This window comes from Bombyx mori, chromosome 6 (assembly GCF_030269925.1).
Source record: "Bombyx mori chromosome 6, ASM3026992v2".
Classification (NCBI taxonomy): Eukaryota; Metazoa; Arthropoda; class Insecta; order Lepidoptera; family Bombycidae; genus Bombyx; species Bombyx mori.
In genome coordinates, this window is record NC_085112.1 from 6,490,254 (window position 1) to 6,737,888 (window position 247,635).

A 247,635-nucleotide genomic window follows, 5' to 3' on the forward strand; every position below is an offset into this window, starting at 1 on the left:
TCCTTTTTCGAACTTTCATTTTTTTTTATATTTTTTTTATTTGGAGAGTGGGATTGGGCGGGGTAGGATGTTCGAGGCGAAATCGTGACAATACCTGAATAAAGCGCGGAGCACAGTACGTGCTCGACCACGGGTTGCGTGAGCGACTGACGCAGGGCATGGAAGGGCCCCCAGTCCACCTTGCGTGCGATCGCCGGGATCCACTCCGGTCTCCGACTCCGGCACGACGACCGCACGACAGGATTTTACACCGGTTGGCGGGACAGCTTCCCGGGGCGGAGTTTAGTAGTGACACCCGGGTTCAGGTCCCCAACTGACCGGCGGGCGGCGGCGAACACCGTTTCACTGGGTCTCCCTATACCCCCGTCAAACAATCACGTCCCGCGAGCTCACACGCACGTCTGCTCCGCATGTTCCAGGTATCGCCAAGATTCACCCCCAACAAGGAAGAGGAAAGGGTAGGAATAACACTGGCTCTCCAACCCACACGCCGGAACACAGCTAGGCTATTTGGCGGCGGACTCTAGTTGGAGGGTGGTCGCCAGCCAGTCGGACAAGTCCTACCACCGATTATGTATTCGGCTCCCGTTTTGCACCACCCAGGGGTCACTTGTAGGGAATCGCGGGTTAAACCTACGGAAGCGGGAAGCAATCAACCCCCATAATATAATTTGGTTTTAAGATTCTAATCAACGGTTAAAGTTATATTAGGTATACTCAGGTCTAAAGGCCTGGAACCCGCAGGCACATCGTTCATAAATATTTCGTTTGTTATTTTGTCTCACTCCGTCCTTGTAAACAAGTAAACTGAGTGAACACCCATAGAATATTCATGTTGTAAATTTGCTTTGTTTTCCTTTTTTTAATCCAGACCGTCGAATAATAACATAGTGATTAAACAGGTTTTGGTAAAAGGTGGTAAAATCTGAATGTTTATATTAGTGGATATTTGTGAATTAATTAATTTAATTAATTGGGCCGATAAGCTGATAGTCCACGTGTTTACCGAAGCCCATTGTATAGGTACTAAGTGTATACTGCCGCACAAGAAAGTAATAGAGGAGAGATTTTTACTAATTAATAGCTGGACAGACTGTGACCTAAAGTATAAATGCAATATCTGTCGGTCTTAAATTGATAAACTCCGTAAACTGCTTGGGTTGAAACTTCAAACGCTTATTGTAGATATTTCCGAGAACACTTTTGTCATCACTACATAGTATAAAACAAAGTCGCTTTCTCTGTCCCTATATCTGTCCCTATGTATGCTTAAATCTTTAAAATTACGCAACGGATTTTGATACGGTTTTTTTAGTAGATAGAGTGATTGTAAAGAAACGTTTATATGTATAATAACATCCATTAAATTGTGGAGAAATCAATAATAAATTACAGTTTCCGAAGCGAAGCGAGGGCGGGTCGCTAGTAGTAGGTATCTTAAACGTAATTTGTGATATTCAAGTCGTTTCAATAAATTGTTATTATTCAAACATTTAGCGTTGCTGACGACTATTTCGACAGCGAATCAGTCATTGGCGCGACTCAAAGTGTGAGACAGGTGTTATACACTGCCATTAAGACTTCAACCTCATCTCTCAAGGTAGGAGCCAGTTTTCACGTTGTGATATCTAAGGGCTATGGTAGCCAATTAAAGCAAGATCGTGAGCTCGTGCGCCGATCTATTCAATAAATACATAATTATATTAAAAGTCTCAGTCAAGCACGATTAGGATTCAGTATTTTCTAACAGCGTGTAGAATTTCAATATATGAAGCTGTAATTAATACATATAAGGGGTTTCTTTTCTTGAATCTATAATAAATACTAATTATTTCAAGATTCCTTGTAAATGTGTGGTAGTCACATTGTATATCATAAATTGAAACGATAACTACAAAAGGACGTTAATTAGGTATAATGATAATATCTCCCTATACTAAAGCAACTAATGGACACTTTCTCTGTCGTAATATGTAATTTCATTTGATGTGATCTGTGTATGTCTATAATTCGGGATGAAGTAAAAGAATAATACAAACTAATTAAATAATTTTCGAAGAATAATTGATCAGGTGGTAGGACCTCTTGTGAGTCCGCGCGGGTAGGTACCACCGCCCCGCCTATTTCTGCCGTGAAGCAGTAATGCGCTTCGGTCTGAAGGGTAGGGCAGCCGTTGTAACTATACTGAGATCTTGGAACTTATAGTTCAAGGTGGGTGACGCATTTACGTTGTAGATGTTCATGGGCTCCAGTTACCACTTAACAACAGGTGGGCTGTGAGCTCGTCCACCCATCTAAGCAATAAAAAAAAAATGTAAGTAGCATAATTTTACTTGCTTATACTGCGAAGTCAGTTCGTCAACTCGTCTACCCACCTAGTGCAATGATAAAAGTATTAAGTGCTTATTAAACCGTAACATAGACATATACTTAAATGTATATGTGAGTAGAGTTGCCAATCGCGAGAATTTCTAAAAAAAAGGATTAGATTCAGATACTTCAGATAGATATTACATACCTAGTTATGTATGTAATAGGTATCTGATTCAAGATAATCGATGCTTACCAACTAATCGGTTTTATCGAAAAAAGTATTTTTTTGTAAAAAGTACTTTGACAAAGGCATGTACATAGATTTCGACTTCCACTTTAGACTTATCTAAGACTATAATTTTTAAAACTATCTTAAAGCTGTTACATGTCAACATAATACATTTTGATACTTTTAAGCTAGAGGCTTTAAAATTTATGATCAGAACCAATTATTAATACAAATTCTTATCTCTAAATTCTTTAGTAGTTCAAGATACTTACCATTTAGAATTATTGTACTTCATTTGTGTCATTCAAGAAAAGACAGCACTTTAGATTTATTCGCAGATTTTGGTACTTTGACTTCAGACTGTCTGAGTTGGGCGATAAAATTTAATCAGCTTAATGGAACAAATAGTTTGAAATGTATCATGTTACAGATTTCATATAACATTGTTGTGTAGGACTCAGTTCTACTATGCAGACGGATACATTCTATGCAGAAACTGAATAAGTTAAACTAAATTCAAAATTTTAGTGATTTGCCTTTTTATGTTTTTACCATAAAAACTTGATGATGAAACATCAGCTTACACATAGCTCATGTAGGAAAATGAAATATGCTAACAATTTAACTAAAGTAAATGATGTGAAATTAGATAATTATTGCATCGACAGGCGCTGTACCTCTGAATGTTAAATGCAGTGTGTGAATAAAGGGAAAGCATTATAAACAGAAACAACAGTATAAAGTCGCAGTGATACTGAAAGACAGAGACTTAGAAAGACTAAGAGATACATACAATTTGATTTATAAATAAAACCGATTATCGTATTGCGTATTTAATTAGACTTTACAAATCGTTAATAAACATGATATCTGAAATCATTTAATAGAAATTCGGTACCTTTATCAAGAACTATTGTTTACTAATTGGCTGAAATGTTTACAACGTGAGAAACATACTAATATTAGTACCACCCAAATCGTATATTCGAATATTATTTAACGTTTTTTCTCATGTTGAAATTTCTCATCTTTGTTTAGCTTAGTAATAGTAAAATTGTTTGAAAATCAAGATCGATGAGAGTTAAAAAAAATTTGTTTGCAGAATGTTGGCTTGACTTTATAGTGGGTAAATAAAAGTTTAAGCATACTGTTATATAGTGTACTTACTCTTTGTAATTCACTAACGTTTTATCACATTGTTAGCCGGGTGTTCATTTTTGGAACAGATAACTATCCGTAGTAGACACAATTAAAAAAAAAACGAAATCGGTTTTATATTTTTATAATAAAAAAGAAGCGTTACGATACATTATTACAGTTAATGCACGCTGTATTATTAAAAAGTAAAGTAATATACAAATGTAGATTTTTCTCACAGTTATTAATGTAGACTAGAGGTCCCGTAGTAGTCGAAATTCGACTATAATTAATTAGAATTGTAAGTTTGTGCACTATTATGATTGTATTTTATACTTCTATAATCACAAATTTCGCCAAGACTACACTATATAAAATATTAACAAAGACAAACGATACTTAATTTCAATGTATTTAATCGATTCTCAATTTGAGAACAGATGTCAAGAACAAAAGTTTGACAATAAATAGTATGCATGCGTGTGTGCGTCAAATACATGGTATATAGTGTGTGTAATGTATTATTTATTGATTTAATGTATCTTTTATGCATTATTTAAAAAAAATATTAGCATTGTGCACTTCTTATCTATATTCTCTATAAGTGTGGAAAATTTCATACTCCTCTGTCCCCGCAATTTTCGTAAAAAGGGATACAAAGTTTTTGCTTCACGTATTAATATATAGATAGGAATAAGACAAAGGAATTCGGTCGTCTCATTCACCAAAAACAAATACAAAACCAGAACGTAAAAAGACATAACAGAAATATCCTGACGCTTTCCACACAAATTGGGCGCCTCTCGCACTCTCATATTGGCAAATTACATTCTCGATGCGGGCCTGAGCTACACAACATATTGGTATATCTAAACATATGAAGTAAGTATATATACAAAAGAGTACATTTGTAACGGAAAAGTTGGCGGGTTGCGACAGAACGTAGATGAGCGAAAAAGGAGTATGTTCATTTATTGGATTGCAGATGAAGCTCTTTTTGTTAGAACTTTCCTCGAACTATTTTAAGCTATGAAGAAAGAGTCTGTTACTATAGTTGGATATATGAGCTCTTGGCCCATCTTCTACTAAGTTGTTACCGGAATATAGACATTACAATGTGAATTTCACCTTCCAATTTAAGACATACGGTTGAATTCTTAATTTTATTGCAAAATGAGATTCCTACCTTTTAAATCCGAAGAAATAATTTCTGTGGGGCAATGTTAAGCGGGTTGGTGTTACCTATCCTTGTCTTACGATTTCACTAGTAATAAGGCTAATTAAAAGGGGTTCTCATTTTTGTTATTATATGACGGAGTGCTTTTATCAGAAGTCAATCGTGAACAAATGCTATGCTAAGCTAAGTTGCTTATGTTAAATAATACACTTATCTGCCAGAGGATTTCCATACGAGTACACCTCGAGTTTTCCTTATTAACCTACAGATATTAGACATATATACTGTATTTATTTCAAAATATTCTAGTATTAACTAAATTTTAAATTTCTTAGGCGAATACTTTTAAACGAACTTTGCGTTAAATTCGTATAAGAACAAATTATGTTTAAAGTGAATGCTTTAAAGTTTCAAACACAATTTTTAATAAAAAAAACTCTATATTTCGTATCGGCAAATTAACGAAAGGGGCGTAGCGTGTGAGTACAAGTAAAGCCGAATCGGCCAGACTAAAATAACGAGCGGACGTGCCCTGAAACTGTAAGAAATAATTTGTAAATTAGACGATTCTCACGAGTTCAGCATACAATTGAAAATTTGTAGCAATTAAAACTGTAAAGTTCGAATGGTTCCAAAAGTAATAGCTAACGCTTCTCAACTATTGGATGAATAAACATTTAAAAACTACCTACTACATTTAAGACTAAATTTAAATCATTTATTCTTTGCATAAAATTTAATTAGGCCATATTTTATATTCTAGCGTTTTTTATAGGCTTGGTTTAGACTTGGACTTGGCTTAGATATACATATGCAAAATAATATGCAAAAAGTATGTCAAAACCTTTCTCTTTTCATTACTATACGACTGAGCACCCAATTCAATTCACATTCATAGGACTTATTTGTTTTCATTTGAAAGTGGGAAAAACCGCAAGACACACCTACGTTCAAGGTATAATTACAATAATTTTGCGGTAGGCAGCGGCTTGGCTCTGCCCCTGGCATTGCTGAAGTCCATGGGCGACGGCAACCACTCACCATCAGGTGGGCCGTATGCTCGTCTGCCTACAAGAGCAATAAAGAAAAATTAAATTTAATTACGTTTTTTCTGTGCGGGTAGCTGTATAATTTCAACTGTGTGGTAGACATCAGACTGACGCCCATAATAGAACCATTAAATCTCTTCCCATGCGTGAAAGGCAACTAAGACATACAGTGATCAATCACCAAGTGGTATTTACTGGCACTAGAGTGTATTGTGAGTCCGCACAGATAACATAACCCTGCTTACTTCTGCCGCGAAGTGTTCATGAGCTCCAGTTTGATACGCAACCCCTATACTATTATAAACAATTAAGACTGTTTGTGATCTTCAGTAACCATTTAACACTAAGTGCGCTCTGAGATCGTTCATCTATCTAAGTAACCAAAAAATGGGTCCGTTAATAAAATAACTATGAACGCGTTAAAATGAATTTAGGCTTAAGACAATATTGACATTCAAACTAATTGAAGATATTACAATGTTTTTAGTATATTTTAAGCTACCGAAAACTCAAATAATAAAAAATCAATAAAACTATAGATTCGTTTGCTTATCATGGTCCGAATCGCACTTAATTATTTAAAAAGTGAATTATTTATGACATTACATGAAATGAAACCGGTGTAAAACATAAATAAAATCAAAATCAAGTTGTAATGATGATAAATTTTAATTACGCCTGTTTAGTTTTATTGGGGTCGTAAAACCGAAGTTGTCACGAGCCCTCCGCTTATTGTATTTTCAAACAGCGAAACAAAACACCTGTTTTTATAAAACTCGTATTTAATTTAATATTTCCTTGTGTCATAGCATAGCCTGAAAATTATTATTTTTACTTTTTTTTTATTGCTTAGATTGGTGGACGAACTCACAGCCCACCTGGTGTTAAGTGGTTACTGCATCCCATAGACATCTACAACGTAAATGCGCCCCCCACCTTGAGATATAAGTTCTAAGGTTTCAGTATAGTTACAACGGCTACCCCACCCTTCAAGCCGAAGTGCATTACTGTTTCACGGCAGAAATAGGCCCCCGCCTATTTCTGCCGTGAAACAGTCGGCACGGTGGTTCGCGGGGGTAGGTACCAACCTACCCGTGCGGACTTACAAGAGGTCCTACCACCAGTGCTTAGACCTATCTAAACGTTTTTTTTTAATAGATTTTAAAATAGTTTTTGTAGTAGATTTTATAAATTAAAACAGTTCCTAATAAGTAACAGTAGTAGATAATAGGTAATATAATATACACTTTCCTTCTTATGATTAATTTAAATAATAATAAAACGGAATGTGCTTTTCAAGTCTCAGTTACAAAATGATCGCCACTACCGTCAAAGGTCATTAGAGAACCCTTAGATTCTGTTTCTACAAATCAAAAACTTTGAACTTATTCCAGATGATGACAATTAACATCAAGGGCTTAAAGCACAAAAGCCTAACCAAGTTATTGCAAATATAGGAAAACCAGATAAGCTTTAATATTTAGTACTCTTAAAGCCCAAGTAACAATTTTCAGGACCGACTCTATACTTAATCTTAATTTGATTTAGGAGTTGATCAGTTCTAGCATTTCAGCCCGAATTGCGGTCCCGTAGATATACTGTCAGCTTCAAATTTGAAATTGGAACGAATGGAATACTCTCGTAATGGAACAAGTTAGATGAAAGGAGGCGAGGGGGTGCGCTCTATCGGTGTTCCCTCTTTGATGTAGAGAAAAGTTAAGACTTAAACTTCATTTCACGTCGAACGCTTCACGTATTTCAAATGATTACATGAAATACTATTTAAAAAAAAAATCTTATAGTAATGATACGGAAAATAATTTTGGAGACTTAGAAGTCTATGTGGTAAAGTCTGGTATGGGCTTTTTGTACAGGTGAATATTGCAATCTATCAAATGTATAATCAAACCACCAATGGTTTAACAAGAAGGCTGACTATCTCTAGGTACAACTAGGACATAGTTCTTATAGGTAATTTATTTTTTATAAAATCAGTAGATACATATTTATACATTTAATATAACGATTATCTGCAGTTACTACAACATATAAGATAAAGGTACTGTTCTTTAAAATAGTTTTCATATAGTTTATTAATTACAATTAAAACTCTTATAAGCCTTAGCGATACCAACTAGAATCCTTGCCTAGAAATCTATGACCAAATAATTCAGATAATTCCCGTAACACAGTAGCGCCAAAATTACCTTAAGGTTTAGATGCGAACCTTTTAGTCAACGCCACCGGGCGGTGGATGGCAGAACCTTTTCAATGGTTATTTTACGACTTGTGCGTTCATTTGTGTGCGTGGCTCGTTCAACGCACACTCACGCAACAAACAAGTTCAGTTTACGCTTGTGTGAGCTTTTATTGCGTCTGTGTTACGACCCATGTACAAAATGGTTGTGACGTTGACAGTCATTTTTCACAGTTGTTATCTATTGAGTAGATAGATGGCGTTAGCACGTTACAAAAGTTGATCAGGGAAGCGCATTTCTAAATTAGTTCAACAATCTGTGCACTCACCGAAAACATTGTTGGCAGTCTGGCCTTTCACGTAAGCAGGTCTGTACATTTTTCGGGTATGGAATGTGTATAAGAACAACAAACTTAGACACACGAGGGCACAGTTGAAGTTTAATTAAAACCGTAAAAACGTGTTGGCCAGCGCGTGGCTTCCTCATAACTGTGATAAATTATATGTATATTTTTCTAACACAAAGCAAAAAACCGTGCCGCTTAGAAATGCGTAGAGAACTGCAGTGGCTATTGTTTTGTTTTCCAATTTATACGGGTCGGTTACACTTGTGACTTTTATTGGTGCATTACCGATAAAGAGAGCTATAATAGGTTTATAGGCAGATTTTTAATGGCTAAATAGTGACCTGTATTATGGCACTTTATTCTCAAGCTATCGAAAAATATGCGAATATAGGAATGTTTTTTAATATTTCTATGTTTCAACCAAAATTCAGAAAAAAACGAAGAAAAAATGCAAATCAAGATAGAGATAATTTCGATAATTTTGTAGATCTCCAGGCAGCATGTCAGGCAATAAAAAAAAGGACATTTTTGGTAGCTTACAAACCCAAAATGCGAAACAATTGCTTATTACCTCAACGTGCCCGAAAATCAGTGCTCGTAAGCAATAAAGCTAATCATTAATACGCGTGACTTTACAAAACCGGCCATTGATTTGTAATACATTGCGTTATTTTTTTTCTAGTGATAGGATGTATTGTATATATGCAGGAGTAGATACCGTTGATCATACTTAGTTGTACCGAGAATCAATCATACGGCTTGAAAGATTGGAACGTCATTATACACATCCAACTGAGACTTTGACCTCGAGCTTCAAAGTGGATAGTGGCATTCAGTTTGATTTGTCAATGGGCTATGGTAGCCCCTCTATGTATTGTTGTTAGAAATATTAGGAAAATACGAACTTCCAAAGTAATCACAAGTACTTATGTTTGTTTTCACCTTGTATCTTTGTATAAATTGTCATCTAAACACGCACTACCTAAAATTTATCTTGCTAGTGAAAAGAAAACATAGTATTATTTCCGAACGGTGAAACAAAATCCAAAACAAAGTCACGACGCTTAAATTCCAATATCGATCAGCTTTCCAATCAAGATAAAGCCATCCCAAATGATTTCCAATACAGATCTCTTGATTACCAATTCAGTACAACAATGGTTGTCACTTATCGTGGCTGTTTATCGAATTTAATATGCATAGAAAGTCGACTCGCCTTATCAGTAAGCGAGTTTGTTCCATTTTGTTATCGCACGGATTTTAGCTCGGAAACTGTAATTGTACTGTGTATATGGCCTGTAGAGTTATTGCGGGATATCTAGATCTTTTTGCTGGTTCAGAATAACAATACTAAGCATTTTTTTTTTACGGCTGATAGGGCGTATTGTGGGCCCGTACCGGTAGATATCACTATCCTACCTATTTCACACGCGAAGCAGTCATGCGTTCTGGTTTGAAGGATACGATATAATTAAGACTTCGGACTCATGTCTCAACGTTAGTGGGGGCATTGACGTTGTGATATCTATGGTCTCTGAAAACTATTTAGCACCAGGTGGACTATAAACTCGTCTGCGCATCCAAATAGTAAAAACTAAATGTCTAGTAATAATACTTAAGGATAACTACAAATTATCAAACAATTTTTCGAGATATAAAAAAGTGTATCTACAGTAAAAAAGGTTCCGTAATCATGGAACAATCTGTTGAGTGTCTTTATCTCTATTTCATACTAATTTTCATTGAAAGTTCTAGTAATAGTTTTCTTTAATTTCCAGCTTTATATTATTTGTATTATAGATAATTTTATATGACGTACTAAAGATATCACTTTTGACTTAAATAATTATAAAATCGTACATATTATATTTTCGTATCTTCTCCATCATTTTTCGTTATACCGTGCAAAACTTTATTATTTTTCCTCAATTTCATCGTATGACTATACTGATTCAGAGCATCTAAATTTAATAAGCCTGTATACCCAGATGGTCAGTATTTCAGTGTCTGTAGGTACCTTGTGACCTACGAAAAGATGGGACGATAATACTGGCAGATACTTATAGACTTAAAATACACTAAAATCTTAAAATAAGTACTTCTCAAAAAAAAAATATTGAAAAAAGCGGTGTGCTTCTCGTAACTAAAATCTAAAGTTTTAAAAATATATTTTTTTTTATTGACTTTGTAGGCAGACGAGCACACGGCCCACCTGATGGTAAGTGGTCACCGTCGCTCATGGACGTCAGCAATGCCAGGGGCAGAGCCAAGCCGCTGCCTACCATAAAGTACTCTCCGCAAGCCTCGTTTGAAGAAGGACATGTCATAGCGCTCGGAAAACACCGTGGAGGGGAGTTCATTCTAAAGCCGGATGGTACGTGGCAAAAAAGATCTTTAGAAACGCACTGTCGATGAACGCAGCAAAATAATTATAATAATTTGAAAGAGTGATCAAGTAATCCAAATCGCTTTCCTCGTGAAGTTTTTCATAAATTTAGTATGTAGTTGAATGCAATTAACGAGCACACCCAAACAAATTTGTTCTAAATTTCGTACACATTACTTTCATGAGTATAAATCAATTCGTACTATGTTTGCTATGTTTGATACATACAGATTAAACAATGTAGTGGGCTTTGCAGAAACGATCGTAAATAGGTCGTTGTTACTAGTTAGTAGTAAACTCAATATACATTTCTCTTGTATTTTAGATTGTATTCATTCGATTTTATTGTACCGAACAATTGACTAATTGTCTCGATTTTGATAGATAAAAAAAATCGATTTCAATACCTGAAAAAGTAAATAGTAGAGTAGAGCTTACTTTAAGACACACCAAAATACGAAAATATAATACGCAAACACGATTACAAAATAGCTATATACATTCTTCATGTACAATACAATGGGCGGTCTTAGTATAAAAATCGATGTGCTTAAAATAACAATTTACAAAAATGTTCGAAGAGATTATCATACGCATTATATATTATTTATAAATGTAATGAAAACGTTAATCAAGCAATAAAAAATCATAAAATGTATTTATCACCAAAGTAGTAGTTGGTACTTGAATATAACAAATAATTAGGCATTGTAGATGTTCAAAGACATGAAATATATTAATAAGTTCTTGTGCTGCCGTCTCACTTTAATGTATAGACCACGTTTAAGCCACCAAGTCATCGGAATCCGTGACCTCGCGCCTCAGCTGATCGTGGACCATTAAAACTTTACGGCCTATGACGTCACTAAGAGTTTTTTCTCAAAATGATTTACAGCCCGACCATAAACCTCAACAATAACTGTGCCGATTGTTTAACAGTTAACCACAGTTTAAACCCTTTCTAGGTAGAGCCCGTTATTGAGTTCGGTTTTTGCTCCAGTTTCTTTTGTCATTAAAAGCATTGAGTTCAAAGACGCCAATGTTGTTATGCAATATGCAAAAAAGGGTTGTATTTTATCGTAAACAATGGCTCTTTTGTATTAACATACGGTATTTATAACTGATTTTCTTCGGGAAGTATTGTTGTTCACGTTCGAAGCGCGTTGGCGTATTGCTGTAACGTAGGCCATAAAATGTTAAAAGATGGGGCTGTTCTAAAATATGTGCTCTCGTTTCACTAAGCGAATGGATGTGTTGTAAATTAAAACGTAGAGGTCAAATTTATTATGTTTCGTGTATTATCTCTAAGAATATTTGATATTGCAATCTCGTTCACTGACGTTCAGTTATATAAAACTGTGTTACTCTTCAAATTTGTTACTCTTCAATTTCTTGCTCTTCAAGTTTACTGGTGGTAGGGCCTTTTGAGTCCGCACGGGTAGGTACCACCACCCTGCCTATTTCTGCCGTGAAGCAGTAATGCGTTTCGGTTTGAAGGGTGGGGCAGCCGTTGTAACTATACTGAGACCTTAGAACTTATATCTCATGGTAGGTGGCGCATTTACGTTGTAGATGTCTATGGGCTTCAGTAACCACTTAGCATCACGTGAGCTGTGAACTCGTCCACCCATCTAAGCAATAAATAAAAAATAAATCGGACTGCATGACTGCTCGTGGGATAAATTGTATGATTGTAAAACGCACTTGCAAGGGTAAGCTCACAAAAATTTATTATATCTGAAACGAGAAGAATCTTATCTAATAGTCTAGATGATATTGAAAAGATACGCGTAAACCACCACAATCTCTTTCTACTAATGCTAACACCTGCAGCAGATAATAGTGTTCTAACTTCCTGCCAACCGAGAGGGCTGGTGGTTGCCGACGACCGCCGGTCCGGCGTCCCGAGGGGGAGGGTGATGGGAGAGATGTGCTCCGCACTAAACGCTTCACTTCCCCCTTTTGCCTTTTCATGAGCTCTGTCTCATGTGAGGTTTGGATGCTGGTTGTTGAGCGACAGGAGGTTTTAGTCGGTTCGACTGCGACATGCTCCGCCCTCCATCCCCAGTGAAGGTCGGGAGTCCGGCGATTTCCTCATGACAAAAAAAAAACTTCCTACATTACTGCGTGTATAATAATTCTGGACTTAAAGGCAGCTGCCATAGTCCTGCTAGCGTCTACTGTTGATAAATTGTATGTTAAGATATTAAAAGCGAATGAATCATTATTTCAATATGATATCCCTTGACAGTTTTAGATGAAAAATACTCACTTGAGTTTCAGGCTCGAAATCATTTTATTGATTTTGAGCATCGTTCGAATCCTCACTGAATTTATTACGACCATCGTTCGATCGTCGATAAACAGAGAATGAACGTTTTAATTCTAATGAGTTAATTTATCTGCTAACGGATTAGTATTTAATGACATCCAGCACCACACTAATGAGCTAGGATCTCTTATCAGCTGATAAAGAGGGCATTCAACTCACCATAAACGTTTTAATTGAAACACCATGGAATCGAAAGGACAACATTTTAGAGCCACGATTATGATCTCAGAATTTGTTTCCAAAATGTTAAGTAGGTACTTTGAACATTCCATAAATAACAGATAGGTATTTTAGATTTGTTTTCTTTTTTTAATAAGATGTCTATAGTGTGTATAGTATAATTTATAGTTTAAGAGTTTTTGTGTTACAATATCATACATTGTGTTCATCTTTGATTTATTGTTTACCATCGGCTCTTTAGTAAATATTATATCGTTACTTCTTATTTCTTACACCAAAAAGTAGCTGAGTTAATACATAATAAGCAAAGAAAAAAAAATGTTTAAGCACCTTATTCTCCTGTGTTCGTGACGAGGTATACGTAAATATTAAAAATTAAAAGAGTCAGCTTTATTTCCAAATGTCAATGAACACTAACCACTCGCCATCAGGTCAGAGATCTGTATGCTCATCTGCTTATAAAAGCCATAAAAAACAAACATTGAAACACACGCTTTAGTTGTGAACCAAGCGTGTAGAAAAATAACGAGGGTTACTCAAAATAAAATATCCGAAGACAAAATAACTAAAACAAGGGACGCAATTAGATGCTTGGGGAATATTTATACGAAAGAAAACTCATCTATAAAAGGTCCCATTTCCAAATAATGGATCGTAAAAACACCGTAATTGGTCTTGATGTATTGTTGCAACGAAATTTGATATCCAATATGTATGAATAAGTACCATTTTCTCGTTGAAATTTTTTATCGATTGTTATTTTTTCCACAGAAATGAGTGTATTTATCTTTTTAGTGATGAATTTGTATCAAATTATGCATTATGCAAAATTCTTCCGTCTGTTCATGTTGAGAAATAAACCAAATATCTCCATAATATAACGTTATATAAGATAGCCAGATTGCTTACATAAACTAGTATTTTTTTATCGGCTTCGATGTATTATTATACTAGCGACCTGCCCTCGCTTCGCTTCGGAAACTGTAATTTCTTAAGGATTTCTCCACTATTTAATGGATGTTATTATACATATCAACCTTCCTCTTCAATCACTCTATCTATTAAAAAAAACCGCATCAAAATCCGTTGCGTAGTTTTAAAGATTTAAGCATACATAGGGACAGACAGATATAGGGCCAGAGAAAGTGACTTTGTTTTATACTATGTAGTGAAGCTGACCTCATCTTCCACCTGTTTGATAGTACTAACTCATATCCGCAATCAAAACTGGAATCGGCAAATACCTCTATCTGCCTTAAAATATGAAGCTGAAACCTCAAATTATACAATATAATGACTGTCTCTGACTGACCCTTCAAACCGAAGCGCATAGATTTTACAGTAGATTTAGGCAGGATTTTGGTACAGTTGGATGCAAATTCTATGTTCAAGTCGTTTCATAAAACATCCCAATTGTTCGGGATAATTTTCTGTATTGGAGTCGGGCACGAATCACAATTGCAACATCTGGAGTTTGCTTATGAGTCCGAAATGCTTACTCAATCAATTTTGCGTCCCAGTATAAGTCGATAAAATTAACAAATAGTACATTGGAACTAAAAAACCCACCAGTTAAAATCATTTATTAATAATTTTTCCAACTAAAACCATTTATTAAACATCAAGTATTACTAATAAAAAAAACTTAATAATCCATAATCAATACTAAAAGGAATAATTATACGTTGCATAGTATTTTTAAATATGGAAAATTAAGCTATCAATAGCTCATACTTATCATACTCATGCTCATCATACTCCTAATATGCATCATTAAGATTCGGCTTCGGCTCTTCTCATCGAGGTCTTGCAAGTTAATTATGTAAATTTAAGTACTAGAAAATGTGAGTTTGCGTAATGAAATACTTTATTCAAATGTATTAGTAGAAAGAGAGCGAAGTAGCGACTATTGTTGACTAGACAAGTGCGAGTGCGATAGAAGTATATACGGCTTGATATGAGCGAGCGAGAACGAGTGATTGGACGTCGTCACGGGCTACGGGCGAGACACTTAAACGCTCGCAATACATATTGGTTGTCGGGGAGCGAGTTAATCCTAGACTCAATTGTCATTTTAAACCAATTGCGATTCTTTCGAATGTACAAGCACATTGGGTTTGCACATCGCTAGTTGTTAATTATGTGGGTTCACAATATGCTCTGCCACCAGTCATAACGGAAGAGTATAAGGTAATAATCAACGCCAAATTGTAAAGCAAATGGCAAACTGAAATAGCTTTAGGATGCTGGGTCCAGATACCCGTATGCTCTGATCATTTTAGAATTTCTAGCTGTGTTACTTTTAAGCTTCTAAAAACTAAAAATATTTAGTACAATGTGGAGTTTATACAACTTATAATAAGGCTTCCCGCATTGTTTTGAATAGAGCGGCGCCGATCGACGCTTGAAAAATATTTTTTTGTAGTGCTCCAAATATATGTATGCATAGTGTTGTCTGCGCTCATAAATCATGAACTCGTTACAATTTACGACGTCGGTCGGGCGTAGTGCCGCGATTGGAGCTCTAATTTTAGACTTTCACCCATTGACAGGCTAAGCGTTTGTATTTATAGACCAAACATACACATGATTAAAAACTATCAAATCAATTTCATGTAAAATGCATGCCACAGAACACCATATGCTTATATCCCAAACTTGAAACAATCTAATGTGGTTTCAACTTTACTTCATACGCACAAACGGAACTAGTGTGGTTCACCTATAATACGTTCACAATTCCAAGCATTAAGTACGCACCGTTTTTTCTTTTGTTTTTTTTTTGCCAAAGTCCATACTATGTTGAATACACCGATTCTCATCCGATCACCGAAGTTAAGCAACAAGCAACATCGGGCGTGGTCAGTACTTGGGTAGGAAAAAAACAGTTATATTTTTTTTCAAAGTAAAAATTTTTTAGTACCTACTAGTTGAACCGGCAGACTTCGTAGTGCCTCAATCGATAAATAAATGACCTAAACTTTTTTATGAAAAAACTTAAAACAAACAAAAGGAATCCGTCCGACGGGGGACACGTCAAAGGAATTTTTTAATTCCGAGTTTTTTAATTATTTAATTCCGAGCATTTTCATATATTTTATCTACCTTTTAAACCTTCTCTGGAATACCACAAATAGTTCAAGACCATTTTTATTTATTTTATTTAATTTTGGATTATTGCATAAACACTAAACACGCATCTAAAATTTTATGAATCAATGCGTGTTGACGGCAACAGCCCATTAAGCAGTCATTAAAAACGTTAATGTCAATTTACACACGATTATGGAACACTGAAAACAAGACTTTAAAAACGTATATCAACCGAGAGCAAAGGTATAAAATGTACATACTCAAAATACATTAAGACACCGTTAGTTCTACCTATAACAAAAATAGAATTTTCTGGAACTCCCGAGTCGAGCTTTCAACGTTTGGACATAGTGCGAAGAAAACTTATGATATAAGCGTCATATTTTCGTTTTATTATTTTAACAAATTTGAACTGAATTTTGAAATATTAATGGACGTAGTAAATAATATTTTTTGGGTGTATTTTTAATAGGAGCCGTGAAATTAGCAAATAAAGACTAGGTGCTTTTAGTAGGTACGGTACGGCTAGTAGGTACGGCTTTAACGAAATAAAAAATTGACAGAAACTTTTTTTTCTTCTGCTAAACTTAATTATAGAAATATGTTTGCATCAAATAAATCAATACTGATGTAGTTTGTAGATCTACTTGTTTATTAGGTATACACCTAATATGTTATCTTAACAAATAGTACATTTTTTATTTGGAATAAATGACTAATTTTAAACTTAGAGCATTCTACAATAACTACGGTTTGCTTGGGTTTTCATCAAAGAATTTCACATGATTTCTTCAGCCTGCTTCTTTCAGATTATTCCTGCTCTTTTCCCTTATTTGCCCATAACTACATTGTTGAATGTGTTCGTACAAGGTTACATGGATAAGAGTGCAGTGACTTACCTATCTATGGCTTGAGACATTGTGAGATTGTGTTCAAAGTCTCAATGAAATAGTTTAACGGTTGTCCTATCCTTGAAATGAGAGATATTGGGAGAAGGATAGTCCACAGCCGCGCTTGACTACAATACGCCTGTCATCATTAATTTTGTTCCATTCAATTAATCCGTTAGGCATATTTCAAATATTAGTTAGTTAAAACATAACATATTTTCATAATAGGTTGGGGAAAAGTCTTTTCGCATTATAGTATGTACGAACTTGTAATAAAATCTCTTTGGCTATACTATTTGTATCTGGCTGGTTTTGGTATCATTAAAAGCTTAAATTTAAAAAAAGGCAATTCCAAATTCAAATTAGGAACGTACTGTCAAGATGAGGGAACCTAATGAAGAAATTCGATACATTTTAAAATTTTACAACAAAAAAAGTAAAAATGCAACGCATGCCGCGAAAAAAATTTACGATGTTTTTGGACTTAATGCAGTGTCTGTGAGAGTAGCACAAATTTGGTTTAAGCGTTTTCAATCCAGAAATGTTGATGTCAAAATTGAACGTCGCTTTGGTCGCCCTATTAAGGATAAAATGGATGCCATTTTTTGAAAAAGTGGAGCAAGATCGGTATATCAGTAGTAACGACGCAGCTGAAGAGCTGGGAATTGACCACAAAACAGTTTTGGCGCATTGACACGGGTATGGGTACACAAAAAAGCTCGATATTTGGGTACCTCACGAGCTCACTGAAAGAAACCTAATGAGCCGTGTACTCATTTGTGATTCTTTATTACGACGTAATGAAACTGAACCATTTTTGGAGAAGCTGATAACTGGTGATGAAAAGTGGATCACGTACGACAAGAACGTGCGAAAAATGTTGTGGTCCAAGTCCGGTCAGGCTTCACAGACTGTGGCGAAACCCCAGTTAACTCGCAACAAGGTGATGCTGTGTGTGTGGTGGAATTGGAAGGGCATTATTCATTATGAGCTGTTACCACCAGGCAGAACTATCGATTCTGAACTCTACTGCGAACAATTGTTGAGATTAAAGAAATAAGTTGAGAGAAAGTGGTGTGGTTTTTCATCATGATAACGTTAGACCTCACACATCTTTAGCCACTCTGAAAAAATTAAGAGAGCTTGGCTAGGAGGTGTTAATGCATCCACTGTATAGTACTGACCTCCAGATTTCCACCTGTTTCGGTTTCTTCAGAATTCTTTGGGCAGTGTCAGGTTAACATCACGAGAAGACTGCCAAAACCAACTGTCGCGGTATTTTGATCAGAAGCCCCAAAATTTCTATAGCAATGGGATCATGTCCCTACCTACAAGATAGCAAAAAGTTATCGAACAAAATGGTACCTACATACTTTAGTTAACTGTAAATAAACTATATTAAAAAATGTTGTGAATTTTCTTAAAAAATGCGAAGAAACTTTTTTCCCAACCTATTATGTAACTTCTATAGTATGTAACTTGATAATAATTTAGGCAATCGCCTTTGAATTTTATGAAAATGAATGCAGCCTCTGATATTAAACTCACCATCAAATCACCATCAAAAATACATTCGTACAATACCGTTATGTACCGAAACAGATTTTTGTAAAATATAATTAAATTGCTTCAATAAACATATCGATTCATACCAATCGAGAATTTCATTTCCGAGAACTTTCACCGCTCGCTCTTGTAATGAAATCGGAACCTAATCGCTTTCAAGGGCTTTAAGCGGCCATGACCCGTCCTGAGTGCCGGTTGAAGGATATAACAGTACGATTGGATGCATAAGTAAGTACATTTCATATGTAATACAGATGAAAGAACAACCTATGTCTGTTAGTGAGATATTATTGTTACAACATACATCTAACATCTGCAACATATATATCAATTTTTTTCTTTCTAAAACTGAGGTTTTATTTCATTTGGAATCGAGTAAATAGAAACATAAACAATACCATTATAATTAAATCGAATGCATGTTTTGTGCACATACATGAATGCAACAGAAAACCATTCTTGTACCTTATATGTTCAATAAATATCTCATTCAGTCTGGTAAGCAGAATAATCTGTCACTTGCATGAAAGCATATTCTGAGATACCGTTCTCTTTTACATTTATAACATAACATAAAATAAAATTTGTAATAATATTTTCACAAAGATACGATGCTAGCTGACGTCAGCTTGATTCGAGATGTTTTGTATTGTTACAATTTAATCTATAAAAAAAGTAGGTAATTCTTATACCTAATTGCTACCGCGTGTCATCTTTCCTAATATTTAAATTCTAATTTCTACATTTATTAAGCTTAAATATTAAAATTACAACTTATCGATTTTAATTAGCTTTGTACTTTAACAAATAATTGATTAACAGTTGCGCTCGAACAAATAATTCAATTAAGATTTAACATTAATATTCGACGAATCTATACGTCACATCATTCAGTTTTACGATATAAATGACTCTAAATAAATAATCAGCAGACGAAGAAGACTGTATAGGCTTAAGGACAACACTTACGAGTCTCAGCCGGGCTGATTTCTACCATCGTATCATCTTCCACTACCATACTTGATGGAATTAGGAGGGTTTAGTATATTTTACTAGACGGTACACTTTATCTTATTAATACCTACAGAAAGTACATTTACCTAGATTATTTTTAACAATATACTAAGCGAATTCACGTCGCTTCTGAATTTCACAGAATACAAACTAAAATAACCAAGTATCTACTGGATAGAATTTAATAACATTCGGAGTTTATCAAAGCGAACGATATACCTACGATACAGTACGAACGATATACCAGCGGACGCTCCACTTTAGTTAGTTATGCACAAGCTGACTTCATCCTTCTGGAACTTGAGATACCGATGGTTTTACGTTGTAGTTATTTAAGGGTGGGTTAATGGGGTCATTTGACCGAAGCGAGGTGTGATGCGGGATATACTCGCTACATACAAGTATAGGCGTGTTTTCAAAGTGCCAGAATATTGACATCGTGTATTTGGATACAACGTGTACACTTAAGATGAGATGTCTTTTTATTTAAATTGAGTTTTGCGTTCTAAAAGTGCGGGTGGAAAATCGAGCTTACTGCTCGACTTGTTTTTAATAGATTTCCATTGACTTCAGATACTGAATGCGGCCGCCTAATTGTAACGTGATTTCGGAATATACTAGGTATATCAAAATTTTCAAGACAGACGTACGATATTTTGGTAGCTGAAATAAACAGGAAATTGAAACCGACCTATGCAGACTAACGTGTGTTACCTTACAAACGAAACTCAAACATAAACCTATTTCTTCTTAGCCTCCACGTAAACAGTATATGTTAGTGTTGATTTGATATCACATAGACAACGAGAAGACGCTATGCTTCTTCAAACAATACAGTTTGTATTTGCATTACGTAATGGTTGTCTCATTCTTCAAACTATAACGTTTTTACGCCTTACCAGTAAATAATAATTTACACTGACGTATTTTATATCAATAACAAAATATATTTTGCTTCGTCCATGGTGACCTATGTTCCAAATTCAACATGTTATTCAGAATAAGTAATACGTACGCAGTGTACTTATACCTACATCTTCACTCTCCCATATTGGCACAACCGCCATTACTCCCTGGATCGGTCTATCTGAACCTCGCTCATAAGTTACGTCACAGAATATTTACCGGACACCGCCTTAAAATAGCTTAGCAAAAACCTTCTTTTCGGCAAATACAGTATGTTATGATCAAATAAGCTGATTAACGAAGATGATTTATAGTAGAAAAAGGGTAGACTATGCCCTCCACATTGGCTGACATGAATGAGTGACAGCGATCACCGATCTGATGGTACTGTACCATCGACTACCTACACAATCAATAAATAACCTAAAATACAAACACCTATATACCTATAACTTTTTTATTGCATAAGCAGTTAAACGAGCTCACAGCTACATCATGTTAACTGATTACCAGAACCGATAGACATTACAAAAGACAACAATAGGTAGGCTGGTGGTACTTAAGCCACATAATATTAAGTTCTACCACTAGCCATAAGGAAAAACTATATTTTTTCCGGGTTTGGTTTTAATTGCCCTTATTTTATTTGTGATTGCAAAAGTAATTCATTAACATTGACTAAGTTCGTATTTCATTACAAATGAATAATACTTTCCTGCAGGATTTGAACATCAGCTTAGCCGCATTGCTCGACACTAGTAGTATACCGGGCGTCTTATTTTTTTAGCAACGAAGACTTTTGATGTATGTTATGTTTGTGCTTGAAATGTCATCTTATCCTAGTACTTGTTTAATTGAACCTATAGAAATGTATAAAATGTATGTAATGATACTTATGTGCTAGATTTTTTAAGCTACTTACATAGATTATAAACAAATTCTTACTAACAAAATGTTACAGTAAAAAATAAAAATAAAACTGAAATAAAGTATAAATAAAAAAAATAAATAAAAAATACCAGAGAAAAAGCATTTTTCGATCCGAACAAATTGAAGTACCTAAATAAATAGAATTCTACCTATGCTATGTAGCTTCAGGTTTAATAAATATTCATTTCATTATCAACTCCACCTACTTAGAATTATAATGGAATTCAAGTCAATTTTAACTAATCGAACCGCTTCTGTGCATAAATTAATTGCTTATATGTACATATCAATGAAAACTTTGTATTATCACGTACCACTTTATGTACATTTACATAATTGAATAGTGTATTTAGGACGGATAAAACTATTTTAATTGCAGTTAAATGGAAATACAGAGAATTTTTGACGAAGAAAATAAAGGATAATTTATTTAGTAATAGAGAAAACGAAATTTATTTAATACGTTACAAATTAAAATCGAATTTTGTTAGGAAAACAGAGAAAAACTTGAAAACGGTTTAACAAATACTAATTAAAACGAACGCCTAAAAGTTATGATATTACAATCGATATTTTAGTCATCTTCTCACACCTCAGACAAGCATGTTTTATCCAAGATCATATTGCATATTATGACGTAGCCGCGTGCCAATCGAACTTTCATTTCATCGCCTTAATTTCCTTTACAATAAACAAGATCAATCCCAAAATAAAACCCGGGTACATCGAGCCCACCTACATCAGTCATCGGTCAATTAGCCGGGCCTTCGCCGCAAACACGTCGTAAATAACTTCACACAAACACGCTTAATGAGCAAACACTACGAGTGAAGAGCTCTCGTAACCAATAAGGGCTGATCGGACGCTTGTCCCGATTGCGTGGACACAGTATTTGTTGTCTGTGTTTATTTTGGTGAATGGAATGACACCCTATATGCGTCAGACACGAATTTTCTTGTTGTTTATTTTTGTGTTGGGCCAAATTTCGTATTATTTTATCACATAAAACATACCATGTCTAAAATTACTCTTGTGTGCTTATTATATCTGCACCCTATATAACCATATTAAGAATTTCACTGTATAGCTTTATCAGTCTGTGTGAGAAATATTTTCATTTGTTAGCCGAATTTTATTGTTTTAATTTACGGAATATTCATAATTGTAATACGCACTGTGAGCGTTGTGTTGATGTTCAGAATGGCAAGGTAGGTATAAAGTTCTCACATAACAAGAATTGAAGATAAAATCTAAAGTTTTGCAGTCTGTTTTCAACAAAGTCCTCGAATTATCCAATCTTCTAGATTAAACATAACAATTGTAAATAGCATTTACATTCAAGTGTCTTTTAGAACTTTCTAGACGCATCATCATGTTTGTACAAAAGCAACTGCAGAAAGTGCTCAACTTTAAAATGTTAGCTATTTTAAAAAGATCCATTGCCAAATACGCTGTACAATAACGGGAGCTAGTAAATTGTAGAGGGATAAAGGCCTCACTATGCTGGTTGTGTATCTTCAAGAATATCAGTTGGACAAACACGCAGGGAGCGGGTGAATTCTGCGGTGGGAGGTTGGTGGTGTTTACTACACTCAGGGGAGGTGAGAGGAGAAATGAAATTGGCAGATATTCCGGTGATGTGTCACACACGTGTAGGTAAAGCTGGCTTGCAATGAAAGTTTTGCGAGGTTTTTCCACTTTCGACACGGCCGGAATAAAGTAAAAGGCGGATTGTGTGTACGTAGATACATTTTATATTTACGTTGACATAAAGAACCCTTTCGCTATCTCAGCAAATATTGTTACGTCTAGTACAAAAATAAACCAGAATAAACAAAAGGTGCGAACGCATACAAGAACACCTACGGTTTTTTTATGCTGGTTTTTGTCCTAACTATTCGCTGGTAGCGTAAGGTTATGCTCACGAGTTCAACCTGAGAATATGCTACCAGTCGCTATATGTTTCGGTCATCAGCGACTATGCGTTGCCCATCGCCTGGGTCGGATATGATATGCTGTAAATGAGCAGGTCAATCTTCCATTTGACTCCATACAGAGGAGGGCCGTTCGGATTGTCGATAATCCCATTCTCACGGATCGTTTGGAGCCTCTGGGTATGCGGAGGGACTTCGGTTCCCTCTGTATTTTGTACCGTATGTTCCATGGTGAGTGCTTTGAGGAATTGTTCGAGATGATACCGGCATCTCGTTTTTACCATCGCACCGCTCGCCACCGGAGTAGAGTTCATCCATACTACCTGGAGCCACTGCGGTCATCCACAGTGCGTTTCCAGAGGTCTTTTTTGCCACGTACCATCCGGCTATGGAATGAGCTCCCCTCCACGGTGTTTCCCGAGCGCTATGACATGTCCTTCTTCAAACGAGGCTTGTGGAGAGTATTAAGCGGTAGGCAGCGGCTTGGCTCTACCCCTGGCATTGCTGAAGTCCATGGGCGACGGTAACCACTCACCATCAGGTGGGCCGTATGCTCGTGTGCATACAAGGGCAATAAAAAAAAAAAAAGATGACTTACCAGGTAGCCAACACAGCACGACTGCTGCCAGCAACTATGAGATATGAAGTCAAAGTATTCTAATTCAATAGTTGTCTTACTCATTAAGCCCCAATGCATGACTGTTTCGCGGCAGAAACGACAAAGACTTACATTAAGTATTTACATTTCTATTAAATCGAAAAATAATGATAGTTATAGGTGGCTTTATTCACTTTATATATAAAAAAAATTAGTAAGTTCCACAATAAATTATTATTTATCGATAAAAATAACATTTAATAAGTAAAATGTATTCTAGAAGAATGTAAGTTACGCAATGTACACGACAAAAATATATAATACTTGGCAACAATGTTCGTGTTTTCGTGAAAGTCTGTAATGGACGTGTTTGTTTGTTGAAAGAGATTGTTCTCTAACTTTGGAGAATATTCGATAAAATGTCGATAAAAACATTTCTGAAGATCAGTGTTTGTAACGTTGATTTTATTATATATTTTTTCCAGGCACGGGGCCTATTTACGTTTTCAAATTATAGGTTCTAATCTCTTAAATAGTAAGGTATTTAAGCTCCGTTATTAAATGAAAAGTACTTACTTTCCATTAAATGCATTGAAAAAGTTCAATGGCTTCAGTGGATGAAAATAATTTAAAACATTTACAGCGCTCCATTTTACGACATTAAGTCTGTCTGATGTAGTTACAAAACGTTCGTACCCAGAGCTACGAATGTGGCAATAAACGTGTAGATATCGATGAATACAGCTGTCATACGAGAACAATATACCAATAACACTAAATATCTAAATGAGCATATGCGCGTCTGTACGCGGGAGGCGTAATTTCAAAATACCAGCTCACAAAACGGTTTGACAATCAAATTGAATGCTCCACAGTTGAGGCTCATTTCCTTTTTGTTACGTAGAATGTTGTTCATTTACATAAATTTACCTATTGTTATTCTCAGTACGACTTCCATCTCGGAGACGAATGGGATCCCTGAATATTTGTATAGATGACGAAATTTGACGAACACGATAGGCTGTATCGGAAACGAGTTAGCGTCTTTTGTTTTGTTTAGGACGCCGAGGTAAATAATAAAGCATTTGAATACTGATGAGGTATGTAGACAGATTGGACCTTTTGTGTTTAAATTTCACTTTGAGTTGAATTCTTTGTTTTGTTTTCACGTACTTTATTCGATAAGAGGCATTGGACGAGCGTATTCCGATCCGGCAGTAGGCTCAGCAAAGTACTACTGCTCTTGCTAGGGTTAGTGTTAGCAATTCTCTCAGGTTGGGCTCGAGAGCTCACCTACTGATCCGTGAGTAGTTGGAATAACCCCTAAGGCTACCAAGGATTAATTAGGAAAAAAAGCATAATTTTAAATGTATTTTGTTCATATTACTTCAAGATTCTGATTAGTCTATTTTTTCAGTATGTAAATAAGAACGCATGTACCATACAATAACATAAAATCTAAACTGTTAATCTTTCTCTCAAAATCGAGATATGTTTCTTTGTGGCCCATACTTAGGTATCACGAAATTGGTCTATTAAATATATTCACAAAAATATATCAAAATATTTCTACCAAGACGTTATCAGGAATAGTAAAACAAATGAACCGGATAAACCGTCTACTGTAAGTAGAAGAAAGTCAAGGGTAAAAATAAAGGGCGTGGTCTAAATCTGAATTCATATCATGCCTTATCTGAACGTTTTCCGAACGGATAAATTCGAACGCGTACGCGAGAAGAAACGTGCATCTGTGACCGAAGGATCTCATTTTCTTTATAACACCAATGCTTGCGTTATCGCAGCCTTACTTGATACGCTTTGTTTCAAGATTTATTAAAAGATAAATTTTGATTTCAGCTTACTTCGGGAGCGAAGTATAGTGAGCCGGATAATTTGTGTTTTTATTTATACTAGTGGTCCCGCAGTAGTCGAAATTCGACTATAATTAATTGAAATTATAAGTTTGAACATTATTATGGTTATATTGTCAAAGATATTCTATTATTCTATTATAGGTACTTCTATAATCACAGATTTCGCCAAGACTACACTATTGACAAATAATATTAAAGATAAACAATATTAACCTATTTTCAATTTGACCACAGACTTTAAGCATTCACTAAATTTGACAATAAACAAAGAGTATATATACCTATGTGTGTGTGTCAAATGCATGGCAGTGTATGTAAAGTTTTCTTTACTGATTTAATGTATATTTTATGCATTATATTAAAAAAATATTAGTATTGTGCACTCCTTCTCTATATTCTCTATAAGTGTGGGAAATTTCATACTCCTCCGTCCGCGCAATTTTCGTAAAAAGGGGTACAAAGTTTTTGCTTCACGTATTAATATATAGATTTTGTAATACCGACATTTGTTCTCCTGCTGGACTGACAAGACTCCTAATTTTACGCAAGACTGTTCATGGACTATGATATCTGAGAGCAATGATTTTTACCCAAAACGAACGACACAATTAAAACAATCTTTGAAAATATTTTCACACGTGAACAACATTCTTTTGTAGGATATTTAGTTAATAAAGCACCGGAGATGACTTAAAACACAATAGCACGTAGTATATTTGCTAAGAAACATGGACAAGTTAATGAAAGGCATTTGTATGTAACGGACTTGAGCAAGCTTCCTCCGGGGTCCGATAAATAATTGTGTTTAATACGTGTCTTTATAGCAATCACTAACCTTCAGCGATAGAAGTGTAAATTTCGCGATTAGAAAAAAATACCTATAGCCCTTTCACAATTTTACAATTTTGAATTTACAATTTTTCCGCTTGAAATATAATATTGAAACTACTTAACCCTACACAAATGGAACTCATGCGGTTAGTCCACAATAAAATTGATTACTTACGATATTTCAATATTTTAAGCTTAAGTTTTGTTTTTTTTGCTATAATAGCTAAATTAAGACGCATAGAATTATTTAGCCAATTATATATACACTTGGCTATGCCATAAATACTGATTAGTATCACTGACGTGAATTAAATGAAATGAAACGATTGATAATAAAATTTATTTCACGCGATTTAGTAACGCGAAAAACTATGTTAAGATCTAGAAAAACGTTAAACTAGATGTTTAAGTAGTATTTCAATACGATAGCTTACTTGCTATCGCTATTTGAATAGTTGGTGAGAGCCTACAGCTATTCCAGTAGAAACGGCCGCTCCTAGCATTGCGCAGAGAGGTGGCCATTTGGCTCGAGTTCTCGGATACTACTCCGCCTCCGTTTCGTATAAACCGGGCAAGGTTTCGAGGAGAACAGCATTTTAGCCGAACGTCGTAAAGGATCGTCGGACCAGTTGTGAAAAGTCCCGGAGCTACATCTAAATTCAAATTTTTCTTCTCGACTCGTGCAGAACCTTACGACCTTTATCTGCATTAAGCAAGATGAATTTCATTTTATACTGTTACGTTCGCACTATTTTTACGTGAACGCTTTCCCCGATCGATTTCGTTTACATCTAGGGTGTCATGTTTCACAATATATTTATGTTGCGACTCTATTTTATGTATTTTAAGTCTTTTTTCCATTTTATTTTTCTAACTTAAAGAAAATAAATAGAATCAGCTTAAGTGTATAAAGTAAGTGAAGATCGGCAATAAATTTAGGTATATAGGTAAGGACAAAACAGTTTTTCGGATACCAAAATAATGTCAGTGACCAACATAATAGTCGTATAATAATATACACAGAGATTATGGTTAAAGCTCAAGCACTATAAGCAAATACTAGTCAATATAAAAATAAGCACTGTCCTACTGACAATTGGAAGCAATATTCATTTAACAAAAACCGTAGACTATATGCTTAATTTTATTTTAAATTTGGTACCTACTTCATTGACGCTGAGGATGCAAGACCGTCGTAAGATCGACGCACTAGAAATGTGGTGTTGGAGACGTCTCCTCAGAATTCCGTGGACCGCGCACCGTACCAACATTTCGATCCTGAAAGAGCTCAACATCAAGGAGAGACTATCGTCAACAGTCCAATTACGAATCCTCAAATTCTTCGGGCACATCACTCGTAATGAGGACTCCATTGAGCGGTTGGTGGTGCAAGGGAAAGTCGAGGGCAAAAGATCGCGCGGACGATCTCCAACACGGTGGACTGACCTCATAAAATCTGTTACTCACTCCAACATAAATGCTTGCTCTCACTCTGCGAAACATCGTGCCACATGGCGTCGCATCGCGAGAGCATCGGTATCGCAGGATCCGACTGATGCATGACCACGACCACTCTGTCAAGAGTGTACGAATAGGAACCTACTTCATTGCAAAATGCGGGCAATGAATAATAAAATAGAAAAAATTAGCCGACTGCCATGACAATGGCAGAGGAGAAGAGAGAAGAGGAGAGAGTCACGCCGTTGCAGTTCTTGCACAAGTATCAGCATCAGCTGGAGAGAGACCAAATTAACAACATAAGTAAATAAACTTTTAAATTTGAGGGTAATTGAATTTATTATAACTTTTATGTATCTAGTCTCACCTGCATTACAGGTTAATGTAAGCCAGTTCAATATCCGCAACGCAAACTTAATACTCACTTATAAATGAATTACAGCTCACTTTGTGTTCGCCGCCTGATTAAAATAATACAATGTAGCTTGGCACTGAACCATGCTATGGGTTCTCTAGTGCAAAGCTAACGTATTAATTAACGTTCCTACTAACTTCGCATCTAGTCACCACTTAAAATAATCACCTATTTTTTTGTACAGACGTATACCTAATTGAGACTTATAAAATACCCGCTATTACTATAATACTCTAATCAGCAAAAATGTTTGTTTACGCTACTATATCTCAGTATTGGAAAAACCGCTGATACATAATGATAGATATTTTCGTAGACATCAAATAATTTCAGGGCATAAATATCGTACAGTTTTTCTTGTGGGCAAATCTCTGAAGTTTCCGAGCTAAAGCATTGTGAATAGACCCGTAAAACAACGAACAGCCATTCATTTAAGGTTCTCCAAGTTACGTCAGTGGCTTATGAATAAAGAGGGGTCGGTGCCGGAAAAATAAGGGGGTCATTCAAAAGGAAAGTTTTTTTTCTTTACGTAAAAAAGCGGCAGATTATCATCCATTCGCCGACAACAGTTTTGTGGAACTCGTGGCCGAGTTACACGAACAAGCTTTTTATTATAGCTGACTGGAAACGTTAGGGGGAAATTTCCGGATAAGAAAAACAATTATCGAGAGACCCTTTTTTGGACAGTGCACTTACGCAACATTTGAACAAAACCATGACGACAATTTTAAGTAGGTAAATATGGAAGCCGTTTCCTAGTTAGGCCTGAGCGTCCGTTTTATAAATATTGATGTAGTCTTGTGGCGCCAACGTTATTCGGCTATACGACTTCATTATCCATCAACTACCCAATAGATTTTGACTATAAACTATTTTCACGATAAAAAGAAGAAAAAAACTTAAAAACACTTTACCGCTTGTATTTTTATGGACTCCCTAACACCTAAATATATAGTTCCACCTGCGCCACCCACATGCCCGAACTAATTTTTCGTTAATTACAATATTAGGTGCTGCTATAAATAAGCGATTTCCGTCATAATATAAGGTATGGTTCTCACGAGGCTCGGGGTTGGGGCGGACGATTTTATAATTATTTTGTACATGTGGCCGGTGATTCGTTCCAGCACATTACCGGTACCCGAAGTGCCGGTACAAAATCCCGGGCAAGTAACGAGATCTCCGGCTCAGCGTGAAATTGTGAAATTACCGGGATGAGTAGGTATAGACTAAGTCTGTCACGAGAAAATGTATCGTGTTATGAAAAGAAAAGTTATCTTCTATATTATACTAAACAGAAGACCGTAGAAAATATAATAAGTACACAAGAGTATGCATCACACTAGCCATTTCTGCTGCTGGGAAATTATGAGAGGTATAAGAATATCAAAGGGCATAAAACATCATCCCAAAGTATTCGAGAATTGGATCTCTTGCTTGTCGATCTTCTTGTTGGGTATAAACTAAAGTAAACGACCTTTATTTTATTGTTCAACGTCTCATCTCTATGTAAATATAGTTTTTAAAAAATTTATATAAAATAAAATTACAATAATAATGTATACTCAGACACGTCTACGTTACAAACTCTTCAACATTACGGAGTTAATTTAGCTGAGCAATCTGAATAGATTCCATGATTACGTAGCCTTAACTTTACCCGCCGAAACTTCCAAGATAATTCGTTAGGCCATTCGTCAATGTTCTGAGAAAATTTTCCTCGAGATAAAAGAAAAAATATCTTTAACTCCGAACCATCACTCCCGCAATTCTGCCTTAAGTAAAAAACTGTGGACCTATTTACGTTACAGAAGTAGCAACGAACGTATAGCAAGCAAATGATTACAATTTTAAATCACTCTAATTATGAGTTGTGTAACATTTTCAACTACCATTTAAGTTACTTTATGACTACTTACATAAAATAATTAGTAACTAGCGGAGAGGAGGAGGAAATTAATAAAATTTAGCTGTTGTATTTATCTACATCGCTTCGGACCACAATAAAATTTGAATATTTTAACTTACTCAGGAATGTCCATAGTCTTAACAGAACCGTTGAGGAAGTAATTTAATTAAGGCCCTCTCTATCTTAAACCACTAGATGTAGTGAGTTCATAAAAAAATAAACTTAATTAGGTTTAATGTTGTAATTCGTTTTGTAAGCTGTTACAAGACAAGCTCTGGCTATTTGAAGTACTACTTAGTAGGAGTGCTGTTAAAATCTACATTTATCTATGTCTTCAAATACATATTTTACAAATTATTTCATGATTTCAATTAATCTATGATAGGTAGGTATGACTTGACATATCTGAAATAAATGTTGTTTTAATTTTTGATGACTTTACTTAATCTTAAATACAAAAGCTGTATAAAAATAATTGAATCATTCAATTAAATTTCAGAATAGGCTTTTAATATAACATCATCCTTAACATTTACTCAGTTTATTTTATATCGGGGCATATCAAAGACCTCTACCAGAGAGAGACGGCCTTATCAAAATTCAATATCTTTATTTTGTGTTGGAAAAGGACGCTGCACTCATAGCTCGACTAATCTCGATGGAACAATGTTGCGTCTCAATCCAAAACAATTTTCTCGAAAAGAGCTCAAGCGACAGCTGCTATCGTGCGATAGTAAAATTTATTAGGTCGTTATAAGGGTTAATGTGCGTCGTACGTTTTTGGACGTATGTCGGATTCTGTTGTTAAGGGAGACCTCGTTCCGAATAAGCTGCTCCTTACAATGTAAGAGTCAGCATTCATTGGAGCCGAAATGCCGTTGGGCTGAACATTGTGGGAACTTTTCTTACATGGCGTAATTACGGTGCTAATATTGTTGATTAAAAATTTGATCCCGCTGATGAGCATTCAAGACCACCTACTAAGACTCAGATCTGTTTTAAGATTTTGATTATTTTTATTTTATTATATTAATATGTTGGTGTCGTTATGTTTTGTCAATTTCGTGATTGGCATATTTTGTAATAGAATCGTGAAATGGAAATATTGAGACAAGCTGCTATTAAGACTAGGTGACGTAAATATTAATGTTCACGAGAAATATAAATATGTATACCTATATGTTGGGACGATCTAAGGTTAACACGTTGTTTTTGATTTCAACTTCTCGCTTTTACAATACTATGGCTAAAATAGTGTGTTTAGAGTTGAATTACTTAATCACATCTACAATTCGTAAAAAAAAAACTGTTAACATTTTCATCGTGCCGTTGGGATGTAAGATGGTATAGTTCCAATGGCAACAAAAAAATCTATAACCAAATAAAACTAATTAGTATTTAAAAAAAAAAAGAAGCTTACATTTAATAAATTTCTATAAAGTTGACTTTCCTCTCAGCTTAATAGTACAGTCGCTTACAAAACTCATACCCACATTCGGCATGCGGGATAAGTTGAATAAATCAACCCGTGCGGTGGTCGCGTCCCGCCCCTCTGCTCGTTTCCAAAATGGCGGACTCCATCACAACAGCTGAGCATCGCTTTTTTTACTTTTTGTTTGCTCCAGCGAAACATTCGAGCCATTTGGTTATATCCGCTTTTTTTTTTAGATTTCTTTACATGAATAGAAGATTTTCGAGTTAAATTATGTAAATCCAGTTAATTTGAATCAATATGTACGTGAAATATAGCAGGAATGTTTCCTTGTTTTAAAAGTATTCTCGTAAGTGATGTTTGGAATATTTCCAAGCCACAAAAATAAAGTCAAAGCGTTTTATTCAGTTTAAATACATGTGAATTATATCAGTGTTTTTATATATCAAATGGGAATTTCATTGATGCAAACGCTCTGAAACAGGAAACATTAAAAATCATAAGTTTTTCAATAATAATTAATTGCTATTGTCAGTGTTGTATGTTTCCTCAATAACAACATTTCTGTGTGAATTTATGTTAATGTTGCATGGAACCTAACATGCCTTAAGAATGTATAATAAGGTATACCTTCAATACCTATATTTTAGGTACCAACCAGGCTATCTAGTTTTATAAGCTCATTAATCTCTTGAAAGGATAATATTTGACTGTACTCTGAACAAGTTGCCTTGTTCCATCTTTATGATATTAGGTTAAGTTCGCTCCAAAAGGATTAAGGCGGCTCTTAATTCAACGCTCCCGGGCTGAAATAAATTTAACGTTTTGAGAGGCTTATGAAGAAAAACTCGTGATGTACGGACGGATAAGCTCTCTCTAAATTTAACGCACTCCTGGTAATATCTGTGAAGAAATAAGACCGTTTCTACAAAAGTTGAAGCTCATAAACGGGTATTAAAACGTCGCAAATATTGAATGCGAGCGTACCCAACATTGTTTTTCTTCCCGTTTTGCAAAAAAAACTTAACCATGTATATATTATTATGTAAACATATCAGACTGTTCAACGAGTTTATGTTGGGTTTAGCTTTCTCAGACTTAAAACAAGATCGGAATTCTTATTGCACTACATACGTCGGAATGAACGCGCCAACACTTTAATTACCAAGAAATTTATGTTAACTCAAAAATTATTCCACTCTAAATGTATCGTAACGCACATAATGAACGTATACAGCCTTCAAAACGTAGATACACAGAATAATTGGAGCGCATCTCTCGATATTTTATTTTCCGCCTCAATTTTATTTTATTTCCGCAGCGCAAAACGCCTCTAGCTGAATGAACGGTAATTGTAGGCTACGTGGCGAAGGGTTCGCTTCAGGGAATAATTGTGAGAGAATGGCGAAGCCTCTGGGAGTGTTTAATGCCAGGCCATGTCGAAGCGGCATTCAACTGGGCCTGCGCGTTATGCTTAATGCTGGACCAAGGACGAAAATTATCTCCGTAACGAGTTTCGTAAAAGCGGCGATGGGAACTAATGAGGCTATTGGGCGCTCCGGCTTGTTGTGTGAATATTTTTATTGGGCATAACTTTAATTTTGTGAGGCGATTAATTTTAATGACAACGTTATGTTGACGTGATGATCAGCGAGCACCCGCAGAGAAAGTCCCGGAGTTTGTGAATACTCAAACCGAGAAGGTCCACTATATAAATAAATAAATAAAAATTATAACTAAAGATGTACTCACCGATCTCCGAGGCCACACGGTATTCGAACTTTGGTCACACTGCACACCACTAAATATTTAAAATAATGAAAAGCTCGAACAAGACTCTGGGGCGTTCCCTTTTAAAAATGCACTGCACTGGGGATTTACTGCGGCCGTGCAGGTTGGTCGGGCAGGAATTCTTAGAAGCCAGATAGCAGTCTCGTAAAGGAGGTGGCTCTTCAAACAGACCACTTGGAAATAAACATCAGCCGAAATACAACGACGAATAAAACATCAGCTGAGTTAATAATTCTTCTAATTCAAATTTAGTTAATTTTCACACAAAACTATAAACTCTAACCACAGTAGATTCACCGTAATGTTCTTTCAATAACAGGACTCAAAATACCATATACCTACTAAAAGAAACATTTATAAATTAAAGTGATTTAAAAACACTTATTCAAATTGTCATCTTGATTACTTTACATAATTCATAAATTTGTCAAGAAAATTGTCGTGTCATTTAATTTAAATTATGAAAAGGTCAATATTTAAAATATTAAAATGATGAGATTGAATCAACTCATTCTAATGCAAAACATTACAAAACAAGAGATATTTCTCTCACAATTTTGCATTAATCAATTACCCAAATGAATAAAATATACATTTGACCTTAATATTTCCATATACGTCAATATAATATTATATACCTATATAAGTTGTCAAACATGATGTATATTTTAGGTAGCTATATGAAATAATTTTTAACAACGTAATCTGAATTATAAGACATTAAATAATTGCAGTCGGCCCTGTTTTACGAAATTGGGTCAAAAAACCCAATACCTTTTTATATCAAGGACATAAACCGAGGTTCATCTAATTAATTCTAATTAGTCCGCGGTAGATAGGTCCTCTATTACGCAGAGGAAGTCACTATAAGGGAGGTATCGGAAAATCGTCAACGTACCGTAACGTTAATTTGATTCGGTCCCGACCCAGACTTAGTGCCTACCACGCTCCATTTGAATAATTTTGTCGTTGATTCGAACTAAAAAAGTTTTATCACCGTGCTTATACATTATATTGCTATGCGTACGTGTAACAAAGTGTTTTGATTCTTTGTTACCCGAAAAAAGGGCGCCCATCGTCAAGTATCTTATTTATTTTTCAATATAGTTTGACTTTCTAAAAAAATGTATTTCATTGTAAATATGAAAATTCCAATAAATTTATTAAATTAATTCATTTAGACTTCGACTATTCCAGGAGTAATAGGCATACCCAGAAACGAAACTTCGATACTCAGATATGTTCAATTATATCAAAAACTGTCCAACTCTTAACTACGTCAAAGGGAGAGGTAACGTAAATGTATGAGAAGCATCAGCTTTGTAAATAATTATGATTTTTATAAATTAACAAAAACAACTTTATAACCAAAAATAAAAAAGCAGTTGTCCAAAAAAAAATATTAAAAGAACCGTCAAACACGTTTGATGTTAATTTTGTTTCGAGTAATTTAATATTTGTTATTGACGAAAAATAAATTGAAATCCACCTTCATAATTTTTAATTATATCTCATTTTATTCCATTAAAATTCTCATAAAAACAGATTAGAAACAAAGTTTTAAGTAACTCTGTTTAAATTGAATTCTTACCGCCGATACGAGTGTGGCTTCCATTATTTTTGCATTATTTTAAATAATTGGAATATACCGCAGTTTCCATGCAAATTTAAACTTGTTATATTCACAAGATGCGCATTTTAAGAATCTCTCCCTCTGTAAGGGATTGTAATTGATTTTAAGGTATGGTATTAAACACTATAAAGCAGATACAATGTATTATTTCAAAATAAAAATAGTCTCAAATGTTATGTTTTTCTAAAATAAAAAAACCTGTGTTTTTACTATTCAAAGTAAAATTTTAGGCTTCGTTGGAAATATACAAGATAACTATAATTAAATGTTAATCCTTTCTTAGTCTACATTAGATTCGAATTCAAATAGGCTTATACAAATGTAGATATTTTAAATCTAACCTACGAGAACCTTTGACCACGCATTTAATATTCGGAAGACATCATGGCTTACAGGTATAACCGCTACCATGAATTATAATAAGTCGCATTGAGGAATAATGATTAAGACCGGCGCAACGGGACGCTTCATTTAAAACATCGATGAATCGAGAAATCAACGGATCGAATGAAGCTATAAACAAAAATTGAACACAACTATTATTATTTTTCGTAAATAACGTTAAAAAGATTGTACATACTTGACCATTATCTACTATTTATAAATAAATTCTAGTTGTAATAATCATGAGTTAGGCTTCAAAACATTTTATTCATTGTAAGATTGAAAGAATTTAGTGTGAGTTCGTCTTCAATATGTTTATTTCTTTGAGTCGTACATCTTGCATTGATGAGAAGCCACAATTTATGAAAATGCGTATTCAATTTATCTTAACAAGACGGATTTCAAATGTATTTGAGATAGCACATAGGAATTGAGCAGCCGTCGACAGCGATTGATATACGACGGGCAAACGCGTGCTGACTCACAAGTATTAGCTTGTACTATAAGCGGTGGTACAAGACACGAGCGATTTTTTTTTAATTGATCGCGATTCGCTTAAAATATTTTTTACTCTATATATATATCGATCGCGATTTATTAACTATATATACCGACCAAATAAAGGCAGCTCTAAACGGGCTCGTTAACGAGTGCACAAGAAAGGCCGCGGTACGCGAGGAATGGCGACGTCTTGTAAAGCGCGTCACCACCCGAAATGATGACCACGATCACTCTGCCAAGAGTTCAAACGACTGAGAAGATTATATGTCTCTATATATATACTCCGTCTCTCTCTCTCTCTCTACAAGCTACATAAAGAAAATTGTATTGTGTGGTATAACTATTTTGCCTGTTTCAGCAGTTAAGCAATGCTACATTTCGGTTTGAAGGATGGGATGATGAAGTGATTTCTATGCGCTCCAGAATTCACTTAATCTCAGACGGCCTGTGAACTAGTCTTATCTACTCGAAATTGTAACAATTTTGTTCAAATAATAATATTTGGAATAACACATAATTAGGACTTAAACACAGTGCATGTGTAGTTTAATCTTTACAGAAAATCAGTCCGTATAGTATTTAAAGAAAAATAGAAATAGAAAAATATAATTTACTTTTTTTCTTTTGCTTAGATGGGTAGACGAGCTCACAGCCCACCTGCTGTTAAGTGGTTACTGAAGCCCTCTATATCTGGAGACATCTACAACGTAAATGCGCCACCCACCTTGAGATATAAGTTCTAAGGTCTCAGTATAGTTACAACGGCTACCCCCACCCATCAAACCGAAACGCATTACTGCTTCACGGCAGAAATAGGCGGGGTGGTGGTACCTACCCGTGCGGACTCACAAGAGGTCCTACCACCAATAAAATTACGACCAGTAAAATTAGTATTACATGTATTATTTCCAACCTTTCGAATACCGTCGTCTGTATAAAACGCGAGATTCAACCTTAAATTGTGCCTATTATTTGAGATTCATTTAAACACGACCAGAAGTGATATGAGAAAAACATAGCGATCGATAATGACGGTGGACGAGCTCACGGCCCACCTGGTGTTAAGTGGTTACTGGAGCCCGTAGACATCTACAACGTAAATGCGCCACCCACCTTGAGATATAATTTCTAAGCTCTCAAGTATAGTTACAACGGATGCCCACCCTTCAAACCGAAACGCATTACCGCTTCACGCCAGAAATAGGCAGGATGGTGGTACCTACCCGCGCGGACTCACAAGAGGTCCTACCATCAGTAATTACTCTAACTCGCTCATGTTTATCACAAAAACCACGTACACATGTAGGTATACATGTATGCAAAACACTATATCAGACCTGGAAGCTGGATCTGATTTTCAAAGAAAATGTGTCTTAACTGTTTGATGCGCACTCTCAATTCAATATTTTTAATACATAGTAAGGCAATAAAAAAAAAATCTACATAACCAGGACTGCTCAGCCAATAGTAACCGACTCTGATGATTAACACATCGTAAATATAATAACCTAAGAACATAAAAAAAAGAAGTATTATTAGACTGGAACCGTTTACAATTAAACGTTTTTCGGTTTTTTTTTTATTGCTTAGATGGGTGGACGAGCTCACAGCCCGCCTGGTATTAAGTGGTTACTGGAGCTCATCGACATCTACAACGTAAATGCCGTCACCCACCTTGAGATATGAGTTCTAAGGTTTCAGTATAGTTACAACGGTTGCCCCACCTTTCAAAACCGAAACACATTACTGCTTCACGGCAGAAATAGGTTGGGGTGGTGGTACCTACCCATGCGGACTCACAAGAGGTCCTACCACCAGTTTGTTTATGTCTGGCTTCAATCAAAAGCTTAAATTATTTTCATCAAAGCAAAATGTACTGTGTCTAATACAGAGCTTTTTCCGGATTGTATTTTTCAGTTTTCTATAACTTGGACCACAAGCTAAAACTACCTCGTCATACGTGGAATTTTTACGTAACCGTCTCTAGTGAGCTCCTTTGTACAGCCTACGCTCAAAGAAAATTTATTTAAAAAGCTTTTATACATGACTTGTATTATTTCTTATGACTAAATTATTTGTATATTTGTATGCAACACCGACGCTTCCTCTAAAAACATGTTTTAAGAAATAAATTTGAAAATTCAATAGCCATACGAATTTTTAGATAAGTGTTTTATTGAATACATTTGAAAACTCATAAGATCGTTGTGTTGTTAAAAATAATGATTCATTAACTGAAAAATTTACTGATATGCTATGTATGGAAGGTTTGTACATATTTGTCTAGTAAATACATAAGCGTTCAGATCGCAAGTTATTATATTAGTATGGAGTAAATTCTCAATTACTATCAATTTAAAAAAAAAACCTAATCAACTTGTAAAAATCATTTATAAGCAAATCACTAAAAATACGATCGAAAGATTGCCAAGTCGTATAACATACATAAATTCGCTTAGTTAAAAATACAGATTGCAATCGCAATTCTGAGTATTCGTGTATCGTGTTGGCACTCGGACTGCATTCGTTCGACTTTAGGGAGGAGATTCGCTATCGTCCGTCACGTATCGGTCCGTCGCGTCGGTCGCAGCGTCGCCGCCGCCAATCTAAATAATTGACCGTCCGCTGCCCGCCCGACTCTGCAAGTTCTTAGTAAGAACAGAGATAGAATGGAGATGGCCTTTGATTAAAAAAATATGTATGTTTTTCATCTCTAAGAATCAGATTATATAATTTTCGGAATTTTCGGTAGGCAGCGGCTTGGCTCTGCCCCTGGCATTGCTGACGTCCATGGGCGACGGTAACCACTCACCATCAGGTGGGCCGTATACTCGTCTGCAGACAAGGGCAAGAAAAAAAAATTACATGGTAAAATTGAAGTAATGTATTAGACTTTTGAAGTTAAATTTATGTTTGTGATTCCAACTTTGATTCATTTTAATTAAGTGATCAATCAATATTTTGTTGCTTAGCTAGCGGTATATTTAGCTATTTATTATAAATATGTAGTATACACAAAAATATTATAATATTTTTTGCTTAAAGAAAATTCGTGAATGAGCTATTGTATTTAAATATATTTTCGTTTTGTTAACTTAACACTAAATTCCAGTCCAAGCTTCAATGAAAAAATCATGGATAAAAACAACATTCTAATTAATTCACTTTTTGAGAAGATTTACATAATGTTTAAATACATAAACAACATTTTATTTTTACCATAACAAGCTTACTTGCAGGTAAGTAGCTCGATTTTACTCGGAATAAGATAAAATATACCTACTTCATATATAGTTGTACATGTATATGTCATTAATAAATTAAAATATTTTGCCACAAGGAAAATTTCAAACTTATTTTTAAAGCAAAAGTCTCTATGGGTTTCTATCTTCTTATATTAACAGTAAAGGGTGGAAGTAAGAAGTAAAAAGAGGAAAAAGTATATTATTAGTCTTTTACCGAAATGGAATTGGAACATTTGGTGTAGAAAATTCCAGAAAATATTCGCTTCGCTTTACTTAGCGGAGGGCAGCCATCATCATCTCATACTTTTACCTATAGAACTTAATATTTTAGGGAGTAAATATAAAAATATTTACGTAACTCTGTTTTATCTATCTTCGTGCGCAGTATTTCAACTGCTTTTTTGTATTAAAAATAACTCCGTCTACTTTTACACCAAAAAACGTGTTACAAAATCCGCACGTTCATTTGCTATTTAATATTGAATATTTATAAATTATTAACGTTATTAACAATAGCGTTCTTCATGTCACTTTTTTAAGACGTCTCTAACTATTAAATTTTGTTATCATGTTCCCATTGTTTAACTAAATTTAATCTATTATTTAGATAGAAAATCCAGGTGCAGTATAATAATTGTTAACCCCGACCTAACTCAATAGGTATCACAAAACTTGATCAAGTTCATTTTGTCATAATCACGCATAACGAACATTAATTTTTTTTTATGATGTTCCTAATAAAGCCGTTAAAACCTCCGCCAATGGGTGTCAGCTATTTCGAAAATCGAACTGTCAAACGTCGATGTAATGAAGATCTTATATTATGTATTTTATGTTTTCTTTGACGATGCCGCCAAGACGAATGAGGCAAAGGTAAAATAATAGACAGCCAGTGGTCGGGGGCAAGCTTCATTGTATAGCTATTCTGAGGGAGAAGTTACGACCGCGACAGGTGTGATGCCGAATTAACTTCTTATATAAAGTCGCTTTTTATACAACACCGACACCTTAATGAGGCCGAGGGATCAAGGTAATGAAACGCGAGCTGTCTCAGACTTTTCTTCCGACTTCTTTTCTCAGGTTAATTAAGATCTTTTCGGGGATTAAGAGTTGATTTCTCAATATACATATATTTTAGTTATCTAAACTTATTACGATTTGAACATTAATATGCGTGGTTACGTGGACCGTAACGAGTTTCCAACGACCAACCTGCACGGGATATGTCGACATACAGCACCATGATACCTGCAACAAAAACGTACGTTATTAAAATACCAAGCATCTAAATTGTCGTCAATTTAAATATAGAAAAAATCAATGTCACAGTAAATTGAGCTGAATGCACAAATTCGAACGCGCCCAAAACATGTTCTTTTTTTGATTGTGTCACATTTTCTTTGGATCCGTTATCTGTTACTGGTCATCGACCTTTTCGTTTGGATTTCAAAATAAACGCACATGATGGCCGACGGTAGGGAGAGCATTGATGGAATCACCGCTCGTATGTAAATATGAATTGTCATGAACATGTCTCGTTCAATCAAGACAGCGGATGCGTTATAGGCGATGTCAGTGACCCTCAAATGAAACACGTGGTTTACTTGCGTGATATCAATATTCATGATACTGCAATGGGTGACAGGAGCCTTATATACCTTAACGCGACACATCGCTTTACTTAACGTAGATGTAAGCGTTCAGCACCTGCGCAAACCAATCTAGACAATCCCCTACGAATTTATTATGTTAGATTGAAGAGGATCTATTATAAACTACAACATGGAAATTTAATTAAAACCTATATGTTTAGCTTTGCCCGTGATCCCTGTCATTAATGAAAGCGCAGTAATCAAAGCTAGCTCACACGCGTGTTGTCTCTTTCAACGATGTTTGATGTAAAATATCAATGTCTTGGACCTTTTACGTACTTCTTTTAAATTCTTAAATTTTTAAATTAATTCTTAAATTAAGACCCACCACGTGTTTCAAGGTGGTTTTGGCATTCAGGTTGTGATATCTATGGAGCAGTTAGCTATGAGCTCATTCGCCCTTTCGAAAAATTATAATGTATTTCTTGTTTAAAAATAGATTACCAGCTGTAGCACCATGAAAAGTTTTATAAGCTTAGTTCCAAATAACGTTATTTATAAAACAATTATTTATTTATTATTAATTATTTTGTGTTTATGGTGATCGTACTGAATGAATCGATCGATGAATTTTCTTTTCTGTATTACTTTTAACAACCAATGTTAAGGTGAGCATTGGAACTGTATATAATCAGTGTACGACTCTTTTGCCAGCGTCAGAATTTACGTGCAATTAATGAATTTATTGTTTCAATATTGGACATAAACAAAAAAGGCATAACATTAATTGAACTGCAGCGGATTGTCATCGGAGCTATAAAATGAAAATATGTCGAGGCGCCATCTGTAGGTCCGTATTTTATTGTTTGAGTGTAAATTGAAAAACGTTTGACAATTGCATGGTTATTGTGATCAGAAAACAAAACAGAAAAACACGAATCAATTAAATTCGGTATTAGAGACGATGTATGAGGTTGAATTTATTTTGTGCAAAAGCCGCTTTCATGTAGGTAGATTGGCGTTTATATTTTTTTCGGTATTTTTGGACTCTTGACTTCGAGATTTAAAGAAGCCCTCAAGAAAGAAGAACCAAACCAATTCAAATTTGGAATGCTCAATTTGTAAAAGAAACATATAATTTAGCTACGATTATTTTCGGATTGACATTTGATGAATCAAACTGTGAATTCTGCGACACTGGCAAAGAAATTCAAACAAATAATTTCGACTTTTTAGGTATATTATTTTAGTTTCTGTGTACCTACGAGCATACATCCATGTAACGCATGTCATTCAGAGTAATTAAACAAACCACTACTATGCAATATGCAATAAAGCTCAAACTCGCACCTAACATAATACGGCTAAGACACATAGTATAGATGTGAATTGTTTGTTAATATTCTAGCTTTCTTAGGCTAACGATTAATAAGTCCACTGTATTCGTCTTTTGCAGATTCCTGCTCTAAAGCAGTTGCGTGGTTCTGTTTTAGGATGAGAGCGGTATAGTACATGATTAGTCTTCGACTCCATGTCTCAAGGTGAGTATTCTCGCAGTGATGTCGGTGTATTCTAACCAAATAACACCCTATATAAGTTTTAAACATTTTAAGATTGTCCGCAGATAACATTATGAGACAACAGGGCCTAGTCACGAATCTGAGGCCTCTTACATAACAGACACATAATACTACTGGTTCACGAGTGTTTCAAGTAAATTATATACCTAGTCTATATCAGTACAATGAGGATTGAAACTGTAGACTCGATCTCAATAGCCAACCATGATATTTTTATTGCTAGTAAGAAGCCCACCTTACTATAATTCAACTAGAGATGTCCTTGCTGCCATAGACATCGACAAAGTCAAGAGCAAACCATATAGTTCCATTTCATAGGTTAATGGAGCAGAAAAAAATTTACTTTATATAAAAATCACTATCCACATAATCGTATTTGTGACAAACAAATTAAATAGAAGTAAACTATTCAAATTCGAAATTAAGACTTTGTTAATTTTATTTCAAAATGAATTGTGTTCGTTATTGTTTTTTTTAGAGTCGGAGTACGGTAACCGTCATTGTGCCGATTTTGTAAGAAACTAACTTTATATTAAATGAAAAATTAAATAAAATATATAAATAATATATAAATTAAATGATATCCAAAGACGCGAGAATCCACTTTCTTCGTACTACCTTCTCACTCTTCTAATTTAACGCTCTACGGCGCATTCTCTTTTATCGAAGATTTCTCTTAGAATACATTTTAAGTAGATGAAGTAGGTACCTACACGCACATGTAAGCAAATGTAAATAGTATACTTGAGACCTTTGAACTTATATCTCAAGGTGGGTGGCGCATTTACGTCGTAACTGTCTATGGGCTCCAGTAACAACTTAACAAAAAAAAAATCGTTTCAATATCAAACTATATTTGAAATGTTTTTGTAGAAACTGCAATGCGACTATGTCGGAGTTCAAATCCCGCATACAGATACTATTTATTCTAATGAAATACGTATGTACTAAAGATATGTACACGAATGACTTATGACTGAGAGAGAGACAAAATGAATTAAGACCCCACCACGTGTTTCAAGGTGGTTTTGGCATTCATGTTGTGATATCTATGGAGTAACGCGCTATGAGCTCATTCGCCCTTTCAAAAAATTACAATGTATTTCTTGTTTAAAAATAGATTACCAGCTGTACCACTATGGAAAGTTTTATATCCTTAGTTTCAAATACCGTTTCAAATTACACGTTTTTTTTAAACTGAGCTTAAAAAACATTTATTTATTTATTATTTATTATTTTGTGTTGATGCTGATCATACTGAATTAATCGATAGATGAATTCAAGTACATGTAACCCTTCTATAACATGATATTTTATAACACGGCCCTAGTCTAACACGAAACGAAAATTTCCCCAAAACCCTCTTGTAACACGCTACTTCTACGACATGAAAACGAGATTTTTGTTTAAAATTGTTCAGAAAATTACATTATGTACTATGAACATACAATATATGAGAATAGCCGATATTTTACCGCCTATCTTTATGTATAATAGGTAAAAAGTACATACAGGCATAGTTGAGATGTTTCATTGAGAATTCGGTTCGAAAGGTGGGGTAGCCGTTGTAACTATACTGAGACCTTAGAACTTATATCTCAAGGTGGGTGGCACATTTACGTTGTAGATGTCTATGGGCTCCAGTAACCACTTAACACCAGGTGGGCTGTGAGCTCGTCCACCCATATAAGCAATAAAAAAAACTTAAAAAAAAAACTCTCCTTTTTGTACTAGCTTGTAGTCTCATATAACGCACAATACGGGACTTTTTAGGAACGTATCTACCATATTATAGGAGGGCTACATGTACTGTGTAACATATACATATACTTTTTAACCTAAATGTATGAACGATTTAATAAGTTTTGAAAAATAACTGATCAAAATTCTTAGTTGCATTCATTTATCCCGGTCGAAATTCGGCGTTTGAATTCAGTGGCTGTTCCACGAATGTGTTCGTCTATTTATAAATATTTTTTACCAGCGAAACAGACTGTCCGCCTCGGAGCAACAAAGTATATATTGATTGGGCGAATGCCGACCGGGCGGGATTCGAAACGGCCGCATCATTCTATTTTCGAATCCCGGCCGTATTTAAAACGCTCGCGATAATCAGACCGGTACGAGTCAATATTTCTTACAATATTAATACGTTTTCCATACCGGTAATTAAAGCTGTTTAAATGAGTATCGATTTTGCGATTTCCGCGTTAAAATTAAGCGGTTTAGTTGTCTTTATCGGATTTGCCTTATTCGCTAACAATGTAGGATGAACGAGGAAACATAATTTACGCTCGATACTAATGATTTTCTTGGAGGTAGAATGGTCGAGCAATTCAAGAATTATCAATGAAATAAAAAAATCCCTTATATGACGATCTTGTACTTTACTCAGACTGCTTATGCGAAATTTAAATAAATACTTTAAACAAACTTGATTATAAATCTAAAGAATTATATATAGTGCATTTACAGAAAATGTTATGTTTTTAAAAACTGTTTCACGCATCCAATACCTAATCAGAAATACTGGCGTGGATACGACCAAAGTCACATTTGTTTGTGCTAACCTTCTTGACGTATAAATTACGAAGGTATATAAAGCGCTTAATTTGAATGTTAATTGGAAATGCTAATTTAGTAAACAAAGATAACAACTTTATTTGTTGCTTAATTGTTTCATTAATATGTTTTAAATGTACCTTTTAGTTTTAAGTAACATTGTTTTCGTTAAATGAATCCAAAAACTCTTCAAAGTCAAAAGAATTATTTATTTCATATTTTTACTATCTTATATAGAAAGACTTTAATACTTCTTAATCGAGCTCAGGTCGTCAGTAGGTAAATATCATTATGAATCATTAATATAATTCCTACCTACTTCTGCCGCGAAGCTATTATGAGCTCAGAATGAAAAGGTGAAATTGCTTTCATATACCGCCATTGAAATATGAATCTTATCTCTAAAGTTTGTGGTGGTATTCACACTGTGATATTTACAGCTCAGAATACAGATTTATAGACTGATTTAATATTAATTGGGTGAAAATCATCTATACAAAGCAATAAAAATGTAGAAATTTAATCTATTATAATTAGATCATCAACGATCCTGATTCAATAATATATTCAATAATATGCATGTACATAGCTGTTAAACGAAGCAAAATTTTTCGAGAACGAATGACATATCTGAATAAAAAAACACCACTGATTATGATCAAGAAACATATATATGTAATTCTATTCTATCGCTAATAAATATATTCTACATAAATTTAAATTATTTTGTTGATTTACATGTAACAGTGCTTGAAACCGATATGGATATTCAAAATTTAAATTTATTTGAACTTTAAGTTGTAAATTTCAATCAATCATTAAGTTACATTTTATGTTTACGTACCAACTTATTATTTGTATGAAATAATAATAGCTTTAAACAAATATCACAAACAAAATTAGAAGATTTAACACTCCAACCACTGAAAGGAATATCTTTCAGACGGAATAATAAAGCCAATAGACTACAGTGTAATATAAAAACGTATTATATACTCATATACATAATATACATAATATTGTCGAATTAATATTTTAGAAGCCATGAAATGCAACTTAACTCTTCTCTTAATTCTGTTTTATTTTAAATCTTACACATACACTTAATGTTACACCTATCACTCCCATCGCAAAGGTGCGGTTCATAATTTCTTAATTCTTTAATTGCTTAGTTTTTTTTTTATTGCTAGATTGATGGACGAGCTCACAGCCCACCTGATGTTAAGTGGTTACTGAAGCACATAGACATCTACAACGTAAATGCGCCACCCACCTTGACATATAAGTTCTAAGGTCTCAGTATAGTTACAACGGCTACCCCACGCTTCACGGCGGAAATAGGCGGGGTGGTGGTACCTACCCGTGCGGACTCCCAAGAGGGCCTACCACCAGTGATTACGCAAATTACAATTTTGCGGGTTTGATTTTTTATTACACGATGTTATTCCTTCATCGTGGAAGTCAATCGTGAATCATATATACCTACATACTATCTAAATATATTTTCCAATAGCTATTCTATATCTTTGTCATTCCATCGTTTCACTAGGCTGAACCAATAGCGGAAGCAGATACCGGAGTTTCGCAATAACAATAATGCGGGAAACGTAGTCGGGCGACCTGCCAGGGTTCTATCGATCCGCATCACGAACGCTCCAACTTAACCTGACCCCCGAAGATATACTACATGCCCCCCATTTGCACACCCCAATGATTGACAGTCAGAGGCGAGGGGTTTCAAGTTATACCAGACCTTGAGATGTACAAGTAGGTCAGAGGGAAAATATACAAATACTTCCCGAGAATTGAGTTTTTTTTTTTTTTGAAAATAAACCGAGAAAATTCTTTCCGGGTCAATGCAAATGAGGGTGTTTACTCGATGACGCTGTGGGCTAGAATGTTTGAATCTTTAACAAAAACTCTAGGCTTATTTTAATACAAAGTATAAGTTATAGAATTATTAAATTTAATTTCATAAACTATAATCCGTGCATTTTAAAAATCTCGTTATTCTTCTTTTTTATATTCTGGTTAACCAGGTTCACACATCAAGGTAAAGTAAGAAAATTATCGTATTGTCCTCGATATTTAATACGGGTGCCAATTTTCATGTTAATCGGACGTTTTGAAGTTTATAGTAAATTACGTTGAAATATTATGTTACATAAATAGATATAAACAGGTCAAGCTAATAAAAACGTGTTAAAAATGTGACAGAGTGATATTTTCCGCATTTATTGAATGAAATGTGCTGTTAAATTCAAACGTAGCTTCCATAATTTTATTACACTTTCAATGAACATAATAAATATACGATAGAATTTATCATGGACCTTAATTAATTAAATGTAGTTATGTATAAATACTATGGTTAAAATGCATTAATTTTACGCGTATCTCAAGGTACGATCTAATTTTAAGTGATTGTTGAAACATAGTAAAATTAAAACCGAGTTTGAAAAAATACATACTTCAATAAATCTTTGTGTTCAAGTACTATATTTTCAAGTTACGTCAAGTTTGAGATAAGTCGTACCTATCCGATCCTATACTTATTTAGCCGTCCATCCTTAGAAGACCCATAAAATAACATTGCATTTCCTGATTTTCATTATACCAGTATAGGTTAGAAGAGAGTCGGGGATCTCAAGTTATTTTGGGTAAATCTAAAGGTACTAGAGGCCCGTGGGTCGACAATCAAGCGAACTCGAGATAAAATATTTAAAGGTCACCTTAAGCGCTAGGCCCTTTCACCACTTAAAGGAGATTGAAAGATTTAAATTCCGTCCTTATGACTGGATACTTTAAGTATTTAATGCCGGAAGAAAATACAGAAAAAACCTACATACCAATTTTTTTCAAGAAATGTTTTTTTATCTTTTACTTTTTTTAAGTACCAAAACACGTTAGAAGAAACGAAACGATACCCGATGTACTCATATCAACCGATGCGACTATGTCAGGATTAAAATTCCCAAGGCAGGTCCATTACTTCCTCTGAAAATACTTAACTTACGTGCTTAAGAATTATGTGCACGATAAAAGAATAAAACTTTGTAATACAAACTGATTTGCAAAAGTTATAAAGCATAATATTGGTTGTAGAGTGTATTATGTGCCTAAACGTTTAGATAGCACTGTCCTACCTATTTTTGCCACGAAGCAGTCTCGTATCCCATTTTGAATGATGACATAGCCGTTTATAGAATTCAATTGAAGCTTCAACCACATGTCTGAAGGCGGCATTTAATATTGTGAAGTTTACGTGCTCCGGTAACATACATAAAAAGGTTAAATTAATATAATTTTCTAGATACCTACTAACAAAATGATTGTTTTTTTTGTAAATTTATACTTTACTTATCATATGTTCAAAGGAGTTTATTTACTTGAATTTTTTAAAATAAATAGTATACGTCTACTATGTTTATTGGGGAAATCAAATCGACCCATTGCAAATCGTCATTTTTTTATGTTTTAAGCAAGCATTTGACACATATACCTATATATACACAAAAGTCGATGTGTATATCTATGTTCTCTATAGACTCTGAAGCCGCTGCCGGTCCAATTTCGAAGAAATATATGTGTAGGTATTAATGAAAATATATGGTATGTAGTCTGGCATTCGATATATTCTTCAATAACGAATCAACATATTTTTGTACTAGTACTTGGGTACTTGTGCTTAATGTCTAGCATTAATACAAAACAACGACACTTAATACAGTGGCAATTAAGCAAACTGGAAATAAAAATGTTATTAAATGAAATGTGCAACAATGTTGTTTGTTTATATTTACAACGTTTTAACACTAATACCTCAAGATTACATTTAAGTTATTATCTATATTTTAATGGAATATTCTTAGCTGCTTTGATGTTGTTATATTGAAAATAGAATGTTGAATTAACGTCTTTTTTTTTGATTGCAGCAATTACAATAGGGTTGATTTTGAAACTACTATTTTTACCAACAAGAGATCCCATTATATTACTTTCATTTACATTAAGTAACACGTGATGTTTTTTCATACACGTTTAACGTGCTATTCGACGATATCGCTAACAGAATTGCTTTGATTAAGACGGTTTGTGCGTATTTTTAAATATTCCAACTCTTCAAAAGCATCTTCAAGCTATCGAGCTCACAAATTTGATAAGTTCCCGAAATGTTCTATAAAGTAAGACGAACAATACGGGTTTATGTGTAGTAAGCCGGAGTTCAGTAACTCAGACATAGGATTAGATTGAAGGGATAACGAAGCGGAAAATTGAATAACTTTGGGTATTCTGCTTTCAAAGATATAGTGTACAAAAAGTATATATGTTTTGATGAAATATATTATATACCTATTTGAAAAAAGTTTCATTTGGGCTTTCAAATCGTACAGTCTATTAATGAACGAAAATCACTTCTACTTACAGTATCTGGTCTGCTTTGTTATGTAATTTATGTTCATAAAATATTCAAAATTAAAATGAATTCGCGATTACAAATTCGTAATATTAATTCATTTAGTTAAGAATTACATAAACTATTCAAAATAGCAGAATGCGGATTAAGTAGTATTAGGTGAAGAAAATACGAACCAATTTTTGGTTATGTTCCTCATTTTTATCGTTCTTTTTAGATGATCCCTGATTCCAATAAATTCTGCTTGAATAATTTGAAAAACAAATGTCATAAATGATTTGCTTGCTTAAAAATTACTGAACGGAAAATTAACTAAATTTGCAGCTCAAATTCATTTAATTCCTTTAATTTACCTAAACTTGTTAATTAGTTATCAAAACTGTCTAAAGAAAGGATATAAAATTGAGCAATCAAGCTAAATAACTTAAACTAGTTAATTTAATATGAGATTTACTCGTGAGTAAAACTGAAATGGTAACTCGATTTTTGTTATTTTGCAGAAGGCAGTCAGTGGCTTGGCTTTGCTCTCGACACCACTGATGTTATTGAGGGATGATGCTAACCTTTAGATGGGACATATGCTCATCATTCCACAACGGCGATCAGCAAAAAACTTAGATATTTTTCAGATAATATTAAATACAGGTTAAAATTCAAATTGTGATGTTTAAGGTTTGTCAACTGATATCACTAATAAGAGTTTCAGATAAGCACACACCATTTTTATTTGATTCTAAATTTTTTTAAAATGTGAGACTGTTTCGTGTTCCTCAACTCGTGTACAAAAGATATATCATTTATTAACGGTAACTCAAACACTAAAATTCGGTGCGTGTAACTAAATACTGCCGGGACAGGAACACGTAGTATAATGGTTCGAGTTAAACCATCCCGAGAACCTTAGGGTTCGTTCGTTATTATGCGTCACACGCACGTAAGGTCATTGTTTCTTGTATAAAACCGGTTTTCAGCTTGGACCAGTCTTATGTAATGTCACAGTTTTGACGACATAGCTTTGAGAAAAAAAACGACCTCCGTAGGCCTAATTTCGGAGTAGCTCTACCAAAATGTACTTCTTTTCTTACAAAAAACATGCTTCTAATGTGTTCTTATCATCATATTCTGGTTGTATAATAATATCTTACACGAATACCACGGAACGTCATGTTTTTTGAAGTGTATCCACTTATTTATGTTAAGTTTACGCATGCCTTGTAGTCTAAGCGAGTTGATGAATTAAATAAACATTTATTATGAGCAGTCGTTACATTTGTTTTAATTATGATGATATCATTCGGTAAATTATCTCAATACGTCGTTTATGAATCATAAAGACAAGGGGTATAAGTAAACGCATTTGTGTTATGTTTTGTGTGTATTTATCTGTGGTCGTTGATCAATATCAAATTCGTTTTTAAACTGAATCCACAAGGTGAATTTTAACATTAAATAAACTTTAATGTAATAACTGCAACAAGTCATCCGTGCACTTATAAAATAAATATTTCTAACTTTATTAAAAGCGTACACAAGTCTGTATACGAATGATTTTTGTTTTTCTACATTTCCCTGACGGTGGTGGAGCCTAACTGTGAACAAATTTATCTCTTCGCCTCATAAAATGAAATTCGAGTAACAATGGTCAGTAAACCTTTGACATAAGGATTATACCTACATCTTCCTCTGGAATTTCGAAATGGTTTAGCTTACTTTTGCGTTCGCTCACAGTAGCCGACGGCACGCCATCTTGCGTGTTGCCCTCAGATCCCACCCAAATTGCGCTCACATTTCTACCTGTAGTTCGTATTCTACATGGTAGCCAACGCAGGCAAGAACGCTTACATTGTATGTAATGGTTCAGACTTCTGTGTTAATTGAATTGAGGGTGTAAATATAGAGGTTATGTGCAGAAAGGTTTCCTTATGAGACATAAGTGGCTATTGTTTAGAAAGTACAACTAATATTATAAATAATATTAATATTAAGTTTTTTCATTGAAAAATTTATGAAATATATTTTTTTTTTAAATTTATATTGAATTCTTGGATGCAAGCAGCGAAGCACCGATCGTTGTGGCAAGGTTGGGGGGGGGGGTGGGGGGTGCTATGACCACCTCTGTGGGCTGAAAGATAGAAATCGTTGCGCGATCAGATGCGCTCAAGACCATAGTCTTACCGGAATCCATAAAAATCACCGTGTTCAAGCTTTAATAAAATTGTATGGATATAGGTATTCTTCAAACTTAAACGCCAAATCGATTCCCCGCAGAAAAGGACTAGGTGGCACTTGTGGGCTTAAAACATTCGTCTTTAGAACTTAAAGCAAAAATAACCAGAGACTAGAAGGTAACTAAAGTACACCAGCTAATTCAGATTGAAGTCACTTGCTCTGTATACTTTATATTGTATTAATTGTCTTTCTTCGTCGTTATCCCAATTGACTATATTATTATAAAAAAAAACCATCTTCAAAAAAGTTCGTAAACCTTACCGCCTTGGCTTTACTTAGTACATTGTAAGCAGTAGTTCAAGGTAGTGGGACATAATAGGTGAACAATAGGCACTTCCAAATATACCTAACTGTCAACCTACCAGTAAGTAAATTCTTCAAAAACAAAATTATACACAATTCTAGTTTTGCAATACATGTTTTTGTAGAATAATAAATTTTAAATTGTATTACTATCAAACTATTCTGTGATAACGATTTTGCATAAAACATTTGAATTACTATATACAACTACATAAATAGTCTCTGAACAAATTTAAGGTTATAGAAGTTACAGACTTTAACTAAGTTACAGTTACAGAAAATTTTAGACAATATCTCTACTTTCAAATAAAGGTGTCTATCTAGTCAATTCTTTCCGACTAATTACTAATATTTTTTTATAATAAAAAATGTGTTGCTTTCTAATTATAATCTTTTACCTAAGAATTTTCAGCCCAATTATCTTCTGAAATTATAATTTAATAAGTAGTTGAGACAGATGGTCATTAACAATGTTTAATGTTTAAATACAAAACTGCCGATGAAAAGTCATTACAAAGCTATTTAATGAATAGGATAGCTTTAAAAAATACTATTTACTGTTGAATTTTTTTTATATTCGCGCTAGTTACCAATGAGCACATATCTATTGTTATTCAAAGTATAACGTGGTGTGTCACCATTTATATCTGTACAGAAATTCGGTGGCCATGTCGTCTCATTACTTATGTACATCAAGTTACCTACAGCATAGTTTATTGGTTTTGCATGCCTATTTTTGATTGATGTGCAATTTGTGAGTGTGTTCATATAGAATACATTTCATGGAATGAATAGATAGATAACTGATGTAAAGATGGTGAGAAACATTCAAAACAACCTCAGTGTGAGGTATTTTATACACTTTATTTGCAGTTCCAAGTTTCAACAACACTCAACGTTTAAATTATATAATCAATAACATGATCGAATTCCATACTAAAACTAACAAACATAATACCGCTGAAAAAGTCTGTAACTAGATTTTTTCAACAAATTAATAAAATATAAAGTAATAAGTAAACAAAAATTTATTGCTTTTGCCTTGCTGATGTCATTAATTTAAAACATTAATATATTTAACATTGGCATTTGCACTAATATGGTACTTACTTGTATCAGACGTTTGTTTCCCCTTCGTACACATTATCACTTAATCAATTTATAAATGCCTCTAAATCAAATCGATAGAATTAATCATCACTTCACTCATATAATAAAGAGATTTAAATTTCGTTAAGCAAGTCTCTCTACCCTGAAGACGAAACGAAATTCAACTGACTCAAATTTTGTAGCAAAGTCGTTTGGTTATTTTTATAGAGCATTAGTACAAGTCAATGTCACACAGTCATTGTATATTTATATTGCTCCATAAAGATCGTCCCTTATGGTATTCTACGGTAACCCTTTGGTTGTAAAAGGTAACGTTTATAACAATGGGTTTTTGCTCCACTTTTTAAGGGTAACCACAGTTACGAAACAAAGTGTACATCATTATCGCAATGCCGAAGTCGATTGTAGCGGTGTTCAAAAGGTTTTTTTTGCGAATGCTAAAAAATTCGAAGCGTTGTTTTTAAACTAAAATAATGGGTTGGAATTGTTTTTAAATAAGGAATGAGCACAATGTAGCCTTATTGTTAGGTTTCCTGTTCACGTTATATATTTAAATACAATTTAGGTTTTCTAGGAAACATATAAAGCCGAATTGTATCCATTTATTTTATTAAATCATCTAAGGACTCGCATTAATTACCAGTTAAACCAATACAAACCATACGTTAAAATTTCGAAAGTTTAAATATTTCCAAATTTTTAACGTACCTTTTTTTTTGTTGCCCTTGTAGGCAGACGAGCATACCGCCCACCTGATGGTGAGTGGTTACCGTCGTCCATGGACTTCAGCAATGCCAGGGGCAGAGCCAAGCCACTGCCTACCGCTAAACTACTTCGCTACTTCATATTTTCTAGTAACGGATGACATAACGATGATGGAAATATGTTTAAATGTATGATCAAACAGGATAAAAAAATTATTCACTCGTGAATATCAAGGGAAGCTCTCTTTCAGATTGCTTAGAACGAAATTCTTTAATTTCAAATTTAAATTGCTTTCATTTAAATGTATCCGAATTAGGTGAGAAAGATTATTTCAATCCTTATTTCATTTCAAAACTTAGCTTCTTTAAATATTACATAAGAAGAGTATTACATAATAAACAGATAGAAAATACAATAACAATAAAATTAATTCTGTAGAATTTTACGTAACACCTCATTGGTAAAACTTACTGAATCAAACTGGTTTACTATCTGGAATTAGCATAAATAATGGGATAACACCTTTATTTTAACATAAATTGTATTCACGTATTGAGACAGAATTGAAAGAAAATAAATTATTTTGAACCTTAACGAATGAGTGACTAGCTTTTGTATAATTTACTTAATGCTAAAATATAGTAGGTAAATGAGAATCGGAAATGCTAACAATAATATAATAATTTTATTACTTGGAATAGTAATGTAATGTAATAAATAGCAAACCTTTTACATATTTATACATTTCCAAGGATCAAATTGTTATTGGAATTATGAATTTCAGTTTTACGATAGATTGCATTCTTCATTATATTGTAAGATAATTGTAAATTTCATTGCACCTACCACTATCCACTCTGCACTACCTTTGGTTGACTGGTAGAGAATGCCTTAGGCATTAAGTCCGCCAATATAAATTTTACATGAAGTGTTTTTTTTTTATTTTTTTTATTGCTTAGGTGGCTGGACGAGCTCACAGCCCACCTGGTGTTATGTGGTTACTGGAGCCCATAGACATCCACAGCGTAAATGCGCCACCCACCTTGAGATATAAGTTCTAAGATCTCAGTATAGTTACAACGGCTGCCCCACCCTTCAAACCGAAACGCATTACTGCTTCACGGCAGAAATAGGCAGGGTGGTGGTACCCACCCGCGCGGACTCACAAGAGGTCTTACCACTAGTAAAAATAAATAAAATAAATATTCGTATTCAAAAAATTCGTAACTTATAATATTCTTTTCAAAACGTTAACTATTATCAAATGTAAAAAATAACACTTTTCTTATATTATAAGCCCCCTTTTGGATATGTATCATTCATCCGATTTTATAACACTTAATCTAAGTTGACTCTAAAGACAGAAGATTGAGTTTTTTCGGGAACAATATTCATATGTATGTGTTAATATGGTGTATCCAAGCTGAAACCACAACTTCGTAAGTGTGCGTAAACTCGCTTAAGCAGTTCGACTATTCAACAACAGAGGGTGCTGTACTTGTTGTTTTCTGCCGTAGTCTGATATGTAGCTTATTAACAATGCTTAAATAAAGCAAATTTACTAGTCCGTGAAAAATAAATTAACGGTTGAAATCAAAATAAAAAAAAATGTTATATCATTTTCCTAGATGCTAGCGCCGAATTTTAAGCGGCAGATGTCGGAACTATTGGAGTTTCAAGTCAGAATTTCGCTGCCTATACGTCGAGGCTTCCCATAAAGCAATAAAACTTGATGGTTGGTAATAAAGACCGTTCTGTATCAAAAAACATTGTCGCTTAAAACATTTTGAATTGGTATTGCTCTGTATTAGAACTTCCAATCAGATTTTATTTCGAATGCCGCGCTGATTTAAAAGTTTTTAAGTATTTAATGTTAAAAATATATTTGTTACTCATATTCATATTCATCAACTGATAAGAAACACAATATATTTATAGTATCCTATGTAACATTAGAAATATCAAATGATTTCCCCTGAAGACCCAGGAGCTACGGATCCTTTCACCGAATAAAACGGTAACAATTATAATGAGATTTAGAGTTGAGTATAGTCTTTAATTAATGCTATTATAAGTAGACGAGGATACAGGTCATCTAATGGTGAGCGCCTATCATTCCTTTTTTTATTTATTGCTTAAATGGGTGGACGAGCTCACAGCCCACCTGATGTTAAGTGGTTACTGGAGCCCATATATATCTACAACGTAAACGCGCCACCCACCTTGAAATATAAGTTATTAGGTCTCAGTATAGTTACAACGGCTACCCCACCCTTCAAACCGAAACGCATTACTGCTTCACGGCAGAAATAGGCGGGGTGGTGGTACCTACCCGTGCGGACTCACAAGAGGTCCCTACCACCAGTAACAGTGTAACCAGTAATAATACACATTAGCAATGCCTGGGGTTCTGTCAAACCGCTGCTCCCCGCTGACCTATTTCGAATACTTAGGTTTCTTATTCTTTAAATTATAATACAAATATTAGAAAATAGAATATTAAAAAAAAAACATCACATAAAAATATTGTAATCAGGGGTGTCAGCGACAAAAAGCACCAGTAGCTAAGGCATCAGAGTGTAACACCTACACAAGATACGCGCCGTGTCAAGAATGACTGTTTTGTGCATCAGGCCTTGAACATAGCTGGATAACGAAATAACTTTTTAAGACATCATTTCTTATTCTTTGAATAAGTACGCTGTTTTTTTTTAAACGTGAATTTTAGAATAAAATTAATTTGAATTTATGAATATTTAATCAAAGCACGCAAACTTTTCTGTCTAAATCGTAATTAATATTTATTGAACATATACATAAATCATTTGTTTTATGTTTAATTTTTTTAATAATTGGGCTAGTATATGTTTTTTAAGCTTGCATCAATCTACGTAGTAGAAGGAGACTGGCAGCAAAAATACAATATATAATGAATTCAGTTACAATGGCAATCTGTCTTCACTATAATCATTAGTACGTATTTCATTAGAAAAATTTAATGAAATACGTACTCAACAAATGTTCACGATTGACTTCCACGGTGAAGGAATAACATCGTGTAATAAAAATCAAATCCACAAAATTATAATTTGCGTAATTACTGGTGGTAGGACCTCTTGTGAGCCCGCACGGGTAGATACCACCACCCTGCCTATTTCTGCCGTGAAGCAGTAATGCGGTTCGGTTTGAAAGTTGAGACCTTAGAACTTATATCTCAAGGTGGGTGGTGCATTTACGTTGTACATGTCTATGGGCTTCAGTAGCCACTTAACACCAGGTGAGCTGTGAGCTCGTCAACCCATCTAAGCAATAAAAAAAAATTAAAAAGTCAACAGAAAGAAGTCGACTACTGGATAGCGTCCTTCCTTCATCAAGGGTTACTACAGCCCATAGAGCGTAAAAATCCCGAATCGATTCAAATGTTAATCTGTATTTTCATAAAGTGTATAGCACTACTTAATTATCTTCGTAAAACCAGCTCCGAAAAAACAGCTGAAAGATAAAATGTTAAATTGTATTTGTTTTTTCCTGGCAGCTCGATATTATTCTTTCCATAGGCTGAGAAAATAGCTTTAGAGTAAGCCGCATGTCTGGTTGTAATATGCTGTGCTAACCCAGTACCTTACTCGGGTTCTGTCTCGGACGAGGATCGGGGATCGGGACGAGAATACAGGGGAGTATTTTAATGGTGTGACATTTACTATCTGCGGCCACCGAGTCCCATATATTCCGCAATTCGTTAGGCGCGGGAATGTCGTAAGAGTTTGAACTCCGTCTCAAAAAAAGGGTAAAATAAATCATGAAAAAATTATAATTCTATATACGTACATACCTATAACTATATAAATTGTTGCGGGTCTGCAAAACAAACGCACTCACACCCAACTTAGTATACTCATTTGATATGGGAGATCTTATGGTCAAAGTGAACACTGCCTAACTTTAAACATGAAACCGAGGTCTTCATTAATTGAATTTGTCTATCCTTCTAGCTGGAATGAACACACATAAACACACTACATAAATTATTTTCTGTATAATGTAGTTGGGCTTTTTATTTATTGCATAGATATGTGAACTAACTAATGATCCATCCGGTGTCAAGTGGTTTGTAGACATCACCCTTAGATATAAGAACTGAGGTCGAAATCTTAATTATAGTATGAAACGGCTGCCCCACACTTCAACTCAAAACACCAGACATGGAAATAGAGATAATAGTGGTGCCTATCCGAATAAGCTTACAATACGGTCTACTAGTATACTAATAAACTAATAGTTTTTTCTAAAAATCGTATCGGTAAAAATTTTATTTTAATTTGCGTTAACGATGAAGAAATGAAGCGAATTTTCTATGTTTTTGCGACTTATTGCGTTTCGCTAGAAAAATCTACATCTTTACTTAAAAAATGAATATGTCTAAAACAAATTAAATCCAATTTTTCAGGCCTCAGTATCAGGCTATCAGGTATTCAGGCCTTGAATCAGTTTTCACGAATCGTTCTGCGAACCACTACTCTTACTAGGGTCGCTGTTAGCAACAATCCCGGCTTGAGCCCCGTGAGCTCAAATACACGTCAAGGAGAAACTGAAATAGCCTCTCAACACTATCAGCATAGGTAGGGAAATGAAAAGCAAAAGCGAATCGTAGACACTATTAAAACTGGTTTTACAGTTTAATTTCGCCTTAATTAATATTTGCCTTATTATTAATACTAGTGGCCCCGCAGTAGTCGAGATTCGACTATAATTAATTGAAATTATAAGTTTAAGCATTATCATGATTCTATTGTCAAACACTATTATATTTCGATAATATAATCACAGTATTCGCCAAAACTGCACTATAGATCAATAATATTAAAAACAAACAATATTAATCTATTTTCAATTCGACCACAGACTTTAAGCAATAACAAAAGTTTCCCAATTGACAGTAAACAAAGAGTATATTTTTATGTATGTGTTGTGTCAAATACATGGTAGTGTGTAATATTTTCTTTATTGATTTAAGGTATCTTTTATGCATTATTTAAAAAAAATATTAACAATGTGCACTCCTTCTCTATATTCTCTATAAGTGTGAGAAATTTGATACTCCTCCGTCCGCGCAATTTTCGTAAAAAGGGGTACAAAGTTTTTGCTTCACGTATTAATATATAGATTTCCAACGTTTTCATTACTTTATAGTTATAAAAGACGTAATCATAGATGACAGTGACAGTCGTGACAGTCAGTCATAAAAATAATAAAATTAAGATTAATTCGTAAGAGTAGTTTTAATTATTTACTTAATTATGCCAGTATTGCCAGCCTAAGCTACATAACTCTAATAATTCATAAACTAATATTTTTATCCCTAATTACAATTACCTTTATTACACTTATAAAGGCAGGCGAGCCTTATAAATACTCAAACAATGATGAGTAGTCGTCGCTTACGGATATCGACAAGGCCAAGGGCCAATCAAGCGTGCGTAATAAAGGACGTACGTTCTCTTTGAGAATTGGCTACGTTCGAGTAACTTAAAAATCGTTTTTCAAAGATTTTATCAGTACCTACTCCTTAGTTTTATATGGTGCGGCCAATTTTATTGCCGCTTATTATGGGTAGTTCAAAAATCAAATGCAAATAATGACTTACAACTTAGAACTCTGTATCTTAAAATTCCCTACAAAAGCAGTAACACTTACACTGCTTACAAACAGTAGGAATATCAAAAATTATTTCAATACATTGTTATGCCTAGTTCGTTTTACAAAATAGATTTGGAACTACAATGGGGTGAATTACAGGAATCTCGCTATTAAAATTTCCCACTTTTCATAAAAATACCATTACTTAGTTAATCTATTCCTATTTCAACTACAAGACTGAAGTTGATGAAGGAATTTAGATAATTGGAATATATTTGATGAAGACCGGCTACACAGCACTTTAATGTTGAGATTTTATAAAATGCAAAGAAATAATAGAAGGATATGTTATTAAGCTTTTATATTATGCGACAGTGTAATACTGTAAATATTATATTAAACGAAACTAGGAACTAAGCTACATAATTGATACTAAAACCACTCTTACTTAAAGGTTTTTATTTGACCATCCGTAAAATTTTAGTTATCGATAATCATAAATTGAGTAACGCTAATATAATTTAATATTTATAATCTGAAGACGTATTTTGAGACCTTTAAAATATTACTATCACATTAAGTTTTGATTGCAAATAAATATGCTTAAGTTAATCATATACCTAAGAATACTTCATTAATAAAGTAATTATCTAATTTTTTGTATCAAAACTCATCTTCACTAATATCCTTATGACTGTGACGCCGGAATGATTTTCCCAGATAACAATAAATTGGAGATAATTGATAAACATATCATGATAAATATGACAGCTTCTGGAGTCTGGTTGTTGAAAGTCTTAAAGTTATGCGAGCAATTTATACTTTACAAATCAACGTTTCATCTATGATGGGACTCTGTAGACCGTAGAATTTAAGGAACTTAGAATTGTTATCAGACAATACAATATCTTGATACTTCTTTATATGGTCTAAAACGAATCTAGAATTGTCGACAGGCTAAATGTGTCGGCAATGTAGAGTCATGTGGGGTAACCGTACGCAGCGGGTAAGTGTACGCAGTGAACATCGTGCGAATGACGCAGTGGACAACTGGTCGAGACCTGTCGTATTTAGTTCACACTTGACTGCCAAGTAAGAGTACCGCGTCACAGGTTTTCTGCTCAAGGCCGGGGATACTTATGCGACAATATTGTTTTTGCACGGTTTTCTTATTTAATTTCTTGAAATTCATTTGCATGTCTAAGGCATTAAGATTTGTCTGAGTAAGTACACAAAGTGACTGGGAACAGGAGAAACTAATCAATATTTTGTGTGAATTTACGTATTTGATCTAAGGTAAGTCATACTTGTGTTTTTTATTTTATTTATTTATTTTGATGGGTTGGGGTAAGTGTGTGGGGGTAAGTGTCCGCAGTTTTGAAATGCGTATACTTACCCCATCGAAGTAACAAAACATATCAAGTATTTTTTTACCTTCTAGATTGAAAATGCCTCGAAAATATATAAGGAAATGTCCCGATCGGAAAGTCTGTACTCAAGAGCAAATTGATAAAGCCAAGCAGTTGATTGGAGAAGGAAAATCGAAACGAGCAGCAGCAGAAATTGTTGGGATCAATGAGAGTACTTTGAGAAAACGTTTAAAACTCAACTCCACTGCAACATCAATGGGGAGATATCAACAAACATTTACACGTGAACAAGAGGTAGGTATGTTATTATTAATTATCTATGATGGCCATCTGAATATATTAAAATTCTTTTTTTGTTATTAGGAAGAAATTTACAATCATTGCAAATCTAGTGACGAGAGGTTCTACGGTCTTACTTTGAATACACTGAGAAAATTAGTTTACGAATTTGCAGAAGTGAATGAAATAGAGAATAGGTTTGATAAAACAACAAAAATGGCTGGAAAAGACTGGGTCTACGAGTTTATAAAACGACATCCTGATTTAGCTTTAAAGCAAACTACACCTACGAGCATTGCAAGAGCCATTGGTTTTAATCAAGTGCAAGTAAATAGATTTTATACAAACTTGAAAAAGTGTCAAGAAAAATATAACTTCCCTCCAGGTCGAATATATAATATGGACGAGACTGGCATCAGCACAGTGCCAAAAAAGACTCCTAAAGTTATATCACTGAAAGGAAAAAAAAATGTTAATAAAATTGTTTCTGGAGAACGTGGTCAAACTATAACTGCTGTTTGCTGTGTCAGTGCAACTGGAAATTATGTGCCTCCTCCATTTATATTTCCTCGAAAAAGGATGAAGGGTGAACTCATGGATGGAGCTCCAACTGGAAGTATTGGTATGACATCTGATTCGGGATTTATCAACACGGATTTATATTTGGAATGGCTTCATCATTTCAAGGACTACACTTCACCAACTGTCGATAATCCTGTGCTACTGATTATTGACAATCATTCAAGCCATATTAGCTTGCAAGGTACCTTGTATTGCAGACAGCATAACATCATAGTACTTACTTTGCCACCTCACAGCAGTCACAAATTACAACCCTTGGATAGGGCTATTTACAGTCCTCTTAAAAGCCAGTACGCAATTAAAGCTGATAAATGGATGGCACAGCATCCTGGTAGATCTATTAATCAATACCAAGTGACTTTGATTTTTAACAGAGCCTTTCTAAAAATTGCCACTGTGGGTAACGCAGCTTCAGCTTTCAGGGTCACGGGAATATATCCCTTCAACAACGACCTGTTTACAGAAGCAGACTTTGCACCATCTTCAGTTACAGATATGTTTTGTCCAACTTCTGATACTGTCCTTCAAAATCCGTCTACTTCAAGTTCACTTGGCTTGGATCATCATATTGTATCTGTTGCACCTGTTCCACAAGAATTAGTTGCTTCTGCGTCGGCCGATTTATCAGAAACACAATTTGAGATATCTGATGTTTCGACTGTTGCTGAAGTTCATCACCCATCAAGCTCTCCACTACCTAGAAAACCTAACATCGAAACTGATATACAGAAAGCCAATGAACCATCGCATGCGCTTTCTGATCCAATGGACCAAATAGAAGAATTTCAGGAACAACAAATTATTCCGCCTCCCGTTCTCGGTAACATTTCGAATACTCACAAATCTCATATTCCCTTAATCAATATAAGCCCATTGCCAAAGGCAACTCACATTCAGATACGACGCAAAAATGCCAGCAAATCGGAAATAATCACTAATAGTCCGTTTAAAAATATGTTAGAAGAGAAACAAAAAGAAGTCGACCGAAAATCTAAGAAAATAAGAAAACCAAAGATGAACATGGAAACCAAAACTAAGCCAAAGAAGAAAGATAATATTAAGACTAATACTAAAACTAAAGACAATGACAAGAATAAATGTTCAGAACAAGAGTACTACTGTCCGTTGTGTCAAGAAAAGTACGGAGATACGGCTGAAGCGTGGATTAAATGTTCAATTTGTAGCTCTTGGTGGCACGAAGCCTGCACCAGCTGCGAGAGTGGCATATTTACTTGTGATCTATGTGTAGTAAAAGATTGAGTTTCGGATGTGCGTACACTTTGCCGACGTTGCGTATACTTAACCGAAGGCATGCGGACACTTTCCCGCCGATACGGGTAAGTGTCCGCATTTCCCTTGATGATTAAAAGTTTCAATAAAAATAACAATTATTATTAGAATTTTAAAAATATGTTTTGTTATTACTGAGAAATGTTTATTACGTTAGAATAAACGTTGTTTTTTTTTCATACAACTAAAACTTTTATTCTGGAAGCAATTTACTAAAAATTGCGTACAGTTGCCCCACATGACTCTACTAGCTTATAGAATTGGTCACATCAATTCTAATTGTATTTACTTACTAGCGACCCGCCCTAGCTTCGCTTCGGAAACATTAAAACTAACATGAAACCAAAAAAAAAAAATTAAAAAAGTAGCCTATGTTCATCAGGGACAATGTCGGCTTCTAATGGAAAAAGAATTTTTCAAATCGGTCCAGTAGTTTCGGAGCCTATTCGAAACAAACAAACAAACAAATCTTTCCTCTTTATAATATTAGTATAGATCTATGACGTCCACTTTCCAAAGCTTTATAAGAAACGGACAGCAGTCGGAAGTCGTCATGGCCTAAAGCATAAGACGTCCGGTGCATTCGTATCTAGCGATGTAACGGTGTTCGAATCCCGCAGGCGAGTACAAAATTTTCTAATGAAATACGTACTTAACAAATGTTCACGATTGACTTCCACTGTGAAGGAATAGCATCGTGTAATAAAAATCAAACCCGCAAAATTTAATTTGCGTAATTACTGGTGGTAGAGCGGTAGGCATGGGTAGGTAACACCACCCTGCCTATTTCCGCCGTGAAGCAGTAATGCGTTTTGGTTTGAAGGGTGGGGCAGCCGTTGTAACTATACTGACCTTAGAACTTATATCTCAAGGTGGGTGGCGCATTTACGTTGTAGATGTCTATGGGCTCCAGTCACCACTTAATACCAGGTAGGCTGTGAGCTCGTTTATCCATGTAAGCAATAAAAAAAATTAATTAATCATTGGCAGATTAACAGACAAAGATTCATTTATCTTTTGATCACTTAAAATTGGTGAGACAAACAATATATAACTGTAAGCAGTTACTGGATGGATAGGTAGTTTATTTTTAAAATTAGATGATTGCGATTTCGATTTTTCTGTTCATTATACTTACATATCATAATTTTCAAAATCGACCACAAGATCACAGTATCGCTATAAAGGCGAAGTCGTAACTCCACCTCCATTAATATTTGCTTATTAATGCTTTTTAATTAAAAAAAATTAAGTCGGTGTTACTGAACCGTGTCTGTTTATCACATTACTTTCTAGCTTTCTACTTAGTCGTAACTACTCAAAATAGAAATTAGAAGGTCGAATTGGATAGGAAAATCAGAAAGATGGTTATCCATCTTTCTGTATCTGTATCCACCACAGGTCTGTAAACTAAATCCTAGTACATACCTATACCTTACCTTTATTGATTACTGAATATGTTTTAAAATAGCTATTCCTCATTTTGGATCTAAAAATTTATTTTTAAATTAAATTAGGTACCTGAGATTACGAGTTGCTTGATTTGAAAATTTAAAGCTTATAGATATTAAAATGCCGCTTTTAAATGCATCAGCACCTTTGCTATATTCGTAAAAAAGGAGTGCATGATGAATATCAAATAAGGAAGGTGATTAGCAGTGATTGTCCTTCGTGTGTGTACATCTGCACACCTTTAGTACTTAGCTGGGATATTGAATGGATGTCTAAAATTTAGTTTACTTTAAAACATTGCGTTTCACTCGTTGGCAAATTATTACAAATACAAACTGAAAAAAACAGTTAGTTTGTGAAGTCTTTAGAGCCTTAATATAGACAAGTAGATTATGAATCTATGTATTAAGCTGAGCATTTATGTACCTAGTATATTATGTGCCTGGAGAGACTCATCGTGACAAGTAAAGTGGTGGAAAATGATCCAGAGGTCGGAGCCGAAAAAGATGGAGTGACCAAGTCTCCGAGCATCTGGACTCGAGACTGAGCCACGCACTGTGCCACTGACCGAAATAAGTGGCTACAAATTAAAAAAAGGTTACAGGTGGGCGCATCATAATGCTCAGCAATGAGCGATCGACTAAAAGAAGAGGATGATATTATGGGCAATATATTTTCGTAAAAAACGATATAAGTAAGGGGGAGTCAGAAATTATATATCATAGAGGAGTATGGAAGGAGAAAACATGTTGCGCCGACCCGAGGTGACTTGGAGAAGGATGGTAATGATGATATTTTTTGAGACTTGAAGAAAGTCTTCGGGTGGAAAATATGCTCGTCTACATTTGAAGATATGTGTGCATACATTTAATAAAAATAGTACGGTAAATTGATGGACAAGCTCATTGCTTACGTGATATTTAGCGGATAATGCAACCCATAGACAGCAAAATGTGATCACGCAGTCCAACTTAAAAGACCAGGTTGAAGCTTCAGCTGCAGAACAATTGTCCTAATCTTCAGATATATAAAGGCGAGGTAGAAGACAGGCCAGTGTTACAAATTGGCGTAGGCCCACAACTTTTTACCACGTGGAAATTGTGTAGGAAACTAAAATAAGGATATTATTCTTACTACCGTCGATGGATGGGTGAAAGGTGAGTCACAATATATCTTTGATATCAAAATTCCTCATTTTCTTATAGATTTTCATATAAAATTAAATTAAAATAAGTAGATATGTGTGTTAGATACAAAAATTCCTACACAATTCAGTATCCCCTTCGAAGTAATATTTAAACGTCACTTACTTTGGAAAATATTTCAGTTCCTTTGATTCTCTAGTTTGAATTGTTAGATAAGTAAACAATTGTATGAGAGAAAAATCACAAATTACCTTAAATCGGATTAAAAATTATCGTGAGTTTCTGCATGTTTTTTTCAAATTAATAACAATAGGACTTAGGTACCTAATCAAAATTATGAGTCAAAATAGTAGAGCGTGCTATGAAAATCACGAGTCTCAGGATTAATTTCAGTAGAACGTTTAAATACTAACATACCATTAATCCCGAGACTTATCCATGAATCCGCCATAATACTACTAAACTTTGTGATCTCCAAATCTCCAACTGTACTCAACTTGCTCCGCCTCTTCCATCATGGTGGTACTGCTGTCATATCAGTTCATCCTGACAAATATACACTCATCTTCACAGAACGGGATATCTACATATAGAATCAAACGCAACAAAAGGAGATATCAGTGAACGAGCAAGCGAGACAAATGCTTTTTAATGTACGCGGCTGGTTTTTAAAACAATCTAAAACGTAAATTATCGGTATTGCAACTGCAACCTTATCTCGTAGCTGAGAGAGTTGTATTTGAATTGTGTCGATGCAGCGGCCATGTCTTCGGAGTGATGACGGCTTAGAAGAGATAAGCTACATGCTTTGGCTGGGGAGCGAAAGAGAAGACACGAAAATGAATCTACTGGCCATGATGCAATAAAGTTTTTCAAATCTTCAGGCATCTAGTTCGCAAAGTGAGTACGAGATGGCGCTACGCGTATATTTAGTAACAAATTTGAGTAAGTTTGTATGTAAAATATCATACAACTACTTTTTTGTACCGAATTTAATATAATTTTTAATTTTTATTTGCTTGATTACGGTAAGTCATTTTTTATAGTTTTAAAAGATTACTGATACATACTTTATTGTGACACAATTATTTTACATAGCTAAAATTGATACGTAAAACTAGTTTTCAGGTGGTAAATACATGTTGGACTTACTAAAGTAAAAATATACTGTACATATTTATGACAAATACCCTTCTTATTTGAGAATGAAGAAATCTTGACAAATATTTCAAATGTTCCTTGATATTTTTTCAAAGCATTTAAGTTTTTTTACTGTATATTTTATAGTACGTAAATAAGAATTATTATTGCAATGACTGTAATAAGTTAGTAAACTGATCTTTCGACGATAATTATCTTAGTTTTGATGATACTTTCTTGTTAAAAACATGAAAATGTGTTATCTAAACAAAACTTTTATTGTAGGGATTTTTTAACTAAACGTAAATCTGAGACATAATAAGATAATGAGGCATATAGAATAACGTACAGTAAGTAGTAGTATAGATGCCTACGACTAGAAAAAGAAAAAAGTAATCTTCTAAAAAAATGTTATCATAACCTGGCGCTATTTTAGTTACGTCCAACTTTTTGTTCTGACAGAAAAAAAAACCATACATTTACATACCGACTTTGCATTATTTATATTACGCGTTTTATGTTAGCAAAATGACATTTAAAGCTCACATTTAATTAATTCAGTCACCTGTCCAACCTTTAGAAAAGGACAAGTCACAGAAAATAACCTAATGTCGACCGAAGCGAGCGGTTATATACAACTTCACTCGTGGCTCGTGATGTTATCAGTACGCAAATGACGTGCCGAACTTAATATAACCAAATTCAGTACTCACGGTTTGTTTTTTCGCGCGTTCAAACGTCAAACTCGTAGCTAAACACATCGCGTGACGTCGGCGCGGGGCGTGCACCGGTACTCCCGCGTCGAGACCAACAATACGCGAAACAATCCCGTTTTCACGCGAAAAACCCGAGTAATAACACAAAAATCACCTTCATATTTCGGTAAAAGTACGGAGCGAGTCGAGATGTGTCGTCCGTGGCCGCGTTCGCATCTAAACGGCCCGAGTTTTATGTTAGATTACAGACGTAACTTTTATAGATCCTCGGTGCTATATAACGCGGTGGGCGTGCTCAGGGGAGTGTGACCCTTACGAAGCGGTTAGAGAGGCTACAATAGCGTGTGGCGGTGGTTGCACGGGTGTCATTAAATGTCGCGCGCCGAGGGGCGCGGCGGGCGGAGGTGTGCGACTAAAGTTTTGGGTATTGATTGAATATGAGTCGGATTAGTGGCTAATGATCAACAATTGGGCGTCGGGCACCTTAATTGAGCCTATGTTTGGACGTAACACGACGGGGTGCTTTTATTCTTGGAATTTATTTCACCCCCCACACTGTACCACCACCTCTGCATTTCTAACAGTCACGAAGAAATTTTATCCGAATAAAAATACAGTAAGGTTCTGTAGTTTCGATTAAGAGAAACGCCGAATGTAAGAATTTCAAGAATTTTGACGATACCGATTTTCATCTCAATTTAAGCTTTAGCATAAAGCCAAAATGATGAAACTTAAATTCAATTTTCGAAGTCCTGCGAATAGGCTTATGAAGCCATCACGCGAGGCTAACCCTAATCTATGTAGACGCGGTGTCGTGAGTCGACTCTATCAGTGAGTTAGCGAGTCGTTGATGTACATTTCGAGAATGTCTACATCACGCGCGTAACGTTGTTTCTATTGTGTAAGTAATCTAGTTTTCTACCTATTAAATTATCCATAACAATTTACCTATACACTATTTACAAATACTTTCAATATATATTTAAATAAAGTACATTGAAGGTGTTAAATATTGCCAAAAAGATCATGTTCTAGCACCAGAAACAAGTCCTTTTTGTTTTTATGACTAAAAAAGCTTTGTTCTTTTTTTTAATATATCCATTCCCGACGTTATCTTTTAATTTATTGGTCTTTTTTTCGTATAAAATGTACCTACTTATGTCTTAACTGACAACAGTCGAATACTATTTACGTAGGAATGTTTTGCATCTAAAAACTCTGTTAATCAAACATATTTCTCCTAGTTTCAAGACGCGTCAATATCTGATCGATCAGACGCGGTCCCTCTGTATTTATTTCACACAGCTACACAAAATGTACACTTGCGTACACTAAAGTATATGTAGTTTAGGTAAGGATTAAAATTGTTTACATAAAATTTGTAGTTATTGAAAAAAAAAATTCAAATTATTTTAATATCTAAATCTCTTTATTAATTAGAAATTGGAATTATTATTACCTATTTCATTACTTATTTATTACCTATTCTAGATAAACTAAATTTTGATTTCCTTTGTTTCCTGTACCTAGGTATAAGTTAGACTTCTTTGTGAATAAATAAATATGAACCCCAAAGCAGTAAATGTTAGAATTTACACATTTGCTTGGTAAATTAATTCATTCCAAGAAACCACCTTTCCAAGAAAAATAGCAGTTTTTTTTTTGATAAATTTTGTTTCCTTATAAACCTATAGAGAAAATACGAAAGTATGTATTTTTGGATATCTGTTCATGTAACAATGGCTGAAAAAAATTGGAAGAAATCTTTCCCAGATATTATTTAACATCGCGTATATTTTATATGACAAGTGTCCGTTGGTTTACGATTTTGCCTACCAAAAGTTATGAATCAGAGAGTGGTGCAATAATATTTTTACCCGAAAATATGCAACGTGTTTCGTTCTATACCTATATAGTATAAATTTAACACAGATTTAATCGTGGGGCCTTTGCAATAGTTGCATAAAAACAAATACAACAAGCAAATTGTTTACTTTTAGTCCATACCTAATTTGCTAATCTTCTGTAACTAATCTCTGAAAATATTGTTTGGTAAATTTGCAAATATTTTATTTGGTTATTTCCAATATTTTGACCGCCAGTGTATAAGACTAGACGATATTATCGTACAGACTGCACCCACCTACACATCGTCGATCTACCTACAAATGTAGAAGAAATATGTACATATATGCTTCTCTACCTGCCCGGGCGAGCTCCTATCTACGATAGTTGAATAACAAAACGTTTTATGAACTCGGGAACCTTATTTTTCCAACAACGGTTTTATTGTTAGTCGTGAATCTATTGATTGAAAAAGTTTTAAGCATGTTCTTCAGAAATATCATATTATATTGAAAGAAATAACTTATATCTTATAATGGATAACGGAAATTTATTTATCAAGTAAAATAACCGCAAATTTACCGAACAAAATTTTCAGATATTAGTCTCTATACCAACCTATCTACCTATCTATAAAATTTAACACCTTAATCCTATAAAATCTTGCATACTTTGAATATCAAAATTTAGCATCGTTAACAAAACTCGGGCTTCTGAAGCACCTGAAACATTTTATTAAAATTTTCAACCCTTTACAATGCTGACAGAGGCGGAAATTTCCGGAGGCTCGCAAAAAGAGAGACATTAAAGGGGTCTTAAGGCCTTAACTCTCTTGGAAGTATTCGTCTGTCTTGCATAGAAACACGGCATGAAACTTTAATTTATTTAAGCTTTTTGACTAAGATACAAATGTTTAAGCAAGATGATGAATAGGGAAGGAATTTAATTCGTGATAAATTTAAACAAAAGTAAATTGAAATACAAATCAACGAATGTAGCAAATCTTTGAATCTTTTTATATGTACAAAATTCTTACTAATTTTTACTACATTCATTTATGACTAGACTACGCGAAAATGAAATATTGAAATAACAATCAGAGTGAAATTCGTGGATCTATTAGAGCGACCTCGAACTTCTTCCCCGTATATTAAGTCTATTTTAACAACACGTTTGGTTGACGGGATCGTATTCTCATCGTAAGTTCAGGATTCGGGATGCTATATGGGACTTAATCCCAATGGTTGTGTACTGTTAAAAATGCTTTTTTTATTGCTTGGATGGGTGGACGAGCTCACGGCCCACCTGATCTTAAGTGATTACCGAAGCCCATAGACATCTACAATGTAAATGACGCCAACAATGTAAAAGGTGGGTACCTTGAGACATGACTTGTAAGGTCTCACTTAACAGTAGGTACAATGGCTGCCCCGCCCTTCAAACCGAAACACATTACTGCTTCACGGCAGAAATAGGCAGGGTGGTGATACCTACCCGTGCGGACTCACAAGACATTCTACCATTAGTAATTACGCAAATTATAATTTTGCGGGTTTGATTTTTATTACACGATGTTATTCCTTCACCGTAGAAGTCAATCGTGAACATTTGCTAAGTACGTATTTCATTAGAAAAATTCGAAGCCTACTGAGAAAATAAGAAAATTGCCAACATAAAATATCGACAAATTATCTGATAATGCCTATACTGTATTTCTGTCTACAATAAGCGCATCGCCAAAGACAAAGAGCCTTATAGACGGGTTGCAGGGGCGGGGGTCGCTTCCACGGCTGTAACAATTTTACGATCGGATATAGGCATCGCTCATGCGCGGTGCAGCCTCTCACTTGTAGTATTTGCATCAGATTATCGACTGGATGTCCGGTCCCAGGTCTCATGTAATGTGTGAGACATGACGTCTATCTCGACTCTTTAGTTTTTGAAATAATTTACAGATTTAATTAAAACTATCTTTACGTTTTGTTCTCGTGTTTTTTATTGTCACTATTCTATTTTAGTTTTTTCGAATAGTTTACAGTTTTTCCGGTCACGGATGAGTAAGGTGTAGTTTTTCAACTTTTGTATGTTGTGCTACCGTCTATTTCTCTATAAAATATTTCAAGGCTTTTAGATTTCACACACAACGAACTAACAGTATCTTGATGTCTGATAGTTTATTTCGTATAAAAGGATACCAGGTGTCAGATAAGCGCCAACCATCTTCCCTATTAAACTTAGAGTTTTTTTTTTCAATGCCATTGCGCACCAAACATGGAATTAATTTGTTTTCTTTAAGGAGTATTTGGATTTTGTCTACGACTCGCAATAATCGAAAAAAGCGATATTTAGTATTTAGTGATATTTATGATATTTAATCATTATCTTTAACCCTGATACGTACATCATGATATAAAATGATGCTTCCTTAGATCAAATACAATTCAAGAATTTTCAATTGAAAATGTATCTGTATTAGTTCGGACTATTTATAAATGCTTCATTTACATTCAATTCATTAAAATTATTAATTCTAAGATTATAAGATATAAATTCTTAAAAAATATTTGTATTTGCTCTTCATTTACCTTTTCATTTACCATTTCATGGATTTTCATTTTAATTCCAAAATAGACTTGGATTTTGTCTAAGAATGTTTCCAGAATTCACGAGTCCCTATGTAATATTTGGGAATTGGAAATAGTTATGTTTTAGGTATTACCATTTATAGCTTTTATTGCCACTAAAAAGAAATGTGCTGCTGGGTCTCAGAATAAAAATTGTTTAGTGACTCTAATACCTAAACAAATAATGAAGAACAAAGTTTGTACATAGTCATCGTTATTCATACTTAAATTGCTCAGTGACTACGCGTCAACTCCCATTAAGTGACATAGTCAATATTTCACAATTTATTCAATTGTAATAATCTGAAGACTGTCACGATTCAATTGTTCGATTACAGGATGTAGAAATTCTTAAGTATTTGTCATTATCAGTCCATAATTGAAAAAGATGAGTTCTTAATGCAATAACCTACTTTGATAACTTAGGTATTCAACAAAATTACAGGGTAATTTAGAATAAAAGTAATATAATATAAATATCGTAAAGCATATTGTATTTCCACTTATATTAATTTTGTTTTTTTGTGTGGAATATTCATCACATTTGTTGAAACTTTATTTTTTTTAAATTGCATTTCGTGATTGAAAAAATCCACTATACGACTAAGAAACTACCTGTACAAGGAGACAAAAACGAGCAAACCAAAAGGTGAGGCAGTCGGTATAAACGCAAAATGGTATATAAAGCGAATGGAAACGATACAAATGCATTTTATCTCACAATTTAGGAGACAAGTCGGTCATTGTAACCGATCCGAATCAGTATTACAGTGTTGCAGCCATTTTTGCCGTAGGGCTGACCAATGAAAGGTTTCAGTCAATGCATGTATGAGTGAAATTGCATATATGATGAAATTCATCGTAATCTTAGCTCAGTGTCCTAGCTTTCCATTAGACAGTAGGCAGAAATATCAGATGGAAAGATTACTTGGAGAACACTTGGTATTCTGTGACTATCTCGTGAACTCCAAAGTCTTATTTTGTCTTATTTATTCATTTTATAATTATTTATAGTACATATTATTAACGAATAAGAAATCAAATGTAAGATGTAATACATATATTATTATGTAGTTATATGTAATAAATAATATAACGGATATCTTATTATTGAATTTTTTACAAATAGGTAGTGTGGTGATACGTACATGAGCTCACAACACAAAATATTCAATATCAGATAAAATTTTGTTGGCTATGTTATATTATTATTTAATACTTACTTTTATTGCCTACAAGGGCAATAAAAAAAAGGCTTAATATTCTAGATGAATTACCAGAGTAAAAACATTTTGTAGTACTATTTTATTTGGCTTAGTACTCAAGCGTTTTTTGTAGTTTTTAAACTATGATATATTTACGGGTATGATTGAACTCGTGTTGAAACATAGACCATAATAGAGAGTAGGTTTGAGGATCAAGTCCGAGTAATCCATCCATGTTTTGGTGACTATATTTGACGGGAGAACTATCATCACCATCATCATCATCAACAGCCCAGTCGTCCACTGCTGGACATAGGCCTCTCCCAATCCACACCACTATATAATAGGCTAGGTGGTGCGATGACCTCCGCACGGTGGCCGGCAAGAAGTGGATGAGGAGAGCCGCAGACCGGGAGAACTATAAAACTTATTTAATTTTTCATTGAACGCAAGTGTATTATACACAGCTGTGATCATACATGTGTGTGGTTTTGTTTTTATATTCGTGCTAGATGCGTTTAAGCGTCTCTGATGGGATTAGTACGAAGCGTACTTAGCTCTTCATGGAACACTATGGAATTACACGACCAAATTAACAGCTGGGTGTGTATCAAATATTTAGTAATAATAACAGCGAAACAGGGAAGGGATTTACTAGCTAAATTACTACTAGCTAAATTATAGGTAATTCACTGAAGAACCAACATTACAGAAGATACTGTTTTCATGGTTTACGAGCGGTAGATTTGGTAAAAAAACAATTGAGTTCATGCTAAAATAAGTTCAAAGGTGACATCCCTGATTAAAGTATGAAATACAATTTACGTTTTTGTTGATACTGAATTTGCATGCGAGGCTGTACTTGGAAAAGCTATGAACTACTAAAATTATATGCCCTTTTAAATGTGTTAGGTACAATCCGCACCTACATTATAACAAGTTACATTTACGCTTAAGGTGTACGAATGCAGAACTTTTAATTTAATGGTTTTATATTAATTTGTTTATCAAAATAAACTTAAGCGTTCAATATTTACATGAAACAAAATCGTAAATGAACTTTATGCTAGCTCGTCTGTTTCTTTGTGTGGCAATGGTTAAACCAATTTGAATGTTATTTTGAGTGAAGCATTGGGAAAGTCAAAGTTTACCTTATAATTAATGAATGCTATAATTTAATCTCTTGCGATCGTATTTGTCAATGCGAATAATTGTAAGCAGCTAAAAAGACCGTTTGAATATTTTGATAAAATCTAACAGTATGGTTAGATTAGCTCACGTTCCATGCGGTGCTTAGTGGTTACCTACCGGAGTACATATACATCCCATTGTGAAGGCCATGAAGGTCCATAGACATTGAGACATACTCAATGTAGTATAACTACTGTGCTTTCAGTTACATAGTCACTATTTTTGCGGTAGGCACAGCGGCTTGGCTCTGCCCCTGGCATTGCTGCATGGGCGACGATAACTACTCACCATCAGGTGGGCCGTATGCTCGTCTGCCTACAAGGGCAATAAAAAAAAAATATTTGTATACGTATTGATGAAAAAATAGATTTACCTACATTAGGAAATAAAATACATGTCCAGAAGATGATAATCAAAATAAGTCTAGATTTGTATCTGAGTTATATTAGGAATCACTTTCCATACTATGGAAATTAATATATTTATCACAAATTAAGGAAACCCGGTCAAGTTTCCCTAAAACTAACGCCAATTTCATGACACAACATTAAAAAAATAATTAAATACCTCTTCTGACGATTCTGAATAAAGCAACAAAATATTAGACGTCTCAAGTTATGCACCTTCATATACTTGGCAATTTTCGTCAATTTTCATAAACTTTCTGCCATTCTTCAAGTGATGGCTTAGTTGAAAATAATTCCTGACCGATTTCACTTAACTACTGCACGACGAAGATAGATTATTAAATTATTTCACTGATGATTCGTTTTACACTTACACACAAACATCACATAAGAAACAACAACCGTGTTTGAGCAACATTAACATTTTGTGCTTGCTCCCTAGATGGTTGCAGACCGAAAAATTTCTGACAATGGTGATTTGCATGAAAACAGTCGCTCCATAGGACTCTCGACAAAAACAAAAAATGTTTGCAACCTACTTTCTAAATTATACAGTTGTCAATAAAAAGGAATTGTAAAGTTAAATAATTTGAAGCTTTACTGATGTGTTTGTGAAACCAAATTTAATTCGTTAATTTCAAAAATATTAAATTGAATCAATATTAAACTTTTTATGTTGGCTGTTCACTTGTTTAAAGTCAGTGTCAATGTATAAGCCTAAAAAACCTCATTTGCCAGAAAAAAAAATTATTATACTTTGGACGTTGCTTTGGTATCGAGGACTCATAAAACCTTAACACTAATATACCTATTTTCATCGCACGCGTCAAAATACCCATAATCCGCTTTACAAAGAGTCGAGAATAAACTGTGGTGATTCAAGCCAACTCTGTACTTATTAGTTGACGATATACATAGGTACCTACTCTTTATAATGTAGGAAGTCGTTGAGTATTTAATGCAATTTGCATGTGAGCTTTAGTTTAATAGTTACGTAACGATGTGAGGTCGTGTTAACATGTGCGATAAATTTCTAGCTCAAGACAAGTTACGCTCCATTTAGCAAGATCATATTAGATTTAGAGTTAAAATATTGATTGTATACTATCGCTTTCGAAATATTGGAATAAGTCCAGCGCATTTGACCGCAAAATTAAACAGCAGTCTTGTGATTTTGAAGCGCATATTTAATGTAAGTCAATTTATAGCTTAATTGTATATTTTTTGTGACAAACTAAAAAAAAAACATTGAAGTTGAAATTTCTCACAAAAAATATATATTTGAAGAGCCACGCATTCGGTCACACGCATCCATTTCGTATGATAATGTAATACTACTTAAAGAGGAATGGAATCCTGACTCAGATTATTTTTGGATACGAGGGGAGGATTTTTTTTCTTACTAGGTACTCGAGAGCTTGGTCTAATTTTCACTGTAAATATTATTTTTTCTATCGTTCTACGTATTACTTTACATCATGGATTATATTCGTAGCAGAATAAAAAGCTGTGATCGTTAAAATGCTCGATAAAAATTAACTAATTCAAATGTTCATAATATGATTTTAATTTAAAACCTAACTTATTTAAGCATAGCAATAAATTCATAAGAAGCAATATGTACACTTTATAAATAAAACATAAAATAAAATAAAATTATTCAGTAATATAGAAAAATTTAAAAGAATTTTATTGCTGTAGCAATTTTCAAGACACCAAGCGTTTTTGAAAAATTAAAAAATATAAATTTAAAAACTAAAGCGAATATTTTCAATGTATACTTTCCTTTATTGAAGCTAGTAAATTAGCTACTTACTATTTAAATAGAAAATATAAACCACCCACCCACACCGCCTTAAAATTATAACAAGTAAATGAAAACTCGCCAGTAGAGCTCAAGAACCTAATGCCTTTCGATATTCAAATTTAAAGTATCGATACCAGGTGCATTCGCCCCGGCTATCGTTTCAACGTACTCTCGTCTCGTTCGAGATTACTATCGGATCAGAGACGAGATGGTGAAAGACATTTTTATGCAAATCAACCTAAATACACAGAGAGACTCACAATAACCCCTTCGAAGGCTTCAGAATAAATTGTTTCCAAAACAACTTTCGAAATTCGTTGTTATGCTAATTCCATGACACGTCAAGAAGTGCGTTGGAAATAGTTTTTACCATTTTATTCAATAATACTTGAGAGTGTGAAGTGAACAAATATTTTCATCTAAAATTTGAGATCTTGTGAACAGTCACACCTTACTGGTAGTAGGACCTCTTGTGAGTCCGCGCGGGTAGGTACCACCGCCCTGCCTATTTCTGTCGTGAAGCAGTAATGCGTTTCGGTTTCAAGGGTGGGGCAGCCGTTGTAACTATACTGAGACCTTAGAAATTATATCTCAAGGTGGGTGGCGCATTTACGTTGTAGATATCCATGGGCTCCACTTAACACCAGGTAGGCTGTGAGCTCGTCCACCCATCTAAGCAATAAAAAGAAAAAGAAAAAAGTCATTTAACATTATCTTAGGAACCTTGATGAAGGCTATACTTTCAGCTGATGATGACGATTGACACTAAAAACATCAACCATATTGGTTCTTAAAAACCATTGAAAATGCATTGAAACATTTATTATGTGTGCTTTGAAATTAGACGCAATACTATAGTAATATTGTCGGCTTAACGCATTTTCCCGCGTAGTCATTGCAATAGTTATTCCTCAAAGCTGTCTGTAAAAATTAGTAGATACATAAATATAATTACCATCAATTACATTACTTACCAACATTCATTATTATAGTTTAAGTGTGTTTGATTAGAGGTACAAGAATGATTTAATATAAAACGCACCAAAACATATAATTAATTTCGAGCAAGCTAATCACAGTCCAATTATTCTTGTAAAAGCGAGATTGCCTCACTTTTCAATTATAAACTTCAAAATATTACCGACACACTATATAGTTCTTAAGTCGATCACACCAAGTTATAATAATTCAACTGTCAGAATGAAATGCTAACAAATTTGGAGGTTATATTCATGCCTGAAACTGGTTTCTGCTATACTACAGTAGGTAGGTATACAAATGTGCAATATACAAACTTCAGTGTATACTAAGCGCGTCCAGAGTCAAGACGCGTCCATAATAAGTTAAAGTTACCATTAAATTCTAACGAGAGAACATACATAGTTTTGCTAATAAATCTTAGGTGATCAGGGCATAGCGTCGCGCGTTAACTATTAAGAAGATTCAAATTGTTTATCGTTTTTTTTTTGAGACTGGTGTAATAGTAGTCATGTACTTACGTTGTTGTAGTTATAGTTGTCAGTTGGACGGCAACAAGTCGCGTGATCTCCGTCGACACTCGCACATCACAATGCACCAGTCAACGTGTGTCCTTCCGTCTTGACACTATCACTCGCGATCTACGCTCGCGAATGCGGACTGATTTTTTTCTCGCGTAACGGCCCATTAAACTCGTAGATTTCCGTCTCGCTCGTTGGCGTGATAAACCAAAGAGGCGAGACAAAGAAAGGTTGCGGTTTATGGGTTGTTGATAGAATTGCTATCCGCTCTGTAACGTACCGCCGCCGTGTTGCATATTTTTACGCGCGGTAACCTTGTCGAGTGGTGCGAAGATGGCACCTGAAACGGGGGATTACAAAAATTTGATATTAATATTTATCAGTACACGTTTACGTATTTTAACACAAAAATGCTTTAGAATACAATTGGAGCTTTGTAATTGATCTCAAACACGCTAATTCTAAAAATGGGAAATCAAAGGTTGCGGGAAAACTATGCTGGTTAACTTACATTCGAAATAAATAAAAAATATGTATTTACAAACGGTAGTAGAGAACTGTACAACCTATAAAATATCACTGGAAATATAATTTTTCATGAATGAGCTATCTCGCAAATACGATTACTAACGTGATAGAACTACAAATATTCACAGAAACAATAAAAAAAACTTACCTAACGACATTACAAGGCCACGGCGTGCAGCATTATAACCCCGAAAGATGTTTAGGAAATATAGGCGTCGCCCAGAGCGCAGCCGTACATCTTGCTTTATATCGTCTACACCAGCATTGGAGAGCAGAACATCAAACGACGTTATGACCCCCGGACGTGCCGACCGTTCAGACGCCGACAAGGACAGAACTACACGAGTAAACAGATTGAAAGATATTTTTGCAGTTTCAATACTTTTATTATCCGCTATACAAACAAACATTCGGATCGAATGTGTATGCGTTACGCGTCATATCGGAATTGCTGATTCCAACGTTTCGGTGACAAGTTTTCTCAACCGTATTTGGGCGTTGGCGCGACGCAGACCAGACGAACAATGTTTTTGAAATCTGTCGTGCCAGTTGTAGTGTAGTAACTGTAGTAACGTAACGATTTACGTAATTGAAATTCTACGTAACTTGTAGACGACGTAGAGTTATTTGTAGACCTGACCTGACCCGGCATTCCGTCTAGTTAATTCAATTGAATCTTAGCAGGTTGAAAGTATTGATACTTTTGTCTTATATTGAGCTTATAGTGGGTCTATATGATAATATAAAGGAAGACGCTTATAATAGAAAATCTTATTTATAATACTAAATTCCGCTAGTAATCAGAATTGCGTAATCCATTACTCCTGCTGCCCAACCTCTACTATTGGTATAACGTAATGAGAAACGACACTGATAGTTCGCGTCCTACATATTTCTGGATCTTATGGCTGAAGCCAGCGTCGTTTAAGTTGAGGGGCGTGAGTTCCTCTATCTATATAAGCTAATAAATAAAACTTTGGTCCCGCTTGAGGAAATAAGCTTAAGTACGTACTTTAAGTACTAAAGTTCGTTAAGAGGATATACGAACAGCGTCTATTATTTAAAAACCTATTTCTCTGTTCTCTTCCATGATAATAACACTAAAGCAAATGTTTTTGTATTGTATCATTTGCTGCTATGTCACTCACTCTATTTATTTTTCATATTAGTGTTTAGTAATTGCAATGTAATGCGTTTCTTCATATTTGAACATTGTCAAACATAAGCGTTTTTCACAGAAGTTAGATTACATACACCACATGTTTACGTACATCAATGGCCCATTTTCCCGCTTTTTTAGGCACTTACTTATTTAAGAGAGTTACTTCTTTCCATCTTACTCTCTTTTACGCTAAACAAAATCCGCTTCTTATAGTATCTTCTGAAAAAAATTAAAAATCAGTCCAGCATTGGCGTTGGAAATAATGGAATAACAAATGTCGATTCGGAATTGTTTGCATAAGCATTTTCAGTCTGGGCTGTTTTTGTTTGCTTTTATGCTCTATTTGACAGAGAAAGCAATACCCAATACCAATTAACAAAACCATTATGTTAAACGTATTCTCATCAACATCGAACAATAAATATATAGATAATTTATGGATCAAATTTCATTGTTCAGATTTTTAATAAGCAAAGGAATTTTTAATATCGTAGATACAAATAAGAATGAAATTATTAAAAAATATAAACATAAAAAAGAGATAAACATCATAGACATTCGAACACTTCTGGATTGTTAAAGTATTCATGAAGACATTCCACCTTTTATAATGCAAAATAAACAAGGTTCATCTTGCATTTTGAGGCAAAAAATTCAGCCATTTGAATGTAAATTTTCGAACACGAAGTCGGCAGGCAGCACGCGACTGCGACTGTTTTATATACATTCGAACAAATTGAAACTTTGGTACGGAGCCAAGAGGATCATTCGCATATTACACTAGTGATGTCGCTAGAGACACTGTTTTAAAATTCTTGGAACGATTTTTTTCTGGTATCAATTTAGAATTTCAACATAAATTACAAAATTATTTGGTGATGCATTAAGAATTAGAAGTTTGTAGGTACCTAAAGCTCGGTGTGAGTAAGTTAAAAAAACAAGGACTATTCACATGAATCCTATAAAACCATACTAGTATTTTAATAGAATTTTTTGATATTTTTATTTTTATTATTTTTATTGCTTAGATGGGTGGACGAGCTCACAGCCCACCTGGTGTTTAAGTGGTTACTGGAGCCCATAGACATCCACAACGTAAATGCGTCACCCGCCTTAAGATATAAGTTCTAAGGTCTGAAGTAAGTTACAACGGCTGCCCCACCATTCAAACCGCAACGCATTACTGCTCCACGGCAGAAATAGGCAGGGTGGTGGTACCCACCCGCGCGTACTCAAAAGAGGTCCTACCACCAGTAATTACGCAAATTATAATTTTTCGGGTTTCATTTTTCATTACACGATGTTATTCCTTCACCGTGGAAATCAATCGTGAACATTAGTTGAGTACGTACTTCACGACGACTTCAAAATTATTATCCGCTCTCATCATACGCTTCCTTCGAAACCGAATTCACCCGAAAATAACTATTCGTTCGTATTATTGCAGTGTTGGCATCCCTGCCGAGGGGTGGTCCACCAGATTCGATTTGCCTAATAGCGGGCGGGAGGGAGGGCTCACTCAATTACGTAGAGTGAACCGAGGTGTCCCAAACGCTACGTACATAATTAGATTACACGATAAACGGTGACAAATGCCGTCTATTCGTCTCACATACCAAATACCAAACCTTTTTTAGTCAGCCCTAACCAAAATGTCTAGACGTTGTCTAATTGTATGTGTTATGTAAATAGTCAATTTCGTTTCATTTCTTGCTTATCTCAGTTTCTGGGTAATTTTTATGCGTTTAAATCCAATGTAGCCGCAACATACATCTTTAATCTCATCATATATTATTTAGGTTTTTATATTTAATGCAACACTAATGTCACTGATTCAACTGTTTTCATAATACCTAAGTATAAAAATTATTTTGGCCCTTTCTTCGATTACTTTTAAAGATTGGGTCCGAATTACGAACACTTGAAAATCTTATTACTCTCATGTTTGTTTTCGCGGGGTCATTCACTTTACCGTCATCAAAATCTGGAATATTATCACAAAAGTTCAAACATAAAAATTTAAATTGGCCACTGTGTGGTTTTGGGTTGCAATTACCGGTACTTGGTTTTTTTTTAGAAACGTTTATTCGAAGTATTAAATCCGGTCCCATAATGAGAGGTGAGAACGTAAGAAAGTATTTACTTCTTATCTTTATTGGAAATATCGGAATTACGAAATGATTCGAACGTTCTGAGACGGTGGGTTGGAATTGAATTTTCCACTTATATTTAGAACAAATTTAGAAGAAAAATATTTTTGGTTCTTGAATATAGGTAATATAGGTATTTACATACCTATATTACCTATATATTTTAGGGTAGACTGTGGCCTGCTACAGCAATGTTAGCATATCAACATGAACTTATCATATAATGGCCAACTGGACCTTATTAATGAATCATCGATACTTAAAATGTACTAAACAACTTTTTTTTTTTATTGCTTAGGTGGATGGACGAGCTCACAGCCCACCTGGTGTTAAGTGGTTACTGGAACCCATAGAAATCTACAACGTAAATGCGCCACCCACCTAGAGATATAAGTTCTAAGGTCTCAGTATAGTTACAACGGCTACCCCACCCTTCGAACCGAAACGCATTACTGCTTCACGGCGGAAATAGGCGGGGTGGTGGTACCTACCCGTGCGGACTCCCAAGAGGTCCTACCACCAGTGAATGGAATTAGTGTTGCAAATACGTGCACCGCAATCTGTAAGAATCAATATCGGCGTTTAATGATGGACTCGGTCGGCTTTTTTAACACCACTTACCTATCAACAAGCTATAAAAAACGAAAAGATGATGCTATACACTTCACGAAGAAATTACTTTGCGCATAGTTTACCATGATGGGTCGCCAATCTATGTTCGCGATTTAATACCGCTCTTTTGGTTAAGTGCTTATTTACAAACAGCGATTTTTACAGGAACAAGCAGCCCTTTATGTAAGAAATGGTTTACGTAAAATAATCGTGTTGAGAGATAACTAAGTCTTAAACTTCAAATATCAGTGTTAGTCGAAATTTAAGTCTACCTTTGTAAATAGATTTTTTTTTAATTCTTAAATCATTTTATTTAACTAGAGACGGTGCCAACATATGATGAGAGCTGCTGGGAATAAATTGTCTAAAGGTGGTAAAGGTCTGAAAAAGAGGAGCGAAGGAGTTGAACAATGACTTTCGTATGGGATGACCATGCACGTATAAAGACCGTCATCAGAATATGGATCAGAGCTAACACACTAACACAACGTCTGGGTCTACGGAGGGTGTTTGGTTATATCTGTCTTGTACCGTAAGTTCGATGGGAAGTGATGTGAGGAATTGTTAGAGATGATCCCTGCAACTCATTTTTGCCATCACACCACTTGCCACCAGATCAGAGTTCGTCCCTACTGTCTGGAACCACTACGTTCATCGATAATGCATTTCAAGAGATATTTTTTGTGACCTTCTTTCTGGAATGAATTCTCCTCCACGGTTTTTCACGACCGCTATGACATGTCCTTCTTCAAACGAGGCCTACGAAGAGTACTCAGGGGTAGGCAGAGATTCGGCTGTACTCCTGGCATTGCTGACGTCCATGAGCGACGGTAACCACTCACCATCAGGTGGACCGTATGCTCGTCAACCTACAAAGGCAATGAAAAAATAAAATTATTTGTAAAAAAAAGATACAGATATAGGAACAGTAAGTACAAAAGAATTAAGAAAACTGAAACTACTACCATTAGTAGTACATCACAAGTATGCATCATTTCAGTAGGATTACCGTTTTTGTGTAGTTCACTTAATTTCAAAAAAAATGTATGTCTACTATGCGATAAATTTACTTAATATGTAAATTCCCAAAGGTTTTTCGGGGATTGCGCTCATGATATACACGTACACCGATGTGATGAAAATATTATTCTACAGGGCTATCTTTATACTTAGCTAGATAGCTAGTTTAGAAACGAATTGATAAATTTTACGGTATATTGTAAAATACGTGTGCTCCAAAGAAAGTAAGCCTATAGAAAGAACGATTATCTAATATTCCCTTTGAATACCATTGCAACAAACAAATTTCATTGGGAACAAATTTTAATTATTAGAAAGGCATGTACAAGTAAGTAGATAGTACTTTAGTCCATATTATTACAAGACGAGACCCGAGAGGCTAACACCAAGGCACTAATTTAATAATAATGACACTCAAACACAATGTTGCTTCAAAATCGTTGCTTTAGATATCAGAATAAAAATATATCCACGTAAACATGAAATAAACTTTAAAATTTATCGTAATTATCGAAAGCGGAGTCAGCTATGAGAACGCACAGGATTATACAATTCGACCAATGACAGCAAGTTCCACATTTAACCTGCAACGTGTCCAGTCGATGCGACACCCGGTTTCCGTGTAAATTACAACGAAAGACGTTCATTTTAAATTGGATGTTTGTTATAAAGTTGTCTTGGGTCGGTTCATTTATATGCTAATCAGAGAGGAGGCGGCATGCTCCAGAATAACCGGTAGAACTGAGGCTCGGGCGCTGGTGCATTCCGCGTCGGTTACTTTGTATGATAATTCTTTCATGTGGCTATTTACAACCGACTCAACTTATCTACATAGAGACAAGGATATTTTAAGTTTTATACCGATTTCTAGACTAAAACTATTGTAAGCTTTTACTAAAATATTATATTACTAGCTGACCCGGCAGTCTTTGTAGTGCCTCAATCGATAAATATAGGACCTAAAAATTTGTATAAAATAAACTTAAAACAAATAAAAGGAATCCGTCCGACGGGAGACACATCAAAGGAAAAACAAAATTATTATTTTTATTTAATTCAGAGTGCTTTCATATTTATCTACCTTTTGAACCTTCTCTGGACTTTCACAAATAATTCAAGACCAAAATTACCCAAATCGGTCCAGCAGTTTTAGCGAGACTAACGAACAGAAATTAATTTTTATATATAGGTAGGTATATAATGTGAATGAACATTTAATAACTTCTAGATAGTAGACAAAAACGCTTTCTTGCGTAATAATCGAATAAGAAAAGTATTTTGGTTCAGAAGTCAAGATCCACTTTGTACCATCGAACTAAATAAGTAAATAGCAAATGCAGATCAATAACTTTAAGTAGATAAACGAAACTTAACAACAAACCTCTGTGAGGTATTAAGATCTATATGTAGGTCTGTGAGTAGGATGGCGAAACAATGGCTAGCGACAAAATATTCTAACTGACCGAAATGCATTGCGTTTTAGTTCAGAGTAACAAATTTCTCTATAATGTATTTATTTAGGTACTTTACAAATGTACTTGAGCGAAACTACGCTCCGGACTTCTATTTTAAACACATTTTCATCGGCATATGCCTGCGAGTCGTTATTTACATTTTAATAGCATTAAAGACACGCTCAAGAAACGTTTGGCAAATGTCTCCAGCTCAACATGCATTTTGCTGAAAGTATTATTTCAACATAAATATAAGTTATTTATCTTATCTGCAACACAAGTTTTTCGAATGTTACCTTAATTGTAATTCCACGTAAAAATTGAACATTTATTACTAAGTGTAGATACAGTGCAAAATGTAATTTTTTTGTAGTAAATGAAGAGTTTAAGTTTAGTTTAGAATTTAGCTTTATTTTTTCCCAATCAGCAGCTCACATTATTTCACAGCAAGTCTATAGTTTAATCAATTATTTATAATAAATAACAGGTTGATCCATAAAGGTTAGCCATTTCTGGTGTAGACATATTTTTCTCTTGTAGCTTTGTCTCACACATATCAATCTATATTTCAACATAATAAAATTGATTAATTAATATACATAATACAAAAAAATCATGATAACTTAATCATGTTTAAGGTTTTAAATTCAAGATTTTTAGATATCTGTCTCATTTTAAATAAATTTTGAGATCTTAATATACAGATAGACATGTTATTTTGTTAATTACGAATACATTAATATTTAACGACAAACTTTGTAGTCGTATTCTACATCAGATACTTTATCACACATGTCATTAATATAAAAAAATCTCTATTTTACGTAATTATTCAAAATGCTTCAAAGCAAATTGTTGGTTGGATGGTTTCTACTTAATAACAATATCACTGTTAGGAACGAAGTAACGAAAAACAAATTGTGGAGCAGCTCAAGCCTCTGAAGGGTTTTTAACATTTAATACCAATAGATGGCGTTACTAAGTTGAAGGGCTTGGTAAAATTAATACTCTAAACAATCTTCAATAGTTAGTTATGCAACATAATATATTTTTTATCTCTTTTGTAATCTTAAAAAGCATATGTATTTTTACTCTATATTTTTTTAACGAAAAAACTTTAGTCCTTGCGTCTTCTCCAATTGCTCAAGCAACTTACAAAGCTGTCAATATCAGTGCATCATTTGGGACCTCTGGGCTTATGAACAGATTTCAAAGCGACTATATTGTTCTATTGCAATGTATTCTATTGTTTTCTCGGGAACTATTTGGGATGATGACGTCATCTGAATTATGTTATTTTACCACCCGCCAGTGTTCATACTTACCAAATGATAGGAGCTGCGTTTTTAACCCAGAGACACAGCCCACTGTGTTTCTCGCCGAATCTTCTCAGTGGGTCGCGTTTCCGATCCGGTGGTAGATTCTGCGAAGCACTGCTCCTGCTAGGGTCAGTTTCACTCCGGATTGAGTCCCGTGAGCTCCCGTGAGCTAAGGTTACGCTGAAATAGCCTCTCAAGGCTATCAGCTTAGGTAGGGAAAAAACAAAAAAAAATCTGCGTTTATTGATAGAACGTTTCAAGCCATCCTAAGAGATTTTTTTATTGATGAATTCTCTCGATAGAAGTCAATAGCCATTTTCCCGCCTAAATTCAGAAAATGATAAAAATATACTTTCCGTTTTACCGAGAATATTTTTATATTGCAGTTGTTCAGCTGTTTGCAACTTATTTGCAAAATGTAAAGATAGTTTATTCCTCGGCCCGAATCAATGTTCCTGTATTGCCTATTTCATCCGCCTAGAGTGCACTAACGACACACAGATAAAATATTCTTGTATGTTTTCTAGTGAACTCTAGTGATTGACAGCGAATTGAAATTTTGACCGACTGACTCAGGCATAGACCTAATATTGGCTTTCGGGTCTTCTAATTATAAGCATTGGACAGTCGTTAAATAAATATATTGAGACTACAATCTCAAGTCCTAAGATAAACGGTGCCTCGCTGATTGCTATGGGCTCCGGTAATCACCTACTATCAGATAGGCCGTGAGCTCGTTTATTTTTAATCAATTACGGTAATCCATTTATCCATCATTTCCGAACTACTAAAGGAAGACATGAGTCAATTGTAGCAATTTTTTTAATTACATATATGTGAATGACTCTCTCTCGCTCACTGGGCGACCTTTCTGTGATTCAACCTCCTTGGAAATGCCTCCAACCGTTATGTCATGACAAGTTAAAGCAGTGTAAATTATTTAAAATATTACTGTGTATCCTTAATGTAGGTATCGCTGTACATTTGCTGGAACTCAGAACGAAATCGGGGATTTTTAAATTTGCAGTATTAATAAAGATTTAAGTAAGAGAATAATTAATTACAATATAAGTTTATATAGAGTAATTTAAACTGAAGTTTTGATAATAGAATCGGACAAAAATTTATTGAAGTAATTTCTAACATATTTTTTTAGCTATAGCACTTATCATTACATTAATAAACAAAGAGTTCTAGTGTGCACGTAATTTTTATACACAAGCTAAATAACTTCAAGAGCAACAGTAGTGCTTAGAGCTTTGAAATGTAAGATTCTTGTTGGAGTCGTCTTATAAGTTTTGACGTCGATCGATTTTGGTGCAGGTACGATAGGCAGTGGCTTGGTTCTGCCTCTGGTATTACTGACGTCCATAAGCGACGCTAACCACTCACCATCAGGTGGGCCGTATGCTGGTCTGCCAACAATGGCAAATAAAACAGTAAAAGAGGTATACCTACATTTTTCAAGAATCCTTAAATATTCATTGATATGGTGTTGTTCATGATCGGTAAATGTTCCGCAGGTCGTAATCAACAGACAAATTTCTCGTGGTAGGAAATATATTCCCGCGAAGATTAGCACCACAGCTCTGCCTGCCAATCACGCTTTCAGGTTTTTACAACAGGTTAATTATTTTTCCAATGCAATTGAGACTTCGAGTTCAGGTCAGATGGGCTATTAATGTTGTGAAGTCTATGAGCTCTTAAGAACGTGTTTATGTGTTTTCTTTGTTTTAATTAATTAGTGCTTGATGATGCCCTTTATTTAACAAAACAAAACTTGATACTGGCTGAAAATACGATTTTAGTAAGTAAGACACGATGTCATTCCGTTATCGTATTATTTCAAACTTACCAGAAAATAAATAAATTAAGGTAGGTTAGAAAAGAAAAAATAACCGAGACACGACGAAGTATTTAATTTTTCCCTTTTCATGGTACATTCTTTCTAAATTCGTCATAACTGTCGGGAGCACATTCATATTTAATCATAGATTATACTTAACAAAACGTCATATTTCTGCCGTGATTAACTACATTAATTTAACTGTACAGTAATAGTTACGAGACCTTCATAATTATTAAAATTACATAATATATGTACGGTACTAGACGCAGTTAGGTTCTACTGATGTCGTTGCGTAACAGTTCATAATGTTGTAAGCTATTATTATATATTTCATCTGAAAAGCGTCATCTTATAAGTAACGAGCGTACATCATGTACTTGAAATAACCAATCAAATTACTACTAAGTACTTCGCCGACATATGGTCGCAGTTTTATTCTAACATCGATTTCGTTCGCTTTTCAGATAAATGGAACATTCAAAGAGTTAACGTACAGTGTAAATGCTCCACTGTTGACGATTTTTATTTAAACGGATCCGACTAAGTTAAATGCAATGCATCAGAACAATTGCTTTCATTTACATAGAAATTCGGTTACCTAGATGAGGTCGCCATTTTGTACAAAACACCTAATATTTAATTACTATCAAATTTACGGGACAATACAGTTTAATGAGATAGATTCGAGTAAACTACTAAATTTACCGTAAAACATTTATTAGATTAAATAGATATAGTATGTACGTAAAAGTAGACAGGGAGCTAAATAGTAAGTTTAAGAATTAATTCTAGAACTGGGATGATTCAAAGAATTCATTAGGCACTAATAAAACAATAAAAATATCGAATAATAAAGAAACAACGTAAGTAAAGCAAAGTATTCGTTGATTTCAATTGATGAAACATAATATATTTTATTCGCAGCTATAAATTTATGTAAATAAATAATAAAATAAACAATAAAAAAAAATCAAAAATAATAATAGATTTCAGAAAACAGATAGATGATCGTTTTAGGACAATTATAATGCACTTGCCCACACTAACTAACCTTGATATAACATCAACTTCAATATTAAATAAAGTTATAACAGTAACTAAATGTACAATTCTACTGGAACCGAGTTAAAGCTTTATCAGAAATCCATAATTTAAATAACGAAATTTACGAATTATGGTATAAGAAGTTAAACAGTTATAAATATTTGATCTAGTCGACATGCGATCAGTTAATAGAACATTATAATGATAATAGTAATAGTAAGTGATACTCTTACATTAAAATGGCTGCTAATACATCTATAGTTAAACATAAAATATACAAGTTTTGTGAAGAGATATTTATAACTGCCACCAAAGCAACCCGAGTCGTTCAACAATTTTGGTAACGAAAAATAAATGTTAACTGATTAAAACTAGTCCACCACTTGAACAGCGTTACGAATACAACAATAAGCAGTCTCACAAAATATTTTACAAATTTTCCATTTCAATAAACTATCTAAAAACTATAGTTCATCGGTGACGTCTTTAATGGTTTTATTCGTACTTAAATAACCTTTCAAATACAATAATCAGCGCTATTACTAGACATAACTCACATCAGGAATCGTTATCTACTAACGTACTTAATCGATACAATTACAGAACATAATTTCGTAATTAATACTATACACAAATCGACAACACAATAATCTTAGTACGAGTTTCTCTGGGACCTGCGGCGCACGCGGCACTGACTTAGCGTCCAACACGTTGCGATACAAACGATATAGCGCATACAACGTTCCTCCGGTCAATTCTAGTCTATCAGGTAACAAACATTGGACGTGATTATAATCTCGCTTAAAGTACGACCACATTCCACATTTAGGCCCTACGATAGGTACTTCCTTCATGAATCATACAATTTAGCTGGCTATACCGTGATGAAGGGGGTAAGTCCCAGAGAAGGGCGCGGGTCACTGATGATGTTTCGCAGGCGGTGGATGGTGCAGCGCCACGTGGTGCGGTGCGTGGTGGTGGCCCGCGTGGTGGTTGTGGTTGTTCGCATTTGAATTGTTGTTGTTGTTCTGGGCAGCTTGCGCCGCCTGTCGCTGTGAGTTCTTCTTATTTTTCATTCGTCTATTCTGGAACCATATCTTCACTTGTCTCTCGGTTAGATTCAGATTTCTCGCGAGCTCCCATCTCTTTTGTTTGGAGACATACGCGTTGAAAAGGAATTCCTTTTCCAGTTCGAGAGTTTGAAATTTCGAGTATGGTTTGCGTTTTTTGCGCACCGTCACTTGACCAGTCCAATCCAGAGGGTTCGAGGATCCACACCCCACCCCGACTCCGACCGACATTGACAGAGAACCTGAACACACAAAACGGTAGTTTTAATTAAATGTGATTTCATAACACTATTAATGTAATCTTAGAAAATAGAACATTAAATATTAGTAAAATATAATTTATTTATCATTTCTAAGAATTAATTTATGTATTCTAGTTAATGTACTTTGGCACGAATACAGTATCGCAGAATAGGAAGACGTGCTGAAAGAACTTGCTAGAATTTGCTTTAGTTTGAGATCTATTATGAATGAGATCATTCTCGCATTGAGAATAAAGTCTTCCTTCATGCTATTTGTTAATTAGGGCGAACTGGGCGAGTTTTGCGCTGTAGCGCTTATATTATCCCGGCAATACATACATAATATATATACACTAGTGGATTAGTGTGCGTTGAATAATCAGTTTTGCGTTGTGCAATTTATGAGACCGGCCTCTTTGATGAAATCAGCGATGCAGTTTTAGTATGCAACACGTGATAGACGAGACGTGCACGCTGAACCATTTCCTATTATTGAAATGATGCAATATAAAAACTCCGCGAAATGCGATATTGAGCTTAATAAGCATGATGTGCCTGTAGATTTTTCAGTGGCCTTTGAGTGTTGCGATCGTTTGTGACTACTAAAATGGTGCGTAAAACTGTCCTACCGCAATTCAGATACGTCAACGTATATTTGTTATTCTGTTCATTGTTATTTTATTTCATTAAATATCTAAAATTTATTAAAAACGAACTATATGACAATGATTCAAGATTTGACGCTATCGCATTAAAAAAATACAAGCTCATTTGTAACCGGAGGCATTGTTTACTCAAACATTTAAAAAAACGTATAAACCTTTACTATAGGTAATATTGTGTTGAAGAGACAAACAACCCAATTAACATATGCACCCATTCTGCTCCGTTGTCATTTGTTTTCTAAAATAGGATCTACAGACAAGGTTCAAATGAATACTGAAGCTACAATCATTAATCGACGCCTTATTTGACGTTCGCAAGCATTTGCTAAATGTTAAGATTGTAAACAGATTTCAAGATACATAAAAACCTTTCCAGTTTCTTTAATAATTACATCTACAACGTAAATGCGCCACCCACCTTGAGATATAAGTTTAAGGTCTCAGTATAGTAACAACGGCTACCCCACCCTTCAAACCGAAACGCATTACTGCTTCACGGCAGAAATAGGCAAGGCGGTGGTACCTACCCGTCCGGACTCACAAGAGGTCCTACCACCAGTAAAGTATCACTAACCAAATGTAGGATATAGACGATGTAATAAATAAATACGATTTGTTATTTGAGGTTGTGTAAAAGAAACATGAATTGTTTAAACATAATGACAGTCAAGCTGTCAATTATGAGGGAATAGGTAGCGATCAGCGGCAATAAAAATGCGGGTTCTCTGCGCCCATAAAAGCCTACATACCCCACTGTACGCATTGTCTATTTTATCTTAACAAAAAGATTCTATCTTAAGGTAATAAGGTTCAGCTTTGTATGACACTTCACATATCTTACATCGTTTTGTAGTTTGATAACTTTTAGCTGAACCGAAAGGTTTTAGGAATTTTAATGGGTTCAAGTATTTTTGTTATTATTTGACATTGATTGAATTTTGTTTTATTTAAAACGGTTATATTATGTTAAAATAAAATGTCAATATTGTTGAACAAATCACGCTTGTCAAGGCTGAGTGAATATGTAGATACCGATATGAATATTTATGCGAGGTATTACGTCGCCACGTCGTGAGATCGCGGACAGGCGTAGAGCGAGCCTCGCTAACGGAGTCACTCCACAAACCGTTTACTAAGCCATAAATGTACAAATCAAAGTCAATGTCAACCTCAGGTGGGCCGTAAACACACAATCATAAAGTGACGCCAACACTCGTATAACTTTTTCAACAATTGTTTCCTTTTAATAGCCCATTATATGCGTGTTTTACGCAAAATTATGTCAAGTTACACCTCTGCCGTAACAGAGGCGCGATAAACCCATCTTTATGGTTAGGCGGCGATCGAAAGTGAACTAGCGGCGAATGTTTATGAATGGAGCATTTTTATTGCTCTCATATTGACATGGCGTTTGTGGTTTAGTAATTACTACTTACTATCGCGATTTGGGTAGAAACTAGTATTATTGCATGTTTGTGACGACGACGAGGTTTTATGATTCATAAAAGTGATATGTATCTACGAGAATGCCCGTCTGAATCGTATGCACCGGGCGGGACGACCGTGAGTGCGTTCCGGCACCAGCGTCCTCACACTTCTAGTTTTTATCGTCTCATCAACCTGTAATGTGTTTATTGTGGCAATATTTGGTTTATTGCCACTACTCAAAGATCGGTTTATTGTCTTAACGCTCAGGTATCATGTTTATTTATTAATTATACTTTTTTATTGGCGCTTTATTTTACGTAAACTTTAATTTATTGTCGGTTGTAAAGCACCGTTTTACATTGCCTATAAAAAGGTGCTCACGGTTAGTTTTTAAACATTTGTAGCACGTGTTTCGTTCATTCATCAAATTTATGGTGGTCTGTGGGAAAATGTTTTGGTTGAGCTCTCTGTTCGGAGGGTCTAAAAGGATTCTCCGTCAACTATATGCCATTTTTATAGAACTTATGGCTGATTTTTTTTATACGTTTGTTATGAAAACCTATACAGTGGTCTGTTCAGGAATTTTTTTGCAGACACTTACTAGTCGTTTTAGAGGTCGTTTATAATGTATAATTTTTTTTCTTTCAAAATAAACCTATCCCGAGTCAACTGTAACGTAAGACTTATATTATTCAATATTTACACTCTGTTCGGTTTCATACAGTTCTTAAATTACATTAGCCTTCATACAGACCTTAGTTATTTATTTTGCGTTTTTGTACTCCGCATAAACTGGTCATCATAATTATTATTTTTTTTGTTATTACAAATTTCATGAGGGATTTATTACTTTTATTCAATAAATATCCATCTGCTACAGGTGTGTCCTAAAACTCGTGTACAATCACGCCAATCAGCTGTCTTCGATTAGAGGTAGAATGCGATGGGAATCTTCGTGTGTGTGCGAGGTGTAGATTTGGCACTCCCACATAGCTCCGCGAGAGTAATCTCTGTGTGCGTGCCGCACACATAGAAATACCGCACGCTTGTGTGTGTTCTTTACGGCGCCATCTAGCGACAAGCGGCCCGCAATCAGCGGGTCAAGGTTCACAAACCCATAATAAATTATTTACAAATCTACTTATCAGCTTCAGACTGTCATAGATTTAAATTAAAACAAGTTTATAATATTAATAAATTTAATCCAAAATTTTTGAAGTTTAACGAACCATCCAATTTACGATTAAAAATACGGGATGTAGGTATACTTTTCAGTGAAATGTTTGTAAATTTTATAAAATGTTTCCTAAGCGCGTTCTGTTTAGTTAAGAGAGCTAGGACGATAAGCTTTGTGGATTACTAACATCGTAATGGAAATGAGATTGTAGCGGTTGGTTCGAAAAACTAGTTTCAATTTATTTTGAGAAATAAGTATTACTTACCGGGTAGAGAACCTGGTGGCGGATACGGTGCGCCAGAAACTGACTCTGGTGCGTAATTTCGTAGACCATATGCATCATGAGAGAACCCGGACGCCTCGGAGACTGCAGCTCGTCGTTCTTCTCCGCTGACGTAGGGCAGAGGTTGATCGCCTCTAGGTGTGCCATACGGATAGTTCCAGCAGGGCTGCGAGAAACCCTGATGACAGCCTCCATCAGCGTATGGTTTGTATTCACCACTGCTGGTTGGCCAAAAGGGGAGAGTCGACTTGCGCTCTCTTTCGACAGGTAAATTATAATATGTAGGGGCGCTGGGGTACTGATGTTCGAATGAGCCGGGAGCATCTGGAGGATAGCCCCAGGGCTGCTGAGCATGCCGGATGACGCCGGGCTCGGGCTCGTAGCGCTTAGCCGGAATGTGCAACGGCGGTTGTGGTGGGTTGGAGCCGACTGAAGCGGGCGAGGCGCTGGAGGCCGAAGGTGGTGCGGCCGCAGGAGCTGCTGGGGGTGAGCCACCGGGCGGCGACGCGTGCGCCTCCTCGTAGAGCGCGCCGCCGACCCCGTTCATCATGGTCCACCAGGCCGGCCCGGCGGAGTGGCCGGATGCGGGCGCTGGCGACGCGGCGGCCGCGTCGCAGGGCGCGCCGAGGCCCCCGACATGGTTGTCAGGGTACAGGGTGGCGGCCGGGCAAGCCACGGGGGATCGGGACGGTCACCGGACGGTTCACGCGCGCCGCGGGCACATCGCACCGCGCAAACACGCGTCCCACACGCCGAAGCGGCACATGAAAATTAAAACGCGTTGCCCGATTTAGCCAGCCCGGACGAGACTTGACCGCAGGGTTAACTGACCGAATAAACTTATGATATCGATGAAGGTGATTAAAATTATATTTTAACAGTCGAACAGTCGAACAGTCACTGATATGAGAAGCTGGCTGGTAACATAGAAGAAATTGTCTTTTTATTTTGAAAAACTGATTTTACTAAATTTATATAGTTCCAGGTAAAACAATTTTTCTAAATTATTGAGAGTTATCGGTGACGCAACAGTTTTGTTATGTAGTAGAGCCGTCTATTGGACACGATGTTGTCGCGAGTAGCGAGCGTATCGCGTGAGAGCGAACCGAGAGTAAAGAACACACAAAGCGCGCAGTCGGCAGCGCGGACGAGCGCGGAGTGGCGGCGGCGTGTGCCGGTGTGACGGCGCACACATGCGCGCATCTCATGTGGCCATCTAGCGCCGGGCGGAGGAACCTCGCCACACACGAGCCTGTAGGCGGGCGGACTGCCAGCTCCCGCTCTCTACGTTTTCATAACATAAGATCATTATTCTAACTTGTATACTAAACTAAAATCACTGCTTTAAATTATCAATTAATAATCCAAGGTTCAGAATACGTGTAAATAGCCTGAGTGTGGCTTAAATATATTCAAAGGAGCTTTTAGAATTTCTTTGCTTGTAATGTTCTTAAATGTCACCAAAAATGAAATCTTGCCTTGGTTCAGAGTAAAGTGTCGACGCGCGGTAGATCTGAAAGGGTTGTCGAAAACGGAGGCGCGGGTGCGTAGTAAAGCGATTAATGGAGGCAAAATAGCCATAAACTGCCGTTTAACCAAACTGCAAGCGTCACTTCGGCCATCGTCGAGTTACCAATAAAAAACGCGAGACTTTATGACGGCAACTCACTCACATTTTATTGTGAGTATAAACTTAATTTTATCGCCTGTTAATTTCACCACAAATAATACTAGGCGATAGATTAAATTATAACATTTTGTTTTATTGCCCTGAATTACAAGGACGATGTATTTTTGTGGTTTCATTGGCTGTAAACATTCCGATACCATATTTTTGCGGCTTCATGCATTTGCTCTTAAAGCTCTAAGCCAACAAAATCATAAATACTAGTATGTTTTTTTCACTATTACTTAATATCGTATACAAGCTCTCGTCTACAAACCATAGTTTGTGTTTGTTACACCACTTTACCAAAGCCACATAACATAATTTCACAGATTAATAAATTGAAAAAAAATATCGAAATTTCCAGACGTTCTTAACACACCCTTTTGAAGATCAACAATGAACCGTACGACCAATAAATTTTCTTACAATTCAGCTATACCGTGTACTGTTTACACAACGATGCAGCTATAAAATATATCACTACGACAAAAGAAAAACATATAACACGGCAAGTCATGTTAACATCGCAACTTAACACGCTTATTATGTTAATAGCAACCGAATTGTCAAAATATAATACGCGATCTTTGTACATCACGAGTGTCAGCGATAAGCGTTTCTCTTATAAGAAATATTTATAATCGTTATCAAATATTTACGAATCGCTTCGAGGTCGCAATTAACTTAAAAATAAAAGTAATTTAGGTTTATTTATATAAACATAAAATACTATTGGTGGAGAGTATTAAGCGGTAGGCAGCGACTTGGCTCTGCCCCTGTCATTGCTGAAGTCCATGGGCGACGTTAACCACTCACCATCAGGTGGGTTGTATGCTCGTCTGCCTACAAGGGCAATAAAAAAAAACATAAAATATATATTTATAAAAGATGTATTCAGTACTCAACATCAAACACAACTCTTACTAAGCTTAGTCATATATTTTGGTCGATTCTATTTGAATTATATATTAGGCCCTGCAAATTACAACTTGGTACACACAGTTGTCATCCCTATATATTTAACACTCTGGTTTTTGAATTACTAAAACAAAAATTTTAATTGCTTGTCTGACTGCTGAAGCCTAAGAAATCGGATGAAAATGAAAGTTCAGAATTAAAATGTTTACATGATTACAATGATTACAATACTACATATATAGTCAACTAGGTATTTGTAGATTTTTTCATTTACATTCCACTAAATCGATCAAGAAATATGATTAAAAATGTTAAACAGTGGGATCATTCTCAAACTCCATGTGGAAAGATTCAATTCGTAATTATTCAATGATAATTAATTAATAGATGCTACATTATAATCGCTTGCCGCTCATTGCGTGACCACAACTTATAGCAAAAACGTTAATTTCCCACACTACTACATTATGACGTACTAGTAATTATGCCTCGACAATTGTAAGGGTAACAGAATAATAGTAGTGAAGCGATAAATTCACAGTACTTTGTGGACGTGTCAACAAAACTAATATTACGGATTATTGTCCACGTTTGTATATCAAACAGTGCCAAATGATTTATTTACTTTTCGGGACCTGTATTTATAAAGCACAACATGGCCGCTTCAAGAAGACTCCCTAGAGTAAAACGAATTAAAAAAAAAATGCATTTTTTGCAATGCTGTAATGTAATTGGTACACCTACATAAAAATGGTTTAGGAAAAACTATGGCTGCCACATAAAATGTGATGTGAAAATTTACTAATAAATTTAAATAAATTTTACAGATGTGTATTTCGTTGTTTTTTTTTTTTCAAAAGATATTTTTTGTGTTTCTCTGATGTAAAAGCAAGCTCGTGTCGCTAGCACATAAAACAGCGCCGCTGTAAATAGTAACAAAATGAAAGTAACATCATATCGCCTCTGCACAAACAGCCAGACGAGTATCAGGCGCGTTGAATGACATACACAAACATAGGAACAAGTGTGCGCCTGAGCAGCCGTCTATAAATATTTACGTTAGGAAACTCTCGAGGCCAATGGTAGGCCATACATCTCCGCGTAAATAAAAGTACGCTTTCTTATCTCAAACATGTACGCCGGTTGCGCAAACGTCTCCGACAGAATCCGTTCTGTGTACGTCCGTAACGTAAATAAATGTTTTACAATCTCAACTAGACGCATGCTAACATTTTAAACGCATAACTTTGTTTACATCGCGGTACCTATTTTGTGATTATGTATTTAGTAAAATTGTTTCTATGCTAGATTACAATTTGCCATCGCCACACCAATAATTGTGTAAGAATAGAATTTAATTTAAGAATATCACGGTACAGAAATCATTTCTTCTTCAATCCTTTATGCTTTAAAATTACTTAAAATTTAACGATCAATTTCGATTGGCAAAATGTTAAAATTCCTATAGAAAGTCTCCTCGGGAAACTGAACAACGGTGAATATTTATTTCGATATACGCTTTTAAGCATATAAACTTAAAGGTACTCATTTACGTGTGCCAATTTTGAAAGTTGTCCGTGATCGGTCTGGCCACCTTTCTCCGAAGCACCGCTGTAAAACTTGGTGCATAAATACATGACTTTAGTTACAAACATGTACACGTACACATCAAGGTTGTTGTTGAATAAAAATAAAATGAGGTTATACGATAAATATTTTAGAGCTCTGCTATCAGTGACTGTCCGAAATTTCGATGCTCATTCATAATTCAATTTTAAGGTCATACGGATAACAATTCAATTGAGAGCAACGTCATGATTTTAATTTACAACCGCGTTAACGACCCACTCTCTGTATCTACAACTTTATTACATTATCGTTTAGTTTTTTTTTTTCATGATTATATATGTTGTCATAATCGTACTTTATTATGTAAATTACGTAATTTTATGAGTGAAGATTCTTCACAATATCGATTTCATTGGAAATATCAGAAGTTATGTGATAAATTCGTAAAAACGATGGCTTAAATCGATATTGGAAAGTCAGAAATGTTTATAATAAGGCTTCAAATAATCACCTTGTCGTAAACTGGCTAGCGACGTCTGCGTAAAAGGGCACGGTAACCTGTGAACAAATCAAATTTATTTTAACATCAAGTATTAAACTTCATTAATAGCTACAGACAAAGCAACAAACTGATTTTGATCAATTAAAACTCGTGAATTATTCTTGTATTTCACAAGAAACAGTTTAATGAACTTCATATTGTTAATTAGATAAAAATAAAATGTTTTCTTGCGCACACCTTCATTAACCTTTAGAATATTGGTGTATGTAATTTTACTACTATCAATGAAATCTATATAAACCTATTCGCAGACTTCCACTGAAGTATGAAATCTATTAAAATCTAACAAGTTTAGATTAATTTGCAACAATCAACAGAAACTATTATTTGCTATTAAAATATTTCAGTATCAGTAAAAATTCGATGCAATTAAATTCATAAAAAAATCGTAGACTTGTTCGTGTGCAAACAATAAAGAGACACCTAACTAAATATAGTTGATTGAGTCTTTTTTTTATCTTGTGATTGACAAAGTCTTGGCTTTGCTAAAATTAAGAGGAGAAAGAGGCAAGCGAGAAGACAAGAGGCCAAGGAGAAGTACCAGCAACACGGCCCGAACCATGAACCGTTCGGGGTCGCGAGGATCCAACGAAGACAATAATGAGCTACAAGCTAAGCTTAATCTAATGAAAATAGATACTCAAGATAAATAAATGCTTGACGTGATCTATTTTAAATTTTACCTGATAATGTTCTCTACTAATTTTCCCTCAAGATTTCACTGTATTTAAATATCAGAAACTGCTTTCGTATTCTACTAAAGATCTCAGTGCAGTGAAATGACGTAACTAATAAGCCACAAAAATAGCGCTTTAAATCATCGTTACGTATTTAATGTCTACCGAAAACACATAACTCCGTGTATTTTTAAAACAACGCCGCGTTCCACCCACAGACATCCCATTGACTTCTTCGGTTACAATTTTATTTCCTGACACCAAGCGACTTGGTACGAATATAAATAAATCCTTTCTAAGTCATACGATATGGCGTATAGTCACGAAGTTTACATAAAATAGGTGATTTGCGCCGAATGCCTCATTTTTTTGAAGTTTCCGTAAAGTAAGTTCGTTCGAAAGTGAAAAAAACATGTTTACAAGCTTTTTTAGTGTTGCTTGTCGTAAAAATCTGTTTTGTGTTAGCTGTCCATCAAGGCAATATAAATGTTGCAATGATTTTAAGCAGGCTTAAATATGTGCTTTGATTTTTTTTAGCATTGTAGGCATTTGCCTGTGGCTTGAAAATAAAGATTGACATATTATACATAATCTACACAAAATCAAATCAAACCTCACATCTACCATGCAGTTAAACGAGATTTAGTGGTTAGATCCGGTGCTAATTGGAAAAGTTTGTTATTCCAAACTTTGCCGGTTCTCATCTAACTTACAACGTTCAACCCGGGTCAAACTTTGAGGCCTTAATCCCGGGCTAAACGTCAAAGGGACTTTTACTTTATTTTTGTACAGTACGAATAGATAGAGCAACCAAACGATGGCAGAGGCCACTCGATTTGACATTTACGACTCAATCCCGAAACATAGCTCGCCGCTTGGACAAACGGGTGTGTGCTTTTCCAATTTAATTAGACCTTCTCTTCCCTCCGCGCTACATCCCCTATTTTGACTAAATATATGTGTGTAATGTAATTTTAAAGCTCATTTTATATTAGCTGCAGCTTCGATTCAATGGCCGCACTGACAGGACTAGTTTAGACGCTTATTACAAGTTGTCAAGTTGCGTTATCGCACTCACAAGTATGTGTTATCGGAATGTTTCTCCCACGGTTGAATGGTTAGAGCTTGCCCGAGTTTGTTTTTGTTTCAAATAAATTTGTCACCATAACGGATATAAATTAGTTCAACATCACAGTCACGACATTACGTATAAATTTATTAGTTATTAAATAAATAGTGTTTTGAAAAGCGTCGCCTTGTATTTAAAAATACTTACAATCACAAAACGCGTTTATAGGTAAACAGCTTTCGTTTATTTAGCATAAGATTATAGTTACAATAACAAGACAGCGAGGGTGTAGGAGGTCCGAGAGGTTAATGGCGCGAAAACTGACTGGATCATATCCCTGGGTTTACGACACGAAAGCAAACGGCCGATTCATTTGCAATTCTAAGTACGATTTATCTACAAATCTCCGGCGTTTCTCAGATGTCAAAACAACCATGCTTTAGGTTCATATACCTATTTATGTTCAATTACATTTCTAACTAATGTTATTTTCTGTACTGAATTTTAATCTTATGTAGAAACAAAATCATACTTTGTTAATTTTTATAGCAAATAATATAATACTAGACAGGAAATAATAAATCTTTGCTGGTGGCAAGACGTCTTGTGAAGCACCACCATCATCTTCCTCATTTCTGCCGTGAAACTGTACTGTGTTTCGATTTGAAGAGCCGGACAGCTCTTATAATGTAAAAACTGAGATCTTAGGAAAGAGGTTGGGGGCATTTACGGTGTAAATGTTTATGCGCTCCGGTAATAACTTACACCAGGAAGGCTATGAGTTTGTCCACACAAATAAGTAAATAAAAAATAAATAAAAATGCAAGCTATTGGTTAAGTCACCGTATTCCTATCAAGCGGAAATATAAACATCCAGACAGACTTCTAATAAATTAAAACTCAAATATTATTAGTATATTTCTTTTCTATACTGACTTTCAACATGAGGCAGAAAAAAGTCGTATTCGCATATTCGCTTTCGTACCAAATAATATAATCTAAACGTGTAGATTATGTCATCACATTTCTAGCAAACGGAAAAAACAAACATCTAAAGGGATTTGCAGATCAAAGATATGAAGCTTGTAGAATGAATACATATTGTGTGTGCGCGTGAATGAAACATGCCTACGCAAATCAATTTTCCGAGTCCGATGCTCGAATTGGGATACAGGAGGAACGTGCAATCGTTAGGTGGTCCATAGCATTTAACATTCTAATCACCTTCGCAGGTCGATGTTATCTTCAAGGACATACGTATATTGTGATTCGTAATCGTAACCAAGCCGGAATAGATCGGCTGCCTGATATACGCGATCGATGAATTAGAATGTCTATGAGCTCTACGTTGCGTTTGCGTGGAACGATCTTCATGTTCTGAACAAATACTGTCAAGGAAATATTTACTGTTACCAATACCAATGTAAATTTATAGGCCGGTGTAACCTCAAACGATTCGTACTTGCGGCCTAAATGAAAAGTTATCGGGAAAATAATAAAAAAGCGCGTCACAGTTATTGAACACGAACGGAAATTGTGTTTTATTTTTACTCGTGTGAAAATCAAAAAGAAATCGAAAAATCTTCGAAACTATTTTTTAAGTTGTCCTAATTTCAAGAGCGTAACCATTATCAAGTGAATTATTTTCGCCAAACAAAAAGTGAACAAGGCTCATGACACGTATATCTAACGTTGATTTTCATGCTTTCTCACGTGCGTTTTAAGATTTTTTCTCCCGCTCAAATTCCATCGTACTGAAAGAGATAAATGACATGGATATAATCGGCCATTTTTAATACCACCCGATTAAAATGTTGCCGTGAATAACACAATCGCTACAATGTTGTGACTGAATTTTTTGCTTCTTAATAATTTGCAGAAAAATAAATTACGGAATTGAATTAAGATGACAGGGCGGCTGCTCAGAGGATTATCATTCGTGCAGGTAGACGAAGCAAATTGTTTAATATGAATGCCAGAGTTTATTTGAATACATTTTATAGAACGACTTTACAAAGTGCGGATTGAGATATTCTTATGTTTCCTCAGATATTTGCGATAAGACTTTTATTACTACGAAAATAATTAAACACGAATACATTATTTAAGCTTATAGTACAAAAACGTCGCACACTGTAGCTTTAAAAATATTCAACAATATAAAATATTCAACAAGCTACCCGTCATTAGGATACACAATTCCATTGTAAAAGCCTTAATATAAATATCACAAGAATAAAAACTGGTTTCACGTACTTATATGATCCTCGATAAAACGATGTTTACCGACATGTACCTGTGTAGTTGTTTAAATGGATTCAAAAGTACAAGTAATAAAGATGCAAATTCTTTGGTGGGCGGGTGCAGTGACATTGCAATTGTACCTACTTTGTATGTAGGTACAATGTATTGAATGTGAACGTTTATTTGTAGGTACAAAGGGATTTTTTTGCTAAAATATAAAGTAATTTATGTAATGTTAGTAAAAATAATATAGTTTCGTTTTTGTGTTTATTTTCAAAGATAATTTCGAACAGATGAAAAGTTTCGCGAAACAAGACTTGCGGTAAACAAAATCGATCCAAGACATCATTGTTATAAAGGGAATAAAAGTATGAAATGAATATGCATAAGAAATTTGCAATTAACCTAGTACATGTTCCGTATATGTAGGTAATGTTTCATGCAATCGTACGTTAAATTATATTATAAAAGAAATTTAATTATAAAAGACGTTATAAAATTTAGAATAAAAACTTTAAATACGTACAAAAAAAAAAACTTTAATTACAAAAACAATTTCCCCTCGACGAAAATGAAACGTAATTTTCATAAAACAGCGCACCAGTCAGTAATGAAAGCTTAGCGTTAATTGTGGTGCTGTGACGAAGCGGGGCGAAATAAATACGATCTTGTTGCATAGAAAATAAAGTTTATATTCAAACCTTAGTATCATGTTCTGTGTGGCGTGGCCGCCTCACCTGTTAGTAAGGTCGACCGCGTGAATAGCCGCGCTCGATCCTTACCCAAAAGCCTGTAACAAACAAAAAACCTTTATAAAATGCATTAAGAGACCTGTTTCTGTTTGGAGGATTTAAAAGTCTTAACATTTATATACCTATGTATATTATAAGAACACTTCGTTTCACTCCAACAATCGGACATTTAGGGACGTATTCATAATGATAAGCATATTTAAAGTAAAATACGATTTTAAACATAATTTTTACATTATTATGGCCGTGTAGAAAGACGAGCATACTGCTCATCTGATGGTAAGTGGTCACTGTCACAGGAATACCGCGAGCACAGCCATGCCGCATCCTTCAATTTTCCAAGGGAACATCTGTGTTGAGTTTCATAGAATTAAAGAACAAAAAGATGTAAAATTTTATGTGGATCGCTTTTGTCCTGATAAAGGACGAGTCTTGAAATAAACATTTAAATGGATTCCAAAAACGGAATCATACTTTGCATTAAAAGCACAGCCTACCAACTTTGTTGCACAAATTACCACAGTAAATTAATATAAATGCATTTATAGAATTTTACTACGCAATAAAAATTTTAAATATTACAATACACTCTTTGTGGATCTTAATAGGACGAGAGCACGTAGAGAAGGCGTTGAACATTTATATATATATATAGTTTAGAGTTCTGCCGTAATATTTGAGATACGCGTAATTAATTTCACATTTATTTTGAATATTTAAATAAAGTTTGATGGCTAAACAGGTATGGTACGCCTGGAAGGTATCCCCAACTATACAGTGGTTCAAGCCATAGTTGGTCATAATCAGTATTTCTCAGTTATTATCTGTATAATCATAAACTAAGAAAGATTAGAGAATAATAAAGAAAGAACTTAAGAAAGATTATTTGGTTAGAAAATGTACGTCCCGTTTTTTTTTTTTTTTTTTTTTTTTTTTTTTAACACTGACCCTAGCAAGAGCAGTGCTTCGCAGAATCTACCACCGGATCGGAAACGCGACCCACTGAGAAGATCCGGCGAGAAACTCAGTGGGCTGTGTCTATGGGTTAGTTCGCTCGTCGAGCCCTTCGTCGCAAGCGACGGGTTCGACGAGGACGGTGACCGGTGCTTGTGGTGCCTAAGAGCACCGTTAATGGATCAGGAGGATCCGTAATGACGTGCTTTGGGCGACGTCGACGGTTTACCATTCGGTCTACTGGGTCGGGTATGTAATTTCCAGCGGCTACGATGAGAGGGTTCTCATGTCGTGCCGCCTTCTCAAAATGGCGCAGCGATGCCGACTGTAGATACTTACTGACAGAGTCAAGCTCCAGGTCATCGTGGAGATCCACGTTCCTCAGGAACCATGGTGCTCCGACGGCTATCCTGCAGAATCGGGATTGAATAACCTGAAGGGGCTTCAAGTTGGTGCGGGCTGCGTGAGCGAACACTACGCTTGCATACGTCATAACAGGGCGTATGCAAGTTTTGTAGAGAGTTACCTTATTACGGAGGGACAGTTTGCTTCGCTTGCAAAGCATAGGGTAGAGACGTCCTAATATGAAGGCGGCACGGTCGCGTACCGTTTTAATATGGGGACGGAATGTCATCCCTCTGTCGAGGGTGACGCCTAGGTATTTGACCTGCGAGGCCCACGGTATGGGCTGGCCAAAGAGAGTGACGGGGCTAACGGCGGAGGTGTTTGCGCGCCTATTAGGGAGTGGGATGCTCGAAGTGGTATTCGGAGGGCGACCCCTTTTGAAGAGCACCGCTGTGCTTTTCGTGGGGTTGATGTCGATGCGCCACTTCCGGAACCACTGTCCCATGGTGGCTACTGCGATCTGGAGTCGCCGATGAAGCAGCGACATCTTCCTACACGAGTAGTAGATAGCCGTGTCATCGGCGAAGAGCGCTAGATGGGTCTCCGGAGACCGGGGTATATCATTGATATACAAACTAAATAATAACGGGGAGAGCGCGGAGCCTTGCGGGACTCCGGCAGTCAGTTGACGGGGACGAGAACGAGTTCCCTCTACTCGATATCGAAACGAACGGTTCGACAAGAAGTCTCGTATGATGAGCACGAGTCTGTCTGGCACTCCCATGTTGTACAGTTTGTAAATTAAACCGTTGTGCCAGACTTTGTCGAACGCCTTCGCGATGTCGAAGAAGAGGGCGCCGGTCGGGATTTGTTTACGCCTATTTAGTCCTATCAGGATGTGCTCCGTGAGGCGGTGCACTTGTTGTACGCACGAGTGTTTAGAGCGGAATCCGAACTGTTCGTCTATGAGAATTTTGTTCGCGGTAACAAAATCCCAGAGGCGTTTCCTAAGGAGCCGTTCGTAAATTTTTCCTATCGTCGGGAGGAGACTAATCGGACGGTAACTAGAAGTTTCGTTTGTCGGTTTGCCCGGCTTATGTATACCGATAACGTCCGCTTCTTTCCACACCGCGGGAAAGATGCAGTGCGTCATAGCGGCATTTAAAATTGTAGCCAACATTGCTATCAGTTGGACTGGCAAGAGTTTTAGCGCGCGGTTGCGGATGCCGTCGGAGCCGGGTGCCTTCCTAGGTTGGAGGTTGTGGATCGCGTCTCTAACTTCGTCAGTGGTAATGGGGGGTAACGCGTCCGAGGGCGGCAGGGAAGCTCTGCGCTCGACCTCCCTGTCGACTAACTCGGTGTGTTCGGGGTCCGCGTGTTGAGTGCTGGTGGTGCACTGCTCTTGCAGTGCATCGGCCAGCAGCTCAGCCTTGTCATCGTCATCGAATGCCGGTGGTTGGCCTGAAGGGCGTACGAGGGGTCCCGTTATTACTGAAGCTATTGTTAGTCTATTAGAAGGTTCTTTTTCTCCACGAACCGATTAACACCAGATCGTAAATATGTCTATTATTTTCGATGAAAAATAACCGTGCTTTTAGAATACAATCCTCATCATTTAAGTAAATACGATACTAATGTGAATTTCTCTAATGTTAATATTCTCTATCGTACTATTTTTAAGCGTAGAAAAACGAATAATTTCAAAATGTGGTATCCATCAAAATATGACGCACAGGCCCGCCGCCGTCGAGCGGGGGCCAGGGAGGCGGATATCGCCCAAGCCCTGGCCCTCTAAGTGTTTCGGGTCCCCTCACATGTCGGCCTGGGGACCGGCGAAGGGGGCCTAAGAAGACGACGTGCAAGCTGCTCTGCACGCGTTTTATGCATGAGCATCCGGGTGATGGAAGGCCGGCTATCCTCAACCCACGCTGGTTCTGACCCAGCGGGGTATTCCGTAGGATAGACCATTCTAACCGGCGCCATCTAGGCGGGCTTCGGATAGCCTGCCGACCGAGAGGGCTGGTGGTCGTGGCGCCGACGACCGCCAGTCCGGCGTCCCGAGGGGGAGGGTGATGAGAGAGATGTGCTCCGCACTAAACGCTTCACTTTCCCCCCTTTGCCTTTTCATGAGTTTTGTCTCATGCGAGGTTTGGACGTTGGTTGTTGAGAGACAGGAGGTTTTAGTCGGTTCGACTCCGACATGCCCCGCCCTCCATCCCCAGTGAAGGGCGGAAGTCCGGCGATTTCCTCCTGACAAAAAAAAAAAAAAAAAATCCATCAAAATATAATCCTAAGCTACATAAATTTAGTAGCAATGTGTAAAAATTGTGCTTGTAAATATCAACTCACGTTGTTGACTGTCAGAAAATTTAATAGTGCCAAGTGAATAGTATAATTTGCATAATTACTGGTGGTAGAACCTCTTGTGAGTCCACGCGGGTGGGTATCATCACCCTGCCCTATTTCTGCCGTGAAACAGTAATGCGTTTCGGTTTGAAGGGTGGGTCAGCCGTTGTAACTACACTTGAGACCTTAGAACTTGTATCTCAAGGTGGGTGGCGCATTTACGTTGTGGATGTCTATGGGCTCCAGTAACCACTTAACACCAGGTGGGCTGTGAGCTCGTCCACCCATCTAAGCAATAAAAAAAAAAGTCGTTTTTCTATATGTATATGTTTCAGGTATGATGCATACTAAATGAATCCGCCCATAAAAACTCATACAGTAATTCTTTATGTGAACAAACGGAACCCTATGTAGCGTGCAACTTGAAAGGTCTTATCGTACATAAAATACATTTAAACAATATTTTCTTTGTTTCATTACAATGTAGCGTAATTATTGAAGGCGGAAACTTCCGTTGTGTTTCATTCAAACCAAGGCGAAGTACCGTGAAAAATTAAGTCGCCGAAGAAAAGATTTGTATGCATATAAATCACACACGAGACTAGACGCTTTGTTCAATTATACATACATAAGAGCACGTAGTGACAATATTACAAAATTTGAAAATGTATATACACATAGACTTAGACATGAATTATTATTGATTATTGTAAGTTTTTTCGTATTCATTTGATTATTCTAGTGTTTGATAACGTAAGTTCATTATTGTTAATAACGCATCAGATTGATAAATATAAATGTTGAATTTTCTTCGAGAGCTATTGTTATTCAATTAATTAAATATTCTGTTTCAATTACTGTAGTAATAAAATATGTGACACCATAACTTATCTCTTAAAAGAACCCTTTTAAACACTTTCACTTAAGTTTATTCAAATAAAATTTCATATGTATTAGAAGTTAATTATTATTAGTCAACGCGGCCATATCAAAACGACAAAGTTTATAGTATTTACTCAGTTACCAAACATCTTCCCACGCTAAGCTGGTGTACATTACAAATAAATTGAGATTTATCAAAGACGGAACCGTTAAAATGTTTTTTCCTCTTATCATAACGAATAAAACTGAGGATTTATTTTAAACAAAGAAATGTTAAGCGAAATCATTATGAATGTAGCTAAACATCATTTCTTCATAACTTGAATTAGTTTATAGCAGTGTAAGTGTTAAAAACATATATGTTAATTTGCCTTACAACATAGCCCCAAACCAATCTAGTAAAAGGAATTTTCTTGTACATTGCCGCTATCAGTCCCTATTCCAGTTCCATTAGCTTTCAAGGAAAATGGGTGTGTAGCACAACCCTCTTTAAGCGCTAGAAATCTCAGCAATAAATGCCCACAAGTGCTAAATTTATATTTATCGTCTGTTCCACTTAAGGTATAAGATTGAAAACTCTTCGCGATATTTTCCTTCGGTAATTTGTACGTGTTTTTTTTTTCGAGGAGAGCAATAAAATATTTACGGGCCCTCGATGAATTCGGGAGTGGATCTGTCCTCGTTTTTCCGCGTCAGATTAATTCATTTTCATGAACAAACAGACATAAATATTCAATATTCGTCCGTTATGCCGAAAAACAATACGCGGGATCTACATACCTGAATTTTTCATATTTTCATGTTTTATCGTTATTAAGCTTCAGTTTTAATAAATGATTTTCGAACAGACACAAAAACTGAAGACGTTACCTTGTTGACTTAAATGTTCTCAATTGACAATGCGTCGAAAATCTAGATCGAACTAAAACTCAGACTACGCCTTAATAAGCGTACAAATAACATAAATGTGCAAATAGCAAAACGTTTTGTGTACAATTACGAAGAAATTCATAATACGTGCGATCGTAAATAAAATTCTTTATATTGCCGTCACGAAACGAGAAGACTTATATCAAGGACTACTAACATGACCTTAGGTGCAGTGCAAAAAACACCCGCAGTGCACTCGAGTTCTGAGAAGTGCAGTATCTGTGATCGCACTCGCTCCACAGTCGTAACTCCGTGGATGCAATGATGTACTTTCAGATAGCGAGTGCCGGCACACTCGACTTTAATGTGATATGTAGTACACTATGTAATTGGATATATATGACTTGGTTTTGTTTAAGCAGTAAAAAAAATCATAAGCTTAATAATTCGATCGTCGTTTTGTTTTCTTTTTTGATTATGAAGTGTTTCTTTGTGAAAATTTGTATTGAAAACCTTAAAACATGAATTTTGAAGTCTTGTGAATTTTAATACAACTTATTTGAAATTAAATCCAATATTCTTTCTTAAATAAAATTCATCAAATGTCAATCAGTGTAGTATCCAGTGAGAATGAGATTAGGCATGAGTTAGGCAGCGGCTTGGCTCTGCCCCTGGCATTGCTGAAGTCCATGGGCGACGGTAACCACTCACCATCAGGTGGGCCGTATGCTCGTCTGCCTACAAGGACAATAATATTCGGGATAAAAGGCAGGTATATAGCCTTTGTCACTGTCTCTAATTTTGTTTTTCCCCCCTAAATAATCGCTGGTAGCCTTAAGGGCTGTTCCAGCTACTCTCCAATTCTAAATCTAAGAGAATTTGCTCACATTGGCTCAATTGTAAGTTGGAGCCCAGGTAGATTGGCTTTAAGTTCATGAATCAGTGAATCAGTCAAGACGTTATATACATATAAATACAACAGCAAACTAATTTTAGTAGCACTAAGATTCTTTAACTATAATATTTTATGTTGGTATTAGGTTGACCCCTGGCATAGCTGCTACTTAATTAGCGTTTAAACTAGTAATAATCTCACACCTTATTTATCAACATTTGACTTCATGATATGCTTCTAAATTCGTGATTCGTGTGAAACTATAATAATTTATTGGAAAATTTAGTTTTATTTGCCTTATTTACCTAGATGAAGTGATTTTTGTCACGCCACGCTAACACGCACAGCACTTTTAATCATATAAACTTGGCTCAACATTTCCAGTATAACAATTTAAACATCTTTTTGTCTTCACCAATATTTTAATTTTCTCGAAATAAGTATCCCTGTCTAAACTAATTATGAATATTTTTAATAAATCTAATTATCTTTTACGAGTTATTTAGTGTAAGAAACGCGCATGTTAAACGCTACATTTGAAATGTAAATTGTTACTTTGTGACCTTTTTATACTTTAGTTTGTTTATCAGGATTGAAATAATATGTAATACCTACATGTTATATTCGGCCCTAGATTAGATGTAGATGAACATACCCAAACAACACTGTAGATGGTTCATGAAACTTTTAAGCCTACATTAGCGTTCGCTTGCTTCATATATATGTATTTTAGGTACCAAACTCTATTCCTTGAGCACAACGTTGAAGAAATTAGTTGACTTAAAAACATTTTTTAAATGAATCAATATAGTAAGCAATCCGATCAGTATTTTTCAGTTGAGCTATGTTTTACCTCTGCTTTCAAATAATGAAATAAAATATACCTCTAAAAACCACATAAGTTATTCCGAGGAGATAAGACAAGACGAGGGGTCGCAATGATTCAATATAATCCGACCGACACATATGTCGTACGAAACTTATGTCGGCTTTTATTAAAGCGACTTATTTGGGAAAACAATATAACGATATAGTATTACTCGCTAAATTGAGATGTCTTGTGAGTTCGCTTTATTGGAATACGTAGGCAGTGAGTGCAATGCAGTGGGTAGTTCAAGCGAATCCAAAGACTTTAAAATAACACGATAAAACTAATTAAGCTGAATTCAATACTAGTTGATAGACTTTTGTAATACGCATCAGAAATAAATAGGCAAAATGAAAAGTGAACAATAAGTAATGAATGCAATCTCAAAGTATAAATCATATTATTTGTTATATAATAAATTCCAATGGTAATAAAACTAACCTAACGCAATAATTCAGTACCAAACATCACAAATAAATAAAAACGGTTTTGATATTCAAAAAGCTGTTTCATTTGCATTCCGTACAAATATATGGCGGCTATTACATCTGGGCTGAAAATTATTTTGGCCCGTACCTAATTCTGGTACATTCGCAACGAGCTTAACAAGACCGAGCCAGCGGCGCGCTTTTCATCTTTGAAGCGCAACATTTACATTTTCGTCTCATTTATTTGCTATTTCGGGCGAAGTTCTCCCTCCCCCTACTTCTCACCCCTCCCTCATCCTTACCAACGAATACTCAGCGTGCGTCAGACACGAGTAAAACGAAATTGGGAAGGAACGCTCTATAAAGTCTAATTAAGTTTGAAGTGAATGCACAAATGGAAGGAAATATAAAATTCTCAGTGAGAAAAGGAATTCGTTTTGTGGGGAGTTCAAATTTTATTTTTTCTGTACTGTTTCTTTTAGAGCATTATTAAATTTTATTTATACATTTTCTCGTATTTCATCAATCACAATAGATATCGCCATATCAAAGTTTTCTGCTTTATCCTTTTAAATAGCCGTAAATCTAACTTAAGCGAACGTAAATCAAAACGAACAGCAACAATATATTCGAACATTTAAAAGAGGAAACGTTTCAGGACATGATCAGAATGTAATCGGGTAATTCCGGCCTTTATTAAGATATTTTTACGAAGAAAAGGCCGTCGCGTTGTTATTCAACCGTCGTCTCGTATAAAATAATGCGTCCCTTAAAGAAAACCTTTTGTTTTTGGGGCGGAACCCACTCTCACAATAGACGTTGTTTGGTCGCCACCCTCCCTTAGTTGACATTCGGAACTTGCATTTGGCAGGATGCAACCGTACACCGTGATTGAATTATTAATATTATTGTACAAAAGAGCAACAACCAAAAACTACAAGGAATCCGTTTTTAAATCCAATCAAATGTTTTGTTTTAATTTCATGATGTATCTACTATCGATCATATTCATAGTCTACATAATATCATGGTTCAGTAAACAAACTATGTGTGCTGAAATTTAACCGATGTACGGTACTATAGTTTAAAAGATCCAACAGACGAGGGTTGAATACTTTCTATTATTGGTTCCATACAGTTCATATGAAGCAAAAGTATTGTGAACGAATTCTGAACCTCCCCCGAATATAAATCACCTTCTTACATTTTTCCGGGACATTGGGATTCATGAAGTTTGTGGTCCTTGACGATATGAGCTTGGAAAACAAACGATCAGTTTTAAGACTTTGTTTGAACGTCTTTTTGTATTTTTTATTTTTCTTTCATGTGATCTAAATAATTGAAATGATTTAATCAGTGTTAATATCGAGTTAAATCCTTATAACTGCTTTCATTATTTCTGAAAAGATATATTTTTTAACATTACCATACCATTATCAATCTACACCAGGCCTACCTAAAATAACAATAAGGAATGATACACCACCATTTGAATTCTGACAACTTGGCCACATGTGTCATATATTGACATTATTTTATGTTGGTAAGTAAATAATGGCTTATTGTCATTTAGTACCGGGCTCCTCACACGTATGTACAATTCAATTTACACAACAAGAATATTACAAGCTAAAATTCACGTACCTAATTTAAATTTTAAAGACGCACCATCTAAAATAAATTGTAAATCTGGATGAGTTGACAAATACCCTCATACATTTGGCATTCATAAAAATGTATCTTTAATTAAGTTTAAGAATTTCTTTTGAATAATTTTACAAGTAATTTTTAGTATTTCATGGTTATTTTGGTATTTTTCGATTTTATTTGAATAAAATTGAATTTTTTTGAAATTTCTACATAGAAATTAATTAGATAAACAGCATGATTTTCATTTGATTTATTTATATAATATACGATGTGTCCGCACTTTCAACATCAACTTCAATCTTGTAATTTTCCATCGTAAAAATAGTTTATTCTTTGCTCAAAATCATGTTCATCTTTTTACCCCACAAAATCATGTCTATCTAATTTTTCATGCATGCATATGTCCAATGAGTGCAAACAATGTAACAAACACACTTTAGCGTCTTTAAAATTTATTTTATTTAGAGAATTAAATATTTTTTTTCTCGATTACGTTGTATTTAACGTTCAAAATCCTTTTAATTGAAAAAAGTGTTGATTGTAAATTTATGTAAATTCATGATAAGGAGCGATAAAACTTAAAAGTAAATATTATTAAGTAGGATCGTTTTAACATAACTACAATTTAATTAAGAGGTACTATTTATTGTGCCGCTTCGGTTTTGGCACGATTTTTTCAGATTTAAGCTTCCAAAGGCAGGAAGGACGCCCGGTGAAATCGTATCGATGGATAGACTTACTAATGGGCCACCCGGTATTCAGTGCTTTAAGCTTAACGACATCACAAAGTGAATGCCGCCGCCCAACTCGAAACATCAAGTAGATATCATAATAATATTGTAAAACGCGTTTTATAATTCTACTCTTGTAAGTATGTCATGAAATGTGCTGAACTGAATTTTACACTATTAATCATTTTATGTAGGTATGTTCGTTTACAAAAAGCGCCTACAATGGATTAAAAAAAAAGATAACCTTTGTTAGTAAAACAGCAATGTACCTTCAAGCTGGTATTATAATACGAGAACGTTAAAGTAATTGAATACGGAAACTAATCATCCCGTTGAGTACGAGTTCATTCGATTTATCTTAACGAGACCTTGTCGTTTCATCTGATCAAGAGAACCCTACAATCAACATGGAAAGTTGATAACTGATTCCTTTTTTTTATTGCTTAGATGGGTGGACGAGCTCACAGCCCACCTGGTGTTAAGTGGTTACTGGAGCCCATAGACATCTACAACGTAAATGCGCCACCGACCTTGAGATATAAGTTTTAAGGTCTCAGTATAGTTACAACGGCTGTCCCACCCTTCAAACCGAAACACATTATTAGTTCACGGCAGAAATAGTCGAGGTGATGGTACCTATCCGCGCGGACTCACAAGAGGTCCTACCACCAGTAAAAAACGGGAACTTGTAAACTCATTGGATTCACGCTCATTGAATATGGCGGAGTTTTTTCAATCTTATCGAGAATTGTTGCCAACTATTTCATTGCGCTACCGTTTCTGAAAGTAGAATTCTCAGAGCTTATCAACGTTAATTGATTTCAAATTTTCAGTGCAATAAATCCATTAATCTGTAGGGACTAGTGATATAGGTATCGGACATCAGCGTGTTCTTTAAACCAATACTCATTCACCTAAAGAACTAAAAAAAATATAACGCGTCAATAGCTTAATAAACACATATTGTAAGGCATATGGGTAGGTTTCATATGAATTTTGCTACAAAGCTCGCGTTTCGGTTTCCAGAATTCCGTCCTGATGTTTCTAGGTTGATAGCCACATTCACGTCATGGTATATATGAGTTCTGATAATTTAATACCAGGTAGGATTTAAGCTCATCTACCCGACTTGTACTTACTATATATATCTATAAATATAGATCATAGAAACATTAAAATTATGTAATACCTTCAAAATATATTTTCTGTTAAATAATCTATTATACAACATTTTTTTACATCTAATAAACAATAATAAAAATGAATTGCTGATTGTTAGTCTCGCTAACACTCGAGAACGGCTGGACCGATTTGGCTAATTTTGGTCTTGAATTATTTGTGGAAGTTCAGAGAAGGTTTAAAAGGTAGATAAACATGAAAATGCTCGGAATGACATAAAAATAACAATTTTGTTTTTCTTTTGATGTGTCCCTCGTCGAACAGATTCCTTTTGTTTGTTTTAAGTTTATTTTATACAAAAGTTTAGGTCTTTTACCTATCGATTGAGGCACTACGAAGTCTACCGGGTCAGTTAATAAGCAATAATATCCGTAAAAAGCATTCTCAGTTTCAAAGTTTCGCTTAATACACTTCGTGCCAAACAGCAGCAGCATTCATTTATACCCGATTCAAATAAAGCACGGAGCGGTCTTAATCTATTTCAAATTTAGATAGAACCATACTAAATTAAGAAAATAGGTTTATACGTATATAATATTGAATAAAAAAAAAACAGTATCTTTTTCGAATTTATTTTGCGTCACGCAGTGTTTAAAACTTAAATTTTCCAATTATAACCATTTTAGCTAACTCAGATAAGTTTATTGTTCTTCTATTTACTATCGTCAGAAAGCGCCCTCACTTGATATTAACATTCGCCACGTTACAATTCGAACACCGCGGCCTCACTTATGATATAATATTGAAGTCCCACCTCCCTAAAAACAAACACATGATGCAATAATTTTGCTTCTCTTAACTTAATAACAATCAAAATACCTAGAATATCTTGAGTAAGCACACATAAACAAAACTACTAAAGCATAGTGATCCATGATCAAAATGAAAAGGTGCATTTACTCGAATGGCTTTCGTTTCCAGCGACGCTACACAGTATAATCTGTCTACATAAATACAGGCCGTGGTAATAACCAGTTCCAGAGTAAGGTTGATACCAAGTTATTAACATTCGTATGTAAATCAGCCATTTCCTACAGAACCACCAGTCAGCGGGACCTTTATCTTCTCGTTAAAGCCGAGATAAGTAAAGTGGATTTGCTCTTTTTTCGTCGTCATCATCACCGGCACCTTGGCTTTTTGTATAATTATATTCACGGCTAATAGATGACTCGTTAATTTAAATATGTTAATTTTAATGATTGAGACATTCAGTGTGAATGATAATTATATGCGTGGAACTTGAAAATAACTACTTCAACCATAACTTGATGCCCATATTTGTTTCGCTTTGATACTGATTTCATAAAAATTATATCCAGCTTACATTCTAAAATGGAATTTAACATAAGGGATCATGGAAATTGTATTTCCATGAAACAGAACAAAGTAACACTATTCGTGCATATTCAAATCATTGTTGTATTCACACGTCACCGAGACACCTACTCAAATGCAAATTAAGCTTAATTATTTTACTGCCGTTAAGTTTGAAAGACTATTCATATTGTTGAGACCGTAACATAACAAAAGAATAAAGGGGTAACAAAGCTACGGTTGTGTAACACGGGACAAAGGGTGAAAGGCGGCATGAATATGAATGGCTTGTTTGGAGAAATTTTGCTTAAAAACAACGTGAAAACATTTGTTACGTTGATATTTTTTTGTGATTTACATCAATTTCGAACTGAAGATAAATTTATTCAAATTGAATATATCCTATTGACGTGCGTATTTGAATAATAGAAACTAAAACAAAATTCCAAATTAGGCAAAATTATTTTCATCATAAAATTTCACATCAATTAACCAAAGCAATCTTGCCTGCAAAGGATCTCTCAGACATTAAGTACGTAGAGGTTCATCTACTTACCCGGGGAGTTTGCTCAATTGTTTTGGGAGGATTATTAAATTGCCCGGGTAAGGGCGTTACCCTGGCCGGACTCGGACTAAGCCCGGGCCGGCTTAATAAAGGTCCAGCCGAAAGTGATACGAGAGATCAGAAAGAGTCATGTGTTTGTAATGAATTAAGATTACTTTTATGAGAATCAATTCAATGTTTTAGTGCCAATTAGATGTGTTAATTTAATTAATGAGATCAACTTAGTAAAGGCACAAAATCATATTGTTTGAAAAGTCAGTTTGAAAAATCAAAGCAAAATTTCACCAGACTTCATTAAATATATTTAAGCACAGGTACAATTCTACGCCCGTCTAAGAAACCGCAAATGTAGCTCCCAACTCGTCCGGAAACGTTATCTCGGTAGAACTAACAGCTTACTCCAAACGGAATTAAACCACAAAAGGAAGAGGTTGTAACTCCACAATGCTGTCAAAAGAAAGATGCTGTCTCTTACATTTAAAATAAAGTCAAAAACAGATCGTAGTTGGATGCACATGGCACGTTTTGTAGATGGATTACGCACAATGCTCGCTCAGTAACTCTTCGAAAGACTTTAACCAGCTACAGCAAAACTAAAAGGATTCAAGTATCTTAAATATATATGTATGTGTGTTGTTAAAACATCGAAATTGTCTTTTTGTCTTTGTCTTTTGTTAAATACTTTACTCATAAAGATATGTTTTTTTAATCACTATTTATTCAATCATGTTGCAGTTTCAAATTAAAGAATTGAACAAACCAGTGTACAAATAAAATAAGGTATCACCTCGGTGTAATCTTTTTTTTTAATGTAAAATTATATACAATAGACCATCATTACTTATATGCTTAAATACATAAAAAAAACTCATAAGTACCTACTACTTGTTGGTAGAACGGTTACAGGAACACTTACTTACATTTTTGCTATGTGTTTAAGCATGTCATTGTTTATATTCTAAATATTTGAATTTCACAGTTGCTCCGTAAAAATAAAACTAAAATTAAAATGATTCTAAAGCGATTTTCCGTAATTTGCTTTTAATTTAAGAGTGGAAAAAATCTTATTTCATTAAAATTACGAGACAGAAGATTGTCAGTTACGGTTGTGGTTGGATGTGCTGAATCTGCGAACGTCAAACGGATCGTAAATCTTGTGAATTTCGCGTCTCAGATGAAAATACACTACGTAGCCGCAGAGCCACGCTGCCGTTAAAAATTCAATGCCGGCGCTTTTTAAATCTAAAAAAGTCTAGCTAGCCACTTCATGATATTTTTTTTGTTTTGTTACGAACGAGGAGTCCAGCTCCGAATTTTCTCTTAGTTTTTTTCGGGCTGTTTGAATTTTATCTTTGTTTACCTTAGCTTAGTTTAGTGCTCCGAGGAATTGTTTGAGATAATTTCATCATCTCGTTTTTACCATAGCACCGCCCGCCACCGAAGTAGCTTTAATCCATACTATTTGGAGCCACTGCGTTCATCCGCAGTGACTTTCCAGATATCTTTTTTGCCACGTACCATCCGGCTTTGGAACGAGCTCTCCTCCACGGCGTCTCCCGAGCGCTAACATGTTCTATTTCAAACGAGTCTTGTGGAGAGTACTTAACGATAGATAGCGGCCCCTGGCATTGCTGAAGTCCATGGGCGATGGTAACTACTCACCCGCCGTATGTTCCTCTGATTACAAGGGCAATAAAATAAATAAAAATAAAGTTTACTCTATTAAGACTCTTCAATGTCACATCAATTTACAAAATTGTATAAATCGCACTCATATTAGTAATTAAATGAAATTTATTCTAGGTTGATTAATTTTTTATTCCATTTCCATTAAATATTTTTTTCTAAAATGAAGTTTAAAACGATAGTCATGAACTATGCAAAAATGTATCTATCAGTTATCAATTTTGAAGGGCGACATGGGATTATAGATATGACCAATCTTTTAAAAGCATTCTCGCAGCCATATTTGAATACAGACCAATAGCAGCGCGTTGCGTATGCGAACAAAGATGGCGGACAAATACGTGCCTATCAGAGACCGTTCAGTCGTCACAAAGCACAGTCGCCTGTTAGCACTTTTGAAAAGAATTATTACTTATTGTGAATATAGTTAAAGTTCACTACATTGTCAAAAATCTGCGGCAGTTTTTTGGCTTAATTACCTTAAAACAATTGGTATACTAATATGTGTTTGAAGTGATATATTTATTAAATAAATAAAAAATCAGATCAGAAAAATTAAACGGAATTTGAACAAATATATAATGAAGTTGCCATTACAATCGTATACTATTATTTTTTATCAACACAACACACTATTATATTTTAACTCATACTAAATTTAAGAAAACAACAGGGTGTGCTTAAGAATGTATGTGTTCGTATGTGTGACTGAAATATGTGAACAGATGTTTGGGGTAAACGAACCCCGGTTCGTGCGCTTACGCACTATTACACTATGCGTTGATTCATTTATTTATTATCACAAGTCGTTTAGCTGTCGATATCAGTGTCCACAATATACAACTAGGTACATATCAGTACCAAGTACTACTATCAGTCTTCAAGCGTTTAACCAACCCATGTCTATATTTGGCTATCGATTTGAAAATTTCCGATACCTTTCATTTATTATATTACGTAACGCTTTGTATTAATCAAATTGACTCACTGCTTGCTTTGCGTTAAGTACTTATTGGAACAAATAGTCATCAAAAGTTCGAAACTAACCAAATCACTTTTAAAATGTCCTATCACTCGTAAAATTGGGAGTCATTGAACGAGCAAAGAAAGATTGTAGCTAAGAACAAGATAACACTATTGATGAGACGGCTGCAGCAGTATACCTAAATGTTGGTGATGTCGCGTAAGTAGGTACTTGTATCCCCTGATGAATAGCTAGGCGGACTATTAGAAACCTTCTACTTCACTTCTTCACGACTTCAAACTTCTTGAGAAATCGTATTAATTCTTCTAAGTACTCAGTTTATAAAATCATGAGCTTAATATGAATTTTGTCAATTTATTTATCGCATTTAACACAAGAAATAAAGTTTTGCTTGTAGGTAGTCCGCTTATCTTTAAATCAAAATACAACGTTGGCTTGATACGTTAATTAGTGTAGTAGTCGTAAATTACAAATCAACACATTCGTTACAATCAACATATTTGATTTCGATCGCGCATATTTAATTAAATTCTTTTTTAACTATCAAACATTTGTTATAAATGTTGAAATTCCTTTCAGATCTTTTTCTATACGCTCACAGATTTCGACTATGATATTACTTATGTTACATAATCTTATACCTATCTACGAGTACTTACTTATTATAAGTCAATTTGAATAATGCTTTAACAAGAAATCGCTTCAACGCAAACCAAAATTAGATATTATATTAAAACCGTTCTTTCAAAACTGACACCAACGGATAAATCCTGTATCATTCACCCTATGTTTTACCTTGAATAAAAACGCCCTAAGATAAGAAATAAGTATCTTTCTTTGTTTTCATGAGGACTATAATTCCGTAGCGATAATAAGTACTTTGTACCACGAAGGCAGGAATGGTAGGTGATTTAAGAAAATTACATTATAAAAAGTAAAAAAAAAATACTCGAGGGGTTAGGGCGGATGCGGCTTTGCTTCAAAAGCGTTATTATAAAAATGTACCAATTTAAATTCAAAACATAAAGTCGGTCTGGCGATACGTTATTGAGTCCGCTAGAGATTGGCTATATTTTATTATTGGAGAGACGACTTCGGAACATAATTGCATTAAACGTTCGGGTAACGGGCTTCGCGGTCAAATTTGATTGAGGACTTTAATATTTTTGTGTGTGTACAAATGCGTTTTGAGACCTTTGAAATATCCTTTTTTTTTATCTATAAGATACAAAATTATTTAATCTAGCTCTATAATTGTTTTTATGTCGGTATCCAGGATTCAATTTATGGCAAATCTAAGTAGGCACCTTTGAAAACAACACGATCAAATAACAACGTGTACCGAGTTTTACTACTAGCTTTTTCTTAAATTGGAAATCGGATCGAATGCGAGCCGGGAACTTTCACAATAAAAACTTTCTTTGTTACCCCGATGCTATCGAAAGAACTCTTCCATTCAACTCTTAACGTTGCTTTCATGAAACGACGCAGACTCGAGTTTAAATGACGTTTAGATTGCATACCTATTTGTGATGTTAACGTAAAGTTTTTTTCTGATAAACTCTTCTTAGCAGCTTATCTTTGAGGGCAATTTGAGAGGGCTATTTCTGTGTAAAAATAAACGTAAATTTCAAAAATTCTTTATAGTAAATTAGACAATAGTTATAACAATATTCAAATTTCGACGAATAACTTTGGCCGATCGTGACCAACAAAACTGTAACATATTCGAAAAGCCGGAAATAATATACTTAAGGGAAATAATAAACTCGATATTAATTCCTAAAAATAGTTTTGATTGTAGATTGAAGAAAATTCTATTCATAGGTATGTCTAAGAATATTTTTTATGTCATAAAAATATTACAATCCTACAATTAAATCACATTTTTTGAAATGAGATTGGAAATATAATCTTAGTTGTTATTTTTTTTGATCCACGGTAAATAATTTATTTTCATCAAAGTTCAAGCGCGTATTCCAGTTGATACTGCAGAACAGAAGAGAAATTCCAAACGCTTACTCAAAACAAGTAAACAATGATTAGGAAATTCTTAGGTGCATATTAATCATTGTGCACATAATAAAGAGGTAAGTATGCCCCTAAATATGAATAATACAGCGTAATGTAGCAATTTGAATGATAATAAATTATGATTCGTTCATGGTCCGTATTTATACTAATGCTGCCTTTCACAATGAACAAGCTTACGAAGCAGCATCCTATGAAAATTTAAAATTACTCATGACTGAAACAAAAAAAAACGCTTAAAAAATGTCAATAAAACTACCATAAGTATTGTAGATAATCAGGGTTATCACGGAAATCATTACATGCAAATAATTTAAATTCCAACATTAACACAGAGACAAGTACCTATAGGTACATTAGAAAGAATTAAAATACTTATAATATCAATAGTAAATAATTTTACAAGTCTAAACCAACTTAGAGTTCAATTGCAGCGAACTATCGGCATTACGTCAATGTAATATATTTTGTAGTTTGACAGTAAACAATGAACCCAATTATGCTCTTTAAATTTTAATGTCATAATAACAGACTAAAACACTTAAATACGTGGGAAAGTTGTACAAAATTCATGAAGTCGGGGCCGCGGGGCGCAATTACGAAATATCCTCGCGGGATTCCAATTAAAGCGTTCCATCCGCAAAATTCCACGGGGTCGGAAAGTTTTAGAATATCACCCCCCTCGGGCGCGGGTGGATAATTGCTCGTTCCACATTCCAGGGATATCTTTTGCTTGTAAGACGGTATTGTTTTAACCGTAAATGAGGAGTAAAAGTTGTTCGTTTTGCAATGATATTTAAAAAAAATTCTATCTAAAAAAATTTATCGTTTTTATTTACAGTAAAGCACAATTCAGAATTGTGTACCTAAGGGTGAGGTGATTAACCTCACTAAAAGTTACACATTAACGCCAGGAAACATTTGCCCTTAATCCCCCAAGCGTTCAATATAGCACGTGCCGCCAATATTTATAAATAATAACATAAAACAATATAACAGTTGCTCTTAAGAGAACTACATAAAGTTCGCCCTGAGAACAAATGGATTACTTGTGTCCGCCGCCCGCCATCTAGCGGGGGGCGCGCGAACTATATGAATTATTGTTATTGCATGGATTTCCCCGCTTCCGTACGTGTTTTCACTTACACCCCTCTTGTTAGCGGCCATAATAAAAATCTGGCCCGAATATTTTTACTAAATTGATTACGTTTCCAAGACATTTTCTTGTGACATATTGTTTTGGTATTGTTTTGTATACGTACACACATTCGAAGCTCTACGATAATGCAAATAAAACAATTCATAGCAATTTTTCTATAAATATTGAGAAATTTTATAGGATACGTCTCTAACAATTCTTCCGAAGCAATAGCTTTGAAATAAAGCGGAAAGTTCGTACAAAGTCTGAGATTAAAGCCTAGAATACACATCGTTGAACTTTTGTCTCATTTATAAGTTACAAGCTACAGAACACCCACGTTGTGGGTCAATGAACGGAAACACTAATCTGCTTAGAAACATGCCAGTATTACAGCTGATATTGTTTGATAGACCTAGCTAAGCTCTTTAATTGTAGTTATGATGGCTTAGTATTATGATATAAAATTAAATACAGTAACAGCTTCCGCTGGGTAGTAGAAAATTTGTAGATTTAAAATAATAATACTACAAATTGAAAGCATTCTTTGAATTTAGATATTCATTAAAATAAAAATTTATGAATGTATTGTACTAACAAATATAATGGACGGTACATGAAAAATGACGTTACGAATAATTTAAATTATCCATAAATGGTTTGTTTCGCTTTAAATTTTAAGGAACCATTACGTTTTAATACTTGAGAAAATTTTGCTTTCAATCAATGCCAGCAATATCCTTATTCTGTTTTTCTAAGCTCCGGTACCTACTTTGATATGTTAAAACCGAACTATTTTGAACTCCTTGATATTTACGAACACGTCACGCCTGTGAGATCGAGCCAAGAATTCATGCTCTCATTGTAAATTCTTGTGTACTAAAATATTTGTCGAAAAGATTATTATGAACCTCAACACGACAATTACAGTAGTAATTCAATTACTATAGGACTAAAATACTGAAGCTGTTGAGTTTTAAGGAATAATAATGAAAAATACGCTCAAAAAAATATCGTCGAGGCAGAATTATTCTGGATTGATCAATTAACGATTTAAATATTTTTGGAGCTCAATATATTCAGTTTTGGTCATTTTTATATTTTGAAACTGAAGTGATGTGCTAGCTGAAATGATCGTTACTATAATTCATAAAAATATTACGCAATGACCAATCATAAAAAGTACAAAGTCATTTAACCGTCTAATTAAGTATAAAGTAGATGAATAAGCCAGTAAAAACAGTCTCAATATTTTCTAGTTAAATGTTCAATTAAAATATGAAAGAGAATTTTATGAAAAGGTTGTAAAAAGGGTGACCCGCATAAACGCATTATTGAGCAACCATGATGAGTTAATTAATGACCATAAATTTAACGTTTTAAAGTCATTAATGGAATCTTGAGGTAAGTCTGAATAAAATACTACTCGTCGGACCACACACGATCTTGGTTCAAATAATAAAGAAAAACCATATTGAAGCAACTTTGATAGTGCGGGAACTTGTTTTAGAATAAAGATTACTACAGTTACGATTCGAAAATTATTCGATTTAAAGCGTTTGTGTTGGTTTTTTATGTTATTCGGTATTACTTCGCAGTGTCATTGGCATAGACGGACAAACTAGGTCGTTGTTATGTATGTTTCGGGGGTTGATTGCTTCCCGCTTCCGTAGGTTTAACCCGCGATTCCCTACAAGTGACCCCTGGGTGGTGCAAAACGGGAGCCAAATACATAATCGGTGGTAGGACTTGTCCGACTGGCTGGCGACCACCCTCCAATTAGAGTCCGCCGCCAAATAGCCTAGCTGTGTTCCGGCGTGTGGGTTGGAGAGCCAGTTTTATTCCTTCCCTTTCCTCTTCCTTGTTCGGGGTGAGTCTTGATGATACCTGGAACATGCGGAGCAGATGTGCGTGCGAGCTCGCGGGACGTGATTGTTTGGCGGGGGTATAGGGAGACCCAGTGAAACGGTGTTCGCCGCCGCCCGCCGGTCAGTTGGGGACCTGAACCCGGGTGTCACTACTCAACTCCGCCCCGGGAAGCTGTCCCGCCAACCGGTGTAAAATCCTGTCGTGCGGTCGTCGTGCCGGAGTCGGAGACCGGAGTGGATCCCGGCGATCGCACGCAGGGTGGACTGGGGGCCCTTCCATGCCCTGCGTCAGTCTCTCACGCAACCCGTGGTCGAGCACGTACTATGTTCCGCGCTTTATTCAGGTGTTGTCATGATTTCGCCTCGAACTTCCTACCCCACCTAATCCCACTCTCCAAAAAAAATATATGACAGTTCGAAAAAGAAAAAGGGTTTTGTCGGCGATTCCCCATTCCACATTTAATGTGGATTTCAGCAATGTAAGGGGTCTACATAGCAACCTCGACGCCGTACACCACCATCTTGAGACGGCGCAGCCTGCCCTGCTTTTTCTGACGGAGACGCAGATATCTGCTCCGGATGATACTTCGTACCTTGAATACCCCGGCTACGTATTGGAGCACAACTTCCTGCGTAAAGCCGGGGTGTGTGTATTCGTCCGGGCTGATGTCTGTTGTCGCCGTCTACGAGGCCTCGAACAACGGGACCTGTCCCTCTTGTGGCTACGCGTAGATCACGGGGGTTGTACCCGAGTCTACGCGTGCCTGTACAGGTCCCACAACAGTGATGCAGGTTCAGCTCTGATAGAGCATGTGCAAGAGGGGACTAACCGCGTGCTTGAGCAGTACCCATCTGCGGAGGTAGTGGTTCTTGGAGACTTTAACGCTCACCACCAAGAGTGGTTGGGGTCCAGAACCACTGACCTCCCGGGTCGGGCTGCCTACGATTTCGCCCTGGCCTACGGCTTCTCCCAGCTGGTGACACAGCCCACCCGTGTCCCAGATATTGAGGGGCACGAGCCTTCTCTGTTGGACCTTCTGCTGACCACCGATCCAGCCGGATACAGTGTGGTGGTCGACGCTCCGCTTGGATCGTCTGATCACTGCCTTATCCGTGCTGCCACACCACTCTCTCGTCCTAGTCGTCGAACGACGACCGGGTATCGAAGAGTTTGGCAGTATATGTCAGCAGATTGGGATGGATTGCGTGAATTTTACGCATCCTACCCATGGGGGCGGTTCTGCTTTTCCTCTGCTGATCCTGACGTCTGTGCGGACCGTCTTAAAGACGTGGTGCTCCAGGGGATGGAATTGTTTGTTCCCTCCTCTGAAGTGCCCGTTGGGGGTCGCAGCAGACCCTGGTATAACAATGCCAGCAGGGATGCTGCACACCTCAAGCGGTCCGCATACGTGGCATGGAATGATGCCAGGAGACGTCGGGATCCTAACATCTCAGAGGAAAGGCGGAAATATAACGCCGCTTCCAGGTCCTACAAGAAGGTTATTGCCAGGGCGAAATCGGAGCACGTTGCTAGAATTGGCGAGCGACTGAAGAGCTATCCCTCTGGGAGCCGTGCTTTTTGGTCGCTCGCCAAAGCTGCAGAAGGAAATTTTTGCAGGTCTAGTCTCCCACCACTACGCAAGTCCGATGACAGTCTGGCCCATAGTGCGAAAGAGAAGGCTGACCTTCTGGTCAAACTCTTCGCCTCGAACTCGACTGTGGACGACGGGGGTGTCACACCACCGAAAATCCCCCGGTGTGATAGCTCCCTGCCGGAGATCTGCTTCACACAGTGTGCAGTCAGGCGGGAGCTCCGACTCCTGGACGTCCATAAGTCGAGTGGGCCAGACGGCATCCCTGCAGTGGTTCTGAAAAGGTGCGCCCCTGAGCTGACGCCTGCGCTAACGCGTTTGTATCGTCTTTCTTATTGCGCTAATAGGGTTCCGTCTTCATGGAAGACCGCCCACGTCCACCCTATCCCCAAGAAGGGTGACCGGTCGGACCCATCGAGCTATAGGCCTATCGCGATAACTTCCTTGCTTTCCAAGGTGATGGAGCGAATAATTAATATACAACTCCTGAAGTATCTGGAGGATCGCCAGCTGATCAGTGACCGACAATACGGCTTCCGTCACGGTCGCTCAGCTGGCGATCTTCTTGTATACCTTACTCACAGGTGGGCTGAAGCCTTGGAAAGCAAGGGCGAGGCTCTTGCTGTGAGCCTTGATATCGCGAAGGCCTTCGACAGGGTCTGGCATAGGGCACTTCTGTCGAAGCTACCATCTTACGGAATCCCCGAGGGTCTCTGCAAGTGGATCGCTAGCTTTTTGGATGGGCGGAGCATCACGGTCGTTGTAGACGGTGACTGCTCTGATACCATGACCATTAACGCTGGCGTTCCACAAGGTTCGGTGCTCTCCCCCACGCTTTTCATCCTGTATATCAATGACATGCATTGCTATGCGGATGACAGCACGGGGGATGCGCGATATATCGGCCATCAGAGTCTCTCTCGGAGTGTGGTGCAAGAGAGACGATCAAAACTTGTGTCTGAAGTGGAGAACTCTCTGGGGCGAGTCTCCAAATGGGGTGAATTGAACTTGGTTCAATTCAACCCGTTAAAGACACAAGTTTGCGCGTTCACTGCCAAGAAGGACCCCTTTGTCATGGCGCCGCAATTCCAAGGAGTATCCCTGCAACCTTCCAAGAGTATCGGGATACTTGGGGTCGACATTTCGAGCGACGTCCAGTTTCGGAGTCATTTGGAAGGCAAAGCCAAGTTGGCGTCCAAAATGCTGGGAGTCCTCAACAGAGCGAAGCGGTACTTCACGCCTGGACTAAGGCTTTTGCTTTATAAAGCACAAGTCCGGCCTCGCGTGGAGTACTGCTCCCATCTCTGGGCCGGGGCTCCCAAATACCAGCTTCTTCCATTTGACTCCCTACAGAAGAGGGCCGTTCGGATTGTCGATAATCCCATTCTCTCGGATCGTTTGGAACCTCTGGGTCTGCGGAGGGACTTCGGTTCCCTCTGTATTTTGTACCGTATGTTCCATGGGGAGTGCTCTGAGGAATTATTCGAGATGATACCGGCATCTCGTTTTTACCACCGCACCGCCCGCCACCGGAGTAGAGTTCATCCATACTACCTGGAGCCACTGCGGTCATCCACAGTGCGCTTCCAGAGATCTTTTTTGCCACGCACCATCCGGCTATGGAATGAGCTCCCCTCCACGGTGTTTCCCGAGCGCTATGACATGTCCTTCTTCAAACGAGGCTTATGGAGAGTATTAAGCGGTAGGCAACGGCTTGGCTCTGCCCCTGGCATTGCTGAAGTCCATGAGCGACGGTAACCACTCACCATCAGGTGGGCCGTATGCTCGTCTGCCTACAAGGGCAATAAAAAAAAAAAAAAAAAAAAAAAAAAAAAAAATATGTATACTCGTTGTCGTCGAATCCTGTAGACCTCAGAACCTGAATACCACTATTAGTAAATTTCTGTTATAATTGCAATAGAATCTTTTTTTTTCCTACCTATGCTGATAGTCTTGAGAGGCTATTTCAGGTTCACCCTAACGTTTGTAGGTGAGCTCACGAGGCTCTAACCGGAGAGTTGCTAACACTGACCCTAGCAAGAGCAGTGCTTCGCAGAATCTACCACCGGATCGGAAACGCGACCCACTGAGAAGATCCGGCGAGAAACTCAGTGGGCTGTGTCTATGGGTTAGTTCGCTCGTCGAGCCCTTCGTCGCAAGCGACGGGTTCGACGAGGACGGTGACCGGCAATAGAATCCGGTAACCGATATGATATCTATTAGTTCATCCGTTTTATCAACACGATCTGCGTAACGAATAATGAAATGGCTTCAGATGATTTGATTGTGTATAGTCATGTGTATTATAAATTGCTAGGCATCTATCGTAGGAACAGTATCATATTATTAATACGTGAAGCAAAAACTTTGTATCCCTTTTTACGAAAATTGCGCGGACAGAGGAGTATGAAATTTTCCACACTTATAGAGAATATAGAGAAGAAGTGCACAATGCTAATATTTTTTTTAAATAATGCATAAAAGATACATTAAATCAATAAAGAAAACATTACACACACTACATACCATGTATTTGATGCACACACGCATGAATACTATTTATTGTCAAACTTTTGTTCTTGACGTCTGTTGTCAAATTGAGATTAAATATTGTTTGTCGTTGTTAATATTTTTTATAGTGTAGTCTTGACGAAATTTGTGATTATAGAAGTATAAAATACAATCATAATAGTGTACAAACTTACAATTCCAATCAATTATAGTCGAATTTCGACTACTGCGGGACCTCTAGTCTTAAATAAAACACAATCGTGCGCTTAAAAATAAATTTGCTCTGCTCAGTTCGATGATTCAAAAAGATTCTCGTAAATGTTTATCGTGAGTTAGAACAATAAATAATATTGACATACAGCAGGCGCATGATTTGATCCATTCGCACTATTCATAAAACTATTAAATCGAAGACAGATTTTAATTCAGACGGTAGTAACAACGTTAATAATGTAGGAACGTACCTAGATATAGTTTTCCATCGACATCTGGGCCTGCCGTGCGTCGGCATGCTCTTGGAAGAGCGCCAAACACCGCGTACACCCGCAAGCTTAATGTTTACTTTACGTTTAATTTTTAGAACAATAACAAAGTTAGATAGCATGTTTACAAAACGAAACGGCACTACTTTCTCGTTTAGAATCTGGAAGTCAACTGGCAGAGTTGCACACAACTTTCTCTTTGCAAGCAAAAAAAAAACTAATTTGAATTCTTTTACAAAATTGGGTCAAAATGGTTTTCTAGGAAGAGCAACTTTAAAATCTGTTGTCTGTGTCCGGGCTTACTTTATGAATAATAAAGATTGCAGGGAATAGCTTATTTTATATTGGAGCAGTTCATACTTATGTAGATTTGTGCCGTCTGTCTGTAAGTTATCCCTTAATCAACAGTTTAACAGTCAACCTGTGTCAATAATTATATATGTTATAAAAATAAATAATAGTTTAAAAAAACTAACAAAATACGATTTTATAGAAAATCCAACTAAAAAATAGAAAATTAATTTTAATAAATTTGAATTAACAATAGTGTAAGAAAGAATTATTTTATTGTAAAAACGTAGTCATAAATATTTTATGAACAGATATGGGTAGAAGGGTTATTTTGATAATATCCTGAAGAGCACCCCACGTTTTTTTACAATAAAATCATTTTTTCTTACAATATTAGCAAATTATCCATTTGTTAATAAATCGTCTGTGCTATACCTAATAAATTAAGTCCAATTTAATACCTACCTATCTTTGAGTAAATTCTTTCGTTTTGTATAGTCAATCTTATGCTTGACTAGTTACGTGTGTTGGTGCATCTATCAAAAATTAATTAAGCTATTTATTCTCAATAAAATTGATCGTCGTTACAGGTTGTATGCCTTTTTCTAAATTCAACAATAACTACAACATTATTTTAAAGTCCTTCAAAAATAAGATATCATGGTGGTTTATTTTGTTGAAAACAGTGCCATCTATGAGTATACTAGAGAACTATGATCAAAGTTTATTAATGTATTGAAACGCGCTCCGAAAGCAATTTGAAAAATCATATAATAATATAATATTAGTAAAGTATATTTGAATTTTATAAATTGTGTACATATACATATTTTTATGCTTGAATGCATAGATAAGTGAATGAGCCAACGGCCCACCTGGTATTAAGTGGTTAGTGTAGCCCATAGACAGCAGATCGTGAATGCTGCTAGCTTCGAGACGTAAGACGGGCAGCATTTACATTAAAGCTAAGTCTGAATTTTAAGGTACGACTGTAGTAGTTACACTCTGCCATGCTATACTCGTGATGACTTCGCCGAAGAAAACGCAGGATAGTATTATTTACCCGATCGAGCTTAAAACAAGCTCTAATACTAGTTCGAATTTATAGCCTTTGTTTACTACAATAATCATTTTGTAACATGGAGACGATCACAATCGAACATCGGAACAAAGTTATCTTGCTAAAAGCGCCATCTAGCAATATAGTTTAGAATTATATTCACTCTTAAGTATCCATATAAAGACAACATTTGGTTGATTTCTTTTAAATTACTGTTTGTCATCTTTGTTTTACATATACAATAGATAAATTAAAAAAACTTAAGAGGTGCCAAGGGACACCCGGATGGAACGAAGTTCCTTTCGATTAATTAATGACGAAATTGTTTTTTTTTTTTTAAGTTATAATATAATAAAAAAATTATTATTAACAAATATAATGTAATATAAAAAGAATCAGTAGGCTCAATTTTAGTAATAATTAGCTTGTGGTGTTGCTCCCCATCAGCAATATCCGGAACTTGTGCAGAAACACTGTCAGGATTAATTATTGTTATTATTTTTTATTATTTATTATGTACAAAAAACCTGTATACACTCAACAAAAGTAATCTTCGCAACACCACACTGTTCAATGCAAAATAGAAAGACGAAACGAAAATAACTGGCTTGCTTTCTATGAGAGAGAGAGAGAGAGACAGAGAAACACGCGCACGCCGCACGGCTTACAACTATAGCGAAAAGTGTCGCTACAACTTTTGGTCTTCATTTTTCCCGTCTAGCCCCCTTTTGCAATGCTTGATAAGGAACTTGGTTCCAATAAATACAATATAGACTATGTTCCCATTTGATGATTATGTTGTGCTTAACTTATTTAAAAGCCATTAATATAAATATTCCACACTGTACTTAGCGGGTTTCTGCATCGTATGAAAGAAATTAATGTTAAAAATGTACGTGAAATGATTTTCATTTATTGTTGAAAAATAAATTTAACTTTTTTTTGTAAATTTAATATTAATATAAAATGTAAGTTATGCACCCCTGGAATCCCTACTAAATGTTGTCTTAGTACACAGTAGTCACACGCGTAAAGCATTTTGCATGTGTGCTCCATCGATGAACCCAGAGCTTGACCATTCGATATGTGCCGCCATGTTGTTTATTGCTATCTTTCTCACTCTTACGAAAAACAATGAAGAAAAGTGGAGATAGAAGATATTTTTCATCTCTTTCACTCGACAGAAGCACGACTGATCACAACATGAATTCTTTGAGAAGGGGAATGAAATATTGAAGTTTCGAAGCATGGCTACGTTTTTCGATGCACTGGTAGGTTGATCTTTGTCGGGCGGAGCGAATATTTTAGTCATTATTTAAGTTGGGAATGACAACTCATGGCCTTGATTTAAATAGAATTTTTGCTTGAATATAACTATTTTCTAAGGTTTTTTCTTTTGGATTTTTCATGTGGGTGTAGAAGCTGGGTATTCTGTTTAAATCGGAAAAATGGAAAAACTGTATTTTTAGATATTGTAATTTTTGCGTTAGCGTTACGTAACATAATCAGAACGTTTTTCTGTTTTTCTTATTTATAAATTACAGTTGCTCATAAATTCACATGCTACCTACCGAAAAATAAGCTATTCCTAAAAACAGATTCTTTCGAAATAGAAAAAGGATTTTTCTGTCGAATAAAAACTTACCTTGAATCGATTTTTTCTTATTTTGGTAGGTTCACCCCTTTGGGACCATTTTGATGAGATCTGTAATAAAAATTTGTAAATTAAAAAATAAAACTTAAAAAACAGAATATAACCCAAAATAAATCATTAGCACAGACAACAAAGTAGGTTTTAGGGTCTAAGCTGAAACAAAATCTCACGTCGATCTAATTTTATTGGCTAGGTAGATATGTATCTCACCAGAAGTATCCCAATGCGAAAAAAAAACGATTAATATCATATAAAGGCTTGATTCGCAATTAAACCTCCGCAATATTCCCGACACCGACTTTATTACCTTCATTTTGTTGTATATTTAAAGTAAATTTCTTAGTTGCGCAGCTGCTTAAGGTACAGCGTCCAGCCATAAATTAAGCTGGTCGTACACAGTGCAGTAACATCGATTATTTACAGCCACATACCACGGAGATAATCATTACTAAGTGCACGTTTTACTGGCCCGAGACGAGGCATCGTTCGCCACTCCGCTTTATGGTAAGTTAAGCAAATATTAATGGCGGTGGAGTTACGACTTCACCTTTAAAGTGATACTGTGATCTTGTGGTCGATTTTTTTAAGATTTTGATATGTAAGTATGTATAATGAACAGAAAAATCGACATCGTAATCATCTAAGTTTAACAAATAATATGTTCAACCAGTACCTAACTATTTATAGTTATAGGTTGATTGGTTCATTAATTTTAAGTGATCAAAAGATAAAAGAATCTTTGTCTGTTAATATGCCATTGATTAATTAAAGTTTTATTTATTTTGTTGCATAGATGAATAGAGGAACTCATAGCCCACCTAGCGTTAAATGGTTACCGGAGTCTATAGACATCTATAAAGTAAATGCCGCCAACCACCTTGAGATATAAGTCTCAAGTAAGTGAGATATAGGTCTCAACGGCTACTTCACCCTTCAATCCGAAACGCATTACTGCTTCACGGCTGAAATAGGCAAGGAGGTTGTATATACCCGTGCGGACTAACAAAAGGTCCTATCACCAGTAAAAAGGATCACCACCAGTCATCGTAGCCTAGTCGATAAGACACGCGGTGCATTCGTATCGGGCGTTGTGACTGTGCCGATTTTAGAATTCCGTGGGCAGGTACCAATTTTTCTAATGAAATGCGTACTATATATATGTTTAGTAATTAATTACGGGGTGAAAGAATAATATCGTGTAATAAAAATCAAACCCGAAAAAAATATGATTAGCGTAATTACGGGTTGTAGGGCATCTTGTGATCTGCTGCCCTACTTATATCTGTCGTGAAGCAGTAATGCGTTTCGATTTGAAGGGTGGGGCAGCCTTTGTATCAAAAAATGAGACCTAGAAATCATGTATCAAGTTAGGTGGCGGCATTTACGTTGTTATTGTTATCTATGGGTTCCGGTAACCACCTTACACCAGGTGTTCATTGAATGCATTCTTTTCATTATAAAAGAGGTGTTAATGATATAATGCACGATTGAATCAAAATGTGATTATATTATTGATCAGATCAGGAAAGCGCGTAGGTACCCGGCCAGAAGGTGATATATTTAGAGTCGGTGGGCGTATTAGTAGCCCGCACGACTAAATATCATCACCCTACCTATTTTTACAAGGCGTTCTAGTTTTAAGCAAAATCATCATTGTACAATGCACTCTTCGCCTTCAAATTGGAACACAACTTTACCAAAAGTAACCCCTAAACCTTAGATTAACCAAGAGACTATCCACACATCTAGTTCAATAAAAAATTTTGAACAAATTTTGTAATTCCGAGACCACAAAGGTCAGTAGACGCTAATAAGCCGCATCATAACCTCGACTGATAAGCAATAAACGTAAATTTATTACGCGAACGCGATAAAGTGTCGTCCAAACGGCTAATTATCTATTAATCTCAATTTTACGCATCAACACTGTCAAATAATAGTAGAGAGAACAAATCATAAAGTTTATTGGGTGATTGCATTCTGTGCGAACGCTCGTCCAAGATACGCCTTTGCACTTTACAGAAAAACACGAACCGTCCTCATTGCCAGCTCACAGGTTCACGCATTCAACTAACTTCACACTTATTAAAAATATTCGTTGGATTTAAAAAATTAAGTCATTTCGCAAAAAAACAAAGGGTAATCTTACAATGTTTTTTATTGTTTTTTGTGCTTTAATATTATCACTAAAATGAAAATAACAGAAATAATCAACCAAACACTGTACGTATTTGTACAGTTTTAACTTGTAAAAATTTCAATTCCATATCAATTGGTACCGGTACTGGTGGTAGGACCTCTTGTGAGTCCGCGCGGGTAGGTACCACCGCCCTGCCTATTTCTGCCGTGAAGCAGTAATGCGTTTCGGTTTGAAGGGTGGGGCAGCCGTTGTAACTATACTGAGATCTTAGAACTTATATCTCAAGGTGGGTGGCGCATTTACGTTGTAGATGTCCATGGGCTCCAGTAACAACTTAACACCAGGTGAGCTGTCCACCCATCTAAGCCATAAAAAAAAAACGGAATTTGGAATCGACGCGAAGTGAGCACAATTAACGTCAGTAATCTTAATGCAGTTCAATAAAACTGCGTAGGCCCATAAGGAAGGCAGTACAATACTCTATAATGTGAAGGGAAAGTTTGACATTAAAGCAGTTCTTTGTTTGTCGTTTTACACGTGATATGACTCACTTACCAACTTCTCAAAGGTTTTAATGGCTGAATGTGAAGATTTGATTACTTCAGCGTAAGGAAGTTGTTTAATCACCTAAATATGATCATTACTTTATTTTATCTAATTTTTGAATGAATGAGCTCACGATGAATATATTAAGCGGCTACCGAAGCGCATATAAATCACAACGTAAATGCTTGACCTGAGATATAAGGCTGAATGATGTACTTTAAGGGCAGTCTCACCATTGAGACTGGAATATTTGTGGTGGTACCTATCAATGCAAGCTTACAAGACTCTCTACCACAAGTAATCAAAAGACGATGAGTTTACTTTGCTATTGATACCAGGTAACTTAACTCTACACTAATAATTGTACACCGGGTTCCTTTTAAAAAGACACACTAAGGTTCTTTTTGATTGTTCCGTTTTCGCAGTTCACTAACTACTAATGTACAATGTATAATATAATATACATCAATTCAGTACATAGTATTCAGTACAAACGGCAATAAATATGTTTAGACCTCCAACACGTTCCTACAATCTTTTTCATTCTAAGATTGCGTAGACGCTCAAAATTTCTAATAGAGATCTACTATAGCGATCAACAACATTTATATTTTTATGTATTGTTATCCCTTATGAATATCGGCATTCTGCCTATTTCTGCCGCGAAGCAGTCATGTATTCCAGTTCGAACGGTAGGAAATTAATTAAGCTATATCTAAAATTTAGATTTCAGTCGATAAGCAATTTCAGTTAAGATTCAAAAGAAATTGATAAATAATACAACGCATATATTCTTTCTTCGAGCTTTACTCCAACACATGTCTAAAATACTACTTTAATATTTTTACTTAATTTCCTATTACACTGTACCTCTAACTATTATTTTGAGTTCTTGTGCGTTGAGTTGATTATGTGATGCGATTGTGATGGCAAAAGTTCCCCGGTCTGATGGTTACGAGAGCCGCTATAATATACAATTGACACTTCGACCTCAGGTTTCAAGGTAAGTAGCCTTCATACTATCCAGTTACGATAGCTAACACCTACTAAGCCCTGAGCTAGTTTGACCATACCAGTAAAATACATACATTCCCACACAGCGAAAAACTACCAGTTAAGTTGTTCTTAAAGCATCACAAAGAAATCATTTGGTATGATTTATTTTCAATAGAATAAAAATATTGTATCGATAAGAAAATATTTAGGCACAAAAAGCGATACCAAACAAAGTGCATGAAAGTGGAAGCTTTCTTGGATGACCGATTTTATTTTTCCCTTTGCCGTTCATGGACATAAAACGAATGACTGGAAATGTTTTTACTTTGAGCATTAAAACTAATGTTATCGCAAAAATATAAAGATACGAATTATTTTAGCCATAATTAATGAAAATATAATACTTTTATGGATTTAACCTACAAAAAACTTTCATGCCTGAAAAACTTTTTACAATCTACTTAGTCTGGCCATAAATACTGTTACAATTAAAAATAAACAAAATATTATATTTGAATTTGGAATCTGTCATTTTTATATGATTGCTCATTGTGTTTTCTCATTTTGGCGCCAATACATTGTGCAATATTTTGCGATATTAAAATGGAGTGGGGTGATAAAGAGAACCGAATCGCTGTGATTGCATTACACAAAGTAGGTATGGAGCCAAATGCAATTTAAAAAACTCTCCATACGCTTGGTATTAGTAAAATGTTTGTGTAATAATTCCTTTTGTTTGTTTTAAGTTTATTTTATACAAAAGTTTAGGTCTTATAATTATCGATTGAAGCGCTACGAAATCTGCCGGGTCAGCTAGCTATAAATAAAATATTTAAAAAAGTAGATAGTTAACTATGGAACTCAGGAGCGTATTCATGGATACTTAAATAAGTATTAATGAATTTAATAGTTAATTTCAATACATCTATCAATCTATACATATCTGCATAATACTTTGAAAAAAATTTGGTCTGTTCTTATCAAAACAATATTATGATAGTAGATTTGTTCTTACAGTTTCGTTACTTCAATGCTTCACTTCCAGCTTAGGTTAATGCGTGCATTCTAGTACACTGCGCGGCTATTAGATGCACTATAACGTTCCATTCAAAGGCATGAGGAACGTATCTCGATCACCCAAACACCGGTTGTTTAGTGATGCTGTAAATCAAATCATCAATTATCGACAAGCGTTTACACTCGTGACGCCGCCGTGTAAACAATCCCGGACGTTAAAACTGCTACCTACGTTTTACGACTATTCAATTTGGGGGAAAATCGATTTTATTCGCTCGCTTTTCAGTCGATTCGCTTGTAAAGTCGCTCGTAGATCACGACGACTAGTATTTGGATTCGTTTTTTTTTTTTACTAGAGCAAGGAAGTGGTCAGCGGATACGACTAAAACGAGGAAGATGCTCTGGGTAAACAACGGTGCAGCAACGTTCCCGTTTATTTGGTTAACCCTTCACATCGATTTTCATCAAGGAAACCGTATAGGTAATTTATGAATCGGTACTACAAGTTGCTTACCTACTATGTATTACATTCACACTTGTCACTTCATTTTATGCAATACCGAAGTAAAACTTTCCACTAAAATTAATCAGAGCTTAAAATTTGAACCGAAGATAAAATCACTCTTAATTCTCGCACCAAGTGCGGCCATCGGAGTCGTGAGGACAACTGAGATTGTCGGACTACAATTGTATTTCATATTAATGCAGCTAACAAAACACAACAAATTGATATGTTTATCTACAATAGAACTATAAATTCATTCAGGTCGGGCCCACCCTTTAAGCGAGGGGCTCCACCCTTATGATTTAAAAAATTGCAAAATATAACATACCTAAATAATAAAAACGTCCCCTACGCTATTTCCGCTATCTCTGGGATGGATATAATTTTGGTAAACTCATAGTTCCGGGGAAATGGTCTGTGAAGCTTCCTTTGGAATTTAAATTTATTTTCCATTATTCATCAGTCATGTGAACTCGATCAACGATTTTCAAAAGACATAATCATCCAATATTTTTTAAATCATCCATTTATAGTGTCCTGATAAAATATTTGCCAAAAAAGACCCGCGAAGATTTAATGTATCAACCATGTACCTATTAGTAACCCGCACGATAATTTTTCACACTCTCCCACCCTTTATGAGGCATGTCTTGAATTAACCCTAAAATGAATGCTACGGCTATTAAAAATAAAACCCCCGCGTTTTCAGATAGGGGTATTCTATGTTTTAATTTATCAAGTGTTATGGGAAAAGTTTGAATTAATCCCATTAAGCTACAATCGTAAGATTAATCGGGATAGATACAGCTATTACAACACAGCATCAATTAACAAATTTTGATCTCGCGAAATCGTGGACAACACGAGTATAGTATAGTATAGTATAGTATAGTATAGTATAGTATATTTATTCGATAATTACGTGCATTAAATTTTGTAATGTCGATTAGAATAATTTACTTCGAATAAATTTCTTGTATCAGAGAATAATTTTAAGATACATATTTTAACTTAACCGCACGCCCGGTGAGTCCACACGGGTAGATACCACCACCCCGCCTATTTTTGCTGTGAATCAGTAATGCGTTTGTTTCCAGCCGTGGTAACTATACTGAGACCTTAGAACTTATATCCCAAGGTGGATGGCGCATTTATGTTGTAGATGTCTATGTGCTCCAGTAATCACTTAACATCAGGTGAGATGTAAGCTCGTACATCCATCTAAGCTATAAAAAAAAAAAAAACTTAAAACATTATTGAACTTATCTCGTAACCTTTGTTATTACTTTCTAGAATAAAGATGGATTCACGACTCAATGTCATCACGTACTTGCCTTGAGGTTAACTAAAATAAATTCTATATTGAGTTGGAACAATAAAATAATAACTATCCATTTATTTTCCTTTTTCCCTAAAATATTACGGTATTTTTCATAACAAGAAAACAAAAAAATACAGCAACTTCTCGCAGCCACTGCTCTGAAATTGTATGTGATAGTTGAGGAGACACACTCGAATTTATATTTAAAGCGTAGTTTTTGTTACCCCGGTTAGTCGGAGTACTAATTCTGGTTCGTTTACGACCCGGTCTCCGCCAGATCAGGCCGTTCCAGATGCCACGCTCCCACGCACCACACAATGTCCCTTTCGACAGGGCTGTCAGTTAGGTCCCTCACATCATCCAATATTACTTTGGAATAAAAATTTAAATTTTAAATATAAATTAGTATTATTTTGCAATTTTGTATCTAGTAAATGTGAAATACGAAAATTAAATCAGCCACCGAAATCAATCTCATCTATTACTTTAATCATCGACTTATCGGAGTATCTGAGTATTTACATCTACTTTAATTCTATCTAATTTAGTTTTCACGAGTATCAAAAACTTATTTAGTTTTTAAAGTTTTCACCGTTTGTAAAGTAGGCAATGAATAAGACACTTAGAAGAGGTGCGAAGAAAATAGCAGGAAAATTATGGGAAATTTCACTAAAGCATTATTTTTGTTTTAAATATTGATTAGCACCGTAGTGAAACAAAAAAAATCACAGATTAATCAAAGGGTTTTTTTTATTGCGAATAGCTGTAATATTTTAAATTTTATAATATTTATTATACTATCATAGACGTGTTACAACCTTATCAGCAAAGTAAACGAAAAGGGAATGATTCAGAATTTTATGAATTTAGAAGTTTCCATTGCTATACATTTATGTATTTACAAGTACACGTTATATGAATAATACTATACGCATACTATACGCGTGGGGGAAAAGAATAATTTAAATTAATTTGAATTAAAACAAAGATCGAAACAAGAACATTTTATATGCGTTTTACAATACACCTAGAGTATTTAAACGGGTGATGAGGCTTAGTAGTGATATCTATGGGCTCCGGTGACAACTTAACCAATATGACCAGTACATGAATAAAAGATTTTTATGAACTTTGTAGTAGCTCTCGTAACAGAATCATCGTGTAATATCGGTACTAACAGAAATAAGGCATTTATCAGGACCTTTCCTCATCTCCTGCGACTGAACGTAACTCTCATTGATATAGCGGGCGATTGAGGCAATTAAATTTTATCTTGGGTGATTTTAAACAATTAATATGTTTTTAATTATTATAAGAAATTATAATTTTTATATAAGGTCATCACCACCAAATTACTTGTAGATAATCATATATCAGAGTTACAATTAATGAACATCTGTATCTCATTTTAGTCAAATCAAAATATCGAAAGTGAAAAAGATATTACGCTGTAAAACAAATTTATAAGTCAGTACTACTTAGGTGATTAGTGTAAATGCTCAATAAAACAATGTCATAAGCGATCATCGCAAAATAAATAATCAGAAGCCGCCAGCAATGAAACCGGAGTGTTGAATAAAATAAAAGCCAGCACGTTCCAAGCTATCATAATGCATAAGCTACCTATTCGTTATAAATCTCAACTTTTTATGTACCATTAAAATGGTTTTATTAGTTATTAACACGTGTTAAACGGTTGAAAGACTAAAACATTTGTAGAAAACTACGGCCATTAACATGTAAGTGTGATACATTGCTGTATTCAAGCGACGCTACGGGTTGTAACTTAACGACTCGTAATTAATATTACGGGCATTACAGCAATAGCACTAGGATAAATAAAAACTTATATGATCAAGACACTGCAATCGAAACGCTCAGCGCATAAAAAAGTATATAAAAAAATTTCAAATCTTTTTACTGCGTTGATTGCCACGATAGGTAACGAACTTGGAGACATCGTGTAAATGATTTTTTTCTATTATCAGCTCAATGGATATGAGTATACATTGAGCTTAGCCGTGAAGCAGTAATGCGTTTCGGTTTGAAGGGTGGGGCAGCCGTTGTAACTATACTGAGACCTTAGAACTTATATCTCAAGGTGTGTGGCGCATTTACGCTGTAGATGTCTATGGGCTCCAGTAACCTCTTAACACCAGGTGGGCTGTGAGCTCGTCCACACATCTAAGCAATAAAAAAATAAAAACTGCCACACAATATTGCGACTATTGAACGATTTGATAAAACCTATACTAATATATCCACTCACAGTTTAAATAAACAAACAAAATTTTACATGAAAATTACAATTAAATGGCAATAAATGTGTTATTTAACACTATATCAAATTACCTAACATTAATAACCGACGTAAATCAATTATTCGTTTCAAACAGTCATCGACTTTTAAATCGTAATAAAATGTACAAACGGCAGTCAATTTATTTATTGCCTTAAAGTTGTAAAACGATATTACACGCTATAATGACGTGTGTTATTGGCATTTATTTTCAACCATTTCACCATCAATGACCGCTCATTCGAACTTTATGATTATTGTTAAATTAAAACAAATTAGTGATACTAAACAAACAAATGATTATTTGGTTGGCAGTATCTCATTTAAAGTAGAAAGCTATAAATGTTTTATATAATACTAGTCGACCCGGTAGACTTCGTAGTGCCTCAGTTGATAAGTAAAAGACCTAAGCTTTTGTATAAAATAAACTTGAAACAAACAAAAGAACCCGTCCGACGGAGGACACTTCAAAGGAAAAACAATTTTTTTATTTTTATTTAATTCTGAGCATTTTCTTATTTATCTACCTTTTAAACCTTCCCTGGACTTCCACAAATAATTCAAGACTAAAATTAGCCAAATCGGTCCAGCCGTTCTCGAGTTTTAGCGAGACTAACGAACAGCAATTCATTTTTATATACTTATATATAGATTTTGCAACATTCCAGTTTTTAGTGCTAGATTTGTATTATGTCATTTTAGAATAAAATCGCAAAAGCAAATCAGCCAACCGGAATCATTTCAAACAATTCACAAACAAATCGAAATAATGTACCTACTTGTAGTTTTCAATTCGCTACAAGTTTTTTTGTGCGCTCTGGTATATAAGCTCTGGTATATAAACTGGTAAATAAGATAATATAATTCTCCCAGGCGGCACCCTTAAAAACGTGTGGGCAAAAACCGAACATTGTTGTCCAGCTATGCGTACACAAGACCATATAAATTTGCGCCTGATTTATTTATTACTCAAGCCGAATGTCAACAATGAAACAAATTTGAAAAGTGAAACTAAAAGGATTGGATAAAAGGTAAAGCATTGTGCGCACACCGTGTTATGCAAATGAGTACCCTGAAACCGAAAGCGTTGCTTAGCTTGACAAAAGTTGGAACTTGTACAACCTGCACATAAATTAACGATACGCGTTAGGCAAATTAACGCAAAAAAAAAAACGAATAACAAGTTCGACCTTCACAAAAGCGAAATTATAATGTATTATTATCTTTGGGCGATCGTTAACTCTCAATGGGTGAAATTTGCATAATTACAAAACGTTGTTGTCCAAAAGTTTTGCCTTTTGTGGTAAAAACTACTTTCATTCTCGAAACAGTCTGGATCTTGTACTTAACAAGAACGGAACATGCAAACAAGACTACTCGCGTGATCTTTCGTAATTCAAACAAATTTTACTGCGGCAAGAGCGAGCGTGAAAAAGTTTCATAAAGGTCGATCGTGTCTGACATCTTTTCGATAAGTAATACCAGTTTTTGTGATTTACATTTGTGTGCGTTCGTGTCACCGGATAGTTAAGTTTTTAGTGCCTCGATAGAGGGGATCGGTAGAGTGTAGACCACGATTTGTTTATCGGTACAAGCGAGGCGTCGACAACCATCGACGCAGTATCACCTATGTAATATGTACCTGGGACCTTTATGTGTAAGTGTTACGTTTAGTGCCCGATTTTATGGCCGTTCCGTTGCGTCAACCTATCGGGTACCTACGATGAACATCCGTGAGAATTTCTACTCCAGAGGATTTATTTTATCGCTTTTTAATCTCGACTTTGATATTTATATTTCATGTAAGTGCATAAGATGGATTAAAATATTTTAGTTACTTAAGTCTTAAGAAGAAACTATTCACATATTAACGAAAGCAAAGAAGATCATTCGGTACACATAAATCCCTTGATTTACTGTTATGCTGTGGCAACTTAATTTATTTTGGATATAACTCAAAAGCCGAAGACAGTGGCTTCGTAACATAATCTCAACTATTAAAAAAATACAAAACACATAAATTATTGTCTTAGCCTCTAGATCTAATTTTGATATTATTCTAAATCTTACATAACGAATGAATTAAAATTAAATTACCAAAATTTACATCGAATACGTACGGCAGTAAAGTTTTCTGAAATGATTGTTGAGATATAGGACTTAGTCTGGCCATAAATACTGTTACAATTAAAAATAAACAAAATGTTATATTTGAATTTGGAATCTGTAATTTTTATATGATTACTCATTGAGTTTTCTCATTTTGGCGTCAATACATTGTACAATATTTTGCGATATTAAAATGGAGTGGGGTGATAAAGAGAACCGAATCGCTGTGATTGCATTACACAAAGTAGGTATGGAGCTAAATGCAATTTCTAAAACTCTTCATGCGCTTGGTATTAGTAAAATGTTTATGTACCGGGCTATTAATAGGTGCAATGAGACCTCCTCTGTTTGTGACAGAAAAAAATCTGGCCGTCCACGTAATGTTCATACGAAAAAGGTGGTCAACGCAGTAAGGGAAAGAATTCGAAGAAATCCTGTCCGAAAGCAAAAGATTTTATCTCGGGAGATGAAGATAGCACCTAGAACCATGTCGTGTATTTTAAAAGATGACTTAGGACTTGCAGCCTATAAGAGACGTACTGGCCATTTCTAAACTAATAATTTAAAAGAGAAAAGGGTGGTAAAATCGAAACTACTGAAGCGGTACGCAAAGGGAGGTCATAGAAAAATTTTGTTTACGGATGAGAAAATGTTTACAATTGAGCAACATTTTAATAAACAAAATGACCGTATTTATGCTCAAAGCTCTAAGGAAGCTTCCCAATTAGTCGACAGAGTGCAACGTGGGCATTATCCGACTTCAGCGATGGTCTGGTGGGGTATTAGCTATGAAGGAGTGACTGAGCCATACTTTTGTGAAAAAGGTATCAAAACATCGGCACAAGTGTATCAAGATATCATTCTTGAGAAGGTAGTGAAGCCCCTTAGCAATACCATGTTCAATAATCAAGAATGGTCCTTACAGCAAAACTCGGCGCCAAGTCATAAAGCTCGGTCTACGCAGTCTTGGTTGGAAACGAACGTTTCGAACTTCATCAGAGCTGAAGACTGGCCGTCGTCTAGTCCCAATCTTAATCCGCTGGATTATGATTTATAGTCAGTTTTAGAGAGTACGGCTTGCTCTAAACGCCATGCTAATTTGGAGTCCCTAAAACAATCCGTACGATTGGCAGTGAAAATTTTTCCCATGGAAAGAGTGCGTGCTTCTATTGATAACTGGCCTCAACGTTTAAAAGACTGTATTGCAGCCAATGGAGACCACTTCGAATAAGCTTTTTATACTTTAAATTGTTTTATATTTATGTATTAAACTAATACACTGTAAAAGTAATAAATGTTATTTGCAATAGAATTTTTTTTTTCCTTTGTAACAGTATTTATGGCCAGACTAAGTATATTGCTTACATGGGTGGACGAACTCACGGCACACCTGGTATTAAATGGTTACCAGAGCCCATAGACATTAACAAAGTAAATCGCATCACGCACCTTGAGATTAGTTCCAATTTTCTGTTTTATAGTACAACGACTGCCGTACTTTTCAAACCAAAACGTATTACTGCTTTGTGGCAGAAATAGGCGGGGCGGTATTACCTACTCGTGTAGCTCACAAGACGCCCTACCCCCAGTAGTAAGCAATTCTTTTAGTTTACTGACTGCCACCAACGTTTCACTCGCTATGCATATCTACTGAAAATTAGTAGCTATAATTAAAGAACAAAATGCACACTGAGCAGCCAAATAACCAGATCGCGGCTCCGAAAAATATGATATCACCTATCAAGCCTTCACAGAAACCGACATATACCATTTATGTGTCTCAAAATAATCCAAGTATACTCTGCTATAAAGGGATGGAAGACTTATGCTTCGATAAATGGATAAAATTTCTTTAATTACGGACTCGCAGCACCCTCAACCACAGGCCAAACAGGTGACTCCTCACTTAATAGAATAGGCCCTTATGGTCGGTATTCAAATGTATTATTAGATACCTGCTTTAATATATATAAGAAAACGTAGCATTTTGAAACCGCAGTCTAACTCGGTTTATATAAAAGTCCTACGGCTTTACGCACGTATTCTTTTGTCAGAAGAAAACTGTCACACAATAATGTTGCTATGATCAGAGGATGACTATGATTGCTTCGAAATCGTAAATCAGACCCTCAGAAGCCCGCACCGCTAATTGTACCAAATCATTCTACTTGAGGTTAATAAATCAAATTTTACAGTGTGCGGGTGCTGCGAGCGCGATTATTTTAATAATCAAATTTAATGAATGATTCCACTAACTTAGTAATAAATTTTTACATCAAATGGAAACCTTATGATCCAATCTATAAGACACGCAGTAATAAACGCGTGTTCAGCCTCAATCTAAATTCTTATTACCAACCTTTCCGTCATACTAAATGTTTTCGATTTTATTTTATAGTGAAGTATAGCTAAGAATTCATTTCAATGGCTCACTGTTGATGTAGGCTAAACATTTTTACTGTCTTCTAAAGTTGACAATCATACGAATCACATGATAGTGTGAGATCTGCTTTTCTCAAGGACATCTGCGACGCTAGGGGCACATACAAACTGTTAGTTACTGCTAAGAATTGCTTTGAAACATCGTTTGAATAATTACTATGACACATAGCATTCAGCAAGAACCCGGAAGGGCTTGTCATTCTAAAATTATATGTTACATAGCATAAGTGATCTTTTTTTTATTGTTTAGATGAGTGGGTGAGCTCACGGTTAACCTGGTGTTGAATGCTTACGGGAGCCCATTCACATCTACAAGGTAAATGAGCCACCCATCTTGAGATATAAGTTCTAAGGTCCCAGTATAGTTACAACGGCTGCCCCACCTTTCAAACCGAAACGCATTACTGCTTCACGGCAGAAATAGGCAGGGTACCTAGCCGTGCGGACTCACAAGAGGTCGTACCACCAGTAAGAGATCTCTGGAAAACGCTCTGTTTAAGCACAGTGGTTATAAGTAGTAGTAAGCATACACTCTGCTGTGTATGCTATAGTGGTGTCATGGTAAAAAGAGTAATCGAGATCACCTCAAACAATTACTTAGAGCACTCTCCCTTCCATGAAAAATACGGTATACCTACACAAAAGTACATTGCTTGTTCTGTAGTCCCACTATGTGCGCTAATAATAAATAAAATGTAATTGGAACAGCAAACGAAAATGTTATCTCTGTGATCTATATGAAGAAAAAAAACACTTAAATTGAATTACTCATATTATAATAATTTTTCAGACTCCGTTTTCTAATTAATATCTGTAATTTGTCCTTCCGTTGTAATAAACGTATCAATGAACACATGTTTCCGTCTGTACTTATAAAACGTGTGTCAGTTATATCTGAAGTTTTATTGCAAACTTATTCGAAGATATGACTGTAATGAGTTTCGTAAATCAAAAAAATTTAATTTAACGCTAGTTCACATTTCATTAGCGAACATTATTGTGTTGTTATTATGTACTTACAAAACCAATCTCCCTGTTTAATTACTGTAACCATTGAATAAACACGCATCAAAACTGGCTTAATATTTTATGATTATTCTTATTTCAAAATAAAATTCATTAATTATTCAAAACTCTGAACTGGTGGTAGGCCCTCTTGTGAGTCCGCGCGGGTGGGTACCACCGCCCTGCCTATTTCTGCCGTGAAGAAGTAATGCGTTTCGGTTTGAAGGATGGGGCAGCCGTTGTAACTATACTGAGACCTTAGAACTTATATCTCAAGGTGGGTGGCGCATTTACGTTGTAGATGTCTATGGGCTCTAGTAACCACTTAACACAAAAAAATCTATATTTCAATAAAAAATTTTAAAACAACTATTCAAAAATTAAATTCATTGTTGACAAATTATGTGCCTTTTAGCATCATAAATGTACTTAAGCAGCATTGGTGTGTGCAACGTTCGACCACCAACAAGATAGATATATATCCAAATAAATGTTTAGATACTCCACGCTTCACACTTACGAGCACGCCTGAGTTAATCCTGCGTAATTGACTCTCCCTAGAAACCAATAAATGCTTATTGACTGCACTAATAAACTCTTACAATTAATACCACGATCGGAACTTGTCCATAAATCTTTATCTGTTTTTCACTACATGTTTAGAGTGAATACCACTCGATGCGGCTTTTTTGTCGATAATCATTGAAATGAAACTTTCCGTGGTTTCCTTAAATTTATTAAATTTAAAATAAAACGTGTTCTGCGGGTTTATTTCAGTTCTAGGCAATGCTTGTCTTTTACTTGAGTATTACTGATGTGATACCGTAAGCAATCATCATTAGGTTGGTCCTATGATTATATATCTCGAAACAAAATAATAATAATACGAAGATGAAACTAGATAAATAAACACTAATAATGGTACACTTTTTTCATTGTGAACATCTAACAAGCCAAAAACTTGAACAATGAAAGTATCTGTGCTACAAAAATCAAGATTGAATTTCAAATTTCTAGTCGCATGACTGGTCGAATAAAACATTAAAAGTTGCAAAATAATTCAAGGGTGGTCATTAACCGTGGTGCGGGCGAACTGCAAACGTCTCTTGGACCGTAAATAAGTCTGGCATTTGAAAACCTCACCCAGCATTTTACGCGCATTGGCAAATACTAGGTACAATGCGACAATAAACCTTACGGAATCTAAAATGCATTAAATGAATGCAACAGCTATCGTAAATTGTACTTTACTTCTTCCGAAACACGATCCAGTTATGTTTGAGTTCATTTACAATACGGGTTTGCTGCAATACCAGGCAATGGCGACTCACGATTCGAAAACAGATTTATGTTCGGCACGATAACGAAGTCGCGATAAAAATTCTGCTTTTCAAGGAACATATTCTACAGCTAACGTGTCTAGGAGCGAGACTTTATATACCTGAACGAAGTATGAAAAACTTATATGGAACCGGTCAGGCGAAGCAATTTTTTAACACTATTAAAAAAGTATAAGATTTATGACCAAAATAGCAATTGAAAAAAATGTTATCACACTAATGTGTTTCAAAATTTACTATAAGTATAATAAAATTCATTAATTTTTATAAGAAAACTAGCTGACCCGGCAGACTTCGTAGTGCCTCAATCAAATAAACAAAAGATCTAAGCTGTTGTATAAAATAAACTTAAAACAAACAAAAGGAATCCGTCCAACGGGGACACATCTAAGGAAAAACAAAATTGTTATTTTTATTGAACTCTGAGCATTTTCATATTTATCTACCTTTGAAACCTTCTCTAGACTTCCACAAATAATTCAAGACCAAAATTAGCCAAATCGGTCCAGCCGTTCTCGAGTTTTAGCGAGACTAACGAACAGCAATTCATTTATATAGGTATATATAGATATAATAATATTTTTGTCATATCAACAAAGACAATTTAAACTAAATACCTAATTGTAATCATAGAAACAGTTTTTATGAAATTTTAATTCCACATTATATATCCTAAACCTATGTACTTATCAATTTCTTTCATTAACTGGGTGAAGTGCACTACAACGTGCAGACAAAAACACGACAGTACGTTTCACGAATTTTCTTCGTGCCGATTCAACTGTCGTAAAAAAAATACTGCATTTGATAACTTCGGTCACGATAATTTTTACTTATACCTATATTTTTTATTGGTTTTAGTAATTATTGATTATAAAGGTAAAATAATAAGCTCTTCTGACAGCTCAGATCATGAGTTCTGATGACTTGTCATAATCAAAATATGAATTCATGATTCAAATATATCCGTGACCATGAAGTAAAATTCAATAGGTACAGAATATAATCAACAATTTTTTCCCGTGGTTAAATTCCCCAATTATCAAGAAATAATATTGGTAAAGACTTCTCCGTCCTATTTACTGTCTAAAAAGTTATTATTTAACTAAAAAGAGCGAACACACATTAAAATGATAGTGCTTTATGAAATGTAATGAAAACATTTATAATTTTAATTAACAAAGTTTGTTTTCAATACAAATCCGTATCATGTTGTAGCTGGTAGGTATTTGTGTATTAAATTCTATTTATAGTGGACATGAAAGAGCAACACCAACCTCCCGGCCGAGGTCGACTCGCTAGCGCGAATAAAGCGTTATTGTTTGAAGATTAGTCATAACTGCACCACGAGGTGGTGAACTAATGTGTATATTAGCTTTTATCGATTACTAACTCGTACCACAGATTGTAGATAAAGACGCCAACAGTACAGTTGTAAAATAAAATGTAAACATACTACGGAAATAGACGGAATGCTGTAGCATCTCTTTAAACTCTTCATCCAAATAGTAAAAGCACACTTTTTAGTATGTTTGTCTAATTTACGGATTTCGACGAAGCGAATAATTATTATTATTTATTGTTACAATATTTCAAAGAACAATGAGTCTTTATTTATGCTTTTAGTAAATATGAATTATAGTTGATGCCGTCAACGCATTTGTCTGATAAAATGGACTGTCAAATCCGTTTGAAAATTTGATTGCAAATGTTATGAAGTAAAAATGACAGCATATATGAGAGTAAAATGAACTGCTAAAATGTATCTATGTTGAAATTAATATGTCAGATGTACATAGTATATGTATTACTATACTTTTTAAATTTTATCCTTTCTAAAATTGTTTCTACTTCTACTCTACTACTCTGAGGTTAAATCAAACCTTAGAATGGACAATCTACCAATACATATCTTGCTTGATACCTTTTCTCTTTGTCAAGAGTATCTGTATTAAATGTTTTGTAAATCATTTGAAGTCGTTGTAGCCTAAAGGATAAGACGTTCGGTGCATTCGTGTTGAGCGATGCACCGGTGTTCGAATCCTAGGCGGGTACCAATTTTTCTAATGAAATACGTACTCGACAAAAGTTCACGATTGACTTCCACGGTGAAGGAACATCGTGTAGTAAAAATCAAACCCGCAAAATTATAATTTGCGTAATTACTGGTGGTAGGACCTCTTGTGAGTCCGCGCGGGTAGGTACCACCACCCTGCCTATTTCTGTCGTGAAGCAGTAATGCGTTTCGGTTTGAAGGGTGGGGCAGCCGTTGTTACTACACTTGAGACCTTAGAACTTATATCTCAGATGGGTGGTGCATTAACGTCGTAGATGTCTATGGGCTCCAGTAATCATTTAACACCAAGTGGGCTAAGAGCTCGTCCACCCATCTAAGCAATAAAAATAAATGTATAATAACAATGTCGAAGTAAATGTACTTTAAATTACCTATAGATATTATAAATGTCCTGTTGTAAACAAGCAGATAACAAATGTTCTCATACGTTTTGAAAGTTTTCACCGACGGAAAACTGTTAGCCTTCTATTTTTTTTTCTCGAAATAAATTACGAGTACGAATAAGAAAGGTACAAACTTTGTTTTTAACTGATATACTACACTTTGATTATATCTTTTAACTACGTATGAACTTACCTGGGGTAATAGCCAGATAATTTCATACGTAGTTAAAAGGTAAAGAATGTTCGCTATTAATCACACTTGTTTTAGTAAAGTATTAAATTTGTGACTGAACGTAAAATTGCTCACCGATTCCCCAATCTTCTAATTCCTCTGATTTACCTGGCTAGGCAGTGAATATAATGTAGGTACTGTTATAAACATGCAATATTTATGCATCACTATACTTAGCGAATGTTCGTATTAAACCGATAAGGAACGGTCAAATGAAAATTACTTGTGACAACGACTTTCCGCTTACTTTGAAAAAATTGCTTGTTCTTATCGGTTCACTTAAACAATTTCGATTTGTTCGTAATAAAAAAAAATCAGACTCGATGTAATTCGGCCGCCATTTTGGAACGGCGTGCGTAAGCGCCTGCGCGCTTCGAGCACCGCGAAATTACAAGCAACGCGCGTTCAGCCGCTCGCGCGTTTAAAAATAAAATAAAGTTAAAACAACGTCATATTGTGCACGTGTGTGTGAGAGGGCCAGTATTTATTTATAGGCTATGTGGCTATGTAAATATAACGAACGACCGAGTCCGGTTCAATATTTCTTGCGGTTTGCGAAACGTCTTAATTTAAAAGTCACTCAGGCAGTTCCGCGACAACCTACTTCGTATTAACCTTCGTTTCTATGTAAATCACTGACTCATGTTTGTGAAATTTCCTATATCCTTCACATTAGGAACTAAATTACAATAAAGCTCAACTTAAAGCAATATAATACTAGTAGTAGAAAACCGTTATACTCGTAGTAGCGAGTAAGTTAACAAGGACAAAAAACTGAAATTATAATATCGTTAATTTCTTAACTTGCCCAGGGGAAAAACGTAAGTTTAAAGTCGATGACACTTTACATGCACAGAAACGTCATGCAATTTAATTCCCCATAAATTATTAAGATACTTTACGATTTAAAAGTGTAAATTACAATTTTTAAGACACTGGCGGGTCGAAATTATAATTTTATATTATATTTTTCTTAATGACGAAATTTTCCTCGAATGTAAGCATCATAAGTAATGTAAATGTTTACTCTGTGCAACATTACACTTTAAATAGCTTTAAAACATACGCTATGTTATACAGACACATTTTCAGCACATAATTATAAAATATAAAATAAATGAAACGGATTTGGTCCTGAAAATGCAAATTCAATCTGATATTTTCTAACAACAGTCAAATTAACTAAATTAAGCATCTATTAGTCATATGTTAAGGGGTACGTTTAGTTAAAATTTTATAACAAACGCTTATAAAGCTTAGTTCAGATGAGATTAAGTATTGCAAGACGATATTTCAGAGCGGCGCGGGCGGCGGTCGATGACCTCGCCGCCCCACGCCTGTACACCAACCGAACAGGGCTGCCAGATGTGGGACAATAATACAATCTAGATTTTTATAGTGTTTATACCATCTTAGTTTGGACAGGCAGTTGAATGCGGGAGGTAAAACAAATTAGTATTTTGATCAAATGTAGTTCGTTACCATAAATGTGAATTGTTTAAAGAAAAGTGCTTAACATTTTTTTCTTAAATGAACCATGCAAACATCATATTTCATAAAACTAATATTTTACAAGTTATACTTAACATATACTTAGGACAGAAAGTCGCCTACGTGGCGTGTATGTACATCCTTGTTTTAAAAAGTTATATGGCGACCCTAACAAAACACGGTTTTCCGTCCGCTTTTTAATTTTACTTCGCAGCTGACAAATGCCTGTATAAACACACCCTTATATATAGATTTACTCAAAGAATAACAGTACTATAGGTTAAGATTGGCTTCCTGTATAATTTTAGGTACACAGTGAAAGTTATTGGGAAAAATGTAATCATAATAAATTTGCAGTTTGAACAGAGATTACGCTAAAAATATTTTGTTCTATAGCTCAACATTTAGATATCGATGGAAACTAATTTCATAACAGTCTATCTTATGTATAATGAAGTCAAAATTAAATGTGTTGACAAGTGGAGAAAATTTCAATACGCTTTTATCATTAGAATTACCTACTTGGTAACAAAATGCATAGTGACACTTATGAAAAGATAATTCAAGTTTTTTCTAAGTGAGAAAAAAGCAGACAATAATAATTTGTATAAAAACATATAGCTTTGAACTTCGAACTTTAGTGCCATTACTTATCTTAAATACCTCTTTATACCTGATTGATTTTAGGCCCTAGCTGATCTTAATGACCGTAGATATATAATCATTAAGTAGCATGAACTTAATATTACTTCCAATTATGAAACACAGATCCGATCGGTCGTAAAACCATTCGACTTCTAATGTATATAAAGTTTCAGACTGCGAAGTTTGTAATTTTCGTTTAGATGAAAATATACGAAAGTACCTACCTACCCGGTTTTTATTTTTTACCAATATTAAAAAAGTGGCTCAGCGGTGTGGATTGGGAGAGGCCTATGTCCAGCAGTGGACGACTGTGGGCTGTTGATGATGATGATGATGATTTCCTTAAATGCGTTTTCCAAGTGAAAATTTGAAAAAGAATTGAAATGATGACTGACCTATATAGTTCAAACTGGAACATACGACGACTTAATGGCAAAAATAGAACGATTTAAAATGATACAATGATCAAAAAATATTGCACCCAAATTTTTAAAACAATGTTTGGATTCAAAATAGTGTAAAATCAACAATTGCAACGTCTTTAAATAAGCAGTTATGTATTTTTAAAGGGCTTTTTATGTACTCATGGGAACATAAAAGCTAATAACAAAAAAATCTTAAATAAATGGTATGGAATGATGTCATGCGTAAACAAAAAAAGCCTACACTCGATCGAAATCAAAAGTCGTAACATTTTAATTGAAGCCAGTAGATTAATTCGCAGGACTATGAACACGTAACGTCAAAAAGTATAACTCAATTCAAACTGATTACAGATAAAATACTGTGTTAAAATTACACTATTTTATCTCTAATCAGTTTCAATCTGTATCAAATTCTTTTTTTTTATTGTACAAAACTTAATCAGAAAAAATGAAATTCTCAAAAGAGGTTTTGAAATAGAAGACCGTATTTTTTCCTTGGAAATTTTATCTTTATCTGACGTTTTGTCAGTTTCTTCCCGAGCACACTGTCCTCCCCTCGGGATAGCGCCGACCCGCCTCAAGCACCCCTCCGAAAACAATAAATATGTCAGACGGAGATATTACAAGACTATGGCAACGTCTTAAGTAAATTATTACAGTGCAACTTTCCTGATGAGTTCCCGTCCTTATAACTTTTTACTTTTTATTACTGTGTAGGATTAAGTGTTGACTCATTTATTTTTGTTTACTTGTTTTGTGAGGAGAAACGGCGTTTTTTATTGTCGCAATACAAATAGAAATTTCTTCGGGCTTTGTAAATGAAAGCAAACAAAGCTATCCGCTTTTGACTCTTACAATATTAATTCCGTTTGATACAATAAAAACAATTAGTACATACCTATAGAGGCCTCATTTTCTTCTCAAATTTTACGCAAAAAAGAGATATGTGAATGTATTTTAAATAAATAAATAAAAACAAGATTAAATGGCAAGCCGAATTATATAAACTATAATACCTATTTTGTTGCACCGGTCAAGATATTAGGCCAATGTAATTAACTTGTTCTATTGTCTTTGATGCTTGCACATACATATCTTGAAGTTATACGGACGTCATGAAGATTATGAAAGTGACGTTGAATGGTTACATTACAGTATAGATATAGACAGATACATTTCAAACTGAGCAAATAATATTTAAAAAAAAACTCTTGAAATCAAGTAGGTAGGTACAGTCGTTATTTTGTAATAAAATACTAAACATTTAGTTTTTCAATAAAAAACAACATAGCTCTGAATCATTATTAGAAACTTGTATGAATTATGGAACCTGAAGCTTTAGGTATACCTAAGATTAAAAATTATAATTTTAAATTTATACTGAATGATTTTATAATTATTTTTAATGTTAAGGATTAATTAATATTTATGATTCTTTGTTCCGTAAATCAAAGATATTTAGCATAACGGAAAATTTAAAGCATCGAACTCGTATTGGGCGGTGAAAGGCAGCACTCACATTGTGATGTATTCAAGCTCACGTAACTACTTTTTTTATTGCTCATGTAAGCAGACGAGCATACGGCTCACCTGATGGCGAGTGGTTACCGTCGCCCATGGACGTCAGCAATCGCAGGGGCAGGGCTAACCTGCTACCTACCGTTAAATACTCTCCACAAACCTCGTTTGAAGCAGGACATGTCATAGCGCTCGGGAAACATAGTAGAAGGGAGCTCATTCCAAAGCCAAATACTTACCACCAGATGCATGGGCTCGTTCACCTATTGCACGCAATAAAAAAATACTGATTTCTTAATTTAAACTTAAATTAATGTCTGAGCTTTGTTTCACAAAGCAGTAAATTACCAAACGAATATCTAGACGACACGTTCCTTTTATGTTAATGCACAAAACGTATCCAGAATTTCTACAAACATCATAGAGTGTAAACCCAAAAAATAAAAAAAAATTAGGGAATTGATCAAGACACGCAAAAGAATAATTAAAATACAATGTATCCAACCCCGCTACAAAGAAAACAAAACCTTTTTCCTCAACGAAAAAAAAAAAAAAACAGGAAAAGTACGCCTGAGAAAAACAACGACGTCCATAAAAGAAAGAGCAGAGTTGGCGAGAGAAACGCGCATTGCTCAGCGATACGCCATTGGTGGCGGCGTACCCCCTCTCAGTTCCCCCGATGCCCCCGCATCCGACCGTAACTCACTGTTCACTTGCTTTTACGGCCGCCATTTTGTGACGTTCGCTCGGCGGGCAGCCCGCTAATCCATACTCGCTCACGAGTCACGATCGGCACCGATACGATACCGGCGCGTGTGTGCGTGACCCGACAGGTTCACGACAAGCTTTTTTATTTGTAATCGTATCAGAATGCTAGCCTCCCAGTAAGCGGGAACGTTCTTAGAAACGGAACTCACGTTCCGAATGAAATTAAATTTAAGCAATATTCCGAATGGAATCATTATTATTATAACGATTATTTAACTTATTTAACTGGGAACGTAACGTATAGTTATACTCAAAAAATACTATCAATATTGTTTTACTTCTTGTCGTTTGTCCCATATATCTATACTAATATATAAATTTACAGTGGTTTTTACGCATGTTCCGTTATAACTATTGAACCCATGCATCCGATTGACTTGAAACTTGGTATCCATGTAGAAAATACATAATGAATAGACTAATATTTATATGAGTGTTGGACTTCTTAATAATAATGACAATAAATAATAATGTTAATTTTAAATGCCCAGGGAAGCGGGCGAGTACGGCTAGTCTTATACACAACTTATTTTAAAGATGTGAATGACAATTAAATATAATTCAGATATTATACATAATATCAAGTATTTAAATGTATACTCAATGAATGAAAACTTTATTCATGCAATAGAATCTATTTGCTGAAGACTACTTAATTATTTTACAATTAATTGACTACACACCCAAAGAACAATGCAGCTATTTGTGCTCTTTTACTATACCTATAATTGAAGGAGGCGTCATTAAATGAGTTTCATTGTACGCCTCCCTAGTACTTAATGAACGTTCCTCCATAGATGCATGAGGACCCTAAGGGCTGTAATGAGGCCGTATCTTTACGTCTTAATCCTTGTCATTAGGACGCGCCTACCCTTAAGTAATACTTAACTACATTCTTGATTAATGACACAGGAATGATTAAAATTTAAAATGTTGGATGAGAATACGAACGAAACGAGGTATACTTACATTATAAAACTCATAGATTTTATTAGAATTATAACTAGAAGAACAGGTCTGCATTACTGAGCGTCGGTCTGAGCTAGCTTTAGAACCTACCTATTCTTCACTGCATTTCCGAACATAGTCCTAATTTAATTTCAAAGTTGTCCAAAGTAAACCAATTATAATATTTGGATAGGAATTGATCATGATCACAAAGACAGCTATGCTTAAACAAAGGAGATAATTTGGTGTCGTCGTGGCCGAAAGGATAAGACGTCCGGTGCATTCGTATCTAGCGATGCCCGGTGTTCCAATCCCGCAGGCGGGTACCAATTGACTGAATGATTTTCTAATGAAATACGTAATTGACAAATGTTCACGATTGACTTCCACGATGAAGGAATAACATCGTGTAATAAAAATCAAACCCGCAAAATTATAATTCGCGTAATTACTGGTGGTAGGACCACTTGTGAGTCCGCACGAGTAGGCACCACTGTCCTGCCTATTTCTGCCGTGAAGCAGAATGCGTTTCGGTTTGAAGGGTGGGGCAGCCGTTTTACTATACTGAGACCTTAGAACTTATATCTCAAGGTGGGTGGCGCATTTACGTTGTAGATGTCTATGGGCTCCAGTAACCACTTAACACCAGGTGGGCTGTGAGCTCATCCACCCAACTAAGCAATAAATAAAAAAGATTTCACGACATATTCTAGTTAATTTTCCTAACTAACCACAATCAATTATTTTGAAACAAAGATTTACTAATCTTGAATATTATTTCAAAAAAGATTTATCACCAGCAAAACGTAAATTATAAAATGCTTACTACTTACATGTACAAATTCACTACATGAATTTTAGTTTAAGCAGTTTTTTACAACGCGATTCCCGCCGTACACAACATACATTTAAAACGTTCATAAAATATTAATGATATAAAAACAAGAACATATTATGACACGTAGGTACTTTAACATTGAACTGTTAGGTATAAAAACACTAATCTATTCGAATACCGACCTATGGCCTGACCATAAATCTTAAATAGTAACCAAACAGCACTCCTGGAGTGTGACCGTGCTGTGCAACGGTCAAAGTTTTATGGTGAACGTTTATAGCAGTAAAAGTGAAACGATGTTGTAAAATGAGCAATTGTCGCGAGCAACCCTTGCGTAGGTTCATTTGTCAGGCCTATAGCAGCTTAAGGCCGTGATAGTGAGGCTTTTATGTGCTTTTAATAAACTGCTATTTCTTCGCTTTAACTTTTCTACTGAAACACGAGATTGCGTTACGTATAATTGAAGTTCACGCATTACACTCACTGGTAGATCAATAAAAGATCAACATAATACATTTTTCACAAACTGATGGCGTGAATATGAATTAGCTTCATAGACAACACAGTTTAGGTGTTATCCCACCGTGTAAGATGAACTAAATGTTTCAATCGCACCAAATACGCAGTACTAGCATTCAAAAAAAACGCATATCACTTCGGTTGAAATTGGCACGATAGTATGAAATAGCAATATGCCATATCGTTGGTAAGAAATAATCGTTTTGTCTTTCATTGTAACATTCATTCATCACACAAATCAGTCTATAACAATTTGATAAAGTATTATGCACTTTAAGGCTTAAACCATTCATCTTACCTATAAAGCCACGGATGTTAGAAGCTACAAAAATCTCTTTCTGCTCAAATAAATTACGGTAGGCAGCGGCTTGGCTCCGCCATTGCTGAAGTCTATGGGTGATGGTAACCACTCACCACCAGGTGAGCCATGTGCACGTCTGCCTACAAGGGCAATAAAAAAAAAAATTTTTTTTCAATTTAATTTATGCAATAATAAATTCGCTATAATAAATCTGCAGTGTTCATTTTTTAACTCTTCCTGATGTCCTAAGTTGAACCAAATACTTTATTTACCCATAATTAAATGGAACCTACTCTTCTACGCATTCATTCATAATTATTTTATGTTAGTTACGTTATAATAGTAAATAGACGATGACCGAGCCTTGCTCGTTTTTTTTTTATAAGTGGCTTAACAACGGCATTTGCTGAAATAGCATTAGTGTTATTGGGTCTTTAAAGCAGTTAGTTGAAATTATGAAAAATAGTATTATTATTCGACAATAGATGTCGGGAAGAGTTGATTATTGAAAACACGAATAAAACTACATTTTCTGAAAATAAATCGTAGCTAGATCGATTTATCGCCCCCGAAATCCTCTGTATACTAAAATTTTATGAAAATCGTTGAAGCCGTTTCCGAGATTCAGATTATATATATATACAAGAATTGCTCGTTAAAAGGTATAAAATAGTTAGTGTTACGTTAACAATAAATGCTGCATGTACGACATAAATTTTGTCTATCAGCAGTGTTTCTTCATTTAAACTTTAAAACACTTCAAACTTCTTCGTGCATGCGATGTACTCAAAAAAGGATCAAAAAGATTTTAAATCGTCTATTAAAATATAGATTTACTAAAAATGAATGAAAGCGTTTAGTTCTGAAATAAAATACTATTCAACATTTAAATTCTTTAAAGATTGTTTGGTATCTGTGTAGAAAGTAAAATTTTTGGCTGCGATCGTATTGAATAGAAATTACCATATTTTTGTACAAACATTAATAATCGCTTCTTTCGAATCATGCGGCGCTTTTGTTAATTCGAAGCAATACATATTAAAATGTTAATTAGGCATTGTTCGTTTTATATTTACGACGTGTTTCACTAATTGATGTTGGCACTCGAATAAGTAACCCGTTTGTAATTTACAAAATTACTAATTAACCGTTTCACTAAATGTTCGCAATTGACTAAACGCAATGTAATTTATACATCTAATATATGAAGCGTGATTGTTAAACATTTTGTATGTAACTAGTAAAATCCGGTCACGTTCCACTCTAGCTATTGCTAATTGTGTCAAAAGCATTGATTTCTTGAAACCTCTCGCGTGCCTACTGCAAGTTACAAGAAATCAATGTTTTTGGACGTTTCTGATATAAACACAGGAACTTTCCCTACTAAACATAGGTACTAGTACTAGAATAGTCACTGTACCAAGTTCATAATCCGATGAAAGACTTAGGAACGCATAAACGAGAGATTAAACCGTAAAAGTAGTTTTAATTATGACTACGACTACGTAGATAACTACGCCTATGCTTAAAATCTGATAAGTCATATAGCTATTGTGCATAAGTATGAATATAAATACAACGTGCAGGTGACGGGTTAACCTTGCCTCGGAATAAGGACATAATGATTAATTTATTACCTAGACTCAAGTATTAATCTGGACAGGTCGCAAATTATGTTCTAGTGTACTGCGGATGCTTTGTAATTATAATAAGGCACACTAATTGCAACTATTATAAATTACAAGTGACGCTTTAAAATTTTCTATTTATTAATTTACAAGGCAATATAAATATAAATGAATGTATTGATTTTCTAATGTAGTTGGCATTTAATTATAAACTGTTCCTGTAACTATTACAACATAAACAAAAAAATATATAAAAACTAAATAATAAATCTGTTTAATTAGAGATATTGAAAGCCAAGTTGGGAAGATATTGTTTGCTAGTTTAGCTGACAGGTAGGCACAATCAAAAATTACACTGTGTTGGAGAACTCGTTTTCTACGCCTGTATTTTGCATCTAACAATGAATTTGCGTGGAAGATTGATGACTTAAGAATACCTTTCTTAAAATATCTTGTCATGAAATGAGAGAAGCGAGGGGAAAGTAAGGCACCATATGTTGCTCATGATTCAAAATTGATCTGCGGGAATTTCGCGGAAAACTGAACTCTAAAGCTCACGAAATAAGAAAATTTATTATTTTCATACTGCAACACGTGTGTTGGTCAAAGTTAAAGGTGACACCCGAACTGTCGATACATTTCACAATTGTCGTAAACTCCTGGAGACGGAAGGGGAGCGCACTAAAATTATCATTTTATGCCGTTCGACGACTGAAATGACACGGGAATGCTGTAAAACTGATTTATTGGATACATCCCGAGAGTCACATGCTGAATTTTTGATGCGATCTTTGTTTTTAGATAACGGTATGAACTGGAAACGTCGAATGATTTATACATCTATATTGGTTTTGCGATGAAGTCACACACACAAACGTGACAGGATTGAGACAGAAATTTAAAAAGTAGTTCCAAATAGACATTACCTTAATAATCGATGACTTTGGCAAAAAACAAATGAAATATTAATTTTCATTGAGGGGAAACAGTAAAACATTGCCTAATATATCCACTGTGAAAATTATTTTTTTTGTTTTTTAATGTTTTTAATGGCGTTCAAATAATTACACGAATCTGATTGTTATTTTTTGTGTTTTTAATTCAGTTAAAATCCAGCTTTTAGTATTTCATCATTGCCTACTTCCATATGTCATTAACATTAAAACACCCAAATACACTTACTATGAACGTTAAACAAAAGGAAAACAAAAACTATATAACGAAAACATAAGCCACATGATGGAGTCTGCGTCCAGTGGTCATTCCGACAATTTGATTAAGTCGGCTCTCCACCGGTCCATTTTATTGCCCTATATTTTGTGATTAGGACCACGGGGCCGACCTACGTCCTGTCATACTGGCTCTAATGAAAGCCGATTGGGGGTCCCGGATGACGGTAGGATACCAATTAGATACCTACATAAATTTTACCCTAAACGGGGTTGGAGAAAACGCAGATACACGTAAAACAATATAGATATTTCTACGAAGCAGGTTTCAACGCTGTAGCATTTATATTTTTAATACGTAATTATCTTTTATGTACGTTTTAAGGATTTTAACGTATCAACATATTTAGAAAAGATACTTCAGTACTGATAATCAAAAAAATAATTTTATTATATAGTTGAATAACGTTCACATTCCATTCGAACTTTGATGCGTCGCGTGATATTCCTCCTAGTAATCACGTTACAATTATCCATAGTAGTTTCCGCATCATAATAAACACTCACTTTAATTTTACCTGCAATTTGATTATCTCAGAAAAATATTATGGAATTTATCTACCAGGACCGTATCAGCTTTTCTGAGTCATATCACAAGACTCGCACTATGCTAGACAGAATAAATCTCGATTGCAAACCATAAAATAACGTGTAAGTATCGTTCACATCATTAATACACTATAAAAAAGGCATAATCAATTTGTACGTCAGCGCATAAATGAATGAGAAAGCAATTGTCGCGACCTCTCGACTCGCGGAATACGTATTAAAACAAACAGTGCAGTAAAAATAAATCTAACTGCCTATAAAAAGTGCCATAACTATCACTTAAACGCCATTGTACTGGGTCGCGACTTTTATTTCGCTCTTGGACAAAACGCACTCGCTACTCTGTGGATGCAGTTTTACATTGTGATTCAATAATTTGAAAATTCTGAAAAACATTATTTTATGACTCACTCACTTATATAGATTTCAAAAATAATTTAAATACAATATTTACGACAAGAACACACACACAATGTAATACAGATTTTTATTTAACAGAATTAAAAAAAAAGAAGTCATTTAATGTGCGACTTTTAAGATTCTTAGGTGTTATTTATTGATCGTTTAATAGCGATTAAATGATAATAGCGTTAATATTAAATAAGGATTAGTATTCTAATAATTTGTTATATCCATTTACCGTCTAGTCGATTTCAAATGAACTAAAATACGTTTAAAACGTAATGGGTTAAATATTAATGAAAAGTAATTACAGTGCTCTTGAAGGCATACATACGTAATTTATTTTGGCTGCTACACTACAAGTGCTATAAAAGTTCTCGTAGTGACAATAAATTAGATAAGAAAACTAGTTTCGTGCGCAGACGAAATCACAGCAAGCATTTACTTGGGATAAAGAGAACCGTAGAGATACGTACGGGTTATATTTATCGCGAGGCCGACCTAACACAATAATAATAAAGACAGTTTATTAGCCTCCTCGACACGAAACCTTATCGAATTCAATTAAATATCATTTTTATTGAGTATCGTCGGAAAACGCCCAGCGGTCAGTTCTTCGTTTTGTTTATGTTTTTTGTCATAATTTTTATGTATAAAGCGTACGGTTTACGACTCTCAGACAAAGTTTAATGCCTTTGATATGTAAATTATACTTTTACTTGCCAGTTAGTTTCTATTGGTAAAGTCGCGTCGGCTGCCAATCCATTAATCTGTAAAAAGAAAACAAACGTTTGAATTATTGAAGCAAACCAAACAGAAATCTTAAGGTTTACGACCGTTATAAACATAATTAACAGTCCGACGTCACAATATTAAGGTATTTCACAAATAAATCATTGATAAAAAAAAACTGTTGATACCATTATTTATTTAAACGCTAAGAAAGCATCATGAACCATAAAACGAAATGTGAGCTTGCGGCCTTTGCAACAATGAATACAAAAAAAACATGGAGCCAAACGGAGATCGCTTTTCTTCAATGGTTACTTTATATGCAAATTCTCTGCAATAAAAGCGGGAACCCTTCTCTCCTAGCTTTTATATAAAGAGCGCAAGACTTGAATCCGCCGTTTTATGTATTCGCGAATCGACTTCATTTTATTGGTATCGACTATCGATTCGATTCGTCCTCAGTTGAGAATTCGGAAGTAATGCCTGCTATTTCGAGTATTTCGCTTGCTAGCTTCATGCCTATTCGATCGCTATCAAACTTTGATTGCTTCCGATAAAGGATTCATTTATATGCATTCGATTTGTTCCGTTTACGTAACTATTATATCGAAATGACACGAACCGAATACAATTCAATAATGGCGCTCATTTAAAATTCTGAAATCGCAGTATCTTGACAAGTTGATCATAAACGAGTGTACTTAATTAAAATTTCGATCATCTGCTTATTTTTGTGAAAGTAGATATTTCTTTAATAAATTAAAAAAAATTAAATATCCACTGAATTATTAAAACTGTACAAAACAATAAAAAAGGGTGCGTGTACTTATGTACGCGCGTAAGAAGTTATACTTTATTTATTAAATTTGTTTCTTTTTTTTTATTTAAATTTTAATCAATTTGAAAAAAAATCGATTAAACAACATCCTCAAACACGCATATTGGACATCTCTTTTCTTGACATCATATAAATTCGGTAATTCTCGGTACGGTTCGGAAAGTTCACCTGCGGCTATATTCAGACTCGCCAAGTTACGTCGGTCGTATTGTAATGAGCGATTGAGTGGGCAACTTCATTCTGTTAATTTTGCGTTACGGTGCGCGCGCATTGTAAAATTTCACTCTCATAAATTTTTCATAACGCGCCTAAAGAAGTATAACTTCAAAAATTATTTAAAATAATTTAACTCAGTGCAGTGACTAAAATTTAGTTCAAACCAAACCGTTGAAGAGACAGTAATTCACTGCGATAAAAAGCCTATTTGTAAAGGCGCTGCAATTCCAAAATGAAAAAATTTCGAGTAGACATTTTAAGCGGTATTCAGTATTGGAACCATTTGATAGTAATTTCTATTACAGCAATCAGCCCGGTAACCGTACTCGTCGAACTCGGCAAAAAGTTCGATGTGCAACCTAACCCAAACATCAGCTCGCTGAATTTCTCGCCGGATCTTCCCCGCGAGCCACAAGTAATCCTTCATTCCTCGCATGGAATAGTACTCTTTCTCTCCCTCTCTCTACTAATCTCTGGGCCGGGGCTGCTAAGTACCAGCTACTGCCGTGACAGTATAATGAAGAAGTAGTTCTTGGTAGCGCTTGGAACCTCTTTGGTTCTCATAGTGTTTGATTCACTTGTGTGTTCCATGGGGAGAGATCTGGGGATTTGTTTGAGTTGTTCTTATCATCTCCAATTTACCATCACAACACTCGCCAAAGCAAAGGACTTCATCGATTCATACAAGCGCTGTGTTCATCCAAAGCTCCTTACCTACCATACATGCTTGGGCTTCATACCATCATGCACTCCATAGTGTCTAATGAGCGCTATAACATACCCTTCTTCAAACGAAGTTTGAAAAGAGTCCTGAGTGCCCTGTACCACATCAATTGCTGATTTCCATGAGCGTCAATAATCCTTTAAAGTATATTTTTAGGTTAAGCTAAAACGGTTGTGAGTACTGTAGTCCTTTTGACATATTCCCAAGAATTATTCTAGTGTAATTTCATGTAACTAATCTGTATGAGTAAACACCCACGGCCAGGAGATTACATCGAGATGAGGCAAAGGCAATAAGCTTTGTAAATTCACGTTCAAAAGGATCTTATATTTCCATAAAACATACATTTTATGAGCGCATGGCTACCTCTATGCGACCTCTGGATTCCCTTAAGACGCTTCATTTCCAACAAACAGATTTGAAAACAACATTTTAATTCAAAAGAAGTATTCGAAGTCGTTTCGACCAATAGGTCGGTTTTTGTCTCAATAAATGTAATTCAAAAGTAATAATAGCTAGTTCAGATCATGAACATTAATTATTTCAGCAGATCACAAATTAAAATAAGAACACGAGGGACAGTAAATGGCGGAGCGGTTCTCGTACGATCTGCTTTACGAGTTGTAGCTTTAATAAAATCTCTAATAACATTCCGACGAACTGTTTCACGTTACCCGTACCGTTTATCATAGCAGTACCACCACCTACATCTCATAAACTTGATATATGTAACTATCCAATTACCGTCGTCCATTATATTTTCTTCCGTAATCTTTTATCAGATGTGATTCAATCTCCTAAATTATTACACATACGATCTTCGTCTTTTTTTCTATCAATAAACATGTAACTAGAACCGTGCTGGCTACACTATAAACTTCATAACAAACTGCCACATGAGGCCATTTCTTGTGTACATTATGAGCTTTTTCGTTTAAGCCAGAGCGTCTTATAAACAAAAACGAATAATGTTATGCACCTCAAAACCATAACCTGAAATGTACCTTCCGTTTTATCGTAGAAGAGATAATTTTGCGTGAAATATTTTTGAGAAATCAGGCGTTTAAAATAAGATGAGAAACGCCCTTTAGATGTTTTACTTAACTGTTAATAAGACGGAGGTGTAGATATAAAATGCCGACTTACTTGGCTTTAAAAATATATTATTTTAAGATATTTAAAGAAACACTGGAAGATAATTTTTGAATTTAGGTTGTATTTTATGTTCGTTCAGGAAGCACACAATCTGACGCTGAAGTTATAAAATACGAGGAAATGAATTGCGTCTTTAATGAAAATGAAAATTCAAACAGAATATTTCTGATAGTCTATGTGAATTCTGCGAAACATAAAAGTACATAGGTACTATTATAGTTCAACATTTCATCGCAATAAACTAAGTTAATATTCCAAGTGGCACATTATAATTACACTAACTTTACATACTTGAGTTCTAGTTATACATTGACAAAAACCACATGGCGTTCCTTGTTAAAGATAAATCTGCTTTAAATTACGCTTTCAAGTGTTCAAGAACAAAAAATACTGACTCATCAGATATCATCCACACCGGTGGCAACACAATCACTTACTTTGTAACCTTAAAGTAACTCTTATTTAAACTTTATACATTCCGTTATGTTTTAGCAGGAATCCACTCCCATACTATATATACATTAGTTGCCTTCCGCTGTTCGTAGCTGTTTTTTTTTTTAATTTTTCTAATCTATCACAAAATAAAGCTCTATACGTATATTCAGTAGTTAACGACCTGTCGTTCATCATATTATGTTGCGTGAACACTGAAAACTTGTATCTAGATTAAATCTGCCACTGAAATTGAGATGTTATTCTTTGAACGAACCTTAGCTTGTAAAGCATTGCCATCGCATTTCTGACAATTGCAGTGTCGCAAAACGATAATATCCAAAGCCTTGTGCACAGTTTGATAGCAATATAAAATATGTTCGGCAAGACTCGTTCTTATTACGACAATGTTGTTCGGAACATCTAAATTACCTATTGACCAGCGGTCAGTGTTCGTGAGTTATAGTCGCATAAATTAACTTCAAGACACGCCTTCTACTGGAATTAGCCACGGAGCCCTGTTCAGACTTCAATTATTTGCTATAAAAGCGTTTACACCAAAGCCTACTTGATTTTTTATTTCACTGCCAACGTTCGGAAGAACGTGGCAGGTCAATATGTTATCGATTTAATTGAACAGATTTTTTCGTATTACACCAACAGATTAAGGATTGCATGAACAAAATATGACCATTTAATGTTCATTTTTCTATGTTGACTGACTTTCTGGATCATAAAACTATGAAGTCCTATTTTTAATCTACATATTTTTATTGTGTCATATAAGAAAATGAGCTCACGCCCCTGTTAATGTTAAGTTACTGTATTCGAAAGGGCTACCATAAGAAAACTTGATGCAAGAGGTAGAATTAAGAATTGCATTTTAAAATGAATTATAGACATTATTGCTCCTCATCTTGTTAGTATTTTTAATGATTGTATTAGGTGTGGTGTATTTCCTGACTTAATGAAACATAGTAAAGTGATTCCTCTTTTTAAATCTGGTAGTACTGATGACCCCTCTAACTATAGACCTATTTCAGTACTCCCTACGTTGAGTAAAATTTTTGAAAAAATTATTTTGACACAACTTTTATGACATTTTAATTCAAATAACCTGCTTCATAATAAACAATTCGGGTTTACCAGGGGTCGCTCTACAACTGATGCAGGTGCTTATCTAGTCAAAAATATTTTTAAATCTTGGGAGGAATCGCATGATTGTCTTGGAATTTTCTGTGACTTATCCAAAGCATTTGACTGTGTTGAACATGAAACATTGGTGAGGAAACTACATCACTATGGTATTAGGGATGGTGCATTGGAACTTATTACTTCCTATTTATCAGGACGGATACAAACAGTAGATGTGAAAGGTAATAGATCTTCAGGCACCTTGTTGAAAATGGGTGTACCTCAGGGTTCCATTTTGGGTCCTTTTTTATTTCTAATATATATAAACGATTTACCTAGTTTTATTGAGTCCCGACACGAGGTCGTATTATTCGCAGATGATACATCTTTATTATTTAAAATTAAACGACAACTACAAGTCTATGACGAAGTGAATGATGCGATTTCGTGTGTGGTTCATTGGTTCCGTATCAATAACCTATTATTGAATAGTAAGAAAACTAAATGTATTAAATTTACTTTAAAATGTATTAAACCATCTTTAAATGTGAGACAAGTGGATAGTGATGTAATTGTTTCTGAGGAATCATTGGAGCTTGTTGAGTCAACCGTATTTCTTGGTATAACAGTGGACTCCAAACTGCAGTGGGGACCTCATATTCATAAATTGGCGAGTAAGCTCAGCTCTGCAGCATACGCAGTAAAAAAAATTAGAATGTTAACAAACGCGGACACGGCTCGTTTAGTTTACTTTAGTTACTTCCACAGTGTCATGTCCTATGGCATTTTGCTATGGGGCAATGCGGCCGATGTAGAAATGATATTTATTCTGCAGAAAAGAGCTATACGTGCTATTTATAACATGCACTCAAGGGAATCCCTGAGGGAGAAATTTAAAGAAATTAAAGTTCTCACTATGCCATCCCAGTACATTTTTGAAAATTTGATGTATGTTCGTAAACATATTGAGGAGTTTCCTAAACAGTCGGACATACATAATAGAAATACTAGGAACAAACACAAGCTTGTTGTGCCGATGAGTAGGTTACATAAGATACGAAATTCATTCGGGTGTTTGTCTGTGCGCCTGTACAACAAAATCCCACATGATGTTCAGAACCTACATATACATAGGTTTAAGAAAACTATTAAAGAACATCTGTGCAATAAAGCTTACTATAAAGTCAATGATTATCTAGAAGATTGCACAAAGTGGGAATGAGTTGCTCGCTCCAGGCATTTCAATATTGTAGTAATTGTTACGTTATAATACTCAGTGTAAAAAAATCATATTTAAAAAAATAATAATATTAAAAAATAAATAAATAATAATTTTATATGTAAAAAAAAAAAGACATGCCCGCTGAGTTTCTTGCCAATTCTTCTCAGGACGGAGGCTAGTTCTTGTGAATTGGCGGTAGTTCTTTTGACGTTCAACAAGTATGTACTTTCATTTATGTTGAATAAAATTTTTTTGATTTGATTTGATTTGATTTGAATATCTCACCATCCTAACTGGATAAGTACATACGTTTAGGTTTTGCTGCAAAAAAAGGATAATTTATGGCACCTACCCTTGCGACTTTATTTAATTATATGTTACCTAATTAAGACATTCGACAATTAAAGCATCCTTAAATGATTAATATAATATATCGTTTATATAATTATTGTAGCTAATCCAGATTAACATTTCGATCCTTCCAGTACTCAGCATCAAACCTCACCTGTTTTCTACTGTACATATAGAATACTTAAAAACGTGTTCAAACACACGTTTAGAGACGAGATAATCGTTTTTGAAATATACAAAGAAAGGTGGACGGTAGTTCCATAAATGAGTGCAATAGGAAAGCAGGAAAAAATTGTGGAACATCGTACATCAAACACCCTGAAATACCACATAACGGTCACGACCACTCTATCAAGAGTGTATCGATTAAGAAGAGTCTAGAATACGGTTTACCTATTTATGAAAGTATCAAAAATGTCCGACATTATTCCTAAATAGTATTTTCAATTATGGTCTTTACTGAAAACAAATGAAATTTGATTTGAGTGGTTTTGTTAGGTATGTAATATTTTGTGTTATACATACTTTATTACCTATTGAAGACCATTTAGAGATCTCAGTTGATTTCCACGTCTTAAAAATATACGTAACGTAGAAAGTTCAATAATAAATACAAGCGAAGGTTGGTGGAGCATGTTTCTGAGTTTCTTAATTAATGTTGCAAGAAGACATCACAGGAAAACTTTTTTCATCACGCTCAGGCACCGTAATGAGCACCCCCCGCGGCGTTACATCGTAAAACAACATACAACTTAATAAATAAAAGCTGGATTGTAGAAGATTTATCTTGGGGCCCATATTGCGATTCCGTGACTCGAGCCTGAGTCGTGTTTTTGCTACGTAACCGCGAGTACAAGACGGCGGCGGCACTAAAAAATAGAGATATACATCATAGGTTCGGTCCGCCTCTCGCATTTACAAAAGTCTCCATATGAAATATTTTGACGTTTCTCGGTAGACACGCCACATCGGGAACGAATGAAACACGCGGGTGTTCATTCGTGGAAACAACCTTGTTATTTATCGTGTGTAATATTAAGATATCTATCATGTGAAATACAAAAATTAATACGGACTATATTGGGTCGGTTCACTCCGATATTGTTTAATTTCGGATAAAAAAATATATATTATGAACTACACTACATAAATTCTTCATGTCGTGTTATAAATATAAAAGTCGTTATCATCAGAATCAATTTGGCTACGAATAAAATCTTGTTTTTCTCGCTATATTTCCATAGAAATTTTGAATAAAAATTTACAATTCTTGTTTGTTTATTCAAGCCACGTTTCAGGTCGCAGGTGATGTGAGAAGATACACGACGGTCCAAGTTTTATTGTTACTCCCACTCTGCGAATTGAATTTGAAACAAGCGAGTAACGATCGATACTAGACACCTACTCGCCGTGAGGACGGGACATCCGAAGCTCATCTAAACAAGAAGTTGTATGAAAACAAGTTTCTAGCTTAACGGCTTAGCTACACCAGTACTAATGTAATAATCAGAATTATTTGAACCTCTAAGAAAAAGTATGATAAAATTCATCTATTGAAACTATTGTATTTCTGAATATTCTTTACTAGCGGTCCGCTCCGGCTCCGCTCGGGTCAACAAAAATTCAATGATATTTGATTTGTTTTATTTTTAAAAATAAAAGAACACTTATTGCGGCATAACTATCATAGTTAGACACATGCTGTCGCGACATTTTTTGTAAATAATAATGTGTTCTACAAAGTCGTAGTACATTATTTTATTCTATCATCAATAGTTTTCGCAGGGCACGCTATGTAAAGAAGGTAATTTTTTTTACACCTTGGGTTACATTATTGGAGTTTTAGTAAGGATCCCTAATTTTTTCTAAAAAAGATTATAGCCTATGTCACTCGGGAATAGTGTAGCTTCCAAACAGTGAAAGAATTTTTCAAATCGGTTCAGTGGTTTTGGAGCCCATTCAATACAAACAAACAAAAAAATCTTTCCTCTATTATATAGATATATAGATTGATAAAACTTCAAAATTTATACTGTGAAATAGTGAGTGCTTGATTAATAAAAATATTTCGATATTTTAAATTGTACATTGTAGAATGCACAATCGTGGAATTTTCGTCTTCTGTACTAGTTATTGGATTATCCAAATTAACTGAAAAATTAAAACATTTTAAAAGCGTATTGAAATCTAGATTTAAAGTAAAGAGCCTAATCTCACGAATGGAATAGCTCTTTTTAAATAGTCCTAAGTTCTTTAAATCCTAACAAAAAAGTTTATTTCATCAAATTTAATTTTGTTTTAGGGTACGGCTTCAGACGTGGTTTATCCGTTGCTATTATCTTACCCATTTTATCTCCAATGTAATCTTGTTAAGAGTCCCCTCACCCCGCACCTCCTCGCTCCCTCAGCACCGAGGGAAGCAATAACGTTGAAATCCCCGGTTTTTGGCGCTTAAACTAAGCTGTGTATTAACGGAGAATCCTTATCAAAATTAGTTTTTTCTACAGTAATATAATGCTAGATTAATTTTGTATTCTCTGAAGCTGTGTACACTTCAATAAATGTGATCCGATTCGATCAAAACCACCAAAGTAGTTAATCAAACTATTAAAAATTGACAATTAATATTCTTGAAAAAACTTCTTGAGTAGATTTCTGTCAAATTGCGTTCTGACCACTGAAGTATTCCGACTGATTCAGACTTTTTAATATCAGTTGACATTTCCAATTTTCATCAATAGATATTTTTGCTATGAATCAAAATATTCTATTTTGTTAAATTTTACTCCTTTTTTTATTATTATGCCTCTAAATAAAATACCTTGTGTGGATAAATGTTGCGGTTGCATAAGCGATTTAAAAACGGCTGCAGCTATTATTGCAGTGCTCGGAATTGTACGTGTATTCAATTTATTATTAAATTAACCTATAAGTTACATATAATATTCTTCTTGAGCAAAAATTTACGATTTTGATGTACTAATTACTGGCAATTGCAATGTCTTATCATCTATTCGTTTTTTTTCAGCAGACATAAGATCTACTATCTTAATTTGTGTATAGAAACATAAAGCGTACTTATTTTATTTGTTATAAATAAAGAGATATTAGATCAGAAAAATAAAAAATAAAGTCATAAAAAAGTAATAATAATAAAGAACTAAATGACTAAAATATTTTTTTATTATCAATTATGAAATAATATTACAGGTCACAAGTCCATCGGTGTCTTGGGCGGTTGTCAGACATTCATACGTTATACGAGTATCATGCTACGTAACGTCAAACGAAAATAGAGCCGATATTATGGATATCAACCTGAAAAATATCGTAAGTACATACATATCGGTACAAGTTATAATTCTATTAATAAATAAATATAAATATAAATATTTTACTAACAATCACGCCACGTTAACTGGTCCCGTGATAAGTTCGTAAAGAACTTGTGTTACAGGTACCAGATATCGGAAATAAATGTAAGATTTTTATTATACACATATATATATTTAATATACATCCATAACCCTGGAAAAGACATTTATATTTATCATACAAATATCTTCCCTTGGCGGGATTTGAACCCACGACCCTCTAGTGTAGTGACCATGTCACTTACCACTACACAAGACGGACGTTATATTTGTGATTCTAACATATAATTTTGATAATAATTTTGTGATTCTCTGAAATGTTTGCAGTATCGATTTAACTCTGTGCAGTTAAAATCTAGCTTTTCTTTGTTGCGGTTAAGCTCCGTGGTACTGTTAAGTGGTTGGTCCATAGACTGCCACATTGAGATAGTTCTAAGATTCTATTGCATTGGAATAACCGCTTTAGTGCCCTCCATAAAAAGTCACATTAATTATATCAATCCCTCCGCATTGACTATACTCTCTACCATCAGTACTCAAGGTAGGTATTACTGGGAGGAGTAGAAGAAGCTGGCTATGAAAATATATAAAAATATGACTAACTATGGAGACCCAATAGCGGCAGTAGCTCCAAGAATGCGTTGTTGTATTTCTTCTGTATACTTATATAGGTAATATTCATGATGACGAATAATAGATGATCCATCTTGTAAAATTCTCTTGCCTCTTTCAGATTAGTTTCGGATTCGGTGCCAATGCAGGATTAGGCCCATCCTGTCTTGGTCCACTTAATGATAACAGTACAAAATCATTTTTACGCATACGGACTGATCCCGATAAATCACCATTCATTGGAATGGTAAAGAACATAGGTTGGGTTGTCTTCGGTGTTGACGTAATATTTTTGATATGCAGTGTTTTATTTTTGAGGAAGATTTTCAAGGTAAAATAATTGAATTTAAAACAAAGTCATATAAAATGTAAACGTGTTGATATCCGACATCGCATATTGAGACTAAATTGTTATAATTGTATAAATACTAAGATTAGGACCTTATTAAGTTTGTAATTACTTTAAATAATAATAATAAATCATTAATTGGGTTTCTTTTCCAGGGTGCTGATAAGAAAGCTGCTAAAACATTCATATATTCTGGTTTACTAGCTGTTTTTTTATCATTTGTTTATGGCTTGCTGTATGTTATGGCATGTTTATCAATTGGAGGAGCATTTCCTATTTTTGAATTTTTTTTTGCATTCGTAGACCTAATTGGTAAGTTTAAGACTAATTTATTATCATTTAATATTTTGGTTACTAGCAACCATTTCACTATTTACTTTTCAGTGTTGGTCACTTGGCTGTATTTCATGATTGTAATAAATTCTTTTATGAAAAAATCTGCTACTGTGAATACTAACAGCTATAGTTTCTATGGAATGATTTATTCATTTGAGGAATACATTTTGAATTCATTCTTTAGGTAAATATTTACAAGTACTCACAATTTTTTCAGTTTGGATCTACTTTTTAATAGTGGTTAATTCCTACAGACGATTGCCTAACTGAATGATGAGTATGCATTAAGTGAACTATTATGACGAAATAGAAAGTGTATTCTCAAACGTGAGAATGAACAGTGCTGTTATCAAATCATTGCTGTCCTAAAACATGGTTAGAATTTATACTAATTCTAAATAGTATTATATTCGAATATCTCTCTTATTAAATTCCTATGCTCACTTTGATATATTTTGATGAAGTGTATATTTTATTATTATATTTAGTTTTCTGGCTAGTATTAATCATTTCAGCTTTTTATACTTCTAGAAGTACTAGCTAAATAAGAATAGTAATTGATTGTGTGCTCTCTGATATCTGGGGCATGATAAGCTGTTCTAATGGAATTCCAATAAAGAAAAATTAAATTTTATTTTATTTTATATTAAATTAAGTTTTAGTTTTTGATTCAAGTTATTGACTTTTTTCAGATTACAGTCTGCCACATAATTGTGTTTTTGCGAATCACTCACTGACAGCCAATATAGTGAGGATTCAGGATCAATGTAAAAAAAAACTTTGGTAGAATTTAAATGAAATATTTATAATATTAAATATTTTAAACATTTCAACTGATGTTTTTTTTTTATTATAAGTTTTTAGTTCTAAGCTTCTTTTTGGAACACGTTGTTCTTTACCATCAAGAAGGCACAAAATTTACGTGGATTAAACTATAAATTTCCTAAACACAAATATAACGCTAGAAAACATGCTATTATGTTTCTGGTATTAAGGAGATTCCGGAGCCGACAGACACTCGTTTATTTATTGACTGTCCCACTCTTCAAAGCCTGGCTGTTTCGCGGCAGAAATAAACATGGTGATACCTACGCGGGCTTATATTACGCACTACGACCAGTAACTACGCATACTTATACGTTTTATGAGTTCGATTAACATTATTTTATTTTTCCGTCCTAGAAGTGGTACGTGAATATGTATTCAAGACGTATTTCCTTAGAAAAATGGGTATAAGCCTGCGAGATTTGAGTATCGCTTCATCACTTCGCTTGATATTAATAGACCAGGTGTTATTTAGCTGATTATTTCCTAAAATCTCGCTACTTCATGGAGAAAGCGGAACTTATCTTAGCATTCATTTTAATTTCCAGCAATAATTTCAGTTGAAGCTGTTTTCCGTCGAAAACATTAATATAATATTGAAGGGGACTCTCCAATATTGAAGGGGACTCTCTTTTCAGTGAGAAAAAGAAATAAGTTAGTTCCTTTTTAGATTGTCGGAAAACGTCTTAATTACCTGAATACTACGTATGTAGGTACATATGTACATACATATGTATGAACGATATATAATATTTAAAACAGAGCATATTAACTACTGAAGTAAAAGATAATCAATGATCTATTTATTCAAATAAAGAATAAAATTAATTAAGTGGCCTTTAAAAAAGATTTTTTAAATAAACAGCAAAAAAAATTTAGTATCCTTTTGCTTAAAAGGAAAACGGTAATAAAAAAACTAAACATTTTTGTTTCATATTAAAATCGATGGTGACGCTATCGGCTGTATGTGTATATGTATATGTTGTATCTAGTATTTTATGCATTAAAATTGGGTAATTTAATTTAAATTAAATAATTTGAATGGTCTACTAAATTTATTGATAAAAATGTTTATTTGTGCATAGTCGTTATCTTTATGAAGGTTGTGTCTTTGAAAAACTTGTATTAGTAGCAATTTTTCACTCCAATCGGTTCAATATTTAAAAAACCTAAAATTATATATAGTTTAAACTGTTTCGACTGTGAAAATGAAGGAATACTGAGATGATGATACCTGAAATAGACTGATACACCATTAAAATGTTTATAGAACTTCTTGATTATTCTGTTAGTATTATAATTTATCCTCTATGAAAGCTCTTTTGTTATATCTCCTCCAAAGAGAATATAATTGCTTCGTTTCAGATAAAGTCGTGTCACGTCAATTTTTGAATTCTATTTTAGTTGAAAAATATGTCTATTTTCGATAGTTTACCAAATGTCGACAATTTCCTATTTTGCATCAGCTTAAAATGGGGAACGGTGCTCATAGCAATTTTGGGTATAGTAAGTGTTAAAAAATTTAAGTGTCTGTTGTAATATTCTCATAACTACTAAGCTTTATTTCAAAATAATCTAACTACTCGACTAATCTATGAGATTTGTTTTTCAGCTGAGTTGTTCCCTCGGTGTTGTTTTTCACCAACAACACCATTGCCTCGAATTAGAAAGATATGCTGATTATATAAAATACATTAAGTATGTGATAGTCATAGCTGAACTATGGCTTTTCGTTACCAGCATTATACTTTTAATCGGTATTTGCATGGTTAGTACAAACACGAGTACATATTACCTACATTAGAATATTATCAACAGCAAACCCTTACTTGGTTCCACATTTAAGTGTGCTTAATTATTTAAATTATAAATTCAGAATTTAAAAAAGTTCTAACTACAGGAATTTACCTAATGAAACATGAGCAATAGGCTTTTTTTACTTTACGCTATCGTACCAAATCTCACATTTATTTAAGTTCGAATTTAAATACAAATTTATGCAATCTTTTTAACTATTTAGTCGCTTGTGCTAAAAATTTATCCAAGTTACTAGCTGACCCGGCAAACTTCGTAGTGCCTCAATCGATAAATAAAAGACCTTAACTTTTGTGTAAAATAAACTTAAAACAAACAAAAGGAATCCGTCCGACGGGGGACACATCAAAGGAAAAACAAAATTGTCATTTTTATTTAATTCCGAGCATTTTCATATTTATCTACCTTTTGAACCTTCTCTGGACTTCCACAAATAATTCAAGACCAAAATTAGCCAAATTGGTTCAGCCGTTCTCGAGTTTTAGCGAGACTAACGAACAGCAATTCATTTTTATATATAGAGATTGTACAAAATCACATGCCTTTTCAATTTCCACATACTAAAAAAAAAGTTGTTCAACCCACATTCCAGCGCTTCACACGACTTCGACTTTCCAGACATACCTTGATATACATGGTATGATTAAGCAGCGTATTTAATTTTATATCTTTGTAACGACTAATTCCCTAGCCTTAACCCACTATGTATATCTCTTGCTAACGTAATGTGATGATTTTTTTTTATTTTTTTGTTATTTCAGAAAAAGCCACAAACAGCAACATGGTTCATGTACGCGGCAGCGTTCACAGCTCTGACAGTGCTCGTGCTAACCATTGCTATTGTCACGTTGACGAAGATGAGCATGACCTGCTCCGTCCCAATTGCACAAACAGTAGTGGCTGTTGTTGGATTATTAAGTGAGTTTAAAGTAGCATAAACTAGATGATGACCGAGCTTTGCTCGGTTTTTTTTTGATAACGCCATCTTGTTGTGTCTTTAAAGCGGTTAGTTGCCCTCAATTAAGAAAAATAGTATTATTATTCGCCAATAGATGTCGGGAAGAGTTGATTATTGAAAACCCGAATAAAACAACATTTTCTGAAAATAAATCGTAGCTAGATCGATTTATCGCCCCCGAAATCAACTGTATACTAAATTTTATGAAAATCGCTGGAGCCGTTTCCGAGATTCAGATTATATATATAGGTATATATATACAAGAATTGCTCGTTTAAAGGTATAAGATAAATTATTATTTAACAAAGAGACTGTTTCTTCTGAAGAAAATCACATCAGAAGCTGTTCAGTCGTGTTTGAAAATTAATAACAGCCTGATTTATTTCGGTTTCTGTCAAATGCTAATGACTGTATCTACAAATCTTTAAAATCTTTCCATCGAAATCACGTAGAAAAGTTTCAGTATTATATAAATTTAGATATTGATCTAATTTTTAAAAAATAAGGTTTAACTATAACTTTGCCCCTAACTACATAGTTTTCTTAATTACCTTTAATATCAGATGATTTTCGCAGAAACGATTTAACTGTAGGATGACTTTTTAAGAATACTATGCTATTTAAATAATAAGTACTACTACAATACCTTAGTATTATTATTAAAATTTCAACCTGATTTTTTTCAGTTTGGGTGTACTTGATAATCGTTGTGAAGAGTTATCAAAATGAAATGTAACTGAAAGGTAAAAAGGCAGTACAAAATGACTCGCACTGCTAAAAATTTAAAGACGAAACTTTTTTGTCAATTCATTATTTTTCATAGCACACAAAAGTTTTTAGCAATAAAAACGTTACCAATTGCTTTTTTATCTTATTTCAAAATGCCTTGAAACAGTCCTTTAGTTATAGGTATACTAAGCCATAAATACATTGTATATATCAGAGCAGATCAGTCTGAACCTAATTTTCGTAGTTTTCAAATTTAAAGATGAAATAAATAAATAAATATAAAGCTTATTATTATGGAAAATATTATTATGGAAAAATATATATTCTATTATAGAAATTTCAGCTCGTCATTAAAGCGACATTAAAGCTTTAGGCATTTTTGTGTGAAGCTTAGCTTTTGGCGGTATGGCCTAGAATAGCGCCACCCCATCTCTTCCCGTGGGTGTCGTAAAGTGCGAGTAAAGGGTTAATCGGAAAATGGGCAGTAGTACTATCTGAGTATTATGCCGGTGACCTGTCGCCATCAACAGACATTTACTCCAGCAAATACGTATCGGTTGCGGGCATAGTAAGTGTGTAGCAGTCCTTGAAATCTCTACGAGCTCCTACAATGATCGAATACCAGGTTATATGTAATCTCATCCTCGATACCTCCTTATTATTCATAGGTACATAACACATTTTTATCATGCATTCTTTTCGTTTACTGTGAAATCTTTGAAAACATTTTCGACTGAAAACTATCAAGTTTTTTAATCTCACAAAAGACATCGGCCCAAATCACGAAAAATTACCGAAATAAGAATTAAATAAAACAATAAGCTCTCCTTGATCAAACTCGGAATACATTCTTAAATCAATGAAAGACAATTTTTACAGAATTAAATTTTATTTCAGCGGTTGAGTGTATTGCATATAAAATAATAACCCAGTAAGAATATATACACATTAATCTCCGTTTTATGTACGTGCGGGTGACTCGTGTGATAAGATTGGTATTTTGGAAATGTTAATTAAAGGGTAACATAGGTTCAAAGGGAGCCGCATTCATTAAGTAAGATCCTGGCATCAGTATAAATGTCATTCGGTTCAGAAGTTTTAATTATCGCATCCGATGCAGACCCACCGCCGGGAGAGTCTCGTAAAAGTAAATATTTCAAACTTAGAGGTTTTTGCTTAAATTTGAATACGCGGTGATCAGCGCGGTGTCGCCTCTTTGTCATACGATTTAAATTAGTTTTTTTAGTTATAAAATTTCTCTTACATTAAATAATTAAATGTACAATGAATGCACTTAATTCTGTACAATTATGTACAGGAGATGTATGGAGAACATCTGTCAAGGCTTTAATAAGCAAGGATTCCACATAACCACGACTGCTGTGCCAAAAGCAACCGACTATGATGATGAAAATGGTGATAGGACCTCTTGTGAGTCCGCACGGGTAGGTACCACCACCCCGCCTATTTCTGCCGTGAAGCAGTAATGCGTTTCGGTTTGAAAGGTGGGGCAGCTGTTGTAACTATACTGAAACCTTAGAACTTATATCTCGTGGTGGGTGGCGCATTCACGTTGTAGATGTCAATGGGCTCCAGTAACCACCTACCACCAGGTGGGCTGTGAGCTCGTCCACACATCTGAGCAATAAAGAAATATGTATGTAGGTCCGCATAACTACTATCAATTACATATAGGCATTATGTATTCAAACATTTGAACAAAAATACTATATCAAAATTATAAACAGAGCACAAAAAACGAAACGCCCAAGGCAAATCCAAACAATACGAAAGGAACATAAAATATTTTGGAATTTTCCGAGAAAATATCTTTGTCACGTCCCGTCCCCGGCGGAACGTAAAGCTGTATAAAAGTTAAAAGATAGCATAAAGAAAGTCTCCCTCAGATAGCGTTTCTACTTCGGATGCCTCTGCTCGTTTTATTACTTGGAGCACGTGACACGAACAGCGATCCTTTTGAATTTTCTTAGATATAGGTATATATGAGGTTTGTATGTATTCTTGCTACTTGCATTCCAATTGCTTTGAAATGTTTCGCTTGAAATTTTGGATATATATATAGGAGTTAGAACAGATGTTTGTTCAAGAATATAACGCATGTTCTATAATAATTACAATTTATTTTTACGAGTCAACCACAATTTGCAATAGGAGAGCAACTTAAGCTTATAACGATTTCGAAAAAAGGAATTTCTCTACTTTGCTTCCTTAGAAACTATAGCACGAATTCCCTCACTCACTAGAGTGACGTATGACGCATGCACGATAGGTGAGATGGCATCACCGACCCGGGTGGGCTCGGTTCCATCCTAAAAATTTTCCAATTTGAACAGAATACATAACGTTTTTACTTGATATTGGTATGCGCAGTGTGTTGATTAGATCACACCAGTTATGAAACTAAACATCTGAATAATTCAGCTGAAAAAATAAATTTCCGATGAACAAGCTACCTATATAACTTTACGCATAACAATGCGGGAGGAATGGGTAAAGTAGGTACAAAGGTCTGCCGTCCCTCGGGCGTTATTCATAACCGACATTAAAACACCCTCTTTGTCCTTAGGAAACATTTCCAACGTAAAGACGTACTCTGTTTATCTGCGTACTTACGTAACTATGTTGAAATGTTTGTTCTAGAAGGGACATTTCCTGTTTGAAACTCGAGCTTAGGTTTAATTTTAAATCTACCTATTTGTTACTCTTAATTAATATAAAGTAGGCATTCGAATCTTCGAAAATAATAAAATAAAAATTATAAAGGCGACATTTTACCGTAAAACTGGTTTGATGATGATGTATTTGACTATGATGTATTTCTTTTTTTTTTTATGATTGAAGGATTACTGGTGGCCCGGAGGCCTTTCCAGTTTCACCAGGACAGGTGGGCGAGCAAAGGCTCAGCCAAGAGGGGTGGGATTTGCTAACAGCTACCCGAGCGCCTCCGAAGGAGACCTAGCAGCTCAAGAGTAGCTGCTTCGCGAATTAATCTACTACCGGATCGGAATCGCGACCCGCTGAGAAGATCCGGCGAGAAACTCAGCGAGCTGATTCATAGGTTAGGTTGCACGGCGAACTCTTTGTCGAGCTCGACGAGTGCGGTTACCGAGATCCCTAAGCCTGCTCCTAGTGTTAGAGCTGAAGGCGACTAATGCAAAGGTTATTGGATCTGACGGATCCGTAAGGACGTGTCTAGGGCGTCGACGGTGACTGGCTCCTGCGTGATCAGGATTCAGGGAGTAGTCAGCGGCGGCAACGATATATTTCTTCTTCAAGCTCTTTGAAGGTCCACAAAATGAAAGTTTTGCTGACTAAGATAATTTCGTGCTAGTCTTATTAGCTTACTATTGGTTGGTTACTAGCTTATTATTAGTTGTCTTGATTTGAAACAACAATGAATTTAATAAAAAACAAATTGTGGTTAGTAGTGGTACGGATCGAAGAAGTAAAATAGTTGAATGATCTAGAGGAGACCGAATCGGCATACCAGTATTTTGATCATTCACTGATAGACTATTATCACAGATAACACGAAATACATTAAATAACATGGCTTACATAATTATACCTGAAGAAAAACGGAAAGATCATGAAAGAATTAGGAGATAACGGCATAAATAGATAAGCAAAACGTTTTATTAGCTATTAGGTAATGGGTGCATCACATAGATGTGTCAAAATCCTTAGAATATATTTATAATGTTGTCCCTGTTGTTCAAAAAAAGGATATTTGATTCAAGTAAATAGTATCGTAACTTATATGAAAAATTTAGATGTGCTGTAATTTTTACCTAATATTAATTGTAAGTTGAAATAACGAACCGTTCCCGATAGAATTTGACAATTCAACTTTAAAAAAATAATGAAATTTCACTTGTTGTGAGCGACGCGTTCCACGCCGTCGGTAAATGCCGTCGGCTCTGATTCCCGAATAGGTGGACGCCACAGTTCATTTACCCAACAAAATATATCCACTAATAGTAAGGTTACTGAAAGTACCTACAGTACTTTTCTGTTTAGGTACAACAAAAAAAGTACAGATTTTGTTATGCAATAAACCATAATTTTCTATGCTGATTTTTCTTAACCTTTCTTTTTTTTTATTTATTGCCTAGATGTGTGAACTACCTCACAGCCCACCTGGTGCTAAGTGGTTACTGGAACCCATAGACATCTACAACGTAAATGCGCCACACACCTTGAGATAGAAGTTCTAAGGTCTCAGTATAGTTACAACGGCTGCCCCACCCTTCAAACCGAAACGCATTACTGCTTCACGGCAGAAATAGGCGGGGCGATGGTACCTACCCGTGCGGACTCACAAGAGGTCCTACCACCAGTAAAACTTTTCTGGGCTCTCATCCTCCTGCTAACGGTATAGCAGTCAAGCGTTTTAATTTAGATAAATGAGGTAGCTGTTGAGACTGCCTTTGCTGTGACCAGCGACTTTGCTTGTTGTATAAGCTGTTAAATAGGTACTATATGCCACGAGCACTACTGCTTATTAGTCATGACATCAATTAAAAAATTCATAAAGTAGGCTGGTATTTATTTAATATGAAATCCATACTACAGAATAGCTTTTATTTGCGAAAAATGGCGCTCTATTCTATCTCTTATCTTGACGCAAGTGATTTATTTATTAAATCTTGTTAGTTTATGAATATATAAATTTCATTTTCAAGGTGATCATTATGAATCCTAAATGGTCAAGTTTTGAATCTAAAATATTTTTTTATTTTTTCGTCAACCGGTTTTATATCGGCACGGCCTTAGCACAAATTCGATGAGCAGTTTCTATGCAAAGAATTAACAAGATAGCATATTTTTTTCCAACGTAAGTATTTACATAACTAACACACAACATTTACTACTACGCTCAACAAATAAGTATATAAAATAAGCAAGCCTAGAACAAGTTTCCTGTACTGAGCAATAACAAATATTATAAGAAACAGTTTTCCTGGTGGTAGGCAAATTGTGGCCCCGATATTATCTACCGCTATCCTATCTAATTTAGCCGTGAAGCAATCAGTTTGAAAACTGTAACAACCGTTGTAAAATCCCATTAAAACTCACAATTAGTTTAATTTTTTATTTATTCAACTTCTCGAAAGTAGCTTTCGTAAAGTTCTAAGTATCAATTCTACAATACAACAGCTTCCCAACCTTCTAAAACCGGAATGCATTGCACTTTCGCGGCAGAAATTGGTAGGGTGCAGGTACCTATCATTTCTCATCGGAATCGTATCAGCACTGGGAATAGAGCACTTCGTGAACCCATACTAGTTAGTTAATCTTGCACTCCGGAACGAAGCGCCACGAGTGATTCTTAGTCTATTGCGAGTTTTTAACTTGAAGCCTTGAAAACGGAAGTGACAGTGACAGTGACATACTGGTGGTAGGACCACTTGTGAGTTCGCGCAGGTAGGTACCACCACCCCACCTATTTCTGCCGTGAAGTAGTAATGCGTTTCGGTTTGAAGGGTGGGGCAGCCGTTGCAACTGTACTTGAGACCTTAGAACTTATATCTCAAGGTGGGTGGCGCATTTGCGTTGTAGATGTCTATGGGCTCCAGTAACCACTTAACACCAGGTGGACTGTGAGCTCGTCTACCCACCTAAGCTATAAAAAAAAACTAGGGACATCGACTTACATCATCTAAGCCGCAAGATATCCAGTACTATTTATGAAAAATAACTAGTTAATAGTTTTAAAAAAACACTTATTATTTTTAAATTGTGCAACAATTAAATGCAGATTTAACAAACACAAAATAAATAAAATATGTGTAAATGCATTAAAATGAAAAACGCCATCTATCTTAATAAAGAGTAAAAAAATGTATAAGAGCGCATGCGCGTACAAAAATGGCCGCCAATCAATACTGCCACCATGTTCCCTCACACCCTAACCATTTAATGTCGCAAAATTCAATTCAAAATGGACTTTAACCAGTTAACATAGGAGTCACAGGATGTTACCCAGATGATAAATCTTGTCCCTATCTTTTGTTTGGTGTAGTGTGCTATGGATTCCACCCGTGGTTTATATATATAAGAAAACGTATACCTATATAGATGTTACAGTATAGATCACTTTCCGTACATTTTGCTTAGCTAGATATATTTAGGTTTCGTTGTGTAGTTATTAGTTTAATCAACTGCTATAGAGTAGGATAGATATAATTTTTTTATAAGTAGGTTTTACATATTATCTCACGTGCTTCTTTTTCTCTTTTAAAATTTAAGATCTTAAGTCCGTCAGTTTATTTTTATTGTTAACAAATTTTTTTATAAGTAGGTACCTGTAGTAGGACGTACTACGTACAAGTTTATTTCTGCTAACTAACAGCCATATGCTTCGGTAAATAAGATGAGACGATCGTAACATAGAAATTTAGAAATTTCCGCGACATGTCGTATAGATCGGTAATGTGTTGCCCATGGACTTCAGTAACTACTTGAGATTATGTTTGGTTGTCAACTTATCTATCTATATACATAAATAAAAGCTGAGAAGTAAATGCTAAGCAAAACAGGAATCCAATTAAATCTTATATTAAAGTAAATAACAAGCAACAAATAGGATGCACGTTAGTGATGTTTTATGAGGTCCCATTTCTTAATGTACTAACTAATGTAATGTATGTAAGAGTGATGACGAGATATTCTCACTAAGGATTGATAAATCATTTTACAACTACTTTCAATGATTCACTCTAGGGTTTTCTCCTGTGTAATGGATGTCGCTTTTAAATACAAGACCATACGCATTCAGCTAGACAATAGTAATGAGTTGCACCTTTCCTAGCTAATCTGACAGTAATTACCTTTAGTTATAATCAATCATATTTCTCATACTTTCCCATCTTTATATAGATTTTAGACATAAATATTTGTATAAAAGGCAGTGCAGGACCGATCTTTATAGCGGGACTTATGGGAGGCCTTAGTCCATTAGTGGACGTTTGGGGGCTGATAGAATAGAAAAAGGATTACGACATTGAAGTGGCAGTGGGCAGGACACATTGCTCGCAGAACGGATGGCCGTTGAGGCCAGAAAGTTCTTGAGTGGCGACCGCGTACTGGAAGACGTAGCGTGGGTAGGCCTTCCACAAGGTGGGCCGACGACCTATTGAAGTTCGCGGGAATCCGCTGGATGTAGGCAGCGCAGGACCGGTCTTTGTGGTGAGGCTTGGTGAGGCTATGTTTTTTCTGCGACACCGTTAGCTTACTGAGTGAAAATTCCTTAGGCATTACACCGTCAATGTACATTGATGTGCATGAAGTGTACCTCATAAACAAATCTTACATTTATATCCGTTATCTGGTACCTGTAACACAAGTTCTTTACGAACTTATCACGGGACCAGTTAACGTGGCGTGATTGTTAAAAAAAAAAGACATACTGACGAGAAAAAATATACTTTATAATAATATACAAAATTTTATAATAATAAACAAATATAAACAGACAGAACTTCTTAATTAGAGTTAACGTCGGCATTTTTAACTTCAACGATCGTTTGAACTATTAAGGATTGATTGAACCAGATTCGAGGTATCAATACATAGGTAATAGCATCGGCCTAGCATTAAGAAGATACAATGCCTGAGACGGTGGTTAAGCCTTAAGACCGTGTTCTGTAACCAGGAACGGTACTTTTGGAAAATCTCAACAACCAGTCATAAAGGTCTATCCACAGAAGCGGGCTGGAAAGAAATGTTTGTAGATCCATCAGGACTGGCCGTCATGTTGTCTCAACCTTAATACACGTGGCTATGATTTAAGGACTCTTTTAATGCAATGGTATGCTCTAAGTCTCATGGTTAATTTGGAGTCCCTAACAAATTGCATAATATTGGCATTCGCGTAGAAAGTACGTAATGTATGTTAAACGATAGCTAACCACAACGCTTAATAATAATAAGTGAGAAAAGTATTGAAGGAGCTTTGTTAAATATGTTTTTTAAGGTATTTTATAACCTGGTAACTAACACTTTTAGGTCAAGTCTTATTTTAAAAATTTTATTTATATTCTTATTTTTATGAAAAATTATAATATGGAGTGAAATAAAATGAAGATTATTAATTTGAGACATTAATCAACTGAGATGAAATTAAATTAAATGAGATGAGATGATATGGGATGAAATATAATCTCAGTAAAATGGTGGTTATTTACTGAGACTTTTTCAGTGGGCTTTTTGGAGGATCCCAAGAAGCTACGTCCAGCGACTTTGTTTCATTTTCCCACATTTGTGTATTTTTACAGATATTAAACAGTTAATAAACCACCGTTATTACACATTTAAACCTGAAGAAAGACGAAATAGACAAAATAAAACAAATCACACAACTTCACTCCTCACGTTCCCGCCAAAAAATGCCTGTTAAATATGTACGAAATTCTAATTTACACCAATAAATTAACCTTTACTGAAATAATAAATGTTTCCTCTAAAGTAAAAAAAAAGATTTTTCCTTGTAACATTTTTTATGGTAAGGCTATGTATGTAGTTTAATATTAGTTTAATATGCATGTAAACAATTATGTTCTCGGTATAAAATTCACTCTTAAAATGTTTTATTAATAAATTTTGCAATTTAATAAACATTAGTCCAGTGTAAGCTGTTATTTTATTATTGAGATCGTAAACGTTTTACCCACTTAAAAATGCAATTGTAATAATTAAGATAAAGAATAATTCGCTCACATTTGCTTAAACTAGAAAAAGTATCTCATACAAATTTTACAATGTATTCGCCTGTTTTACTAAAATAGATTAGAGCAAAGAAGATAAACTGACAAAATCAGTCTCTTGTGAATTAATTACCTTCATGAGTTTCAGTATGAAATTCGCTTGAAGAGAGCCTAAATTATAGTAATGACAATTAATAAAACTGTTTGATACAGCTTTTATTTAAAACTATAATAACATCGGACTATGCACCGGCGTGAATATCATTCGATTTATAAAAGAGGTAGAACCACTTAATTTTGTGAAACCCATTCACGCGCCACCTATCCTACGGTGATGGTACTATGTCGAATAACAAGAAGCTTCCCGAAAGTATAATAACGACTGTACCAAGCTTAAAGTCAATCGGGTACACCATTTGCGATGATTGGAGGAAGGTGACGCTAGCTTACGAGCATAGAAACATTAATCTAAAATTTTTAATTAGATTACGAATGAACATTCGATATGCTGTCTGACTGTGGCCATGATGATTATAATTATTTTTGACAATTTAAGCATTACCATTTAAGCCATGACCATTTTACCATGATTACCATTTAAACCATGAAAAACGTCATTAGTACTTTCGATTAAACTTAGTTTATTGGCAATTTTTAAAATTACACTTACGTAAAATATTTATTTTAGGACAGCGCCATCTATTAGCCTGTTCTGACAACAAAGAGGTTCGATCTTGAGCTGAGGTTTTAGTGACATCTATTGAGTATATTGAGAACTATTTCACAAACAGGAGAAAACAATTTTACATTCCTGGCTTCCCAATTTATTTTTAGGTTTTCTCAAACAGTACATTTGTTTTTGTAAAGATGTCTCTAAGATAAGCACGAAGTGATATTTTTTTCAAGGCTCTCCAAAAATATCGTAAGAATAAATATTATTAAATAAAAAGAAACTATAAATTCATAAATAAATAAGTGCACAGAATTAACGGAAAGAAAAATAAGATTATTTCTGGAAGTCTTTAATGGAACAAAAAATACAGTCATAAAACGAAATGAAAAATTAGGTACTTTAAAAGTTATAATTTGGATATTGGCATTCTCATAGCAATTTCACTTGAGTTGCTAGGCAACCAAAACCCAAATTCCATTCTTACCTCAATTGGGTTCTCATTGGTTGAAATCGGCGCCATTTGCCTTAAGGGCCGCCGTTTCTCAAACCACGCCTACATACGTTGGAAAAGTAACCGCCTCACGGCCAGCCATCTTTTTCTCTCAAGCTCCGACACGGAAGGTGTGGCTATAAAAGCAACCCGACCGAATTTAATGACCTGTTCTTCCCTACAAAGAATACGAGATATATGATACATATAATTAGGGCGTATAATAAAACCTGATTTTGCGCCGGTTGTTCAACTATCATATCACGTATTGTGGGTGGCTTCTAAAATTATCCATTATCATTCTTATCTTCTTTATTTTAATATTATGCACATATCTAGATAAAATTCTACAAATTAGTTCTTTTCAAAATTATAGCTTTTAACAGCTCTAAGTCGATAAAAAAACTACCTATGAAAGTTTATTTTTATGATTAAAATATTACCTACCGGTGGCCTCGAGGCCTTTCCAGTTTCACCAGGACAAGTGAGCAGCCTATGTAAGTGTAAATGTGCCCCCGTAATTTAGACTTAATGAAAATGTCAAAAAAAAATGCTGTCTATAAGAAAAAAACTGAATGTTCTTCATAATTCACCATATTTATTTCTTAGGTTCTCAAACTCTAGGTTACAATTTTTAAATCAATGTCAAAATTCATTAATATGTATCTAAGCAGATATTTCCATGTAGAGTGCCGAATGTAATAGAATATTTTTTATAAGTTGAAAAAATTTAGTAGGTAGCTCTATACCTAAATAAAGCATAACCGCTTTCAAAAAATATGAAAGCGTTCTTTTAGATTCTACGTAGCCCACAAAATAGAAGTAACAATTTTTAAGAAATTGTTACAGTCAACAACCCCTTATCGTTCATTTGTTACAGTTTACGAGGAACAACCTGCACTTAGGGTCGTTCGCTTGATATACCAACTGATCGAAAAGTTCATAACACAGACATTCATCTACTGTCGTACGGTTGAAAAACAGTATGATCAACTATGATATTTCTTGTATTATTTTCAGCTCAATTTTCAGTTTTAATGCTTCTAGCTTACGATTATTAATTGATACTAGTCTAGTCAACTTAAATTATTAAGATCACGGACACACTGGCGTTAGCTGGTGATCGTGGTGACCGGAGCCCATAAACATTACAATATATATGCCAATAGTAATTTTGTGATATAAGAATTTTTATAATGAAATACGTATTCAAAACGTATTCACGAATGACTTCCACGATGTAAATAACATCGTGTGATAAAAATCAAACCCGCAAATTTTTTTTAGCTACTATGAAGCCACATGGGTACCATGGTAGCCAGGTACCAGATAACACCACTGTGCCTATTTCTATCGCAAATCACACACAATCATCCACCCTCAAACAACTATTTCCTGTTCTATGAGAACTAGATACTGAGACATATACACACATATATTTATTTTATTGCCCGTGTAGACAGACGAACACACAGCCCACCGGATGGTGAGTGGTTACCATCGCCCATGGACTTCAGCAATGCCAGGGGCAGAGCCAAGCCACTGCCTACCTTTAAATACTTAACTTATATACTTATATACATTTAAATATATACATATATATAAAACACCCAGACACAGTGCAAATACTATGTGCCGAAGTGGAAATCAAAGCCACGTCCCTCGACCCAACAGCTCACTATTACGCCACCTGAACAGTTTGAATTAGATCTTAAGACAACATCTAAGGTATTGTTTATTTTCCATTCTAATGATAAAACTTACAAAAATTAAAAAAATCGATTTTTCCAAATTAAAAGCTACCTGCACTAGTAGACAAACAAGAATGTATTTCTTAAACGTATTAATTAAATGTATCGTATAGAATCATCCCATCCTTGAAACTTGAAGAGTTGTTTGGTTCGCAGTATAAAACGTGCAGGTATATACATATCTACCCGTGCTCACAATATGCACTAGTTATTACTTACGAAAATTCAGTTTGTTTTATTTATTTGGACGGTGTAGTTCTACCATAATTTTACTAATAAATTTATAATATTCAACCTCGGTGTAATAATTTGTATTTAAATTTATAATTCATGCATTTATCTGATATCCCTTTTTTATTTTATTGCTTATTTGTGTGGAAGATCTCACAAGCCACCTAATGTTAAGTGGTTAGCGAAGCCCATAGATATCTACAGCGTAAATGCCGCCACCTACCTTTAGATAGGAGTTCTAAGGTCTCAGTTTGTATAGTACAACAGCTGCTCCACCCTTATAATCAAAACGCATTACTACTTCACGGCAAAAATAGGCAGGGTGGTGATACCTACCCGTGCGGACTCACAAGACGTCCTACCACCAGTAATAACATTCTACACTTACCGCTATGCAACTATAAAAAAGGGGGAACATAAAATATTAAGAAGTAGGTACTTAAAAAGCCTATCTTAGAGAAGGCAAAATCTCATTTTATTCTCTGCCAAATTTCCAACGTAACAGTAAATTAGACTCTAATGTAGTAAAAATAAATTATATTTAAAAAATGAATATCACTGAAAATATACATTCACTTAAGCCTTAATTTTTTGCTTTTCTTTTGTAGGTAGGTAAATAAAAATAAGGTTATAAATTCACTAAATTCTGTTAGAATTCACAAATGAGACCAAATTCTAATTTTCACTAGCGTACCACCCTTGGCCTATATTGAAACTGTTCGTAAATATAATCTTAAATGTACATCTAGCATTATTAGACACAGCATATCTGCACCCGCCTGTACTTTAGAGCACTCTCTCACGAGCCCAAGAGCACACATACATATGAACACACACACTCGCATATAGTCCCATAAAGTCTATAGACAAACGCTGTTAATTTCCCGCTTAGTTAACTTTACTGCGTACACTGATTGGATATTGATTAGAATCCAAGTTTCACTTCTTTAAATGCCTAGTCTTTACCGAAATAACATCGGGCAACTACAAATTTACACTCAATAGGTTTTTGTTAATGCCCGGGCACGGGTTTATTACCACTCTTGATTAAACAAAGCATGCCAATCGCTATTAATTTTTATCGAATCTTGGACAGTGGCTAGTTTATTCAATGATTTGATTGCGTGTTTCATAAGCAAAGCGTGTTGCTCGTAGATTTTTTGTTTAGCCAGCACTTAAAACTGTAACGGAGTAATTTTACAGCTTAAATGACTGTAGTATTATAAATATTAAATCAAATCACGATTTCACATGGAGACTGCTCATAATTACTGCAATTAAACATACTTAATTCGTTTTAAACTTTATTCAATTCGCATAAAATTAAATTGAATTAATTTTATCGTAGTTTTTACCTAATTTTATTATTGTTTTTTAAGTATTATAAAAATTTATGTGAATTACGTAAATATACATGTTTATTTTAACACAAACACGAAATTAAATATACACTCAGTAATAAACATTCACTTAAATTCACAAGCTTTACATTTAAAATATAATTAAACTGGATAATTACTGTAAATTTTGATTGAATGTTTTTAATTTAAAAACATATGTAATCCTGATGAAATAATGATAGCATGGAATTCAGTATATTACGTTAGGTCTATACTTTCAAATTAAGACTAGTACTTATGGTCAACAACAAACAAACTCTAGCAGATTTATAGAAAATATAATAGATTGGTGGTAAATAAATTTATTTAACACTCCAATTTAATATCGACATAATCTAAACCAAACCACTAGAGATGAGAAGCGTAACTAATTTACAACTCAACCCAGTTAACACAAAACGACCGATTATCGAAACGATCTATCAAACACATGTAAACATTCATATGTAAAACTGTTACAATAATAACAAATCGTAAACGCTACTGCGATGCTTATAAATGGTATTTATAAATTGACCTCCGGCATCGGAATTACTTTACGGCATCAATGTTGCGCAACTGTCAGGGATTTCTTGTTCCTAATCCACTACTTGGGTGTCTAGTTTTATGTTGGATGGCATAAAGTGTAATAAACTACGTGTCTCTGTGCTCACTCACGTCTGTACGGATATTTGAGCGAATTTAAACCTTATTTCTATGAACATAAGAAGGCTTCGTACAATCGTTTGTGAATGTAGCGCACGTGGGTGAATCAACGTTTGGCTGTTATGAGTTTACGGCCGATGTCATTCATTTAGCGAACCGAGTGTGATAGATGGACCCAAATAATTTACATCCTCTAAGTATTGTGTATAAAATATTCCCGTGACGGATTGATGGGTTTAGGTATTTATGTTACGATAGGATTTAACAAAACAAGACGCATAATGTAAAGCACTAAGGTACAGTATTTAGTCAGGTTGAGATTGATCACCTGGTGGGTTTTTGGTAAATAGTGACCCTACGTGATCCGGTTCATTTCTCGGCCGGATTAATATCTTTGTTGGGATTTTTGATATTCGAGATCTGAATACATTTTCGCGTGTCGTAAGTGAGTTTCTAGAAACCACATCACAGAAAAAAATGCTAGCTCGGTATAGGCTTTGATTTATGTTAACTAATTTTTTTGATACATTTTAATACGAAAAATATTGTTTAATACGAAACACTTGTTGAGACAAATTAAACAGAACATATCACTTTAAGTCAAATTTTATCAATATTTACTTTTCAATGACAACTGGTGAAGTCCCGACGGATGGTTTAGCGCATCAAATAGTCATAGTTTATTTTCCTGGTATATTTTCTCACTTTGGTTTTTGTTTGTTTAATTTAACATAAAATCTCACAGCCTACCAGGTTTCAAGTCTTAAAATACTTCTAATATTTAATTAAAAACTAGAAGAACTGCTTTAAGAAAAATCCAATCCATTATCATGCTATTTATGTGTATCACTACGCATTACTTATAGTCCACTGAATTTTCAGACTTAAGAACTCTACTTGGACAAAGCGGTGCGACACAATAACCTTCTTAATGTGGCCACTGCTAATTACTAATCCGACCCAGGTGACGAAGTAACGCCACCGATACCGAAGCATGTGTTGTCGGATCCCCTAGATCCACTCTCAGTGCTTTTAGGCTCCTCAACCACCGTACACCGTCCTCGTCGAACTCGTTGATTATGAGCTTAAGACGAAGAGTTCGATGAGTGAACTAACCCATAGACACAACCTACTGAGTTTCTCGCCGGATCTTCTTAGTGGATCTTGATTCCAATCTGGTGGTAGATTCTACGAAGCACTGCTCTTGCTAAGGCTAGTTAGCAAACTTTCAGGTTGAACCTGTGAGCTCACCTACCCATCCGGGCCTAGCTAGAATATGCCTTTAGGCTAACACGGGAAAAAAGAGACTTGGGATTCTGACATTTCCAAAATTCCTAAGTTACTACGTTATCTATACTGAGCGACGAAGAATACCGAGTGGGAACTCATTAAAAACATATATTTCTATGGCTTTAAATTAATGACATGCGTAATAAACAAAACAGTAAAAATTACTCTGAAAATGAAAAAACTAACTCTGCGTTATTAGGGTTATGTTATAATGAATTGGTACTATAATTTTTTATAGTCGAACGGGACTCAGTTCTTATGAATTCAACAGGGAACCAATTTAAATGAAGATCAATTTTTGGAAATACTACGACAGTATAGATACCTACTGCATTTTTACCAATGCTATGTATCATGAAGTACGTCTTTCTACCAATGCCAATTAGTCGTCTTAATATCTAAGTGAAAATGAATAGCTATAAGATTCATTTACATATGCGCACTGTGTAGTAAGTATCTCGAAGGTGTCTGACAAAAAACCTTGAACGTACAAAAATGAGTTGTCCGCCATAAGAAGCTTCTTAGCCACGCCCCTGGCACTAGTGATTTCTATGAAGTAACTACATGCCACCAGGTAGACCGCAGGGTCATTTGCTTCCGTAAGCGATATTATATATAAACATAGCAATGGTGGTAGCAGAGCGTGAAGGTCATTTAGTACTTAATTTTAAATGTGTTTTGGGCTTCAATCTCTACATTAAGCCACGATCGTCTACATACACAGTAAAACTTTAAAATCAAGCATGACTGCATCGCGGTAAAAACAAGCAAACTTATGTTTGCAACGCACCTACATTTATTTACCAGTAGGTATGCCTATTAAACAATGAAATTTCGTTTTAAAACAATTTCAATTATAAATATGTAGAATAAAACGAATTTATTTATAATTTGAATTGAAACCGTCGAACGTTTTTAGTTGATCCAAAAGAGCAAACAGGAAAATTGTACTGAACTGTAATTAATATTACGATTTTATAAATTACGATAAAATATGTATGATACTCAGTGCTGTTTTATTATTATCGTTCACAAATCATTTTCGCGATAAAAATGAACGTTTGGTCTGATAGTATTTGTTAAACAAAACCACCACCACAAGTAACTTGTATTAATTGATTACTCAACCTCATATAACAAAAAACTTCAAACCTCAATTTAATTGCTCAAACCAAACGCATTAAAGCCTCTTGGAAAGAATGGATAGGGTAATTGTGTCTATCGGTATCCATTCACAGTATCGCCAGCAAAAGATTAGAAATAAATAGGCATGTTCTATTAAAAACAAAACTTCTTTACACATTGAATGAATCTATTAATGCTTCTGTTATATTTTATTGCATAGGTGAACGAGCTTGCGCCTCACACACCTTGTAAATGCATCACAGCTTTGTGACTGATAGTGTTATTTTACCTAGCAATTCGGGCTCGCTTAACTATCATAGTTTGCAAAGAATGCCTCTTCTCGATTCTCTTACCCAACGTCTTCAAAATCTATGCGATGGGATGAAGAAGCGCTATTCTAGGCATAAGACACATCTCAAGCAAATACTTAGGATACATGCTGATCTTTTTACTAGGTAGTAATATAGAATAAGGAAACTCGACTAATAACAATTAATTATATATTTCTACACTTATTAAAAAAAAAATTAAAAAAAAACTGTAGTAAAACTGTCATGATACGCATTAATTGCAGTCAATAAATTAAATAACCTTGCCTGAAGCGACTCGCGCGCCATTAATCCTATGTTGAAAATCCTTTACCAATCATGAATTTATACATAGGTAGTTTCAAATTTATTCCACGAAGCACGTGTGAACGCAAAACAAACAAAGAAGCACAACTAATAACAACTATTCCTTTAAATAAATGGCTTTTAAAACCTATTGATTACATTTAACGCGTTAATTTAATTTCTTGTTTCCTGCTTATAAATAGCGTTTTCTCCATGTTTTTCTGCTGGTATTTGATTGTCTGGCATGCGCTATTATCTTCATGCATGATGTAGCATTATATAAATAATTTTCAAACAAAGAAGTCAATGAAAGAAGATATTGGAAAATTCAAATTTTGATTATTGAGTTCTTTGAATAATACTTACATACATACATAATAGATAATTTTCTCGGGAAGAAAGTGATAGCAAATTAAATAACGTTGAAAAGTATCGTTTTCATCATATTCCTAAATGAAAGGCTCAAATGAGAATTTCAAATAATCTTCCACTTCCGCAATTAGTATAAAATCAAAAAAATTTGAAATTTTAATTTTTAGAAACAAATTCATATTTAAAACGAGATTATAACACAAAGGTGCTGCAATTGAATTGAAATTCGTAAAGCTGTTAGTAAATTACCTAAATGATCCCCGCGAATGTTTTATTTTAAAAGACCGGTTTCTAGATTATATTAACTCTTCAATAATAAATCCAATAAGAATATCACTCCTATTTAAACATCTCAATCAATACCGTCATAATATTTATTACCGAAAGATTATGAAGCAAATTTACTTCATCATTCTTAATTTAGATATAACAGTTGTATACATATGTCAGTGGTTAATTAAATTGTATGAAAAAACTATATTAACTTACTAAAAATTATGTTTTTCAAATACGAACGAACAACACTAAAAGAAGAACCAATATCTCATTGTACTAAGAATTCTCAAAAAGATGTGAATATTTAAAACGAAACTACTATGGAATCCTAACAAGTATTTCCGAGGCAAAAGGGTTCCCGACGGTTTCGACACATTGTTTGCACTACAAACAAAGCGGCGGTGGACTAAACAATTATCACTTACCTGTGATACGCGATCACGGCACACCACAGGTTTATTGTCGATAAACAGGTATCATCACTTTTACTGGTGTTATAAATTAATAATGTGCACTATTTATGTGAACGCGCGGTGTGACGCGGCCAGCCGCGATGACTGCGAGCGACGTAGTGCGCGCTCTGGGCGGGCGGGGTCTATCTCGAGTCCCGCGGCGAGAAGCGCGCGCCGGTTCATCCCTCGTTAGGTAATGGGACCCCGGGAAATGTATCATCGACCCCCTCGAACCTTTCTTCAGATTTTTTGTTTCCTTATTCTTGTTCTAAGATTAGCCTTTTTATTTTTAATTTTTTTTTGTGCGTTAAACATGAATGTAAAGTAAGAAACACATTTCGATTATAGGAATGTATTTAAAACATTCATTGTTGTTTTCAGACTATATGTTCCAGTTCCAGAATTATTTTTATTCACAACTTTGCTTTGTCTTTGACTTGGCCCTGGGCATTTCACAGAGAAACTATATGACTGTTTCTCTAGATTATAAACCAGCTGCCTACATAGTCTGGTGGCCTCGGTTTTACCTGAAAAAATCGTCGCAGCCTATTATTTTCATTTTAACATTAGCATTTGGTTTACTTGCTTTAAATTTAATTATTATGTAATAAACGTTGTAAAACGCATATTAACTTGTAATAGAATTAATTACACGTTTAACTGTCTACTTTTGAAATTAGCATAAAAAAAAGATAAATAGACGGACAATTCTCGAATCCTTTCGTAAATTTTGACATTGTAAATTTACAGTCGTCTGTACGACTACCTGCCTTAATTGGAAAAATAAATAATCGCAAACGTACGTAGATATAATTCAGTCAAATTGAAGTCATAAAATCAGTTCCGCTTCTCGTCGCGTCGACATTTAATTGTAGCAGGGCATTCACTTTGCCGTTATAGAGGCTCACAACTCGCACTTAACACAATCGTAATTATTTTAATTTTTAATCTGATAAAAGTTGAAAGTGGACCGACTCATCTTAAAAACCGTGCCCACTCTTCTGTAAAGCACGTGTGGATCAGTATTACACGAAAACAAAAATTTAATGTAAAAAATATATAATTTTTGTACACACAGTAAAGTTATCCTTAGTTTAGAATTCGTTGATACCCATTAATGTTACAGGATTTTAACAACTGTAAATCTCGTGCACTGGAGGTCTAAAGACGAATTAACATAGATAAATAATTTATTTAAAAGTGAATTAACTATAAAAAGCGAATACCTATTTTTTTTTAAGACTTTATACTTAATATCAAATATGTAGCAACACAAATGAGACAAAAACAGTAGTCGTACTACTCATTGTTTCACTTTTAGCAAAACTACTAAGAACCTGTTTTATACGAAGGCTATTTTATTGTGTGTAATTGAGGTTTGAATTAAAAAAGATTTTTATCACAAGCGCGCCGGTTTCTCTTAGTTGGTGTTTATTCATTTTTAATGGTTAGCTTTTGTTATAATAGCTTAATGATACAGCCACCGGTTAATCATTTTATATGTATGATGTGCAGTAACAAAATGGCTTTAGTGGTTCATTATTATGCTATGGTTTGTGTAATTTAGAAACTGTGTTTGTTTTACGAAACAGTCGTGGAAGCGTCTCTAAAATAAATAAATAAAATACTATTCCGGTTAGTAACGCGTATCGTGTAAGAGCAATAATTACTAGGTACTGAAAATCGCACATATAAAAATTAACACAATTTCTAGTTATTTTGAGGGCCATGTATCTATCGTAAGCCCGCATTGGTACCACCATCCTGCCTGTTTCTATCGCGAAGTTATCATTGTTTGAAAGGTGGAACAGCCGTAAGTCGTCCGCAGGTCCATAGGTCTGTCTGTCTACAGTAACCATAATAAAATACTTAACGTTAAAGACTTTTATTACTGGTGGTAGGATCTCTTGTGAATTCGCACCGTTAGGTACCACCACACTGCCTATTTTTTTATTTTTTTTTCTGCCGTGAAGCAATAATGCGTTTCGGCTTGAAGGGTGGGACAGCCGTTTTATTGTTACAAGTCAAACCTTAAAACTCATGTTTCAAGGTGGGTGGCGACATTTACGTTGTCTATGGGCTCCGGTAACCACTCATCACCAGGTGGGCCGTGAGCTCGTCCAATCATCTAAGCAATAAAAATAAAATAAAATAAAATAAAAGACAATAATATTAATGCATGGTTTTTTTAGAAGAATAATAATCAAAAATATTAAACGCGATGTAATACAAATAAAGCTGCGCTAAGCGTTATTACAATTATAGTTTACAACTTGAAGTTATAATTTTTATCTAAATTCAAACAATAGTTATAGTACCGACTTGAATGACTTTATAGTTTCCTATTCAAATACTAAGAAATAGCGATTTAGATTTGGCACATAAAGCCCTAGCTGATTAGAAATTATAAAATTATAAATTATATTTATATTATATTAAATAATAAAATAAAAAAAAAATGCTTATGAAATAAATATGAGGATTAACAAAAGACGGAGAAAAATGATAATTACAAATAAATATTTCATAAACTTGAATCACCAAAATCAATAAGGTTTATTTAAATTTAAGCGGTTTAGGTATGCCTCTAATACATCGAAACGAGATACTAACTGGATCGGATTATAAGTGATTTGCGAGTCCGCAAACATCGCAGTGTGATGTGCAGGTTTGTCCTTATAATAATATGAGGTTGAAGTGCCGTCAATTGTGCCATCTAACTGTTATTTCACCGCACGGATGACTACATCGCGGCAGAAATAGGCAGAATCTATTTAGACGTGCTCACACTACACCCAGTTATAAAACTATATATACCTATAAATGTATAATAGTAATATTTATATAGTAATTAAATCATTTAATTTCATCTATACAAAATAAATGGATTTCAGTACTCGAAAGTTTTTGAAGTAAATTCTATGTGATCGCGCTACTCTCGAAAAAATTTTGGAAGCTGGTTCGATATGTGTGTATTATGAAGTTTAAAAAAATACATTATATTAAAAATTACGAGCGTTGTGGGTCTCGTTCTTGTAGGTATGTATCTTACAATACAACGTGGTGATGATATGATATATTTATTGGCTTATATTCTTATTTCACTAGCTTGTGTCATTTCTTCATTAGGTATATCTGGTAAAATCTAGCCTTAGTTATCCACAAGTACCTCAAGCACTTACTTTACCTTACGCTCATACAGACTTATAATATTCGATTTATAATATTCTTCAAAAATTAATTATTTTCTTTGTGTAGGTATCCCGAAATAACCGACTCGTTGATGTCTATTGATGACTATTAACAGGTTCTTATTATTTTTTATTACCTTTGAAGATAGACGAGCATACGGTAAGTGATTACAGTCGCTCGTGGAAAACAACTACGACAGGGAGTAAGTAGCCAAATCGCTACTTACCACTGTCTATACCCAGAGCTCCCAGGTACTTTCAAAGTACAAAAAAATTGGAGTACTATATTCGATAATTTGCTTGAGTGTAAAATTTTGGTTAACTTTTTATTTATTTTATTAACCTTTGAGAAATAGTAAGCAATCAATAAAAGTCATTGAATACCATAATTTTACCAAGAAAACTAAAACGATTCGAACAAAAAAATCTGCTATTAATATAATATAGCACTTTTCGTACAATCATATACAATTTGCTAAAAACAATCTATATGTTAATACGTGAAGCAAAAACTTTGTATCCCTTTTTACAAAAATTGCGCGGACGGAGGAGTATGAAATTTTCCACACTTATAGAGAATGTAGAGAAGAAGTGCACAATGCTAATATTTATTTAAAATAATGCATAAAAGATACATTAAATCAATAAAGAAAACATTACACACACTACATACCATGTATTTGACGCACACACGTATGCATACTATTTATTGTCAAACTTTTGTTCTTGGCGTCTGTGGTCAAATTGAGAATAGATTTAATATTGTTTGCCTTTGTTAATATTTAGTGTAGTCTTGGCGAAATTTGTGATTATAGAAGTATAAAATACAATCATAACAGTGTACAAACTTCCAATTCCAATTAATTATAGTCAAATTTTGACTACTGCGGGACCTCTAGTAATAATTATTTTATAAAGTCTGCATTCAAACCGTGAACATTTAAAGTTACTAATACCAAGAACTTCACAAAACTTTAGAATGCACAACATAGAACGTAGCTATAGGTCAAAATCGTACATTATCTTGCGAGCGACGAGAGCGCGTGCCGCATTCCATTAGACGTTATGTTGACTCGCTACGTCCTACCTTCAAAGTAACTTACCTACTATGGTTGTACAGACACAATAGAAATTCTATGATAAACTAAATGATTTAAACATATCGACGCTTGAAAGGCAAACGTGACTAAGGGACAATAACTGCTTTGTACATAAATGATAGGCAATAGCCATATTCGATGCACAAAAAAAAAATTATTTCTAGGTCTATTAAAATCATTTCAATCCTACAGCTACTAGCTAGATTCTACTAAAGCTAGATTCGTTAAAATAAATTTTGTTTTCAGGTTTTTCAACTTTAAATTAGTTTACTGTAAAGTTCACGCATTGTCGCTTAGTCACGTTTGCCTTTCAAGCGTCGATATGTTCTTTTTATGTGTGCCTATTTGCCACGATAATAGAAGCAGGGCGATACGTCAGAAATGACGTAATCACCCGGGGTCTAGATGTGGAGTCGCTCGAGGCGTTCATCCGGAGGCTAGCTCGTAATCTTTACGAGCGGCCTGACGGTGGACCCCACGAGCATCTCCACAATATAGCTCCCTTGCATGCCAGACCACCTGATGGTCGGGTGCTACCGAGGGAGCTAATGGAACCCCCTGCTACAGTAAAATAGTCGGCTTAATCGGAGTGATATGGGAGTGCTCGTAATGAGTGCCCCCATGGGACAGCTGTCCTCACTCGTCACTTTCTCCCACACTCTTGGGGTGTCTCCCTATGAGGACCCATTTCTTCACCACCCCCGAGGGTGGACCACTCCCCCGTCTGGGGAGTGCTTCTACGTCGGTCCCTCCCCACTTTGGCCTTCCCCTTCTGGGGAGTCCGGAGCGGGTGAGCGCCTAAGCTAGTGCCGCGGCCCCCCTCTGGTCTGTAGAGATGGGGCCGAGGCATGGGGCCGGTGGCGGGCCCCGGACTCTTTGCTGACTGTTGTCCATCTGCTTTTGTAAATAGTAGTGTAGTTAGTTTTAGTTAGTTTGTAGTTAGATATAAGAAAAAAGAAAAAAAAGCCCATCCTATTATGTTTATGTATATATAGGTGTACTCTGCTCCGAACACGCTGTGAACAGCTTCCGCCTCTTCCAGTTCACCCTGCACACATATCACTCCTACCCTGTGTGGCAGGGAGCTTCTGCCCGGGCAGTGGGGTTTGCCCCAAGGCCCGTTCCTAGCCGTAAGGGGGTACGACGACAACTATTGCTTGCTTGCCTATTTGCTTAAAGAAAATGAAATAAATTATAATATAAAAGGATCGGTCAGCGAAAATGAGCCAACTTGATATTTTTCAGAAATCATCGCATGAAATGTTTTTTTATAAATTTAATATTTAAATACATATTCCACGTAAAATTTTCTTAAAATTAAAGCTTAAAAAGTTGGGGGATTTTACTGATGATAATCTGCCTGGTATTAACTAGAAAGCAAAGCAATACAATCCCGGTACCTATAACGTATACAATTGTAAAAACAAAGGACACTAGACCGTATCCTTATTGAACTCCACCTCTCTAGCTTAAGATACTTCTGTCAGTGAATATTACAAGCTTGCAGCAGCGTGTTTCGTATTCTGCCTATTATTATTAGGAACATGATTAAAAAGGCAAGACAACCGTTGTATAAAAAAGTGAGGCATAAATCGTGGGTATGCCCAATGAAACATCTAAAGGCTGAACATCTGATGGATAAATAGTGGATATGCTCGATGTAACATTTGAACATCAGATGGATTCATTCGCGATTCATTCAAAGTTCATAATCAATAATAACAAATCGTTGAAGCTATTTGTAAAATCATATCACCAACTTCAACATAACTAACCTGATTACTACTAGAGTAAATTTTAGGGAGATTCCAATGATAGAAACTGGCTTGCATTTTAAGGTCATGCCCTACTATTAAGATTTCTGAGAAAACTTTATTAGGTCATACTCAATTATTTGTGTTCTGGTAGCAACTTAGCATCTGATGGCCGTATACCCATACTATATAATAAAAAAGTTTATTAAACAATTTAAAGTGTTGCTTTGCCAACTGTACACTTAAAGTGCAATATTGTTGGCGCGGCTGTTTGCAAAGTAAGCTGCTAATTACCAACCAGACGTAGCACCTTTCAGCTGATCTTACAACCTTCCGACATTTCTACAGCAATACAACTTAGAAAATAGTACAGTATCGGAATTGTAATGCTATTACCATTTTTAAAGTGAACCTCTAAATTAGATACCATATTATAATTAGATACTATATTCGTTAAAATGAAGTCTCAATAAATAAATCTATAAGAGTTAATTTATAACTCGTAATTCCAAAACAATGACATAGCTTAAAGAATATTTGTCTGCATTTGAATGTTTCAGTAGTAGGTAATTGATGAACCTTACATTTACTTGGAATGTTCTTGTTTACTGATAACGGTATCTATATTACGCAAGCTTACATTGTAAAATATCACTATTTTCTTGTCGGTTGCAAATTTAATATTTCTATGAATTAATATTTCGTAAATTAACGCAAGACAATAACAAAGTTTTAATGTTTATCGTAATTCACAAATCCGCTTCAGCAATTCCCTATCTCGAGTAATTTCGGAACGAAGTGGATTGTTTTTCTTTGGTCCCCGATTGGATTTATCTCGAGTTTTATGACGTCTCGCATCCCTGTCGTAAACTTTAATACCGACCGGCTACCGCTCTCCACAACCGTCTCTCCGCTTACAAAGATATGATAATACTGTTTCGTATTCAAAATTCTTTGAATACTTGAACTGGGTCACGTTTCTCGTGTCATAAATCAAGTACAAAGCACTATGATAGCAAGAAAAAAGTAATTCGAATCAATCATTTGTAAGAAATTTTAATAACAAGTTTTCTTATGAAATACGATAAATAAAAATTTACAAATCATAGATGTATTACTAATTTCTTGTCACTTGTAACAGATCGAAATTTCCCTACATAGAGTCGAAGAATAAATCGATCTATTGATTCCTTCATTGATTCCAAAAATAACAATAATAATTAATCAATTCAATAAAAACATAATACAATTATGCAGTATTCACTAAATTCAGCATTTAGTAACAATTTGACAAAGCTTAGCATTTGTAAACCTTAACCCGAATAGAAATAATTCAGTTAACTTTAACAGCTTACACTGCATTAGTAATGCGCGACCTAACTGTACTAATAATGACTATTACTAGAAATGAAGTGTTCATATATAAAACCATTTTATCACTTCTTTTCCTTGTCTCTGTAACTTGCGGGATTATTTTAATGAAATAGTTTTAACACTCGATTAAGAGTAATTTCAAGAATCATCGAAATCTTCTTACCTTATTTATACACATGTGTTTTAATTCCTGTTGACAATTGAATAAAGTCAGTCGAATCAGACTTCTAATTTCCTGTCTTTTTATACCTACTATTTTGCTGCATGTCTTGTGCAAAATAGAGTTGTATATTGTATTGTTCCAAAAGCTAACGGTAACTTGATTTTGATTTTTTTGTAAAGTGTTTTTTTTTTTCGTTTTCACACATCACATCTAAAGTACAATGAACTCAACATTTCATGTGTTTTAAATTAACTATAAATCAAAAACAATGGTTGCTAAGCAACAGAAATATGTAGTAGGTATACAGCAGTACCAACTGCGAAGCTAGGATATTATGTTCTACTATCAATAGTTCTATAAAATAGATGTCGTACATTCTTCTTAGTTTCTTTATCCGATTCTTAAGTAGCCAACCTAGCTGACTCAGTGTAAGTCAAAGTCACTGGTACCCAAAAACTACCGTGACAGGTCCGATTACCCTTCGAAAGTAAAATCACAGTCAATGTTTTGTTTAACACCCGTATAACAAAACACAAATGTTCCTTTATCAGTGTGTCAATAAACGGAACGCCGTCAAAAGGGTTGTTTTGAATAACAAAAACGAATTCGGTAGCACTTCGAAAAACATCTTTTGCATAGCGTAACGTAAATATTTACGTTTCAATAGTTTTAAGGATACGACAATATGCCAACAGTTGGCTTTCACTTTTGTCGAAGCCCTTCCACAAAGGCTGCTACTGGTAACGTTCATTTGCATAACACTGGACAAAACAATAAAACACGCGCTTATTTGTACGCGAAAAGCGAAAACGGGGTTCAAGGTGACGATACTGTTCTGGTCAGTCTAAGTTTTGTTTTCTTCGGCATTGCACGTACTCTCTGTATCTAGTATTATTTTATAACAAATGTGTGATAGTGCTATTTTAGTGTCTAAAAAAGTCATAGAAGCAAGAAGACTCTCAGGTATACCAGTATATCGCCTTAATTACATTTTCAATTACAACTTTACCGTCGTTACTGTACTCGAGACCTTAGAACTTGTATCTCAAGGTGGGTGGCGCATTTACGTTGTGGATGTCTATGGGCTCCAGTAACCACTTAACATCAGGTGGGCTGTGAGCTCGTCTACCCATCTAAGCAATAAAAAAAATAAAAAAAACTTCCTTTTCAATTTCTGTTACATTCAATTACAAATTCAGAAATTAATGCACAGAAAATTACGCTGACTTGGATTTGGACTTGTATAATCAGAGTAGGTACTCTAGTTGTATAAGTCTGATTTGGTTTAAAATGCAAATTGAATTGTACAAAAATCATTTTAGATATCCGAAATTTTAATTTCAAAGGCCTCCTTTTATTTTTCTTACAAACTAATGTTAGGTTTCAGGTCAATCAGCTGATATATTCCTGTTACTGATATCACTTTCATTTTAAGATGCCTTTATAATACTTCACAAATTAGTCAAACGTTAACTAAGGATAAATTACCTTTGGGTGCAATAAACGCTGAACGGATGATCTGTATCCAATTTAGATTTAACGTAATAAAAAATTACCCTTATAGGTTCGAATTAAGAATAGATTTTCTTTTTAACTTCAACAAATCATACGACATTCCGACTCTGTGTCGAAAACACATCGTGAGGATCTGTTAATAAGTCAGATACACACGAGTGTTTGTATATTTCGTTACATCATTTTGACTCGACTTAAGCCGCTGATGTTCCAATATTTAGTGTGCGCGAGACTTAAAGACCGATATTTGCCATTAAATATTTGTTTGAATTTGAGACAAAGCGGTGTTTTTGAAAAACTTCGCAGTTACATGGAGGTGTCAAACGTTGAATTAGACAGTAATTGCTTACACGGCAAACAGATAAAATCATTTTATGAACTTTGTATACGACTTACGTGACTTCTATTGCAGTTACCGGTTGTTGTTAAATTTGGGAATTACCGAAATAACTTAGAGTCGGATGCCGTGGCTGCGGAATTTCTTGAATTTACGATTCCTTTTCGTGTTCACTTCGTTGAAGCCTGGCGTTTGATTTATAAATCAGAAAGCGAAACAATTAATGTAATAAGTAATTAAAAAAATAAGGGGAAGGATTTAGGTCAAGGGATTCGAATGAGGCAATAAAGCAAGTTGAAATTCCACATCAGCTGTCGAATTCGAACGACCAGAAAGTAAAGCAAGATACACATTTGCCTATTTCTATTCGTAGCTAATGTAAAATTTTGTATATTTTAAATAAAATTTTAAAGTGCCTAAAACTCGTAGATTTTTCATATTTTGACACCAACATACATCAAATGCACAATGAGTTGTTGAATTTCAGGGATAATTCATTTTAATATAATATAATTATTGTAATTCAGTATCTTGATGTTTATCAAATAACAGAACTGTTTTAGCGTTTAAATGTGACAAAAGTTTCTTCGATACTACTAAATAATACTTCAATTTATAATTATTTATTTATTAGAAAATACTTACCACGTTTCACAAGCGTATTACTACACCCATTTTTGGGAAATACTCGAGATCCACCTGTTATAATACCTTGATGATATGTGACAGCCAAGTGAGTGAGTGCGAAGTGATCGTACGAAATAATCCCGTTATTTTCGTTTTACTTCTCCACTTCACCACATCAAGTTTGTCCACTTAAATTACCTATACTTTTGCAATCCCAGGTTCTCGGGATACAACTTCTACTACAAATGTGTGCATTGAAAAAAAAATATGTGGCATATAGACGAACGAAACTATTAGTATTCCTGTTATTGAAAATTCTCTACAGAGCGCTAACTGAAGTAGTAACTTAATAAATTTAACAAAACATATATGATGTGAGGATGTAATGCATATATTAAAGTTTGTAAATTTAGGTCTACGTTTAGTTGTAATAGATAAATAAACCTGATATTTGTGATCTTGTAATTTAGATAGCTATGTATAGAATAAAGAGATTTTTATCATAGTTTTAGCATGATAACTTTAAAATGTCTTTCAAGTGTGTCTGGTTCCTAACAGGTGCGGTTCGGTTTATTGACGGATCATATAACTGGGTTGTCCAGTCTGTGGGTCAGTTAGCCAGTTAGTTGAATTTCAAACACAAACCAGACAAGTCATAGTAAATTTTGTGATTTTTTCAAAAGTGCGTTCAGAGTACGATGATTTATACTAAGTAAGTACAAAATTATTGTCAATTAAATTAATTAACACTTTAACGCATGTATGTACAGTTTTCAATCAACAGCTGTTGTTCAATGAGGTTATTTCTCCAAAGCGAGCTTTGTAATGATTTAAGCAAACCGCGTCGGGCGGATTGTGAACGATATATAAAATTCTGATTTTATTTTTACTATTCAACCTTCAATTCAATAAAAGTTGATTTTTGTTGAAGCGCATTTTGATATAGCAAGATGATTTATCTAGGATATTTTTTGATTACCCTCTAAATTTCTATCTAAGTATTTTGATGTAACAAGTAATTACCTTCGTTTAACCATATGCATAACTAAAAATATAGATTTCTGTATTCTATAGCAGCCTAATAACTTTTAAAGTTTCACTCGGAAACATGAGTGTTCATTGTCATTATACTTTTTTTTTAAATAAAATACCTTTATTATTATGTCATTTAATATTATGAATTTTATTTAATTTTGTATCACCTAGTTGTATTTGCTGAAGGCTAGGAGAAAAGTAAAATAAACTTAGATATGTGAACTCACACAAACAAAATACAGTAAATATACATACACTTGAGTGCGCTTACATGTCAATACAATACATGTAACTCTGTGTAACCGCTACTTTGTAAGATACTAAAGGTAAATGTTAACTTTCTAACCTTATTTTCTATCTGTGAAGGTAGTGGAGGTCGATAGCCTTTTTGCTAACAATATCCATACTCACATACTTCACTTCATAACTTTCTGGTGTTTCTGTAAGCATCGGAATGTGCCAGTTGAGTTTCTGAGAGACGAAATGCGATGACATACAAAACTACAGGCGAAGAGTAGAGTGAAGGGATAAGCCGGCTTAATTTGGCATATTTTATGTATAGGTATTGTTGCCAGAAAACTGTTTAATGCTCTAGATCCTAGAGCTAGATTCTAGAAGAATCAGTCACTTAGTGTTCAACGGTGACAGGAATCCAAAGACAACGTGAATACTACCAATCATCGCGAGTCATGAAGTTCACTTTCAACCGTACTATTTAACGGCTATCCGATCTTTCTAACCGGAACGCATTACTGCTTTGCAGAAATAGCAAAGGGAATCATACCGGTACGGGCTAACAATACGCCTTAGTTTTCTTGTTATTAAATTAGCGGCAGGTCCTAACACAAATAAAAAAATCCCTCGGACATCCTGAAAGTTATGTTCTAAGCTCTTTCATGTGACTCTCGCTATGGATACTGGCTAATAGAAAGAAAAATCGGCAAATTTCGAAAAAAAAAAAAAACAGAATTCGAAATTAATTAATAAAAACAATAATCACATTAATTAAAGCTTCCTTATAATTGTTCGCCTGATGTAAGTTGACTTTTTTAATAACAAAGTAACAAACTGTAAAGCGTTTTAAAAAATAAAAGAAAACCAAATGTTCTCGTTGCTACACTGATGGAATCTCTCAACATAATTTACTCACCATACCTTTTTTGGTGTTCGAAAATAATATTTTATCAAGTCGGAGCGGCTCGGTCGGTATCTTATTTTGATCTGTATATTTTTGAATCGATAAATTTGGCTGTCACTGAACATGTGTGGTGGTGTGGGAGTAAGATAAGAGGTTCGGTTCACCCCGCCTCTCTCGCCTCGATGCATAAGCCCTCGTAAAATATTATCCTGCATGAGACATTTATGGCCCGGTTTGAGATAGGTACCGTGGAATCATTTTTAAATATACCAATCTATATGCATACACATTTCGTATGTGTGGCCTCTGCATATATATATATATATATATATATATATATATATATATATATATATATATATATATATATATATATCTGCTGGGGTTTTCACTGCATTACGATTTTAAGCCTTAAGATCGAATTTATATAAAATTTATTGTTTGTTCATTGAGCTGATTTCCAATTAAATATTTTCACCATGATCCTTCTCGTTGCAAAATCCTGAAATGTTATTTATAACAAATTTTAATATTTATCACAATCCCTCGAACTATAACTGCTACAATTTTAAGCGCACACTAAAGTTTATTTAAGCCAAAACGAACAATACATTCACTTAATATTATCATAAATCAGTTCTTGTTAAAATACGCTATATTCAAATTATTTAAATAACATAACTTTGTGTTCATAATTTATGTATCTCCAAAATTTATTCCTTAAACATTGTTCTGACCTTAGTCATATGAATACAAAAAAGTCTTAAAACAGACTTATTTTTTACTGGCAACTTATGAAATATTTTATTAAAAAGAACAGAGAACCATTTAGACGTGTCAAAAAAGCTGAAACATTGATTTATACCTACCGCCTCTAGAGCCTGCATTATGTGCGCACTCGCGTTTTTATTCCCTTTATTATTCGCAACTTTGTAACATACCTAAGACCAGTCACTTAACAGATATATGGCGTATTAAATCGCATAAAGAAAACACTGTTTTCAGAACAGTTCGGGTATAAAAGGAAGATGTAAGGGTGTCGTAACTTTGCGCGTAAAGCTTTTGAATAGAAAGAATCTATCGCGGGAGAATTGTTAATAAAGATATAGAGCAATGTATTACGGGACATTAGTGTCGGTTTATGACCGTAATGATGGCGACGTGATGAATGCACCCGGGGATCCGAATATTGTTTTATTGAAATATAAAAATGTTATTCAGATAAAGTTTGAGCATAAAAAACATAGGGTGGCAAAAAATGTAATAATAATCTAATTCAAAATATTTTTTTGCACCCAATGCTTACACTATCGTATACTTTTGTTTATGGATTACGTGAGTTATTGGATTTAAATCAATTGCAGTTTTATGCATTAAATATATCTTATCATGTTATGTATTTGTCAATGATTTCAATAGAATAGTATAATATCATAATATCAATAATATCATCTAACTGTTTAAAAATTTGTTGGCGATGTATGGTGCTCTATTTTATTGCTGCTGGTGAAACGCTTCGATGTAACTGTCGCTAACTATAAACTGTCGATTTCTTGAAACTATGCATTGCGTATTATATTTTATAACGGAAACCTTCCTTGAAATACCAACAACAACTGCCCCGAGCTTAATCACGTTCATCAATTACATGAATGGCTATGGAACGCATAGACGACAAACGCATAGACGATAATTACATGTCAAATAAACCTATATATTCTTAGAGAATACAAAGCTCATGTAATACTATTTCGAGTAGCTTGCGGCAATTTTCGAAATACATTATTAATACTTACATAATGAAAGCGTTAAAATACACAAACAAGTGGGAATGTTCTTTGACTAATAAAAACGATATAAAACTACAAAGTGCGATTTAAATTTTTTCATTAAATCGTCGGTTCTTTTAGAAAAAGTGTATGTTTATTTTGATTATTACCAGACAAATTTTTGCAGATAAATGTATAGAAAACTTTGCTTTAGTAGTAGAGTTTACACAACAAAACTATGTAGGTACATCGGGGTCAAAAATAATTCAACCTAATGAAGTTCTAGGTTCGTTCAATCCTCTTTATCGATTTTGATGATTGCTTCCCTAAGTGGAAAAGGATTTCCCTCATGACTGCGAATCAGGCTTAGGCTAAGTTTAATTTCTCTATCTAAAGACTGACAATAAAGTTATAGTTGTAGTTACAGTGAAGTTCTTTGTGATTTTGGTATTTTGTGTCTTAGCCATCATCTCATTACCATCATCTACCTCCATAGATTTATACTACTCTGAGCAGATATACAAGTATTAAATAAATTTAATTTATGTGGTTAAATATAAAGTTAACTATAACAATATCAAGATCAAGCAAAATGGAGTATTATCCTCAAGGGGTTTTACAACTATTGATTTTTATTAGGTACTAGCGACTCGCCCTCGCTTCGCTTCGGAAACATTAAAAGAAACATGAAAAAAAAAAAAAAAAATATTGCCTATGTTCATCAGGGACAATGTCGACTTCTAATGGAAAAAGAATTTTTCAAATCGGTCCAGTACTTTCAGAGCCTATTCGAAACAAACAAACAAACAAATCTTTCCTCTTTATAATATTAGTATAGATACAGCTACTATTGACATGACGTTCTAATGAAATAATGCTCTAATGAAGCACAGGTACTTGTTTTAAACGAGTTAAATGATTTTCAATTATTACAGTTTTTCTAGTTAGTAAAAACGTAATACATGTATAAATCGATTACATTATTTTGAAATTCCTCAGCACAGGAATTCCTTGTTCTTATCTTTTTCAGTGTTGCAACAAAATTCTTGAAATGCCGTTGTTGCCAGCATAGAGTTCGACTATTCTTATTTATTATTTATGGTAAATGTAGTGAAACACAATAACATAAACTTGATTTATATGAAATTGATTATGGGATAAAATAAAATAAAATAAAACGAGATGAATCGAAACGAGATGGAATTAAATGAAATTAAGTCTCCAGTGCATACCTAGTAGGCAGTGGCTTGGCTCTGCCCCTGGCATTGCTGAATTCCACGGGCGATAGTGACCACTCACCATCAGGTGGGCCATATGCTCGTGTCTACCTACAAGGGCAATAAAAAAAAAGTGAGCAATTACTGAGATATCTCTATCTTGTATAGTTTCATATTTACTAAAAGATTAAAATTCCACTACTATTATACATTTAAACCTAAAGAAACATTAAATTAATAAACAAAAAAATATATAACTTCACAACTAGAGTTCCCGCCAAAATGTATGGCGTACAGTATGTGTATGTATGTGTGTAAATATAAACTGTGTCTTGTTCATTTTCATGAGCGGCAAAATTCATCTGACACAGGCATTTTAAATATATTACTTCCAAAAAGTTTTTAGTTAATGGAAGCCAAGCGGGGTGGGACAAAGATTTATCTTTTTCAAGATGGTGGGAACCCAACGTTCCACTTGACATCGGGCCTCGCAAACGTTTCAAGTGGCTTTTATTTATTAAGATACGCTTAATTTATTTTAAGATGAAAAGAAACTTTTTGTTGTAATGTTATTCTTCAATATTTTGTCCAAGTTTGTATGTATTTAAATAGGTAAATAGGTATGCATAATAAAAATCCTTCCACAGAAACATTAGTTTAAAATTAATCTTATATTTTCATTGTTCTTGCTTTACATTTTTTTGTATCAACCAGATATTAGATATACAAAATTATACTTCTTAATATAATTTCACGCGTCCATGATTCGGTGACTTGATTAAGTGGTTTGGGAAAATCCTTGACCATTTGTTTGTTCGGAGAATTTTCGTGCAATTTTCATAACTGTACTTTTTTTGTGTCTATTGTACCTATAACACACTTACAAATCGACTTAACTACACAAATTTTAATGTAAACCTTTTAATTTATTAAGAAAAAAACATTAAACAAACGCACACTTAAATCGTGGAAGTGAATACTATTATACTATACTATATATCCGTTTACTATCATACAAATTGAGACCAACCTGAAGAGTCAATAACATAAAAATGTTTTTCTTGTTCAAAAGACTTTTAAATGTGAATAAAACACCATAGTTTATTGAACTGTATTACAGAACCATTTAAGCTACGATAAAATCTTTGTGGTCTTTGTTTAACAATCAAATTTACAACGTCAAGCCCTTTAATTTGGAACTGGCCGAAATCTTACTGAACGATTGACCTTAAACCTTAGATGGTTCAATCCAGCGACCGTTATACTCCACTTATTGCCGCCATAAACTCATTAAGCCACATAACCGGCCAATCGAGCTTTCCAATCATGAAATTAAAATTACGTCCCCTTTATTGCCAGCCGTTACGAGCTGCGAAAAAAGGGGGCATAAATAAAAAAGGGGGAATAAATAACACACCTTCAAAGCTGCACGCGATGTGAACCCGAGAACGAAGTCGTAAATTATCCGCTTATAACCCCAACAGCCGATCAATACCGTTCATTAAGGAAAAACGTACATAAATATTTTCGGGCTCAGATATCTGCAGTGTCGAGATATTTAATTTTGAAGGTGTATTTAATATGGCATTCCTAAATTATTTTGTATCAAATATGATCATTTTGTATGTATAAATTAAAGATTTCTGTTTAGATGTTGTTAGTGTAACAAACAATTACATGAATCGAAATTAAATTCGTTCAATAAAGTTAAATTCGTCTGAAGACAAATTTGCTTTACTTTATTCTGTGTGAAGGATACCTACACTTTGGATGCTCGTAAACTCTTCAATATTATTATTTGCTATCATCATCTTGTTTTAACCATCGCACCGCACACCACCGGAGTAAAGTTCATCACATCATATGGTCTCTCAAGACCATCAGCTTAGGTAGGAATAAAAAAATGCTGGAATGGCTGACGTCCATGAGTGACGGTAGCAACTTACCATTGGTGGACCGTATGCCCGTCTGCCTACAAGGGCATTAAAAAAATCATATCAGTGAGTCGAGCCACGGCCGATCAACATAGCGTTTCATATTTAAACTGAAAGCTACATGACCTAATTGTTAAGATGACTAGATTTGTCATTAACATTTGACATTATGTCGTTGTTCTATTCTTGAGCAGGTACTTTAAAAATACTAAGTTACATGAAAAAAAAACAATTTTGATATTTATAATACTAGGCATTTGATTATCGTTTCAGATCCGATGGTTTTATTTATTGTTTCAGAGACTAGGGTAGCTATATTTCTAATGTAACACGGAAGTCTTTTTGGATCTCCAACTTATGTGTCAATACGGATTGAACATTTACGTTGTGATGTCAGAGCACCGGTAGCTGATATCTCTTGCAAAAATATACATTTGAAATGTATTTACCACAACTTGCACCCCCTGACAAAATCTACGGTCATAAAATCGACATGAGAAACCTTTATCTTAACTTTAATGTTAATGACAAATTTATGTGTCGCTCGAGAGTTAGCCAAGGGTTAATGATGAAGGGGAGACAAACATAGTTGTCCACGCTCATCTTAAATTCATATAGCCTCAGAAAATAGGATTCGTGTTAATTTTATTTAACCTACTTAAGTAAAAATATATAAAAGGTGACCGAAACAATACAAAATACAATTTGCATTTGAACTAAAAACGCATGTATTCCGAAGACAAAGGTCGTTGGCATTTCTGAGAGCCCGCAGACCTTTTCAATGCAATTGTACCAATTAAGTCGAACCGTCGAAAGTGAAACTCACAAAACCAGGCCCCGGTGGTTTCGAGCTTTTTTTTCTCTCAGTAGATTTACATATTTATTGGGGCACATTTTATGGAGGCAGCGAAAAAACCTCCGCTCGTTTGATGGACAAAAAGGGTGGCTCGGTGTATATTTATTTTGTCGCATCCTTTTTACGTGCAAAAGGACGTGGCTTGTGTATTTTTTCGGCTCAGCTCGGCACATTTGGCGACGCACTTTGCATAAAAATATTGGATCGTAAACTCTATGCCGTTCCGTGAAATCGGGCCGCATGTGTCGTAAGAAAAATATTGAAATCACGCTGAAATAACGTTTTATTAAGACAGATACGATGAGGAGATTGAGATATGAATGCTTCATGTTTTCTATTAATATATTATTGAAGAACACCTGCCGAGTGACGTGACGAATTATTTATAAGGGACAGTAAACCTCGTCTGCTTTTATAATTTAATAGGAGAAAATCAGATACTGGTGAGCAAATAATCTTGTTTCTGAAGTTGTGTTCTGCGGTTCCTCCAAACCAGACAGTTCTGAATTTGAAATAGCTGAATATTATATGAATATTGTTTATTTCTAACTGCACTTTAATTAAATGTAAGCTCACGTCATATTAGTTGCTTATATGTGATTTTGAATTTTTTTTTTATTGAGGATCGGGAAGTCTTACACGGGCTCTAGTTTGACTTGTGAATACGTGACTCAAATAACATCCAGCTATTGCTACCATATTTCAAGTACTCTTCTATAGCAGCAGAATTCTCTTGAGAATTGTCTCTTGTTCACCAAATCTTCCTGATCCCTGCTCCAACTCCTTCTAAATTATACTGGTAGTAGTGCGTTTTATATTATAAGCACAGATACTCAATTGCACAGCGAAATTCACTTTTTTTCTTTCTACGCTCTTCTATTATAATTTTGGAGGTGGTAAGCGACATCTTCTGCCCAACAGATACAATACAAAATAAAAGTAATTTCTCCGAATCCCACCTTATCAGCGAGAAAAAATACACTAAACTAGTTTTAAAGTAAATGACAAACGATACCATTGAAAATTTGGTGATTTGGACTTTTGATGTATTTTTTAGATTATAAATATAAATAAAAAGATGTAAACTAAAATTAAATTAAATTTAAGAATGTGCTATAGTTATAAAATTTATTAATGAAGTTAGGTGTCGTTATAGAAGAAGTAGTATCTACAAACCTACAAGCTACTGAGAAACCAAATAAAATTTGATGATTAAACAAAAGATTTGCTTTAACTTTAAAAATATTGACACTTAAAAATAATTTACATTTAAAACGAACTGAAATCAAGTCTAGAAACAAAACTCGGTCGAACTTAATACGAACCCTCGCGTAAATTAATGACTTCGCTTCATAAATTACGTACTCACATTAAAACCAGTGCCTTCATCTGTAACATCGGTGCTCAAGCAGGGCCGGACCTCCACGTCATTTTAATTTAAAAGTTCATTATTTTTTATTACATGTCAACCGTAAATACCTAATAATTTTTGTTTACTTTATTTTACCATTTCTCATAATTTTTGGCCTAAGAAATTTAAACAACGAATATCTTAGAGTACTTTAAAAAACATATTTTTTTTATTGCTTACATGGGTGGACGAGCTCACAGCCCACCTGATATTAAGTAGTTACTAGAGCCCATAGACATCTGCAACGTAAATGCGCCACCCACCTTGAGATATAAGTTCTAAGGTCTCAGCTTAGTTACAACGGCTGCCCCACCCTTCAAACCGAAACGCATTACTGCTTCACGGCAGAAATAGGCGGGGCGGTGGTACCTACCCGTGCGGACTCACAAGAGGTCCTACCACCAGTAATTACGCAAATTATAATTTTGCGAGTTTGATTTTTATTACACGATGTTATTCCTTCACCGTGGAAGTCAATCGTGAACAATTATTAAGTACGTACATATTTCATTAGAAAAATTGGGATTCGAACATCGGTGCATCGCTAGATACGAATGCGCCGGACGTGTTATCCTTTAGGCCACGACGACTTCAATGTATGGTGACTATTACTGCTCTTTACATTTAACGTCGTGTAGTTTTCAGCAGCTGTTTTAAGGAAATATGTAGCTGTGTCCATAATTTTACACAAATGCTCACTTAAAAATATTATATTTTTATTTTAGAACTCTTAAGCTTAAGCCAGTCGTGTATAGTTTTGTTTTGATGTAATCTATTATTATTTTAATTGTTATTCGAGGTTTTCAATATTTTAAGCCACAGTAACTATCTGCAATCCGTTAAATATCCAAACCCATGCAAATAATTGAATATATATACACTATAGCAAAATTGATTTACACTAAAATTAAAATGTTTTAAGGAACACGAAATAAAGGTAGGCAGCGGCTTGGCTCTGCCCCTGGCATTGCTGACGTCCATGAGCGACGGTAACCAGTCACCATCAGGTGGGCCGTATGCACGTCTGCCCATACGGCAATAAAAAAAATTAAAAAAAAACTTATTAGATTCTTCCAAAATACTATAAATGAAATTCATAATAATTGTCTAAATACATCCCCGTTCTTACTAGATGATTATTTATTTCATTTTAGTCTTTGTTATTAAAATTATTTACATACTCGTATTTTATTACGGCTCAGAAGAACATATAATTTTGGTCGCTAATTTATGATTTACACGCCACGTTATTAGAGTCCCTTTTTATTGTTATTTATCGTGGGTGGCCTGAAATTTCATTGTCAGTAAGATATTTATTTGCAATTTTTAATTTTAGTATTGCACTTCTTAGCTCACAGCGACCCAGTATTGAGTGGTTACCGGAGTCCATAGACAGCACAAGATGAATGCCACCACCCACCTTGAGACATGAGTCCAAGTATAAAGTGTACTATTATTTACCTTACTACCAAAACGGAATGCACAACTCTTTAGCCCCAAGAATAGCCGAGCTTTACCGTAAGTACAGTAATTGATACATATTTAGTATTCATGTGAAGTTCCATGTTATTTTTTTGGTTTCAAGTATCGAATTTGAAATAAAAAATTGCCCATCGGCGTTATTATTATTAGTAGAAACAAAGATCTGTATATATTATAAATTTGAGTTCAGTAACTTAATAACCCATAGGTACAATCAAAATCACAACAAAACTAATGGTACATGAACGCACTCAGAAAATCATCAAATGGGTAGTAAACCAGTTATTGCTCTGTGTTATCAGGGTTGAATATTTAGTATCAAACCGCTCTAAACTTAGACATGCCTAATGCATATTAAGGTTGCATTACATACATTCAATATTTAGTTATATTTACATGAGCTGTGATATAGTGGTGTTAATAAGAGAATAAAAATTACTTACAATTAAATCAGTAATACTTAAACATACTGTACCTATTAGATATAAAACAAGACTTAGGTACCTGCGCAAAATTTGTGTTATTGAAACAGAATTTAAATACTTTCATTTTATTTAAAAACTATCGACCCGCCCTCGCTTCGCTTCGGAAACATTAAAGCACACATGAAACAAAAAAAAATAAAATAAAATAAATATTAAAAAAAGTAGTCTATGTTCATCAGGGACAATGTCGGCTTCTAATGGAAAAAGAATTTTTCAAATCGGTCCAGTAGTTTCGGAGCCTATTCGAAACAAAGAAACAAATCTTTCCTCTTTATAATATTAGTATAGATAAAAGATAAATGCACAATCAAAATCAGAACAACTCAAATCAAATAACAATTTTGATTATAACCATGACCAATAATTAGCTAATCTTAAACTAGCTTTAACTAGGAGCTTTATTACAAAACTACATATTTTAATTTTCATTCTTCTTTGTCACCGATATATCGTAGTCAGTTCAACCCTGCTTTAAAGCGTTATATGACAACATGGTCAGTCGTAAACATGTAATATTGTTGTTTGTAACTAAATCCATGGACGCTTGCCGTCATCCCGCTTTATCTAAAACATATTTGAAGAGCTAAGACGTCTACTATCTCTTGACATTAAGGGCAATTCGGTCTCAAAATGGTAGGGTTACTCCGAATATATAGCCCCAATTTGTAAGGCTATAAAACTATCGTTAGCTTATTTATCTATACATTGCTTTCTGTGCGCCAAGCTTACTATCAGCTCTATTTGTTTACAAAACTGCCTTCAATTTCGTAAATTAAAAAAAAATCTGTAATATTTCTAGAATTATTTAGGTATATCTAAAAATCCCTTGTTGAATTTACAGGGAAACATCAATAAACTAAGTATAGGTGCATTTACATGAAATGTAAGCTCGGAGCACTCAACAAGATTAAAGTCCACGAAATAACTCCGTGTTCATTAATCAGCGGATTAGATACTCGGATTATTTACGAGCAAATCTAAAACGTACGGAATTTAATTTCATTAGGGGATTTTAGTGGTGCCATGTTGTCACCCGCTGCGCCGGGGCAGGCAGACCGGCATATTTCATTCAGCTGTCAAGGCTCCGGCCAATCACAGAGAGAGGAACCAAGCGCAATCGAACGTTTAAAATGGTGGAGATAATTTCATTGTATATTATTTGTGACAGGTCGTTATTTTGAATTTTTATCGGTTCGCTCTTTCAATATATTTAAAAAATATCTCGAATCGACGTTTACGAGTGAAACTTCGAACTAGTACACCTATTGAGTAACAATTTAAGATTCACTAAGCCTCCGTTTCTGTGTACCTACCAATGAGCAGCTAGCTATCTAGGTACATAAAGATTGTCGTTCTATATTTTCCCGGGCAAAGTCAACTAGTAAAAACTTCCATAAAACAACAATTTCAAACAGGCCATTTCGCACAGGAAAAACGGCATCCCGGGCGGTGGGGTGCTTGAACGTGCCGGGAGAAGGGGGGAGAGGAGGGTCCAAAGTGAAGCCTGCCTGGTTTATGTCGCGGAATTACGACTTAGACGTTTCAAACAATAACTCTCCCCATAAATACGGACCGATTCCTTCACGCGTCACAGCGTAGATTGTTTTTCCTCAGCTCAGCCGAATTTTGGATTTCCTGTGGAGTTAAAATAAGTGGAGGAGCCAATATAAATTATTGAATTTTTTCAATAAAATTAATAAATCCATGTTTCAACCATGTATGTATGTACAATTACAGAAAACCTCAACAATAACAAAAAATTGTATATTTTTGCGAAGTTTCAGGCTTTATAAGAAACTAGCTTTTGCCCGCGACTTCGCCGCGTGGAATAGTTCACAAATAATGCTTTATTTTAGAACAAATTTGGTTAGCATAAAAAACGTTATAGCGAGCCAACCTTAACATATAGACACATACGCTGTCGCGGACTTTTTTTTTGGATATTTTAAAGGGGTACAATTTTTTCATACATTATTTTAGCGAAAATTTAACCGGTTCCACAGCACACGTAGCTCTCAAAAGGGGAGAAAGTCCGATTTTGAAACATTATTTATTGGCGCTCCGCTTGTATTGGTCTTAGCGTGATGTTATATAGCTTATAACCTTTCTCGATAAATGGGCTATCTAACAATGAAATAACTTTTCAAATCAGATTAGTAGTTCCTGAGATGAGCGCGTTCAAACAAACTCTTCAGTTTGATAATATTAGTATAGATGAATTTGAAAAAGTCGTTTATATCATTTTAAAAATTATGGTATAGTTTAAAGTATATAAAGGTTTACTCAACTCTAAAAAAAACTTGATATTTTTCATTACCTCACGCGTCGCTCAACATGGTGGACTTCAAGCTCGCTTCTAATCTAGAAAACCCAATAAAAACGTGCCGTAATAAAAACCCCGCGTTTTCACGTTGCCCGTAAAAATATGATAACGTTCACGTAGGTACCTACATATCGTCATCCCGAATAAAATGCCGGGAGTGTTTTTTAGCTTAAAAGCGAAGGTCGTTGAACTAAATTTAAGATAACACTGGTTTCATACTAATTAACCGGTTGTTTCAAACAGAGAATTTTAATGTGCACCTAATAAAAATATTTTAAGATTACGCGCATCTGTGTTGTAGGTGCTAGTTAATGTTTTGGTAGAAGCACATCAATGCTTGAAACCCGATCATACTATTTTTACCACTTATAAGGTTTTCTTCATAATACACGATTTACTTTCTACATAAATAAGTTACTTATTTTTCACATAACACCTTAAGTACTGTTTGAATAAAATTTCATTCATTAACATCGGAACCAACAATATACGATGTTTTATATGAACTTCTTGATTTAGTTTATGTCATATACGATGCATTCTGTAAGCCGTCTGGTTGGAGAGCGAGGGTCGTAAATAAGTTTTGCTTCTCTTAGCTAATGGAATTGTGGATTACACTTCGCATAGATGCTGCTATGGTTTTCCCTTGTGAATGACATCTGAAACAAACAGCAAATAAATTAATTAGAAAAGAGACATAAAACTGAGTTATTTTTTTTATGAGTTAGGTGTCGGAATCTGACTCAATAATAAAACAAGTAAAATACTGTGTATTATATTTAAAAAAAAACGCATCATATTTTTCTTGGTTTTTCGATACATTCATTTTTAACTCATTTGCAAAATGAGTTAGCACGTAAAAGTACGTAAAAATTATATGTTAAATTACATTCATTGTACGTAAATGCATTGAACAGTAATGAGCAGCCGGTATGATCCAAATAATTTTAAAAAGAAATAGCCAATTCATTTCATAGTTTAAGCTCGTATATTTTTATGAAAAACGCAATCATGAATAATCGATTTTTAAAGTTAATTTTAATGTTGAAATTACATGAACCTAGACAGGTACTTCTTTACATCAGATATATAACATCACATACCACTGGTTTATCCATCGTCAGAAGGCGCCTAGACGCCCCTCCATAAAGGTGGATTAATACAGCCAAAAGCCCAACTTACTTAATAAATATAAAAGCCTTCTCCGCCCGAGCTCGTAAACCGCCCACTGTGCTCTCTAAGATTACTTATATCGTGACCAGAACATTTCGACCCCTTGGTTTCATTATCTTTGCCAATTTCGAGAAGCAATGGCGAAAGTTGGAGGTTCAGTTACTTTGGTTTTGCGATTATCAGCTCTATGTAGATTGCGCCGCTTGCTTTCTCCAGATAAGGTTTTATAGGGGGAATGGAAGAAAGGATAATGTTTTTCATTGATGTCAGAACGAAACGCCGGACGCTTGTTTTGTAGTAAAGGGGCATAATGGTTTGTTTTTAACAGGGAACTTGGACTTTGGACAATTTATTTTTGCTTATATAATATACCTCTAACAGTCACGGCGGAATATAAACAGATTATTTTAATTTAGCTTAAAAAGCGAACAAAAATAGATTAACTTTATGTTTGTACCTATTCTGTGTGACTATTGTCATATTTATTTGTCTGTACCTTCGAAATCTACTTTCTGGTTAGCAACGAATTGTTGGCATCAATAAAAAACCAGCCACGTGCCCACGCTTTCAGAGATCTAATAGGGTGCCGTAAAATTAGTCAAATTAACATTACATTGCTACCGATTAGCGTCAGTGGACTAATTGATGTCATCGAACATTCAAGAGTTTTGATAATAGTATAGGCATTTGTCATTTTATTTACGAGTAATTTGGACATCTCATTACTCTATGGTTGGCACAATTTTCTACAATGTTCAATATTTTTAATCAGCAAATTGATTAACTGACAAAATCGACTGTTCTATTTCTGTAGCGAAGCTGTAATGAGTTTTTTAGTTTGAAGGGTGGGGCAGCCGTGATAGGTGGGTGGTGGCATTTATAGACTCCGGTAACCACTTAACACCAGGTGGGCCGTCAGCTCGTCTATCTAAGCAATAAAAAAAATCAAACTCGGGTATAATTCCAGGTAGAGAGTTCGTTCAACCGTCTATGCAATACTTTCACCATAGTGCTAAAACAATAAATGTTGTTCAAATTAGTGACCAAACATAATACGGAAACCTACATTACCTACAACCTACATTACATAAAAACTTAAATGCACATTTATATAACTAGGTACATTTATATCAGGTTTGTGGGATATTGTAAGCTACTATATAGTAAGTTGTAAAAATAATTTAATATTTTATATTCGGTAATTAATAGTATACGTCGGCAAACTTTATATATTAAATATTAACAAATTAATCTAACAAAAGATGCAAGCTACAGTATTTTATTATTTAAATATCAAAGCATGTACGGAAAATATATTTAAACAGGTGCATCAAAAAAATGCAACTTATTTATATTGTCTCGGAAAAAAAAGCGAAGCGTTTTTAATTAGTATTAATTGCAATCGACACTCTCGACTGAATGTCAATTTAATTTAAAAGGATTTCCTTGTTCATAATCGTACTCCTGCCGTCATTTAATCTTCGATACGTACCTACATAGAATAAATCTTTCCACTATATCAGTTTTTTTTTGTTTTTTGCAGATCACTGACTTCACTCTGCGAAGCTTTAAGGCCCGACGCACGCGGTACAAAGTTGCATGTAATTTATGACCAGTTTATGGACTATGGGCCAAGTTCGCACATGCATCGCCGTGAGCAGACCCGACTTGTATAGAAGTCATAAATATCCGCTAACCCTTCAGAAGGGTCAGGTACGTTTCCACGGTTCTATTTTTATGCTACAAAATTTTTTCGAATTTTATTAGGCAAATATTAACTATAATGAGATAAATAGAACAACTCTGTATCACGTGCCTTTGGTTCTATCATGTATCACAATTGTACGCTCATTTAATCTATTGAAATGATAAGATCAAAAAGTCATTGAACAGTGCAAACCACATCAGTAAGCAATATCTGTTGAAAACATAATGATTATTTCAATTAATAAAACGTTTTACGCCTACTTAAAGCAACTTAGTAGTAGTAGAGAAATCACCATAAAAATAACACTTAATTTTAGCTCGCAATTACGAGGCCATTAAAGGGCGGCTGCCTGAGGTTCGACATCGCCATTACATTACCTCTACACTTACCATACTCACATACTAACTGGCCTATGATACGTTCTTCACTTAAGCCGTCGGGATCGTAAAACAACGAATACGTTTACGGGCGAAAAAATAAAACGCTTCCCTTGCGTTCTGCACTATGCTGCATTACAATACGCATGAGAAACGAGTTTTTTAAAATCAGAACTAATTAACCTTGGATTTTATGCACAGTTACAAGCACTATTATAACTCAATAAAAAGAATTATGATTTGATACTTCGGAATTTCGTATCTTCTGAGCTGACGAAACATTAAAAATTAACCGTATTATTTCCTAGTAAGGCTTTCCTTTCTTAGTATGTATAATGATAAACATGTTACGTCATCTAATCTAACTAAATAACACATTCCATATCGTAGTTCGTAAACTTTGACATCTGTTCGTTTCTATAACGCTGTTTACATTTGAGAAGCATATGTTGCAGAAGGAACAGTTTTGTTTTTATTTTAAATGAGTTTACATTCAGATAAAATACAGTTTAGTTCATAAGACGCTTCGTTTTGCGCAAATTTGACATAATCTGTTTTTGTCTTTGGGGTAAATCTATTTTAATCTTTTTAAATGCATTTTTCTGAAAACACTAAGAAAATAATAGTGACATTGAGAGTTTAAAGAATTAATTGACGCCCAACGTTAAATGAAAAGTTAATTTCTCAGGAAAAATATACGCTAATTTCAATTATAATTTGATATAAGGACAATCAAGATAACAGAGCTGAGGAGATAATTCACCGACGACAAGAACAAAGGGAGATGGAAAATAAATTCAAACACTATTCCGTTACACCTATTAAAAATAAAATATTACTTTGAATACGCAAAATGTTTTGCAGTTATTATCACTAATTTACAAAACTTCGGGAAACGTTTATGGCAAAGTTCCATTCAAATTCGATAGTTTTTTTTTTATGATTGAAGGATTACTGGTGGCCCGTAGGCCTTTCTAGTTTCACCAGGACAGGTGGGCGAGCAAAGGCTCAGCCAGGAGGGGTGGGATTTGCTAACAGCTACCCGAGCGCCTCCGAAGGAGACCTAACAACTCAAGAGCAACTGCTTCGCGAATGAATCTACTACCGGATCGGAATCGCGACCCGTTGAGAAGATCCGGCGAGAAACTCAGCGAGTTGATTCATGGGTTAGGTTGCACGGCGAACTCTTTGTCGAGTTCGACGAGTACGTTTACCGGGGTCCCTAAGCCTGCTCCTAGTGTTAGAGCTGAAGGCGTCTAATGAAAAGGTTATTGGATCAGATGGATCCGTAAAGACGTGAAAAATTCGATAGATGGAGCATAATCCGTAACGTAAAAGAAATATTTGGAGCCCGCACCGGTACTGACCTGCCTATAGCCAGTCAGTCATGCGTTCCGCTTTGAAGAAAGGTTCAGTTTTAATATAATTGAGATTTCAAACTCATGTCCCAAAGCGAGTGTCAGATTTCACGTTATAATATCTATGGGGCAAGTGAGTTTGTACATCCATTAACACAGCAAATAAAATGCTTATATTTTATATGCCTAGAGACGGTCACCGTAGAGTGTGACCGTTACCTACTAGTAAATATAAAACAGAAATTACCTTGCAAAAAAACCTGTTTAATAATTTATATTCGCTACAAAGATTGGAGATCCTTTTAATTGTAAATACGTTGGTAATGCCTTACTTTTACTATCTTTATTTCAAGTCATCAAAAATAAAAGTCATCTTGTTAAATAAAGTCAACAAGCCCGCATGGCTTTTATCTACAATTCTCTTACACACGACTGTTTAATCACTCTTTGTAATTAATCACACGTGTCGCTTATATTTAGCCGAGAATTAAACTAGCGTATGTGCGTTAATTTTTATTCATGCAGCAATTGTTTCACGACGCTGTGATAAATTTCACGTTGTAATTATGGGATGTAGAGTAATCATGAGCTTCCGACTATGAAAATTTAAGACATCAAAACCATTGATCAACTCAATAATATATTATTCTTAAAAATATTATTGGAGTTTATAACAGTTCACAAAATATAGGTATATTAGATAGTACCAGTAAAATCAATCTTATATTTAAAAAAAAAAAAATTATTGCATACATGGATGGACGAGCTCATCGTCCACCTTGTGTTAAGTGGTTATCGGAGCCCTTAGACATCTATAACGTAAATGCCGTCACCCACCTTGAGACCTGAGTTCTAAGGTCTCACTTTTAATAGTACAACGGCTTCTCCGCCCTTCAAATCGAAACGCATTATTGCTTCACGGCCGAAATAGGCAGGGTAGTGGTACCTACCGGTGTGGACTCACAAGACGTCCTACCACCAGTGTAGACCGGTGTCTCAGACCGGTGGTCTGTTCCTACTGTATACTTTACCAGTTCATATCTCTGAAATTAGGCGCTTCGTATTAAATAAGTATTTGATGCTAGTATGACACGACTTAATGTTCTAACATTAACATGGGCTTAAAGTCAGGGAATTTTAATATATTTGTCTTTAATTGATGAGCCTCCCTAAGTGTTTTACATTTAAATTCAGATCAAAAACGTGCCTTCGCATTCTAATGTACATATAAGTCTATATAACATTTTTATTACAGTCCTTGAGGGTGCTTTAAACGGGACCCTTAGTCATTACTCGAAGAGATTCAATTTTTATATCCTCAGTTTGAAAAATGTTTAGGGTAAATTAAATCACTTTAGTGATCTGTGTATAGATTGGAACCCATTAAAATTCACAAAATTCAATTTAGTAAATATACGAAATTACTAAACCCAGCGTAATTTTCCGCAGTGAGCGGGTTGGCTAAGCCCCTAACTGGTGATGACCATGAGCGACGGTAACCAATTACGATCGATTGGGCCGTACAACTTATATCTGCAAACAATGATAGTGGCAAAAAATTGCGGATGATAACTATTAAAAAAAAATTGTTGAAATAATTTGAGAGCTTAAACAATAAAAGAGAAAAACAATTAAGCATATTATAGTATTATTAATAATTAAAATATAATCACGTTAATTTTATTATCTTCCTATTTCAATTGAAATACACACATTCACATACATAATCACATTTTAAAGGTGCTACTAAATTCTTTCTTTTTTTTTTCATTGTATAGGTAAACAGCTTTAAAATACAATTGATTCATTACAATTAAAATGATTGTGTAAAATACAAATTTTACTACCTATATTCTTTAAGGTAATTTTTTCTCGATAAAAACTTTATTGAAGGCAGAAAATCACCAACGAAAACTGCGCCGTCGGAAATTAAACAAGCGAGATTCGCTTTTGTACTAATAAATAAAATTGACTCCTGTTTTATCAAAAGTCTAAAACTATATTAGTGTTTAATTAGATTTTCATTATTTTCATTTTAATATAAACACCATTTAAAATATTTTAGTTTTTTACAACTAAAACGACAGTCAAAAAATAACTTATTTGACCATGAAACTATGTAAAATTAATGTATATCCCATTTTATGACTTCTTTTATTAAAACCAAATTTACATTGATTATCTTTTTATCATGTTTCTTTTTATTTCATGAAAATGTACTTTTTTTAAATCCAAATATCTGCTAAAATAGTTATTCGCTATGGTAATGTCACTTTAATAAGGTATTTCAATTACAAATACATTCTATCTACATGAACTTAAACATAGGCCTGGACAAAATATTGCATAAAAATGCTGTAGAAGCTCTTCAAAATGATACATAATTTAGAAGGTCTGCAAATGTCTGCGAAATAAGAAATATTTTAGGTATAATAGGAATAAGATAAGTTTAAAATGTCTTAAGTACAGTAGTGACTATACGGCTACATGTAAAGCTACACATAATTCTCAAAGCAAAAGAACAATGAAATAACTCTGCCTATTCCTCTAATATAAATGAAAGCGCTTAAGACCACAATTATACGGAGCGTATCGTATCCACCCCTTAGTAGAAGCACTCAAGTGAAATTTCCTGCACGTTGAGTTGACACAAAGTTTACTGCCATCGTTATCGAGGCAGTTACTTTTCGTTATTTGATCGCATTAGGGGTGCATTTGGCAGGTGACTGTATGCTCGTACCTATTTATAAGCGTAATACGGTTAGTACTGTTTAAAAAAAGTTTTACTTTGCCTTTCACATTGATGATAATAAAAGAAGGCATTGTTTATTCGTAAAAATTTAACTAAATGCTTTGTTCTTCTGCGATATAAGCTAGAAGTTTTCAACAGTTCTTTTTTTTTATTTATTGCTTAGATGGGTGGACGAGCTCACAGCCCACCTGGTGTTAAGTGGTAACTGGAGCCCATAGAAATCTACAACGTAAATGCGCCACCCACCCTGAGATATAAGTTCTAAGGTCTCAGTATAGTTACAACGGCTGCCCCACTCTTCAAACTGAAACGCATTACTGCTTCACAGCTGAAATAGGCAGGGTGGTGGTACCTACCCGCGCGGCATCACAAGAGGTCCTACCAACAGTTCAATGGAGAAGCTAATAATGAAATACTGGTACTTTTTAAGAATGGACAAACTTCTGTATTTTCTAATAGAATTCAAAGATTTAATTAATAACTATCCATTGGTGTGCTGAAAATTGTAGGTTTGAGATTGAATATGTACAAACAATACTGGGTATATTTTTAAAAATCACTTCAGAAGTTCGAATTTGTATGTGTTACATTCGAACTATTTACCAGAACATATGCATCCTCAACCTCCTCCAGTTACGAGTTTTATTTTAGTAATGAACTAGCAGTAGATTTTATTGTGTTGATAGGCACCTCCATTCTGCCTAATACCTACTGCCACAACGTACCCGTACGTTTGCTTTAGGTATGAGCAAGGCATCAGCAACAACTTAGCCTACATAACGCGCGATAGTGGGAAAAATTTTTTTTAGGTAACAAGAAATAGACCTATTTACGATGAAAAGACATCGCCAGTTTTAAACGGTCGAAGTTACAATTGTGTCGTGTAGGTATTACCTACCTACTTGCGTTGGATATTTCAAAAAACGTGTTGGATTGTGTACTTAATACAAAGAAATTTGTGAAAAAAATGATGTCCGATCTAATCTATTTTATGTTTCAGGTACTATTCTTGTGAAGAGCGATGTTCGAAATTCAAGAATGAATCGCCAATTGTTTTCGAGTGTTCGGAAAGAATCGAAATCACCCATCTTTTGTTATACATTCAACCGACTGCTCGTGTCTAATTCCATTGCACCCCTATCTTCCGTCGCAGTCACTCGTTAAACTCGGTTGTATTTCCGACTCGTTCACTCTTAGTAGTAAAACATGGCGGATGCTGTGTACCCCGTGGAGTGGGGTTACAGGATTTCCGGAGGGTGAGATAAGGGTGGTGAGCTTCGAGAGTGAAATGGATCGCATTTTAGGACAAAAAAGGAAGCGATCGATTGTAATAAATAGTTAAACTTTTATATCGTATGACCATAGTTGAAATAAATAACAGTTGCTTTGACTAAAATGCATAATACATATCTTCAGAAAAACTGTAATAAAAAACTTATTAATATTATGATGACAACTTTAATATCTCTATTCTATGTGATGATGTTCAACTTATGTCCTAATATCAGGTGTCTGTTATAATCTTAACTAAAAACAAATAAATATTTTTACTCGCTGCATTGTAAGAACGTACCGTATTAATGACATCCGAATAACGTATGGGTATATCCTAAGATTGAAAATTTATGTCGACTTCTAAATTTATTCACGCAGCTACTTACAAATGAAACTAATAAAAGTGTGTAATCTATTTGCAAATGTATTATAAAGCTGAAGATTTTGTTTGTTTGAACGCGCTACTCTCGGGAACTGCTGGTCAGATTTGAAACATTTTTTCAGTGTTAAATAGCCCAATAATTGAGGAAGGCTATAGGCTATATAAAATCACGCCAAGACCAATACAAACGGAATAATAGGAACAATAAAGAATGTTTCACAATCGTTTTTTTTCCTTTTCTTTTGAGAGCTTCCGCTGCGTGCGCTGCAGAAACGCTTAAAGTTTCGCTAAAATATTGTATGACAGAATTTTTCCCTTTAAAAGATCTAAAAAAAAGTCCGCGACAGCATATTGATGTCTATATGCTAAGGTTGGCTCACTATAACGTTTTTTATGCTAACCAAATTTGTTCTCAAATAAAGCATTATTTGTGAACTATTTTCACGCGGATGAAGTCGCGGGCAAAAGCTAGTTTGCAAATAAAGGCAAACCTAATGTGACTTATTTAATTTTAGTTATTACCATACAGATAATTGAGAATCGCTGTGTTCTTTGGTTATAGTTTTAATCTCGACTCTCTATCCATTACTATACCTACATTTAAATATTCAAACTCAGTCACCGGTGATCCAAAAGACTACCCGTATTTTCTATCCCATTAATACGTTGATTAGTGAACACTACGGGAGATTTAACGATTGCATTCAGCTTTGTAATTACACCTCTCCGCTAGCCACCGGGTTATAGCTTGAATTATAGGTGTACGTAATGGATTTTCAGCCGTTGTATTTATAATGTTAGTGCGGCGCCATTTATTTGTATTCCCAGCGGCTAAAGGTTTTGTTTTTAGTAGTCTTGATAAATTATCAGGAAAAGGTGTTTTATTTATAAATAAAGTGATACAAAAGGTCTTTTATTTATAAAATTTCACTAGTAATAAGAAACAGTAAGGTCCTGCACGTTCTAATATAATATTCAATTTTATATTACACAGTTATTACGGCACACGTTCTGTTCAATGGTTACCGACAACTAGACCACACAACATGAATACAGATCCCTACCTTAAGACTTCATGAGGTAAATATCCTCGGAAAAAAACCGGACCCTAACTAGACCGTGACATAAATTGATAACATATCTACCGGTGCAGGCTTACAATATACTCCAAATCCAGTAGATCAGGTGTGATATTTGTTGGATTCTCAATCCTTCTTTCAATAAACCTTTGATTAAGCCAATATGTTCATAACAGTACTGATTTTTTTCTGCCGTTTCGGTTTGAAGAGTGGAGCAGCCGTTGTACGTTAGAACTTAGATATAGAACTCATGTCTCAATATAGGCGGCGACATTTATATTGTTGGTGTATGGGCTACGGTAATTACTTAACAACAAGTGGACAGTGAGCTTGTCCGTCCATCTAAGCAATAAAAAAATCAAAAATAATGAAAGACTTTCACGATAAAGTATCAAGAATATGATCGAGTAATCAAATCAAAAAAATTATGGCTATTTAAACACGTGAGGCAGAAGTTTCATACACATTCATCATTTAAACGAAAACACTAGAATTCACTTTCACTTTATTTCTGAAATAGATAGGACAATGGTAGAGGGCGTGCCTCTGATACGCACTATACCAATAAAAATAGAGAAAACTGTTCTTAATAACATTACTATTCTGCGGTAATTGTGCTATTATCGCGTAAGTATGAACATGAAAGAGGCACTTGTCACTCAAAAGTTTTATGATGACAGATTGCACGATTCCTTTGCGGAAACGGTCCTCCTCCATGCTGCAACGACTCAGGGGAATTCCCAAAGCTAAAATCTACGCCAGATATCATTAAAAGCTGATCCTTCAACGATATATCAGATATGTCTATTCGGCATGTGTATAAAAGTATGCACATTTCAAATTGATTGAGGACAAATTTAGTTACTGTTGGTAACTACGAAGAAAAAATTAACCTCAAATTTGAAAAATATGTATAGTTCGTATATATTCTTGTAATAATTAATATGCTATATATAGTTACGTACGAGTGAGTGTACTATTTATAACAAAATTTATTGTTCCTGGTGTTTGGGAGAGATAACATTTATAGAGGGACGTCAGTACCTACACCCCAGCAATTAGGATGCTACAAACAAGGGGACTTAATACTTCACAGCATCTCAGTGACACGTTCCATATCTGTATTGACCAATCTTATTTCCAATTGATGAAATGAAATGAATTGTGTGCTATACTTGTGTAACTATATTTGAGACTTTAGAACTTATATCTCAAGGTGGGTGGCGCATTTACGTTGTAGATGTCTATGGGCTCTGGTAACCACTTAACACTAGGTGGGCTGTGAGCTCGTCCACCCATCTAAGCAATAAAAAATAAAGAAATAAAACGTGTAAAAAAATTATACATGTACCTACCTACCTACGTACCTACAGATATGTTGTTATGATTTTTTTCCTAAATTGAATCCGTGGATAAATATTAATTGTTTAATTTCATAAGGTTGATCGTGTGAACGAGCTCACGACCACCTTGATGGTAAATGGTTGCCGGAGCTCATAGACATCTCAACGTGAATACTTTCACCACGAAACAAGCCTAAATCTTAATGATATAGTATAACAGCTGCCTCACGCTTCTAATCATGCAATTAATTATTGAATAGGTCATTCAACCGGCGAATATTCCTGGACATACTTCACGTCTAAGACCTACATTATCAATCAGAATAAGTAAAACCGTGGTACGACATCTTCAGCCTTCGATTTAAGTCCTTATTTTCGTTTTATCCTTGACCGGGAATGTCTATTGACAGATTATATTGATGTAGGCTTTTCTTGCCCTTGGTAGTCTCATAAGTTTCTTACAGCTGCTCAACCCATGCCATTATAAAGTAAATAGATTCGAAAGGATATCTCTAAACCTTATAATTTAAGTGCATCGGTTATAAAGGTAAAATCAAATGAGTCCAAACATTTATCTTAGATCTCTTAATAATTAGACGTTATTGTATTTATCTAATATTTATATTATTATTATTACATTATTATTATTATTGTCAGCTATTTTGTGAACATACTATCAACGTCATACTGTAGTCTACAGGCTCGAGGCTTGAAGTAGGAGGATCCTGTGTATAAATAAAGTAAGTGAGCTTATCAGATATGGGCATTAACGTTATATTAAAACTAACGTTCACATCCAATCAAATCACCCGAGCACAAAAAAAATAAAAAACAAGATTATGAAATTATTGACCTTCAATTTAGTTGGTAAAAAACGAAACCAAGTGTAGCGTTTCTGCAGAAACACGGTTTTACAGCGGCACGGCTGAGACTGGCAGTCTAAACGAGAATATGTAAGTATGCGGATAATTTGAGATTCGAAGTTAGGTACCTACAACAAAAATACTGGGTAGGTACCTATAGATGACGAACAATCTATCGTTGTCATAATCAAAAAAGTTTGGGTATCATAATTTTATCAGTATACTATATACTATAATATACTAATATACTATAATAATATTTACTTACCATCACATAGTTACGAGAACCTTAGCCTAAGGTTACACTGCAGAGCATGAAAACTAAATCTAATACAGCGCCATCTAGTGTTACTAAGATTAAGCTGCACACAAAGACGGCTCAATATTAGATACCTTCGAAACATTTGATGATTGTAAATTCTCTAACGGCCGTTTTCAATAACGTATCTGAGTTTTCGGATAGATAGCTATCTCCGAATATCAGCAAGAGCGTATCTGTCCTTAGTTTGCGTTTCACAATCACGGATAAGTGCTATCTCTCTTTAACCAACAGTAGATAGCTTCTTCCCTCCGATTTATCCGAGCCTCTTGATACGTTTCGTTCTACTACAAATACGAAACAACATCAGGATCAAGACTTATTTTATTTTATTCTAAATTATAACTATAATTTAACCAGCATATTGTAGACTATCATAAACACATTTGTTTATAACAAAAAGTAATAAAAACATATGTAGATTTTTTTTTAATTGGACGTATTGCTATTGTTATCCTAGTCGAAATTATGAAACGAAACGTTTTGACAGTCCGTTTGCCAATAAGCAGTGATCAGTTTCTTTTGTTTGTTTTTCTATTGTTTACCTACTATATTAGATGATGACTTACCTCCAAAACGCTTTAAAACTTTTGTTTATAATTCTAAGTGTGTTTATAATTAAAGAGCTACAGTGAAATAAAATGAATTCTGTAAGTATCTATGAACTACATTGATAATAATAATTTTACTTTGAAAACTTTGAGTTCAAGTTTAGAAAATATATCTTTTTCAGTCAAGAAAGGCAGCACCCATGACAAAAGATGAGACGATGATTCTAGCAGAACTTGTGGCGGCGAACAAACATTTCAATAATAAGGCAACAAATGCCACAAACAATAAATTGAAGGAGCAGGCTTGGCAAACCCTTGTAAATGATTTTAATTCGTCGATTCGTCGTTTCCCACGAACTCCATCGCAGCTTCGACTAAAATGGGAAAACTTAAAGAACGCTACGGCAACATAAGAAACAACCTTAGTAAGGTTAGTATAATTAGTTGATTGTTTGTCTCTAATAACACATTGATAAACATGATTTTTTCTTCAGGTTGCCGTAGTATTTGAAATAATTATGCTCTTTGTTACAGGCTGGAGGTGGTAAGGATTGCAGATGAAATTTTGGATAAAGCATGCACATTGTTGTAGGTCACATATAATATTTTTAACACTTTTACAGCCAAGCGGAAACAAGATGGAAGAAAAGAAATGCAAGGCTAGCATAGGGACAATGCATTAGCAGAATATCTAATAGCAAAAAAGAGACTTGACTTGGAAAATAAAGAAAAGGAGATTGTTGTAGCAAAAGTTAAGTTAGATTTAGATAATTTAAAAAATTAAAAATTACTTAAAAGGAATATTAAATTTCATAAATTAAGTAGGCAATAATAATTTTATGTTAGATAGTTTTTTAAGTATATGTACAAATTCTAAATTAAATATCTTGCATGTACTAACTACCATGTAATTATCATTTTGGAAAATAAAAAATAGTCAAATTATCTTTGGAGTTTATTTTATAAATTATCTTTGGAAGCAATTATTTATAAGTACATAGTTGTATTTCAGATGTAAGTTTTGAAAAATTGTTACGAACAATTATATTATTTTCCTGTAATGTATCTGCGACTGAAATTTCTGATTCTAATTCTTCTAAATTCATACTTCTGACGATATTATGCAGCATGGCAGCTATAATAACAGGTTGCATATTTTCTAGTTTTAATCTACTTTTCAATGATATACAGGGAGTCTTCTTTTACAAACACCAATGCATCTGAAAATTATACATTATTCGCTTAAATTATTTTACAATACAGTATAACAAGCTCTTAACTAAAAAAAAAGATTACCTCTCTATAGTATTTCTTGTTTTAATATGTGATTCATTTTAAATCGTTCCGATTGAGTATGTGGGTTAATTAATCACGTTAAAAGATAGGGTTGTGGGGATAGCCTCTATCGGCAAGCAAATAGCAATTTCCAAGTCCACCTTGTTATCAATGTTCTCTTGATATGTAGATAATTTATTATAATAGTGTCATATTAAATTCATATAAACACCTAAATATATAATATAAATAAATAAAAATATAATAATAATATATAATAATAATAATATAAATAAGAAATACCTTTTCAATCGGAATGGTTAATTATAGTTGTATCATGAGTAGACCCAGGCCATCAAGCAACAACATTTTGAAACATCAATGATGCATTGCACACAAATTGCACATTCAAAATACTCTTTTTCTATTTCTAAATTCCTCTCCTATATTTGAATCTGTAACACAAATATAAAATGTAGAGGTATCAGTGTGTAATAAGAATGAAGGTAAATAGCCTACCAGGTTATTGTATTAGTATATGAATGTCATTTAGGGCACCATGGGAATCCAGCAGTATTATAGAATTCCTGTTGAGTGTGATTTTGTAACACAACAAAAATTAGGTATAATTTTGCTATTGCTATAAACAAATATAAGTTGTAATAACGAGTACTTTTATGGTTAAAATTTATCTTACCTTTTTGACGTTACACTCAAATATGGTCTCATTAAATTAATCAATTCATTCACAACACCTTTGCTCAGAAATCTATAGTCAAATTCGTAATTATTGATCTTCGCCATGTAATTCAGACGATCTTTATTTTCCTAACCATATGATATCGGCCTCACTATCACTATCTGCATCACAATCCATTATCATTTGAAATAATTCCATATCACTATCATCACTGCTACAATATGCCAATATGAAGAGAAACAATTATTAAATTATAGCGATTTACTTTCGAAAGATAAACATGTAACCGGCCAATTTTGACAGATAAGCGAATGCCCATACTAGAGATAGCGCCGCCTACCGGAGAGTTACTTAAAACTCATATTGAAACGGAAGTAAGCACGATTTGTATGAGCGTTCTATCTTTAGCAGGCTATCCGTCCTCCCGACGATGGATAGATAAATCCGATAGGAACTGCTGCCCGTCGATAGGTTATTGGAACGTAAGTAAGGACAAAAATATAGATTTGTCTATCTTTAGTAACCGAAACTAGGGATAGATAGGTTATTGAAAACGGCCGTAACAGAAAGATAAGCCTTAAAAAAAAACTCGTAATATAGAACTGAATTTACTGAAAGCGTGCGTCAGAAGATGTCGTAAGGCCTTATTAATAAACATCTAACATAAATAGTTACAACGCGTCCGCATTATTAATGGTTATTAGGTATTATATTGATAGACATCTTCAAACACAATCGAAAAAGACAAAATACAATGTTAAACAAAACTAATTATAAGAATACTTGGAGTTAATTGTGTGTAAAAACTTGTGTTTGAAGGTTCGTTACAGAAGATATAAAGAAAAATTAATTAATAAATAAAACTGATTTTGTTTATTAGAATTTTAGAATAGCGACATCTGTGATTAGTAATGCGCAACTACTTGCTATTTAAAATTTTTAATGATTACAGTGACATCTACTGGTAACAATAAATACCATGTCCACTGGACTGTGAAAAGTTATAAATTTTAATGTCAATTTACTGGAAAGAGCTAACATTACATTTGGTGCAACAGTGGATTTATATGGGATAAACAGAATTCCTTGTTGAATCTGATATTAATGTAAACCATCTTTCTCTAAGTAAGTCACAATAGTGCATATATGTATGCTCGGCTTGATATGAAATGAAATCATTTAGTCAGAACAATCAAACGAAAGCATTTATAAAAGTCAACATTTTAATATTAGCGCCATCTATTGTTAGAATCTGTCGCTAAATCTTTTGAAAAGTTTCAAAACATTAAAACAATTTAAATCTATGTAGTTTTTTTTTTATTGCGCTTTTAGATGAGCATACGGCCCACCTGATTATGAGTGATTACCGTCACCCATGGACGTCAGGAATGCCAGGGGTATAACCAAGCCTCTGCCTACTCTCTGTAATTTGAAGAACGGCATGTCATCGGGAAATACCGTAGAGGGGAGCTCATTCCAAAGCCGAATGGTAGGTAGGTATGTGGCATAAAAATCACTGAAGACATACAGTCGATGAACGCAGTGATTTTAGGAGCTATGGACGAACTCTGCTCCGGTGGCGGCGGTGCGATGGTAAAAATGAGATGATGGGATCATCTCAAACAGTTCCTCATGTTATGTTACGACGTCTGATCACCATCTTGGTCATGTAGTTAGTGACCTCACTATGTACGTAACAACTCATCACGTAAGCTCCATCACCTAAATAAATCCGTAAGGAGTTCAGTAGGACATGGCAGTTAAGCTTTTCTTTGGCTTCATTTTTTCCATGGCCCTTTGAGTTGTCCTATCACTATCGCTTTGCCGGGACGGAGGCCAGGATCTAAATTACATCGCCCCCTATTTTGTTTTAAACTTTTAACTTCTTAATACTTCGGTAACCGCCTTGGTCGTTAGCCAACGTAAACAAATAAATAAAAACTTACCTACATAAATTCGTGTAAAAAAGTGTCACTAATAAAAGCAACGAGAGTATTGTACTATTTTATTTGGGTCGTACAGTTATTCGTTGTTAACAAACAAAGAATAACTCAAAGGGTTACATTGGTATGGTCCGAATTTAGGATTTGCATTTAATTTACCGAAGGTAAAATTTACGTAAATTCATGCAACTATTAAGAATATTCTGTTTTTTTTATGATTGACGGATTACTGGTGGCCAGGAGGACTTTCCAGTTTCACCAGGACAGGTGGGCGAGTAAAGGCTCAGTCAGGAGGGGTGCAATTTGTTAACAGCTGCCCGAGCGCCTCCAAAGGAGACCTAACAACTCAAGAGTAGCTGCTTCGCGAATTAATCTACTACCGGATCGGAATTGCGACCCGCTAAAAAGATCCGGCGAGAAACTCAGCGAGCTGATGCATGGGTTAGGTTGCACGTCGAACTGTTTATCGAGTTCGATGAGTAGGATTACCGGGGTCCCTATGCCAGCTCCTAGTGTTAAAGCTGAAGGCGTCTAATGCAAGGGCTATTGGATCTGATGAATCCGCAAGGACGGGGCTTGTCCTCCATCCATTCCTAAGCTATGCACTTGATTGTGGTGAAGTGAAACTGACTACAGTTTTTTGCACTCTAGAGGAGAATCCAGAAAAGTGGCGCTCGAGTACTACTTTCATAAAAGTTATGTCAGTCACAGCAAAGTATTTACTGAGCTTTAATAAAAATGAAGTTCGGCCCTGGTTATGTTTACAACTCTATACAATCAGGCATCATAGACTATTATGCTCTGTACAATAGTGTCGTGATTAGGTGCAAACTAAACTATGATCAAATTTAAATGAGGCCTTCAGTCACGTTTCGATTTCGGTACAAGTCGAACACTCGCGAACACGAATGCGAATATTGTTTTGATTATTATTATTAGTTAGATTTAAAAGAATCTTAGATGTGCTGAAATTATAATAAACCCTTTAGGACGTTTGGATTAGTGTCAGCCACTTAATTTCAAATAGGTAACTATTGCAATTACTTCAAATCAATACAGTATTTTCTTTTGTTTTCTCCAGTTGTAGGCATAGTAAGAAATTACAATTATAAAAAATATGAAATGGTAATAGTAAATATGACATTAAATCATAAAAGTTATTTATTTATTTTCAAATCAAAATCATAACTAACATACTACAGCCATTATGGCCAATCATTGAAAGTTTTCCTAATTTTGTTTCCCTAAATGTATTTGTTTTTCATAAAAGTTGTAAGAAAATGTACCTTCAGCTGTAGGGACTCGTTACCTAAAGATAAGTGCAGTGTTTCTACTTTGTTTAAAACAATAGCAGAAAACTATTTTTCATCGTTATGGTAAGTTCAAATCTACCTTTAGCGTACCTTTCTAATGTTGAGGAGACCGTAACTCATATACTCCGCGTGCGGATATCTCGTAGGAGGTTCAACACCCTGCCTGAGAAAAAAAAGTAACAAAAGTCGTATAGTCTTGTCTCAGAAATTAAACAATCTCAGCAGGGTTAGCAGAAATAAGCAGGACGGTGTCACCAAGTCTTACAGGGTCACTCTAGAAGGACTCAGGGCGAATAGCAGAAAATGTAAGATAGGAAAATAGTAATAAAAAATGATAAGTAATAAATGAAAAATATTGGGGACGCCTACCTACTTACTCATTTTTATATGGTTATGGAAGTATCATGAAAATATGCTAATGTGTACATATTATGATAGTCTTCCTCGGGCATTAGATACTTTTTACCTACATTCCAATATTCCAATCAACTTTTTGTTTTCGGCAAAACGACTTTTAGAAATTATTTTTGTACTCTTGAAATTTAAATTTTTAAACTAATTTTGTTACCTACCTAATCTAAACAGAAATTAACTTTGAAATTGTCCTAAAAATATTTAAATATTACATTTGAACTCTATACATCCAATCAGAACGAATCATTTATCAAACTGTCACCTGGGTGCATTACTTTTTTCGCCGGCCATCATGAATTGCTAATATTATTGGCGCATGCGTATTCACACTGAAGAAAATATTGAATTAACAGCGAATGGGGACGCAGATTAGCGGCCGCCATTGCGAAGAGGGCGTAAACCTCGTGGGGATAGATGTCAAAACCTGTGGTCAAAATAAATGTGCCTAATGCACAATATTCTTTATTAGAAATGTTTAAAAAATGTGTAGAATTAGTAGTAATTGATTATTTTTTTTGTATAAGCCACATTTATTATGAGAATTTATTATTAATAGTTAGGTACAGATTAGAATTTATAAATCCGTTACATTAAAAATCAAAGATGATTATCTAATTTTCATAATGAAGGATTCACTCTCAAAAGGTTTTTTTGTATGATGGTTGCTCAACTTGTTCCATAATTGGACTTAGGGACTTATGAACTATTTATTATTCGAGCTGAAACCTGTAAATTCAAAGTGCTTGTGTCGTATCTAACATATACCTACCTACATAATATAAGTACACAATACACTCAATGGCTTTTTCTTTCATAATTCACTTTTTTTATTATCTAATCAAGTGGGTCAAGGCGTTTCCTGATCGTTATGACTTGCCCTTCTCCAAACGAGGCTTGTGGAGAGTATTTAACGGTAGGCAGCGACTTAGCTCTGCCCCTAGTATTGCTGACGTCACTCTCCATCAGGTGGGCCGTATGCTCATCTGCCTACAAGTGCAAAAAAATAAAAAAATGAATTCCAAGGAACATTATACGTACACTAGAAATCTTTAAAATTTTAAACTATAAGTACTTACTGATGGACTCTATGTTCAGGTCGTCGTGAAGGTCGACATTCGTGACGAGCCACGGGGCTCCGACGGCTATCCTGCAAAAACGGGATTGAATGATTTGAAGGGGTTTCAAGGTAGTGTGGGCCGCGTGAGCGAAAATGCATAGGTCATGACGGGACCTCACCTTTCAAACTAAAATGCATTACTGTTTCACGGCAGAAATAGACAGGGTGGTGATATCTACCCAGGCGGAGTCACAGGATGTCTTACGACCAGTAATTACGCAAATTATAATTTTGCGGGTTTGATTTTTACTACACGATGTTATTCCTTCACCGTGGAAGTCAATCGTGAACATTTGTTAAGTACGTATTTCATTAGAAAAATTTGTACTTGCCAGCGGGACTCGAACACTGGTGCATCGCTAGATACGTATGCAATGGACGTCTTATCCTTTAGGTCACGACGACTTCAATTAATTATTTTTTATTTAATTATGTACTTTACAAAATGTATGCATTTCAGTTGATTTACATACCTATACCTACTTACATTTTAAGTATCTAATAGGTATGTTGTAACCCAACCAGGCTCTCTATCATATGCCTCAAGAGGATATTTGAGTTCTTCGGTCACATTGTTGTGAAAATATTCAAAAATTGATTGTAACTGGCAAGATTGCAGGCAAAGGATCACATGGCCACAATCCAATACGCTGGTCTGACCAAATCCGCACCCCCTGGATACCACTGTCTACGGCCGAGAACAGAGGAAGATGGCGAAACATCATTCAAAGAAGGATAATAGGAAGAGATGGTCAAGACCCTCAGACATGAGGAATGCAACAGAGCAGACAGAGAGAAGCGGTATTTCACGCCTGGGCAGAGACTTGCGCTTTATAAAGCGCAGGTCCGGCCTCGCGTGGAGTACTGCTCTCACTTCTGGGCCGGGGCTCCCAAATACCAGCTACTTCCATTTGACTTCATATAGAAACGGGCTATTCGGATAGTCGATAGTCCCGCTCTCACGGATCGCTTGGAGCCTCTGGGTCTCCGGGGGGACTTCGGTTCTCTCAGTCGTTTATTCGGTTCTCTCTGTGGTAGGGAACCAATGCTCTACTAATTACGAATCACCATTGGTTGACTTGTAAAGATAGCCTTACGGCCTGGCCACGGGGATCGGCGGTGCGAACAGCGAAGCGGTGGGCGAGGCGACCATTCGCGCAGCACCGTTTGCAGGCCACGGGTACTCACGTTCGCCGCCGCGACTAGTAAGGAAGTCCGACAGCGAAATGTCTATATCGAAATTATCTCGATATTGCTTACAAATTAATAGTTTTTTGGTTCAGGACCTATTATTTGGAAAAGATTGTGAAGTACATGATTTGAATAAGAATCGGAGTATACCTATAGATGGAGAATTCCACAAGAAGTACGAGAAATACTTTGGGTGGCTAGACTTCCAAATAGCTGGTCTAGCTAGTATTTCAGCTATTTTATTTTTTTATTGCTTAGATGGGTGGACGAGCTCACAGCCCACCTTGTGTTAAGTGGTTACTGGAGCCCATAGACATCCACAACGTAAATGCGCCACCCACCTTGAGATATAAGTTCTAAGGTCTCAAGTATAGTTATAATGGCTGCCTCACCCTTCAAACCGAAACGCATTACTACTTCACGGCAGAAATAGGCAGGGTGGTAGTACCCACCCGTGTAGACTCACAAGAGGTCCTACCACCAGTAATTACGCAAATTATTATTTTGAAGATTTCATTTTTATCACACGATGTTATTCCTTCACCGTGGAAATCAATCGTGAACGTTGAGTGTTGTTGAGTACGTATTTCATTACAAAAATTGGTACCCGCCTGATATTCGAACACCGGTGCATCGCTCAACACGATTGCACCGGACGTCCGTTAGGCCACGACGACTTTAAAAATATAAAATAAAAAATAAATAAAAAATATAAAAATTTCGGCGTTAATTTTTCGCGGCGAAAACAACTAAACTCATTTAATCACTGCACTATTCGCCGCGACTACCGCTCGACTCCGTGGCTCGCGCCGTCCGTATTCATGCATTTGTTTTGCTCGCCCGCCGCATCGCGCGATTCGCTCGGTACATTTCGCCGGTCGCTTCGCCGGTCGCCGGTGCGCGTGGCTTGTTAGGTACATTTCTATGCGCTTGTTTTAGTCGCTAGACGCTTCGCCGTTCGCACCGCGCGAATATTCGCATCGGCGAATGTCCCGTGGCCAGGCTGTTAGGCATTTAGTTCGTCGATCTACACTAATGTGCATGAAGTGTAAGAAAGAAAGAAAATTATTACACAACCGCGTTACTTTGATTAGAAAAAATATGTACACATCTACTCAAATTAGCTTTCCAGGTCGATCCTTGTGAATGTCGCAAGACTCTTATCCACGGATGCGAATGCGAATGTAGAGTTAATTCTTAAGAGATACAAAATTTGTGTTGACAAGCAGAATAGATGATTTTTTTTATCAATATTACTTGCAAAAAATTAGAGTTAACGTACTCGGCAATAAAGAAGAGCGTTACAATGCACATTTATTGATAATTTGACTTGAAATCTCAAGGCGGGCGACATGAACTCGTTCTGATACGAATATCTGTTAGCTCTGATAATCGTCTAACAAAATAAAGACTGTTTTTTTTATTATTAAGATGGGTGAACGAACCCACGACCCACCTGATTTTAGTTTGGAGCCCATAGACCTCAACAACGTAAATATTGCTATCCACCTTGAGACGTGAGTTCTAAGTCTCAGTTTTACAATTCAACGGCTGCTATTCTCTCCAAACCGAAACGCATTACTACTTGACGAAACAATAGGCGGGGTGTTGGTATGTACCCGTGCGACCTTACAAGATACCCTACTACCCGTAATTTACGTAATTTATATTTTTTGCGGGCTTAATATTTATTACATGTCAATCCTTCATCGTACAAGTAATATTTAAAGAACGTATTTCAGTAGAAAATATTGGTAACTGTCTGCGGAATTCAAACACCAGTACAGTCGCATTACTAGATACGAATGCACCGGGAGTCTTTGCACCACAAAAATGTATATATGGTGTTCATGTCTTCTATAAATAAATACCAACGTAGGCATCAGGATATCTCTCATCTAAGTCCGGGCTTTCCTTTTTAATGTATTAGACATTGTTCCATGAGGTCATAATACGCAAAGGAATACCTAAGGCGGTTTTATGTGTGCACACTTTTTATCGTGGCCGACGCTATGGCTTTTTTATTTTTATTACGAACGTGCCCATCTGCAGCCGTCTACTTCAATTATTTATTATAGCTCTATAAAACCATACATCTAATAAGAATATACGTACTGTATATTTATCAGGGTAGTTCTATTTTTTTTGTCAGTTACTTTCGAGAATAATATGATTTAAAAATCAAGCACAGTAATTTTCTTTTAGTACTTTTTCTTCCCTACCTAAGCTGGTAGCTTTGCGAGGCTCTGCGAGCGTATCCAAACGCGTAGGTGAGCTCATGGGGATCTAACCAGAGGACGTTGCTAACACTAGCCCTAGCAAGAGCAGTGCTCCGCAGAACCTACCACCGGATCGGAAACGCAACCCACTGAGAACTTCTTATAGCAATCTTATATAAGCTTAGAAGAATTATATTAAACCAGAGCCTAGATCTACACATGATAGCACCAATAATCCATATTTAAGGTGTAAGTCCTAATTTCAGGAATAAAATGTACGTTATTCATGAAAACTGAACGCATAATTGCTTCGCCGCAGAAATAATTAGAATTGTGGTATCCACCTATACGTGCTCACAATGCATTCTACCACCACCAATAGCTACTCATAATAACTTTGTGTTTAATCTGTGATACCTACTGCTACGAACGGTTGGTGGGTTGTTTGACTCGAGAAAACCACGATTGTGTACTTCTATGGCCTTGATGATCTAATATAAACTATACTTCTATACTAATATTATACAGAGGAAAGATTTGTTTGTTTGTTTGTTTCGAATAGGCTCCGAAACTACTGGACCGATTTGAAAAATTCTTTTTCCATTAGAAGCTGACATTGTCCCTGATGAACATAGGCTACTTTTTTAAAAAAAATATATTTTTTTTTTTTTTGTTTCATGTGTGTTTTAATGTTTCCGAAGCGAAGCGAGGGCGGGTCGCTAGTTCAATAATATGTACGTACGTAAAGTTCAAAGATCCGCGGTTTTGTGTGTTAATGTCGAAAAACCATGTGGACTGTTTCCACGGAAGCAAGACCTGTAATTAATATTACCTATATAGCGACGTTTAAAAGCTACTTATCTATCAATACAAAATGATCAAAACAATTCCGCGTATGTAAGTAGGTAGATACATAGAAAATACAATATACACCGAAGACCTTTGTAATTGAAGTATAGTCTCAAACATTATCATCATTTGATTTTAATCGAGATTTGTAATTAGGTACAAACGGATATTATTAGTAAAAGTTAATTAGTTTTTTGTTTAGAAATAGTGTATTTGCATCATCATCATCATCATCATCATCAACAGCCCACAGTCGTCCACTGCTGGACATAGACCTCTCCCAATCTACACCTGGCTAGATGATGCGATGACCTCCGCACGGTGGCCGGCAAGAAGTGGATGAGGAGAGCAGCAGACCGGGCTCAGTGGTGTATTTGCATACACCTTTGCATATATAAGTATTATTAATAGAATATTTTACGGGCTCTTAAATTAAGCCTAATTTAAAAAAAAAACCCGCGAAACCCTGTCTATTTCAATTATTTGTACCTATTTGGAATTGTACGTTATACATACATCTTTATATTGCCTACGTTTGCTTAAAATTAGTGTCACCCAAGCCATTCTATCCATTTTCCCATTACTGAACCCCAGTTTCGATATGTACCTACCACAAGCATTATAATTGAGCTCGTATATAGCCATAGTATAAAAGTTGCATGAGGGGTTCTGAAATGTTGATGGGAAAATATCGATCTACTGAACTGATTAGTTCCGGGTTTATGCGGCCCGTAAAATGTGTGTAAGACTAATTTCAGATTTATGATGTCGTAAATCAAGTCTGTTGAACTTTGTTGTGACTTGCGACATAACAAACCCAGACACTTTATATACAGTTGCGTGTTTTAATGACTCCTGTTAAATGTTTTATTCATTGGTCTTAAACTTAGGCTAAAATAGACAGGAAGGTAATGGGTATTACTAATCGCGATAATTCAGGCATGCCTGAAACGTACCTGTGATAATAATATTTGACAATATTAATTGTTTTTTTTTAGGTTCAGAAGCTTCAGATATGATTACGAAAGTACCTACGATTTATTTCATTGGTTTAAAAAATGTTTAAATTAAAATTGTTTTAAATTCATAGTGTACTCGTTGAGCTCTGTTTGAAGAGTAGAATAGCCATGCTGCAACACCATTGAGATTTCAACCTTATAGCTCTATGGGCTTTAGTAACCACTTAACACCAGGTAGGCCGTAAGCTCGTTCACTCATCTAGTGCAATTAAAGAAAACTCCTAAGCATCATAGCTGCGTATCAGTTTCTGAGAAGATACATAGTTAAAAGCACGCCGGCTAAAATTATATACTATGTATTTACGTAAATTATAAGGAGTATTAATAGCTCGCACCACGATCCAACCTAACTCTGTCATGAAGCAGTCATACGTTGTGGTTTGAAGGATAGGATAGTTGCTATATCTGGGCTTGATGACTAAGGCTTGTGTTCCTTGTAGATTCTTCTCAGTGGTGAAACTGCATTCCGAATTGGTAATAAAGTCATGACGAATTAAAAGCATTTTTTTATTGCCCTTGTAGGTAGACAAGCACACGCACGGCCTACCTGATAGTGAGTGGTTATCGTCGCCCATGGACTTCAGCAATGCCAGGGGCAAAGCCAAGCCCCTGCCTACCGAAATCTAGGAAGACTTATGTTAATTTTGAATTTTGAAACAATGAAAGTGAAACTTCCACTCACGTCTCAAGTAGGGTGGCACCATGGTAACCACTTAACATCAAGCGGGTTTTAAGGTCGATCACCAATTAGCGAAATATGCGATCCTATAATAAATAACGAATATAGTTGTTGATCGTTTTTGGTTTAATTAGCTTCGTACTAAAAACGTTTCGCTCCTTTCGTACTAAATAAACTAAAAAACTTATCACTTTTAGCGATAAGACCGCTTATTGTACAAATGTATCTGCTTGTTGACTGTTTTCTAATGTTAATTGTGTTTTGGTGTGCAATAAAGTATGTTCTCTCTCTCTCTCTCTAAAGATAAATTGAAAGTAATACTCGTAATGAAAGAACCAAACGACCTAAGATTTAGCGTTATGGTATGGCGAAATAACATTGAAATGAGAATTTAATATTTAAAAAAAAGTTTAGGTACTTATAAATGTGTTAATCGAACGATCTTACAAGGAATTGAATGTAAGAGAGAAAAGTAAAGAAATTTAACGGAAAACCTTTGAATTTTAATTTAATTAACTGTCAATTTTAATTTTTAAATAAAATTATTAGATTTTACTTCACTAAAAATATGTATCTTTTCTTTGTAGGACAATGATGATCGCCGTAATTGGCAGATAAAATAAATTTTTTTTCGAGTTAATTCCTGTAGAAAGTACGTACGTAAGACAAAGAATTTTCAATACAATTTTAGAATGCAATTTTTCTTAGCGTATCAACGTCCAATTCTTTTTTTCAATTATTAAAAATAGCATATTTGTTTAGTATTATTTTTTATCTTTCCGCTAGCAGCTTCGCGTGTGTGAATTACACTTCCTCAGAAGATTTTATCGTGTAAATGTAGGAAAATAATGATATTAACATAAAATCATAATACCTATACAAAATATTTGCAAATTAAATACACAAACCTTTCTGGTTTGTCTCTCTTTTTGTTAATAAAAACCGTATTGAAAACGGTCACATAACTTGGAAAAAGCAGGTGGAGGAACTGACAAAGACAGACAGTGACTTTGTTTATTATATTTAAAGATTTCCTGTGACCCAATTCATATCCAATCCAGAAAAGTTTGTTTAGTTTACGTTTAGTTTGATGGGTGAACGAGATCACAGCCCATCGGGAGCTAAATCATTAGCGGAGTATGATGTATATGTATCAAAATTATATGTATCAAAAATGTAAACTCAGACACCTCACCCAACTAGAGACATGAGTTCTAGGTTTTGAAGTTTATGGCTACGGTATACCGGCGCAGGACACAGTCCCTGAGTCGGGGACTGACACCCGGCCTGTCGGCTGTCAGTCGGTGGAGGCGTGCTGCGCGTCATCTGGCGTACGCTAAATGGAGGGAGCGGTTGCTGGAAGAAATTCATCAAACCTCAGCCACCCGCCGGCGCACTCTCGAGGCCCTGGTGCCCGTGCTGGAGACATGGTCGGATCGGCGACACGGCGTGCTCTCCTTCCGCCTTACGCAGGTCCTCTCGGGGCATGGCTGCTTCGGGAGGTACCTGTGGAGGGTTTGCAGGAGAGAGCCACATCCGGGTTGTCACCAGTGCGGGCATCCGGATGATGACGCTCAGCACGCACTCGAAGCGTGCCCGCGTTGGGAGCACCCGCGGCGAGATCTCATCGCGGTGCTGGGGAGGGACCTCTCCTTGCGGGCTGTCATTGCCCGCATGCTAGAGGACGAGAGTTCGTGGGAGGCCATGGCCAGATTTTGCGACCTGGTCATGGCGTTCCGCGAGGCTGAGGAGCGCGAAAGGGAGTGGAATCCCTCTTCGGCTCCTCAGCGAAGAAGGCGGGGTGGGCGACGCGGGCACGATGCTCCCGTTAATCTCCCGTAGGGACTGTTGGGTACTGGGTGCGGGGGCGCCCGGTGCTCTGCTGTCGGTTCCGTGGTGAGGCGGCGCAAGGTGGCTCCTATGCGCCACTCACGGTGTCTCCCGAGGCGACGTCCTGCGGGATCTTCCCGGGGATTGGATCCCGTCCTATTGTCAGGACGGGTACCGGCGACGGCGAGCCTGCGGCGCGCATTGTGCGGTACCGTAGGTTTCGTGGAGTCGGAGTGGTGGAGCTCGATGGGGTTTAGTCGGTAGTCGGTTTTGCGGGGCGGGTCCTGCGTGGTAGACGCCGGGCAGCGCCTCGCGCGCCTTTCTCAAGGCGTAGTCTCCCGGTAGGAATTGGAAGAGGAGGAGGACTTTGGTCTTCCTCCTCTCCCTCTTCTTCTCTGGAGGCGCTGGAGTCCGACATAACCCGGTCTATTACCCCTCTCGACCGG

The 247,635-nt window shown here is 35.1% G+C and overlaps 4 protein-coding genes and 5 long non-coding RNA genes across 15 annotated transcripts; 6 read left to right on the forward strand and 3 right to left on the reverse strand.

The window, feature by feature from the left end:
• Nucleotides 1-60,865: 60,865 nt before the first annotated feature.
• Nucleotides 60,866-63,591, forward strand: LOC105842267 (uncharacterized). Its single transcript, XM_012694219.3, has 3 exons — nt 60,866-61,182; nt 61,328-61,550; nt 61,620-63,591. The coding sequence occupies exons 2-3, from the start codon at nt 61,335-61,337 to the stop codon at nt 63,375-63,377; spliced, it is 1,974 nt and encodes a 657-aa protein (XP_012549673.2). The 5' UTR covers nt 60,866-61,182; nt 61,328-61,334; the 3' UTR covers nt 63,378-63,591.
• Nucleotides 63,592-88,585: 24,994 nt separating this feature from the next.
• Abd-b (abdominal B) lies at nt 88,586-195,872 on the reverse strand. Of its 4 annotated transcripts, XM_062668872.1 has the most exons (7): nt 195,723-195,872; nt 162,623-162,669; nt 132,218-132,277; nt 103,851-103,939; nt 99,109-99,155; nt 94,424-95,032; nt 88,586-90,888 (listed from the first exon to the last, which is right to left on the reverse strand). In XM_062668872.1, exons 4-7 carry the CDS (start codon nt 103,859-103,861, stop codon nt 90,494-90,496), a joined length of 1,062 nt encoding a protein of 353 aa, XP_062524856.1. In that variant the 5' UTR covers nt 103,862-103,939; nt 132,218-132,277; nt 162,623-162,669; nt 195,723-195,872; the 3' UTR covers nt 88,586-90,493. The 4 variants fall into 4 exon arrangements, with proteins under 4 accessions (XP_062524856.1, XP_012549559.1, NP_001166802.1 ...); XM_012694105.4 differs by lacking the exons at nt 162,623-162,669; nt 195,723-195,872 and adding an exon at nt 150,714-151,075; NM_001173331.1 differs by lacking the exons at nt 99,109-99,155; nt 103,851-103,939; nt 132,218-132,277; nt 162,623-162,669; nt 195,723-195,872 and having other exon boundaries at nt 90,075-90,537; nt 90,580-90,888; nt 94,424-94,991.
• On the forward strand, nt 168,843-170,335 carry LOC134199043 (uncharacterized). Its single transcript, XR_009973375.1, has 2 exons — nt 168,843-169,201; nt 170,002-170,335. It is a non-coding gene; the product is annotated as an uncharacterized LOC134199043 (long non-coding RNA).
• On the forward strand, nt 171,404-174,207 carry LOC101741315 (uncharacterized). Of its 2 annotated transcripts, XM_021350894.3 has the most exons (7): nt 171,404-171,598; nt 171,914-172,033; nt 172,811-173,020; nt 173,194-173,350; nt 173,423-173,558; nt 173,629-173,749; nt 174,067-174,207. In XM_021350894.3, the coding sequence occupies exons 1-6, from the start codon at nt 171,506-171,508 to the stop codon at nt 173,642-173,644; spliced, it is 732 nt and encodes a 243-aa protein (XP_021206569.1). In that variant the 5' UTR covers nt 171,404-171,505; the 3' UTR covers nt 173,645-173,749; nt 174,067-174,207. The 2 variants fall into 2 exon arrangements, with proteins under 2 accessions (XP_021206569.1, XP_004930578.1); XM_004930521.5 differs by lacking the exon at nt 173,423-173,558 and having other exon boundaries at nt 171,406-171,598; nt 173,592-173,749.
• Nucleotides 175,544-177,834, forward strand: LOC101741543 (uncharacterized). Its single transcript, XM_004930522.4, has 4 exons — nt 175,544-175,705; nt 175,812-175,967; nt 176,776-176,932; nt 177,659-177,834. The coding sequence occupies exons 1-4, from the start codon at nt 175,613-175,615 to the stop codon at nt 177,706-177,708; spliced, it is 456 nt and encodes a 151-aa protein (XP_004930579.1). The 5' UTR covers nt 175,544-175,612; the 3' UTR covers nt 177,709-177,834.
• Nucleotides 195,873-196,085: 213 nt separating the features above from the next.
• LOC119628639 (uncharacterized) lies at nt 196,086-203,594 on the reverse strand. Its single transcript, XR_005244798.2, has 2 exons — nt 203,332-203,594; nt 196,086-196,276 (listed from the first exon to the last, which is right to left on the reverse strand). It is a non-coding gene; the product is annotated as an uncharacterized LOC119628639 (long non-coding RNA).
• Nucleotides 203,595-204,151: 557 nt separating this feature from the next.
• Nucleotides 204,152-228,712, forward strand: LOC110385977 (uncharacterized). The gene is made up of 3 exons (XR_005244791.2): nt 204,152-204,294; nt 222,177-222,346; nt 227,829-228,712. It is a non-coding gene; the product is annotated as an uncharacterized LOC110385977 (long non-coding RNA).
• Nucleotides 228,713-232,158: 3,446 nt separating this feature from the next.
• LOC134199000 (uncharacterized) lies at nt 232,159-233,585 on the forward strand. Of its 2 annotated transcripts, XR_009973314.1 has the most exons (3): nt 232,580-232,739; nt 232,823-233,070; nt 233,175-233,585. It is a non-coding gene; the product is annotated as an uncharacterized LOC134199000 (long non-coding RNA). The 2 variants fall into 2 exon arrangements; XR_009973313.1 differs by having other exon boundaries at nt 232,159-233,070.
• LOC134199001 (uncharacterized) lies at nt 233,583-234,901 on the reverse strand. 2 transcript variants are annotated; one of them, XR_009973315.1, is made up of 3 exons: nt 234,613-234,901; nt 234,219-234,370; nt 233,583-233,860 (listed from the first exon to the last, which is right to left on the reverse strand). It is a non-coding gene; the product is annotated as an uncharacterized LOC134199001 (long non-coding RNA). The 2 variants fall into 2 exon arrangements; XR_009973316.1 differs by having other exon boundaries at nt 233,583-234,370.
• Nucleotides 234,902-247,635: the final 12,734 nt, after the last annotated feature.

Bases quoted from the DNA above. Each gene is read 5' to 3' on its own strand.
- Abd-b (XM_062668872.1), bottom strand. The intron at 95,033-99,108 runs GTGATTATTTGA...CCGCGTCGCCAG, and splicing joins GCTAGCCAGTTTACGACAAG to CGCCCGCATCCGGCCACTCC. The intron at 90,889-94,423 runs GTAAGTAATACT...TTGTGTGTTCAG, and splicing joins GCCACCAGGTTCTCTACCCG to GTTCTCTGTCAATGTCGGTC.
- LOC105842267 (XM_012694219.3), top strand. From the start codon at position 61,335: ATGCCTCGAAAATATATAAGGAAATGTCCCGATCGGAAAGTCTGTACT. The intron at 61,551-61,619 runs GTAGGTATGTTA...TTTTGTTATTAG, and splicing joins CATTTACACGTGAACAAGAG to GAAGAAATTTACAATCATTG.
- LOC101741315 (XM_021350894.3), top strand. From the start codon at position 171,506: ATGCCTCTAAATAAAATACCTTGTGTGGATAAATGTTGCGGTTGCATA. The intron at 171,599-171,913 runs GTACGTGTATTC...ATAATATTACAG, and splicing joins TTATTGCAGTGCTCGGAATT to GTCACAAGTCCATCGGTGTC. The intron at 173,021-173,193 runs GTAAAATAATTG...TTTCTTTTCCAG, and splicing joins TTTTGAGGAAGATTTTCAAG to GGTGCTGATAAGAAAGCTGC.
- LOC101741543 (XM_004930522.4), top strand. From the start codon at position 175,613: ATGTCTATTTTCGATAGTTTACCAAATGTCGACAATTTCCTATTTTGC. The intron at 175,706-175,811 runs GTAAGTGTTAAA...TTTGTTTTTCAG, and splicing joins TCATAGCAATTTTGGGTATA to CTGAGTTGTTCCCTCGGTGT. The intron at 176,933-177,658 runs GTGAGTTTAAAG...GATTTTTTTCAG, and splicing joins GGCTGTTGTTGGATTATTAA to TTTGGGTGTACTTGATAATC.